The sequence below is a fragment of the Sus scrofa genome, chromosome 13, assembly GCF_000003025.6.
Source record: "Sus scrofa isolate TJ Tabasco breed Duroc chromosome 13, Sscrofa11.1, whole genome shotgun sequence".
In the NCBI taxonomy this organism is placed as follows: domain Eukaryota; kingdom Metazoa; phylum Chordata; class Mammalia; order Artiodactyla; family Suidae; genus Sus; species Sus scrofa.
Genome location: NC_010455.5, coordinates 123,953,785 through 124,242,142, shown reverse-complemented (window position 1 = coordinate 124,242,142; position 288,358 = coordinate 123,953,785). Strand labels below are relative to the sequence as shown.

Genomic DNA, 288,358 nt, shown 5'->3' with positions numbered 1-288,358 from the left:
GAGGAATACTTAAGAGAAGGACCCACTCACAGCTTGAGGTACCAGTAAACACATGGATTTGAAGTCATGGGATCATGGGTTAAAATTCTGGCTCTGGAAATTTCTAGCTGTGTGACCCAGCACAAGCTGTTAGCAACTGGGTGCCCAACACACCACCTGTAAAGGGAGAGAGCACACCTCCCTCATAGAGGTGTTATAAGAATTAAAATGGGGAGTTCCTGTCGTGGCTCACTGGTTAGCAAACACGACTAGCATCCATGAGGACACAGGTTTGATCCCTGGCCTCACTCAGTGAGTTAAGGACCCGGCGTTGCCATGAGCTGTGGTGTAGGTCACAGACACGGCTCGGATTCCATGTTGCTGTGGCTCTGGCATAGGCTGGCGGCTACAGTTCCGATTGGACCCCTAGCCTAGGATACCTCCAGACACCACAGATGCTGCCGTAAAAGACTTTTTGTCCCCCCCCCCAAATAAATTTAAAATGGGACAGTGTATGTAATGTACTTAGCTGGTGTTAAGCATGCAATTGTCAATATTAATTATAAAACAAGAAAAATAACAACATATAATTTTTTAAAAGATTGGGCTAGCAGACAAGTATATAGAAACTCAAGAAAATTTGACATATGAATATCTGAATTTGCATAATAAAGTAAGGCCTGCTTGTTTATACCATAAAGAATAATCTTGGGGTTCCTGTTATAGTTCAGCAATAACAAACATGACTAGTATCCATAAGGATGTAGGTTTGATCCCTGGCCTTGCACAGTGGGTTAAGGATCCAGTGTTGCTGTGAGCTGTGGTGTAGGTTGCAGATGCAGCTTGGATCTGGTGTGGCTATGGCTGAGGCATAGGCCAGCAGCTGCAGCTCCAATTTGACCCCTGGCCTGGGAATTTCCATATGTCTTAGGCGTGGCCCTGAAAGGACAATAATAATAATAATAATTTGCTTTACAAAGACTCAATCAGTCAACAGGTATTTATTGGGTGTCTACTATGTGCCAGGCACAGTACCAGGTCTTGGGTACACAGAGGTGAATAAGTTAGTCTTTGCCCTAAACTCCTTACATGTCGATGGGAGAGACAGATGACTAAGTCATATTTCATACCTAGAGCTACATAGACATGGACATAGGCCTGGTCACGGTGATAGAGACCACGAAGAAGATAAAATTTGATAATCTAGTAAGGGTGACTAATATAAGGATGCCACAGTTAGAATAGTGACCTCTGCAGAGGGGACATTTGAACTGAGACATAAATGTTGAGGAAGCAGCCCTGCAAAGATCTGGGGGAGGACCAACCAAACAAGAACTACAAGTGCAAAGATGCCACAGCAGGGCCAAGCCCAGCAGGAAGGGTCATTATTGCTAGAACAATGTGAATGGGGCAGGAAATAAAGGGAGATGTGAAGGGAGAAGAGGCAGGTGCCAGGTCATTTAGAGCAGGGAAGACAAATGATTTTTTAAAAGGGCCACATAGTAACTATTTTAAGCTCTATGTAGTAGCAAAGCAGCCATAGATATTTCATAGATGAATGGGTGTGAGTATGTTCCAATAAAATTCTCTAGACAAGAACAGGCTGGAGGTGGGGGTGGGGGGTGCTTATATGGCCCCAGGGCGATAGCATGTCAACTCTTGATTTAAACTCTCAAGAATACCTGAATGAGGAGCCTGGGCTTTACTCTCAGAGTGTGTTTTTAAGCATGAGAGTGATAGGATCTGACTGACACTTTCAAAAACTTCCTCTTTTATTAGAAGATGGACTGGGGAGGCAAGAATGGAAGCCGGGACCTGGAAAAGAGGTTGCTGAGGTGGTCCAGAGAGAAATGAAGTAGAGCAAAATCAGAGCAGCAGAGTTTTGAGAAGTGTTCAGAATCTGAGTACAGACTGGATTAGAACCAGAAAGATTTTGAGTTAATTGAATTGGCAGATGAAGGAAAGAGAGGAACCAAGGATGGTTTCTGGGTTTTTGGCTTTAGTGACTGGGTAGATGATGCTACTTATACGGAACTCTAGGAGAGAAGTGCATTTCCAAGGGAAAAAATCAGTAGTTCAGTGTTGCATCAGATATGCAGATGAGATATCATGCAAGAAGTGGTGTTTGCACATCTAGAACTCCTGGAGAGATCCAGCTATAAATAGAAATGTAGGAGTCATCAGAGCCCAAGGAGGTTCTCCCTCTAGATTACCTAGGAAGAAGGAAATGAAGACAGGAGGAATGTGGGACCATCCAGGACCCTGAGGTTTGGCAGAGGCAGGGAGGACAGCAGAGGACACTGAGAAGGCACAGCCAGGGACCTGAGCAGGAATCCAGGGCAGTCTGGACAATTCCTGGTAGTGAGGATCGGGGGTGAGGCGGGGTCAAGGAATCACATCTGTTTCCGTAAGCAGATAGATTAGGGGGTCCCTGGAGAAAGAGAAACAGGAATGGCTCTCTTGACATAAGAGAAGCCATTTTGGCCAAAGCAATCTTGTGATCTAAGCCTGGCAGCAATGCCTGTCCTTGAATAGGTTTCAGCAATCAATGATGTTAAGGCCAAAAAAAAAAAAAAAAAAAAAAAAGAATGTAGAAGCAGAGAAACAATAGTGCAGTGATACAGTGGAGTCTTGGTTTCTCCTCAAGGGATATATACAGTAATTTGGAGTCCTGCAGGAATTAAGGCCCCCACCAAGGTGGAGGACAGAATGTTGATGTGGACCCTCCCAACTTTTATCAACTAAAGCTAGGACTCTGTCAACCTTTGCACCATTTCTATGCAGAATTCTCCACTGCTCAAGCCCCTTCATGAATATGCATGAACCCTTAGCTTACAACTTCCCCAGTTTTGCTGTTCAGGGAGACCCTGCTTTGGAAAGATTCCCAGTGTCTTCCTTATTTGCTGCAAGTAACAATATATCCTTCCTTCTCCCACTCTTTGGCTTGATTGTCTTTTGGTTCAACACCCACGAAGAGGCAAACCCAGTTTTCCAGTAATATTTCAAGAATGAGGCCCTGGATGACCGCATACAATTCTGCCTCGTGATTCAGTTAAAAGTTTTCTCTAGAGGATTCACCAGTGGTATCCCATAATGTGGAGCAGTCCAGGACATATAAAGATGATTCTATCTACAGAAATGCAAAAATTAAATTTACCCACAACTTCTTGGTAACAAATCAACTCAACACATATTGAGCTACTACCATGACTCACTTATTTGCTTAGAAATCACTGGAACAAAGGCAATTTGGCAAAGTGTCTTGAATTAAGCAGCCCACGCTTAGAGGAGGGGAAAGTCAGACAATAATTTTTCCTTACTTCCTGAAAGGCAGAGGTGGAGGGAGAAAGCCAGTTTTCGATTATCTATGCCAATCAGAAAGTGGTAGGGATAAAAGAACCCATCAGTAATTCACAGAATCCACAGGTGACCTATTTAGGCAATGGTTTTCAACTCTCCCACTATTTAGATTTTAAATTAGAAATGTTGGGAAGAAAGCTGCCGTAATTTGAGCTGCTTCTCCATTCTCTTTCTTTTTTTGATAGAGGTGATGATAGGAAGTAAAATGACCTCAGGGCACAGGGAAAGGAAGGAAAAGCCGGGGATCTTCTAGATGGTCATCTGTGTGGTTCTCAAGAACAGGAGATGGGATCCCTTCCCTGCCAGGCTGAGCAGACACCCACCAGGCAGACACCTGGCCCTGCAGAGGCTGCGGATTCACATTTCCTGATTTGCATTCAAAAGGCTGCTCTCTCTGACCCAATTTGGCTGGAAGCACCGGTTTCACCGCCTCTTGCTACAGTGTCTCATTTCACTCCCCTCCCTTTGATTCTCTCCTTGTCCCGTGAAAAGCAATTAGGCCTCGGGAGGCCAGTAGAAGCGTGAGGAAGGGAGTATCTGCTCTATGAAAAGAGTTATAAAGCTTTCTCCACCTCCTGTCTCAAACCATGAGCCCTGCAAGGCCCCTAGGGATCCATGAGCTAAAAAGAGCCCAAGGCTTATAAATGAACTGGACCAGTGTCTTCGGCTGTCCTAGTCCTTCACAGGCGTGGGGACACTGGGAGTGCATTTATTTTTCCTGCCCTGTCTGGTAGAGGCCAGCAACCCCTTCTTTCCCCCCCCCCCCCCCCGGCTGCTTGGGGATTAATGATGGCACTTCCACTCTCTCGATTCCCCACCCCCTGTGAGGTACAACTTGTCCTGTTCTGGGATGCACCTGGCATCCCTTCTGAAGGAAGCAGATTTGAGTTGTATTCAAAAGAAATGGAATGCCACACTGATGGGCTCTCAATTAGCCATCTGGCCTGGCAGTCAAGATAAGTAGGTCCCATTGCCCACAACTCTGGCCCTTCTCCCTGAACAGCCCCCCCACCCTGCCCCTGGCCTAGCAGGTGCTCCCAGGAGACAAGTATCCATCTGTCTATCCCGTAGTATTTTTGGAATACCTGCTAGGTGCTATTTACTATGTAAAATACTGCTGGGGACTATATCAGATGCTTAGAATTCACAGGTGAATAAGTGGGGTTTATTTGTAATTTTTTATTTGCCCTGAGAGATAATGGAGCAAGGGAAGGGTGTTCTCCGGCTTTCAGGACAGACCAAAAGCAGGCAAGGTTAAGGGCATGGTGAAGGGGAGGCAGCCCAGGCCAATGCCAGTGGCTAGGGGTGGGAAGGGTATTTTTCTTGGGGTCAAAAACCCCTAAGGATGGCCTTGGCTGCTTTAGTTTTATGCTGTATTTTTGTACCCAGTAGGCATTCAACAAATGGCAAGAGAATATAGTGATTTAAAGGTGGATTTTTAGAGTTCTCTCATGGTGCAGCAGGTTAAGGATCCGGCATGGTCACTGAAGCAGCTCTGGTCACCGCTATAGCACAGGTTCAATCCCTGGCCTGGGAAATTCCACATGCTGCAGGGACAGCCAAAACCAAAAACCAAACCAAAAAAGTGGGTTTTTAGAATCAGACAGATCTAGGTTCACATCTTGCCTTAGGCCACTTAGAGGTGACCTGTAACTTCTCTAGGTCCAAGTTTCCTTATTAACTCTTAAAACAGGGTTAATGACAGAATCTTCCTCATAGGGGGTTGTGAGGTTTGAATGGAACTGTCTAATTCAGTTGTCTTCGTACCTGGTATAGCCTATATAAACAATACATAGTGTCATTTTAAAATGATGTGTATTTCCAGAAAAATTGAGGAAAGTTAAGGCCAACAGAACAGGAAATGATTGTCATTGAAAAGGTATGATTTTAGCCAAAGTTCCCGAGAGGAGGGGGTCTGCTATGCCGTGGGGCCACACAAGGAAGCCCCAGCATTGGTCAAGAGGGAGGGAGGAGAAAAGGTGGGCAGGAGCCTTTATCATGGTTTCCAGGAAGGAACGGGCAAGGCTGGGTAAACAGGTTTAGAACTGGTGGGTCTGAGTAATTTCAGTGGCTCTGGGATGTAGGGGGCTGTTCCTAGTTGTAAGGCAGCTGGCCCCGGAATGATTAGGGCAAGTGAGAACCAGGTAAGTCGGTTGAGGGTGTGGGCTCTGAATGGTAGATTTGCATTTGAAAGGCATATTATCTAGGAATTGACTAACTTTTTTTTTTTTTTTTTTTGGTCTTTTTGCCTTTTCTGGGGCTGCTCCCTCAGCATATGGAGATTCCCAGGCTAGGGGTCTAATCAGAGCTATAGCTGCCAGCCTATACCACAGCCACAGCAACGTGGGATCCGAGCCATGTCTGCGACCTACACCACAGCTCACGGCAACACCAGATCCTTACCCCACTGAGCAAGACCAGGGGTTGAACCCCAAACATCATGGTTCCTAGTCGGATTCGTCAACCACTGAGCCATGACGGGAACTCCAGGAATTGACTAACTCTAGAGAGTAGGGGTGGGGGGGTGGATTCCTCTTGCATGGAAAGGCCTCGGATATCAAAACATAAGAATACAAAAAATAAAAGACATGGTTAGTCCAGATATCTAGTAGTTTTCTACACATATGTAGAGAGTTTGGTCCACAAAATCGGGAAAGTCTAGTTACTTTTCCTCTAAATTAAGTGAAATCTGACTTGGAGACTTTATTCTGATGAATTACTATAATTCACTCTGTTTCTGTCATGGCTCTCCCCTCACTGCCCAAACTCCATCTCCAGGTATACAGCAAAAATTTCTGGATTTTTCAGTCCAGCAAAAAATTCTCAGAGGCCTCCGTGTCCCTCAGACCACATTTCTTCCTGCTGACATGGCCTCTGATCAGGCCCTCCTGGTTCCTTGGACCCAGGAAGTCCAATGGGCTGCTACTTTCATGACCCTCGGGCACAAGCATCATTTCAGAGGCCAGGAGCCATCATCAAGGCGTTCCTCCAAGGCCAGGAAACATAGGCAACTGACTGACAGAAGGGCCTCAGAAGCAGAACTTAGATGTGGGCATTTGCTTATCTGCACACATGGCCTGGACCTACCTTTTCCGACTTCCTCTTCGCCAACAGCTCCCAGAGCCACTCCTCGTCCTAGCCATCCACCCTCTCTTTAGCCTGCTTTACTGTTCTCTTTGCCCAGAACACACTTTTCTCTCTTCTTTGTCCACCTAATATGAATTCACATTTAGCTAACATGTATTGAGACCCTACTGTGAGTCAGAGAACTCATGTGACTCACCTTACCTGCATTATCTCTATTCATTTTCACAATAATCCTATAAGATAGGGGTGTGTGTGTGTGTGTGTGTAATTTTTTTTTTTTTTGCTTTTTTTTTTTTTAAGGCCACACCTGAGGCATATGGAAGTTCCCAGGCTAAGCATCGAATCAGAGCTCCAGCTGCCAGCCTACACCACCAACACAGCAACGCAGATCTGAGATGCCTCTGTGACACAGCCACAGCAATGTGGGATCCTAGCAGTGTCTACGACCTATACCACAGCTCAGGGCAACACCAGATCCTTAACCCATTGAGTGAGACCAGGGATTGAACCTGCATCCTCATGGATACTAGTCGGGTTGGTTGCCACTGAGCCACAACAGAAACTCCCTGTATTCTTTCTGTTTGTTTGTTTTTTCTAGGGCCACACCCGCGGCATATGGAAGTTCGCAGGCTAGGGGTGGAATCGGAGCTGTAGCCACCGGCCTACGTCATAGCCACAGCAACATGGGAACCGAGTGGTATCTGCAACCTACACTACAGCTCACAGCAACGCTGGATCCTTAACCCGCTGAGCAAGGCCAGGGATCAAACCCGCAACCTCATGGTTCCTAGTCAGATTCGTTAACCACTGAGCCACAACGGGAACTCCCATGTATTCTTATTAATACCTATTTTACAGACGAGAAAAAAAGCAAGACTCAGAAAGGTTAAGTAATTTGATTTACAGTTAGATAGCTAGCAAACTCCAGCTCTATCTTACTGGAAAGCTGTTGTTCTGAATGAACATGCTGGACTGCCTCATGCCGGCATCACCTCCTCCAAGAAGCCTTCCCAGATTTCTCCCTTAACTTTGAACTGAGTCTGTGGAGAAAGGCTCAAGAGGTGCTCACCAAACTGTTTCCTCTTTTATCTGTACAAAGAGCTAAACAACATATCCCAGCCTCCCTTGTAGTTAGGGATGGCCATGTGACTGAGAGCTAATGGAATAGTAGAATGTTAGAAATGATAAGCATCACTCCCAGGCCTGACTCATAAAAACCACCAATGTGCACTCTTTCCACATTTCCTGGCTGGGTGCCCCTTGCCCAGAGCAATCTTCAAGCCCCTTGTTAAAGGCGGTGAAACCCCTGGCAGCCTGGATCACAAATACTGTGTGCAACAGATTGCTCCTCCTTCAGCACCCCCTTCCCCAATATTGAACTGCTCTGTGTGAGAGAAATAAAATTCTATTGTGCTAAACCATTGAGTTCATCTGTTTATTTTTTTACTGGAGATGATGTTACTTTAACAGCTTCCTTTGAGGTTTTCATTTATCCAAATGCTTCATCATGACTGATTTACATAGAATTTTATAAAAGTGAACTGAATTAAGTTCCCTTGAATAGCAAGGGTGGTTTTGAAGGGGAAAAAATTTACAGAACACATCTTGTAGGATCTATGTGCAAAGAGGAGAAGAGAGTGGAATTTATAGACGGATCAAAGTTGTACATTATAGACATTTGGCTTGATGATGGCCTAGCAGCCTTTGCCATCCACGGCCTGGCCACACTCTCATATCCACACCACCTCCAGCAGCTCTGGGGCTGTCAAACTACTGAGGCAATGGTCTTCAAATTCTAGGATACATAAAAATTACCCAGGGACTTGGTTACAGAACAGATTCCCGAGACTCCTCTAATCTCCAGATTCTATCAAGTTGAATGTGGGGTCTAGACATGTATGGGTTTGGGTTTTTGTTTTTTGTTTTTTAGAGCTGCCTCTGTGGCATATGGGAGTTCCCAGGCAAAGATCAAAACCAAAGCTATAGCTGCCGGCCTACACCAGAGCCACAGCAACATGGGATCCAAGCCAAGTCTGAGACCAACACCATAGCTCACGGCAATGCCGGGTCCCCTACCCATTGAGCAAGGCCAGGGATTGAACCTGCATCCTCATGGATACTAGTGGAATTCGTTTCTGCTGTACCATAACAGGAACACTTAGCCATGTATGTTTTTAATAAGCCTTTCCCATGATCTTGAGGCAAGTGCCCCATACACACGCCAGACACACGGATGCTTCTCTGATGCCACCTCTGAGACCCAGTTCTCAGTCTCCGGCCAAGAAACCTGGGGTGGCAGTCAGGGCCCATAGATGAGGATTGTGGGGCCAAAGGCCTTAGGCTACCATTCAGACTCTGAGCCAGTACTGTGTGAGTGATGAGGCATTCTGCATCGGTCTGGAGTTTAACTACCTTATATTTAAGTGTTACTATTGGAAAATGAATTCTAGTTCACTTACAAGCTAACTGGAAATAAAACCCACTCTTAAGGATATGCCGTCTAAGCGGATGGGAAAGGTGGTGGGATGCGGGGGCTGGTTGAAGCTCTCCGCAAGGACCTGAAATAAGAGGGTCCTCTAAGCAGTCATTTTCAGATCAGCACAGATGATCTGATGGGTGACAGCAAAACCCAACCTTACGAGACAGTCCAGCACTTGGGTCTGGAAGATGTAGCTGGTACCCAGCTGAGTGTATTCATTCACTCTTCCCTAGACTTCCATCCTTGTCTCACCTGCTCAGGTCTTGAAATAGCTTCTTATCATCTATTCTATTAATATGTAATATTTCCCTTTAAACTGACAACACCCCACATGCTTTTTGAAATTTTGAAATATTGAAAAGGAAACTCTTGGGTCGGGGGAAAAATGTATATGTGAAAACTAGGACAGATCCTGGACCCAGAAAGAAAGTAATCTCCAGAGTGAGAGGGCAGGGGTCATAGGACCAAGAACAAGGGGGTCCTGCAGCTGGTAGAGAAGGAAGAGAACAGGCCAGGGAGTGGTAAGGACAGGAGAGAAAGAAGGAACCCCGGTAGGGGAGGTCTTCCTGGAAGGTCATTTAGGAGGAAGACAGGGTGGGAACAAGGGCTAGTGGAGGGAAGAGACAGCCAGCAAGCTGCCCTGGGAAAAAGACCCTGGGGACTGGGAGAAGCGAGGGGCTCAGGAAGGGGAGCTGTGGGCTCTCAGAGGAGGCACAGAGTAGGAGGCAGAGATTTGGGCAGCTTGAGGGTGGCAGAGAGAAGATAAGATGGTGTTCAGGGGGGTGTCAAGGCCAAGAATGGGGTATTGGGGCTGTTAAGGAAAGGGATGCTGAGGTGGGGGATGCAGAGATGAGAGAGCTGAGGAGGGGCCAGATCAGGCTAATGAAATGTTGAGGTGCCGGCAGAGGGTGTGCATTTTACAACACGGGGCTACAAGGGTTATTTTCCTGGGACTGAACTGGAGCAAGGTGGTGGACAGACAATGTATTGTCCACCTGCCTTTTGCCCTCAGGGAAATGATGGCATTAACATCCCCAAAGAAAACATCTGTGTCTCTAGAAGGAGGGCTATTGGCCTCAGCTCATGTGAGAGGAGCAAATGTCAGCCCTGTCCATTCCCAGTACCACTGACAGCTGGAGCGGAGGGCTCGCCTTGCTTGGTCCCAGAAAGTAAGGCCCCTCCTCCCAGGAGGGCAGGGGACCATCTATCTTATCTCCTGCAGTATCCCCTGTGCCACAGCAATGCCTGGCACATCATAGGAGCTCAAAAAGAACCTGGGAATGTGTGACTGTGCAAACACGTGGGTGAAAGGCAGCAGTTATCCATACTGTGAAGACACCTGAGTCACACTTGACGTGATGTCATTAACCTTGGAGTTCTGAGGAGGACCCCCTGCTCAGCTCCCATGCTCACAAGGCCCTTTGAACACACCTGAGGCAGGAGAAGCCACAGTCGTGCAGAACGCATCCTCCAGTCTGCAAGAACAGTCACACATTGCCTTGGAAAGCGCACACCTGTCTCCTGACACCAAATATCAATCTTGGAGACGAATCCGTTCTCAGCATTTTGGCAAAACCAGGCTTCTGAGTCTGCCAGCTTGATAATAGGTTCTGGACCGTGAACATTATGAAAATAATAGTCATAAAATAGCTAAAATTGAGTGCTTATTCTCAATAAACCTAACATCTGTTATCTCATTTAGTCCTGATCACCGCATGAAGCATGTTCATTGATTAGCCCAGCGGAGGGCGAGGGTCTGCCATAAGTGGCAACCTTGACTGCTGGCAGGAGCTACAGACTCACACTTGCAAACATCAGCTCCTATCTTCTCACCATCGGCACTGATCCCACCGCAGGACACCGGCTCCGCAGCCAGCCTCTCATTTAAAATTTTTACAAGTTAGTAAAAGAGCGTGGCCAGAGAGGCAGGGACCTGGATGTGAACTTTCTATTTAAAATCTGCTGATTCTATAGCTTTGAGCAAATCACCCATCTTCTGTGAGCCTGGGTCTATTCAATTGTAAAATTCTTGTGCTCTCGGCTGGTTTTGGTTCCTAGGGAACCTCCCTGGGAACTGCCTCCTTCTTCTGTGCTCCGAGCACTGACTCTGGACTGTTCTTTCAAAAGAGTGTCCAGGTAGCAACCCCATCCCTTTGAGGACTGTGAAAGGAACCTGAACCAGGCTGCCCCACAGAGGTCGGGACTGCAGGAGGCCAGGGAAGAGAGATAAGGAGGATGTCCGTCATCCATCTGAGGCAGCAGAGGAGAAATAAAAAACCCCTCTGCAAGGATGGACTTCCCTAAGTGCTTCTCAGTAGTTGACTGCCCGTGGGGGCCTCTCTCACCTGACCTTAGCTCCATGTAAACCCACTTCTCTGTGGTAGGACTTTTTCCACTAGGGCCATGAGCCATCCCAACTCTGACCTGCTGCAGTTAATGGCTGGATAAGAGAGCCAGGCTACTGCTTCCCATTCATTTCAGAACCATCCCCATGTTTCCTGAAACTCTCAGCTCAAGGCCGGATCTCAGAGCCTGGCACCTTCTCCCGAGCTGGAAGCCTATATACCCTCTGGTGCCTGGATGCCTGTCCAGGCTCTGGTCAGCCCCCTTACATGCCCACAGGACCAGACAAGTCTGCGCTGCTCCCTGACAATCCCCAGGCCTCGGCCCTTCTCTTTAGGGATTCACAGGATGGATATGGCCACCACCCCAGAGGGACACCACATATATTTGGGCAGAAACTTCAGGCTTCTTAGAAGTTTAACTTCAGCTCTTGACCTCTCTGACTGTTTCCCTTTTTCCACTTAAAGGGTAAAAAAATCTATTTCCAGGCTATTTTAGGTGAACTCACTGAAGGGGGGGGGAAGGGAAAAGAAAATCAACGTAGGGACGTCACAGCTATTTTTAGTTGGTCTCTCTCTCTCCAGGACTCAGGCTCTATTTGGGAACCTTGTGTCTTGGTGGGCAGCCAAGCTTGTGCTTTTTCACAGAGTAATCCCCTGGCATATGGCAAAGGCTCCTGGTCCTTCTCACTGTTTTTATGGAGAGTTTATTGGTGACAGCCTAACCTCTGCTCTGGCTCCTTGCTCACAGGTCCTGGCCTCCAGCGGCTCAGCATCTTTTATACTTTGCAAAGCATTTTGTGGTTGGGACGACTGTTCTGCCTCTCCAGGCTTCAGACACAGGAGAATGAGCAACTTTTAGCTAATTAATGCATCTATATTTAGGTCCTGTGTTTTGTTATGAATACTTGTTATTATTGGTTAGCCTAAGAATCCGTATTAATCTCAGAACCAAAGTCACAAGGAAATGTTGTCTCATCCAGGATCTTTTCTCCTAGATACAAACTCAGAAACTCATGGATACTTTTTTCTTTTTACAGCCACACCTGTGGCATGTGGAAGTTCCCAGGTTAGGGGTTGAATTAGAGCTGTAGGGGCCAGCCTATGCCACAGCCACAGCAATGCCAGACCTGAGCCACGTCTGAGACCTACTCCTCAGCTCATGGCCACACCGTATCCTTAACCCACTGAGCGAGGCCACGGATCAAACCCACATCCTCACTGAGACAACGCCTGGTCCTTGACCCGCTGAGCCACAACAGGAACTCTGTCACATGTACTTTTATTTCAAGTAGAAGCTACTTTGGTTTTGAGATGAGTCACCATGAAAACTGGGGGAAAGAAAAGCATAAACAAGGGGGATTGAAACCCAGGCCAGGAACCAGACCTCGGAGTGCTGAGACCTATGTCAGGGAAGTCCAGCATTGGTTGGGATAACAGTTCAGTGTTGAGGGCAACTGGACACAACACAGGGTCCCAACACAATGGACCACGGAGAGACTTCACACCTGGTTTCTTATCACGTAGTCTCACTCCTCGAAGGAGTCATCAAGAACAATGAAGCCCTGGTTCCCAGTTTCTAGTTAGGAGCTGATGGAATGAAATATTTCCGAGAATCAGATCTCCCACATCAAGTGCAGGGCAAGAGAAAGAGTGCTCAGAAATGCTTAGCATTTGGCTAGAGGGGACAATATTTCTTGGGATACATAGTTTATTTTTCTTTCCCAAAATGGAAGTGGCTTTACGCTCCAAGTATAAAACTAATTTACGTGCATTGTGAAGAGAGTAAAAAGCATCCCAAACCCCATCCTCCAGAAACAATCACAGTTACCATTTCAGGGAATAACATCTAGGCCTGCCCTTAGACACACATGTATTCAATTGCATCTAAACAGATTCATGCAGTCCTTGAAGAATAGCCTTATTTTGACTACAGGAGACCCAGGCTTTTGTTTTTGATTAAATAAAATAGGTAGAGGAACCTATCTTACCAGCAAGGAGTAGGGGAACAATTTTTTTTTTTTTTTTTCTGACACTGTCTACTACAGTGCAGCCATGGGAAAACCAGCCTGTTTATCTGCAAGGACCACTCTCCTTGGGAAACACACTAATCCCACCTCAGTCCTTCCCTTGGATCTGTCTCAGATGAGAGCCTGTTCTTTTTTTTTTTTTTTTTTTTTTTTGGTCTTTTTTGTTGTTGTTGTTGTTGTTGTTGCTATTTCTTGGGCCGCTCCCGCGGCATATGGAGGTTCCCAGGCTAGGGGTCTTCGGAGCTGTAGCCACCGGCCTACGCCAGAGCCACAGCAATGCGGGATCCGAGCCGCGTCTGCAACCTACATCACAGCTCACGGCAACGCCGGATCGTTAACCCACTGAGCAAGGCCAGGGATTGAACATGCAACCTCATGGTTCCTAGTCGGATTCGTTAACCACTGCGCCACGACGGGAACTCCAGAGCCTGTTCTTTAGCTGAGTTGGAGACAGGACTTTTGGCTAACTTTCTCCAAGAGTGGCTAAGAATCCCTCCCTTACTCAGATGTTACAGCACAAGGTGGATATTTCACCCCAGACTGGCCTGAAATGGGTCAAGTGCTTTAGAGCTGATGAACCCAAGGATGACCATGATTTAAAGGGACTTTTTACTGCTTGCTCTACCAGCCCTAGTGACAGAGCAGATCCCCTGCTCTTAATCAGTGCTGGACTGGCTGTCTTAACAGTGACAGAAATTATACACCGCTTCTGGTTGACAAAAGTTTTATTTCTGAATGTGCTACCGTTCGCCATCAGTGAACACAATGCCCTGTTTGAATTGCTGGCTACTGGGATGGGAGTCCTGGGGGCTCATTTTAGTCCTAGTTGCTCTTACACATGGACTCCTGTCTCAAGTTTTTTGACATTTGTTGGGAAAATAAATGACTTTCTTCTTTGCCTTAAAATGAGGATAGCAACTGATTGTAACTCTACACTTTGTTTTGTTTGAACCATGATCCAAATGAAGTTCATACATGGCAGTTAGTTGATATTATCTCTTAAGTTTTTTAATTTATAGATTTTTTTCTCCCTTTTTTTTTTTTTTTTTTTTTTTTTTTTTTGACCATGCCTGTGGCATGCAGAAGTTCCCAGCCCAGGATTTCAGCCCATGTCACAGCAATGACCTGAGCCTCAGCAGTGACAATGCCAGATCCTCCACCACTTGGCCACCAGGGAACTCCCCTGACCCTCTTCTTATCTTGTTTTCTTTTCAGTCAACTTAGTTGTTGAAGAATCTAGCAGAGTTTCTATAGAGTGGGGATTTTCTGGGTCTGCCTGTGGTGTCATTATGCTACATTTTAAACTGTTGCAGTTAGTACCCTTATTAAAGCTCAAATTGTTTCATCTTTTGTTTGAGCGTTTCTTCAGTTTGGCTCCTGATCCTTTGCCACAATCTCAGTCATCTTTAAAAGCTTTTTTCCTATGTATGAGAAGATGTTCTAGGCTTATCTTATATATTTCCTTCCACAGACCTATAATCAGTCATTTCTCCAAGGAGCTCTGGCTTCTTTTATGGGAAATGGAATTTAAGGACCACAAGGTAGCATTAGGGATGCTCATTGCTCCTCGTTGGTCATTGTTTCTGGTCCTTTTGAGTGGACTAGGAAATGTGCACCTTTATTGTGATAAAATACATCATGAATTCCTAGTGATACCTCACATTCAGGACTACAGTGTTTCTTTTTGATAACATCACTCTTATTCTGTACTTTTTCCCATGTCAAAATTTCCAGTTCTTAGCAGTTATTGACATAATTACTCTCTCCCTTTCTCTTCCTTCCTTCCTTCCTTCCTTTCTTTCTTTCTTTCTTTCTTTCTTTCTTTCTTTCTTTCTTTCTTTCTTTCTTTCTTTCTTTCTTTGTAGGGTCTCACATGCAGCATATGGAAGTTCCCAGACTAGGGACTGAATTTGAGCTGTAACTTCTACCCTACACCACAGCCACAGCAACACAGGATCCAAGCAGCATCTGCGACCTATACCACAGCTTGCAGCAATGTTGGATCCTTAATCCACTGACTGAGGGCCAGAGATTGAATTTGAATCCTCACAGACATTATGTTGGGTTCTTAACCTGCTAAGCCATGTGGGAACTCCTAATTACTCACTTCCTTCATCCCACTACAACAATCTCAAAATAATACCATCATTTCTACCAACAACAACATGATCACTGAAAACAGCTTATGGTATGTGTGCATGTGTGTGTGTGTTTCTTTTTATCTTTACCTATCTCCCATTAGGGATATACCCTTAAATAATTGTGTTTTAGTTCTATGTGGTTTTGACATCAGTTTGATATACATTTATTTCATTTAGCTTTCAATGTGGAGGATAACTTCTTAAACTTTTATTTTATTGTATAGTTGTATAAAATATTTACATAGCTTCAAAGTCAAATCTACAAAACAAGATATGTTCAGAGAAATGTAGATTCTATATCCATTCCTTCCCTCATACCAGAGATAACTTATTATTGGTATTATTTGAATGGCTTATCCATACATATTTAATATAACCAATTATGTATATATTGAGTTGATTCATATGATACTACCATTTTTGTAAGTCAAAAATAGTCCAATATTGGCAATTTCATTTGCTTTTACCTAATACATTCACATCCCTCTTCACAAGTAAACAGTAGTACATGATACATTTCTTTTCTCTATCTTGCTTTTTCCCCTTAGTATATCCTAGAGGTCCTTCTATAATATCAATACCATTTCTTGAGTTAAAACACTCAGTAAAATATGAGTAACTGTATACTTTCTTTTATTACAATGAATTTATTACATTTATAGTTGTACAATGATAATCATAATCCAATTTTATAGGATTTCCACCCCACAACCCCAGCGCATCCCCCCATCCCCCAACCTGTCTCCTTTAGAAACCATAAGTTTTTCAAAGTCTGTGAGTCAGTATCTGTTCTGCAAAGAAGTTCATTGGGTCCTTTTTTCAGACTCCACATGTCAGTGATAGCATTTGATGTTGGTGTCTCATTGTCTGACTGACTTCACTTAGCATGGTAATTTTTAGGTCCATCCATGTTGCTAAAAATGCTGGTATTTCGTTCCTTTTAATGGCTGAGTAATATTCCATTGTGTATGTGTACCACATCTTCTTGATCCACTCCTCCGTTGATGGATATTTAGTTTGTTTCCATGTCTTGGCTATTGAAAATAGTGCTGCAATGAACATTGGAGTGCATGTGCCTTTGCAAGTCATGGTTTTCTCTGGATAGATGCCCAGGAGTGGGATTGCTGGATCAAATGGTAGTTCTATTTTTAGTTTTCTGAGGAATCTCCATCCTGTTTTCCACAGTGGTTGCACCAATTTACAATCCCACCAACAGTGTCATGGTGTTCCTTTTTCTCCACACCCTCTCCAGCACTTATTGTTTGTAGACATTTTGATGATGGCTATTCTGGCTGGTATAAGGTGGTATCTCATAGTGGTTTTGATTTGCATTTCTCTAATAATGAGTGAATTTGAACATCTTTTCATGTGTTTTTTGGCCATCTGTATGTCTTCTTTGGAGAATTGTCTGTTTAGTTCTTCTGCCCATTTTTTGATGGGGTTGTTTGTTTTTTTGGTATTGAGCAGTAGGAGGTGTTTATAAATTTTGGAGATTAATCCCTTGTCAATCGATTCATTTGCAAAGATGTTCTCCCATTCTGTGGGTTACCTTTTCATTTTGTTTAGGGTTTCCTTTGCTGTGCAGAAACTTTTCAGTTTGATTAAGTCCCATTTGTTTATTTTTGTTTTTACTGTCATTACTCTAAGAGGTGGATCTGAGAAGATGTTGCTGTCGTTTATGTCAGAGAGTGTTTGGCCTATGTTTTCCTCTAGGAGTTTGATAGTGCCTGGTCTTATATCTAGGTCTTTAATCCATTCTGAGTTTATTTTTGTGTATGGTGTTAGGGAGTGTTCTAATTTCATTCTTTTCCATATAGCTGTCCAGTTTTCCCAGCACCATTTATTGAACAGGCTGTCTTGTCTCCATTGTATATTCTTGCCTCCTTTGTCATAGATTAATTGGCTGTAGGTATGTGGGTTTAATTCTGGCTTTCTATCCTGTTCCACTGATCTATATTTCTATCTTTGTGCCATTACCATGTGGTTTTGATGATTGTTGCTTTGTAGTATAGTCTGAAATCCGGGAGCCTGATTCCTCCATTTTTCTTTTTCAGGATGTCTTCGGCTATTCTGGGTCTTTTGTGCTTCCAAACAAATTTTAAAATAGTTTGTTAGAGTTCTGTGAAAAATGTCCTTGGTTATTTTGATAGGGATTGCATTGAATTTATAGATTGCCTTTGGTAGTATAGTCATTCTGATAATATTGACTCTTCCAATCCGAAAGCATGATATGAACTGTATACTTTCTTAATGTGATGAAATACATTTCTTTCAGAGCAAGAGCCAGCTGCATGCTTAAACAGCAAACATTAGACATTTCCCCTAAAGTTAGAAAGAAAGCAAATTCACATATACTACTAAACTAAGTAATGAGAAAATAGAAGTTAAAGCTATAAAAATTGGAAAGGATAAAAAAAAATTACCACTTGGAGATAATAATGAATTTATACCCAGAATATCAAGGGAATCAACAGAAAACAAAGAATTCTGGGAGTTCCCTTCATGGCTCAGTGGTAACAAAACTGACTGGTATCCATGAGGATACAGGTTTGCTCCCTGGCCTCACTCAGTGGGTTAAGGATACAGCATTGCCATGAGCTGTGGTTCAGGTCACAGATTTGGCTCAAATCCCGAGTTTCTGTGGCTGTGGTGTAGGCTGGATCTACAGCTCTGATTTGACCCCTACCTGGGAATTTCCATATATCACAGGTGGTAGAGCCCTAAAAAAGCAACAACAATAAAAAATTCTGTTAGTAACAGAGCATAAAGTTAACAACCAATTGGAAAATGTAATGAAAGGAAAAACTTCACATAGAAAAGCAATCAAAAAGATAAAACATATAGGAATAATCTTAAGAAATATATGATATATATTCTTAAAAAGAAAGGTCCTGAAATTCATGAAAGATTTGAAAAAAAAGAAAAAAAAAGATACTTCAAGTTTGGAGTAGGAAGTCTCAAAAATTTTAAGATGTCATTTCATGATCATGGTACAAATGCCTACAGTTTGGATTTGTACAATAATACAAATACCACAGTACAAAAACCAATCGTTTAAACAAACTGATTGTGAAGTTAAAATGGAAAAAAATTTAAATACAGGAACAATATCTAGGAAGTAAATCAATGAAGAGGGTAGGCATATCCTATCAAATATTAAAATAAATGATACAACTATTTCAGTAATTAAAATAGCATGGAAGGAGTTCCCGTTGTGCTGCAGTGGTTAACGAATCCGACTAGGAATCATGAGGTTCGATCCCTGGCCTTGCTCAGTAGGTTAAGGATGCAGCGTTGCCGTGAGCTGTGGTGTAGGTTGCAGACACTGCCCGGATCCTGCGTTGCTGTGGCTCAGGGGTATGCCGGTGGCTACAGCTCCGATTAGACCCCTAGCCTGGGAATCTGCATATGCCATGGATGCGGCCCTAGAAAAGGCAAAAATACAAAAAAAAAAAATAAAAATAAAATAAAATAGTATGAAATTATCCCATAAACCAACAGCAAGGATGTCAAGAAATAGATCCAAGTACATATGGAAATTTAGAATGTGATAAAAGTAGCCTCTCAAACTAGTTGGGAAGTTAGGAACCAGTGAATAAATGATATTGGGACTACTGCTGCTTAGACATCTGGAAAAAATTAAGTTGGATTCACACTACACAGTGTATAGCAGAATAAATTCTAAATAGATCATGGATTTCAACTGAAATCATTCAAATACTAGAGGAAAGTTTAGGGAAAAAATCCTTTAAAAATTGGGAGTGGTTCTCACCACTGCTCTTCAACATAGTTTTGGAAGTCCTAGCCACAGCAATTAGGCAAACAAAAGAAATAAAAGGCATCCATATAGGAAGAGAAGAGATAAAACTGTCACTGTATGCAGATGACATGATACTATACATAGAAAACCCTAAGGACTCAACCCCAAAACTACTTGAACTGATTAATAAATTCAGCAAAGTAGCAGGATATAAGATTAACATTCAGAAGTCAGTTGCATTTCTGTATACCAGCAATGAAATATTAGAAAAGGAATACGAAAATACGATACATTTTAAAATTGCACCTCACAAAATCAAATACCTTGGAATACACCTGACCAAAGAGGTGAAGGACCTGTATGCCGAGAACTATAAAACTTTAATCAAAGAAATCAAAGAAGATGTAAAGAAACGGAAAGATATTCCATGTTCCTGGATTGGGAAAAATCAATATTGTAAAAATGGCCATACTACCCAAAGCAATCTACAGATTCCATGCAATCCCTATCAAATTACCCACGACATTTTTCACAGAACTAGAACAAACAATCCAAACATTTATATGGAACCACAAAAGACCCAGAATCGCCAAAGCAATCCTGAGAAACAAAAACCAAGCAGGAGGCATAACTCGCCCAGACTTCAAGAAATACTACAAAGCCACAGTCATCAAAACAGTGTGGTACTGGTACCAAAACAGACAGACAGACCAATGGAACAGAATAGAGAACCCAGAAATAAACCCTGACACCTATGGTCAATTAATCTTTGACAAGGGAGGCAAGAACATCAAATGGGAAAAAGAAAGTCTATTCAGCAAGCGTTGCTGGGAAACCTGGACAGCTGCATGCAAAGCAATGAGACTAGAACACACCCTCACACCATGCACAAAAATAAACTCAAAATGGCTGAAAGACTTAAATATAAGACAGGACACCATCAAACTCCTAGAAGAGAACATAGGCAAAACACTTTCTGACATCAACATCATGAATATTTTCTCAGGTCAGTCTCCCAAAGCAATAGAAATTAGAGCAAAAATAAACCCATGGGACCTCATCAAACTGAAAAGCTTTTGCACAGCAAAGGAAACCAAAAAGAAAACAAAAAGACAACTTACAGAATGGGAGAAAATAGTTTCAAATGATGCAACCGACAAGGGCTTAATCTCTAGAATATATAAACAACTTATACAACCCAACAGCAAAAAAGCCAATCAATCAATGGAAAAATGGGCAAAAGACCTGAATAGACATTTCTCCCAAGAAGATATACAGATGGCCAGCAAACACATGAAAAAATGCTCAACATCATTGATTATAAGAGAAATGCAAATCAAAACGACCATGAGATACCACCTCACACCAGTCAGAATGGCCATCATTCATAAGTCCACAAATAACAAGTGCTGGAGGGGGTGTGGAGAAAAGGGAACCCTCCTGCACTGTTGGTGGGAATGTAAACTGGTACAGCCACTATGGAGAACAGTTTGGAGATACCTTAGAAATCTATACATAGAATTTCTATATGACCCCACAATCCCACTCTTGGGCATCTATCCAGACAAAACTGTACTTAAAGGAGACACATGCACCCACATGTTCATTGCAGCACTATTCACAATAGCCAGGACATGGAAACAACCCAAATGCCCATCAACAGATGATTGGATTCGGAAGATGTGGAATACCACTCAGCCATAAAAAAGAATGACATAATGCCATTTGCAGCAACATGGATGGAACTAGAAAATCTCATACTGAGTGAAATGAACCAGAAAGACAAAGACAAATACCATATGATATCACTTATAACTGGAATCTAATATCCAGCACAAATGAACATTTCCTCAGAAAAGAAAATCATGGACTGGGAGAAAAGACTTGTGGCTGCCTGATGGGAGAGGGGGGAGTGGGAGGGATCGGGAGCTTGGGCTTATCAGACACAACTTAGAATAGATTTACAAGGAGATCCTGCTGAGTAGTATTGAGAACTATGTCTAGATACTCATGTTGCAACAGAACAAAGGGTGGGGAAAAAACTGTAATTGTAATGTATACATGTAAGGATAACTTGATCCCCTTGCTGCACAGTGGGGAAAAAAAAAAAAAAAAAGTTGACCCTGAAAAAAAAAAAAAATTTGGGAGTGGTGAAGGTCTTTAAAATGATTCAAAACCCAAAACCCAGAAGCTATAAAAGAATAGAATAATACATTAACCATATTTTAAAAAAACAAAAAAACCAAAAACCTCTGCATGGCAAAACCAAAACCCAAAGACTACAAATGGCAGACTGGGAAAAGTAAACACAAATGATATTACAAAGATCTAGTCATCCTAGACAAAAGGCTAATTCTCCTAGAAATCGGTAAAAGGACCAACAATTCAATAGAAAAATAAGCAAAGTTACTGACAAAGAGTTTACACACAAGGAACAAATGAAAATATTTCAACTTTACTCAAACTAAGAGAATGCAAATTAAAACTACCCTGAATTACTATCATTTCCCCGTAATCAGTATGATATCACATTCTCTCAAGAAGGCTGTGGGGAAATGGTCATTCATACATTAACGATAGGAATGGAAGTTGGTATGACCACTGTGGAGAAAATTTTAGCAGAAACCCCCAGAATAAAATGCTGAAGCCAGAAATTCCATATCTACAAATGCATCTTACAGAGATACTTACACAAGTGTAAAATAACACATGTACAAGATTTTCCATGGCACTGATACTTATAATAGAAAATACATGGAAATAATGTCCATCAGTAGGAGACTAGCCAAGTAAGTTAAGTTTAAAGAGAATGATGAATCTTTCTATGTTCTGATATGAAAAAATATTCAAGAAATATTAGGTGTAAACAGCAAAGACAGATCTCTAAGTATCATCTAAAACCTTTTGTGTAAAAATGGCAGGGGAGTGGGGAAGAGACAGACTATACATTCATATTTGCTCATGTAGGCTAAGGAAACTCTGGAAAGCCAGCCATGAAACTGATGACTGTGGTTACCTAGAGCAGAGATGGGAATTGTGTGGGTGAGGGATGGGTGGGTGAGAGACTTCTTGCTATATATATTTACATACATTTTATTTATAAACCATGGGAATGTATTACATATTCAAAAATAAGATTTCATAAAAGATTAATTAAGAAGTTAAAAAATAGAAGCCCCAGTGCAGCTCAATTCCTGCAGCACCATCATCGTTGCCAGTCTCCAGTGGCACAGCCTAGTGAACAAAACCCTGACCCCTACAAACAGTGAGCAATGAGCTGTGCCATACGCAACTAACAGAAACAAATTAAGTGTGTAGAAAATAGCAAAGTAATTAAGAATTTGGAGAATCTGAGGCAGGTTTTTGCAAGGGAAAATCATAAGTTCATTAATTTTCACAAGTTATTAGTGTTAATTAAATATCCTGTTACGGAAATAAAGTTTATTTACATATTTATTTTCATTTTCTTTGCCCATGTCCATGGCATGCAGAAGTTCCCCAGCCAGGGATTGAACATGTGCCCCAGCAGCAACCAGAGCCACTGCAGTGACAACGCCAGCTCCTTAACCCGCTGAGGCACCGGAGAACTCCTAAAGTTTATTTTTTGAAAGAAAATTGCCAAAAGGAGAAGAGGAGTAGTGTTAGGACACCATTCTTCTCACTGAACATACTCTCTGTGAGGATTTGTTTTACTCTCTTGATATCCTTCAACCTTCTGATGAGCTACAGGTAAGTCTCCAGCCCTTTCTGTGCAGCTCCAGAATGACAACAACAGTCCACGTGACTCCTCCACCAGACATCCCATGGGCACCTCAGATCATCCTGGCAAAGGCAAAACCCAATACTCGGCTCCAGAGCCTGTGCTCCATTACTGCACATTATACTGGCATCTACCCAGTTCCCTGATTAGGAATCCAAGGTAGGAAGTCTATTCATTCCTCTCCTTCTCTTCACCAATCCTAAAACCCTGAAGATCTTACTTTCTCAATCCTCCTTCATTTCTTGAAAAAAAAAAAAAAATCCTTCTTCTTTTTACCTTTGACCACACCATCACCTCCAACCCATTCCCGCCCTCACTTATGTTATGGCTGCAGCATCCAAGGTGGTCCTCCTTCTTCAGCCTGGCACCCCTCCAACCCACCCTCCACATTGGTGCCTGAATAACTCTTAACTTTAAGTCTGGTTTGGCCACCTCCCTCTTAAAACCTTCAATGCTGCCCCCCCTGTATAGTGCATAGACTGAGGTTCAGTTCAAATTCCTTGGTGTAGACTCTAGGTGAGGGTAACTACATGATTCCGCATCCCCTGGACAGTTCTAAGTTACTCCTCTTGTCTCAAGGTCCCAGCTGGCTTGCACCTACTCTCACTCTCAGAGAATCCTTTAGTAAATCATTTGGTGACCTTAACCAGAGGACTGTCCCCAATCCAACTCTTTGCTACCTCTCAGCTTCACCTCTTAGTATTTTATGTTCTAGCAACACTGAAAAGCAGATCACCCATGTCATATGTGCCACTGTTTCTCATCTTTGGGCTTTTCCTCCTATTGTCTGCTCTGCCAGGATTGTGTCATGACCTTCTCTCTCCTACACACTCCATCTTTTTCAATCCTGCTTGTTCTTCAAGACTCAGCTCAGCTAAGTATCACTCTTCTAAGTCATTTCTGGCTGTCCTCCTACACACACACACACACACACACACACACGGTCAGTTTTACTTCCCTATATTTTGGTTATATCTTTAGAGATCTCCATTAATGAATCTAGTAGACTGCATTATAATTATCTATCTATGGATCTGCCTCCCATCACTAGAGTGTGGGTTTCTTAAGGGCAGGGGCTGTGTCTTATGCATCTTTATATCCCCAGAATTTGCAACGTTTCTACATTCCAAGCCCAGCAGGCCACAAGAACAAAAGCACATTGGCAGAAATAATCCTGGTACATTTGAGGAACAGAAAGAAGGTGTGTGTGCCTGGAGCATAGTGAGGGGGGCAAGAAGAAAATAGGATGAGGTCACAGTGGGAGGCAGCAGCCAGACCACGTCAGGGCCTTAGCGCGCAGTTAGATGCCTTGACCATCCAGACTATCAAGCAGGGAACCTGGGATTTGAGGTTCAACAGACTTCAATTTGACAACTGGCTCTCCTCCTTACCAGCTGGGTTAACATGAATAATATTTTTGAAATGTCTCCAAACCTCAGTTTCTGGGTCTACAAGAGGCACATAGTAAAATTGCGGTGGTAAGAGTGGATGAGATACAGTATGTTAACCACCCCCAGCACAGTGTGTGGCATGTCAGAGCTGTTCATCAAATGGGAGATACTATGATTACTGCCCAGGAGAAAGGAAGGGAGCCAATTTCCAGAAGTTCAGAGTGTGGAGTCAATATTTTCAGAGATTTGTGAATTTCCTATATTCTGAGAATGGTTGAAGGGTGGCAGCAGATGGGAGAGTCCAAGGTCAGTAAAGTGTGGTGAGTCCACAAAGTTCTATAGCAGCAATCCTGCAAACCAACAGCCAGCAGGCTTTAGGCACAGGTCTCATCTCAAGTCCTGCCTGATCAGAAACATGTCCTCATCCATCAATAATGAACTAACCATTCAAGGAGAATTCTGATTTTTATCATGAGAGTCAAAAAGACAATAGGGTCATTCAAAGAATCTCATCCTATTCTGCTTTTGCAGGCACACATCTTTTCTGAACCATGGGGACCCTTGAGCCAGCCTTCACCAGTGGTCGTGACCCCTCACTCTGGGAAAACACCTCCTCACCCATAAGTTATCTCCTAAAGCAGGATGTCCCTTAGGCCAGAATCCAACTAAGCATTTCAGATATTGCTCAAGCTCCAAGAGCCTCCATTCCACGGTTATTCACAGGTCAGGCAGGAATGAAGCCAAAATATATAACAGCGGGTAGAGCATGGGCACAGATGGCTAGTCCGAGTGGACAGTGACCATAGACCTGAGGTCCCTCAGGCCTGGCAATAGCTCTTTAATTGCTGACTTGTGAAGAGGTCCTGGAAAAACTGGCCAGCCTGGCTGGAATGCTGTGAAGTCACTCAGGTGGCAATTTACCACTGGGTCAGTCTTTAAACAGCCAACTCAGCCTTACCAGTGTGTATCTGCTTCATACTGGTGAAGAACCCTACCCAGCTGTTATCATTTCTTCATTTCCCACCCACTTGAGCCCTCTCCATCTAGGGTGGGCAAAATGAGCCCCCAAACAACATGGTATGGTTGGAAGCTGTCCAGAGAGGGTAGCAGGACCTCTGGTCCTAATCTGGGCTTTGCTTCTCACTACCTGCGTGACACTGAGCACATTAACTTCCTCACTTGTAAAATGGGCTGGTCATGCTCCCTTAGTAGAAATTGTGTGATAAAATGTGCAAAACAAGGCTTGGCACACAGCAGGTGCTCAGAATATGGCTTCAGCCTCCAAAGGGCAGTGGAGACAAGGAAGCTGCCCGCAGGGACTTTCATTGGGAAAATGCAGAGCCATCTACCCTATGGTTGGATACTGTGTGGGAGATTCCGTGCAGAGGGGATGGGGCAGGACAGCTACTAGGATCTGGCTTCAGCAGCCTCCTGAGTCTGGTGCTCCCAGCCCCAGGGGGAGAGGCCTACAAAATCTGGCTTTGCAATCCATTTTGAAGAGGGATTGAAGAGCAGGGGTGTCAAAAGAGTATCAAAGGAGGAGAGCACTGCTGGATGACTCCCTATCCTGGACCACAAAGCATTGTGGAGACAGGGGAGGGTGGCAGAGCCGGTGCCTACCTTTGCGGTCTTGGTTTCCTTTCCCTCCTACTCACTACTGTTTGAGCAGTTTAATAGGGTGGCCATGGGAATGGTCTGCACAGCAGAAAAAAATACAACAAACAATCTGAAGACTTGGGTTTGAATCCTGACTCTGCTGTTTTCCGGCCATGTGATCTTCGGCCTGGTATTTCATGCCCACCACCTTCCCTCCACAAACATTGCTTCCTGAAAAATAGGGATCCTGTGCCCTTCCCGCCCACCCCCTAGAGTTGTTGTGAGCTTTGCGAAATACATACATGAAAGCAATTTGCGTAATGTCCTTTCCAAACATGATGTTCTGTTATGTGATTGTGTTAGCTTAATGCAACCTGAATTTCATCAAACCTACCAGCCAGTGAAGTGCCACTAGCGGTGACTATCCATGCTTCACTGGCCACCCTTGCTGTGCAAACTGGCACCTGTAAAGTGCCCCTTAAGGATTTGTCATACTCCTTGGGGACATCCGCTGAGCACCCCACCCAACACCACTGGCACAGCTTCTGCACCCTAGTTACTCCTGCTCTAGAGCTGGCCCTGTGGGCACACTGCCAATGGCTGAGAGCCTTCCTCGCCACCACCAACATACTGTCTCTTGGGTGCAACATAGCCCTGCATAGGAACAGCTCATGGAGGCCCTCTCTGCTTGGGGCTTAGACACCAACCCCCTGGGGCCAGGCAGGGAACAGATGCCCTTCTTCCCTGTTCATCACTTCTCTCCTCCAATCAGGTTTTTGATACAAACCTTCCTTCTCATTCAGACAAAAGCAAAGGCCTTGGGCAAATTAACTGCACAGAAATTAATTCTTTCAGGGACCCACACCAAATTAACTGGTGTGGGCTAGCCATACCATAAGTTAACCAGAACTGCTTAGAGAAATTTGGACCTTGTTTTGGGCTAATGGTGGTATGTTTGCTACAATATTTATTATAAATCACCATATCATTATTGCAAGTAGCTTCACCCCTATTGGTGGTTCTTTTCTTGTTTGGGTTTTTTGTTTTTTTTTTTTTTTCTTTCTTTTTTTCTAGGGCCGCGCCTGAGGCATATGGAGGTTCCCGGGCTAGGGGTCGAATTGGAGCTGCAGCTGCCGGCCTAACCCACAGCCACAACAAGGCTGGATCCAAGCAGTGTCTGCAACCTACACCACAGCTCATGGCAACGCCAGATCCTTAACCCACTGAGCAAGGCCAGGGATCAAATATTGATGGTTCCTGAGGTGAGTTGGAGTGATCCTGATGGTGGGCACACCACGTCCCACAGACCAGGTGTGACCCAGAGGCAGCCCTCCTAGGTGCTCCTGAAGAGAATCCAGGCAGAAGAACTCTGGCCAAAATGATGAAGGCATTTGTGTCTGAAAGTTGACCACAAGAGATTTAAAGGTAGTAGGATAAAGACTCCAGAGAAGCATGGTTACCAGAACAGCTTCCTTTAGGTCAGCATTTCTCAAACTGCAGATCACATCTCCTCAGGGTGGCATAAAATCAGTTTAGTGGGTTGTGACCAGCATTTTAAAAGATGAAATAGGAGAAAACAGCAGTATTACTGTGTATTAGACATAATAAGGGTAAGTACTGTTTCATAATATTTTTGTTTCTGTTAGATCACACATAGAGATTGAACTACACGAAATTACCATTTTTTTCAGATCAAAAGGTCAAATATCTGTAGTTTTATATGGTTCGCCTTAGTAGGTTATGTGCAGATTTGGCATATGTAAAAAATGATTTTCTGTGAATCACAAAAAAATTTGAAAAAGACTATTACATTTGGAGCCCAAATCTGCATTGAGATTCCAGCAGAGCTCTTCACTAGCTGTGCATTCTTTCAGCCTCATTTCCTTTATGTTTACAATGGGGATGACTGGCCTAGTTGATGAGACTGATGTTGAGAATTGTGGAGGAGAATGTATGCGCAGGCACATAGTAGGTATTCACTTAGCTTCAGTTAAGCCTGGGGAAAATGCTAGATATACCAAATGTGTGTTGTTTAGGACACTTTAGCTGCAAAGGTTAAACCCAATGAAAACCAGCTAAAGCAAAAGATGGAATTCCGGGAGTGGTGTGGCCACAGGCATAACCAGATTCAGGAACACAAATGATGTCACCAGATCTGTCCCTCCTGCCACCACTCAGCTCTACTTGCCTTTAAGAACAGGGTCCTTTGAGCAGGAGGAGAGGCCATCATTGTTACCCACCGTTCGGGTGCTCCCAGGGGAGGCCTGATCCAGATTGGTACATGTGCTGTTGGTGAGCCTGTCTCTGTGATAGGAAGATGGGATGAAACTACCTGGTGTTGATGAACCCTTCCCTGTGGCCAGAGGGTGGGATGTTGCAATTGGTGGTCCCAGTAGAGACAAGAGGGGATGTGGGGTAGGGCAGTTCCAGAAGGCAGAAGAAGTGGCTATCACCAGAAGCAGGAGAAGGAGAGGCGCCCTGGGTAGACCACCACCACAAGATGAGCAAGAGAGTCGGATGTGTCTCTCTGGGGTGCCTGAGACAGTATTTCTCATTATAGATGGCCAAAGTGTCTGAGTCTGGAGCAAAGTGAAACAGGTAATCCGCAGGACAGCCTGTGTGCTCAGAGGGTTCTCTGGGTCTCAGCAACATGGGCCTCAAGACTGAAACAGGACAACTAAAGGATAGGAGCCGTTCATAAAGCACATACCCATCGCCAAAAGGCCAGAGCAGAGATGGAACTCAAGAAGATCTAGGCTACACAGAAGCAGACAGTACTCCAGAGAGGAGCACCAAGGCAAAGGAGCAAGAGTGCAAGCCCAAGAGGGGAACAGACATGGTGGAACCTGGTCAGAGAGAGGAAACAGAGGATGCATTTCTTTTTCTGTGTTTGTTTTTGCTTTTTAGGGCTGCACCCGCAGCATATGGAGGTTCCCAGGCTAGGGGGCCAATGGGAGCTACAGCTGCCGGCCTATGCCACAGCCACAGCAACACGGGATCGGAGCCGTGTCTGCGACCTACACCATAGCTCACGGCAACGTCAGATCCTTAACCCACTGAGCAAGGCCAGGGATCGAACCTGAAACCTCATGGTTACTAGTTGGACTTGTTTTTGCTGTGCCACAACGGGAAATCTAGAGGACACATTTCTGATACAGATCAAAAAACGCCCCAGAGAGAATACAATAAGCTGGGAACTCGCACTATTCAGATCTGTACAACATCATTTGGCTAAAAGCAGAGCATCTGACACATTCACACTGCTTTGCTGACTATTTTATCTCCAGGGAGTAGAGGAAGTAGCAGATAAACTTTTCTAGACCAAACTCCAACCAATAAGGAAGCTGTGATGGTGACATGAGGGTGATGGGGGTGGAAAGGAACTTTGGGAAAAATCTTCCAAGTCGTCTCACAGTTACTTCACGATGACAGAGGACGAGACAGCTGGACATCGTCAAAGATCCACCCTGGACCTGGGGCAGGCAGATGTCAGAGTCTCTACAAAGAATAGGTATGATTTCGTGCCTAAGAGAGCGGCTGGAGAGCATCGCCAAGCTCTCAAATCACAGTTCTGATGGTGTAAGTACGAAAGGTCCTTATGAGGAGAAAAAATGTGGGACTTAAAAAAAAAAGAAAGAAAAGAAATGGTACAAAATTCACATAACCAACTTATTTGCTGTTTACAGTAGAACCCAGGTTTTTGAAAATCATTTTTATCTTCTCGTGAGTTGCCCAAGTATGTGTCTTCAACCAGTGACAGTGTTGACAGTTTAATATCTCTCTCTCTCACACATGCACGCTCGCAGGCACACACAGACTGGGTCTCCAACAATTGAGCTAACTTCCTCTTTTTTTTTTTTCACTATTAACAGGAAACTTGGACAGTCAGTTTTGCCATCATCTTAGGGTTGCCTTGAAATATTTGTTTTGGGGGGGTGTTTTTTTGTTTGTTGGTTTGCTTGCTTTTTAGGGCCACCCCGGAGGCATATGGAGGTTCCCAGGCTAGGGGTTGAATCGGAGTTGTTGGCCTACACCATAGCCACAGCCACGGCAACCCAGGATCTGAGCTGTGTCTACAACCTACACCACAGCTCATGGCAATGCCGGATCCTTAATCCACTGAGCAAGGCCAGGGATAGAACCTGCATCCTCATGGATGCTAATCAGATTCATTAACCACTGAGCCACAACAGGAACTCGCCTTGCAATATTCGGAACCCATTTACATTAAAATAATTATCTAAAAATCAAATTTAACTGGGCATCCTGGGTGGGGGGGTGGGGGGTTGTTTTTTAGAAGTGGGGTAAGGGGTTGTGCTAAATCTGCTAGTCCACCTTCACCCCAACCCTCACTCTGGGAGGCTCAGGTAAGAGAGGACACTTGGTGGGGCAAGGGGTAGGGAACCACCTCCAAGTTCTGTGGAGTCTACGGGCTCCAAGCAGGTGCTTCTCAGGGCGGCTCTGTAGCTACACCACTCCCAGTAGAGCACTTTATTTTCTTGTTCACAAACAAAAGCTGTGAGGAGGCAACACTTTTGCTTGACTCTCAGAGCAGGGGCAAGTTGCTTTCCTCTCTGCCTTGGAGCTTTCTTTTCTGGGACCTCCTGCTTCTTCTGTTTCTTAAAGTCTCAAAATTCTGCATGTCAGAGCCGTCTGCCAGATCGTAAGTGAGAATTACCCCCACCCCTTCTACTTCCTCCGGATGCTCTACAGGGAGCCACTGTTCCCTTCTTTCAGGCTTTTCTTATTGCCCTTCAAATGGTTATTGTACTTCCCTTTGAATACACTCCAACTGGCTGTGGTTTTCAGGAATGAGCTGTGCACCCTGGACCCAGCAGGACCCTCCTGGAGGGGGCCTCCAGGCTTACATGGACAGGGCCGTTGACAGAGACAGGGCACGTCCCAGAAGCCAAAATACTACTTCCCAGCCCTTGGTTTTAGGCTTTCTCACCCATCCAAGGCCCGCTTTCTACCAACTGGAATTATTTTATTCAAATTATCATTGTTCAAACAAACAAACAAAAATTCACTGTTTCCTTCTTCCTTCAATCAAATATCCCTTGATTAGAGTTGGTGGATATGACTGTTTTCTGGGTATCTATGGAACTCACATATACAAGTTTCATACTTATATGCAGTTTTCCATTTTTTCTTAAAACAACTTTTTCTTATTGTCCTAAATAGAAAGAGTTGATCCCATGAAAAAAATTAAGGATATATTTTTATTTATTTATTTATTTATTTGGTCTTTTTGCCTTTTCTAGGGCCACTCCCACGGCATATGGAGGTTCCCAGGCTAGGGGTCGAATCGGAGCTATAGCTGCTGGCCTACACCAGAGCCACAACAACACAGGATCCGAGCCGTATCTGCGATCCACACCACAGCTCACAGCAACACCGGATCCTTACCCCACTGAGCAAGGCCAGGGATCGAACCCACAACCTCATGGTTCCTAGTCGGATTCGTTAACCACTGCGCCATGATGTGAACTCCATAAGGATATTTTTAATGCACCAGTTTGATGAAACTGAGAAAGTCATTTACTCTGAGGGAAGGCATTTTGTGTGTCTGAAAGAAATACTCAGTGATGATAAATGAGGTCAATGGGGTTGGGGCATGAATTGGCTATTTTTGAGGTCTATTCAGGTATCAGTGATTGTCACTAAATTGTCCTCTACATAAGGTACATGGGTCCAGGTGTTCAGAGACCTTTTGTTTTCCCAAGTCCCAGTATAAGCCTGTGAACCTAGGAGCTCTTATGACAGTAGTTAAAGATGTGATGGGGGTAGGGAGTCATGGTTTGTAGGAAGAAGAAAAGAAGAACTAGGAAACAAAAACAAAGATGAAAAAACTCCTGCTGGTGCTACAACCATAGAGGGGCTTAATATAAATCAGAAGTGGTTAAGAGATGCGTTCATGAAGGTTGTTTGCTCTAGGATATGCAATGTAAAGTCTTTCTTCTATCTTCCCTGTCAAATCTTCATCAAAACTGTATAGCATTCATTGCTCATTGTAGCTTTGGAATGAACTAATTCTTCTTAGCTCAAAGTGATGGTGAGTTCTGAAAATGGAATGTTCAGGGGACAAAGAATATAGGACGGAGTTGGAGCACTCAGCGAGAGCTGACTCAGAATTAGACCTATAAATCATTGTTAATATTAGACCGAAAAATATTTTGCAGCAACTAATATATGTGTAATATATAATAATGATTTATTTATAGAGTACTTTTGATATTGTAGTTCACCCTAAATATCACATTTAGAAATCAAAATTTAAATTATATGCACTCTATAATCTCAATTATCTAAAAATTATCAAAAAAGGACTGGGAGGAAATGTACCAAAATGTTAATAGTGATTTGACCCTAGATGGTAGAAATAGGATTTTTTTTTCTTTTCTTTTTTTTTTTTTTTGGCTTTCTAGGGCCACATGCATGGCATATGGAGGTTCCCAGGCTAGGAGTCAAATTGGACCTAGAGCCGCTGGCCTACATCACAGTCACAGCAACGCTGGATCTGAGCCTCATCTGCAATCTACATGACAGCTCACAGCAATGCTGATCCTTAACCCACTGAGCAAGGCCAGGGATCAAACCTGAGTCCTTATGAATATTACTCAGATTCGTTTCCACTGAGCCACAACAGTAACTCCTACTTTTTCTTTGTTATTGAAGTATAGTTGGTATGCAATATTACATTTTTTTCAGGTGCACAACATAGTGATTTGATATTTCTATACATTACAAAATGATTACCATGATAAGTCAAGTTACCAGATGTCACTATACAAACTGATTACAATATTATTGTCTATACTACCCAGGCTATACTTTTCATCTCTGGGACTCTTTTATTTTATATCTGGAAGTGTATACCTCTTAATCTCATTCATCTATTTTATTCCTCTCTCACTCCCCTCCCCTCCCCTCTGACCTTTTTGTTCCCTGTATCTATGAGTCTGTGTCTGTTTTGTTATGTTTGTTCATTTGCTTTGTTTTTCAGATTCCACATTTAAGTGAATTCACATAGTATTTGGCTTTGCCCAACTTATTTAACTCAGCATAATACTCTGTAGATCTGTCCATGTTGTTGCAAATGGCAAGATTTAATTCTTTTTCATGGCTGAGTGATATTCCATTGTATATATACACCATAACTTCTTTATCAGTGGACACTTGTGTTGCTTCCATATCTTGGCAATTGTAAGTAATGCTGTAGTGAACATAGGGTGTATATATCTCTTCAAATTAGTGTTTTCATTTTCTTTGGCTGTGTACCCCAAAGTGGAATTGCTGGATCACACAGTAGTTCTATTTTTAATTTTTTGAGAAACCTCCATACTGTTTTCAAAAGTGGCTACATCACTTTACATTCCCACCAACAGTACACAAGGGTACCCATTTCTTTACATCCTTACCAACACTTGTTATTTCTTGGCTTCTTAGTAATATCCACTCTGACAGGTGTAAGGTGATAGCTCATTGTGGTTTTGATTTGCAGTCCCCTGATCATTAAGCATGTTGAGCATCTTTTCATGTTTCTATTGGCCATCTGTATGTTTTCTTTGGAAAAATGTCTATTCAAGACCTCTGCCCATTTTTTAATTAAATTGTTTCCTTTTGTTACTGAAATGTTTTTTGTATATTTAATATACTTTGGATATTGACTCCTTATTAAATACATCATTTGTAAATATCTTTTCCCATTCAGTAGGTTGCCTTTTCATTTTGTTGATTGTTTTCTTCTCTGTGCAAAAGATTTTTAGTTTGATATCATCTAATTTGTTTATCTTTGCTTTTGTTGCTCTTGCATGAGGAGATATAGCCAAAAATATATTGTTAAGACTGATGTCAAAGAGCATATTGCCTATGTTTTCTTCTAGACTTTTTATGGTTTCAGGTTTTACGTTTAAATTTTAACTCATTTTGTGTTTTTTTAAATATGGTATAAGAAAATGATCCAGTTTTCCCAATACCATTTATTGAAGAGACTGTCTTATCCCCACTGTATAGTATTGGCTCCCTTGTCATAAATTAATTGACCATATAAGCATGGATTTATTTCTGGGCTCTGTTTTCTGTTCCACTGATCTATGTATCTGCTTTTGTGCCAGTAATATTTGGTTTTCATTATCATGGCTTTGTAGTATAGTTTGAAATCAGGGAGCTTAATACCTCCAGTTTTGTTCTTTCTTAAGATTGCTTTGGCTCTTCAGGGTCTTTCAGGGTTCCATTCAAATTTTAGGATATTCTGTGAAAAGTGCCATTGCTATTTTGAGAGGGACTGCACTAAATCTATAGATCACTTTGGGTATTATGGACATTTTAACAATATCAATTCTTCCAATCCATGGGCACAGAAAATATTTCCATTTATTTGTGCCATCTTATGATAACTTTATCTAACCTTTTATGCTTTTATTCTCTTTCCAAGCTTTTTACAGTGAGGATGTACTAATGTGATACCCAATGTGAAGAAAGAAAATGAGGCTTCTCAAAGATTCTGTTTGATCCATAGGAATTTTTGGTCCTCCTCCTTCTCTTAAGTATGTCTCTAATTGAATCTTGGAAAACCATGCTTGGACCTTAGCAGCCCAGGTGAAAGAGGTAAGGGGTGGTGGAATGGAAGTTAGGGGACTCTAATTCTGCTGCTACTGGTGGTTCTGAGGTGCAGCTGGAAAGTCTAATAGAATATGAGACAGAGAGAATTCTGTCCTGAGACAACAGGGCTTACTGCTGCTGCACCCACAGGACTCAGTGCAATAGTGGAAACTCATATGGATAGTGATTACAGGTGACCAATAAATACAAGGGAGGCCCATGGACAGTGCATATTGGTATTGGAAGTGATTCTTTAATGGATACTTGGATTTGTTCCAACCAAACCCACAACAGAGATCAAGGGAGGTAGTGTGAAATAGGGAAATTTAGGCTAAATCCAATTGCAAAAACAGGGACTATAGTGGAGGATATAAGAAGGTTGTGATTTGGAGCTTTTGTGGATGTTCGAGGCTCATTTCTTTTCACACACTCACTTATTCATTCATATACCATCCATCCCTTCATTCAGCCAGTAAATATTTATTGGTGCTTCCATGGTAGGCACTAGAAACACAAAGCAAATAAGACATTGTCAACAAGTTATCAGCCTCATGCCAGGTCCTTTCACCTCGGTGATAAACACATCTAGAAATTATACAGTGTTGACCAATCTATGGGTAAAGCACACCAGTGACTCTAGTTTAGGCAGAGCTGGGAAAGCATTTACATCCATAAACCATCCCTGTGATCATTAACACCTTGTGCCACTGCTCCCTGCCACATAGAACCAGAGAAACATCAGAGCTATCGTGATCCATAGAAGATTCTCCCAACCTAATCCTTATTGCATATCACTAGGGATATGCCCAGGATTGTGTCCAGGAAGCAAGATTTAATGAAAAATTATAAGTGTACACAGAGCTTTAAAGGTGACAAACTGCCATTTAATCCATTATATCATGCAGTCTTAACACAACAGCAGTAGCTGGTCAGGGATTACCATTCCCATTTTACAAATGAAAAAAACTGCTTGGAAAGGTTAAGTCCTCTGGCCACCACAAAACAGCAACAAGCTAGATCTCCAATTCAGGTCCCGTCTTACAGATCCAAGCCATGTCTGCGACCTACACCACAGCTCACGGAAATGCTGGATCCTTAACCTATTGAGTGAGACCAGGGATTAAACCTGTAACCTTATGGTTACTAGTCGGATTCATTTCTGCTCAGCCATGACGGGAACTCCACTCATCCCAATCTTAAAGGCCGGTGTATCCAATAGTCTTCTCCTCTGTCTGTGTCAAATCTCCCCCTGCCTCCCACTTCTAAAGATATATGTGACTGCACTCAGGGTGCACCTAAATAACCCAGTATATTGCCTCATCTCAAAAGCTTGAACTTATCACAACTGCAAAGCCCTCTCTTCCAAATGCCATAACCTCTAACGGTTCCAGGGATTTGGACCTGATACCTGAAGGACACCATTCTGCCTTCCACCCTGGGCTTGGGGCTTATACCTAGTGACCTCTTCTGTCTGTAAGTAACTGCTCAGTTAAAGCTAAGTCTACATGGGGAAAGGGAAATACAGTGTGGTGACAAAAGAATTTGGGGAAAACTACACGGATAAGCATAAGTCTAGGATTGCCTTCCTTAAGTAGCAACTTGTTTATTGATTCTGTTTTAAATCTCCCACTTCTCCCCATGGTCCTACAGAGCTGACTCAAGCCCCCAGGGTCTGAGCCTCCAACCAAATCCAGGGAAATGGGCTGGCCCTGAAGTCCTAGAGTGTCAGAGCTTAGGAGATCACCTGGGCTAGTCTCTCCCTCTGCTTTACTGATGGAGAAGCTCAGGTCTAGGTGAAGCCAGGCTTGCCAAGTCCTCCTATAGAAATCAAAACTTTCAATATTGAGTCTACTTTTTTTTTTTTTTTTTTTTTTTTTGCTTTTTAGGGATGCACCCACAGATATGGAGGTTCCCAAGCTAGGGGTCTAACTGGAGCTAGAGCTGCCGGTCACAGCCACAGCCACAGCCATGCCAGATCCAAGCCGCATCTGTGACCTACACCACAGCTTACAGCAATGCCAAATCCATAACCCATTGAGCAAGGCCAGGGATCTAACCTACAACCTCATGGTTCCTGGTGGGATTCATTTCTGCTGTGCCACTATGGGAATTCCACTTGAGTCTATACTTTTAAGGAGCCAGGACAGCATTCCCCCACAGAAGCTTCAGGTCTGAATACAAGGATGAAGGCAGGAGAAACCAGGATTGACTTAGTAGGTGAAAAACCACTTTTTTGCCCTCCCTAGAACCTGGCTATGGTTCTTCCTGCTTGTCCTCTCTGGGTCAGTGGGCCATTCCCTTTCCACCCTCATATCTTCTTCTCCCCATTTGATTCTGTCTCTGCCTCCACATTCCCTCTCTTCTCGTCCCTTAGCCCTAGGTTGTCACAGCCCTGGCAGGACTTCCTCCACCCCCACCCCCCAGCCCCCACTGCTATCCCTCCCTTCTCAGCCCACTGCCCACACTACTCCAGTGTCCTTGGCAGGAGGCTCTTTGTCAATTTCAAGGCAAACAAGATGAAACAGAGAAGCATAGTGCCTTCTGGGGGCAAAGAATTCTTTTTTTTTTTTTTTTTTTTTGGTCAAGTTTAAGGCCTCTAAAACCGAAAGAGATAATGAGGAAGGAAGTGGGGATATGAAGGAGGGGGGTTCACCTTAGCTTCTCTGTTTGTGGGTTTCACTTGCATGAATTTTCCTGTCACCGGAATGAAGAACAGATATCTGGGCATCTACTTATGTAAGTGTAAGACTGAAGTTTATGCACATGAGCAGAATAGACCCCCAAAGTCAGGACACCCATTATGTGGGTGGTCAGACTGAGGGCTTGAATGCTACCAAAGCTCCACATCATTCATTAGTCATGTGACCTTTAGACGCAGGTTTCCTCATCTTTGAAAATCACAGGGATAATAATATCTATTTCACAGGCTTTTTGTGAAGCATAAATGAGATAATGCCTATGAAATCCACTAGCACAGAAGTGGGTGCCAGTTAACAGTCAATGAACATTCGTCAAACTAATATCTGGGTCACTTCCCCCATGAAGACATCCCTGACTTTCTACACCCAGGACAGCTGAGCCCTTTCTTCAGTGTACGCTTTGCCCTTGTTTGTGAGCCAGTGTTAGAACTGATAGTACTTTGTTTACCCTCTTGTCCCTCATCTGCCCCACGCCTCACCTCTCTCTCCAGCTCTAGGCCTCTCCAGGACAGTGACAGTCTTACTCATCTTTGTAAGCCCCGTGCCTAGGACAGTGACGGTTCATGGGAGGTGTCTTGTAAATTTCGGTTGAATTAATATGAAATGGTGAGGGTTTCTGAACACAAGCCTTTCAAGCCAGGGTTGTTTTGAATTTATCATGCCAGTTGCTGCCTCCTTATATTTATTAAGATAGATGGCAAAACCCATTGAAACGCATCTGGCTCTAGGAGCCCCAGGAGATTCTGTCGGCTCTGGTCCACCCCAGGCAGACGGGCCTTATTAAGAGAAATCAAACTGTTTACTATCCTGGCAGGGCCCAGACTTGCTTCCTACCCAAGCTGGCATGGTCTGCCATTCAATGCCATCATGTCGTTGAAATGGGGAAGGCTCTGCTGAGAGCTGTACATCTCTCCAACATCTCCAAGGGGCCTGCCTCAAGGGCTCATTTTCCCTGGGGACAGTCTCCCCTGGTTACAGCCAGAGTCTTTCAAAGGCTTTGGGGTTGGTCCCATCTGGATGTGATGGGTGGGAGTCACGTCTGGACAGGAAGAGCCCTGGGGCCTGGAAAGGGCAGAGGCTGTTCTCCCAGAAAGTCTGTGGGGCATTGCCAAGAGGGAGAACCACTGATGCTCTAACTTGGGAAAGAGCGAGTTGGGAGCCCAATCTGAGGGTGATGCAGAGGTCCAACAGAAGAATGAGCTGCTAGGACATAGTTGGGAATTTCTGAAACAGACAGGTCATAAGAGAAAGTGGGAAACTGGCTGCATGGTTACTAATAACTGAAACTAATTACCATGTATTAGTAAACTACAAATGTGCCAGGCAGTTATATAATTTATCTTCTGAATCATCATGACAACCTAGGCAGTAGGCTTGCACACAAAGAAACTGAGGCACAAAGGACTAAGTGACTGGCTTAAGTTCACAAAACAAGCAAGTGACAAAAATTGGGTCAAACTCAAGCGGTGGGCCCCAGTTTTCAGTTCCTCCCATGCTCCTCTGCCAATATGGGAACAGACAGTATGTGCCATGATGTCTCTTAATGTTGTGTTCAGTGTGGGCAAAAGCTTGGGCCTGGCTGATTTGGGGGTTCTTGACCTCTGTGAAGAGAACCATGACCCATGACCCATTCCACAGCTCGTAAAGAAATAATGCTCTTGTCCCCTTTGTGGCCTATTTCTGGCTCTTATATCAGTGCTCCTGTCATTGCATTGTACCAGAGTGGTTTGTTCTTCTCACTGATTATTTAGCATTATTCATTGTATCTACTGTGGTCTTAAGAAGGACTTCTTAAAGTTGAGAAATGTGGCCTTTCCCGAGTCAATCACATTAAGATGAGGCAGGAAAATGAGAAGGTAGGAGAGAGAAGTCCCTGTCTTCTAGGGGTCTTTCCCCTACTCCCATAGTAGTTGTCAAAGAGCATGGATTTCTAAGGCATGACTCTCAGATGCTAAATGGGGCCCAGCATATAAAGACTGAATGAAGCCCAAAGCTACACTCTAAAGACAAGGCAGTATCTTTGTTTAGTTTAATGTGTTTTTTGGCTATGCCTGCAGCATGCAGAAGTTCCAGGGACAGGGATTGAACCCGCACCACAGCAATGACAACACTAGATCCTTAACCCACTAGGCCACCAGGGAACTCTTTTTGTTTTTTCCAGGCAATATCTTGAGAACCAGATTAACTAGTCACAGATTACTCTCTGTGCTTATTTTCCTGCTACCATCTCTGAACACTGCATGATGAATTGCATAAGTGCCCCAGCCTTCTCTCTGCTCTACAGAGGAGCTTTTAAGAGAAAGATTGTGGTTACAGCACTAAAGAGGAGTACCGCCCTCTGAGGTCACCATGAAAGATGAATTTTTAGAAGTGAGTTTTTTTTTCTGCCCCTTTTCACTTAGTCTTCCTCTCCAGTCAGCCTTGCAGCAAATATCACTTAGGACCCTTTTGAAAGCAAGGAACAGAACGTGTTGAATCAAACTGACTTAAACAATAGGGAAATGTATTATCTGACATAACAGGAGCTCCAGGCACAATACAATCCACACATCAATGATGGCATTAAATACACAGGTCCTTTCTGCTGTTCCACTTGGCTCCCCTCAGTGTCAGCTCCTACCCCAAACTGGCTTCCCTTGTGGTTTTCAGATGGGTGCAAATGGCAATCAGGACTACATGTCTTGTGCAGGTCAGGAAGTACGGACTATAATTCTTTATACTTCCCACACCTGGCCCAGTAACAGATGCCAGTGGAATGCCACGACTGGTAATAAGTGGATGGCTAAAGAGAATCAGGATTCAGTTGGGAAGTTCAGTTAACCCCCAACAGAGTTTTCTGTGGAGAGTCTGGATATTATTTGATTTTATCATGGAAAGTGGCAGTTTCCTTAACACTGGCCTTTGCTTCTGTTGTTTGCTAGAATTTGGGGGCCCTGTCCTTGAATTGAGACTGAGAGCCAAGAAGGGTTGCAGGAACATGTCCCAGATGCACATAGTGCCTAAGCCTTGTGTCACAGTTGACTTTTTATGGCTAATCTCTGAGTCACCATCCAGACTTTCAAGGGGCAGTAGCTGCCAAGGGCTGGCCCTGTCCTTATGGAGCAACTAGGGTACAGAAGAAACCCTTAATATTGGGTGTCTGGAGAACTTCCAGGTACCAATGTGTGCCATTGTCTTATGCAAACCTGTCCAGGTAGAGGCTTCATAGCCTGTATAGCCTGTGGTCCTAGGAAGCTGTATTTGTGACCTGGTGGTGCTCCCTTTGCTTCCTGGAGGCCATCGAAGATTTCAGTTGACCCTTTCCCTGCACTGCAGTTAATGTGGCCTTGGAAAAACTGAAGATTCCATATCCAGAACCCCAGCCCTCATTTCCCTCATGGCATGTTCATTTTCTAAGTACCTCCCAAGAACCAGGCACCAAGAAGGAATAGTATTTGCATGTTCTTCCACCTTCTAGCCCTAAAGCTTATTACTCACCCCATGCAAAGAAGTAAGGGATTGTATCAAAGGAAGACACTTGAGTGAAGCTCTGGTTTTGGAGGTACTACTGGGAGCATGTGGTGATGAATGGAGAATGCGTGGAGTATGAGCTGCACATGCTTTTGTGGGAAGGGGTTCTGTAGAGCGAACTAGATGGTAGGAATCATTACGGGTCAAAACTACCCTAAACCAGCCTTGAAAATAGCTACTCGCCAAGGAAAGGCTGTTTCTCACACTAGTTAATATAGATAATGCAGACTAGAGGTTTCCTCTATCAAGTTTCCCATATGTCACTCCCAACAGGTGAGCGGGCTGCCGAGACTAAACAGAAGGCAAGACTGGTGTTGATGGGGGGCCATGGAGAGCCATCAAGGCCACCCTCATGACTCTTCATCTGCCGTGCTCTCACTTCAGAGAGGCAAACAACATATTGATTTTCTTCACGAGTGGTGTCTCGGTGACTAAGTCAGCGGTAAAGCTGCCAGCACTATGCAAGCAGCCCGGATCAGGATGGCGGAGGTGGGCGTGTGGCATGTTAAGCCCACACTCCATGCTGCACATCCTGGTTTTTAAAAACAAATAGCATGGACTTCTGCAGAAACTGTGTATAAGTGTGTATGTGTGTGTGTGTCTGTCTGTATGTCTGTCTGTCTGTGTGTGTCTGTGTGTGTGTGTATACCTATCAGAGGAAATACGTTAGGGTGTATGGACCTGACAGTGTTGCTATCATAACCATTTCTATCAAAGCTTTGAAAATTCTGCCAGGTCTCAGGATCCTGTCATCTTGTCACCTGGGAATGGAGGACACTGTCTGTGTCCAGCAGGATTCAGACCTGGGTAGACACCAGAACCAAGGAGCACCCTGAGCTGGACAGGCCAGGAGGAAGCTATGGACTTCTCTTTCTCCTCATAGCTGTGAGCTACCCTGAGAAAATCTGGATAAGTGTTAGGTGTCCTGGAAAAGAACTTAACCTCTGCCAGTGCTGGGCCTGCAGCTTTTCCGGTGTGCACTGGGTCCTCAAACTTTGAGGGGTTCAACTTACTGAATCTTAGAGGGTAAAGAACCATCCCCTCTAAAACCACCACCACAACCTCTTCCCCCTTCATCCCTCCCTCCTCCTCTGAAATCACCTCCCCCTGCATCTTTAACCACCACCACTACCACAACTGCCACCCTATCACCTCCACTCCTGCACCACCTTCACCTCCAACCACCATCACCATCACTTTCACCATCCTTGGCCACCTTCATCACCACCACCACCTCCTCTACCAATACCAACCCCGTTGCCTCCTTTGCCACCGTCATGCCGCCACCTCCCCTATGGCTCTTGTCATCATCATCCCCACCACTTCCATCAGGGACCACTAGCAACACCACTACTCTCACAGAAACCTACCATCATGACCACAACCACCATACAATCAGGGCACTTCACAGTGTAAACCTGGGGTCCCACCCCACTTGTTACTATCTCTTATAATTCTTCCTTTTGTAAAAATTCTTACTGTCTATAAATGTCCAAGCACAGGCCAGAAAACTGTCTCGTTTAGCTGCTGGAACTTTAATGAAGCAGGGATCTGGAAGAAATGACTGACCAATTCTTTTCCAGCTCCGAGACTCTTCAGTAGGGGTGTGTATATGTCTGATTATGTGTGTACACTCATCCACACCCATGTGCATGGATGCAGTCAGTTTAGTCTGGTGTCCGTCTATCTTTCCAGGGGGATTTCTTTCTTTTTTTTTTTTAGCTATTTCTTGGGCGGCTCCCGCGGCATATGGAGATTCCCAGGCTAGGGGTCGAATTGGAGCTGTAGCCACCGGCCTACACCAGAGTCACAGCAACACGGATCCGAGCCGCATCTGCAACCTACACCACAGCTCACGGCAACGCCGGATTGTTAACCCACTGAGCAAGGGCAGGGACTGAACCTGCAACCTTATGGTTCCTAGTCGGATTCATTAACCACTGTGCCACGATGGGAACTCCTTTTTTTTTTTTTTTTTGTCTCCGGGGGATTTCTGAACGAGCCTAGAATTGGAGTGTGTATAGGGAGACAAGGTGCAATGACCACTGGGCACGCATAAGCCACTCCGAGCTCATGCCATTCAGCACTGCCTTATAAACTGGTGACGGGTCCCAGGAACACTGGTTCCTGGGAAAGCATGGGCATTGCATGACATAAAGGAAGAGTCATCATGGAGAATTAGAAAAGACTGGTGTCAGAGATCGTTCAGGCCCCCTCACTGAATGGCCTGAGGTGAATCACTTTTATGGCTCTTCGCTTCAATTTCCTCTCCCTGTAATTGGGGACAATTTCACCACTTCCTGGTGTTACTGAGAGGACTGAAAGACAACACATGACAGTACCTGATGCTGGCCTGGAACACAGGGGGCTTGGCTCCTCCCTTGGCTTCGCCGCTGCTAACTCCCCTCAGTCCTCAGTCGCTTGGAGAGCACCATTCATGGTCCAGTCCTCTGAGACAGTGTGCTTCCTGTTCCCAGTTCTCTCTCAAATGGCTCTGAAGAAAGAACACAGTGATCCTGTAAAATGTCACTGAATCAGAAGAGCAGCAGCTTTGCCAACAATCTGGGGGAGAGGACTTTAGAGCAGCTACAGGGAGAGAGTGAGAGGACACGGTCCTGGGCTTGAGCTCCCTGCTGGGGCTGGACGTTGGGACTTTCATCTTGTCTGCCTCTTTCATGTGGGACACCACACACACACACACACACACACACACACGGGCCAATCGCATTGTTGGGGCAGAGGACAAGGGCAAGCAGAGAATGAGACCAGAGTCCCCAGAAGCCCAGAGCTGGTGCCTGTGGGGTTTGGCTAATTCACAACCCACATCCAAATGACTCTGCCCAGGCAGTGCCTTCTGCCACAGCCCTCACTCAGAGCATACAGATGAGCAGGCTGATGGCCTCCTTGCCAGGACCCTCAGAGGGATTTTTTGCTCTACTTCTCTCCCTCTGACTATGTCTCTCACCAGCCCTTAGCCCAGGGCTATCTCTCCTTCCCTTTGGCCTCGGCAAAGGGCTGGCAGGCTGGGGGAGGCATGGAAGCACAGGCTGGGGCTTCAGAGTCATTGAGAGATGATGGCTTGGTGACAATGACCTCACCTCTGTCTCAGCTACTAGCACTGTCCTCGAAAGCCCAGGGTCAGCTCCCAGAAACAGAGCCAGGGAGCCAGTTGGGGCTGCCTCTTCAGTAGTCATGGGGCTTCCTAGAAAGTGCCTTTTAATTTCCCTTCTAGCTCACAGGATTTCACAGGAAGAAATTCCAACCAAACCTCAGGGTTCATGTGTTGGCGTCCCACTGGAGGTGGGGATTTCACTGATACCCTAAGTCCTGGATTGGATCCCTGTTCTACCATGTAAGGCTAGATGACTTTGGACAAGTGACTTCTCTTTCTTTATGCCTTTCTATCTTAATCTGTAAAAATAGGAATAAATAATGGCATCTGTTAAGACGGTTGTTGTGAATTTAAATGAGATTCTTTAAATAAGAGTTAGTTCCTGGCACTTGAAGATTTCCCAGTGTTCTACAAACGTTCGCTAATGTTTCTCTTACTACAACCACCTGCCTGTCAGAAGAATTAACCCCAGATCTCAAAGTTAGAATCAGCTTTAGTTACCATGAATTTTCACCTCCCATGTGAATACTCTGTTGGGTACATTTGCTGATGTTAACTAGTCTAACCCTCATCATTAGCCTGTGCAGTGGGTCATAGAACATCCCACCCATTTAATGAGAAACTTTAGTGATAATGGTGATAAGGGTGGGGAGGGAAGGTTCCTTATAGTCCCAAGGACAGTGGGAGTAGGGAAAGGAATTTTGCATGTTCTCAACGCAGGCATTTATCTAGTTATTTGTGCCTGCTTCAGTCCAAAAAGAGTTGAGGTCATGTGTCAGGCAGCAGAGTGCCCTAGAAAGTATAAACGCATCAAAACTAATGAGCCCTGTGAGTTCCTATTGTGGCTCAGTGGAAACGAATCCACCTAGTATCCATGAGGACTCAGGTTCAATCCCTGGCCTCGCTCCGTGGGTTAAGGATCTGGTGTTGCCGTGAGCTGTGGTATAGATCACAGATGCGGCTCAGACCTGGTGTTGCTGTGGCAGCAACAGCTCCCATTTGACCCCTAGCCTGGGCACTTCCACATGCCTTGGGTGTGGCCCTAAAAAGCAAGCAAACAAACAAACAAAACTAATGAGCCCTGGAAGTTGGAATCCAGCTCCATCACTTACTAGTCTAACAACTTGAGAACGTTATATAAAATCTCTGTGAGCTTCAGTTTCCACCATCCACTGAATTAGCAATGCAAACTGAGAGTTGTTATTATCCCCATTTTTCTGATGAGTAAATCAAGATCCAGGGATGTTGAAACTTTACAATGTTTACAAACTATTAAGTAAGTAAATAAAGAGCCAGATATTGGCCCCAATTTGAAATCTGATCTGATTTCAAATTCCAAATGATTCTGAGCTTCCTAAGTGCAAAAATGGGATTCAAACATAATACAGTGCTTCTTATCACATCATGGTACTGTCATTTTTCTAGGGGCATTGGATTTAAGGGGAAAACATACCAGACATTGTATCTAAGTATCTCAAGCCCTTCTCTCAAGAATAGCTAAAAATTATACTGCCTTTGAAGTGAGGAGGAAGAAGATGGGCTAACAGAAAGTGAGGCAGCCCAGCCTGTACTGAGTTACTGGTTTGTTTTCCTTCACCCCCCATCCATGTACCATCACAGTCTGGCACCTGCCTCAACACACCATGGGAAAATGCTCACTTCAGGTCATCAATGATCTTCTGGTGGTCAATCTCATGGGCCTTTACATTTTTTCATCATTTAGGCACTAACAACCTGCCCCACAAAGGCACTGTTGGAGATGATTCAGTGTTTCAAAGGTTCTAGGCCATAAACAGAGTACAGGAAACAGCAAGAAAAAATTAAGCAGAATGCAAGGCAAAGCACGAGACACAGGGCGTTATCCTCACCTGTCCTCTCTCCTACCTCCGGTTCCTCAGCCTACCCATCTTCTCTGTATGATCTTTCCACTCCCATGAATGAAGCTACCTGTCCCTCCCCCCCACCACCACATCCCCAGCAACCACTCCCCATTCAGCATCTCCAACCAGGCCATTCTCCCTAATTATGTCCTGTTCACTCAGTTGCCATTTTGATGGCCTTCAAAACAAACTCGTTCAAAGTGCTCACCATGCCTGCCACCAGCAGCCCCTTCCTCGCAAAATGCATCATTTTTCACCTTTAACCTTTTTCTCTCTGTTATTCCCTAAATTTAATAAGTCTCCAAAATCCTTTCAAATCTTCCTCCTGGACAGCCCCTGAACACACCTGCTTTCCTCATCTCCACAGTCACCTGGTTTAATTCAGGCCACCCTGTCTCTTGCCTGGATCGTTCAGTCAGCTCTTTGGCCCATCTCTCTATCTGCTGTCCACACCTTATCAGAGTGATCTTTGTAAAGGCAAAATTTGATCTTGTATTTCAATGGTTAAAAATTCCATTTTCTTCAGGATAAAATCAAAACACTTGGGCCTGACCCACAAGGCTCTTCAAGACCTGACCCATTTTCTCTCTCCTCCTTTCCCTTCTTCCACTCCACATCCTATTACGGTCCATAATTGGGGTGACTGAATGGGTTTTCATCCAAACCAGAATACTTATAAGAGTGAAAGGAGCCCTGGTCATAATTAACCTGAGATAAACTGGGATTTCCTAGGGCAAATTGAAACCTATGGTCATTCAATCCACCCAGAGCCCAAATCTACATGTTTTTCTCTTTCTTACCCAGAGCTAACTGGCCACCTCTCTGCATGCCATGGCTCATGTTTTCAGAGGTAGAGAATTCCTTTGTCCCAGATCTTCTTTTTACGGCAAACCCGAGTTAGAGTTTCTGGCCAGCCTCCAGGTTGATTGGCCGCCCTTATGTCAGGTGACCAGGATGGGCCAATCAAGGGTGTCAGTGTGGGCTGCCCAAGAGAACAGTTCATGGCCACTCAGTGCAGCAAAGTCTGTGGGTGGGGACTCCCTTAGAAGTGTGTGGAGGTGGGGGAGAGAAGGGGAGGGGAAGTAGGAGGAGAAGAGACCAAGACCTGGTAGCAGCTAACCCCTGGTCCCAGTTATTCATGAAGGTCATCCATTTCTCTGCTCTTTCTGCAGTTTGGAGATTTAGAGGGTTGAGTTGGCTTTCTGCTATTTCATAACAGAGTCTTGACTACCTGGGACCACCATGGATAGGTCAGACCCCTCTTCCCTAGGACCTACCATCAAATGTTGATGGGTCCCCCTGCCCCTGGGTCATTCTTACTCAGTCACACAACACAATCCACTGCACTCTGTGCATCTGTGGGGTTCAAGGAGCTTCATCAGAGGCCACTAGACTTTTGCCTTTCTTTTACTGTCAGGTCTATCTGTAAGGCTTCCGATTCTTAGGTTAAAAATATTTGAGGAGATTCCACTGTGGCTCAGTGGAAACAAATCTGACTAGTATCCATGAGGATGCAGGTTCAATCCCTGGCCTTGCTCAGTGGGTTAAGGATCTGGCGTTGCCATGAGCTGTGGTGTAGGTCTCAGATGCGGCTCGAATCCTTCGTTTGCTATGGCTGTGGCATAGGCCTGAAGCTGTAGCTCCGATTTGACCCCTATCCTGAGAACTTCCACATGCTGAGGGTACAGCCCTAAAAAGACCAAAAAAAAATTGCTCTGAGTTTTAGAACCAGAGCCGAGGTTGTGTTCACTGCTGTATCTTCAGTGTTTAGATTAGGCCATGCATACAGGGACATTAATAAATGAATGCATCATTGGGTTCAAGTTCTTTCACCACTCTGGCTGCTCTCCTCTGAAAGCACTAGCTTCTAAGTTACCTGGACTTATTATCTTCTACACTTAAAAGCCCATCCCCTTCCTTGTGAACATTTGCCTGGAGGTGATAGGCCTAGACTGGACACCACTGGGTGTCCAGTCCCACCTCCCTCAGGGCAGCCAACCCATCAGCTGGCTGACTTGGAGGATGGCCTTTCTCCCCAGCTGAATTTTCTTCTCTCTTCCCTTTCAAATCTTGCTGTGCTGTTATTCAGTAATGGAAACAGCAGAAATCACTTTAGAAAGGAAGCCAGCTGGTTCATTAGGCTGATTAAACCCAAGCAATGAGATCTGAGCACAGTTCTCATGATGAATAGTGTGCCTTCTTGTTGGCCACAGTGAATTTTGCAGTGATTATTAATCTGGGTTCCAGTCACCCCTCACATCTGCAAAATCAGGGGGGTCAGAAAGAAAGGATGGGGCTACAGCCAGATGACATCAGGACTTTTTGAGTAGAAGGGGTTCAGTCCCCTCTCCCTCCCTCATTATAGGCCTGGAAACCTCCACAAAGTGTGCCAGACTCCCCAGGTCTGTCAAAAAGACCCCAGTCTTCAGGGACAGTGAGACTTGTCTTTAAAATCAGATTTGGATACTTATTAGCTGTGTGATTTGAGGCTCACCTGAAAGAGGGTATAAAATGTATTTTTAGGGGAGTTGCAAGGACCAGGAACTACCTATAGTTCCAAAGGCAGTGGTTCAGAAGGTCTGGAGTGTAGACAGGAGTGGGCAGAGGTGAGAATGAGTCAGAACAAAGTAAGCAGGGACCATGTCACAAAAGGTCTCATAGGTTGGGTGAAGGGATTGACAATTTTATGTTAAAAGTATCAGGGAAATGATAAAAAGAGAAAAAAAATCACAGGAATGATATGATCAGATCTGCATTTGGGGAAGCTCACTCTGGCTGCAGAGCAGAAGGCATGGACTGGATTGCATGGTGGCAGGGAGATGTCCAGGACAATCATCCCAGGAGAGAGGATGTCTAGGAGACATCCTAGGAGAGGAGTCTAAATGATGGCAGGAAGTGGAGTAATGGAATCTGCTTTCTTGCAGCAGATTTGGAAATCAGCAAGGAAGCAGAACAAATTGAAGATGGAAGGGGGCACCAGAGGGGCAAAGTTCACTGATCGTGAGGCTTCAGGCTTGAGTGGCTTTGCAGAGTGGGAGCCAATCTCTATGGACAGGAGCACAAGTGGAAAAGCAACTTTATGGGACCCAAGGAGACAAGCTGAGTCTGGGACATGCTGAATTGGAGTTAATAGTTTAAATGTCCTATCTAATGTCATAGAATCTAATATGTTGGTGGTAAACAATTAGATCCTGTATAAGAGGTCACCCCAGTTCTTATTTTTAGGAAGATGAACAACCAAACAAGCCAAGACCAATCTGTTTATCCCTCCAATTTGAAAGCATTCCTGGAAGGCCCTTTTGAAGTCTGTAGAAGCCATGGCTGGGTCTAGAAATGCTTCTAAGTTCTCTACCAAAGGATCTCACTTGCTGTGCAGAACAAAACCTACCCTTTTTTATTGTGCCCTAATCCTCCAGGTATGCTCCTTGTACATAGACCTTTTTTCTGCTGGTTCCAAGTGTGGGAGGGGCAGGGTAGCAGCTTCAACAGGAGGGAAGAGCAACAGGTTTGTGCTTCTGCAGAAAGAGGTCAAAGATGACCCGGGATGATTGTTGCAAGTGCGGGACATCACAATGGCGTGGAGGATGTCAGGGATAAGCATAAGGAAAATGAGAATCAAGGACAATAAAAAAGAACAAAAGATGACAATCTAAATACAAAGGAATTCCCAAAGTGGTCTCCAGAGGGCGATGCCTTCAGAAGACAGCTTGTGGGATGGAAAGAGCAGAGGTTTTAGAGTTCTACAGTCTCGGGTTCAAACTCCAGGTGTGAGCCTGTTTGTATGACACTGGCCAAGTCATGGAGGCTCTCTGAGACTCAGTTTCTTCACCAGTAAAGTGTAGAATAACACTGTCCTTGCAGGGCTGGGTGAGAGTTGGCCCAGCAAGGCGAGCAGGGCAGGAGAGGTGAGGGTTTCTTTCAGTAGTTGCCACCGCTGTAGTTGCCCCTACCATTCTCCTTGAGCTGTCCTTGGGCTGGTTCTCTCTGCTTCACAACCATAGGAAGAACCCTGCCTTCCTGTGGGACCAGACCTGAGGGACCCTCTCTGGCCACAGCCTGGGAGAGTGCTGACTATGGGACATGCCCTGGACATATCTTCAAACAGGAGCTCTAGGAGCCCCTCTTGGTTGGGAAAAAGTGGGGTTTGGCCTCAGCTTCCCTGGCGTTTAAAACCATCTGGTGATTATGAGGAGATGCAATAAGGTGGAAAGAGCCTAGGCCTCGGTGTCTGACAGAACTGACCTGCCTCCTGACCACTATCCCCCCCGGCTCTGTGACCTTGGGTACCTCACCGAACTCCCCTGAGCATCAGGGTCCCTTGCCTCCCCCATTTGAAGGGCCGCTGTGAGAATGAAATGACACAACCCACGAAAGTGTGTTGCCATAGTACGCATGTTTGCCTTCTCTCCTTTCCTTTCCTCTCACTATCTTTGAGATGCTAGAGAAGACCAGAAATTAAATGTAAAACTGCACAGGGCTAAATGATATAAATCAAACTCTTAAATAGTTATTAAATGTAATTGTCAGCAGAAGAGGACAGAAAAACCAGCATCCAGAGTCCAACAAAATAAGCTGACTCTGACTTTGTGGATTGCTGGCAAAGGGGCCAAGTTCCTATTCCCACCCCCCACCCCACCCCTTTTTGTTTGATGCTGCAGAGATGAAGTAAGAGCAATATCAAGGCTGAGGAAAAAAATCTCCAAATGTATTTAACGTTTTGAGTTTAATATCAGAAGCAGTCACCTAGAACAAAGTAGCCCAGTGATGATTTGTGCTTATGCAGCAATTCAGCTTTTAGAGCTCAAGTTGGGAAATTTTCTCCATCCCCATTCACCACCCAAAAGTAAGAAGATAAAGAGCACATTTCTTCTGTTTCTTTCTATGCTAAACTACCACGAAAAGATTATGGAGTTGAAGACCCAATTTCTATCAGTTTTAATGATCAAGCATGAAGCAGTAAAGAAATCCAAAACTCACAGCTTTGCCTCTGGACCTGAGGAGGAAGACACAAGCTTACCCTCCAATGACAGTGATATCTCTGGGGGAAATATTGGAGAACTCTGCAGGCATCAGTCTCTGCCTTCTTAGCCTCATTACCGCTAGGAGACCCACCATCAGAAACCAGCTTACTGGTTATTGACACAGTGGCACACCCATCGCTCCTAGAGAAATGGCAGGGCTTCCACTGAGGGACTCAGTGGAGGGCAGGGGTCATTGTGAGGATCTGAAGGAACCGTTTAGCCAGGAGCCTGGAGAGGTAAGGGTAGGAAGGTAGGCAGACCATTCACATGATAGAACCAGGAGCTAAGCTGAGTCTCTTTGTCATCCCGTGTTAGTTTCCATTATGCCTGAGGTATGGGGTGGTATGGTAGGACCAGCGATATGCTAGTAGATATCTGACAACCAGCTCTTGTGGGAGTGGAGCAACAGTGTCTGATTTACAGCATTTGTGGATTGCAGTCGTATAAATACTCCCACTGTGGCTGATTTCAAACTACCAACAGGAACTCCAGAAGCATTTATTAAATGAAAAAAAAATTGCAAATGAGAAAAAAAAGTCCACATTCTACACCTTTAGTTTATGTATTCCAAATTGGCAAAATTCCCAGGAACACCTAGATACAATTTGCAGATCAAGTAAGCTACGAAGCTAGCCAGAGTTCTGCGAAGACGATTTGAGAAAACTCAGAGTCCCCCAATCCACAACCTTCTAGAGCTAACTGTAAAAATCTTTTTCTCAGAGGCAAATAACTACAAAAACTTTAAAATACAGACAGTTCTCTACTTAGGAACAGGCTGTGTTCCGAAAGTCTATTTATGAAATTGTTGTTTGAAATTCAAAATGCACTCTTTCATAGAAGCATGTTAAGAAAAGTAACTGACAATGTAGCTCTAATTGAAGATATTTGCAAATCAATATAATAGCAAGCAATAAAGCTATACTGTAAAAAGGAACCTTTTCTTTTAAACATCATAAAATAGACATATGGAATGTGTCGAACTGCACAATAGCCTTTGGACCAGAGGCAATATTGGGAAGCTATAAAATGAAATTTTAAGTGGTTTCTTTTTATTTCTTTTTATTTATTATGGATGCTGAGAACTTGAGAAAATGCCAGTTTCATTTGGAACAGTTGCAGTTGAAAGGAGTCCCTGACAGGAGCTTAGCACAAGCTGTGGTGCTCAGCCTGGGTGAGTCACCTGCAGGACCTGTTTAAAATGCAGATTTCTATTTTCTGCCCGAGGGAAGCAGATATGATGGGTCGGAGTAGGACCCAGGAATATGCATTTTAACAGGCACTCAGGAGAGTCTGACCCAAGTGGTTTGAGGACCACACCTGGAGAACTACCAGCTGGAACGGAAGCCACATCACCCAGTTGGGCTGAAGTCTCATCTTCTGACACTGCCTCTCTGGTATAGTGCTGTGTCCCTTCTTTCTCCTCCTGTTTCTTTTCAGTAGTGGGAGAAAGCAGCCACTGACTAGCTATCCCTCCCTTCAGAAGAAATGTAAGGATTTGGGGTTAAGAGCCTATGTCAGAGAGATGAAAGAAATTATCACTCTTCAATAAACACTGATGGCTGAGATTCAGCTGGTGTGCTGGTGATAACAAAAACTTAATACCAGTGGGAAAATAGCCCTGTCCTGAGTATCACACCCCCCTCCCCAGGACTTCCCTGCCAGTAGTGGGCCCCAATTCAACTCTCTGTAGAATAGGATTAATAACAACTTCTTTGTAGAATTAATGTGTGCGTGTGTGTCAAGTGCGAGATAATAAGGGTTGAATAAATGGGTATTCATTTCAATTATTATATTGCCCAACAGCTACTTGGAGAATCAAGATATCAAAAAATATAGCCAGGAAGCAATAAACTGGTTTTCACAAGTGCTGTAGAATGAAAACTCAGGTGAGCTCAGTGTGGGAGAAGCTCACTTCAGGAAGGGTGTGCCACCAAGGCATCTGGTTTCTGGCTCCAACATAATTGCCTGGGAGACCTTCAGCCATCAAGGTCTCCAGGGTAAAGTGAGGCTGATGATCCTCTTGTGAGGGTGAACATTTGAATCTGCACAGTGCCTGGAACTTGGTAGGTGCTCGGTGACTGGTGACTTTTTAGAAGATATGAAAGTGGGGATAAACTCCTCCTCAGTGGAATCTCAGGGCCAACAAGGTCTCCTTTAAATTGGCCCTCTTTAAATTCAATCCAATATTATGGATCCCTACTATGCACCATACTCTGAGTGATAGGAAGATGATTAAGATGTCTAGTCTAGGGAAGATTAATTGCTGTCCCGGGGATGGGGCAGGGCAATGGGTGTGAAGCACGGGCAAGCAGCCATAATAGGAGGCAGCAGGGTGTAAGTAGTAGAATAAATGTTAAACAAACCTCAATGGGAGCAGAGGAGAGAGGATAAGTAACTTCAACGGGGTGGGCTTAAGAGGTGGCACTAGAGAAAGAGCAAGAGAGAACAGAAGCAGCTCTCCTTGCCGCAGGGGTAGCCTGAGTAGGGTACAGAGAAGGTTGGGTGCAAGGTGTGTCTGAATGATGAAGCCAGGCAATGTGTGGATTGCATCCTTAAAGGGTTCCAGAAATCTAAGTGGATGAGCAAGCTGGGACCACTTTATGGAGGACCTGACATGCACTTGAGGTAATGTCAATTTATTCTAAAGCAGTAATAACAATGACTCCATTTATGGAGAACTTATGGGATGGACATTGTGCTAGTCTTTTTATAAATATCTTTTCTAAAACTTGTCAAAACCTATGCATAATAAATATCATCATGTCCATTTTATGGATGAGGAATCTGAGGACTTGAAGGCTTTTAGGCAGAGGGAGGGCACTGGGACATCTACTTTCAGAAACTAATTCTGGCAGCAGCACATTGGGAGAATGGATGAGAGAAGGAGCCAGTATTTGGGGGGGTCCCTTAATTCCTAACGGATTGTGACATGTCCCCCCAAATCCATTAACAAGAGATAAAAAGACGTGACCATTATTTCTAAAAAATGGATAATTCTCTCAGAAGTCTTGCGAGTTGGGCAGGCTTTGAAGCACTTGGTCATTTATGGAATTGGAAACTTTTCCTTCCTATAACTCTTCCCAGGGGTCCTGAGAAAAAGCATCCCCTTCAGGCGCAGCAGTGAAGATTTCCACCGCAGTGTCTCCTGGGCAGACATAGCAGAAAACAGATCCAGAGGATTGTGAGTGAACCAAAATTAGCCTCTTTACAAGCTCACTAAAGCACGAAGTTTAGCATCCATTGCCCAAAATACAACAGGAAAGCAAAAGGCTTTTCTCTCTTTTTGTCCCTAGTTACTCATACTTGCCTTCCCTGCCTCCCACCGGCCCTCTCAACAGGCGACAATCAAAGAAGGATCTTAGATGCCTGTCTCCTTCATTTTCAAGTTAACCCAATCAAAGTTCTTGAGAAATCCACTGTGACGTTACAGAATTCTCGGCAGGGAGCAGATTTGCAGCCTGATAGTCAATCCTAAAGTCCGCCAGATCCTTTATTAAATTTTCATGTTAAAACATCGCTGTCCTTAGGAGCGAAGAGACAGTTGCTGACCCAAACTGTTGCTTCCTAGGAAGCAGACAAGTGAGTAAGTAATATCATTGAGGTTGGTTGGTTTGCTTTTAACAGACTGTCTTAGGAGAACAGACTAACTTTTTCTTTTTTTTTTCTTTTTTAGGGCCACACCTGAGGCATATGGAGGTTCCCAGGCTAGGGGTCGAATCAGAGCTGTAGCCACCAGCCTACACCAGGGCCACAGCAACGCTGGATCCGAGCCACGTCTGCAACCTACACCACAGCTCACAGCAACACCGGATCCTTAACCCACTGAGCAAGGGCAGGGATCAAACCCGAAACCTCATGGTTCCTAGTCGGATTTGTTAACCACTAAGCCATGACAGGAACTCCCCAGACTAGCTTTAATAACTCTATATTTTTGCGTAACAATTCTAAATATGCAAAGCATTTTCACATATGCTTCTTCATTTAATCACTACTCTACCCAAGAGCACAGGTATTGCTAGTTCCATTTCACAGAAGAGAAAATGGAGGCTTAGAGATACAGACACAGATCTTCCAGCACCATCTAAATGGTCTGTTTATTACTCAACCTCATGGCTTCTCTTCTGTGCTTTCCCACTGAGCTTATCAGTTGTTATTGTGGTGGTTTTCCCAGCTAGCCTTTTGGAGGCGTTCCACCCTGCTGTTGGGGCAGTATTTAAAAGTTCTTCAGTTGACAGCACTTAAAAGAGCAGTAGAGCCAAAAAGGGTTATAGACACCATTTTCAAACTCCTTTTTTTACCAGTAAGAAAACTAAGGCCCATAGAGGGGGCTGACCCGCCTGCATCCCAGGGCTGGATCCATATACCCTGTTCATTACAGAACTGTGACCAGGAGCTGAGCTTCCTGGTTCTTCTGTCCCCACCCACAGCCTCACAATTTCCCTCAAGTGCAACCTGCACAATTAAAGCAAAGAGGAAATCTAAAGGCAGGACTTGGCTAATATCCATTCCCATCCTATTCTTCTTTTATAAAAAGGAAAGATCCTATTAGTTATGCAATCATGCAATTTTAGGTGGAAGGCAGCTTGGAGATGATCTAGTATAACTTTGGGGATTTTGCAGGTGAGAAATGTGAGGCCCCCCAAGCAGGGACTTGAACCCAGGTCCCCTGGTCCTCAGTCACTGACCCTAACTCCATGACCTCAGCTATGTGCAGTGTCACGTGCTGTTCACTCAGCTTGTCAGAGACAATATCAGACTTAAAATTTTCCAGACACAGGTACCTGACTCAGCCCCAGCTTTGCTTTGGCAATAGAGATTAGGCATCAGCTGCCGGCTTGGATGATATGTTCCCGGAGCAACATGGCAAGTGTGAGCTGCCAACAGTGAAGTCTCAGGGAATGGAAAGTGTTGAGCCAGTTAAACATCCAAAAATGCCCTGTCTCTCTGAAACAACGGTGACTCATTAAAGTGTTTGGCCACGCCTTCGAATGGCATTAATTAGAGTGGCCACAGGGGCTAAAACCCAGGCTCAGAAGCATCCAGCTGCCCTGCCACTGGCCCTTTGCGAGCAGTTCTCCTCTCCAACCCGGAGCCAACACAGACGCCACTGGGAAGCCCAGACCACCCCCTCCCTGAAAACTTCCTTGACTCTTCAAGCACAGAGGCGGTCTCCCTTCTCACGCCCTGAGAATCTGCTCTGTACAACTTGGCTCTTAATTTTACAGGGTCGTTCATTGCTTCTTAATCATTCAGAGTATTTGTTTTATAAGCCCACATGGATTGCAAATGCTCTGAGGGAAGGAAGGAAGTTTCCTCCTCTGGACCCTACAGTGCATCTCCTGGGGTCACCCAAGAGCAGAGACGTGCCCAGGCTTATAGCTACTCCTGACTTCAGACTCCTTCCACTTTACCTGTGTTTGCACTTACAGCAAGTGCTCAATAAGTCCTAACTCATTTCACTGAGGCCTCAGCCTTTTCAAAGACAGAGTTTAGCAGCCAGGGCCTGTGTCAGCCCACGCCAAGCTTCTGTGCAAATTAGAGAAAAGGCAGGAGGACAAGCGGTGGCTGGTCTAGTGGAGCCTGGATTTCAGACCCTCTGCTGGGTGCCCTGTGCAGTGAGCCACCTGCACCCCTGAGCTCCGGTTCCTCATGGGGGCAGCAACACTGTGTCTCTGCAGCCTGATGGGCTGCCCATTCTGATCAGAAGCCCTTACTTGGGAAACCTGGCATCAGAGGCTTCCCAGCCCCTTCCCTGTCAAAAGCAAACAAGAATAACAAAAAATGCACATCTTTCATAGTGCCTTGGTACTCATGGCTTGAAGTCTTACACTGCTGGGAGGGCACTTGGGGATCCTCGGCCATAAGGTCCCAACTTCCCTTCTTCTACAGAAGGCCCAGAATTCTCCATGAATTGTCTTCCTTGGGTGCTTTTGCTTTCCCTCAACCTAGATTGCCCTTGTTTTGTTGGTCTGTGTGTCAGATTCCCTGTCAAACCCCATCCCAAACCTCACCTCCTCCATGATATCTCAATCAACATAACTGTTCTTGGTGCTTCATCCCCCTCTCAGCCCCTGCCTTACACATTGTTTCGACCTCTATTACAACCATTTCCTAACATGTTATTTGCATGGAACCCAGTGGGAAGCTGTCTTTAAGCCCTCTGCCCACACAAGCTTCTCTGTAGTCACCGTACATCAAGCCAGATGCTGAACTCAGCACCACCCTGAGTTCTCCAAAGGAATTCACTCACAAATTGGGGAACAACTGCCTTTACAAATGATTTATTGCACAGGAAGGGTAGAGAACTGGGACTCCATAGTGAACCCTACCTCCCCCAGCAAACTATTTACTGATCTTTGCAAGCATCCCTGTTCTCCAAATCCTTGCTTGGCAGTCCTGTCCTGGGAGTCTCTGTCATTACTCTTCCTCAATGCACTCTCAGCCAAGTCTCTGCATTCTATCTCCGAGTGTCTTCCCCATTCCTCCCATCCAACTTATTTCTTTTCTGTTCAAACAGGAAGAAACAACCTAATGTTGTCTCAACCCTTACCTGCAAGCTTGCATCCCCAAATTCATCAGGGTGCACAGCCCAATATAAGTTCTCTCTCAGTTTCCCCTTCTTTGGAAGGAGTCCAGGATTAGACCGAACAAGGCTGTCTTCTTGTGCCCTGTATGTGAGTGTGTTTTCCTCCACAGAAAATGCAGTTCAGAAGGCAAGGATTTTTTCTTCCACATCCACCCTACCTAGCACAGTGAAAATATATACAGTAAACCTGAGACCAGCCTGCTCCCCTAGCAGGGATGGGGACAGTTCTAAGCTCTTTCTGTCTCTTGGTTCCTCTTTATTCCCAAGTAAGGCCCAGGACTAGTCAGGGGGGAAGTGCCTGAAGACAGAGCCAGAGCACTGAATGAATCAGTGAGTAAAAGGGAAACAAGAAAAGCTAAAAGAGGAGTTCCCGTCGGGGCGCAGTGGTTAACGAATCTGACTAGGAACCAGGAGGTTGCGGGTTCGGTCCCCACCCTTGCTCAGTGGGTTAAGGATCCGGCGTTGCCGTGAGCTGTGGTGTAGGTTGCAGACGCGGCTCAGATCCCGCATTGCTGTGGCTCTGGCGTAGGCTGGTGGCTACAGCTCCGATTGGACCCCTAGCCTGGGAACCTCCATATGCCGCAGGAGCGGCCCAAGAAATGGCAAAAAGACCAAAAAAAAAAAAAAAAAAGAAAGAAAAAAAAAAAAAAGCTAAAAGAGCTCTGTGAGCACCTCATGGGGATTATTTCAGTCTAGCTGAAGGGAACTTTGAGAACCAAGCTAGGATGATAGATAGATAGATAGGAAGATAGGTGAATGGTAGCATGAGTGTGAACATGAGGTTCTGGTATTGGCTCTGCCTTTGCTGTCATGAGGAACCTTGGGGAAATCTCTGAGCCTCTGTTCCTCAACCTACCTGAAGATGGCCCAATATGGACACTGACCATCCAGGTCCTCAGGGCTGTTTGACATTCACGTTTGAGGCTTCTTCCCCAGTTGCCCAGACACCAGGGCCCCTTGGCGCCTCTGCATCTGCAGAAAGCTTTTCTTGGCTGCAGTCCTGACCCAGGGACCTTCACTGCCTGCTGGCGGGAAAGAATTCGCAGTTGTGGAAACTGGTAAACTCTACATATTTTATAGATGAGAGTCAAAAGTCTAAATGTGGTGTGAAATGGACAGAAGTCACCCTGCTAGTGTGTCGTGCCTGCAACACTGTCGTCACCGCCACTGCCACCCCATGTAGACATGCACGTCATGGAAAGAGGGGTGCCTTGGCTACTGCTGGCCCTCATCTCTTATCCTTCACTACCAGCCCACTTTCTGTGTTTCTCTACATTTTTAAAGTAAGAAGTGCTCTATTTGATGTGCAGGGGAAAAAAAAAAATGCATGGTCACCTAAAAGCAAAGGAGGAAGAGAATTAACCCTTAGTCCTGAGACCTGATCCAGCGATCAGAGCCCAGCTCTAGAGGGCTGCGACGGTCCCCACTACACCCACAGAGGGAGAAATTTTTCTGATTAAACTGCCACTGATCCCGTTACTGGAGAGCGCCCGCGGGGAGGAGCAGTGATTTGGCTGCTACAGACATCAAGCGCCTAGGAAAAGAAAAGAACTTGTTGACTTTTTATTTTTTTTCTAACTTGGTTGATATGTTGAAGCAGCGTAAACCTTGGTTGAGATGTCGGTATTTGCCAAACAGTTGTCCCTGTCAGCTGGCCTTTGGCCTCTCCCTTGGGAGCCCATCGCCGCTGCATCCTCTCCAAACCCCTCAGCTTCTAACTCCTCCTCCCAAACAGAAGCCCTATCGGTGAGAAGTGCCCGAAGCACCAAACGCGCGCAGGTTCGCACTGAGCCCACCCGCAATCACGCGTGTGCGTGTGTGCGCGCGCGCGCGGGCGTGTGGCGGAGGCGGAGGCGGGCTCTGTGCCCAGGGGCTGGGTTCCTCCGTGAGAGTGGCAGCTGGGCTTGCCCGCCGCGAGGAGCACGGCGCCGCAGTGCTGTAGGAGCGGGCGGCCGAGACGCACTGCTTGGGAGCCCGCGGGTATCCGAGCAGGCAGAGACCCCGGGGCTGCCTAATCCCAACCCGGCCGACCGAGCTCTGCGGCGCCCAGCCGAGCTCCATCCCTCCACAGGAGGGCTGCGCGGGCGGGAAGACGCCCAGACGCCAGCTTCGGTCCTCTTTCAGTCTCTCGGTTCCTCTTTCCTCCCAAGTAAGGGAATAAGCCCCAAGGAAGGAGCGCTCCGGAGAACCGCGCAACCAAGTGTTGCACGCTGAGGTAAGACCGTGGCCTGCGCGGCAGAGAGGGCCCGGGCTGGGGGCGCGGGCTGGAGTAACTTGGAAAAGGAGGGCAAAGCGGGAGCCGGTCCGGTAGCCAGGGGAAGGAGCTCAACTGAGGCCTCGAGGCCAGGGCGCCCGCCCTGACGGTGCCACCTGACGCACCAGCCCCTGCAGGAGGAGATGCCCCGCTGGCAGGGTGAGGGCACGGGCGGCCGCCCAGGGTGGGGCACCGGCTTCCTCTTCCATTGAGAGCGCCTTCCGAACCTCACAGGTGTGCGGGTGGGAGGCGGCCTGGCTTCAGGCAGTTTGCTGAAGCAACTGGTCAGATTTCGCCCCTTCAAGACTTACCTTCCGTATCCAGTTGGAGCTCCCGGGTGCACAAGGGCGGCAAAGAGCGGGGACACTTTTCCTAACATCTGGCTGCCAAAGCCTCTGGCCGTCCCGCAGGGTTGCAGGACTTTGGGGGTGGGGTGGGAGGGAGCTCCACAAAACCCCCTGCTAGGGGACCGTGATAGGAAGAATGAAGAGAACGCGGAGAGCTTGACAATTACAAAGTACGGAAGCAGAGGAGGGTCAGGGTGAGAACGTCGGGCTGACCTGTTTAGTCTCGGAGTCACAAGATATGTGTCCCTGTGTGTTTGTCTTGAAAGGCGTGCATCTAGTTTCACCCATGGGGCTTGTGAAACTCCACCATCCCACTCATCCTGCACATTCAGAGATTTTCTTCCTGTGGACGAGAATTTGGGGAGGGGGCTGTGGAGTTCGAAAAGCCCTACAGGTGATTCGGAAGTGCTGCCCGCATTCCCCGCCATCACTGCAGCGGGAAGCACGGGACGGGGGCGGTGAGCAAGCAGCTCCCAGGTGTGAGCGATCCAGCTGCGGGACTCAGCGCGGCCGGCCCGACCCTCCCGCATCCTCCCTCTTCACCCAGCAGCGAAGCAGGAGGGTTTGCGGCAGCGCGTGGTGATTTGTGGCAGCGCCGCAGTGGCGCGCGGGAGAGCTGCGAACCCGCGGGCGCGCTCGCAGACAGGCGTGGGGCGGCCAGCTCCGGCTTCATTAGCATACGATGACCTCGCTGTCCCTAGGAGAGCCTGGGAAGGTTATTTGTCCTTTCCTTTTGGGAGTCGGGGGAACGCGTCTTGGTTCTGGTGGTGTGGACCAAGGTAGTCACTGATGTGGGGCAGCAGTCAGGACACAGGGCTGGGGACTGACCCTCAGGTTCAAAAGGGTGAAACAACTTCGTTATTTTGGTGCCTGGGATTCTTTGTCTAAAAAATAGCCTGCGGAGCCACTTGCTGGAGCCAGGGCACCCCTCGTTGTCAAGGAAGTGTATTAGATCATAGGGTGCAGATGTCATCCCTGTTTGAGCGTTCTCCCCTCGCCCCCAATACCCTCTTTGTGCTTTATGCCCTTCTCATTCCGGTGAGATGTCCTGACATGGGAAGGGATTTGGTCGTTTGTCTTGTTAAAAAGGGCTGTGTTTGCCAAATTCCTTGCCAGAGGTAAATTATACTCATTAAATAAAACGGCTGCCACTAAGCTAACTTTCCTGTGGACCTCTCATTTAAGTCTTTTCTTTACTGATCATCTGGTCATCCTTAACGTTTATGTGCAGGCATTATGAGCATTTTTCTGAGAAGGGCTTAGAGGTGGGGAGCAAGTGGATGAGCCTTTCTCACCTTACAATTTCATGTCAGTGTTTGGTTGAGATCAACCAGGACATGGGAGAAAATGATAAATATCAGAGCGACTTGGATCTAGACTTTCAGAGATAGGTGAAACTACTAAGTCCTAAGGACATCTGTTCCAACTCCTCCTCAGATCTGCACAGAGCACCTTCAACAGGTGAGGAAGGATTCTGCCAAACTTGTCCTCCCAGAGGTCGAAAATGTGCACTGTGAGGTTCTGCCAGGGGAAGTGCCCAAAAAGCAGCAGTTCTTCCCTTTCCTGCTGATTCCTGGAGGAGAGGCTGCCCCTAGCTTCTCTCCTGAAAGGGAAGTATGTTTGTTGTTGTTGCGGTAAAAATCTTTTTTTTTTAAAAAAAATCACATTGTACTACAACATTATAATATACTTTTTTAGTATAAAAATAATACATGTTGAATGCAGAAAATTTGGGAAGTTGAAAAGTGTGCAAAGAATCAAACTAACCAGATTCCACCTGGCCAGTATGTTAGCAAATTTACTTTCTCATCTATTTTTATGCCTTGAAATTGTACAGTCCATAGAGAGCCAGTACATTGTTCACTGTGTCATTTAATCCTCAGAAGTCCTGAGGCAGGCATTATTATCAACCCCACAGAGTTTCAGGGACTTGCCCAAGTCACACAACCTGTAAGTGGCAGAGTCAGGATTCAAACTTAGGCTGTGCAACAACTGAGTAGTTGCTTAGCCTCTGTAGCTATTGCTTCTCTGCTTTTTCCCTGTCATTAGTGTTGAAGTAATGCCCTTCATAGACATCATTTTCATGGCTGCATATTATTATACTGCTAATCATTTAAGATGTTTCCTGTGTGTAGCAATTACACACAACTCTGTGCAACACCCTGGGCAAAGTCTTACTGCACACATTTTCAAATACTTCCTTTGGATAGATTCCCAGAAGCAGAAGCATGAGGCCAAAGGGCATAAATGTTTTGAGTCTCCTGATATATAGGACAAGCCAGTTTTGAAAAAAGATACACCAATTTATACTTCCATCCCCTGGAGGTGACCTCAGTCAAAGTGGATGACCTCTAGGAACTCAAATATATCAGGGCCTCACACAACCAAGCCAGATCGCATAAGTATGTCCCTGGCTTCCTGCAAGGAGGATTGACATATATCATCAGATCATCCTGCTGTATACACACAAGTGTGATTATGAAAACCATTCATGTAAGGCTGTGCCTGTTTTTATGTGTGCAAGTGTCAGCTGCAAAATTCTCTGACTAGGCGTTCCCGTCGTGGTGCAGTGGTTAACGAATCCGACTAGGAACCATGAGGTTGCGGGTTCGGTCCCTGCCCCTGCTCAGTGGGTTAACGATCTGGCATTGCCGTGAGCTGTGGTGTAGGTCGCAGACGTGGCTCGGATCCTGCGTTGCTGTGGCTCTGGTGTAGGCTGGCAGCTATAGCTCTGATTGGACCCCTAGCCTGGGAACCTCCATATGCCATGGGAGCGGCCCAAGAAATGGCAAAAAGACACACACACACAAAAAAAAAATTCTCTGGCTAGACATCACATATTGACTTTGAACAAACCAGACTATTGTGTAAAATATATAAATGGCATAGCATCCCACTCCTCCACACGAGTAATTAGCTCTCACTTCTATGAAGGTACATCACTCTCAGAGTCAAATCCAGCCAGCCCAACCAGTCGGTTACAGATTCTTCATATTTTCACAGAGCTGTTTGTTTACACCTAGTAACAGAATTCCACAACCAAACCACAGGGGGAGTTGACATCTCTATATGTAACAGAATTCACCTGCCCAACTCCCTGCCTCTCACCTACTCGTGGTTTGTGACTACCAATCAGGAAATAGAAAGTAAATACATCATCCAAAAATGTCCTCAGGTGAAGAAAATGTGGCCACAAAAGAGAAACTGAATTAAGTAGTTCAAAGGGAAAATGTTCAAAGAAAGCTAACTGGCCTTCGCTTTGAGTTTTCCCTAGGGCTGCATTTGCCCATAGCCACCTCTGCCACCAGCAGTGGGCTTAGTAGCCTTGGAATATAATCTGTTGTTATAAGTGGAATAAATATCAATCGAGCCCTCAGTGTGAGATCTGCTTATTTAAGACTCAGCTCCAGTCTTAAAACAGAAGCCTTCTCCAACTGCTCATCTAGGTTAGAGACCTTTCTGCTATACCCACAGCACCTGTGCCTACACTTAGCTCCTTGTAGTGAAATCACTTATCTGTACATCCCCCACCAAACTGTGAACTCCATGAAGGTACAGCTAACATGGCACTCCCAGCACCTAAGAGAGTACTTATACACAGTAGACAATTGAATATGATGAGTGAACAAATAGAATTTTCCAGGTACTGTACTGGGTGCTTTATGTACGTTTCTCTTTCAATGTATCTTTTTTCTGCTCAGATTGGTCAGTCTCAGAAATACATCTGAAGGCTGTCTAGAGCTGTACCGTGCATTTCCACATGTGACTATTTGCATTTTCATGTAATTCATTAAAATTAAATTACAGTTTCCCAGTCACGCTAGTCACTTTTCAAGTGCTTAAATGCCACATATGGCTTCTGGCTACCATATTGGAGAATGCACACCTAGAGCATTTCCTTTGTTGTAGAAAGTTCAAGTGGACAGTGCTGGTTAGGTTGTAAGCCTGGTGCAGGCAGGGGTATGAATTTTGTTTCCCATTGTGTGCCCTGCAGCCAACACAGTGCCTGGCCAGAGGATGATGAAGGGGAGAAAGAGGAGGGATGGGGGTAGTACATGTAGTGGGGACATTAGCCATATGATTTATTGGGCGCTGACTTTTGTGTCCCTGCATTGTGCTGTATTTTGTACATTCATAGTCATCACTACAAGCCTATTAGTAACCTTATTTCACAGACAAGGAAACTGAGTCTCCAAAAGTTTAAGTAGTCACAAAGCTAGTAATAGAGAGGCTGAGTTTTAACTATGGGCCCCTATGATTTTAGAGCCCGTTTTCTTGGGCCTTTTGCTTTACTGCCGCAGAAAAGGACATGTGTGATGATGTAGTTTTTTTTTTGTTTTTTTGTTTTTTTTTTTTTTTTGGTCTTTTTGCTATTTCTTGGGCCGCTCCCGTGGCATATGGAGGTTCCCAGGCTAGGGGTCGAATCAGAGCTGTAGCCACCGGCCTACACCAGAGCCACAGCAACATGGGGTCCGAGCTGCGTCTGCGACCTACACCACAGCTCACGGCAACGCCGGATCCTTAACCCACTGAGCAAGGGCAGGGACCGAACCCGCAACCTCATGGTTCCTAGTCGGATTCGTTAACCACTGCGCCACGACGGGAACTCCTGATGATGTAGTTGTGAATTGTCATCATCCCCAACTTCCCACATAGTCAGAGAATGGGTACTTTTGAAGGCTTCCCAGGGGAACTACTGGTGTCATTTTCAAACGTTAATGGCATTTCAAGAGTGTAAAATTTTGCTGGGCGGGGGGGGGGAGCCTCAAGAGGCTTTGTCTCTGGATGGGTGAAGTAGGAAAAAGGACCCCACCCTTTGTGCGGCCAGAGCAGAGGGCCAGGACTTAAGAGGGCAGCCTAGCCAACCACCATCACCCATACGTCTCATCAGGGAGGCCTGTCATCAGCTCCGGAAAGAAATACTGGCTTGGTTAGGATCTCACAGACAGTTACTGGCATAACCTGGCTCCCAACTCCATGGCCAGTGCCCTTCTCACAGCTCCAGGCTGCCCCACAGGCCACTGGCTCCAGCTTTGTCCTCACTATCATGATCACTCTTGCCACAATTTTATTTAATTTCTTTATTCTTCATGAATAAAATACAAAATTTCAAGGGAGACTTTAATCAGCCCCAAATAGAATGAGATTATCACTTCCTTCAATCTCATCTCATGTTTCTATTAAAACCCTCTAAGGCTGAACTAGGAATATATACTAGCTATTGAATTTAGTATCAAATGAAAAAAGCTAAGTCTCTTTTAAACTTGTTCTTGAACTGTATCACCTGCCCACTATCCCACGCTTATGTGGACACTGTCTGGGACCGTTTATTCCCAATTTTATCTTGTCTGGTCTGTCTTGCCAGCTTGCTCAGACTTTCTGGCTTTGATTCTATTATCCAGTATATATGCTGTCCCTTTCAGCTGGCTTCCTCTTGTTCCCCAGATCTGATGAGCAGGACCTCTTCAACAATGTCATCAATAAAAATGATGAACATTACAGCATTCTGAGACATTCTGCTATATGCTCTTGAAAGACAGATGTTAATTCAATAAATAAATGCACTTTTTAAGAAAATTTAACTGCTTATGCTACTCAATCCATATTTCTTCATCTTTTCAAAAGAGTATCAGGAATCGTCTCAAAAATCTTGATGAAGTCCAGATACTCCTTTTTTTTTTCCATATTATCTTTCATCATGTTCCATCACAAGTGATTGGACATAGTTCCCTGTGCTATACAGCAGGACCTCATTGCTTATCTATTCTAAATATAACAGTTTGCATCTATTAACCCTGAACTTCCAGTCCATCCCACTCCCTCCTTCCCCCTCCCTCTTGGCAACCACAAGTCTGCTGTCCATATTTGTGAGTCTGTTTCTGTTCTGTAGATAGGTTCATCTGTGCCATATTTTAGATTCCACATATAAGAGATATCATATGGTATCTGCCTTTCTCTTTCTGACTTCTCTTAGTATGAGAATCTCTAGTTCCATCATGTTGCTGCAAACGGCATTATTTTGTTCTTCATATGGCTGCATAGTATTCCATTACGTATATGTACCACATCTTCTTAATCCATTTATTTGTCAAGGAAAAGTCCAGATATTCTTTATCACTGGAATTTCCATGATCTCTCTGTCTAATAATGTTGTCAAAGAAGCTATTTTGTTACTCTGATATAAACTACTAGCAGTTAATCCACATTGATTTCTTGAGATTACAACTTCAGACCTAGAAGTTCATTCCACAGCCTGTTCTGTCTCCTGTCCCACATCCTGATGCTTCTTGGCATTAGCATCAACCCTCAAGTTAAGATATTTTTATAGGTTATTTTTCCAGTTTTTAAAAAAATGGAATTGTCTTTGTCATGAGGGTGATTGGTGGTGGCAGTGATGGTGGTAGTGGTGGTTTGTGGTGATAGTGACTTCCTTACTCTATGATTTTGAACAGATTAAGGCGAATGGTCTACTGATCTCAATTGCATGTTTTCTTAGCACCCTGGGATATTCTTCAATTAGGCCAAAAGATGGCACTAATTTGAGGCAGATCTATGTGTCTCTAGCGTTATTGAAAATGGGATCAGATTATTATAACTTCTATCATGATGTACATTGGACTAAATTTAGTGTAAATAGAATAACACTGGGAAAATAAAATTTCAGTATGGAAAAGAGCATACATATAAAACTAAAAGAAAAAAAAAAAAAGAAAATGGGATCAGAGAAGGATCTGAGGAAGCATTTGGTCCCAGGCCTTCCTCTTCAAAATGAGGAATCCTCCATCTAAAGGGGAAGAGCCCTGCCTGGGCCCACACATCCAGGACAGGCACCAAGGTCTCACCACTCTTCCCCAGCGCAAACTCCTTCTTTCCATTTTCGATTCTAAAGAAGCCTAAGCCTTTTGTTCTCTTGGAATTAACCTCTTAATCATTGTTGTCTCATTGAAAATGAAAGATTCTTTCCTGGTATCATGATTTAAAAGAAGAAAGAGGGCAATGGAGTTCGAGTGAGAAATGGAGCCAAGAGGTCTCCATGGCAGGACAAGGACACAGAGAAAATCTCCAAGTAAGAGAAGACTTTTTTGAGAATAAAAGTCACAGTAATAATAATTGTCTTTACACATGTAACACACTTGGAAGATAACAGTGTATCCACATCCTTGATCTGTCCTGAATCCAATCACAGGTGTGAGGCAGGTAGCAGGGATGTCACCAGCCTCATTTCACTAGTGTGATCTCACCAAAGCAGAGACTCTGAAGAGTCTACTATGGTAAGAAAGGGGATGAAAGAGGAAACTCAGTGGCCATGCAGCAGCTGACAAACCCCAGACCTGCCTGCCCAGCTAACAGTTGAGTTCATCTCTCCTTCCTGTCTGAGTCTGCATGAAGAGTTTTCTCCTTGCTTAAGGCATAAACAGTGTCATCTATACAGGAACTGACTTTTCACTTTCCTGTTGGCTGATCTGGTGCAGAAGTACCAAGTGGCCAACCCATATCACTTTACCAGCTGCCTTGGAGCCCTTCCCTTTCAATTAACATGAAAGAGCTAGAGAAAGCTCTTAATCCCCCAGAGGGCCAGAGTATTCCTTCCAGAATCCTTTAAAGCCACACAAAATGGGTGTTATCATCCAGTCTCCCACAGTCCCCATCCCGAAGTCTCATTAAGAAGGATGTCCATGACCCCCAGAACTTGACCCAAAACACCCATTGGTAGAAATCCATCCCCACCTTTTTCTCATGCCAGGATGTCCAGCAGTGGTATTTCCCGACAATTAGCAAGCCAGTAGCCATGTGTTCCTGTAGCTGGGGAAATTCCCCCTCTGCCCCAAAGTTCCCACTGTTCCTAATCCCTAAATCTTATAAATTATGGCAAATGCACTCCTAAGAAGATTCCTCAATCATCTGGCCAATATTAAATCAGCAAATATGTATTGAGCACCCTCTCTGGGCTAGGCATAGGACAAGTTTCTGGGACTTCCAGGAACTGGGTGGAACTGGATAGGACAGAGACAGAAACAGATATCATGCAGCATTATGTTTGGATGAGAGTCAAATGAGAATCAGCTTAGGAAGGTCCTAGACTGAGGAGGTCAGGCAATACTCACTGAAGCTGATGGGCCTTGCTGAAAGTTAAAGGATAGAGGTTAAGTGAAGCGAGTGTGGGTAACATATTTCAGGTAGCAGAAACAGTGTAAGCAAAGGCTCAGAGGCAGTCTTGACTACAGTGTTGCTGAAGAGTTGAGACATGATAGGAGACGAGTCTGGAGATGTCAGCAGGAGGATCTTGTCTCCCAAGTTAAAGAGTGTGGATCTTTTCTCATAGACAGTGGGGGGGGGGGGGCACTGAGAAATTGTAAGTAGGAACTGACGTGGTCAGAATTTGACATTAGATCAATCCCTCTAGCTGCAGTGCTGGGAGGGGAGAAGACAGGAAGCAGAGCTGCCTCTTGGGAGGCTTTGGTGGGAACGTATGTGAGGGCTGCACTAGGTAGTCCAGATGGGAGAAAGAACAGAAGCAAGAAAGAGCTGGTAATTAAGTGGAGTGAAGGTAGTGAGGGGGCAGAGGAAGCCAGGGCAGTTCCCACATTGTGCTATCTTGTGCATCTAGGAGAGTGGTGCTTCTGTAGACCAGGAGGCTGGAGAACAGAAGCAAGAGTGGGGTTTTTAATGAGTTCAGTTCAGGGTATGCTAGATTTGAGGTGTCAGGAAACCAGATGGAGATGCAGTTGGTGGATGAGCTGTGTGTCTGGAGACGCAGACTGGGGATGCAGGAGTATGATTGGAAGGTGAAACCACGAGACCCCATGAGATCACAGGATAGTACATTTTCATTTATCTTGATGCATAGATTGCCAGTATCTGAAAGCTCCAGGTAAGGGAGACTCATGCATTTTTAAGAAGGGGAGACTTCTCACAGGGTTGCGAGTCTGGGTGTGACAGGTGAGCTGTGCCAGTAAACATCTGCTGACCCAGCCTGACCAGTGTCCACTTCTGCCAGGTGGATGGTCAAGCATGGAGGTTTTTACAGAAACTCTGGTATTCCACATTAGAGCCTCACAAATTCGTCAACATGGCCCTTTCTCTAGACCAGTGGTCCTCAACATTTTTTAAACATTAAAATCACCTGGGAAGCTTTGCAAACATACCACCTGTGGGTCCCAATCTAGGAGAGGCTAATTTAATTGGACTGGGGTCAGGGCCTGGGCCTGAGTTTGTTTGTTTTGTTTGTTTAAAGTTCCCAAGTGACACTAGTGTTCAGCAGAGTTAAGGACCGTTGCCAAACAAGAAGTTCCCTCAGTGATTTCACAAATTAAGGGGTTTTTCATTCCTCACCTCCTCTGGCAAATCTCCTCTGACTCCATTACAGTCTTTATAATAAGCACTTTAGCGTGTTACAACCTACACTGGTCCCTGCCCTCTAGCCGTGGTCTTCGGCTGTCCCTAACTTTGCACTCAGCAAGTATTTCTCCCTGGTGCCTGCAAGGCTCGTGGGAAACGTTGTCATATATCTTGTGCTTACAGCCTCTGTCCCCCACATTCTCTAAGTTATATTAACTGGTAGACATGTTCAAAAGACTTAAGAACCACCTGCTATGACTTCTGAGTGAAACTTGGTTAGTTCCAAGGAATGTTGTTTTCTCTTCGAAATGCCCTCAAGGCAGTCTCAACCCAGCAGTTCACCCATGAATTTTCGTTTACATTCAGAACCTAGAGACTCTCCCCTAAGCGATTCTGATTCAGAGGTGGGAGTCCAGAATTTCACCAGCATTTCTAAGTTAAGGTGGCAGGGGCTGCAAAGAATGGGAGAAAATATTTGCAAATCACATATTTGAAAGAAAATTGATATTCAGATTTATAGAGAATTCTCCAAACTCAACAATGAAACAATTCAATTCCTAAATGAGCAAAGGATTTGAGAAACAACTCTCCAAAAAAGATATACAAATGGCAGATAAGCACATGAAAAGACACTCAGCATCACTAATCGTTAAGAAAATGCAAATCAGGAGTTCCTGTCGTGGCGCAGTGGTTAACGAATCTGACTAGGAACCATGAGGTTGCGGGTTCAATCCCTGACCTTGCTCAGTGGGTTAAGGATCTGGCGTTGCCGTGAGCTGTGGTGTAGGTCGCAGACGCAGCTCGGACCCCATGTTGCTGTGGCTGTGGTGTAGGCTGGCGACTACAGCTGTGATTTGACCTCTAGCCTGGGAACCTCCACATGCCACAGGAGCGGCCCAAGAAATGGCAAAAAGACCAAAAAAAAAAAAAAAAAAAAGAAAAAGAAAATGCAAATCAAAATCGCAATAAGTATATAATAATCCATATCCATTAAGATACCTATTATAAAAAAAAAAAGAAACCCAGAAAATAACAAATGTTGCTGAGGCTATAGAGAAATTGAAACTCTTTTGCATGTTGGTGTGGTTGTAAACTGGTGCAACCACTATGGAAAACAGTATCTCAGTTTCTCAAAAACTTAAAAATAGAATACTATATGATCTAGCAATTCTATTTCTGGTTATAGACTCAGAAGAACTGAAAGCAAGAACATGAAAAGTTATTTGCAGGGAGTTCCCATCATGGAGCAGCGGAAATGAATCAGCTAATATCCATGAGAATATGGGTTCAATCCCTGGCCTTGCTCAGTGGGTTAAGGATCTGGCATTGCCATGAGCTGTGGTATAGATCGCAGACACAGCTTGGATCCAGCCTTGCTGTGGCTGTAGTGTAGGCCGGCAGCTGCAGTTCGGATTTGACCCCTAGCCTGGGAACCTCCAAATGCCAAAAACAACAACAACAACAAAAAAGTTATTTGCATACCCATGGTCACAGCATCATTCACAACTGCCAAATATGGAATTAACCTAAGTGTCCATCAGTGACTAAATGGATAAACACAGTGTGGCATATGTATAAAATAAAATATTCAGCTTTAAAAAGGAATGAAATTCTATATATGAACCTTGAAGACATTATGCTAAGTGAAATAAGCCAGGCACAAAAGGACAAGTACCGTAATTGCATTCCTAGGAAGTATTTAGAATAGTCAAATTCATAGAGACAGAAAGTAGAATGAGAGTTGCTAGGGGCTGGCATGGGGGACAGAAGAATGGAGTGTTATTTTGTGTTACAGAGTTTCTGTTTTGCAAGATGAAAAATGTTCTGTGGATGGCGGTGGTAGTTGCACAACAATATGAATATACTTAGTGCCACTGAGCTGTACACTTAAAAATAGTTAAAATGGGAAATTCTATGTATGTTTTACCACCATTTGGAAAAGTAAATGTGTGTGTCTGTGTGTGTTTTAAGTGACAGGGGCTGTAGGAGTTCTAGGTAGGTAGGTGATGGGAAATACATCTCAGTTACACAACTGTCACCTCGAACATTCCCCGGACCATTGCACATGGTGATGGGTTGTGGGACTCACTTTCAATCAACACATGGTAGAAGTTTATGAAAACAAGATTTAGTGGTTCAAAAGAAGGGAGATATCTAAGAATGCAAAACTAATGTAATCTTATAAAAAGATACTGTTAAAAATGATAGAGAACCTTTAAAATAATCTCCATCATTTATTTACAGAAATTTAAGAGAATATAGCAGGAACTATCAAAAAGGAGCAATCTTAGATTAGAAAAATTGATGTATTTTAAAATGAAAAATATTTTGCAGAATTAAAATTATAGAGTGGAAGAGTTCCCATTGTGTCTCACAGGTTAAAGAACCCAATGTAGTATCTGTGAGGGTGCAGGATCCCTGGCCTTGTTCAGCGGGTTAAGGATCTGGTAGCAGTGGCACAAGCTGTCACGCAGGTCATAGATGTGGCTCAGATCTAGTGTTGCCATGGCTGTGGCATGGGCCTCAGCCGAAGCTCTGATTTGACCCCTAGCCCAGAAACTTCCATATGCTGCAAACTTAAAAAGAAAAAAAAAAATCATACACTGGAAGCATGAACATTAGAACAATACAGAACGCTAAATGAGAACGTAATTTCTCATACTACTAATAGGAAACTTATAAAGAAATGAACTAATGAGTGAAAAATGGAGGCTAGTATTCAACACATTAAATATGAAAATACACAGTTTTTCAGGAGAAGAGGAAATGGAAGATGAGTTATAGCAAAAAATATAGAAAAATATTTTCCTAATTTCATTTCAAAATATTTCATTGTATAACAGGAAAATTAAAGGTACATTCTATTAAAAGTTGTTTATGTTAATAAAAATACAATTAGAGAAAACAATATTTTATCTAAAAAAAGCATGTGACAGACATTCTGTAACATTAAGTGTCAGAAGGCAGTTGATATATGGCTATCAGATTTTGAAGTTACAGGACTTTGACCCAGAGTTCTATACTCAGTAATATGCGAAGAAAAAGGAAAAATAGTCTTAGACAAAAAATGTACCCAGAGAGTAGACAACTAAAATCCTTTACTGAAAAAAGTATTTACTCAAAATATCCTGATCAACCAGAAAATTAATGAACATTAAAATCTGGGAATGCAGAAGATATAATATAAACGATATGAGGTGAAAAATGAAACCAGTCAAACACAGACTTAATGTTCAAATGTCGTTAACATGGTTACAAAACAATGCAACTGTCAAAAATCATTCTTAATTTTAAAAGATACATAAGAAATTTAATGATAATCTGGGTCTAAAAACTCAGATTACTCTAGGAAAAAAAAACACTTAAACAGCTAACTTCCTCATTTTGCATCATGGGTGACATTTAATATTGTTTCATCATTGAAATAATAAGAAATATAAGTTTAAAGTTTTAAATAAGAGTAGATGAATATAAAGTGCCATGTTTAATTTCAGAATTAGAAGGAGGAGGATTTGGAATGTTAAAGCCAAGGTTAAAAACTAATACAGAAATAGCAAGGAAACATAAAAAAAGAAAGTATAAAATAAGATGATAGAAGTGAGGTCAAACATATTATCACATTAAGTGTGAATAGTTTAATCAGTTCTATTAAAAGATGAAGAAACATGGATTAGGCAAAAACTAATTCTAAATATATGCTATTTTAAATAAAATGGGGCAGTCCAAAGGAGGAGGGAAAAGAGTATAGCTATACCAGGAAAATGTAAGCCAAAAAAAGAAAAGAATATTAGCATTAGAAATTTACTGTTAATGCAATTTTAACATTGATGCGTTAAGTATGTCTAAAACATATAATCCATTAGAAGACATACCATCTATGAATATTTTTATTCTGAATAACAGAAAATATCAAGTAGATAAAACTTGTCACTACTCTAGGGCTTTCATATATCAAGTAAACAAACAAAATTAAATACATAATAAAATTATGAATATTATTTTACAAATACATGCTAATGCTCAAAATACAGATAATGAAATTTCTTTTCCAGAGCTCATATGACATTTACAAAAATTAATTCCATATTAGGTTACAAATAAAATCTCTGCAAGCTCCTTAAAGCAAAAATAATAAAGGCCGTAGTCTTTAACCATTAGAAATGAATAAGAAAAAATGCATAACAACAAGTAGGACAAGTAATAAATTACAGTCCGCTTATATAATACTATGTAGCCTTGGAAATAATTATTTTATGTAGAAGAATGTTAAGTAATACCAAAGAACAGTCACCATATGCAAATAAGTGAAGAAAGTCAAAGAAAGTTCAAAAGAAGTTCAAAATTAGAGTTCCTGTCGTGGCGCAGTGTTAACAAATCCGACTAGGAACCATGAGGTTGCGGGTTTGATCCCTGGCCTTGCTCAGTGGGTTAATGATCCGGCGTTGCCGTGAGCTGTGGTGTAGGTTGCAGACGAGGCTCGGATCCCGCGTTGCTGTGGCTCTGGCGTAGGCCGGTGGCTACAGCTCCGATTAGACCCCTAGCTTGGGAACTCCATATGCCGCGGGAGCGGCCCAATAAATGGCAAAAAAGACCAAAAAAAAAAAAAAAAAAAAGTTCAAAATTAAAAAGTATATGCATACATAGGAAATTCTAGAAATAATTTATAGCAAAATGTTAATTGTGACTATAATTGTGTTAAGGGTACATGTGATTTTTATTTTAAAATCATGAAAATATGATTTGGATTCTTGGCTAAGATTAATATGCTCAAACTGTTTTTAGATTGTAGAGTCCATATTGTTCCAATTATTTTGATAATAAAAACAGAATTAAATTTGCCTGTTTCTAGGCCTTTCTGGCTTATTGTTGTTGCTCTAGTTCTCCAAAATTCTTCAAAGATCAGTAAAAGTGGCTCAGTAACCTGGTCATCCTTGTCCCAAGGAGTAGACCAAGGTATTGCAGTTAGCCTTGCTATTGCTCTAGAATAAACTGGCCCACTCCCCAAACTTCCCTCAAACTTTGGCCAATAGTATTTGAGATTAGTTAGTTGGTTTCTTTGTTTTTGTCACTTAAGATTTTCAAATCATTCTGAGCTCTTTTTTCGTGATGTAACTCATATAAGTTTGTACCATCTTCCTGTATATTCCTTGATTGTGTGCCTTCCCTTTTCTTTACCTGTAAATGTCCTTTTCAATTATGAACCTATGGGTTAGTCCTGCAGGTATTTCTTTGTTTTGTTTTGTTTTGTTTTTAAGAACTGTTCCTTTCCCCTCTTATGCCTGCCTAAATCTAGAAGTCCTGGCTATTTATTACAGCCAGGCTTCTCCTTCTTGACAACCATGACCTCTGAGCAGGAATGGCTTCTTTCCCCTAAGAGGTCTCTCATGCTGGCTTCACTCTTTTGCACACAGGATCTTTCTTTTGATCATAGTGAGGTCTGGAGGAATACATACAGTTAAGCTTCTTTACTCCATGTCAACAAGAGAAATGGAAACGTTTGTCTGATGCGCTACTTTTAGCCAAATAAGGCTTTTTACATACGTTTAGCCAGTACAAGTTCCCTTCCACTGCTCCAACTTCCCTTGTGCCAGACGAGTAGCGGCTAGGAATGTGCCCTTCATTTCCTCCTTGTGGTCAAAATGCTCATGATGATATCACACTGTTCCTCACCCTTTTCTGCTCACTCATGAGATATTTTAGGTGCTCTATCTTTAGGGTCATAAATTCCCATCATAAACCAATTTTTGGTCCAAAGCCATGTTGCCATGTAGACATGCTGGCCCTTAAATACAATTTTTAATACCCCTTGTAATCATGTATATGTGCATGTGTATTTGTATCTGTCATCAGACACCTCCCCTCTCCTGTTTGTCTCTGTTTTATGATTAGTTCTACACTTTGGGTAGAGTCATGATATTATTCCAGCTCTTTGATCGTTTTCCCCATCAGCCTCTGGACAAATCACATGTCCCTTCACCCCCCCATGCTCATAAGATGCAAATTTTTCAATTTAGACATGAACTTCCCCTTTCAGTATATAGTAAATCATGACCCAGAAAGCTACATCCAGTATTGACACTTGTTTGCTTCCATTTTATTTCAGAATCTCAACTGTCAGTGGAAAGAATGGAGGATAATACCATTCCTATTCCCAAAATTTTCACTGTCTTGCCCCAAACTAGTGGGACAGTGGGTCAGATTAGATGATAAAGTCCTTGAGTGCCTGGAAAAGGAATTGGACACAAACTGATAGTCAGTAAGAGGTAACTCTTGGTTCTTGAAAAGGGAAAGTAATCGAAACTAATGGTTTTCCTAGAGTAAAGAATTCATGTGCAGAGCAGACCAAAATGGAGTGAGATGATGATGAAGACGAGGCAGATGCCAAGGCCAGTTGGCAGGCTGTTACTCAGAAATTGGGGGTGCTGTTGCAAGGAATGAAATGAAAGGATAATACAGAACAAAACTTGGTAAGTTGTCTTCTGGTTTGGTGTTAAAATTTGTAGAGGAGAAAGGTAAATAACACCAATTATCAACCTGCTAGATGTGGAGGATGACATTTTTATTGAAAAAGTTAGGAAAATTTGTGTTATTGACTTTTTGAAGTGGAGGTGGGAGGAAGATAAGTTTTGAGAGTAGATATGTTTATGTTTAAAAGGCACACCTTGTAACCGGTTGGAGGACTGTATAAATGCATGTGATTCCATCAACAACAGGATGTCTTTCTGACCAAACTAAACTCAGTATATGATTTCACACTTTGATTTCAGTCAATCAAATCAAATCAAAAATTTTCTTGCTTTCTATTTCTTCTTCTTTAGTGGGGGCTGGCTATTTTTGTCTTGTTCAAAGTGATTCACCCAGGGAAGCCAGTCCCTCCAATTGGACTGTAATTTATTAAACACATTCAGCCAAATGACTAACTTTTTGCTCATCTCCCAAACGCTCCAGTGTCCTAATCTAGCTCATGCATCCAGCAACTCCTAATGACTGCAGGCAGAATTTACCACAAAGTTCCCATGCCATCCTTTTTTGCTTTATTCATTAATTGCTTCTGAGGGGTGAAGGTAAAGATTTACATCAGTTCATCTTTTACAACTGGTTCTGTTTTTTTGTTGTAGTTGTGTTTTTAGGGCCACACCTGCGACATGTGGAAGTTCCCAGGCTAGTGGTTGAATCAGAGCTGCAGCTGCTGGCCTACATACATCACAGCCACAGCAACGCCAGATCAGAGCCATGTCTGTGACCTACACCACAGCTCACAGCAACACTGGATCCTTAACCCACTGAGTGGGGTCAGGGATCAAACCCACATCCTCATGGGTATTAGTTGGGTTTGTCACTATCCCGAGCCATAATAGGAACTCCTAGGACTGGTTCTGAAAGTACCATCTTTCCCTTCCATCCTGTTCCATAAATTCAGATCTAAGATTTTTCACCCCTAAATTCATATCTTCTTTCATCTTAACCCCCTCTCCCCATTATATGAGGGCATGCAAGGTATCAAGGGAATCTTGGCACATTTACCTGTACCTGATAAAGAAAAAGGGCAGACAGTCAGCATCCATTGAGCCCTGTGTGCCAGGTTCTGTGCCAGGAAATCTGGATTCATTATGTTTAACCCTGTTCTGAAAGATGATACCACTATTCCCACTTTCTAGTGGAGGAAGCTTGGACTCAGATGAAATAAGACTAAGTAATTTGCTCAAGACCACAAATCTAGACACTGTCATGGATGAGATGAGGACCCAAGTTTGTTGGACTCCTGGGTTATATTCTTTTCTGTTTTTGGATGGATCTAGATGTTCAGGTGTAGAATATTGGCATGTTGTTCCCCACATAGGAAACCAGTGGAACAGAGGAACAGTTGAGGAGAAGTGTTTTACACCTCACAGGCCCCCGTGAATAGGTCTCCCAACCCACTCCCAGCCCATACACATGCTTGAGAGAACAGGGCTCGTGGGCTTAGAAGATTTGGGGGAAATGAAATGGCACAATCATTTTGAACTAAGGAATCCATTAGCTATTATTTAACTGAAATTGAAAATACAAGAAATCATCTTACAACATGAAGTTTTTTAAAATTAGACCCAATTTAGGACCCTTGATGTTTTGATTTCAGCAGTTCTTCCATCCAGGGTAAGCATGTCTGCTATGCTTAGAACACCAGTCTTTTTTCTCCTCTGTCCTCTCTTCTCAGTCAGCCATGCGAGCAGCCTTGCAAGCTGAGCTCCCCTGTCTCTGGGCGGCACAGTGCGTAGTGCATGCTGCCCAGAAGGACAGCTTTCAGGGAAGCTCTGCGGAATCCCCAGTGGACTGTCTGTTCACTGAGGGCTGAGATCAGTCATAATTCATCCCACCAACCCCCATAGCTCTTGGCAGAGTGTTTTACACATAGTAAGAGGTGGGTAAATATACAGGCATAATTGCCTTTGGAATGTCATTATTTGAACCAAACTTTACAGGGAAAAAAAAAGGATAAATAGAAGATAGAATAGGATTTCAAGTTAGAAAAAAAATCCACCGTGATGTTCAAAATAACAGTTCGGATGTAGGTAATTCATTTTTTTAACTATAGTATACATTTTTGTATAACTCATAAATACTGAAATTCATATATATGACACTGATAAAGCAAAAAAGACATAGCTGCACATTGTTCATTACCGAACACCCACATGCAATACACATGTAGTACATGTAGCTTTACATTCCATACAAGTGCTTAGATCAAGCCAATGTGCTGTAAGGCTCAATCTCTAACCAGTGTAGGTAAAATATGAGAAGGTTGATCTAGGTTGTGCCAGAAAAAAATAGAAAGATGGTGAGAATAAGGAACTTGCTGTATGTATTTTTAATTAAGTGAATAGTATATTACCTTCTTAAACTACATGGCAGATCATGAAATCTCAACTTCTAATTTCTATGTGTTCCTTAGAGCTAACGATTACGATATTTTGTGTGCATCTTTTCAGACTTCTCTTTTTTTCTTTGTGGTTACATATATTTGCACCATTAAAATATTACATGTAATTTTAAGGTTTTTTTTTTTTTTAAAAATGTCCTTTACTTATACTGGTGCTAATAGTAATAATAACTACATAAGGGAGATTCCATTATTCTCATTTTAAAACTGAGGACACTGGGGTTCAGATAGATGAAGATTTAAAAATTTTCCCAAGGTCACATAGCTAGCAAGTACCAGGAACTAGAATGAATCTTCCTGTTCATGAGTAAAATGTTTCTCCATTTTTTCAGGTTTTCCATTTGTCCTTCAGTAAAGTTTTATAGATTTCTCCATAAAGATCTTATATATTTCTTATTAGATATTTTCCAGGGTACAGTCATACTTTCCATTAAAATTTCGAAAGAGATCCTTTTTTTTATTATGCTGTATTTTTCTAATTGGCTATTGCTTGTATAAAGGAAAGCAATTCAGTTTTTAATACTGATTTTATGTACAGTCACTTTGTTGACATTCCTTAATAGTTTGTGTTATTTTATTGCCTTGGTTTTTCTAGATGTACTATCATATTTTAAAATTGTGACAGTTTCAGGTTTCCTATTCTAATACCTCTAATACACCTCTTACTTTTCCTCATTTAATTGCATTGCCTAGGTCTTCAAGTGTAGTGTTGAATAGCAGAGGACTTAACATGCATCCTTATCTTGTCCGTGATTTTAATGCAATTCTTCTAATATTTTGCCATTAAAAATAAGTACACATTCATGATCAGTTTAACAATATGAATTCTTTCAACCCGTGAACACAGTATATTGTTCTATCTGTTGGCATCATCTTCAGTTTCCTTCATCGGTGTCTTACAGTTTTCCAAGTATAGGTCTTTTACCTCCTTGGCCAGTTTATTCCTAGGTATTTTATTCTTTTTGATGCAATTGTAAATGGGGTTGTTTCCTTAGTTTCTGATAGTTCATTGTTAGTGTATAGATATGATATAGAAAACACAGTAGTGGTTATAAGTGGGGAGAAAAAAGGGGGGCAAGAGAAAGATAGAGGATTAAGAGGGAAAGACCCTTATGTATACAAAAAATAAGCTACAGAATATATTGTCCAACACAAGGAATATAGCTATGTTTTTTTGTTTTTTTGTCGTTTGTCTTTAGGGCCGCACCTGCGGCATATGGAGGTTTCCAGGCTAGGGGTCTAATCAGAGGTGTTGCTGCCGGCCTACACTGCAGCCACAGCAACACCATATCCAAGCCTTGTCTGCAATCTACACCGCAGCTCAAGGCAACACCGGATCCTAAACCCACTGAGCGAGGCCAGGGATCAGACCCACAAGCTCACGGGTCCTAGTTGGATTCGTTTCCACTGTGCCACGACGGGAACTCCTATAGCCATGTTTTATAAAAACTATAAATGGAATACAATCTTCAAAAATTGTGAATCACTGTGTTGTATACCTGAAACATATAATATTGTAAATCAGTCATTCATCAATTAAAAAAAAGGTATTTGTTATTTTACAGCAGACTGTCTTTAATCTTTTTTTATTTTTTCCTGTTTTATTGAGATAATATTGACATACAGCACTGAATACGTTTAATGTGTACAGCATAATGTTTTGACTTACAAAAAAACAATTACTGCAGTAAGTTTATTTAGCATCAGTCATCTCATAGAGATCAAAAATAAGGAAAAGTTTTTTTCCTTGTAATGAGAACTTATTAATATCTACTTTCTTAACAGCTTTCAAATACACTGTATAGCAGTGTTAGCTACAGTCATCATGTTGTGTTTTACATCCCTAGTAATATTTTGCCATTTAAGTATGAAGTTTGTTGTGTGGTTTTGGTAGGTAACTGCTATGGAGATAGAGATGGTCCTGGAGTTCCTGTCATGGCATAGCAGAAAGAAATCCATCTGGGAACCATGAGGTTGCGGGTTCTATCCTGGCCTCGCTCAATGGGTTAGGGATCCGGCATTGCTGTGGCTGTGACGTAGGCCAGCAGCTGTAGCTCCGATTGGACCCCTAGCCTGGGAACCTCCAGATGCTGCAGATGCGGCCCTAAAAAGCAAAAGAAAGAGGGAAAGAAAGATGGTCCATTACCTTGTAATGTGCTTAGGGGTTGTTTTCTTTGCCATCATACTTAGGTGTTAAATTTTTATAACTTTTTCTGAATATATTGACATGGTCATATGAATTGTGCTGTTATTTTGTTAATTAGTGAATTATATTGATTGATTTTGCAATGTTGACCCAATCTTACTTTCCTGGAATAACTCTATGTATTATTCTTTTAATGCTATACTGAATTTTGCTTTTTTGGAGGGCTTTCTTAATTTAGTAAAGAAATTGGTCTATAATTTGTTTTTATTTGTGATCACCTTATTCAGCATTTGTAACTGGGTTATGATAGCCTCATAATATACATGGTAACCTAACACCTTTCTCTATGCTCTGGGACAACTTCCATAAGAAGAGAATTGTCTGTTTCTTGATGATTCTGGGAATTTTCCTGTAATACTGTTTGGACCAGGAGAGTAGGGCAAGTAGAGAATATTGACTTAATTTCAACTGTTATAATTGGACTAATCAGGCTTTTCTACTTCTTGAGTCGCTTTTGGTAATTTATACTTTCTCAAAATCTTCCCATTTCATCTAGGCTTTCAAATGTAGTGCTGTAAAGTTGAATGTCTTTATTCTCCTATATTTTAATAAAATCTCTTGCCTTTATAGTGATGTCCCCTTTTTATTCCTAATATTTCTGTTTCTCCTCCTCTTTCTCTCTCCTCCCCCTCCTTCCCCTCTCCTCATCTCCTCCTTCTCCCTCTTTTTCTCCCTCTCCTGCCCCCTCCCTTTGTCTTCCTCTCCTCTTTGCCAAAGAATTGTCTGCTTTATTGATTTTTTTCAGTAACAGCACAGAGTTTTTAATTTTTACTTACCAACTGTACAGTTGTTTTGTTTTATTGTGGGCTCTAGCTCATTACTTTCTACCTTCTTCTTTAGTGCTGCCCTCCTCCGTTTTATTTAGCTTTCTTTTGTTCCTTTACCAGATTCTTAAGTTGGAAGCATGGTTTTGTTTTTGTTTTTTCATCTTCCTTGTTTTCTGAAAAATTCATTTAAGGCTAAAAGTGTCCTGTAACCAAATCGCAGGTTACAAATGTACTGTTTATTGGATTGATATGTAGCTCTTCCATATTTTCCTTTTCTTTTTAAACAAGAAGTTACTTAAGAATTTTTTTTAATGTTCTGTGTTGTTGCAAATTGGTTTTCCCTGGAAGCAGATTCTGAGATGGAGATTGCATTGCAGGGGTGTTAATGGTTTTGAAGGTAATGCTCTTGGGATCACTACTTGTGGAAGGGAATGGACAGAGTAGGATTTGGCAAAAGATTTGGACTGGGACGCCCTGCTGAGTTGTTCCCCATTAGAGTGAGGGGACCCTCTCCCATTTATATCATTTGATAATTGGGCTTGGGTTTATCCAGGAAGGGGCCATGACCTTGGGCAGGGCAGATCTTTCCAGTGAAGGCAATTCCTGAAAAGGACTGACAGCTGAAAGCTGTCTTCCAGCAGCACTCCCAAGCAGCTGAGGAAATAAATCTTTTCAAAAGGGGATCTGGTTGGCACAGTTCGGCACCTACTATAAATATTTATAGTTTAATATTTCAACTAACTTTTTGCAGTCGACATTTAATCTGTATAAAATATTTCCTCGTGGATTCAAATATATGTATTTGAGTTTCAGTGATTCAGAGTATTTAATTAGATGCATGTACTAAAACATATTTAGCAATCCCACATTGTCAGACATTTAAATTGTTTGGATTTTTTGGCTATTATAAACAATGCTGCCAAAATATCCTTGGAGTTCAAATCGTGTGGAAATACTAGCAGTTGTCTCAGAGGTAGTGCTGTTCTTATTGTCCATAGTTACTTTCGTTTATTATCATATATATTTTTATTTCTCCCCAACTTTTTATACTGTATATACTATTCTACAACTCTAACATCTCTCTTAGTAATAAGTCCTGATAAATTGTCCATAAAAGTTCATGAGGAACTTGCTCTTTTTTGGTTTGTTTTTTTGAGATATAATTGACATACAGCAATGTATAAGTTCAAAGTGTACAGCATAGGAGTTCCTGTCATGGCACAGCAGAAACGAATCTGACTAGGAACCATGAGGTTGCGGGTTCAATCCCAGGCCTCAGTTAGTGGGTTAAGGATCCAGCATTGCTGTGAGCTGTGGTGTAGGTTGCAGATGTGGCTCAGATCTGGCATTGCTGTGGCTGTGGTGTAGGCTGGCAGCTGTAGTTCTGATTGGACCCCTAGCCTGGGAAACTTCATAAGCCATAGGTGTGGCCATAAAAGGACAAAAGACAAAAAGAAAAAATTAAAACAAAGTGTACAGCATAGTTATTTGACTTGTGTACGTCATGGAATGATTATCACAATAAATTTAGTGAACATCCATCATCTCATATAAATACAAAATTAAAGAAATAGAAAAAAAATATTTTGTGATGAAAACTCTTAGGATTTACTTTCTTGTCAAAAAAAGTTTTTGTTATATAACATACAGCAGCGTTAGTTATATTATGTTGTACATTACGTCTCTAGTACTTATTTGTCTTATGACTGGAAGTTTCTACCTTCTGACTACCTTCATCTAATTCCCCCCTCCTCCCATTCTTACCTCTGGTAGCCACAATACTGATCTCTAGTTCTATGAGTTTGCTTGTTTGTTTTTTGTTAATTGACCTGCAACACTATGTTAGTTCCTGTTACACAACATAGTGATTTGGTATTTCTATACATTTCAAAATGATCACAATAAGTCTAGCTATGGTCACCAATATTACATAGTAATTGACTATATCCCCCACACTGTACATAACTATTTATCTATCTGTATGATTATTATAACTGATCTCAAGGTCAAATGCATTTTAAAACTTTACATTTTCACTCACCCTCACTATGTTTACTATTTTTAACATCATATTTTCCATTTTAGTTTTGTCAGTCCCTTAACTACGTGTTGCAGATATAGATGATTTTACTACTTTTGTCTTTTAACCTTCATACTAGCTTTTTATGTGGTTGATTTACTACCTTTACTGTATATTTGCTTTTACTGGTGAGTTTTCCCTTTCATAATACTCATGTTTCTAGTTGTGGCTTTTTCTGTTTTACTCAGAGAAGTCTCTAACATTTCTTGTAAAGTTGGTTTGGTGGTGCTAAACTCTTTTAGCTTTTGCTTGTCTTTAAAACCTTTGACCTCTCCATTAAATCTTAATAAAAGATTTGCTGAGTAGAGTATTCTTGATTGTAGGTTTTTCCCTTTCAGCACTTTAAATATATCATGCCACTCCCTTCTGCCTGCAGACTTTCTGCTGAAAAGGCATCTTATAGCCTCTTGGGAGTTCCCTTGTATGTGATTCATAGCTTTTTTCCTTGTTGCTTTTAATATTCTCTCTTTATCTTTAATTTTTGCTATTTTAATTATAGCGTGTCTTTGTGTGGTCCTCTTTGGGTTGATTCTGTTTGGAACTCTGTGTCACTTGGACCTGGATGTCTGTTTTCTTTCTAGTGTAGGGAAGTTTTCAGCTATTATGTCTTCAAATATGTTCTCTGCCCCTTTGTCTCTCTTCTCTTTCTGGGACACCTATGAGGTGAATGTTAGTATACTCAATGTTATTCCAAAGGTCTCTTTAACTGAGCTCATTTCATTTTATTCTTTTCTCTTTTTTTCTGTTCACTTACTCTGTCTTCCAGCTCACAGATCCATTCCTCTTATCATTTAATCTGCCAATCCCTTCAAGTATATTTTTCATTTCGGTTATGTGTTCTTCATCTCTGCTCTGCTCTTCTTTACATTTTTTAACTCTTTATTAAAAACTTCTAACTCCTCACTCTGTTCATCAATCCTTCTCTCAAGTTATTTGAACATATTTACAATTATTATCTTGAATTCTATCCTTCTGAGGTTTTCTTTTGTTCCTTTGTTTTGAATATATTCCTCTCTTGCTTTATTTTACCTAATTTGCTGTTTTTATTTCTGTGTATCTTTGTAGGTTGGTTATATTTCTCAATATAAAAGCCTTAGAGAAGTAGCCTTTTGTAGGAGACAATCTATGTGTCCCAGCAGCTAACTCCCCTCTGGTCACTAGAGCTATATGCTCTAAGGGGGTTCCCTACTTAGGCTGTGTGGGTCTTTCTGTTGTGGTGGAATGACTACTGTGTGTAGTCTGGTAGGTGTGGCTGGCTGGTTGCCAGGTCCTGCTTTGTCCACTGGTGGGTGGGGCAGGGTCCTGAGGAAGTTATCTGTGGGGCCCTGGGGAAGAGTCCCAGGACTAGTGCTGGCCCACTGGTGGGCAGAGGCAGGTTCAGGAATGGGTGGTTATGGAGCTGGGATCCTGAATCTAGTGTTGATCTGCTAGTGGGCAGGGCTAGTTCCTGACATGGCTTACCCTGATGTCCTAGGATTCCAAACTGATGTCAGCCTGCTGATGGGTGGGCTGTTTCCTGGCATGATAGGTAACAGGGTTGTGGTGGTTCTGGGGCTAGTGCCCACCCACTGGTGGAGGAGGCCAGGTCCTGGGGCTAGTAGCAGCTCAGCAATATTCAAGGCTAAGTCCTGTGACCTCTAGTGGATAGAGTTAGCCCTGGGAGAGCTATGGGCTTAGGGGATCTTAAGGCAGCAGGCCTGTTGATAGGTGGGGCTGTGTTTCTCCCCAGCTGGTTGTTTGGCCTGTATTGGTGCTGAAAGGCTGGTGGGCAGGCCTGAGCCCCTGCACTAATAAGCTAGAAGGAGAATTCCAAAATGGCACCACTGTCTATGTGATGGAACAAGCCCTCCACCAGTTTCTGGAGATAAGCTGCCACCAGTGTCTGTGTCCCTGAGATGAGTTCCAGTTGCCTCCTGCCTCTCTGAGCAGCTCTCCAAGACCAAGATAAGGTTGGTCTTATCCAGCCTCCTTTCAGATTACAACTTCAGTCCTGGGTCCCAGAGTATGTGAGATTTTGTGTGCACTTTTTAAGAGTGGAGTCTCTATTTCCCACAACCCTCTGGCTCTCCTGAAAATAAACCCCACTGGCCTTCAAAGCCAAACATTCTGGAGGCTCACCTTCTTGGCACAAGAGTCTCAGGCTGGGGAGCTCAGTGTACAGTTTATACCTCTTGCTCCTTGGGGAAAACTTCTGCAGTAGTAATTATCCTCCCAGGGGTATGGGTCTGACTATGCATCTCTGCCCTCCATCCTGTCTCATTGTGGTTCCCTCTTCATATCTTTAGTTGTAAAAGATCTCTTCTGCTAGTCTTATGTTTTTTCTCATCAATAGTTGCTCTGTAAATAATCATAAATTTGGTGGCCCATGGGAAGAGATGAGCTCAGGATCTTCCTACTTCACTGTCTTGGCCACTACCTCAAAAATCCATAGTTACTTTTTTAAGATGAGCTTATAGAAGTAAAATTATACAGAAATGTATGCTTTGAGGCAATTGATATGTAGTGCTATTTTGACTAATTTACTTCAATACCAGCAGTGTTGGAGAGTTTCTTTTTTCTTGCTTTCTTACCAATAAGAATGTCACCTATTTTTAAATTGTTAACAACTTGATAAGGAGACAATAATGTCTTATTATTGCTTCTATCCAATGAAGTATGATTTAAATGAGTATAGAAATAAATGACATTTAGTATAGCCTAAAATGATGACACCAGATACTATTTAGCAAGAGCAAAGAATTAGTGTCTAATATTTCTGGAAGGAAAATAGAGTTGATTTTAGAATGAACCTTAAGTATTACTTATTCCACTCTCTGCAATTATCAGACAAGGAACTTGAGATCTAGAGGGTAGAACTGATTTGCTCAAAGTCACCTACTACTAAATATCAGAACCAGAGTTGCACCTGAGGGTTCCAGGTCACACCATTCCACCTTCTCTGATTTGCTTGGGAAATGAATGTGTCTTTCTTCTCAGTTTCCAAAACCCCATTAGTCTGTAGTGTTTCTGAATCTGAGCCACCTATGAAATGTTTTAGATTTTGTGCTTTTATTCAAATTAGAATATTTACAATTATTATAAATATGCTTGTATTTTTTGATGACCGTCTTATGCTAAGCATTGCCATATGATTTCTGTGCCCCTATTATCTTTGTATCGCATAGCATAATGGTGAAGAACGACCCCCAGAGGAGGATTATCTGGATTCAAATCTTCTATTTATCAGTTCATAGCTACATGACCTAGGACAAGTTACTTAACTCTCTGCACTTTAGTGTTCTCATCTTTAAAAACCTCCTAGGGCTGTTCATATAAATTTCTTAGGACAGTCTGACATGTTGTAAAGGTCAGCTGTTATTAATAAGGTGTTTTTCAAACTGGGGCCTAGAAACCTCTGGGGGGAGGGGGGCGTCCAGGGACGGATTGGCAGGGGTCTGCATAAGGTGTAGCCACTTGCCTAGGTGCTGTTGTCCATGGTGCTGAATCATTGTTTTTTAGTTACCCGAAGGACACTGTTGCTCTATGGAGTTGGTGGAGGAAGAGGCACATGACTGCCCACCATACACTAAATCTTGTCTTCCTGAAATGAACCATAAAATTGATTCTCAGGCAGTCTAAAATCTAGAAATAATATTAATAATATTCCAGGTCTGACAGCCAGCACAGATGGTGGGAAAGTATGGGCTTTGCATCAGGCAGACATGGGTGTAAATAATGGATCAGCTCCTTGCAAGGAGTCTGATCCCAGATACAGGGACATAATAACACCTTGAAAAATTATTTTTAAGATCATATTCATGTGAAGAAGGCATTAGATACTCAATAAATAGCAGCTGTTGTTTAGATTGTTATGGGAAGCAGGAAGTGGGAAGAAGGAAAAGAAAAGGAGACTTAGAGAATGGAAGATGGAGGGTGGTGCATAGCAGAGGAGGGAGAGGCGGCAGAACACAAGAGGTTCATGAAGTGGATAAGGCTCACAGGCCAGCTCACCACAAATTCCTCTGGGGCCACAGGATCTTTGCAAACTGAATGTGGTTTCACATATTTCCAAACTTGAGGTTGTCTCTTTGATGTGGTTTTTGTTGTGGTTGTTGTTAACATACACACAAGCATACACCATACCACTGCCACTACACTGCCTGGCATTTTCACAGTGTTGTCTTTTTCTAGTCTTGACTGAGCCCCATACTCCTGTCTTGGGGTGTCTCTTCTGTGACAATTCCATTTCTGACACAGGGATGTACTGTGGCATGACTAGGGCTCTCATTTTCTCACCTTCTCAGCCTTTCCTGCTTGTTGGATTTTACCCTTCACTTTATGGTGGGAAAGGCCTATTATCTGTTCTGTAAAATATCACAGAGGAAATATGAAACATAGATCCAGATGGTAAAGAAAAGAAAATTCTTCAGGGAATATAAGTCATCACGTGAGAGTTTTAGGAGCTATGCAGGATAATGGGCATCTGGCAGTCTGGTGGCTCTGGCTTCCCTGTAATGTTTTCCTGCTTCAGGAAAGTGGAACTGACTTGAGAGACCCAGAATCTGTGTGTTTTAGAGCCCCCATAAAAGAGAAGGAATAGTCTCAGGTATTCCAAGCTTCTCTTCTTAGTTCTGTCCCTTACAGTAATGTAAAGCAGTGCTTGTAAACACTGGCCTGCATCAGAACCCCCAGGGCTCGATAAAACCCATTTCAGGGCCACCCTGAATTTCTGTAGATATGGAGTGGGTTCTGAGATCTTGCTTTTCTTACATGCTCCTGGTTGATGCCAGTACTGCTGGTGCAAGGACCAGATTTTAAAACCCAGTGATAGGACATTTGACTTGTTATGATTCTCATAAAACATTGTACAAATCATTCTCATACCAACCCTGTGAAACATATATTACTACTATTATTATTCCCATTTAGAGATGAAGAACACTGTTTTAATGTCACATCGTTCTAAGGAGTCAAGCCAAGATTTGAATTCTGCTCTAATTCCAGTGCCAGCCTTATGGTTGATCCTTTGAGAAGGCTTCCTGACACTGGACGTGAGTCAGAGGTTCATGAAGGAGGCCTCCTCTCATGAGCTTTTGTCAGCGCCTCGGCTCCGGAGTCCAGAATCAGACCATAGTGTTGCTATCTACAGCCCCACTTCTTTAGCAGTTCACTGTAGTGCCCCTACAGTCAGAGCCAAGTGACCATTCTCTCACATTTCTGAGAACAGTTAAAGATGGCCTCGGGGCAAGAAAAATTTTTTTTAAGGCTCATGTTTTACCTCAAACTTGCTGCACATTTTGCATCCTGTTCCATTCTCAGTTCTTGTTTAATATCATGTAGATTTCCAGGTGCATGCCATGAGTTTTTCCTCTGACTTCTAATTTACCTTCCAGTTTGATGATGAGGGTTTAAGTGCTCCAGAGTTGGTTTATTGATGGTTTTAGCACTTAGCACAGGGCTGACACTTAGATACTCAATATATATTCATCCAGAGGTATTATGGTGAAGAAAGACCATGGGCTTTGGATCTAAACAGACTTGAATTCAAGTCTGGTTTGTTTTGTTTTCCTCAGAACAAAAATAAATTTTAATTTATTGATGGAGTTCCCATTGTGGCTCATCAGTAATGAACCCAACTAGTATCCATGAGGACAGAGGTTCGATCCCTGGCCTTGCTTAGTGGGTTAAAGATCTGGCATTGCCATGAGCTATGGTGCAGGGCACAGACTCAGCTTGGATCTGGTGTTTCTGTAGCTATGGTATAGGGTGGCAGCTACAGCTCCAGTTCAACCCCTAGCCTGGGAACTTCCATGTGCCTTGGTGTGGCCCTAAAAAAAAAAAAATTTCTTTATTGAAAAGTGCAACAGTGAACAGGGTCCTTTGAAGAACATTTTCCAAGCCAAATGACTGAGGTGACAGAGCTTTCACCGCTTGAGTGGTGATGACCCTGGGATGTAAACACTCCCCAGTCTGACACTGCCTGCTTGTGGCAAAGGCGGCCTCTCAAGTAGCAGGCCTCAGCTTGTCCCAGGAGACTGTACCCCTCTCCTGGAGACCATCCCCCTGTACCTGGACAGTTCAGTCCAGCCTGACATTTTCACAACTCCACCAGCACAGGGCTTCTACTTTCACTGGGAGGTCACTACTGCAATGCAAAGTCCTGAAATGTGCAAGTCCTTTCTGAATTCCTATGGGTAGCATGCAAGTCCAAGACTTATTTTATGTTTGTGTAAGGCCTCTATGCTGGTAATTTACTAAATGAATTATTAGGGATTACTCATATTTGCTATTCATGAACTCCAATTAGATCATTACAAAGTTCCCCAGGGGTTCTAATTCAGTTATCTGTGAAGTCAGGCTGCTTCTAAATGCTCAGCAACTACTGTCTCCCTCAGTCAGATGGTTAGAATCCTGTGACCTGGGGGAAAGTGACTCTTATTATTGCAATGTCAGACTTGTTTTGAGTCTCTTGCGGTGTTCAGCTACTGCTATTCTTGCTTTTTAATTAGAAATGATAGTTCATTTAACTTCATCATTATCGCATTAGGTTGTGGAGGATATTTGGTTAACCCAACAGCATTCAGTGATACATATTTGCATCAAAGGTATTTCTGACTTATAATTTTCCAATTACTAGATTTTAAGACATGAACAAGTTGCAGTTCAAGCATGAATCATGCATATTCTCTTGCTAAACAGATACATATGTAATATGAACCCAAAAGTCCTTCTTTAGTTGTTTTGGTTATTTATGTCTGCATAAATAACTAACCTAAAAATGTAGTGGCTCAACAGTCACATTTTATTATTCTGCATGATTCTATGCATCAGGAATTCAAGCAGGGCTCAGCCGAGACAGCTTATCTCTGCTCCACATCATGTCTGCTGAAGCTGTAAACTGCAAAGTGGCTCTTATCTTCCATGTCTAGCCCTGCAGCTAGGGGGATTTACATGACTGTGTGCTGGCTGAATGGCTTGACTGGGAGATCTTATGGTGGGGGGCTTCCGATTGTCATCATCAACTGGGTTGCTCAATTCTCCTCAATGATGCTAGGCCTCCCTCTCTCCACGTGATTTCTCCGAGATCTCTCCAGCAGGGCAGCTGAATTCTGACATGGCAGTTCAGTGCTTCTAAGAACACAAAAGTGGAATCTGCCAAGCCTTCAGGCTTAGGCCTAACATTGACACATCATCACTTCTGCTGCAAGTTAAAGAAAGACACAGGCACAGCCCAGACTCATGGGGAAGAGACTAAAAAGGGCATGAAATATCAGGAGGCATGGTTTTTGGAAACCATTGATGTTACAGACTATGACAAAAGTGAGTTCATTGATGAATTCAAGCAACTTAAATAGCCCCTAACATACTGTCAGGTTAAGCATAATAAAGTGACTATTATATGTTTATATATTATAGTTTATAGTTATGAAGTTATAAGTTGTTATTTTAATGTTGATATATACAATGATTCATGGTTTTTATTGTAAAGTAAGTGACTCAGGACTAATATTACCAACAATTTTACATCAACCAGTATCTTTTGTTCCTCTCCAGTTCTTTGTTATCACCCAGTTTTTCTACTGGCAAGTAAAAACAGGTATAGTAGGATCTTTTGCTCCACACAAATGGTCTCAATCAAAAAAAAGTCGAGAACCACCTTTTTAGTGGTCAAGAAATAAACCCTTAGAACCCTCCTACATTGTTGGTGGGAACGGAAATTGGTATAACCACTATGGAAAACAGTGTCGAAATTCCTCAGAAAACTAAATATAGAACTACCATATGATCCACCAATCCCACTCCTGGGCATATATTTGGACAAAACTTTCATTCAAAAAGATACATGCACCTGTATGCTCATAGCAATACTATTCACGGCAGCTAAGATATGGAAACAACCTAAATGTCCATCAACAGAAGAATGGATTAAGAAGATGTGGGACAGATACACAATGGAGTACTACTTGGCCATAAAAAAGAATGAAATAATGTCATTCACAGCAACAAGGATGCAACTGGAGATTCTCATACTAAGTGAAGTAAGTCCAAAAGAGAAAGACAAATACCATATTATACCACTTGATGTGGAACCTAAAATTTGGCACAAGGGAACCTGTCTATAGAACAGAAACAAATTCATGGACATAGAGAACAGACTTGTGATTGCCAAGGTGGATGGGGAGGGAGTGGGATGGACTGGGAGTTTGGGGTTAATAGATGTAAACTATTAGATTTAATTACAATAGATGAGCAATGAGGTCCTGCTGTATAGCCCAGGGAACTATATCTAATCACTTGTGATAGACCATGATAAAAGATAATATGAGAAAGATAATGTATGGCTGTGTCACTTTGCTGTACAGAAATTGACACAACATTATAAGTCAACTATAATAAAAATTTTTTTAAAAGATTTGTGGCTAAAGGTACCAAGTGGGCATGGCACTGTTTCCACCCTGAGGGGGCTCAGAGTCTCACAGGGAAGAGTGGACAAGTACACTGTAGTGTGGTAAGTGCCATAATGGAGAAAAGCCCAAGGAGCTAGTGGAGAGCCAAGAAGATATGTCCAGCCCAGGCAATTAAAGGAGGCTTCTTAGAGTAAGTGATACTTGAACTGAACTCCAAATGCTGCAGAGGAGTTGCAGAGGTGATGAAGAATCAGCAAGAGCAAAAGCCCAAGAATGGGGACAATTATTAAGATGTAACTTGTCACATGTCTGGAAGAGAGAGGGGTTCTTATATTTCTAGTTCTTAGTGATTTTTTAAAAACTATGCTCAGTATGAGTTTGTTATAAATCATCAGATGCATATAAATAGGCTCCCCCAGGCTGATGCTATATTCATGAATTAATGTTTTTATGAGCGCAAAGATGAGATGAAGAGGTGTTTGTTCCTGGATAATTGGGTATGGCTGATTCATTCCAATGAATAGAGAGACCTGGGGTGCAATTCAATACCCATTGAATTTGCCGTCTTTCCTCTGACTTGTGATTTGCATGCTGACATCTGTACAGAACAAATAGAGTTTGAGCCAGTATATGAAATTGCAGAGCTAGAAATTCTGTTAGAAACCATTATTCCCACCCCCTTATTTTTAGACAAGGAAACTGAGGCCAACAGAGCTGAAGCAAGTGTTCAGAGTACCATAGCTATAGGGACATAAAACATTCTTCTCCCACACAAGCCTGACAATATCCAATCTGAGTGTTATTTAGAAGATCCTATTAGATCTTTTTCTGTCTGCAAAGATGTTCAGAGTGGTAATAAGAAGATGGTTCACCGTGTAAAGAACCTCCGAGGGTGGAGTGGTTGGGTGGGCTGCTGAAAAGGAAATACTGAGTGATGTCAGCTGGAGCAAGCCCACCTGAGTGGTAGTTGTCATCTCTATCAGAGGGCAGAAAACCAGAGGGGACCGTCATGTGGGAGCATGGTCAGCAGTTACCGTCTGGGCAGTCAGGCAGTGTTTCAGGCCCCAAATTCTTCCTGATGGAAATAAGGAATGGTACAATTTTTTCTGCTATGCAGCCAAGCACTAAGCTACAATGGAACAGCAATGACAATAGGAGTATTTGTTATTGCAACATATACCTCTTTACCATGTTATTCCTTCTTAACAACTTCAGGAATGTTTTTCCACCTACCTTATGCCTGCTAAAGACACATTCAATGGCCCCAAGAGTTCTCTCTACATACATGTACCATCACTCTTACCAGCTTGTGCATTAATTATTCAGGTGTCTCTCTCCCATGATTCTGTCAGTTAATACAGTAGGGAAATATAGAGGATCCCTGTGCTCTATGGGAACACAGCTGGAAGAATGGCTTGGTTTTGCCCAAAGATTTCAAAAAAGCAATGGAAAAGAAGTGACCTTTAATCTGGAGCCGGACATACAAGCAGTGGTTTGTTATGGGAAGGAAGTAGTAAAGGGAATTCCAGGTAGGTTAAAGCCATGGTGTGTTTGTCAATTCATTACCCACTGTTTATGAGATCCTGCCATGCACCAGGTACTTTGCTGTGATCCAGGAGTACACAATAGGTTGATTTGGCTGGAACGGGGAGCATGTGGGGCAGGAGGTCTTTGGAATAAGGATCGGGAGGTGAACTGTACCACAGATAGAGGATCTTCTGGAACTGGCTAAAGAATTTGCCTTTTATCATGGAGGCCAAGGGAGGCTTCCAAAGAGTTTTAAGTAGGTATATGCTGGAGTCAAATTTGGCTCTAAATGAGGAGGATATTTATGAACAGATATGAAATGATTCATGGGATATATTTATAAGTGAATAACAATAATGTGCAAAATACAGTCCACAGTATGCTACCTTTTGTGTGATAAAGAAGGGGAAATAAGAAAATGTCCATGTATCTGCTTACTGATGTGAAAATAAATACGAAGGAGAAGCTAGAAACTAAAGAGTGGGTGGGAATAAGATGGAAAGAAGGGGGATGGGAACAGAGAAAAGGGAATGAGGGAAAGTAAGGCTTCTCTAAAGATACCTTTTTATATAGTTCTGACTTTTGAAACCATACTAAAAAAGAATCTGTGGGAATGGAGAAAAAACCTATGGTGAAATACAAACAGGAGCGAGTGGGAGTGGAAAGGAACTAAGCTAAGTAACTTTTGAAAATGGTGTTTTAAAGATGCACTATTGGCTAAGACAAAGAAACTATAAATAAATCTTAAACTATTTTTCATAGATGTGGCTAGCACTTCTGAGATTACTCTCTGTATATTTTAGGACTGAGAAAATAAGTATATTGTAGATAATGGAAACAGTTTTTTGGAAGAGGGAGTTTAACAGTATGAGATGAGGGGCGGCTACCATTGACACTGTAGTGTATGATTATGAACTTGGGGTGTTTAACATGGGTAGAAAGATAGATAGCCAGAGATGAGATGTATGTGTATATACATGATACTTCCCAGCTCTGTCCCTGATAGGTCCTGGAAGCAGTGACACTTCAGTAGCAATGAGTACATGTAGTACCCAGATCTTGGTTTTAAATACTATTCTCCACTAAAAGGAATCAGGGCTCTTTGGAAAAATGACTGATTTCAGGCTAGTACTGAGGAAGCATAGTATGAGCTTGACACATTTTGTAGTACCAGGAAAAAAAAGATGTGATCAAACAATGATAGCAATATGTCTAAAGAACAAGGAATCACCTTGAATGAGCTTGTACTGGCCAAATCTGGGACAATTTGAGAATCAAAACAAGTAATGATGGTAACGGATTATAACCCATTGAATAAGGTAAGAATCCATGAATATAAATAAATATATGTAAGTACACATTTATACTTATGTGTTTATTATATTTTCATATAAACATATATTTATAATAATTTATGGTATAAGAAAAATATAGTAAAGTAATAAAGAAGGAAAAGTTCTTCCTCACAGTAGAATCCCAACTAATAAATATAGAAGGGAGGATGGAATTAGAAATTCACTATCATAGTAATAATCCAGGCAAGAACCTTCAGTGGGTGCTAAAACTAGTGGATAAAAGTAATTACAAAATTACAACAAACTGGAAGAGGATAAGATCAAGTTCAGAAATCTATGCACAGTGACTTTGCAACCAACTCCTGTCAGCTGATTGTTTAAGTTGTATTGCTAAGTGTTGTATTTGCAATAGGATGATAATAATAATGTGTAGTAGGCATTATGCTAGGTAGAATTTGGGGGGGGTGTTTTTATATATATTAACTCACTCAATCCCAACACTAACCCCGTGAGATTTTCTATTAGTTATTACCATTTTTTTTTTCTGTCTTTTTGTCTTTTTGCCATTTCTTGGGCCACTCCCGCGGCATATGGAGGTTCCCAGGCTAGGGGTCTAATCGGAGCTGAGCTGCCAGCCTATGCCAGAGCCACAGCGATGTGGGATCTGAGCCGCTTCTGCAACCTACACCACAGCTCACAGCAACGCTGGATTGTTAACCCACTGAACAAGGGCAAGGATCAAATCCGCAACCTCATGGTTCCTAGTTGGATTTGTTAACTACTGTGCCACGAGGGGAACTCCGTTATTACTATTTTTCAGATGAGGAAACCAAGGTTCAAGAAGTGAAAAACTTAGAGTTCCCTGGTGGCTCAGCAGGTTAAGGATCTAGTGTTGTCATTGCTGTGGCTCAGGTCACTGCTGTGGTGCAGGTTCAGTCCCTGGCCCTGGAAATTCTAGATGCCATGGGTGCAACCAAAGAAAGAAAGAGAAAGAAAGAAATGAAAAATTTGTCTAAAGTCAGAAATCTCATAAGAGGCAAAGACAGGATTCAAATCCCCCGCCTTTTGATTTCAGGTTCTTTGGAGATCTATCATGTAGTGTGTCTCTGGGTCCTCTTAGAGTTTTCAGCTTCTCAAAGTATGCAGAATGACAAGATAAGAAATGCATCCTTAAACAAGAGCATGGCGGGGGGGGGCACTGTCTTTCTCCTCATGATGTTTGCTAACATCTTGCCTCATTTTCCTCATCTAAAAACAAGGAAGGCAGTGCTTAATTTACATGGTTGTTATGAGGACTAAATTAGATAATGTATGTAAAGCATATAGCACAGTGTAAAATAAGTGTCCAGCAGCAGTGTTAATACCAGTTGCAATGCTCAATTCCCTTGTATGGTGGAAAATATTTCTAAAGGTCTTGTTTTCAGACTGAATTGATAATCAAAGGCCAGATCATAAAGAGTTTTGCATATCATAAAAAGAAGATTATGTTTTATTCTATAGGCAAGAGAAACCACTGAAGAAATTTATTACTGGGAAAGATGTGATTTGGTTGACACTTTAGAGCAGCCAAGGGGAAGAATGCAAAACCCAGGGCAGGCAGCCCAGCAGAAGGCTGTAGTCAGAGACAAGGCAAAAGAAGATAAGGGTCTGAGTTAACAAACCAGCTGGCATGAGGAAGAGGAGGGAACACACAGTAGACACAATGGACTCTTATACTGGTGCTTGGGTTTGGCAGGAGAGAAAGGGTAAAGAGCTTAGGCTTAGCCTCAGGCCTCTGGCCTGGGTATTGATTAGCTCCTCTTGATTGTGACCAGAATACAAAAGAGGAGCAGGTTTGGAGCATGGGAAGGAGCTGATTCAGGGTAGTTTGGGGACATATAAGGGAGTCACAGTAGACAGTTGGATATGCAGATCTGGATTGAGGAGAGGATGCAGGGCTGGAACAGCATGCCTGGGCATCATTGGAGCTGTAGGGGTGGGTGAGACCCCTCAGAGAAGGGATGTAGTGTGAGGAGAGGGCTAAGGATATGCTTTTGGAAAACTCAGTATTTAACCATGGCAAAAGAAGAAGAAGTGGACACTAGAGAGAAACACTCAGAAAGATAAGCATTTCCAGGGGATTGTTTTCTGCCAAGGCCAAGGCTGCAGAGAGCAAATAAAGCAAGGAAGGCCTGAAAGGTGCCTGTTGGATTTGACAATTGGGCCATGGTTTTGACTTTAAAAATAAAAAAACAGCCAGATATTTTTAAACAAAAATGGGTTTGTTCAGGAATAGCAGAGGAATTGCAATTTGGAACAAGCAAACTATAGCAAAAGCCATAGCTAAGCCCCATAAACAAAGGAGAGGAATGTTATTTTATAGAGAAAAAAGAGTAAGTTGGGAGAGGATGTTTTGAACAAAAGTCCATTGGAGAAAAGTGAGAGTTCAGGCCAGTTACAGTTACTCATTGGTAGAGTTTCAAGGGTAGTTGATTTCTTGTAGGAGATGCAATGTGCCTCTTTTCCCATTGGGCCTGACTGAATATTCTTTCCCATTGATGAGTCTTCTGTTGAGGTCTATAATTGACGATTCCTTCTGTGGTTGATATCAGTATTACAGTGTGAGAGCTTCCCCATTTGTCCTCCCAACTCCATGTTGGTGAGGTTTCCCTTTATTAATTTTCACATTTCCCTCTTTTGATCAAGACATTTCTCCAAAAGTGTTACTGATCAAGAGTCAGCTTTTCTTAGTTTATTGGCCTGTTGTTTCTTGATGCCAGGAAGGATCTTTCCTGGGTGTCATGCCCCATGTTAGAGGGAAGTTGTACAGATTGGAAACTTATCAAGGTTACATTTAAGTCACAAGAGGGATGGAAGGGAGAACCCTCAAGCACTTCCCATCTGTAGTTCATACTTATCAAGATCGTAAACACTGGGGATCATCTCCTTATCAGGTACATTGTTTTTACAAAGGTTTGACAGGCAACAAGTATAAAATCAAAGTAGCAGGACAATTCCAAATTGTATGAGATGTCTAAACTAGAATTATAGGCCTGAACTGAACAAATATTTATTGGCACTTAAGATTTATGGGGGGAAAGTTCTCCCTATGGAGGTAAATCTGGAGTCATGTATGCCTTCTGGAAGTCCCCACTCAAAGCAGCCATGAAGGCAAAATTGAATAGTGAATACAGCAAGAGCACACTCAGATTGAAAGAATTAACTGACTGCATTCGGGAAGATACTGTGTAGGAAAAAAGCATGAAACAATAACTGATGAACTCTTAACAAAGACAGCAAAACTTGAGAGGCTTTTTTTATTCTTTTTATGGCCTCACCTGCAGCATATGGAAGTTCCCAGGCTATAGGGGTTGAATCAGAGCTGCAGCTGCTGGCCTACGCCATAGCCATAGCAATGCCATATCCAAGTCACATCTGTGAGCTATGCTACAGTTTGTGGCAATGACAGATTCCTAACCTACTGAGTGAGGCCACGGATCGAACCTGCATCCCCACAGACACCATGTCAGGTTCTTAACCCGCTGAGCCACAGTAAGACCTCTGAGAGACATTTTAAAACAGTAGTGTTACCTCGAGCTGTTCGGAGCTAACTTTATCAGTAATACAGCCTGTAACATTGTAAATTCAGAGACAATGAATTTGGATAAGGATCCAGAATCAGCTAATAGTCCAGATAAATAGACTTCTGTGAATTTTGAACCCCTTCCAGCATGCCTGGTATGGAGATCTTGGGAAAGCTATCACATCAGATATCACCTTCAATTTCAGGAAATCTTTACTTTCAGATCATCAGATGGCGTGAGGTCCAGTCCGATTTTGGTGCTTTCTTTAGATTTGTCACACAGATACAAGAGTCTATTCCCTGGAGTTTGGTGGCACAACGGTTAATTAGCAGGATCTGATAGAGCACTTCAGTGAGGTTGAGGAGGGTACAGTCTGGAGGTGTCTTTTCCAATAGATGAAATCTCAGGGTTGCAAGGTGTGATACTTAAGGTCTTCATTTCCTAGGAGCACACTGTGAGAAGATTGCTCTAACCAAAGCATTGTTTTTTGGGTGTTTTGTTTTGTTTTGTTTGTCTTTTTGCCATTTCTTGGGCCGCTCCCGTGGCATATGGAGGTTCCCAGGCTAGGGGTCGAATTGGAGCTGTAGCTGCCGGCCTATGCCAGAGCCACAGCAACGCAGGATCTGAGCCGCATCTGCGACCTACACCACAGCTCATGGCAACACTGGATCCTTAACCACTGAACAAGGCCATGGATCGAACCCGCAACCTCATGGTTCCTAGTCAGATTCGTTAACCACTGAGCCATGACAGGATCTCCAAAGCATTGTTATTTTTAATAGAAGCAATTAGGGCTTTACAATATTGAAGTATATCTCCTTTTATCAGCTGTGGATGAAAAGAGGCAGAGGACAAGTACACTAGACATCATGTGACCATTTTAGAGGGTGAGAGTTGATGAGTTCCAAAGGTGTGGATCTGAGATTTAGGAGGACCAGTAGCAATGCTTTTGGCCAAGGTATTTGGAGGAGGTCTACACATTTTGTCAGTTGAGTCTTAATAATGCTTGTAGTTCACTTGACCAAATCTAAGCATTGAAGATTGTCAGCATGTTGAAAGAGTTATAAACCTGGCCTGGAGGCACAGACTTGTTGAAGTACCTGGCCAGTAAAATGGGTTCCTTAATCACTCTGAAGTTCAAGAGGGGTTCCCCCAGGAAGGGATAATCACTTTTAGCAGAATTTTGGTCACATAGGAAGCAGTAGCCTGTCTACAAGGTAAAGCTTTTGTCCAGTGAGAGAACATACAAACCACAGCTAAAATGCGTTTATATCCATGAGACAGGGGAAGTTGTACAAAACCCATTTGCCAATCTGGGAATGGTTCATTAGGCAATTCAAAATGTCTGAGAGTTGTAAGAGCAAGTTTCCTTGGATTGTGTTTTGGATGGATGGAACAAGTGAAGTAGGCACTTTTTGCAGCTTTAATAATAGTTGTCCATTGGTTCATGAATGCTGTTATTTTGTCAGTGGATCAACGGCTTAATACATGTACAGTGGTAAGTAGTGGGAATTTTAGAATTTCTGGTAAGATTGAATAGTCGTTTGGCCCAAACCAGAGTTGTCCTTTTTCATCAAGCCAACAGTTATTAGATGTCCAGTATTGTTTTTCCTTTTCTGGGTTCAGTTGTTGGAGTATCTTTAGTCAGCTTTTCCAAATTGTCACTTGGGTCCAAATCCAGTCCTTGTTCTGAGATCAGGTACCCTAAATATTGACCCTGAATTTGAATAAATGGATTTTTTTTTCCGATATTTTATGCCCCTTCAAGGCCGAAAGTTCTAACAGGTGAATGCTGTCTTCCTGGGAGAGGCTTGAGAGGGGAGCAGAGGGGCAGATTGTCTACAAACTCTAACAAAGTACAGCCTGCAGAAAACTTTGTGTTGTCAAAACCAGCTTTCCATATTTGTGAAAAGTAAGAGGGACTTTTTCTGAAATCCTGGAGCACTACTGTCCAAATATATTGCCTTTCTTCCCAAGGGAAAGGGAAAGGGTATTGGCTAGCCTTATCAACTGGAGTACTAAAGACTGCACTGAGTAAATCAATTACAGTGAAAATTTTGCTTTCATTGGGAGTGGATGTCAGTAGTGTGTGGAGGTTAGGGGGACAACAGTGTCGAGGGATAGCAATGTTCTTATTGCCTATACGTCCTGAATGAACCTCCATGCAAGGCCACTGGGTTTTCTCGCAGGTAAAATGGGGATATTATAGGGGCTAGTACAGAGGATAATGAGGCTCTGAGCATCGTGACCTTCTGTTATGGCTTGATGCCTTGAAGGGCTTCTTTATTTACAGTGTATTGATTAATTCTTGGGAGAGGTTTTGAGAGATATTTTTGAATCTTGATGGGAGGTGCACTGTGGGTTGTGTCAATATCAGCTTGAAGATTTTGCCCAAAAAGGAGAGTAGCTGATTCAATAGGGACAAATGATGTGTCTTTAGACTCAATTACAGTGCCATCAGAAATGTAGCAAATAAAAGGTGCTGAGGAGTCATTTAATTCTTGTGGTTGGCTATTTTGATTGCTACTGTCAAGTTCTAGAAATATTTCACCCTTTTGGGAGAAAGAAATTCCAGCATGATTCTTTTCTAAGAAGTCTCAGCCTAATAAATGAACAAGACCAGAGGAACAAAGGAGAAAAGGGTGCATATCTCTCAAAGGGGCCAAACAAAAGGCAGTAGATTCAGAGACAGGCACCCAACCCACTGAGGTTTATTAGAACCCCCACTGTTTGAATTATTTTAGTGCTCCAAGGCAGAGGCTGCTTCACGGCAGTGGGATTGAGCACCGAGTATAGGTCCGATGTCAGTAAGGACAGAGGAAGATTCATTGCCAATCTGGAGATTGGTTTCTCTGAGCCGATTAAGAGCAGGATCGGGAAGAACACCTGTAGTTCCTTAGAACTTCATCATTGGAAATTAGGAAGACAGTGGAAAGACTTGTTTGAAAGCACCTGCAACACATAAGTTTATAACAGTTTTTTCCCAATGCCCTGGCTTTTTGCAATAATAGCAGAAAATAGGAAGTTTTGGGTTTTGTTTAGGGCTTTCATTTGCTGGAGTTGAAAATTAAGAATTTTGGTATTTCCCATTGTAGCTTAGAGGATTAAGGACCCAACATCATCTCTGTGAGGATGCAGGTTCAATCCCTGGTCTTGCTCAGTGGGTTAAGGATCTGGCATTGCTGCAAGGTGCAGCACAGGTCGCAGATGCAGCTCTGATCTGTTGTTGCTGTACTTTAATTCAACCCCTAGCCCGGGAATTTCCATATGCCGCAGAAATGACCATAAAGAGAAAAAAATTAATAATTTTAGCAGTCTTTATTTTAAGTGACTCATCTAGGGTGTGATCAAGCTGATTTGCCAAATTAACTAAATCTGGAGTGGACATAGTTTCCCTTTACATCCTGATCCTTTTAACTAAAAGAGAAAGATCCTGGTACAGCCCATTAATAAACATAGAATTAAAGACTACCTGAGTGGATTCAACATCTGAAGGAAGAGCAGAATTTTCTTTGGGAACAATCTGAAGTCAATTGTAATAGTCATGAACAGGTTCATCAGATTTTTCTGTGCAAGCCTGAATTTTGTTCCCACCGATAGGCTTAGAAAAAGCTACTGAAGTTGCTTGGTGGAGCTTTTCAGCAAGTATTCTAGGATCTTGTCAAAAGTTAGGGTCTCCTTTTCACAAATCCTTTTCAGGATGTTGCCATCAGGCAAGTTTCACCCAATATTTGTCTTGACTTCCCCCAATAAGCATGTGGACTCACTGATATAAATCTGAGAAGCCAGGTTGGTAAGTCTGAAGAACTATGTGAAATTCTTCAGCAAACCCAAGAGGGTCTTCAGTTACTTTAGGAAACTCTTTAACTATGGCTTGCAAATTAGCCATGATCCAGGGAACATAACAAACTTGGAGTTTGTCTGGATCCTCAGAAGACGTAACTTTGAATGGGCAGGTTCTCATTGGCTTAGAGGAGAAGGGAGCAGGGACAGTTCAGGATAAAAGGCAAATTCAGCACGAGAATTAAAATAGGGAAACTGAGGGTGTGAAGGAGGTGAAGACAGTACAGAAAGGAAGAAGTGGGGCCTGAGTGTAACGGGCTGTATGCGTCTGGGGTCCAAGAAAATGAGGGATGGGAAAGAGAAGCCTTAGAAGCCTTTTTATCTTTCTCTAGCTGTTTGTTTGCCTCAGTTAATTTAGACATTGTATCTTGCAGAGAGGCAATTTTAGATTCCTAATAATATTTGGAAGCCCCAAAATGTCGATCAAAATAGGCATCCCATTCAGTTTTTAAACAATTTTAGAGTCATAGCTGTCCAGTTCAGTTTTAAGAAGAGAAAGTTTGGGTAGTTCAGAAGTTCCCCAAAATGGCCATTGGTGTTCTAGATTACTTTTGGTTAAGTCAGTTCATTTACTTAGAAATGCACATGAGGCATGACTGCAGTTTTTAAACCTAAAACTAGTCCAGGTCCTAGAAGGTGTGGCTGGAAGGGCACCTTCAAAGCATTTTGATGACTGGAATCCCACTTCTTGGAGGTTTTCTTCCTAGAGCATAAAGAAAAATTTCTGATCAACCCAAGTTCCAAAAGGAATTGGGCCAAATGAGCAGTCTCAGAAAGTTCGAAGCCTTTCAACAGATCTCGAATAAAGCTAACTCAAAACAGAAACAGAGCTTGAAATCTAGAAGAAATGTACCCTCAAACCCCAGAGTCAGCAAGAGAGCAGTGGGCTCTGTGGGTACCAGCACTTGTTTGCTCACCAGCCTTGGAACTCTTGGGGGTCTTCTTGGATGCCACTTCGGATCACAAAGTAATGTTGATCTTAAAAATAAAATGTCCAGTCATTTTACCAGCAAAAATGTTTTGTTCGGGAATAGCCAAGGAATGCAATTGGGGACAAACAAACTACAGCTTATAGGCAAGTCAGCATACAAAGGAGAGCGAGTTATTGAGAAAAGAGGGAAGGTGAGAAGGAGTGTTTTGAATGAAAGTCCAAAAGTCCATTGGAGAAAATTGAGAGTTGAGGGTGGTAACAGCTATTCATTAGTTGAGTTACCGGGGTTGGTCAGTTTCTTGTGGGAAATGCAGTACACATCCTTTCCTTTTGCACCTGTGATTCATGACCCTGCTGCTGGGGTCTGTAATTGACAATTCCTGCTGTAATTGATCTCTAAGGTACTGCACGAGAGCTCCCCCTTCTGGCCTGCCAACTCCACTTTAGTGAGGTTTCCCTTCATTTTCACAGTGGAAGCCTTAGCAAGAGCAGGTGCCAAGAACAGAATTCAGTTGGCCAGTGGTTTAAGAAGAGAAGTAGAATTTGAATACACCCAGACATGCAGGCACCTCATTCCTTTGCCATGCATTTCCTCCTGCTGCTGGAGAGCTCCGACTGATGGAAGGCCTTCCTTACAGAGGATCTTATAGAAGTTCTCCCTCCAGCATTTTCCCTCAGCTCCAGTTCAGCCCTCCAGATTCACACCAACCAAGACTGTATGCTGCTCCAGAGAAATGTCCAAATCTGCCTCCTCACTGGGTCCTCTCATCTAGCCCCTTCACAATTCCTCATGTGCTCCAGACTCGCCTCAAGTTTGACTCTCTACAATAGATCCTCTTTTATTAAAACCGGGCTTGTTCTTTGATAACGTTGGCCTTTATTTCTCGTCCTATTAGGTGGGTGCTTTTCCAACATTTTTTTAACTGCAACCCAGAATAAGAAATGCATTTTACATTACGATAGGAATGCTCATGTATGAATAGCTGACAGGAGGTGCACTCTTATTTTCAATTCCATTGCATTCCATTCCATTCTGTGCTGTTCCATTTTGTTTTCAAATTCTGATCTTGGCCCCCCACTACCCACTAAACTCATCTAATGACTGGTGGTAGGACTGATGGAGCCACTATGCTAGGAGGTCCTCAAAGGAAAAGATGCTAAGTGTTTGTTCGCATCCATCTCCTCCCATCCTCCCTCAGCCTCCAACAACACAGAGGGGCTGGTACCCTTCCCTCTATAGTGATGTTTTTTTGGTTCTGAGAGGAAAGACACAATGGATTCGAGTCACTAAGATATTAGCCAGCCTTGGGGGTGGGGTAGGGGGGTATTTGAATTTCCAGAGTGACTCCATGACTTCTAGGAGGAAGGTCAGCAGCTCTAATGGTGGAATTTACAAATCAATGGAGGAGAGATTAGTTTACCTTTCAAATCATGCCTTGTGGGCTTCTGTCCTTATACTTACCCTTGAGACATCTGACAGCTTAAGGCATTGTCATGCCTAGAGGATTCCCTCAGGTGACCCTACTGCCACCCCTCATGTGAAAAATTTTAAATTTCAGAATTTTTCAGAGTAGGACTGTAGTACATAGGAGTACAGCTACCTCTTCATGCAAACCACCCAACCCCCACTGCAGCCAGACAGCTGTCTTGACTTGTGCTGGTCTGGTGTGTATGTCCACTTCTGACTTCCCTGAAGGGACACCCCACCCACTTAAGAATGATTGTCTCCTATAGAGCTTTCAGCAAAGACTTTTTTTTTTTTTTTTTTTGTCTTTTGTCTTTTTTGTTGTTGTTGTTGTTGCTATTTCTTGGGCCGCTCCTGCGGCATATGGAGGTTCCCAGGCTAGGGGTTGAATCAGAGCTGTAGCCACCAGCCTACACCAGAGCCACAGCAACGCGGGATCCGAGCCGCATCTGCAACCTACACCACAGCTCACGGCAACGCCGGGTCGTTAACCCACTGAGCAAGGCCAGGGATCGAAGCCACAACCTCATGGTTCCTAGTCGGATTCATTAACCACTGCGCCACGACGGGAACTCCAAAGATTATTTTTTATGTAAGCAAAGATGACATGTATTCTAACTCTCATTCACAATATTGTTTCTACTTCTGCCCAGGAAGAGCAAGGATTTCTGAATTTACCTTGACTACAGAAGGATGTTGCCTGAAGAATAGCAGAGGTTTCTCTCCTCCGCTGAAAGGTGCCCACTGCAGCCACGACACTTGGGTCCTCAAGAAATCTCCTGAAGGGCTTTTCCATCGCCTACCTGCCTGCAATGAGCCAGGCCTTCAGCTGGGCCTTGGTTTCAGCCTGCTGAACAAAACTCTGTCCCTAGCCTCAAGCGCTCACACCCAGGAAAGATGAGTGAGGAACGGTGGGTCTCCCTCACTCCAGAAGAATTCGGCCAACTCCAGAAATATGCAGAATGTGAGTAAAGAGATTGACCCCCAGGGAGTGGGATTTCCTCTTGGTTGGGGAGAGATTCTTGGAGAGCAGAGTAGTAGAGTCATTGCAAAGCACAGAGAATGAGATCAGACCTGACAGCTTATATCTCCTTGTAAAAATCAAATTTGTGTCTTTAAAGACGCAATTACCTTTATGCTCTATAAATGACCTATGAAATTTGGATATGCAGGGAAGAAAAATAAAGAAAGGTTAAAAATCACAGCTAAACTCTATGAACACTTCAAGTTCCCAAATATACTTTTTTTTTAACAGCCTGCTTCTTTCACCTAATATTTTAAGTATTTTCTCAGGTCATCAAAACTTCTGTATACTGTAATTTGTGAAGGGCTGCAGGCTGCATGGCTACAATGTTACTCAATCATTTGCTTTAATATACTCTTATATTTGGACCCAATGCCTTCTCACAGTAAGATTCAGGATTCTGGTGTGTGTCTCTTTCTTGACTTTGTTCTGAAAAGCCTGGGCTTTCGCATGGGGCACTTGGTTTTACTAGTTGCACCTAGGAACAATTTCAGTGCATGAAGACACAGTAGTGGCAAGGCCCTTAGCTGTGCTCCCTACAGGCCACTCCCAATCCTGACTGTGATAGGAATCTGCCCAGACTGACCGCTGTACTCTGCACACACAGTGTCCATCAGGATTGTGCAATGGCATCGATTTTTACAGAGCCCTTTGTCTTGCAAAGCCGCACTGCCAACCCCACCCTGTTGTTCTAACCCCTGTCCCTTCACATTACTTTTCCTGGTGGCTTTTGTATGTTACTAGGCCTATAGTACATTGACCTGACCTACAGAGCTTGCCCAGGTCATTCTCCAAATGCCCTTCAGGCAGCCTGCCCCCCTCCCACAGGGCAAGCAGCCCTTCCACAGCAGTGGTCTGAGAGTTGGGGCCAGGCTCAGTGCCAGCTCTGGCTCTTGTTCTCTGTGATGTGACAGCCCTTCACATCCTCCCCACCCCAAGCCCCCAGCCTCCTGGAGGTTGTCTTCTGCAGAATGAGAGGTCAGACTGACAGTCTCTCCCTGTGGTCCCTTCAGGCTTAACACCTCATGACCCACGTGCCCCCCTTGTAGGGCTACTGTCCCATCTCTCCCTCATACTCTGGAGCACACAGCCTCCTGTCTGACTGCAGTAGGTTTAAAGAAATTCTGCAATGTATTGACAAGGAGCAAGGAATTACCCTCCAGGGTAAACTCCATCTAATTCAGCCTACTCCATGGGTCAGCAAAGTATGAGGCCCTGTCAGGGATGAAAAAGAAGCTCAGGGAAAAGCCTTAGGTTGAGGAATCAGAATCTTGTTAGGGAGTCAGAAATATGCTTGTGACACAAGCAGAGAACAGGTTTAAGGCAGCGGGAAACACCTGTGGCAGCACACAAATGAGAAGGGAATTTAGAGCTGGAAGAAATTGATGGGAGCAGCAAAGAACAGTAGAAAGCTTCCTAGTTCTGAAGGCCAGCAGTCCAGAGTCAAGGTGTCAGCAGGGTTGGTTCCCTCTGAGGGCTGCAAGGGAAGGCCTATTTCCTCAGCTTGTAGAGGATCGTCTTTTCCTGTGTGTTTCACATGGTGCTCTCTCTCTTTGTGAGCAAATTCCCCTTCTTATATGGACACAGTCAAATTGGATTGGACCCACCCAACTCTAATATGACCTCATTTTATTTATTTATTTAATTTTTGTCCCTTTTTTTTTTTTTTTTTTTTTTTTTTTTTTGTCTTTGTAGGGCCGCACTCACAGCATATGGAGGTTCCCAGGCTAGGAGTCAAATCGGAGCTGTAGCCTCCAGCCTACACCACAGCCGCAGCAACACTGGGTCCAAGCCACTTCTGCAATCTGCACCACAGCTCACAGCAACGCCAGATCCTTAATCCACTGAGGGAGGCCAGGGATCGAACCTGAGTCCTCATGGATGCTAGTCAAGTTCGTTAACCGCTGAGTCATCCCAGTTAACTCCAGTATGACCTCATTTTAACTAATTACCTCTGCAGTGACCCTATTTCCAAATAAAGTCACACTCTGAGATACTGGGGCATTAGGACTTTAACACATAAATGTGCAGGGGAGTTCTCATTGTGGCTCAGCGTTCTCTTGAATTTTCCAAATGTGTCAAAGCAGTCAAGGAGGTAGAGGTAAAAAGAAACCAAAGTATTTGGTAGGAAATGGCCCCTTTGTGGTCTTTTTTCCAAGCACCAGCATTGTCCATCTCTGACCCATCCTTATTCTACCTGTATCCCAGGACTGGACAAGGTGTTCTGGTACCATTGTTCTAACAGGAAAGGAAAAAAAAAATACAATTCTTGGAAAATGATTAATCCTCAGAGGAAACCCTGAAAAAGGCACTTCTACCAATTTTAGACACATTCTGGCATTCAGTCAGATTGCATTGCCATAGCAACTGCTCTCCCCTAGCCACAAAAACAGAAGCTTTACAATAGTGGAATAACTGAAGAAAACAGCCTAAAAACTGAAAACTTTCTCAGTGGAGTTCCAGGTAGGAGAGACCAAGAATTTCCAGACAAGAGGATTTTGGTATGTTCTGTTTAAGTAGAATAAACCGAGCATCTTCTCTAGTGGCCTTCTAGAGGAGAAAAGCCTTGTTAAACTGACCTTGGAGATAAAATATATATTTACTACACACACTCACAGTTGACACTAAGCTTAATGTGAATTAGGACTGTAAAGTGCTTGTCAAAAAGACAATGAGAGGGGTTCCTGTAGTGGTTCAGTGGAACTGAATCCAACTAGCATCCCTGAGGACGTAGGTTCAGTCCCTGACTTCGCTCAGTGGGTTAAGGATCCAGTGTCACCATGGGCTGTGGTGTAGGTCACAGATGCAACTTGGAACTTGCATTGTTGTGGCTGTGGCTCTGATTTGACCCCCCTAGCCTGGGAACTTCCTTCCAAATGCCATGGTTGTGGCCCTAAAAAGACCAAAAAAAAGGGAGGGGGATATTAAGACATTTTTCTTAAAAAGTAAAAACCAGTACAAAAATTTTGAAAGTGGAAAGATGAAATTTCAAGCTACTCATGATCCTGTCTCCCAGTGATAACCACAACTCGTATGTTTGTGTATAAAGATTAAAATACACATACACCTACACACATATATATAAATATATATATATACACACACATTTAAAAAACAAACATGCTAGGCTATTTTGCATGGTATTTTCTTCACCCTAACAATATGTTACAGTTGTCTATTGCTGGATCAAAACAACTTCACAGCTTGATCATTTAACACAACCATTTTATTTTTATTTATTTATTTATTTGTCTTTTTGCCTTTTCTAGGGCTGCTCCCGCAGCATATAGAAGTTCCCAGGCTAGGGGTCTAATTGGAGATGTAGCTGCCAGCCTACACCACAGCCACAGCAACACCAGATCTGAGCCACGTCTACAACCTACACCACAGCTCACAGCAACACCGGATCCTTAACCCACTGAGCAAGGCCAGGGATTGAACCTGTAACCTCATGGTTCCTAGTCAGATTCGTTAACCACTGAGCCACCACAGGAACTCCAACACAACCATTTTAAATGGTCGTTACCATTCTATGGCTTGGGCGTCTCTACAAGACCCAGCAGAATGACTAGGTCTGCTCCACAGTGTTCAGGGCTGCAGGTGGGATGCATCACGTGACCCATTCACTCACACATTGTCGCCCTAGTGCTCCTCCCAGGGAGTCTGTCCCTCCAAGTGCCTCTTCGTGACCCAGGGCCTCTCCATGTGGCCTCTCTTGCCAGCAGGGTAGCCACGCCCTTGGACATGTGGCTCAGGGCTCCAAGAGCATAAAAGTAGCAGCAGGCCTTTTCAACACCTGGTCTCAGAGGTCCTAGAACATAACCCTCTCTACCACTGATCAGAGCGGTCATAGTTGTGGCCCTGATTCAGTGGGGGTGGAGACACGGACTCATCTCTTGGGACAGTGGCTCACACAGGGAGGAGGAAGATTGACGACAGCCATCTCTGGACTAGCCAGCATACGATATGTCATGAGGTGTTCCCATATCACCCATTACTTTTCAGAAACATGTCTTTTAGTGGTTGCAGAGATTTCTTTTGAGTACACATGTACATTTTATTGAACCAAATCATAGAGTGTGATCTTAGAATGTATTAAGGCCCACAGTGTCTAGAAAGGCAAATTGATATCCACGTTCTGTCCTACCCTTAACAGACCTCTCTAGAGAAGTGAATGTATTCCTGGCCATGATTGTTTACAATGGATATGGACAAATGGAACTTGTTCAAGAAGCGCCACCAGCATAAAGAGGGGCCTCACAACCTGCTCACAAAGAGAGAGATGAAAATATTATGCATATTTACTGGAAAAGGGAAGACTTAGGGATGGGTGAGGGAGAGCTTGGTGTATTAAAATAGCTGCAGTGCCACATGGGGAGAAGGTGTAAAGTTAATTTTGAATGGCTTTTCAAGAAGTAGCCTTAGGACTAATTGGAAGAAATCATCAGAAGAAAGGCTGAAAGTAAGGAATATGTTGATTCCTAATGGTCAGACCTGCCCAAGATGGAACAGAAGTGACCCCAAAGTGACTGAACTTCCTTTCCCTAGAATTGTCTGGGCAGAGTTGGCTGAAACACTCTAGGGGAGATTAGCACATCAGATGTCTGGTTGATTAAATGACCTTCCTTAGCCCTACTAATACTTAGTTTCTGTGTTTAAACAGGTTTCTTCTCAACCTCAGAGGGCATGAACATGTAGGGATGTCCCCTACTGACCCTCCCCCTAACAGATTCAGAGATATAATTGGCTTATTGTCTAATCCTGATGTTTCTGGGAGAGGAGTTTTCTAATTTTTTCCATGATTTATCAAGGACAAAAACTATTAGCTTGTTCAGAAAGGGAAAAAAGAAAAAAATGGATAAAACATCAAATTTTGCTTCTAATTTTCTAAGGAATTAAACCAAACCTTACTTCAGCCAATGGTTGCTTGATTTTGTAGACTTCTTAAAGCAAGGAGAGGTCTTAGCTGTGATCAGGTCCAACTACTACCCATTTTACAGATGAGGGCACTGAAGCTCAGTGACTTGCCCGACTTCACACAGAAAGTCAGTGGTAGAATAAGAATTAAAACCAAGATTTCAATTCCAGGTCAAATTCAGTTTGCTTCAACTGAGTGCCAACAAATTAATCAAAGTACTCATTGGAGATTAACCTTCAATCACACATTTGTAAAGAAAAAAAAAAAAACTATGTCTATGTTAATTAAATGATAATAGAACAAAAATTTAAGACACATTTGAAAGAGAATGAAGCAGTAAATTGTGCTCTTCAGAAATACATTTCATTAGAATCAGACCCAGGCAAAGTTTCTGACTTTAAGATGTAGGTAATTTACAGCTCAAAATTCAAACCTGTCAGTGTTGATGTAGGCATTAGAGAAAATGTTTAAAGCTAATTTGTAGAGCAGTGTAGGGCTCTAAGTAAGCTTCATTGAAACTTAGCTGTTTATTTTGGCCAGTAGAGTGAGATTAGTCAAATGTTCATGGAATACTGGGTCCATAATGGTCATGTTTAGTTGCTTCCATCTTGGAAGGGATAACCACAGCTATTTCTCACCCACATCTCTCTCTATACAACTGGCCTTCTTTCTTTTCATTGGTGATAACTAGGACTCTGCCCACAAGTAATCACAGAATCAAAGGATATGGAGAGACTCTTATGGTACAATGGCTCTTAAATTTGAATGTGCATGTGAATCTCCTGGATTCTGTTAAAATGCAGATTCTGAATCAGCAGGTCTGAGATTCTGCATTTCTAACAAGTTCCCAGGTGATGGTGATGCTGCTGCTACTGCTGCTGATCCAGGGACCATCACACTTTTAGTTACAAGAAGGTACAGACTATCTGATCCATTTCTCCACCTACGACTGATGAGGTCAAATTATTTGGAGAAAAAGTGGGAAATCTTGCTTGCAATGCAAATTTTGATGATGCAAATAAGCCATACCCGTCATTCAGAACATTTGTAATGAATCAGAAAATCTTAGTATCCTAAAGAGGATTTTCTTTATCAGCCAAAATTCCCTCTACTTTAGTATGAAGTGTTTTTCTCTTATGCTGTATATAACACTATAGCAGAGCTGTCACTTCTGGGGGTTCCCTCCAGTAGCTTGGTAGGCCCCAGTGGTCCTCGGCCTTGGCTACATGTTGGAAATACCTGGGAGACTTTGAACACTTCTGGTGCCCTGGTCACATACTCCCCCTATCCCTGGACCATTTAATTATCACTTGTATGTGTGGGACCCAGGCATCAGTAGTGTTTAAATCTTACCAGGTGATTCCTGCATGCAGCCAAGATTGGGAATCACTGATCAACCTTTTCTTTGTATGGTGCTGGGGATATAGGACCTATGTGGGCAAGCATGACAAGCCCAGTCCCTTTTCTAGCCCTCATTTACTCCACAAAGGCTGCAAAGATGGGCTTTTTGAAGCAGTGCTACTGGCCTGACATCTCTGTTCTGACATCATCCTCCATCTTTCTAGGACCCTTAGAAAACACTATTCTTGTTTTTGTGCATCTCACTGTGTTCTTGACTCCCTGGAGTACTTAGAAAACTTATTCGTACATCCAAGCCTTCTTCAGAATAAGGAAAATATAGATGTTTTTTCTCCTTATGTGCCACACTTTCCTTTCTCTCTCTCTTTCTGTTTCCCTCCCTGTGTTGAGAGTCATTTATGATCTTCCCAGTCTGTGGAATATATTCTTCAGCCTTAGCATCGTGTTTTGTTTTGTTTCTTTTTCTGTGTTGTGACAGGCAAGCCTTGCTAGTCAGCCGCAGATACACGGGAATATTGTTTAAGTTCTGTTCATTTAAAGTGAGGTCCATGGATCTGCATAATTGGTGTCATCTAAGATCTCACTTGAAGTGTAGAATCTCAGACCCTGATCCAGACTTACTGAATCAGAATTTGTATTTAAGCCTGATCCCCAGACAAGCCACATTCATGTTACAGTTTGAGATGATCTTAGCGAGCTTAAAGAATGAAGAGTTATCATGCATCTCAGTATTTCACTCTCTTCTGTTTTCAGATTGACTTTTTTAAATGTTTATTTGTAGTCATTTCAAAGCTTAATGGTCTGACTAGTGCTCAGATACTCAGTGTCCTAACTAGAAGACAGTCCATAAGCTTTGGCTTCTGGTTTAGGCAGCATGCTGACATTCTGCTGAAAATACTGAAGCTCCTGGTTTGTCTGCTTGTTCGGACTGAGGGCATCCCCATCCCACATAAACGTGGAGCAAAGATGCCTGTGCGTAGGGAGACATTTTCTCCTTAAAAAGGCTTTGAATTTGCTCAAACGCTAAGAACAAGTGCTTGGTTAAGGTCCCAGAATTCTTGGCACCGAGAAACAATTTCAGACTGAAACTTCTTAAGGAAGTTATTACTGCTAGCAACCTTGATCACAGAAGAGAGCCTTCCAAACGTCTGATTTGGGGTGAAACTGCAAAATGTGTTCCTACCTTGCCAAGCAGTTGAATAAGTTGACTTTTTCAGTGGAATTCCTTAGTGTTGTCTATTTAAATGAAGAGGAATATTAGCCAAGCACAACGATTTAAGATTTAGCAGAAGTAACCTTTTTTTTTCCCCCTCTTGCAATGATTGTACAACAAATTCAGCAGTTTTCCTAAGACAGTCTTCATTTCTAACAATAAAACCACATTATAGAACAGTGGTGCTCAACTTTGACTATATGTTTGAACGTGTAGAGGCTTTTAAAATGTACTTATTCCTAGGTTTCCCAAGAGACACTAACTTAATTGGTCTGGAATGGGACTTTTCAATGTGTACAAGGGTCCTCAGGTGATTTTAATATGCAGCCAGATTTGAGAGCCACTGTCCTAGAGGAAGAGCTTTATCTTCTGACTTACCAGTTTTCACATATCCAATGAATCTAACAGCTGTATCACACTATTAGATCTGTTTTAAAAAATTAGAGTGACTCACTACCTCTGTGCCTTTGAAAGAATCATTTAATTTTCATAAACTTCAGTTTCCCCTTGTCTAAAATAGGGACAACTCTTATATTAGGGAGTAGTTGTGGAGATTTAAATAAAATCCATAAGGTGACTAGGACAGTGTTTAGCACATAGCAAATACTCAACAAAATAGGAGTTGCTGCAAATAATTGTGGACATGGCCCTGCTCTGCACACTTAGAAATGGAACTCCCAGGGAGTTGCTCTTCAGCGTTGCTGCAAGCTGTGGCATAGGTTGAAGATGCAGCTCCAATCAGGTGTCGCTGGGATTGTGACACAGGCCGGAGGCTTAAGCTCTGGTTCGACCCTTAGCCTAGGAACTTCTGTGTGCCACAGGTGTGGCAAAAGAAAGAAAAGAGGGAGGTAGGAAAGGGAGGGAGGGAAGGAAGGAAGGAAGGAACGAAGGAAGGAAGGAAGGAAGGAAGGAAGGAAGGAAGGAAGGAACGAAGGAAGGGAGAAATGGAACTCCCTCTCCTCTACATCTAGTGATGATGTTATGACACAAGATTGGACAGAGCGGCATCTACTGAGGTGGTGCCCTTGGGCCCACAGATGGCCCCAGAAGTAAGATCAGTGAATGCTCTAGAGAAGCCCCTTATTGTTCTTAACTACCTTCAGACAAACAGGATGGAGTGGTACCCACTCCTCAGGGGAAGAGAAACCCAGCCCAGAAATGTGTTGAGAAGAAAGATGTGATACAGTATCAAAGGACCTTCAGAGAGAAAGTAATGGGCCTCTCTTTTGAGAATTACATTGTTTCCCTCTTAGAAATGGGAAAGATGTTGATGCTATGAGCTCTTAAAAGTCCATAAAACAGATTGACATAAATGTGGAGTGAGTAACACCCCTCATGGAAATCTAGGAGCCAGCAGTCTCTTGGATTACTTTCTCCCTGTTTAATTTTAAGCTAGTGATCAGAGATTTCTAAATTAATGCTTTTTCTATTTTTTCTTTTTAAAACCTGTTTACTTGAATGTATATATATGATGAATATATGAGTGTGTTTATATGTAATATATATATGTATTACACACCTATGTCTGTATAAATATACATATCATACCTTTAAATATAAAACAAGATTAGGAGTTCCTGTTGTGGCTCAGCATTAATGAACCCAACTAGTATCCATGAGGATGCAGGTTCAATCCCTGGCCTTGCTCAGTGGGTTAAGGATCTGGTGTTGCTGTGAGCTGTGGTGTAGGTTGCAGACATAGCTCGGGTCCTACTTTGCTCTGGCTGTGGTGTAGGCCAGCAGCTGTAGCTCTGATTGGACCCCTAGCCTGGGATCCTCCACATGCCACAGGTACAGCCCTAAAAAGCTAAATACAGACAGACAGACAGACATAAATAAATACATAAAACAAGATTAGCTCCATAGCACTTTAGAACCAAAGGATTTCTTCTAAGATGGACTGTGAAATCTCTAAAATATGGCAACAACATCAAAAGAGTATAAATTCAAGAGAAATCACTCTCTTGGTTCTCAAAATGCTGGCTCTAAACTGCTTTTGCAGAAGCCACACCAGAAAAGCCTACACTTCAAAATTTTCCTTTTCCTTCTAAATTTTTTTTCTAAATAATTAAGTGACTCAGAGTAATTCGACTATAATTTATGTGTGACTTCAATTGAACTCTGACCTAATTTTAACCTCTCTTCCAATCTGTTGCTAGAATGGCCTTTGGAAAACAGACCTGGAAAAAAAAAAAAAAAAAGGAGTTCCCGTTGTGGCTCAGTGGTTAACGAATCCAACTAGGAACCATGAGGTTGAAGGTTCGGTCCCTGCCCTTGCTTAGTGGGTTAACGATCCAGTGTTGCCGTGACCTGTGGTGTAGGTTGCAGACACGGCTCGGATCCTGCGTTGCTGTGGCTTTGGTGTAGGACGGAGGCTACAGCTCCGATTAGACCCCTAGCCTGGGAACCTCCATATGCCGCGGGAGCAGCTCAAGAAATAGCAAAAAAAGACAAAAGAAAAAAAAAAAAGAAAAGAAAATAGACCTGGGGAGTTCACATCATGGCTCAGTGGTTAACCAATCTGACTAGGAACCATGGGGTTGCAGGTTCAATCCCTGGCCTTGCTCAGTGGGTTGAGGATCCGGCGTTGCTGTGAGCTGTGGAGTAGGTGGCAGACGTGGCTCGGATCCTGCGTTACAGTGGCTCTGGGGTAGGCCAGTGGCTATGGCTCCAATTTGACCCCTAGCCTGGGAACCTCCATATGCTGCGGGAGCAGCCCTAGAAAAGGCAAAAAGACAAAAAAAAAAAAACAAAAAAAAAAAAACAAAACAGACCTGGTTATGTTATTCTGCTACGCAAAATATCTTTAACAATTTCAAATCAATGTCCTCAACTTGGCATTAAGATGCCCACAAGTCTGGCCCTGAACTCCTCTTTGTTCTAACTTTGGCTGAAGGTCCTGTGGTACCCATCTCCACATCTTTGCTCTGTCCCTTCTGAGAATGCCCTTGACACTTCTTGTATGCCCATTCGTTACACCCCAGCTCAAATGCTACCTCCTTCACAGGGCAACCCCAGTCCCTACCCCAACCCTACTCTCATCCTAATTTTATTTCTTCCCTGTTCATTTTACTTCTTCTCCACTCTGTGCTTCCTAGGGCTTCATATCATTGCTACAGCATCAGTTACACTTCTCCTTGTGTTAGCAAATGTTTGGGAAGTAGTAGTGAATAGTGCTTAAGGGAAAGAAATATAGACTTGAGCCAGGCTAGACCTGAGTTAAAACTGTAACTTTTAGGCAATTCACTTAGCTTTTCTGAATTTCAGCTTCTTCATCTGTAAATGGATGAAAATATTACCAAATCTGCATGGATTGGTAGGGGGGATTATGTGAGAATATGTAGTAAATGTCCTCAATAAAGGGGTATCTATTATTACCGTAATTATTTACATCCTGCCCCCAACTAGTTTATCAACAGTACCTAGCAGCATCTTATCCTCCATAGTGTTCTCTGAATGGAATGAAAGCAGACCAAACTGATGGCATCTGCTGCCTGGATCTCATAGAGCTATTAGTTTTTCAGCATCTGCTTTGAATTTCAGAAAGAATTGTCCATTTTTAGGCACAGCAGCATTTTCCTCTGGTATTTCAATATGTCTCAATCCTGAAATGATAACTTGATTGAATCCAAGTCAGCACAGTCATGGAGAGCAGCCCAGCCCACAAACATGTCTACTTTTGGTAGGCCTAAGAGAGCATAGCCCTCAGTATAAAGAGTCTGAACACCAAGTAACACTGTTAGATTTTAATGGCATCACCCTTTTCTCAACTGTGGCAGTTGTGTAGCTGGAGAAGCTCTTAATTACCCACAGTACTGTGAGACAGGGAGGGCACAGAAATCCTGATTGTCTTTGATGTCTAGAGTGCTATTAACTGTGCGTGGTGTTCTCAGGATGTGTCTATAATGACAGTTACTGACTCCCTTTTCTTGACTCTCAATTCCCTTATAAAACTCCAAAAAATGATAAGCCACCATGTTCTTTAGCAATTTCTGAATTATTTCCTATGGAAAGCAGAATTTTTTTTAACTACCATGCTTTATGACGCCTATTTCTGTTTCAGCACCAAGGACAGAACCTCACCAGGCTTGATGCCCACCCATCCTATTAACGATTTTAATGTTTTAAATTTTCTGCCCAGATGTTTATTTGCTCATATATTGTTTTTCTGAACACTAGTTATGTGTCAGGCTTTATTATGATATACAAAGACTTACAGCTCTCAAGGTAGAACTGAAGCAGGAGATGAACAAGAGAGGCAAATTAATAAATAATTACACCACCATATGACAAGTGCTGTTACAGAGTTATAAACAAGTCATGTAAGAGCCAGGAGAGGGAGTGATTAACTCTGACTGGTAAAGGAAGGCTTTTCAAAGGAGCTGATGTTTGAGCTGGGTACTGAGAATTGAGGGAAGTTTGCAATACAAGGAAGAGACTCCATGAAAGGGTACATGGTGCATTCAGAAATTTCTAGAAATGTGGTTTGATATGGGTGAAAAGGGGATTGAAAATAAGGTTAAGATAAGAAATAAAGAATATGCTAAGTCAGATAACCAAGTACTTGTATACTAAGCCAGGGTAACCCCTTGGCTTTATCCTGGGAAAAGTAAGAGCCATTTAAGGGTTTTGAGCAGAGATGTGATTTGACCGGATTTGTTTTTTAGAAAGAAAGTTCAAACAGCAAGATAAATAATACACAAAGAAAGAGGGAAGGAAGGGAGGGAGGGAGGAGCAGAAGGGCAGATAAGGGTGACATTCCTCCATGTGCTTCTGGAATGAGGGGCTGCTCCATCATAACCAGGGTTAGACCTGGAGAATTTACTTGGCCCACTTCCCATTAGCTGTTCACCAATGTTTCATATATGGATTATATCCTTCCAGATTCTTCCAAGAAGATAAAGGATGTCTTGGCTGAGTTGAATGAAGGTGGGAGCCTCAAACAGTATGACCCACATGAGGTAAGAACATTTTCATTTCCAGACTTTAAAAACCCCGTGTTCCAGCTTTTCCCTAATTTGTTCCTCCCTTAGAAGTTTAGCTCACTTTGAAGAACTTGCTTCTCAAGATATTTTATCCTGAGTTTCAAGTGAGTCATTGGTGCTACCTGGAGTTACATATAACCCCAAGTCCATTCACCCTCTCACTATCCTAGAAGACCACCTCATACCTTCTGTCTCATCAAATCTCTCACTCCTCTTCCCTTCTGCAGTTTCCAGTTATCAGCTGTGTTTTCTACTTCACTGAGAACATAGAAACACTCAGAAGAGATCTTCCCAAAGACCCTCATCTTATGTGCCCACCTCCCTGTACCTCTTCTCCTGTAACTAGGGGTGAACTCTCCACACTCTGATCTCATTCGAATCCTTTCACTTGTGCACTCAATCCCATCTTCTTTTGTTCTGTTGACAGACATTGCTTCAGCAATGTATTTCCCTCTCTCACTCTCATTTTATCTCCTTCCATCAGATTCCTCTAGATATTAGATCTTTCTCATCCACAGATAAACATACTGTTATTTCTTCTATATTAAAAAACATTCTTCTGACTCTACTTCTCCCTCCAGCTATCACGTCATTTTTCTCCTGTCCTTTATAGCAAGGAAGCTGTGCCAAAGATATGTCTATAACCATTGCCTTCAACTTCTCTTCTTCCCACTTTTCAGAAAACTCTTCAATCAGCATGTACCCCCCACTGCTCCATTAAAACCACTAGTCGAGTTAGCCAAAGACCTCCGTGAATCTAACCTCAGTAGTCATTTTAGTCGACAGTATTGGACATGGTTGGTCAGTTCCTCTTCCACTTCCTTCATTTGGTTCTCAGGAAACTATACTCTTCTGGTTTTCCTCTTACCCCTTTACTTGACATTTTCACTTAAAAATCAAATAGGCATCCCAAACTTAACACAAGCTAAACTGAACTCCTTGATCTTCCCCTCTAAAACCTGTTTTTTCCAGCAGCCTTCCCCATTTCAGTAAATGACAGCTCCATTCTTCAAGTTATTCAGCCTAAAACTATGGAGTCATCATTGACTTTTCTCTTTTTCTCACATCCTACATCTAATTCATGAACAACCTCTGTCACTTCAACCTTCAAAATATATCTGAAATCCAGACACGTCTCACTACCCGCACTGCTACCACCCTGTCTTAAAGCACCACCAGATTGTGCCCAAATTATCACAATTGTCTCCTAACCAGGCTCCCTAGTTTTACTCTTGACCTTTAAAGTCTGTTCACACACATGCTGAGCAATCTGTTAAAACTTAAGTTAGACCATGGCACTGGCATGAGTCACTGGCTCTTTTCCACCATCTCTTATGGGTCCGCCCACCTACTACTCAGAGTCAAAATAAAGGTCATTACAGTCTGCATCTTCCTCTCCCCTCTGACCTCATCTCTTGCTACTCTCCTTATTTTTTTTCCAGCTATATTAGCCTCCTTGATGCTGTCAAACAAGCCAAGGACACTGCAACATCAGCACCTGTGCCCTTGCTCTAGCCTCTTCCTGAAATGTTCCTCCCCCAGATATCCAAATAATTCATTCCCTCACCTCCTTCAAGTGTTTGCTCAAATCAGTTTCTCGGTGAATGTCACCTCTTCTAAAGTTTTAAGCCCTCTTTCCTAACACTTCTTATTTCTTGCTCTGCCTTTTTTTCCTCCTTGGTATTTCTCGCCATCTGTCACACTGTATAACTTATGTATTTAATTGTCCATCCCTCCCACTATAATATTTTTGTTCACCGCTATGTCCCAAGTGCCCAGAAGAATATCTTGGCTCATAGCAAATACTCAACAAACATTGGGTGATGAATCAATGCATGCAAAACCTCCCTTACTTTCAAATTCAACTCATCTAGTATTTCTTGAGCATCTAGGCACTGTGCTGGACACTGTAGAAGATATAAAATAAGGAAGCAAAGTTCCTGCCCTCTGGAACTTACTTCCTCTGGACAGGACCAAGGATAAGAGCCATCATCCTGTTGTCATTTGGTCTTAGGCTAGACTTCTACCTTTGCTGTGAATCAGTAGTGTGGCCTTGATTGTTTCACCTCTCTGAGCCTCAGTTTCCTCATCTGTGAACTGAAGATTACAACATCCAAAAAGAAAGGCCTTGAAGTTTACAGATGAGTGAGTTAAATAATTTTTGCAAAATGTCTAACATTTTAAGGACACTTAAAAAGAGTGCCCATTGGAGTTCCCGTCGTGGCGCAGCGGTTAACGAATCCGACTAGGAACCATGAGGTTGCGCTTTGGTCCCTGCCCTTGCTCAGTGGGTTAACGATCCGGCGTTGCTGTGAGCTGTGGTGTAGGTCGCAGACGTGGCTTGGATCCCCCGTTCCTGTGGCTCTGGCGTAGGCCGGCAGCTACAGCTCCGATTAGACCCCTAGCCTGGGAACCTCCATATGCCGAGGGAGCGGCCCAAGAAATGGCAAAAAGACAAAAAAAAGAAAAAGTGCCCATTATCAGTCCCCTTCTGTCCCCTTTCCCCAGAATGTTTTAAATTCAACTTCCTTTTCTCTGGTCCTGGGTCCTTTTATGAGGGGTAATTGCAGAAGATCAATTTATCAGCAGAACAAACTTGGGAGGAGGCTGGCTGCTTATTTATTCATATTGTCATCCTTTCAACAAACCTTGAGTTAGCTCCTTCTCTGCTGAGCCCCAGGAGCAAATGAGCAGAGCCCACGCCCTCAAGGTATACCTGAGAGAGGCTTTGGATAAAATGCACTGATCATCAGTCACTGGAAGAATGAAGCAAGAGGAAAGCTGCTAGAACAGGGGCCAGAGTAAGAATGCACTGATTCAAAAAACATTCCTGAGGAGAAGTCGTGTAGAAAGGATGGCAAAGCCAGCAAAAAAAACTTTAGGCCCCCCAGTCCTACCCCCACCTCCAAAAACTCAGAAACAAAGACTGGTGGGGGCTGCTAATCAGCCTGTCTGCCCTGAGGCTGACGAGTGGGAGGGGAACAGTTTGGTCAGGGCCACAGAGTGTGTGAAGGCCACAGGAGCTTTCAGAAGCAGGGAGCAGCTGGCTGCTATGAGCAGGCTGCCACCCCCGCCTCCATCAGGTTGTCCCCCACTCTCTGTACGTCCGCCCGCACTGCTGTGTCCCAGGGAAGCGCTGTCACTCTGATTTCATTCTCTCTAACATTATGGCTGGCTTCTAGTAGGTGTAATGTCCCAGCATGGGGTTCAGAAATAACAAGGGTTTAATTTCCCTTGAGCTTGATGGCTTGCTGCTGCTAAAATGCCTCAACGAGAAATGAGTTAGCTGTGGGAAGGGGCAGGTTGCTGGGAAATCATGGCCAGGAATCAAAGTTTGCAGAGTGGCAGGGCTGCATGTGGCTGTGGTAAAAGTGCGCCCTGGCCCATCAGCACTGAGTGATTCTCTGAAGAACAGAGCAAAACTGAAGACAGCCAGAAACTGGACAAAAACAGTGGAGCCCAAGGGCCAGGGAGACTTGGTGGCACCGTGATCTTGGACTCATAGACATACACGTACAGAGCACAGCTCTGCCGCTTGCTTTATGACTGTGAGCAAGTTATGTATGTTCTCAGGATTTTTTTCCTTTCACGAAATGACAGTAATGGTACCACCTCACACTTTTGAGACTAAAGTAAGATCACGTATCTACAGTGCTTGAGAAACTTCATCTAGTTCTCCTTCTTGGCCTGTGGAAGAATTAACACTCTCTTGAAACAGGTTTTGGCAAGAGCAATTGCCTAGCTAGTTTCTGCATGAAAGTTGCAGCTTCCGGGGGGGGGGGGGTCTGAATGACTGCAGTGTCTAAGGTGTTGCTCAGGGCTCTAAGAATTGCCAGTGTGGCACATAGTGATTGATTATATGCGTGATTATCAGGTTTGGGCAGAGTACCCAGCTACTCCTGATCCATCACTCATTTTCCAAGCAGCTACCTTGAGCCTGGCCTATGTTCATTAAAAACTTACTCTTTTGAACCCAGATGTCACTTTGAGAGTGGCCCAGTCATTTTTTTTATCTTTTTACGGCCACACCTGTGGCATGTGGAAGTTCCTAGGATAAGGGTCGAATGGGAGCTACAGCTTCTGGCCTACACCACAGGCAGGGCAACACTGGACCCGAGCTGCATCTGCAACCCCTGTCTCAGCTTGTGGCAATGCCAGCTCCTTAACCCATTAAGCGAGGACAAATCAACCCCGCCCCCTCACAGAGACAGTGTCAGGTTCTTAACCTGCTGAGCCATACTGGGAACTCCCCAGCCATATGTTTTGTCTACTGAACTTGGGGGACTTGGGACTGGCAGGGAGCATGGCATCAGGACAGAGGCTTGGGACAGATACAGGAGCAGGAACACAAGACTCAGAGTCAGAAGATCAGGCTTCTGGTTTCCTTCTGGCTCTGGCTGATTGATGCAAATCACTGAACTTTCCAGAGTTTCAGTGACATAAGGAGATTTACTTCCCTCTGAGCTATTTGGGTATGAATGCTATGTGTTTCTGGGCTTTGTCTCTGGCATTCTGTTCCTCAGACTAGAGCCATAAATGGTTGGATATGCATTCAATCATTATTGTTTTCTAAGTTCTCATAATAGTTTGCCAATTCCTCTTCTATAACACTCACCAACTTTTTTTTTTAATGGCCACACCTGCAACATATGGAAGTTCCCAGGCCAGGGATTGAATCAGAGCTGCAGCTGAGGCCACAGCCACAGCAGCATTGGATTCCAACCTCATCTATGACCTATGCCGCAGCTTGTGACAGTGCCAGATCCTTAACCCACTGAGCGAGGCCAGAGATTGAACCTGCATCCTCACAGAGACTATGTTAGGTTCTTAACCTGCTAAGCTACAGTGGGAACTCCCCACTCACCACTGTTGACTCTGTGTGGGGATTATTTCAATACCTTTCCCACTGAGTCTCGTAAAGTTATGGACACGTGCCTACATCTCCAATGTGTTCCCCAGTGATGCCCAGCACGTCTTATATCTGGGAGACTCGGTACATATATGGTGACTGAACAGACCCCACGATAATTCATGACAGCAAAGTGTACCAACTAGAAACCCAATGTCGATTAAAATACCTACCAGGAAATACTATGATAGGTGGTGTGGGGGATACAAAGATGAAATAAGACATTTTGCTACCTTCCAAGAGTGCTAAATCTAGTTGAACTAAGCTGTATATGTCATGAACAACTATATATTGAGAGGGCAGCAGATATGAGTGTCCCAAGACAAGAACCAAGATGGAAAAGTATAGCAGTTCAGGCACAGAAATCATACCAGGCTCCCTGGAAGAGGTGGCATCTAAGTTGGGCCTTGAATGGTAGTTAGGATTTTAACTTGAAGAAAAGAACGGAGTTTGCGTGAAATGCATGGAGGTTTGTCCAGGAAAGAACTCAGAGATTAGCATGGATAGTGTGAAGGTGCTCATAAGAGAATAATAGGAGAAAAGACCAGAATGGTCTCTGAGCTTGAAGTAGATACAATTCTAGGTTGGAACGGGATTATGGTAGGGCTGTGAATCCCAAAGGACTCAGAAAGTGCCCAGGATGATCCCCTGGACTATAGGAATCCTGCATATTAGACCTTCTAGTTACACTGATTATCTCATCTAATTCCCATTTTCTATTTTCTGTGTGTTTTTTAAAAAATATTTTAAAAATTTTATTGGCATATGGTTGACTTACAATGTTGTATTAGTTTTAGGTGTACAGGCAAGTGAATCAGATATATATCTGATTCTTTTTCAGATTCTTTTCCCATATAGGTTATTACAGAGTATTGAGTAGATTTCCCTGTCCTATATAGTAAGTTTTTGTTATTATCTATTTTATACATAGTAGTATATATATGTTAATTCCAACCTCCTAATATATAACCCCCCCAAGGGTTTCCCCTTTGGTAATGGTAAGTTTGATTTCAAAATCTTTGAGTCTGTTTCTCTTTTGTAAATAAGTTGTTTTGTATCATTTTATTTATTTGTTTGTCTGTCTTTTTAGGGCCGCACTTGTGGCATATGGAAGTTCCCAGGCTAGGGGTCAAATTGGAGCTGCAGCTACTGGCCTAATATTCTCATGGATACTAGTCAGGTATTTAACCCACTGAGCCACAATAGGAATGCCATGTATCATATTTATTACATTTCACATGCAAGTAATATCATATGATTATTTGTCTTTGTCTGATTTACTTCACTTAGTATGATAATCTCTAGGTCCATCCTGTTGCTGAAAATGGCATTATCTCCTTTTTATGGCTGAGTAATATTCCACTGTGCATATGTACCACATCTTCTTTATTCTTTGTGTGTGTTATATAGTAGAGGAGCACAGTCGTACATGTATATAGTGTATAAGTAAAGATAAATAGGAATGCATGCTTGAAAATCTTACAGAAGGGTACATGGTTTTAAAAGCTTGGAGGCAACAGATCTCAACTCTCCCATGGGCCATGGAAGGTTTTCGAGTAGGAAGGCAATCTGATCAGAGTTGTGCTTTGGGAAGATCAACCTGGCAAGGATGTAAAAGATGAGAGGACTAACAGATGGAGGTGGAGGAAAAGAAGCCTTTGAGGAATGTTGCAATGGTCCAGATAGGGTACATGAAACAGAAGTCTGAAACCAGGAACATGGAGGACCTTCAATAGCCTCCTTGTCAAGATGGTGACACATGGGAAATGGATATAAAAAGACCTGGATGTGGCAGACATTGCAAAAGAACAGTGGAAAGAAGGAAGGGACAAGAACTAGTTTGAGACAACTGGGAGTTCAAAGCTGAGCCTGGAATATTGGGAGGATAATGGTGCCACTGATACTAACAGAAACTGTGGAGTCCAGAAGAAGAACTGATTTAAGAAAGAATCTTATAGAAGTTTAGTGCTTGAGATCTTCTGGCCTAGCACTCACGATTCACTGAAGAGGAATTTCACGTTCAAAAAAGGAGGAAAATGGGGTGGACCTCAGACCAGGCACAAGGTCCCCTGAGCCTCATGCTGATCTTGTTTGATGATCTTTCAACTTTGTTTTTTAAGAGTATTATGTAAGACTTTGTTTAACTGAATTTTCCTTGTATTAAATCACTTAGGACACTCTGTTTTCCAGAAATATTTTATGCTGACAGTTTTCAATTTAAGGCCAACCCGCCCCCCAAAAAAAATAACAGAACATTTTGGAACTCAAAACTATATCGTAAAATAGTTCTTGCCAATTAAAATAAATCAAAGGAAAGAACAATGTAAAAGGAGCCTTTTAAAATAAATTAATAGATGAGAAAGTCTAAAAAGAGACCATTGAGTTTGTGACCTTCGAGAGAACAGGTTCAGGAGAGGTAATGAGCTACATTCCAAACTGTGGATTAAGAAGGTGAAGAGAAATGGGAAGGGAAGGGAAAACACATAGACCAGCAGCTCGAGCAGCCAGCAGTTTCTTTGGAAGAGTGATCCAAACATGCTCATGGGTAGAGAAGCAGCTGCTGGGAGATGCTCCCAGAAGGTCATAGTGGGTGGGTTACACTTGGAAAGTAAAGGAAAAGATTTTGCTCTTGTATACTGAGAAAACGGAAGAGAATGTGTGAGGATGGGACATTCTGAGGTGGTGAGGCTGTGGAGACTGAGGGAACAGAAAGAGTATAGTAGACACAGAGACTCGGGGGCAGAAAAAACAGAGAGATACAGAGATCAACAGCTATCACAAGAAATATGCATCCACCATTTGCTTAGAGATGCCCCAATCTGGTAAGAACTTCCATTATCCTCTATCCAACCAAATCAGGCTTCCTCCACGCTTCTAAGGAGATATTTGAACAGCCCAGCCCAGGAGGAGATACTGCCTTGTAAGCTTTCTCCCACTGGGGTCCAGAGGGCATCACATGATATAAGGACTAAGAGGACCAAGACTTGGTATCCCAGATATGAGTGTGCATGTGCCAGCCAGCTCCTGGTTCTGGGAAGGCTCCCACATCTTATCCAGAACTTCCAGAAGAGACAAGGGGTTAAATGCTATCCACATTTGTGGGGAGAGCCAAGTAGGCCCCTGAAAAGGGATTTTATTCTTATGGTGGCTATTATTCACAAAAGCCTGCACAGCAGATCTTGGAGTAGCGCTTCCTCAAATGATTTCCAGGAGCATCTGCCAATTTGGTGAAGAATCTAACGCCATCAAAGCACAAGCCGGTGATGACTCACTGCACGCTGTTGTTGTTGAGTGTTTGCTGAGAGCAGCAGCCCTTTCTGGCACAGTTCTCCCGGCCTGGGACCAGAATCCAGGCGGCACTGGGTGACATACAGCAGGGAGAGGTTCTAATTTTTGGCATGTTTCTTGGTTCTACCTTCTGTCCTTGGCTTCCTGCTCCTCTCCTGGTGCCTAAAACCTTCACAAGGACATGTTTTGAGAACAACTGAGCCAGACACACACCCTCCCCTGTTTGTCTTGAGGTTTGTCTAGGGAAGGTCAGTTATGAAAGCAATGAAAGATGGAGCATCTCCTTTTTGATTTTCTGAGACATGAATTCTCAGGAATCCCATTCTTCACAGCATAAGCAGAAAATGGACAAACCACAGAAGAGTGGTTTCTTTCCATTGTGTTTTCAACTGCATCCTTCCTCATCTTTTTTTTTTTAATTGAAGTCTAGTTGATTTAAGATATTATGTTTGTTTCAGATGTACAGTGTAGCGATTCAGTATTTTTACAGGTTATATTCCATTTAACGTTGTTGCAAAACAATGGCTCTATTTCTCTGTGCTATACAATGTATCCTTGTTGCTTATTTATTTTATACATAGTAATTTGTATTTATTTTATGCATAGTAGTTATCCATGAGGATGTGGGTTCAATCCCTGGCCTCACTCAGTTGGTTAATCCCATACCTCTGTCTTGCCCTCCCCCTCTCATCTCCCCACCGTTCTTCTTCATCTTAACTAGCATTCAGGGGCACTGACCTAGTCCTGCTCATTAAGGACAAGTCCCTCACATGGGCCTGGCCTCGGGCAGAGCCCTTCCTCCCAGTGCTCACTCTCCATCACCCTTCTCTCCCTAACCGTAGACGTGTCTGTTACAAAAGCCTCCTGTGGTTCCACACCCACCAAGCCCCAACCCACAACCCAGCGTCTCCTCTTCCTCGTGTCCTCCCCCTGCTCCCTGTGCCTGTTGTTCTCAGTCACCTCCCAAGCCTTTTCACTCCTGCTCCCACCAGCCCCTCCACTCCCTTCTGCTTCCTCTTCCATTGCCAGCTCCCCGATTCCTTCTCATCTCTCCCCTCTCTCTGCCCCTTCACTTCTCTCCACTGACTTGTCCCTCTTCATCCCTTCTCAGCCAATCAGCTATGACGTCTTCAAGCTATTCATGAGGGAGTACCTGGAGGTGGATCTTCCTCAGCCACTGAGCACGCACCTCTTCCTGGCCTTCAGCCAGAAGCCCAGGCAGGAAACTCCTGACCACCCAAAGGAGGGGGCCAGCAACAGCGAGGCCAGTGGCCCAGGTATATGGCCCAGCATTCCCCAGGATGACAGGGAGATCTCATGATGCTGACTCACTTGCCACAGGCATAGACTGCACTCTTAGAGGGTCCCCTGCACATAGCAACTACCCTATAGAGGGGAGTGGAGACCAGGTGACCAGGACTCTGTCCCCTCAGGGCCCCACAGGCAGCCCTGTCTGATGGATTTCTCAGTAAGAGAACTAAAGAGGACATCTTTCCTGCCACTCAAGATCAAGGAAGAGGATGAGGGGAAGAGGAGACACAGACTAATGTACAGCAGGGGGAGAGGGCCTTTTGCAGAAGCTGCCAGTCCCCAAGGAGCCCATTCAGCTCATGTGCCCAGGCTGGGACTGGCCTGGGAGAATCAGAGAGGAAGGAAACAGGCAGTTACTGTCTTTCTAGAGTTCCAGCTATAATGGGGGCGATATGGCCACCCCGTTAAGTGAGCATGGACCCAGCTAACACCAGAGACACAGGCATAACCCAAGTGATCCAGACTTTGTGGGAAGGTCCCCGACCTGCCTCTCTGAAAAGCTCGAGGGCATGGGCTAGTCCTTAAATCTTCCTTTTATTCCCCAGATTCCAACATACAGAATGCAGATAATGCTGCCAAAGCAGATGAGGCCTGTGCCCCTGATACAGGTAAGTTTCTGGGGGAGGAGCGGGAAATACCTCATGCTTGGGGGGGAGAGGAAAATATAGCCAGCAGTTTTGTCTCCATCTAACTTGTATGCCCTTGAGCAGATCTTATCTGCTTCCATCTCTGGGGCCCCTGCCACTCAGTGTGCTGGGATTCTGAGGCTGAATGAAGGTTCTTGATTCACTTGTCCTGAAACAGGGAAGATCAGGACTCTGGACAGCTCATTAGGTATTTCCCTCAGATGGTCTGCCTAGCCATAGAGGAAAAAAAAGAGAAAGTACATGATGGGGGTTTGAACGTGTATGTGCAAGAGATAGAGACTGTATGTGAAGAAGTGGGTGTAGGGAGTTCCCGTTGTAGCTTAGCAGGTTAAGAACCCAACTACTATCCATGAGGATGTGGGTTCAATCCCTGGCCTCATTCAGTTGTTTAAGGATCTGGCATTGCCTCAAGCTGCAGTGTAGGTTGCAAATGTGGCTTGGATCCATTGTTGCTGTGGCTGTGACATAGGCCTCAGCTGCAGCTCCGATTTGACCCCTAGCCTAGGAACTTCATACGGCACAGATACAGCCCATTTAAAAAAAAAAAATGGGGGGAGAGAGGACAAGATGGCGGAGGAGTAGGGGGACACGCTCGCCCTCTCCCACAAACACAACAAAAAAAGCACATCTACAGAAGAAATGACTCGCACAGAACAACAACCAATCGCTGGCAGAGGAACCTAAACTCCAATAACGGCAAGAAATTCGTGACATTATTGGGCAGAACGGGAGAAAAGAGGAGAGTGAGAGAAGGTGAATCCGAGCGGGACGGGCGCTCCCGAAAGGGAACTGCGGAGGAGAAAGGGATCCCGCACCCTGGAAAGTCTCCTACCGGGGGAAAGATCAAACGAACCGGAGGAATCTCCAGATGCAGAGAAGAGTGTAGCAGTAAGTCGGAGTACGGAAAAACGATCAAGAACCCAACGGACCATCTGAACTACGGGCACAGTCACCAAAAATTGAGACGCCTGGGTGGGGGCTGGGCACCGAATCCTCGGCTCCAGAGGTTAGTCCCCGGGAAAGGGCCGGGGGACGCCTGGGTGGGGGCTGGGCACCGAGACCTCAGCTCTGAAGGTTGGTCCCCGAGAGGGGGCCGGGGGACGCCTGGGTGGGGGCTGGGCACCGAGACCTCGCCTCCAAAGGTTAGTCCCCAAGAAAGGGCCGGGGGACGCCTGGGGGGGGGGGGCTGGGCACCGAGACCTCGGCTCCAGAGATTAGTCCCCGGGCTAGGGGGGCGGGGAAGAGCGGAAACTGCTTGGGAGGTCTCTAAACCATTTGACGGGGCAGAGACTGCCTGGGAGACTAGAAAACAAAGCTGTCGCAGAGGAAGGGAGCAATACTCTAGGGGCGGGGAAGTGGAAAGCTGCCTCAGAGGGAACCTGGGAGAAGAGCCTGGTCTGCGCCCGTGCTGGGGAGGGGAGAGAAGAAGGGGTGGGTCCCCATAGAATACCCCCCACGCCACAACAAGCTTACAGGCCCGCTAGCTAGCAGAAAGCTGTGCTTCCCAGTGCATTCCCTCCCCCCACCCCCGCCACCCCCTACGCTCTCGCCGAACCTGGGGCTGCCTGCCATCCAGGAGGGCTGGCCTCAACAATTGCCTGAAGCCTACCACCGCAGGGGCTCTCCCTGCACAGGCCTGCTTGCCCTTTGGAGGGGCTACACTTCCACAGAGCAGCACCAAACACCACCAGCCCCCTAGAAAAGGCCTGCAGCCCAGAAAAGCTAGAACAAGCCTAGCCAGGCCGTGAATAGATCGACCTAATTCTCCGACGGTTTTTCTGAGACGGGCTCCCCCGGGGAGGAGCCTCTTGAGTCTCCAAGGGCCTTGCTACACGCCCAAGACCCCAGGGGGTGCTAAGACCTAGTGGACCAGCTGCATAGGACTGCCAGCTCCAGGCAGGACCCCCTGCAGCCCAGAAAAGCTGCAACAAGCCTGGCCGAATTGGGAAAAGATCTCAGACGGTCTTTCGGAGTTGGGCTGTCCTGGGGAGGAGCCTCTTGAGTCTCCAAGGGCCCTGCTACCCGCCCAAGACCCCAAGGGGTGCTGAGACCTAGTGGACCAGCTGCATAGGACTGCCAGCTCCAGGCAGGACCCCCTGCAGCCCAGAAAAGCTGCAACAAGCCTGGCCGAATCGGGAAAAGATCTCAGACGGTCTTTCTGAGTCGGGCTGTCCTGGGGAGGAGCCTCTTGAGTCTCCAAGGGCCCTGCTACCCGCCCAAGACCCCAGGGGGTGCTGAGACCTAGTGGACCAGCTGCATAGGACTGCCAGCTCCAGGCAGGACACCCTGCAGCCCAGAAAAGCTGCAACAAGCCTGGCCGAATCGGGAAAAGATCTCAAACGGTCTTTCTGAATCGGGCTGCCCTGGGGAGGAGCCTCTTGAGCCTCCAAGGGCCCTGCTACCCGCCCAAGACCCCAAGGGGTGCTGAGACCTAGTGGACCAGCTGCATAGGACTGCCAGCTCCAGGCAGGACCCCCTGCAGCCCAGAAAAGCTGCAACAAGCCTGGCCGAATCGGGAAAAGATCTCAGACGGTCTTTCTGAGTCAGGCTGTCCTGGGGAGGAGCCTCTTGAGTCTCCAAGGGCCCTGCTACCCGCCCAAGACCCCAGGGGGTGCTGAGACCTAGTGGACCAGCTGCATAGGACTGCCAGCTCCAGGCAGGACACCCTGCAGCCCAGAAAAGCTGCAACAAGCCTGGCCGACTTGGGAAAAGATCTCAGACGGTCTTTCTGAGTTGGGCTGTTCTGGGGAGGAGCCTCTTGAGTCTCCAAAGGCCCTGCTACCCGCCCAAGACCCCAAGGGGTGCTGAGACCTAGTGGACCAGCTGCATAGGACTGCCAGCTCCAGGCAGGACCCCCTGCAGCCCAGAAAAGCTGCAACAAGCCTGGCCGAATCGGGAAAAGATCTCAGACGGTCTTTCTGAGTCGGGCTGCCCTGGGGAGGAACCTCTTGAGTCTCCAAGGGCCCTGCTACCCGCCCAAGACCCCAGGGGGTGCTGAGAACCAAGTGAAATCTGCTACCATCGTGGGGTGGACCTCCCAGTCCTGTCTGCCCTCAGGAAGTCCTCCTTTGCTTCAAAGAAACACTGTTAGTCCCATCAACACTCCAGAAAAGCCACACTGCCTCAAAAAAAGATTGACCAACAACGACAGCCCTCAGGAAATATTCCAGGGCAGTGACAAGGCAAACACTACCCGATAACGGAGAGTACAACTCCCTCAGGAGAAAGAAGACAACAAGCAAGATGAAGAAGCTGAGAAACCACCCCCAGTCAAACCAACAGGAGAACTCACCTAAAACAGTCAACAATGAAACTGATCTCTGCAGTCTGACAGACCTGGAGTTCAAAAGAGAAATAGTGAAAATACTGAAGGAATTAAGAGAAGATATGAACAGCAATGCAGATACCCTCAGAAAGGAGCTAGAAAATATAAGGAGGAGCCAAGAAAAACTAGAACATTCATTTGCAGAGATGCAAACTGAACTAGGGGCAGTAAAAACTAGAATGAATAATGCAGAAGAACGAATCAGTGATATGGAAGATAGAATAATGGAAATCACTCAATCTGGTCAACAGACAGAAAACCGAATCAAAAAACTGGAAAGCAATATAAGAGACCTATGGGATAATATAAAACGGGCCAATCTACGCATAATAGGAATTCCAGAAGGAGTAGAAAAAGATAAAGGAATGGAAAATATATTTGAAGAAATTATCGCTGGAAACTTCCCAAATCTAAAGGATACTGGATTCAAGATACAAGAAGCACAGAGGACCCCAAACAAACTGAACCCAAACAGACCCACACCAAGACACATCATAATAAAAATGGCAAAAGTTAGTGATAAAGAGAGGATCCTAAAGGCAGCAAGAGAAAAACAGAATGTTACCTACAAGGGAACCCCCATAAGAATATCAGCTGATTTCTCTACAGAAACACTACAGGCCAGGAGGGAATGGCAAGAGATATTTAAAGTGCTCAAAGGAAAAAATATGCAACCTAGAATACTTTATCCAGCAAGAATATCATTTAAAATAGAAGGGGAAATAAAAATTTTTCCCAACAAACAAAAACTTAAAGAATACAGCAACACAAAACCCAGGTTAAAGGAAATATTGAAAGGGCTTCTCTAAACCAAAAAGAAAGGAAGGAAAGGGAAGAAAAAAGAAAAGAAAAAAAAAAAAAAAAAGAAGAAGAAGAAGAAGAGGAAGAACTAGGACTGAGGAAGATACAATCAGAGAGCAGTCACTCAAATAAGCCAGCATACAGATTTAATCATGAACATGCTTCAAACAAAATAAAATTAAAAGGAAAAAAATAAAAGAGTCATCAAAACCATAAAATGTGGGCAAGGGATGTTAGGAGGTAAATAATCCTTTTTGTTTGTATGTATGTCTCTCTTCTTAATTTTAATATAATAATGAAGTGTTTGAACTTACAGGACCATCAGGCTAAAACACACAATCATGGGAAGGGGTTAGCATACTTAAAAAACAGGGCAACCACAAGCCAAAACCAAATATTGCATTTGCAAAAAATGAAAAAAAAAAATACACTCAAGCAGATAATAACAGGAGACCATCCAACCAAAAAAAAAAAAAAAAAAGAAGAAGAATGGAGAACCATAGAATCAACTGGAACACGAGGATCAAATGGCAATAAATAATCATCTATCAATTATCACCTTAAATGTCAATGGACTGAATGCCCCAATCAAAAGACACAGAATGGCTGAGTGGATAAAACGGCAAAAACCTTCAATATGCTGCCTACAAGAAACTCACCTTAGGACAAAAGATACATATAGATTGAAAGTGAAAGGCTGGGGAAAAGTATTTCATGCCAATAGACATGACAGAAAAGCAGGAGTTGCAACACTCATATCAGACAAAATAGACTTTAAAACAAAAGACATAAAGAAAGACAAAGAAGGACACTATTTAATGATTAAGGGATCCATCCAAGGAGAGGAGGTTACTATCATCAACATATATGCCCCAAACATAGGAGCACCCAGATACATACAACAAATATTAACAGACATAAAGGGAGATATTGATGAGAATACAATCATAGTAGGAGACCTTAATACTCCCCTCACATCAATGGACAGATCCTCTAGACAGAAAACCAATAAAGCAACAGAGATCCTAAAGGAAACAATAGAAAAGTTAGACTTAATTGATATCTTCAGGACACTACATCCAAAAAAATCAGAATACACATTCTTCTCAAATGCTCATGGAACATTCTCAAGAATCGACCACATATTGGGACATAAAGCGAATCTCAATAAATTTAGGAGCATAGAAATTATCTCAAGTATCTTCTCTGACCACAATGCCATGAAATTAGAAATCAACCATGGGAAAAGGAAAGAGAAAAAACCTACTCCATGGAGACTAAACAACATGCTACTAAAAAACCAATGGGTCAATGAGGAAATCAAGAAGGAAATTAAAAACTATCTTGAAACAAATGATAATGAAGACACAACCTCTCAAAATCTATGGGATGCTGCGAAAGCAGTGCTCAGAGGGAAATTTATAGCAATCCAGGCCTTTCTCAAAAAAGAAGAAAGATCCCAAATTGACAACTTAACCCTCCACCTAAATGAATTAGAAAAAGAAGAACAAAGAAGTCCTAAAGTCAGCAGAAGGAAGGAAATTGTAAAGATCAAAGAAGAAATCAATAAAATAGAGACTCAAAAAACAATAGAGAAAATTAATAAAACCAAGAGCTGGTTCTTTGAAAAGGTGAACAAAATTGATAAACCCCTGGCCAGACTCACTAAAAAGAGGAGAGAAAGAACCCAAATCACCAAAATTATAAATGAAAAAGGAGAAATCACAACGGATACAGCAGAAATACAAAAAACCATAAGAGAATACTATGAACAACTATATGGCAATAAGTTTGACAATCTGGAAGAAATGGACAATTTTCTAGAATCTTACAGCCTGCCAAAACTGAATCAAGCAGAAACAGACCAACTGAACAGACCAATCACTAGAAATGAAATTGAAGAGGTCATAAAATCACTCCCTACAAATAAAAGCCCAGGACCAGATGGCTTCACAGGTGAATTCTATCAAACATATAAAGAGGAATTGGTGCCCATCCTCCTTAAACTCTTTCAAAAGGTTGAAGAAGAAGGAATACTCCCAAAGACATTCTATGAGGCCACCATCACCCTCATTCCAAAACCAGGCAGAGATACCACCAAAAAAGAAAACTATCGCCCAATATCATTGATGAATATAGATGCAAAACTTCTCAACAAAATCTTAGCCAACCGAATCCAACAACATATCAAAAAAATTATACACCATGACCAGGTTGGGTTCATCCCAGGTTCACAAGGATGGTTCAACATACGCAAATCAATCAACATCATACACCACATTAACAAAAAAAAAGTCAAAAATCATATGATCATCTCAATAGATGCAGAAAAAGCATTTGACAAAGTTCAACATCCATTCATGATCAAGACCCTCGCCAAAGTGGGTATAGAGGGAACATTCCTGAATATAATCAAAGCCATTTATGATAAACCCACAGCAAATATAATCCTCAATGGGGAAAAACTGAAAGCCTTCTCACTCAAATCTGGAACAAGACAGGGATGCCCACTCTCACCACTGCTCTTCAACATAGTTTTGGAAGTCTTAGCCACAGCAATTAGACAAACAAAAGAAATCAAAGGCATCCATATAGGAAGAGAAGAGATCAAACTGTCACTGTATGCAGATGACATGATTCTATACCTAGAAAACCCTAAGGACTCAACCCCAAAACTCCTTGAACTGATTAATAAATTCAGCAAAGTGGCAGGATATAAGATTAACATTCAGAAGTCAGTTGCATTTCTGTATACCAGCAATGAAGCATTAGAAAAGGAATACAAAAATACGATACCTTTTAAAATTGTACCTCACAAAATCAAATACCTCGGAATACACCTAACCAAAGAGGTAAAGGACCTATATGCCGAGAACTATAAAACCTTAATCAAAGAAATCAAAGAAGATGTAAAAAAATGGAAAGATATTCCATGTTCCTGGATTGGAAAAATCAATATTGTGAAAATGGCCATCCTACCCAAAGCAATCTACAGATTCAATGCCATCCCTATCAAATTACCCATGACATTTTTCACAGAACTAGAACAAACAATCCAAACATTTATATGGAACAACAAAAGACCCAGAATCGCCAAAGCAATCCTGAGAAACAAAAACCAAGCAGGAGGCATAACTCTCCCAGACTTCAAGAAATACTACAAAGCCACAGTCATCAAAACAGTGTGGTACTGGTATCAAAACAGACAGACAGACCAATGGAACAGAATAGAGAATCTGGAAATTAACCCTGACACCTATGGTCAATTAATCTTTGACAAGGGAGGCAAGAACATCAAATGGGAAAAGGAAAGTCTATTCAGCAAGCATTGCTGGGAAACCTGGACAGCTGTATGCAAAGCAATGAAACTAGAACACACCCTCACACCATGCACAAAAATAAACTCCAAATGGCTGAAAGACTTAAATATACGACAGGACACCATCAAACTCCTAGAAGAAAACATAGGCAAAACACTCTCTGACATCAACATCATGAATATTTTCTCAGGTCAGTCTCCCAAAGCAATAGAAACTAGAGCAAAAATAAACCCATGGGACCTCATCAAACTGAAAAGCTTTTGCACAGCAAAGGAAACCCAAAAGAAAACAAAAAGACAACTTACAGAATGGGAGAAAATAGTTTCAAATGATGCAACTGACAAGGGCTTAATCTCTAGAATATACAAGCAACTTATACAACTCAACAGCAAAAAAACCAATCAATCAATGGAAAAATGGGCAAAAGACCTGAATAGACATTTCTCCAAGGAAGATATACAGATGGCCAACAAACACATGAAAAAATGCTCAACATCGCTGATTATAAGAGAAATGCAAATCAAAACTACCATGAGATACCACCTCACACCAGTCAGAATGGCCATCATTAATAAATCCACAAATAACAAGTGCTGGAGGGGCTGTGGAGAAAAGGGAACCCTCCTGCACTGTTGGTGGGAATGTAAACTGGTACAGCCACTATGGAGAACAGTTTGGAGATACCTTAGAAATCTATACATAGAACTTCCATATGACCCTGCAATCCCACTCTTGGGCATCTATCCGGACAAAGCTCTACTTAAAAGAGACACATGCACCCGCATGTTCATTGCAGCACTATTCACAATAGCCAGGACATGGAAACAATCCAAATGTCCATCGACAGAGGATTGGATTCGGAAGATGTGGTATATATACACGATGGAATACTACTCAGCCATAAAAAAGGATGACATCATGCCATTTGCAGCAACATGGATGGAACTAGAGAATCTCATACTGAGTGAAATGAGCCAGAAAGACAAAGACAAATACCATATGACATCACTTATAACTGGAATCTAATATCCAGCACAAATGAACATCTCCTCAGAAAAGAAAATCAATCATGGACTTGGAGAAGAGACTTGTGGTTGCCTGATGGGAGGGGGAGGGAGTGGGAGGGATCGGGAGCTTGGGCTTATCAGTCACAAGGTAGAATAGATTTACAAGGAGATCCCGCTGAATAGCATTGAGAGCTATGTCTAGATACTCATGTTGCAACAGAAGAAATGGTGGGGGAAAAACTGTAATTGTAATGTATACATGTAAGGATAACCTGACCCCCTTGCTGTACAGTGGGAAAATAAAATTTAATAAAAAAAAAAAAAATGTGTGGAAGGCTGAGGTGCAAATGACTCTAGCACTGGATGGCTGAAGAGGGGTAGGGCAAGAGGGTAAGAGTGTGCCCTGGTTGATTGCCAACAATATTTATATGCATTTGTTTGGACAAGTTAAGAGGAAGGGCAAGCTAACAGTGTTTTCAAGATTTATCTGCCAGGCACCTGCTTTATTGCATGTTTCACTTAGCCTTTGTAATCATGCCACTTCACACACTGAGGAGCTGAGGCTGTAAGAGATTGCATACCACTGTGTGACATGTGGAACTGGGGATCTGATCCAGAAATGTCCAACCTCAGAGCTGCTGTTCTTTCCTACACTAAGATAGGAGGCAGTGGTGTCTCTTGAGGTGCCTGGATGAAGGTTTGCCTCCACGTAAAGGCTTCCAGTTTGGTTAGTTCCTGATGAAATGGCCAAGGCTGCACTCCCAGCAAGGCTACCGTCATGGTGCCTGGCTATCCATGGACCCACTCTTGGGCCAAGACTGATGTCGAACCTTCCCTGGCACGTTTATCGATGGGAAGCCATTCCATTCCTCTGTTTGTAGGTTATGGACAAGCACAAACCCAAAGGCAGGAGCTCCTAGGAAAACTGAAAAGAGCAAATGTTATCTTCCTTGACCTCTGTTCTCAGTTCCAGTACAGATTTCCTAGACACTGTCAACCCAAGTTGGATCAGGCAGTAAAGCCTATTGGTTAAAAATCTGGACTTTAGAGAAAGACTTCTTCAGTTTAACACCCCGCTCTGACGATGCCTAGCTCTGTAATCTTGGGTATATTTTGAACAACATCTCTGTCCCTCAGTTTCCCCATCTGTAGCATGAGATGGAAGTGTTGATATGAAAGTTAAGTGAGTTATGTGTATAAAATGCTTACAGGGATTCCTGGAACACAGTAAATGTTCAATAAATATTAGCAGTTATAATTCAAGTGGCTACCCTCCAGGGGAACACCCTGTTCTCAGCTCGTTGTGTCTGCCAAGATCTCCTGCAGTCTGCACCCTCATTCTTCAAGTGTGTCAGTTGGGCATCCTATTCTCATGGAAGGACTTTTAGGGACCGTCCTCCTCCCAGGTTGCTCATGGAGCTTCAAGTACACTCAGAGAGAGAGACCTTATTTCCTATGCATTATTGTTTGGAAAAGACTGATATGCACTGGTGAATTCCAGCCTTGGAATGTGCCCAGGGGATAGAGAATGCAGTTTTATTGTATCTTTCAATATACAGAGTGTGTGTGTGTGTACACATAATGCATACATACATATCTGGTGGGATAGATAAGAAGATCATACAATTGAATGAGAACTAATTGTAACAGAGACCTAGGATGAGAGAATTTCTTCTAGATGTAGTTCTAATCTTTTTTTCCAGTCATGGCAGAAAAGGCAGATAGAGGATTGCAACGTTTTCAGTGTGTAACTAAAGGACTGCTGAGATCAAAAATTCACTGTGGATAGAAAGCAGAACGTGGTTGGGAAGGAGAATTTCCTCTGGACCATAAGTTCAGCAAATTCCAAGCTTCCCATAGAGCTCCAGAAAGCAAGGGTTAAGAGCATCGGTGCTTCCTGAGACCTTCATAGACAACAGCAGGGAAAGACTCTACAAAGTATAGGCTCACCCACTCCTCTGCCCAGCCTTTCACCCAGGCATGCCAAGTCCATGGTCCCTTAGTCAAATTGATTTAAGTCATAAATTTTAAATCTTATGTGGAATAGGGGAGGCATGTTATGACATAAATCATTCTCATGGTAGAAAGAAAAGGGTCAAAACGGAAGCTTTGAGGTTCTAAATTCTCACCAAGAAAATCAACTGTGAAAAGCATCTTTTTCTTTACCTAGATTCTTTACCCAGAGATTTTCTTAGTCCAAGTATTGGAAACTTCAAGAAGAACTGAGAGAAGTTACACTTTATTCTCTGATCTTCCAAATTGTTTGGGCATAGTTTGTTTCAGTGACTGAAGTTTCCAAGGTACCAAACAAGGACTTAGAGGTGATGCCATCATTATGTGGTATTTGAGAAAAGTTAATCCATGGTGCTAATATGCATCGGCTGGCTTAATTGACCACCATGCTTATTTGTAATGTCTGTATCACTTGGTCTGTATCACTAATGTCAGTTGCTCTTGGTCTCAGAGCAACATCCAGAGACTTCCTGCATTTGTCATGCACTGTTTTCCTGGGCATGGACACTCAGTCTCCTGTGTTCCAATCATGAAGGGGCAGTTATCTGACTGCTGACCCAGGGAGGTGTATGGCATTTTTTCATCTTCTTTTGTGACTTGAAATTTAAAGTAGCAAATCCTCTTCCTGTTAGGCCACCTTCCATGGATGTCTTAATTAGATGTCCCTGTTCAGCAGAAACAAGAATGTAGGGACAGGTGGTCACCACAGAGAGGGGCCTCTGCCAACAAGGAAGAGCCAGGTTGTGGAATCACCTTAGATCAGGCCATCTGTGGAAAATTCTGCCCTTTTCCTGTTGCTCAAGCAGAAGCCAGAGGAAGAAACTCAATTCTCATTTGATATGGCCTTTTTAGGCCTATCAGATCCATCTCCAAGCTCTCATCTAGAATAATCCACTTATAAGTTATTCATTCCCAGATCCAGGTGGGTGTATGATTAAATCCATCAGCATAGAAGAGAGGGGCTTTCACTGAGTCCAGACGTCCACTCAGGGCCTTGAGCAATCTGTCACGGTCAGGCTGTCAGCTCAGGGAAGGCTGGAGCATCTTGAACTATTGGAGTCTCAAGAAAAGTCCCTCCATTTTTTTCTTATTTTCCCCCAATTATGACAGTAACGTGTTGTAAAATATTTGAAGAGTACAGAAAAAATAAAGAAACACGACAGAATCACCTAAAGCTACCATTACACCCACACATCCTTGCAGGTTTTTTTTTTTCCTATAAACTTTTTACAGAATTGGAATCAGACTGTGTATATATATAATTTTGGATCCAGCTTTTTCACTTGGCATTATATTCACAAACACTTTTCATGTGATTCAAGACTTGGTATGTATTGATTTTAATGCAAGTCTGTCTTTTAACAGTTGAGATAACTGAGGTTGGGTTTAGGGAGTGAGCCTACTTGTACAAGATGACATACCATTTAGGACAAGCCCAGTTTTCTGTCTCTAGCTATGGTGCTCTTTCTGCTATGCCATATGGCCCAGCTGGAAGGCAAGAAGTAATGCCGAGACGAAGAGAAAAGATGGAACAAGTCAGCTCTGTCCAGGAACCCTCACTCAGAAGGGGGCGTGATGTGGCGCCTGGACAGTACCTCTGTGCTCTGGAAGAGGGTAGTCCCTGAGGGATGAGCTCGCATGGCTGTGGGTCGCAGGTATTTAATGTCAGGCAGCATGAGGAGCTAGGACGCCAGTAGGACTGTGTGCCTTCTGGGCCCCAGCGTTTCCACTGCTGGACTTAACAGTGGACCTTGGCGAAGACTGGAACAATGGTTCAAGTTCCAGTTACAGCTCTGATAACAAAGGATCTTTAGAAATGTCTATAATAGTGTATTTTTTTAATCAAAGTATAGTTTACTGACATTTATTAGTTTCAGGTGTTCAGCAGAGTGATTCAGTTGTATTTTTAGGTTATTTTCTTTTTATAATTACAGTTGATTTATAGTGTTGTTTCAATTTCTGCTGTACAGCATAGCGACCCAGTCTTACACACATATATATATTCTTTTTCTCATACTGTCTTCCATCATGTTCTATCCCAAGAGATTGGATAGAGTTCCCTGTGTGGTACAGTAGGACCTCATTGTTTATTGATTCTAAATGTAATAGTTTACATCTGTTAACTCCAAACTCCCAGTCCATCCCACTCCCTGCCCCCATCCCTTGGCAACCACAGTCTGTTCTTTATATCTGTAAGTGTGTTTCCATTTTGTAGATAGGTTCATTTGTGACATATTTTAGATTTCGCACATAAGTGATATCATATGGCATTTGTCTTTCTCTTTCTGACTTACTTCACTTAGTATGAGAATCTCTAGTTGCATCCATGTTGTTGCAAATAGCATTATTTTCATTCTTTTTATGACAAATGAATGGATTAAGAAGGTGTGGTACACATATACAATATTGTATATTGTATATGTGTACCACACCTTCTTTTTTTTTTTTTTTTTTGCTATTTCTTGGGCCGCTCCTGCGGTATATGGAGGTTCCCAGGCTAGGGGTTGAATCGGAGCTGTAGCCACTGGCGTATGCCAGAGCCACAGCAACGCGGGATCCGAGCCGCGTCTGCAACCTACACCACAGCTCACGGCAACGCTGGATCGTTAACCCACTGAGCAAGGGCAGGGATCGAACCCGCAACCTCATGGTTCCTAGTCAGATTCATTAACCACTGCACCATGCCACGAAGGGAACTCCCTACCACACCTTCTTAATCCATTCATTTGTCGATGGACATTTAGGTTGTTTACGTGTACTGGCTATTGTGAACAGTTCGCAATGAACATAGGGGTACCTGTATCTTTTTGAATGAAAGTTTTGTCTGGATACATGCACAAGTATGGGATTGCTGGATCACGTGGTAGTTCTATATTTAGTTTTCTGAGGAATTTCAATACTGTTTTCCATGGTGGTTATACCAATTTACATTCCCACCAACAGTGTAGGAGGGTTCCCTTTTTTCCACACCTTCTCCAGCATTTGTTATTTGTAGACTTACTAGTGATGGCCGTTCTGACCCATGTGAGGTGGTACCTCATTGTAGTTTTCATTTGCATTTCTCCAATAATTAGTGATGTTTTGCATCTTTCATGTGGCTGTTGGCTATCCATGTGTCTTTGGAGAAATGTCTATTTAGGTCTTCTGCCCTTTTTCAACTGGGTGTTTTGTTGTTGTTGAGTTGCATGTGTTGTTTGTATATTTTGGAAATTAAGTACTTTTCAGTCACATCGGTTGCAAGTATTTTCTCCCAGTCCATAGTTTGTCTTTTTGTCTGCGATGGTTTCCTTTGCTGTGCAAATGCTTTTAAGTTTGATTAGGTCTCATTTGTTTATTTTTGCTTTTATTTTCTTTTGCTTTGGGAGACTGAGCTAAGAAAGTATTGCTGTGATTTATGTCAGAGAATGTTTAGCCTATGTTCTCTTCTAGGAGTTTTATGGTGTCATGTCTTTTTTTTTTTTTTTTTTCGTTTATAATGATTTTTATTTTTTCCATTATAGCTGGTTTACAGTGTTCTGTCAATTTTCTACTGATACAGCAAGGTGACCCAGTTACACACACATATACATTCCTTTTTTTTTGCATTATCATGCTCCATCATAAGTGACTAGACATAGTTCCAGTGCTATATAGCAGGATCTCATTGCTTATCCATTCCAAAGGCAATCGTTTGCATCTATTAACCCCAAATTCCCAATCCATTCCACTCCCTACCCCTCCCTCTCCCCCTTAGCAACCACAAGTCTGTTCTCCATGTCCATGACTTTCTTTTCTGTGTAAAGGTTCATTTGTGCCATATATTAGATTCCAGATATAAGTGATATCATATGTCTTATATTTAGGTCTTTAAACCATTTTGAGTTTATTTTTGTAGATGGTATAAGGGTGTATTCTAACTGCATTGATTTACGTGAGGCTATCCAGTTTTCCCAACACCACTTTCTGAAGAAACTGTCTTTTCTCCACTGTATACTCTTGCCTTCTTTGTTGAAAATTAATTGGTATCTTCAGTGTATGGGTTTATTTCTGGGCTTTCTATTCTGTACCATTGATCCAAATGTCTGTTTTTGTGACAACACCATACTGTTTTTGATTACTGTAGCTTTGTAGTATTGTCTAAAGAAAGGGAGGGTTATGCTTCCAGCTTTGTTCTTTCCTCTCAAGATTGCTTTGGCAATTCTGGGTCTTTTGTGGTTCCATATAAATTCTAGGATTTTTTGTTCTAGTTCTGTGAAAAATGTCATGAGTAATTTGATAGGGAGCACATTAAATCTGTAGATTGCTTTGGATAGTATGGCCATTTTAACAATATTAATTCTTCCAATCAAAGAGCATGGGACATCTCTCCATTTCTTCGAATCATCTTCAGTTTCTTTTATCAATGTTTTATAGTTCTCAGCATATAGGTCTTTCACCTCTTTGGTTAGATTAATTCCTAGGTATTTTATTTTTGACATGATTTTAAATGGGATTTTCTTAACTTCCTCTTTCAGATATTTAATTGTTAGTATAAAGAAATGCAACAGGTTTCTATATATTAATTTTACATCTTGCTACCTCGCTGAATTAATTTATTCTAGATTTTTTGCATGGAGTCTTTAGAGTTCTCTATATAGAATATTACATTATCTGTATATAATGACAATTTTGTTTTAAAACAGTTTTATTGAAATACTGTTGGCATAAAATGAATTGTATGTGTGTAAAATGTATAATTAGTAAGTTTTAATGTCTGTATATACTGATAAAATCATCACATCAATGTGATGAAGATAGTCATCATCTCCAGAGGTTTCCTTTATAATCCCTTTCTCCCACCCTTCCTACCCACCTACCTCCATCTCCACCTTGCCACTGATCTGCTTGCTGTAGCTATAGACCAGACTGCATTTTCTAGATTTTATATAAATAGAATGATACATATGTAGTCTTTTTTGTTTGGCTTCTTTCACTCAGCATAATAATTTTAAAATTCATCCATGTCGTTGTGTGTATGAATAAATAACATATTTTTATTACAGATTAGAATTTCAGTATATAGGTAGATATTCCGCAATTTATTTATTGATGGATTCTTATGTAATTTCCAGTTTGGGGCTATTAAAAATAAAATTTGAATATTTATATACAAATCTTTGTATGAACAGCTTTCATTGCTTTTAGGTAAAATTCCTTGGAGTAGAATTTTTAGCAGTATTATATTGTCCTAATGACTTGACATCTTTATTGTTTTTTTTTTGTTTTTTTTTTTTTTGTCTTTTTGCTATTTCTTGGGCCGCTCCCGCGGCATATGGAGGCTCCCAGGCTAGGGGTCGAATCGGCAACCTACACTGCAGCTCACGGCAACGCCGGATCGTTAACCCACTGAGCAAGGGCAGGGATCGAACCCGAAACCTCATGGTTCCTAGTCGGATTCGTTAACCATTGTGCCACGAAGGGAACTCCCTTTATTGTTATTAAAACACTCTCTTTCTCCCCAATAATATTCTTCACTTTGGAATTTACTTTATTAGAATTATATTCATAACTACTATAGGCATTCTAGTTAACTAATGTTACTATGATATAATCTTTTTTCATTCTTTTGCTTTTAATGTATTTGTATCTTTAAATTGACTTTCTTATAGGAAGTATGTCTGAGGATCCTTTTTCTATACTCGAACTTTTTTGGCATTTTTTTTATTAAAGAATAGCTGGTTTACAATGTTGTGCCAATTTCTGATAAACATATATATATATATATATTGCTATCTATCTATCTATCTACACACATTCCCTTTCTTATATTGTCTTCCATCATGGTCTATCCCAAGAGATGAACATAGTTCCCTTTGCTATGTGATAGGACCTCATTGCTTAGCCATTCTTTTTTTTTTTTTTTTCCATTCTAAATGTAATAATTTGCTGGGGTCTTATTTTTTTTAAATCCAATCTGACAATATCTGCCTTTTTAGAGTTTTAGAACATTTACATTTACTGTGATAATTGATATAGTTAGGTTTAAAACTACCATCTTGCTATTTGTTTTCTTCTTTCCTATCTTTTCTTTCCCTTTTGCTCTTTTTCTTCCTTCTTTTAAATTAATTGAATATTTTTTATGATTTCGTTTCATCTTCTGTTGATTTATCCAGCACAGTCTACCTTCAAGTATTCATATTTCACTTTGTATATACAATAAGAAATTTACAGTATACCCCATTTCTCTCATTCAGGCCTTTGGGCTATTGTTGTCATACTTTTTACTTCTACATATATTATAAACCACACATCATGTTGTTATTGTCATAGTTAACTATCTTTTAAAAGATTTAATTAGTAAGAAAAATATTCTTTATGTTTATCAACATGGTTTACTAGTTTCAGTGTTTATCATTCTCGTGTGTAGATGCAGGTTTCCATATGATAATTTTAGTGAAAGGGTTTTCTTTATCTTTTTTTGTAATGCAGCTCTATACTGTTTATGTACAGTTTATTTGAAAAATTCTTTATTTAGCCTTTTTTTGAGACTTCACTGAGTAAAGTATTCTAGGTTGATAATTTTTTTTTTCTTTTAGTACTTTAAAGATGTTGTTCTACTGGCTGTCTTCTTGCTTTGTTTCCAGTAAGAAAACTACAGCCATTCTTATCTTCATTTGTCTCAGTATAAGATATCTTTTATGATTTTCTCTTTATCACTGATTTTAATCAATTCAGATGTGATATTTCTTGCTGTAGTTTTATTTATATTTCTTATGTTTGGGGTTCATTAAGCATCTTGGGTGTGAGGTTCTATAGTTTTATCAAATATCAACAAATTGGGGAAAATGTCAGCCATTATTTCTTGAATTTTTTTTTTTTGCTCCTGACTATCCTCTCATTCAGGTATTCCAATTACATGTTTATTTGACTACTTGAAGTTGTCCAACATCTCACTGGTATGATACTTTTTTTTTTAATCTTTTTGGATGGTTTCTGTTGTGATGCTTCAGATTCAGTAGTCTTTTCCTCTGCATTGTCTAATCTATTGTTAATCCCATTCAGTGTATTTTTCATTTAACACATCATATCTAGGCACTTGATGTGGGCATTTTTAAATACCTTTAGTGTCTCTGCTAAATACGTTCAGTCTGTCTTCCGCCTTTTTGAATATATGGAATACAATGATAATAACTGTTTTAAAGTTTTTGTATATTATATCATCTGTATCATTTTGTGGTACATTTTATTTTCCTCCTTACTATTGTTCATATTTTCTTGCTTCTTTGCATACCTGGCAATATTTTATTGAATGCCAGACATTGAAAATTTTACACTGGGGGGACTAGATATTTTTGTATTCCTATAAATGTTCTTGAACTTTGTTTTTGGATACGCTTGGGTCTTCTAGGAAATACTTTGACCTTTGGGGTCAAGCTTTTAAAGCTTTGCTAGGAAGGACCATGGAAACATTTTCTCTAGGGCTAATTTTCCTCAGTTACCATAGCAAAACTCTTCTGAGTACTCTACTCAATGATTGGTGGGAATAGACACTATTCCTGGTTCTCTGTGCATTCCAGGGATTATTCCTCCTCATCCTGATTCCTTCCCCAGCCTCAGGTAATTTCCTCACATTTGTGTACTAATCACTACTCAGATGAATAAATGAAGGAACTCTCTGCTGATTACTCAGAAGGACCTCTGCATATCTCTGGAGTTCTCTCTGTGCTCTGCTCTGTGAAGGCCAGTCACCTTGGGCTCCCCAGACTGTCAGCTCCATTTCCATAACTCAGAGGGACTTCCAGGATCTGCCTGGGTTTCCTCCTCCACAGCCTAGAAACTCTTTTCAGTCAGTAAGATGTGGCATTTGTGAGGATCACCTCATTTGTTTCCTATATCTTGGGATCACTCTTTGGTGCTGGCCATATTCGATGTCCTATGAACCATTGTTTCATATCTTTTGTCTAGTTTTTTTTAGTTGTGTCAGTAGAGGGTAAATCTGGTCCCACTTATTCTAAGTTAGTTGGCATAGAAGTCATTAATGGATGAATAATTGAGGATATAACAGTAACTTGGGGTATAATGGGCTGCCTAATACAAAGAATTTTTCACATTTGTCTCATACATTCTTAAGTTATGTTTTTCCACAACTTGTCCTCCAGTGATGATTTTAATAATTCTGTTGCATGTGTAATTTCATAGCAATTTTCCCCATCTCACTATCCTTGTTTTTATCTCATCCTATTGTATTTTCTTCTCAACTTGCTCACTCCTGTAGCTGTCTACTTCTGTTTAGTAGAGGTTACACCTTCTTGCAACCTACTGAGAATCTTATCCAGGAGGAAATTATTTCCAACTTTGTGGTCCTCTGAGACTTCAAGATGAAGCTTCCTTTCCTTATTTTGCAACTCTATTTCATGGGTTCCATCTTGGTCTCTTCATAGGGCCCTTTGTGACATAGAGTGTGTCAGTGACCTTTGGTCTCACCCACTTTCCATCTGGGTTATAGCTAATGCCCTTCTCAAACTACAGTCTAGCTCCTAGGACCTGGTAGGCCATCATCCAGCATAGCTCTTTTGGACTGAGATGAACTGCCTGCCATTGCTTGGCATTTTTTTTCTCTGAAAAAAATAAGAGTATACTGGTGGCATTGCCTTCCCCAGCAGGAATTACTATCAAGCTGTCTCTCTCTGCCTATGCCTTCAGCATGCTATTACTTGATGATTCAATACTTAGGTTGAATTTTTCATTGTCAGTCTTCCTTTTACTGTCTCCTGTGTTTTCTGTGAGTTACACCCTCTTATTCAATACTGAGATCCTGGATTTCAAGAGGCTGGGGAAAGAGAGATAGCCCTTAAAGTGCCTCAAAAAGTATAAATAACACAGTGAAATATAGGTGCCTGGTTTTCTGGTTAGTAATAGCATCATGTTTTTTAACCAGAGGACAAAGAGTTTTCCTACCTACAAGAAGGAAAAATTCAGAGGGGAAACTTACTGTATTCCTGTGGCATGAGGATCCGCTTTCTGCACTTTTTTAGTGCAACTGATTGGGCTTTTTTTTAAGGGCCACACATGCGGCATATGGAGGTTCTCAGGCTAGGGGTCAAATTGGAGCTGTAGCTGCAGGTCTACGCCTACACCACAGCCACAGCAATGTGGGACCCTAGCCAAGTCTGTGACCTACAGCTCATGGCAACACCGGATCCTTAACCCATTGAGAGAGGCCAGGAATCGAACCTCATGGATACTAGTTGGGTTCGTTAACCGCTGAGCCATGACAGGAACTCCTGGGTTTTCAATAAATCAAAATTCTTCCTAGTTTCTGGAAATTAATTGATTGGCAATCCCAGTTTTCTCTTTTGAACTTTCATCTTTTTATTTATCTTTAAATGCATTTGAGAAGAAAATTGTATGTTGGTAAATAACTAATTGTTTGGCTTTTTGGAATCCCAGTCCAAACTACCTCTACAGATTGGTGTATTCCCCCAAAGTTAGGCTACATGACATTTACCTGATGGCTATTGATATTACTAAAAATCACTGTCATCTTTTCTGGAAATTTGTAGAGCATAGGTAAATTTCCTACAAGGCTATGGACTCTTTTTTTTTTCTTTTGATCTTTTCAGGGCCACACCTGTGGCATATGGAAGTCCCCAGGCTAAGGGTCAAATCAGAGCTGTAGCTACCAGCCTATGCCACAGCCCACAGCAACATGGGATCCGAGCTGTGTCTGTGACCTACACCACAGCTCATAGCCACACAGGATCCTTAACCCACCAAGCAAGGCCAGGGATGGAAGCCATGTTCTTGTGGATACTAGTCAGGTTTGTTACCACCGAGCCACAACAGGAATTTCCAAGGCTATAGACTCTTAAAGGGGTCAGAATGGAGTTCATGTAGAGAGTGTGAACTCTATAAACTGGATTTCCATGGCCACCAATTTGATCATATTTGTGTAACCCACGCTTTTGAAGACCGTTATATAAATTCTTACCTCTACAATGAAAAGAATGGGGTAACAAAGGGTTCCATGTTTACTAAGCATTGTGTCCTTCAAATGCTTTCCTTTTGCCTGCCACAGAATCAAAGATCACCGAGAAGCAAGTGCCAGCTATAGACCAAGTGGCTGCGACTCCCTTAGGAAGTCCTGTGGCTCAATCACCAGGCTCAGAATCCCCCACAGTGTACCTGAAGGATGTGGTGTGTTACCTGTCCCTGCTCGAGACAGGGAGGCCTCAGGATAAGTTAGAGTGTAAGTATACACCCTGTCAGAGAACTTTGACTTTTTCCTAGAGGATGAGCTTGTGTCCTCTCCATTGTTCTAAACATGCTGGAGGTTGATCTGGGATTCTGGGGATGGGTCCTGCCTCCTTGGGAGAGATTTTCTTCCCTGTCACCAACAGTGGCACGAGTATTTCCTAGAATCCACCTTGGGACACAGCACCAGTTGTATAGTGGGTGGGAGGTACATCTGAGACCTTGGTATTGAGAGCCAGGATCTGGAAAGGGAAAAGGTTTCAATCAGGGGTGAAGGCTGCCTTCCTTTGCTGGCAGGATTTCCTGAAAGCCTCCAATCAGAAAGCTGCTGCCTCCTCTTAGAGGCCTTTCCAAGCGAAGATTTTCAACATCTGTCTTCCTTCCTCTATTCCATGCCCATGCAACTTTTTACCTATGAAGAATTCTTTTTTCCTTGAGATCTAATCAACCTCATCTTGTTAAAGCTTATTTCCATTTCATCACCCACCCTCACCCCAAGTGTTTTGGCCCCTAGAGAAAGAGGGCTAGTTAATTAGGGAAGTTGAGCTTGGTTTCAAAAACATGTCTTCAGGAGGAGAATAATTGCTGGGGGCAAAAAGAAAAGTCAACAGTCTTGCAGATGACTCATGCTGGGACGGTCTCAATGGCCTCTGCAAGCCTACAGGCAAACTTTTAAAAATAGAGATAGGTAGGACCTTGTTAAAACTACATATATTGTTTTGGCTTCTCTTGGGATCTTAGTAGCCATTGAAGTGAAAGCATACGTGATAGCAAAAGTCAAAATTCCAGCTAATAAGCAGATAGTTAACAAAACTTAAACAATAGCAAGGACAGTCTGGCAAAGGTTAACCCTTGCCAAAAACAAAATGAAAGTTTGCTCATTAGCTGAGCTTAAAACCTCCCCCATAGGTTTGAGGTATTAAAAATTACAAGCCTTAAATGCTAATTTGGAAGCAAGTGTACCAGATTTCTGTTTCTTTTGGCTAATGTTAAAAGTGAAATGTCACATTATTTCCCGCATTCAGTTGGAATTTGCATTTCAGGCATTATATTTGCTCATAACTATGAGAGGGTGTGACAGATTCTTCATATTAGTCCATCTCAGGCTGAGTCTCGTTTTGTTTTGTTTTTAATTTTTGGCTGCACCAGCGGCATGTGAAGTTCCCGGGCCAGGGATCAAATCCGAGCTGCTGCTGTGACCTATGCTACAGCTGTGGCAATGCCAGATCCTTAAGCCACTGAGCCAGGCTGGGGATCCACCCTGCACCTCAGCAGTGACCCAAACCGCTCAGAGACAACGCTGGATCCTTAACCCACTGCACCACAGCAGGAACTCCCAGACTGAGTCTTGTAATGGTGATAAAAAGAAAGTATATTTAAAAAATTTTTACTATGGAAAATTTCAAACGTAGATAAAAGTAGACTACCGTGAACTTCCATATACCAATCAACCACCTTCAACGGTTAGCAAATTCCAGACATCATACTTTCATCTGTTAATATTTCAGTATGTATCTCTAAAATATGACTTTTTCTTAAATATAACCAATGCCATTATCACATCTAAAGAAAAGAGCTCCTTACCATTATCACATATTTGGTCAGTATTCATTTTTTCCCATGACTGGGAAACACTTCAAACATTGTTTGGATTGGGATCCAGGTATGGTCCATACATTGCTGTTGGTTACTATGTCTCTTCAGCCTCTTTTAATCTTTTACTTATTTTTTACCCTGCAATTTTTTATTGCAGAAACTTGGTCATTTCTCCTGTAAAAAAATTTTTAATTAAAACAAAATGAATTTGTGTCCTCCCTGATTTTAGTAATTGAAAACAAGTTATATTGGTTTTATTGGCCCGCACCCACAGCATGCATTAGTTCTGGGGTCAGAACTGACAATGCCAGATCTTTAACCTGCTGAGCCACCAGAGAACTCCAAGGTAAGCTTTAAAAAAAAAAAAAGGAGTTCCCATCATAGCTCAGCAGTTAACAAACCAGACTAGGATCCACGAGGATGTGGGTTCAATCCCTGGCCTCACTCGGTAGGTTAAGGGTCCGGCATTGCTATGAGCTGTGGTATAGGTCGCAAACTAGGCTCAGCTCTGGTGTTGCTGTGGCTGTGGTGTAGGCTGGCAGCTGTAGCTCCAATTTGACCCTAGCCTGGGACCCTCCATATGCTGCAAGTATGGTCCTAAAAAGGAAAAAAAAAAAAAGGGCATTTTTTTATTTCTTGGAAACGACAGCCTGAAATCCCACCCATCATCAATGTATAACAATAGTAATAACTCATCATTGAACACCTTATTTTTGCTTTTATGCATTATTTTTATGCACTTTAAATGCATTATCTCATTTTAACCTTAAAATAGCCCTAGAAGGTTGACATGATTGTTCTCATTTTATAAGAGAGCACAAAAAATTTAAATGACTTGCCCAAGGCCATGCTGCTAAAAGATAGGATGCTTCCTTACATTTTCTTGTTCTACTCCTCATGCACTATAGGACCAAAGAGAGCTTGGTATTAGAGCTCTCTAACTGGGCCTAGGGCTGGGACAACACTAGCAGGAAGGGTTGTCCTTCTTACATCATTCAAAATCTGTTTGGTGAGTCAGCCTCATATTCTGAGTGTCTGACCAGGACATTCAGAAGAGTCATATAGAATCAGAAGCCCAGTTACATTTAAATAACTTAAACTCCAATCAGAGACACACCACTGAATAAACACTAGGTACAGAGGTATAAAACATATAGAAGTGATAATACAAGGGCAAATTAACAGAAGTGCTGTGACTCTGTGGGTATATGCTGAGAGGTCCAAGGGAACGGTCAGCCAAGGGAGGTTCCACAGAGAACACAAGTGTGACGAAGCCTTTTAAAGGATGGGGAAAAAAATGAAGATGTGTTCAGCTCTGCTCCCCACCCTGCTTATTCCTGAGACCACAGACAGGATCTCTACCTTTCAGATGAATGAAATGCACATCTCCAAGAGTTCCTATTGTGGCTCAGTGGGTTAAGGACCCACATTGTCTCTCTGAGGATGTGGATTCAATCCCTGGCCTTGCTCAGTGGGTTAAGATCCAGTGATGCCGCAAGCTGTGGTGTAGGTCACAGATGCAGCTCCTATCCATTGTTGTCTGGCTGTGGTGTAGGCCAGCCGCTGCAGCTCCTATTTGACCCCTAGCCCAGGAACTTCCATATACCACAGGTACGGCCCTAAAAAAAAAGAAAGAAAGAAAGAAAGAAATGCAAGTTTCCAAATCCTATAAATGAACATTTAGTCCTTTGCCCAAAATTCTCTTCCAGATCTTTCTCATCCTACATCTCTCTATAGCTAGAACACTATAGAGGAAGTTTCTGAATAGCATGTTCACGTTTTAGAAAAAGAACTACAATAGCTTCTGTGATAGCATCTACTTCATAGCATTATTGAGGATTTAAAAAGTAGTGATCGGAGTTCCCATCATGGCTCAGTGGAAACGAATCTGACTAGCATTCATGAGGACACAGGTTCAATTCCTGACCCCACTTGGCAGGTTAAGGATCTGGTGTAGGTTGTGAGCTGTGGTGTAGGTTGCAGACTTGGCTCATATCTGGCATTGCCATGGCTATGGTGTAGGTCAGCAGCTACAGCTCTGATTCAACCCCTAGCCTGGGAACCTCCATATGCCATGGGTATGGTCCTAAAAAGACAAAAAATAAAATAAAAAATAAAAATAAGTAATGAAGAAATGCTTAGGATAGTACACTGCATATATTAAATGCCATATATAAATATTCATGAATGAATGAAAATTAAATAACATCTCTTGAGTGCTTTCTACATTCCAACACCATAGATTTGACGTGTCATTTTAAAAAATTTAGGATAAAGAAACTAATAAGATCTCCATTTCACAGATGAAGAAATTGAGCCCAAAGAAGTTAAATGACTTATTCAATGCCAAGATCTGAACCTAACTCTGTACCTTTTCTGTGTGGAGTAGAAGCAATGTCCCATCTATAACTCTGGTGACTGCCCCACTACCTACCTTGAGTTGTGTTTCAGTGATGCTGAGAGGTGTGAATGAGTGAACCACACTCATTACCCAGATTTCATCAGCCACAGAGTTATTGCTTAAACAGTCCCAGAAGCCAAGGGGCTTGGTTCTCCTCCCTCCTCCCACCCTCTGTCTAAGGAAGGCAGGTGAACTGGCTACAACAGTTTTTGCCCCAGTGATGGTCAGAACTGATCTAAATCCTGGCAGCAGCAGAGCCTCGGTCTGTCCCTGGTGCCTGGAAGACAATTCAAGCCTCACCTCTGTGTTTCTTGCAGTCATGTTTCGTCTCTATGATTCAGATGAGAACGGGCTTCTGGACCAAGAGGTAAGCTCTCCAAATGTCCCTCCAAGATCCGAGAAGGGCTGGGGGAGAGGGGAGCAGGTGAAGGGAGTCTGAAAACTCTCAGTGCTGTCTTCATAGAAATAGCAGTGTCTCAATATGGGCTGCCAAAATGAGTAGAACCCCTGCTACCTTGTATTTCCAAGGAGCCAGCCCAGAGGAGAGTGAACTCCAACTTGCCTTTTCATTCCAGAAGCCCCAGATCACTAAATCTCAGATTGGGGATGTGCTTAACATATCATGTAGTTTAACTTCCCAGTTGGTTCAGAAATTCCCCCTGCAATTTCCTGCTGGAGCCCAGGAGCAGAGTGGAGGAGGTAGGAAGTGGGGAGGCAGCGAGACCAGGACAAGAGGGCAGGAGGAAGGCCAGTACCTACTGGCATACTTTGCCATCACTCTTGCCCTCCTCTCATACCCCGGGACACCAGCTCTAGGAGTCTGGTTCTGTCTGCTCTGAGTTCACAATCCCATCCCGCTGTACCTGGGAAAGCCTGAGTCTCACTGGCACCTCCCCTCAGGAATAGGCAGGGATAGGTCAGGGGTCATGGGGTAAGAAGAAGGATGGAAAGGAAGAAGGCAGAAGGGAGAAGGCAAATAGAATCAGATAAGCCCTGTCCTCATAACTGGCAGTGTCAGAGGTGGGATTCATTAATAGAAAGGCTGTGCTTGAAGTGCATGAGGCTGAGTCAGATCAGAGGGAGGAAGAAAGGGAACTAGTCCACTAGACCAATTGCATCATCCAGGTTCCCTCTCAACCCCAGATTGTCTTTATGGGATCCCTGCAGCCATGTTACAGTGCTGTGGATTGGGTCATGTGCAGGAACCATCAGAGAATCACAGACTCTTAAGCATTTGATGAACACATATTTACTGAGTATCTAGGATCTGTCAGGCACTGTTCTAAGCACTGGGGATATATATCAGAGAGCCAAGTGACAAAGATCCGGGCCCTCATGATGCTTCCATTCTAGTGCAAACACACACACTGAAAAGCATAGTCAAACAGGTGTTGGAGATGTATGCTAGATGAAAAATAAAGGAGGGAAGAGTTGAAAGAAGCTGTAGTTTTAGCTAGAGGAGCTAAGGAAGGCCTCCTTGAAGCGGGGACATCTGAACAGACATGGGAAGAAGGTGAGGGAGTGAGTCGTGGGGATATCCAGAGGATGCATCTTCCAGGCAGAGGGAACAGCAAGTGCAAATGTCCTGAGGGTGCCTGGAATGTTAGCAGATTAACCAGGAGGCCTGAGTGACTGGAGCAGGGTGAGTAAATAGATGAGGTCAGAGTGAGTAAGAGGAGATGAGATCAGAGAAGTAATGAGAAGGGACAGGGTGTTGGCAAAGCCTTACCAAGCCTTACAGGTGATTGAAAGGCTTTTCTCTTTTACTCTGGAGAAATGGAGAACCACTGGAGATTTTGAGCAGAGGCATGACTTAGGTCCTAATAGGATCACTCTAGCTGCTGCATTGAGTCTAGATTGTAGGCATGTAAGCAGGCATACCAGTTGGGAGGCTATTCAAATAATCAAGACAAGAAATTATAGTAACTTGCACCAGGGTGGCAGCAGTGCCAGTGGTAAGAAGTGGTTAAATTCAGGATCTATTTGAAAGGTGACATTGGTGGACTGAAGCCAGTCTCAAAATTGTTCATTCTCGTTCAGCTTGCCACCAAGACCCCTGGGCAGTTGGATGTCCAGCCTCCTTGTGATGGAGAGTTCACCCACTACCTTAAAACTGCCACTTCACTTCTGGGAATGACTGTTAGAGAGGGCATCCTTCTAGCACAAAAGGCATCTCTAGTCGGCCAGGGAAATTTTCAGTACAAAATCTGATTCTGGAGTTCCTATCATGGCTCAGCGGAAATGAATCTGACTAGCTTCCATGAGGACACAGATTTGATCCCTGGCCATTCTCAGCGTGTTAAGGATCAGGCGTTGCCGAGAGCTGTGGTATAGGTCGCAGACTCGGCTTGGATCCCAGGTTGCTGTGACTGTGGTGTAGGCCAGTGGATACAGCTCCGACTGGGCCCCTACTCTGGGAACCTCCATATGCCTTGGGTGCAGCCCCAAAAAGACCAAAAAAAAAAAAAAATCCTGATTCTGCTCTTCCCTTTCCTCCCCCAACCCAGTGGTGAAGTCAAAATAGGCCAACCCTCTCAGCTCCTCACTCCCTCCATCTCCTGGGTTATGGGTTACTTTTGCCTTCTGTAGCTGACCAGGACAGCTAACCAGGGGAGTACCAGTTGTACACCATAGGCCTTCAAGTATTTGAAGATATTCTCTCATCTTCTTTAAAATCTTTTCTAAGCTCAAATGTTCTACCCTGTTTCTCATAAGGCTGGCTTACATATCCACTCTGGTCAAGCTCTTATTTGTCAGTGCCATTCTTAAAACAGGCATAAGGCAAACTATTACATTTAGAAGAGAGAAACAGTGAGGTCCTACTGTCTAGCACAGGGAACTATATCCAGTCTCTTGGGAAAGACCATGATGGAAGATAATATAAGAAAGGGAATGTATATGTATGTATGACTGGGTTGCTTTGCTATAGCAAAGAATACAGCAGAAATTGGCACAACATTGTAAATCAACTATACTTTAATAAATAAAAAAAGCAAAAAAATATGGAGTTCCTGTCATGGCTCAGTGGTTAACAAATCCGACTAGGAACCATGAGCTCTCAGGTTTGATCCCTGGCCTTACTTAGTGGGTTAAGGATTCGGCGTTGTTGTCAGCTGTGGTGTAGGTTGCAGATTTGGCTCTGATCTGGTGTGGCTGTGGCGTAGACTGGCGATTACAGCTCCAATTAGACCCCCAGTCTGGGAACCTCCATTTGCCGTGGGTGCAGCCCTAAAAAGACAAAAAGACCAAAAAAAAAAAAATAACATATAACTGAACCCACCCTTCCGTGACCCTTTAAGTATCCACACATGATCTGACTAGGGTGGACCTCAGGGGAACTAGTCCTTGCTGAAATCTGCCCACTCTGCCTCCTAAAAGTGCCCACCTACTTACACAGCCCAAGATTGAGTCTCATTCTTAATTCCTGAATCACACTGTTCCCTCACATTGTATCTTGGCCCCAACAAGATTCACAAGCTTTATTCCATTGGAACTTGTGCTGAGCCCTCTGTCCACCTCTCTGCCCACTTCCTTACAGAAGTGCCTCATCTGCAGTTTTGCAATGGGTTATATCTATGAAATACAACTCTGTAAACCCCTGTTGGATTTTAGCTTGCATGTTTTGGTGGAAATAACTACCTAGTAGAAGTACCCTTTAAACCTTGCTTCAGTTTTCCAACATGTGTCGCCAAATCAACCGTACTGTGAGCATCTTAGACGGCACTCAAGACATGCAAATGCCTCCTCTGTCCAGTGTGTTACAGTGGGATTCTCAGTGCACGGATTTGTTAGCATCCAGCAATTCTGTGAGGTTTTAGATGGAGCCAGGCCTTTTGTTTGCTGGTACCAAACAAAAGGCTCACTCATTAGGCAAACATACCTTTCATGAATTTCCTATCCCAGGAGCCCTGGGCCCTGGGCTGGACTTGATACAAAGGAAACAAAGGAGATGCCAGAAGGAATCTGAGTGCCTGAGAAAGGACCAACACAGTGGCCCTATATCCAACTGAAACTGAACTCCAGGGGGTATAGATGGATCCAAAGTTGCTAAATCTATGGGAATGAGGTGGGGGAAAAGAGGGAAGAAAGAAATTCCTTGATTTGTAAGTTATTTGTAGGAGTTATAATCACAAAGAAAGAGAAAAGGGGACTGGCTTTTTATGCTAAGTGGAAGCACAGAGTAGAATAAGGAAGGTGAGTCCAGATGGGTCTGGAGGGAGGTCACTGTTCAGTGAGCTTTCTGCCTACCCCTGGTTTATCCATTGTCTGGGCTTCTTGTGAGCAACTGCTCTCTTGTAAGCTTTGTGGTCCAGGCAGAAATAAAGAGAAGAAAACAAAATAGCGCTTGATAAAATGCCAATATATTGAACCAGCTCCTTCTCACACCCTGCCCTGCCCATCTTCCCACAGGGTTTGATTTCAAGTCTTACTCTTGAAAAACACATCTTCAGTTGGTTTCTCCCTTTGGTGTTTTCTAGGAGATGGATCGAATTGTCAACCAAATGCTGCACATTGCCCAGTACCTCCAGTGGGATCCCACGGAGCTAAGGCCTGTGAGTCTCCAGAAGCATGAGATATCTTTTAAGTGAGCCTCTAAGAGGAGAGTGGGTACTTGGAAACATTTTGACTATGCAGGCTCCCCCAGACTCATCTTGCAGGTGGCTTCTCTGGGGTCCTACGCCTTGACTTCCCACTTCTCTGAGGGGACAAATTAGAGGTAGCAGGGAAAAGCATATGTAGACTAACTCAAATAATGATACTTAATAATATCCCCTAATCTTTTCATTAGAGCCAAACATTTATAATGGGAAATTCACAGATTAGACAATTTAGAGCTAGGAGGACTTTTTAAAGATTTTTTTCCATCACCAGGTAATATTAACAATGATAATCACATTTGGGGGCGCCTGTCAGTACATTATATTTGACATTTTATCTACATTTTCTCAAATCTTTGCCACAGTGCTGCAAACAGCCATCCTAATTCCATTTTTACAGATGAGCAAAGCAGAACCCAAAGAGTCAGAGCCGCTTGCCCAAGGTCACACAGTGAGGTCTAGGCAGAGCCAGGCCTGGACCCCTGTTCTCCTCACTCCCATTCACTCCCTCATTGCTCTGCTCACTCTTAACCTGAGGGGAAAGGGGTAAAACACAAGCCAAAAAACACAGGAGAAAAGAGAAAGAAGAGGGCGGGTGGGGAGGTGGACTGAGAAGTCGAGGATGCACGTGGACAATCGCTGGTCTATGGATTCCACAGATATTGAAGGAGATGTTACAAGGGATGGACTACGACCGGGATGGCTTTGTGTCTCTCCAGGAGTGGGTCCACGGAGGGATGACCACCATCCCATTGCTGGTCCTCTTGGGCATGGACGACTCTGTAAGTCACAAGCTTGAGTTCAGAGATCACTCGCCTTTGAGAAACATCAGACTCCACGTGGAAGTTAATATCCTTGTCTTCTGCCCAGCACTTCCCAGTGGACACCCCATATGCTCTAGACCACCCTAAAAGTCTTCTCTTTTTACCTAGTAGTGCCTGAAAGATATTCATTCACTTGACAGATATTTACTAAATTATTACTTAATAAAGATACTCTTCTGAGGGCTGCAAGGGGACACAGACACAAATATTCATTCCAGAATGAATATCTGGAAACTTACGCTCAACCAGGCAAAGGGCAAAAATACTCCAGGAAGAGGTCCATCTTTTTCACAAATTAGGTTTAAAAAAGCTAAACGAGTTGGGGAAGGAGGAAGGAAAGATAGAAAGGAAGGAAAAAATACTGATCTGTTGTGAAGCAGCGGGTGTTCAGTGATGATAGCCTATTTAACAATAGAAACAGCCAGATAAGGTAGATGTTCTTTTACCCGTTTATACAGATAGAAAACTGATTCTGAGCCTGAAGAGCAAAAGTAGGAGCCAGCGTGTACTTGTTCTTGACTCCAAAGAATCTGCACTTTCTAACCTCTCACATTTAGGAGCAAGACCAGTGGAAGAAGCCTCAGAGGGTGTTTGGCCTGGCTCTGAATGATGTGTGGGATTTTGACATCCCATTCTTAAGATAAGGACCAAGTGGGAGGACCTAGGATATTTGATCTGGGTTTCAAGGATGGGTATGATGTGTCTGAGAGAAGAGAGAGTTTGCGGCGAGGAAAACAACTTGATCAAAGACTCACGTGAAAGAAAGTTTAGGGTGTATTAAAGAATCCTCCCAGTTTGATCAGAGTAGGGAATATATGTAGAGGCTTAATGTGAAATCACTGGCGCCTGACCTAATCTGCTTATTTGCCATGAAAGGTAGCTTCCATGCATGAGGTGGGAAAGGTTAGGACTAGAAGGACAATTGGTGACATTAGCTTTTACCAGAGACAGTCACACAGGTTGTATGACAACAGCTCTTTGAGATTGCTGGAATGTCGCAGAGAAGAACAGAAAAGGCAGTTCAGCTGGGTTAGCCTCTAGCTGACGCTGTTGCCCATGATCTGTCCATCTGACTGTTGTGTGATTCAGGACTAAAGCTGAGCCTTCATGCCCAACTCTCAAGGACTAAGAATCCTTCAATTATTTCATAGCATGTCCAACTCTTTCTAAGTGCTAAGTAGAAGTCAGTAAACCAGGATCTACACACTCCCTTCTGATTCCTTAGACCCTAGAGGGCCAGAGCCGGAAGAGACCTTGGTGATCACTAGTCTACCCCCTTCATTTTTCACACCAAAGACCAGAGAGGTAAGGCACTTGCCCATGGGCGCACACCTAGTTAGTACCAGAGGCCATCTTCATATTCAGCAACAGCAGACTTCTCAGGCCATGATCCCAGACAGAGTACCTACTGTGTACAAGAGCCCACATGAGCTAGGACCTGAGGGTATGCAGATAAGTAACACATATTTTCTGTTATCAAGACTCAAGATTGAACCTGAATCAAAGTAGAAGTTCTGCTTGAGTGCTGTTCCAGCATAATCATTTTTCCTCTCAAATGTGGGAATAGAGATGGGGTGTTTTAATCACAAGGAACCAGTTTCTAGTTCTATTTCCTATTTTGGACTTTTGCTGGGTTCAAAGTGCCACCACCTCTTTGCTTGGACGGGATCTACTTTTTTATGGCTGGAAGAGGGAGAGAGAGACTATTTCTTCAACATTCTCCCCAGAGTCTTTCCCCCCCCCCCACCCTGCCAAATGCCAAATCAACCTCATAGAGAACCATACTTTATTTTAGGTAAATGAAAACAAAAGGCAAATTTAATTTTATTAATCAAAACTTTTATGCATTGGAGTTTCCTTCATGGCTCAGTGGTTAACGAACCTGACTAGGATCCATGAGGATTCAGGTTCGATCCCTGGCCTTGCTCAGTGGGTTAAGGATCCGGTGTTGCTGTGGGTTGTGGTGTAGGTCACAGACATGGCTCAGATCTGGCATTGCTATGGCTGTGGTGTAGGCAGGAAGCTACAGCTCCAAATCGACCCCTAGCCTGGGAACTTCTATATGCCATGGGCGCAGCCCTAAAAAGACAAAACGTGTGTGTGTGTGTGTGTGTGTGTGTATGCATTTATTTGAAAACATGCATTGTAGAAAACCATACTTTACTTCAGGAAAATGTGAATGAAAGGCAAATTTGGTTAATCAAAAGTTTTATGTGTTTATTTGAAAATATGCACTAAATTGTACGTTCTTATATTTAAAGAATCGGGGTTCTAGACAAAGTATTCCTTGATGTCTTAAATGTCTCACTCCTTGTTTGGCTTTTTCAAATCCCACACATGGCCACTGCAGAGTCTGGGGATCTTTGAATGGGATACATGAGAAACAGTCTATCTCCCAGGGAAACTGCAGCCTCAGCAGAAACCTGGCATGCTTAGGGAAGGTTACTCCCACACCCTGCAGCCTCCAACATGCAGAAGTAAAAGAGCCACATGATGGTGCTATAACCCAAGCAGAAATGTTGCTTTATCCCAAGTCAAAGTCCCTTTGCTTCTTACCCTATACCTATGAAAATTGTATCTGAGAAAGGGAGTATCAGGAAACTGATTTTGCTAATAAAGGTATTTTTAGGTCCAATGATGTCCTTTGGGCTATATGAAGAAGGAACTGGGTCTGCTAGGAGTGCTGTAATTTCCCTTCTGTCCAGGAAGGAAAACCCTGGTTTGTGGAGGAAAGGCATGGGAGGAGCATGGGCTCAGAGGCCAGCAAGAGCCCCAGTGTGACTACTGGCTTGGTCACTTATTATCGGTGTGGTCTTAGCCATTGGGATAACTTCTCTGAGTCTCTGCTTCTTCATTTCTAGAATAGGCATAGATCTACCTCCTTACACATAGGAAAGCACATGTTACTTATTTCTGTGTCCCCTTCTGTCTGTCACAGAGTAGGAACTTAATGAAAGTTTTCATTTACAATGTGTCAGGCACTGGATTAGGAGCTTAACCTATATTATTTCATTTAATTTTTATAAAAAAAAGCCCTTGAGGTCAGTGTTTGACAGAGGAATGAATGAATCCATCTTTTAATGAATCAGTTACTCAATTAGTGACCCCAATTACTCTAGTAGAAACCATAAGATTAAAAGGTTTGAATCTATAAAAATCAGGGTTTGAGGTAGTAAGAGGAAAAGAGCTTATTATCCTGGCCCCCAGGGGAGACCAGCATTTGAAAAAGCACATGGGCTTCTCTAGAGACCATTAGCCCAGGAGTTGGTTGAGCACAGGAATGGATCTGGCTGCCATGACCAGCCCAAATCAGAGGGGCCTGGGAGTAAGAAGTGGATTTCAATCCAGTACATTGGACTCCGTGTACCTGACTCTCAAGTCTTACTACCTTACAGTACTTTGTACTGCCCTTAATACCAGCCCGAGAGTTACTCCTTTGATGGAGCCTATGATGAAGTTTCAAAGACACCATATGTAGAGGGATATTACAGAAACCACAACCTCCAATGCCCCCACGGGCTGGAAGAGGGAGCTTTGGTTGTCCAGGGAAGTGTGTGACTATACGAGGTGTGGCTTATCTGGTAGATAAGGATGAATTAGCTTCCAAGCCAAGGCCAGAGGAAATGGCTTAACTCTCCCTCTGTGTCTGTCACTTTGCTATTTTATCTGTGTACAGAAAGTTGATGAGAGGAGTGCATTGTTTTTACTAAGCTAATTTTTTCCTGATTATAAAACTAGTATATCCTCACTGTAGAAAATTTGGAAAATATAGAAGAAAGGAGAAATTACGGAATAAAATAAATCCATAGTGCTACTAGCTACAACTCACCTCTGTTAATAGTTTGGTTACCTTTTTTTCCCCATCCAAGTTATTATTGTATAAAACTGAGATCATAACATATCATCAGATTTACATCCTGCTCTTTCCACTTAGGACCAATATCATGAACACATTCCCAAGCCATGGGATGTTCTTATAAGTATCTTTTTGATGGCCACTTAACATGAAATCATACAGATGTACCATAAACCTTTTGGTTATTTTGAGGCCTTTAGGATATTTTCAGCTTTTTGTTATTTTAAGTAATGCTGGGTTAAATACCTGACAGAGCACAAAAATGCTCATCTATCTTTCAGAAATGATTTTTGGGGGATCGAATCCACGAAAGGAAATGGATAGGTTGAAGGTTATAAAAAAGGATATATAGATAATAAATGATTGATAATAGATTAGGTGATTGATAGATAATGGAAGGAAGGGAGGGAGGAAGTAGAGAGAAAGAAAAGAAAGAAGGAAAGTTTGTTCTGATTTCCACTTTCACCAGCCATGCAGGAGAGGGCTTATTTTATACTGCCCTGCCCTCATATACTCCACTCAGATCTTCCTAATTTTTAATATTTGCTTCTTTTAGAAAATACAAAGGATTTTGTTCTGATTTGCATTTCTATTAAGAATGCATGCAACAGCAAAATAAATGAATAACTGTCTTCCAAATATGAGAAGAGGCTTTTTAGGTAAAAAGAGGACATACAGGAGGCAGCCACTGGTTCTGCCCATGTGGGGCTGCCTGCTCAGTGTCTTAGTCCCTTGCTGTCCCTGCAGGGTTCCAAGGGGGATGGGAGGCATGCCTGGACCCTGAAGCATTTCAAGAAACCAACCTATTGCAACTTCTGCCACATTATGCTGGTAGGCGTTCGGAAGCAAGGCCTGTGCTGCATTTGTGAGTAAACATCCTTCAAACCCCTCTTCACCAGAAACTATCTTGCATTGCCCATGGTTGCACCATTTCCAGGAAAGTTTAGGCACCTCTGATTCCTAGCTCCAGGGACCATCCCGTATTGTTCCAATAGCAGGGAGTAAAGCCAGACCTCCATGTACTGTGTTTGTTCTACCCAAGCTAAATGGAGAAGTATTGTCCTTTTAGAGTCTTGTTATGGGCCACTGACTCTCTAGAAAAAAGTTATTAAAGTTCACATGCAACTAAAAGCATCTCAGGAGTTCCCATCGTGGCTCAGTGGTTAACGAATCCAACTAGGAACCATGAGGTTGCAGATTCGATCCCTGGCCTCTCTCAGTGGGTTAAGGATCTGGCATTGCCATGAGCTGTGGTGTAGGTTGCAGACGCAGCTCAGATCCCGAGTTGCTGTGGCTCTGGCGTAGGCAGCAGCTACAGCTCCAACTGACCCCTAGCCTAGGAACCTCCATATGCTGTGGGTATGGCCCTAAAAAGACAAAAGACAAAAGAAATTAAAAATAAATAAAAGCACCTCATATGAATTTCAGCAGGGTTTTGCTAGTGAATGTTTTGAATGGTCAGAAAAACCTGGGTCTTTAAAAATTAATAAGCAGCTATATTTGTAAATGCAATGGAAATTAAAAGTATCCATTTGTTTCTCTTTATGATCCATTTAGTAGAGTCGGGCTGGAGAGGAGGAAAAAACCACACGTGGGAAAGGAGGAAGGGATACTGGAAAGGAGAACATAAGAAAGAGATGGAGGCACAGGAAGAAAGCAGGGTGGATTTGGGGAGCAGGAGGAGGGGGAGGAGCCACAGCAAGGCTTTGTAGGACCCAGGGCTGTGGGTGCAGACTCCTGCCAAGCACCTCTGGACTCAGACAGCAAGCACTCAGCCTGAAGCCACAAGGGACTGGGCAGCTGCTGCCACAGGGAGGGCCCTCAGGTATGGGGCTGGTCACCAAAGTGTTTCACCTGCTCACAGGTGAAATGCCCACAGGAACTCAGCAGCAGGTGACCTCGGCCAGAGAGTCATCTTAGCAGAGTTGGGCCCAGTGTCCACCAGACAAAAGAAGCAGGCTAAAGAAAGGGCCCAGCAGTCTTGCTGGCACCCATTCAAATCCACCTCTCACCCACTTTTTATCGACCCTATTAGGTTCCAGGCCTATGGGCCTCTACTGTTGGCATAGGAGTGAGTAGTAACAACAGTGGTAATTTGTCGAATAGCTATCCTGACTCAGACACGTGGTGCTTTACACAGAGATCTCATTTAATGCCTCAAAAGCTCCACAAAGAGAAAGAGGGGTCGTCTTATTCCCATTTGGTAGAAAACCCTGAATTTTAGAGAGGTGAAGGAATGTCTGCTAGATGGATCATGTAGGTAATTACAAATGGCAGAGCCAGGGGTGAGGCCCAGGCCTGCCTCTCTCCAGAGTCAGGAAGACCCTGGCCTTGGCATCCATTCCACAGCATCTGGACATTCACCCTGTGGCTTTTGTGGAGCCATCGGGCTGAGTCCTCACATGCCCCTTAAGTAGAAAGCACCTTCCTGCTGCATTCACGGCCAGAGGGGGAAGGCAGTGTGCCAGGTGGAGGGCGCAGGAGCACCCCTGGAATTTCCATCAGGCAGGGCCAGCTGCATACGTCCCCTGCCCTGGCCTGGCCATGGGCCTCCACTGGAGTTGGGGGTGGGGGGACGGCTCACCTTTCCTAGGTGGTCACTCATAGACACTTTTCTATTTTTTTCAGACTGTAAATACACTGTCCATGAACGCTGTGTATCCAAAAACATCCCTGGGTGTGTCAAAACGTACTCAAAAACCAAAAGGGGCGGCGAGGTTGGTGACACCTATTGCCTGGTTCTACTGCATGCTGTGTCCTGGGTGACATGTCCATCTCCACAGATTCCTGGGCAGGAAGGGGCCTTGGGAGCTTTATCCAGTCCCTCGTCTGCCTCAAGGACCACACTTCATCCATCCTGTTCATCCATCAATCCATTCAGCATCTCCTTGGTGCCCGCCCTGTGGAGGGGGTTTGCAGGTTATAAGGTGATGGTGGTCCTCAGCCTGGCGAACTGTGCAGCCCAGTGGGAGGAGCCAGGCACGTAAGCACAGCACAAAGTGGCGAGATATATGGTAGCAATAGGGCTGTGGGGGACATACAGGTGAGGCACCAAGGCAGGACAGGCAGGGGAGCTTTCACAGAGGAGGTGGCATTTGAGTCGTGTCTTGAACCCAAATCAGGAGGAGTTCGTAAGGAGTCGAGGAGGACGAGGCACCCTGGGCTGAAGAAGCCTTAAGTGTAAAGGCGTGGAGACATGGCTTATTGTGGGATCTATACTTAGTTTGGTGTGACTGGGAGAGAGGATGCTTAAAAGGAAGTGGCAGGAGATGGGCTCCAGAACTGGTGAGATCCAGGCTGGCAGAGGTCTTGTAAGGTCAGCTAAAGAGTTGGGAGGGAGTTACCTATGCAGCTAAAGGGCCGCTGAAGAGTGGAGTTCCTGTGGTGGTGCAGTGGAAACGAATCTGACTAGGAACCATGAGGATGCGGGTTCAATCCCTGGCCTTGCTCAGTGGGTTAAGGATCCAGCGTTGCCGTGAGCTGTGGTATATGCCAGCAGCTGTAGCTCTGATTAGACCTCTAGCCTGGGAACCTCCATATGTCTCAGGTGCAGCCCTAAAAAGAAAAGAAAAAAAAAAGAGTTTTGAGCACATGAAGAGATGAGATTGGGTTAATTGCAGTTCAGGCAAGAGGCAGTGCTGCACTTGGGGTCTGACCGGGATGGGGTCTGCCCTCACCCACTATGCTCTGATGTGTCCACAGTAGCACAGGGTTGGCTGTGTGTGTGCTGAGTGAGTCCCCCAGCCGTGCCAGTTGAATGTTTTGACTGTTCCTCTGGCTAAGGTAGAGGACACAAAGAGTTTGATAATTTGGAGGTCTTAGCACCAGGACTTGGTGATGAGGATGAAGGGATGAGAGAGGGAAAGAGGTTGGACATGGCTGCCAGATTTCTCTTCCATACAGCCATTGGGCGGTACCAGGCACTGAGTCTGGAAATAGACTTTTTTTCAAATTAGCAGGAGAGGGCCCTCTAAGTTCCTGCCAAGGGAAGACCCCGTTGAGGAATCTGAGTCAGGAGATGGCTAGCAGATGGGGGTGGTATCCAGCCCTCCCCAGAAGGACCCAGAGAGAAAGGCACCTGCAGGGACACGCGTGCATGCCCGTGAGACGCCACATGGCCTCTTATCTACTCCTTCCACCCCGACGCCCATACACACGCCTTTCCATGCCCATGCCTTTCACCACATATTGTGCACATCCTGGGCTCAGGCCCCAAGCCGCACTCTGGCCATTGCCACACTCAGAAAAGAGGGAGACTACTGAGGGGCCACAGAGACATTCATGACCTTCTGAGTCTCCAGGGACCACCTGCATCCTCTACCATCTCTTCTGATCCCAGAAAAGAATGGAGAAGGCAGCATGGTTGGGAGACTGCTGTGGACTTGGAGTCAGAAGACCTGGCCCTGAGTCCCTGCTTGGACACATACCATTCTTTGAACCTAGAGTCAGTCACGTAACCTCTCTGGAGCCTCATATTTTTTCTCTGTAAAATGGAAATAATAACATCTTGGAGCAAATTCATTGTGACCATGGAGATGACAAATTTCTTAACAATCTAAGTTGTTTATGCCCTCAGGGGTGAACGGCAGGTGAGACACCACAAAATAAAAGCAACACATTTTCTAGAGCAACAATTTTACCAAAACCCTTTTGGAAGAAGGACACGGTAACTTAATTGATAAGTAATTTAAAACTTTCATCTAAACAAACATGAATGATATCCTGCAGGTACTCCATGTGTTTTTAATATCGTGCTTGTAGTTGGCACTTTGGGCTTTGCCCTCACGTTCCCCTGGAGTCCATATCCACCCCTTCTGCTATTTGGGCGATCTGAGTGGAAGATTTTTTGAGAAGTTCTATAGATTTCCTGGGGGTCTTAACTAGGGCTCAGGCCCCCAGAATTTGGTGTCGTGGGTCACTTTGCATTTACAATCACACACATACACACACATTCCCACCTGCTTCCCGAGTTCCTGGGCTGCCATAGGGGCATTCCTTGGCCAGGAAGCAGGTCCCAGGAAACAGAGATGAAAGCCACTAGCTGGTGACACCCACTGGCTCCTTTGGGCTTTCCCTCTAATTCCTTGCAGAGCACTTCTCAACCTTGGCTGCACGTTGTAATCATGCAGGGAGCTTTAAAACAGATTAGTGGTGGATCTCATCCCCAAAGACTCTCATGTCTTTGGTCTGGAGTGAGGGCTGGGCATTAGGTGGTCCTGAGGGGCTTCTAAGGCTTAGAGGCACTGGACCATAGAAGATAGTAGGGGAAGGGAGTTTCCCATCAGGGGCACCTCCCAAGAGCCAGGATTGCCAGGAAGTCTGTGCCAAATGTGCTGTCTCATTTAATCCTCAGCAAACCCAGAGATTGAGCTTATCATGCTAGTTTCTACAGGTGAAGGACCTGAGACTCACAGAGGTCCACGAACTGGCCAAAGGTCACCCCGCTGCAAAGTGGAAGATCAGTGACTCCAACCACTTTTGTCTGCAGCCCAAGCCCTCCCGTGGTTCCCTGCATCACGCTGCCTTCCAGAAGAGGGCACACATAAGCATATCCCTCTGCAAAGAGTTCTGCAAGACAGACACATGGACTGCCAGACGAGACACGCTGCTCAGAGGCTTGACTGCCAGGGGAGAAGAACTAGTCAAAGAGCAGGCAAAGTGGCTTTTCATCTACCTTGATTAGCGTGACAGAGGTTAGGCAGCAGTAGCGCAGCATCCCAAAGCGCATCCACGAAACAGGAAACAGCCCTCTCTGGCCTCCCCGCTTCCTGTGCTCCTTGCAGAGCCTCTGCCCCGGGGCCAGGGCCCTGGACGTGGCCCTGCAGCCTTCCCTGGCATCCTTCCCTTCCCTCCTGCAGGTGATGCAGCACGCGTGGGTGGAAGGGAACTCCTCCGTCAAGTGTGACCGGTGCCACAAAAGTATCAAGTGCTACCAGAGTGTCAATGCGCGGCACTGCGTGTGGTGTCGGATGACGGTGGGTTGGTGCCCAGGGCAACCCTGCTTCTTTTCAGTGGGTTTTTTGTTTTTTGTTTTTTGTGTTTTTTTTGGCTCGAGCTGCAGCCAGGCAGCAGTGGACATCCTGCCAGAGGGCACAAACAGAGCTAAGTAGGCAAGGCTAGAGAGGGGGCCTGGAGCCCCTGTTCAGTGCCCTAAGTCTGACTGCCTCCAGTAAGTCTCAGCTGCTCAGAGAGAGGGCATCCCCAGGGCCACTTAAGAAGAAGCAGGCCAATCCTGTCTCTGTGACCAGACAGCTGCAAACAGCAGGCTGGACCATTAACTATCTTTGCCCACCTGTTACCCGGGGCTGGGGCATTGACAGAACAGGAGAGGAACTAGATGCTAGAACCCCTGCACCAGAGGAAGGACCACTCCTGACCACAGCCCCACTGCTGGGGACAGAGGCCTGTGCCCGCTGCCACCAGCTGCAGCAGATATCCGCCTCCTCCCTGGATAGCTGGAGCTGTCTGACCTGCCTTCCAAAGCGGACTCGGTGCCAAGGCTTGTCCCCTTGGCCAGGTATCAGCCTCCAAAAGGACATGTCTCCACATCGGGCGGCAGAACTCTAAAATGCACAGGTTGAGTCATGGGGTTTACTTCCAGCCTCTCATGAGTTTGTTCAACATGATGTCCTCCCTTTCAGCATCTCGGGGCCTAGGGGTCAAAGAGCCAAGAGGCTCTGCCATCCACATGGGGGCGTTGCACTGACAGGCCACAGGCCAGTACGCTCAGCTGCCATGAGCAGCGCTCAGTCTCCTTTCTCTGCCCACAGCAGACTTGGCACCCCAACCACACACCGCACACACACAAACACCCTACATACAACACGTGCCACAGACACACACCACACATGCCATGCACACATACCACACATGCAAACACACACACCACACACAAAAACACACATTATACACACCACACACACACAGTTTCTTTCTCTCTGCTATACTGCCAAAGCCACAGTGCATCAGGATTTGGAGGCGCCCCAGGGCGTCTGCCTCCTTGGTAACCTGTACACCTTCATACTTGATGTTTCCTTGATCACTTTCACTTACTCTCCCCTTCCTCTCTCCCTCCAGTTCCATCGCAAATGCGAATTGTCGACACTGTGTGATGGCGGGGAACTCAGAGACCATATTTTGCTTCCCACATCAATATGCCCCATCACCCGGGTAAGTGCTGCCGCCCTGCCCCGCCCCACCAGGGCTCTGTCTTCCTCCAGCTCACATTTCAGATGAAGGTAGCGTTCAGACATTCACATCCCTCAGAGGGCTTCCAAAACAACTCTGAGGATTTGTGTTTGCAGCACAAGTTTAAAAGAGGTCAGTGCGGTACCATCAGATTGTGAGGGAAAACTCCCCTGACTAAAATGATCCCATCCAGTGAACTCCCAGAAGCTCTGAAATGGCCCATCAAGGAAAGCACCTTGCAGGCAAGTTACAGCTCGAGGGACCTCAGTCACCACCTGTGCACCGCCAGGCTTCCCAGGCCTCCCTGTCCCTGCTACTCCAAACCTGGACCTCCCTCTGCCTTGTGAGCCCCAGGCTTCGGAGAAATGAAAACTGTGAAATGCAACTCCATTTGTCCCCACCTGGGACTTTTTCAGTCACCTGTGTTAAAGACCCCTCTTTCAAAGCAAGTGCCAAACACTTCAACTGTTCTCTTTCCAACTTAAGATGCTGCTAAATTCCAGTGATTCCTCATATCTCATCCTTGGTTTGACCATCTTCTTTCTCATGAGAAAACCTAAGGGAAAAGCCACCACTTTCCAAAACCATTTGGCAGTATCCACTACAGTGGAAACTCTCTCTTGACTCAACAAGTTCCCTCCTGTGTGTCTACCTGAGACAGATGAGCATTTATTCCACCAAAAGACATGTATACGAATGTTCATATAAACTTTATTCATAACAGTCAACAACAGAAACAATCTATGACCACTGTCAAGAGAAAAATAAGTAGAGACCTATTTATATAATGGAATACTACATTGCAGTGGAAAAGAACTGCTTAGATGCAAAAATATGGATAATCTTCAAAATATAATCCTGGACAAAATAACCTAGATTCAGAAAATCTATGATTTCATTAATATGAAATACAAAAGCTGCAAAACAGATGTGATAGCAGGAATCCAAACAGAGTTATGCCAGAAGAGACGGTAGTTACAAGGGCATATACCTGTACAGAAATTAATGGATCTGCAGGTTTAGATTTGAGCATTTTACTATCTGTGACAGAAACCTCAATAAACCTCAACCTCCCTCAATGAACATTGGGGAAAAATACAAAACAGGACCAATGACTTCCTCAGTATCACATCATTTAGATAGTTCTGAGCAGAGAAGTCACATCTGAGATGTTGCTTCTCAAAACTCCAAGCTTCTGGAGTTCCCATTGTGGCACAGCAGAAACAAATCCGACCTGGGACCATGAGGTTGTGGGTTCAATCCCTGGCTCCACTCAGTGGGTTAAGGATCTGGCATTGCCGTGAGTTGTGATGTAGGTTGCACACGCAGCTCGGATGCTGTGGCTGTGGCTGTAGCTCTGATTGGACCCCTAGCCTGGGAACCTCCATATGCCTTAGGTGCAGCCCTAAAAAGCAAAAAAAGAAACCTTTAAGCTTCTATATCAACAAAGTCAATTTCTGCCTGCTTTAGGGTTTCCTCTCCCGTGTCCCTTCCAGTGTCCTGCAGTTAAAGTCGGGACTAGCAAGGACAAAGGCTTGGAGAGTCCTAGAGAAACCCAAAGGGAGCATTTCTTTTTTCGGGTCCAAAGCCCCACTTTGAAAAATGCTTCCCTACGCTATACTGGTTTTCACTTCTCTTTCTTTATATTAACCATTTCTTTTCCTTCTGATCTCTTTTTTTTTAATAACATACATATTTTTTTTCAAAAGATGCTTGTCTTTTCTCTCTTCTCACAGGACAGGCAAGATGGAAAGCCTGATGGTAGTGTGTCCACCAAGGGTGAACTCGTCATGCAGGTACCTCAGCAAGCCCTGAGTCCACTCATTCATTCTAAGCTGGCCCAAGGCTGTGGAGGGAAGGACAGGGTTTGGGTTCTAGAGAAACACATTTCACCATTTGCTTTTTCATCATATCACACAAGAGACTGTATCTCCACCTCCAGAATTACCTTTGACCACTGCATCGTAAGCAAGTGGTGAGAAGGGAGGTTGGTTTATCCCATGGCTGCCCAAACTGGCTGTAGCATCTTTTTAGGAACACATTGAATAAAACTTCAACATGCACACCTCCTGAGTAATAACAAGAATGTGGCCTAAAAATAGACAATTGGGTTTTCCAAGACTGCCAAGCTGTCTCCAGAATATGATCTGCCAAAACAGAGTTAACCAGATCCAAAAGTTCTTTTTCATCCTTGAATGTATATTTAAGAACTCATTTTTTTGCTTGGATTCACCAATGAACTTCTTTCTGTGCCTTTCACAAAGTTCCAGGGAACGCAAGAAAGGCCGTCTAGTGAGATAATGAGTGCTAGAAAAGGAAATGGAACACAGGGGCCTCCTCCTCTGCCTCCGAGCCTTAAGTTTCCTTGTTTGAAAAAAGGCCTAGAAATCCCTGCATTGCACACTTCCCAGAGATGTTCCAAGATTCAGTGAGAACATGGAGATTAGTGTAAAACATATGTGATAAGGATGCCAGAACCTTAATATGGGAAAGAGAGAAAGTTGGATGGGGCACACACACACACACACTCACACACACACAATGTAGGTATGTCAGTTGTTTCTAGCTGGCATCTATTCTGATTGGGCAGTGCCTGTACTATCCAGGTTGTTAGACATTTTGAATATCACCCCTAGAGGTAAAGAATTACTCCTCAGGCTCCAAGATACTTCTAGGTATCACACAATAATTACTGTTGGCAGATGAGAAAATACCTAAAATATATAAAGAATGCTGCTGTCCATTTCCCACACTACGGCACAGTGTTTGGTGAATTTTTAGCTTGAGATCTGGAAAAGCAGGCACTGGATAGTGGATATGGAGCAGAGCTGCCTGTCTCTGTATCCATGTGCTCTTTTACTGAAGCCACAAGTATTTATCCAGTGCCCACTCTTGTATCTGGGGCAGCAGAGCCCTTGATAGGAGGGTTATACACATACCCACCCTGTTGCTGAGGCATTTCAAGTCCAGTTGATGTTTTGAGACAGTTAGCTGTGAAAATAAAAAATAAAAACACATACAAAGAAACAATAACAAGAGAAATCTGGAAGATATTATATGCTTCAAGTGAACTAGTTTTCATTGCAGTAATCAAGGAAAATGTCATGGAAGAAATAGTTCTTAAATTGGGCCCTGAGGATGAGAGGTTTCTTCTAAAAGGTAGCAAAGAAGGAAGGGGGCCTTTCGGGGCATTAAGGAGGAGAAGAAACCAGCATGAGCAGCCCCACACAGGGTGGAAATTCATTCTCTAGAGGGTAAGAGCTGGGCTTGGCTGGAACTGTGATGAGAGTTAGAGTAATCGAGCAAGAACAGTAGAAGGGGCTACACTGAAATGCCTCACCTGCCAGGTGAGGAGGTGTGGATTTTATCATCCAGATAACAAGATGTCACAAAGGTGTCTGAGCAGGAGTGGCCTGACTAGTGATGTCCTGGGGAGGAGCTACGTGGGGCAGTGTGGCTTCTGTGGCAGCTTCTGGGGATAAGGAGGCATTCCAGGAGCAGCGTTGGCAGGACAGGGGCTTCCCTGCCTGACTGAATGGACAGTAACAGTAACCACGAGAGAGGGCCAGTTATATAGGGAATGAAGACAGGTCAGGTTTGGGGCGTGTTCTGGTAAGACATCTGGCTGGAGATACCCCCTGCACAGTGAGAAATGTGGAACCCGGGCTCAGGAGGAAAATTGGGGCTGGAAACGTGGATATGGAGGGTGCCAGGGCAGAAGCAATGGTTAACTTCATGACTGTGACTTTATTTAGATGTAGGACCAGAAGCTCATGCCTTCTAAGATCACATTCCATCGTATCCCTCACAAAATCGAATCCTGTCCTGCAGGCACAATACCACACCATTGTTGAATAATTTGAAGCTGTGATGCCATTGCCCCATGTCTGATCCTGACTCCAAACCCTTGTCAGCGTGAGCAGTCCTTAAAGGCCACTTAGGCTAGAGACACTCAGCTGCTTCATCCCTCAGAAAACTCAGCCAATGGACCTCCTGCCTCCTGCCCTCCTCTCCTCCATGCCTGGAACTGCTTCCCAGCCACCTCTGCAGGAAGCTATCTCAGCATCCTCTCTTATCGCTTTCCTCCCATTGGCTGAAACAGAGCTAATTTCTTTTTCTTTTGCCTTTTAAGTATAAGATCATCCCCACCCCGGGTACCCACCCCCTGCTGGTCTTGGTGAACCCCAAGAGTGGAGGGAGACAAGGAGAAAGGTATGTTCTCTTCTTTTTCAAGATGGAGAGGCTAGGACAACCTCACCCGGGTCCTTTCTTTCCCTGGACCACACCAGAGTGGGCTGTGGAGAGAGGCAGGCCTGCGTTCCAACTCCAGCCCCACCACGGACCACCTGATGACCTGGTTCAAGTGACTTAACATCCCTGAGCCCTGGTTTCCTCCTCCATAAAATGGAGATAAGGATCATTTCTCCTCCCATAGGGTTTTTGTGAGCATTAAAATAGACACAGTGCTTAGCTGAGGGCCTGTCACATGAACCCTTATTATGGTTCCCAGAGTCAAACCAAGTTCTGAGATGCCTGTTAACTTCCCAGCCTTCCAGGTCTTTTCTTGATTTAAGAGCTGTGGCCGAGGCATCATCTGGTTGAGACCTGGCTGATCCCACCCCTACAAAAGTGGGCACCCATCTCATCAATGAAGGAAATGCCTGGTCTGTTGGAAGCACCGAGAGTAGGAAGAGAGAGGGGAAGGGGCAGAGCAGCTCCACCTCCCAGTGTCCAGTCTGGGGTAATGAACAGATAGCATAGATTTAAAAAAAAATAATAAGCAGGGTTTAAGCAAGAATTGTGAGAGCTCCAGAGTTTCCATTGTGGTGCAGTGAAAACGATTCTGACTAGTAATCATGAGGTTGCGGGTTCAATCCTTGGCCTCGCTCAGTGTGGGTTAAGGATCCGGTGTTGCCATGAGCTGTGGTGTAGGTTGCAGACACAGCTCAGGTGCTGTACTGCTGTGGCTGTGGTGTAGGCCAACGGCTGTAGCTCTGATTAGACCCCTAGCCTGCGAACCTCTATATGCCATGGGTGCAGCCCTAAAAAGCAAAAAAAAAAAAAAAAAAAAAAAATTATGAGAGCTCCCAACTCAGTCCTAGGGGTGGAGCACCCCTCCTGAACTGACCTGATTAGCCTCAAGCTGGAACTTGGAAACAAAGCTGAGATGGGTTCACTGGCCCCAGCCTTCCTCTGCCCCACCCCACCTCTTGCGTGTCATGCTGATTCCAGGATTTGGGGGACCTTCCTGTAGAGGGTCCCTTTAGGCCTTTGTGTAGTCCACAAAGATCAGACTCATACTACCAAGAACATACAGAATGTTTGGGAGAAGTTCTCCATGAAGGAAAAATCTTTGGGAGAATGAAAGTTCTGTTCTCCGGGTTTCTCTGCCCTGTCCTCTATGCAAGGGATGCTGTTCCTGGGGTTGAGGGCTAGAGTTTTTGGATGGTGGGGAGATGATGAAATGGGATGGGATGGGTGAGGCCAGCTGGACCTGGGACTTCAGAGTCTGCAGGGGCTGAGTACAGTCTTCTCCCCTCTTGGGTTTAAATGGATCCCCCTTCCCACCATCGCTAGGCTCCAGAGGTGCTCGCCCTACTGTGACTTCTCACAGTGACATTCCCCTTCTCTGTCTCGGACTCTCTCTCTCTCTCTTTTTTTCCATAGAATTCTTCGGAAATTCCACTATCTGCTCAACCCCAAACAAGTTTTCAACCTGGACACTGGGGGGCCTACTCCAGGGTATGGAGATACAATCTTTACTTCTTATTTCTCCCCCCTCCCCCTTGAATCTCTAAAGATACATTTTATGGCTTTTTTTTTTTTTTTTTGTCTTTTGTTGTTGTTGTTGTTGTTGCTATTTCTTGGGCCGCTCCCCGCGGCATATGGAGGTTCCCAGGCTAGGGGTTGAATGGGAGCTGTAGCCACCGGCCTACGCCAGGGCCACAGCAACGCGGGATCCGAGCCACGTCTGCAACCTACACCACAGCTCATGGCAACGCCGGATCGTTAACCCACTGAGCAAGGGCAGGGACCGAACCCGCAACCTCATGGTTCCTAGTCGGATTCGTTAACCACTGTGCCACGACGGGAACTCCTGGCTTTTTTTTTTTTTTTTTTTTTTGTCACTTTCATCTGTGGATTTGTCCTTCTTGCCATTTTACTCGTTTTCTCTTCTTTTCCTCATACCTACTCTTACTTCCTCCTGGAGATACTCAGGAATACCCACTATGACTAACTCTAGAAAGCAGCCTCCTATACTTTATCCAAGAAAAAATTGTCGGCTTTGTAAGGGGGAAAACCACATATGCCATTCATTATATTGACAAGAAGGGCAGACTAGTAAAAAACAAAAAACAAAACAAAACTCATGTGCAAAGCTGTATTAGCTGAATCATACTGAATCATCAGGGAGAAGGAAGAGTTTTGTTATCACTCTGTCCATGTTTCAGAAATCTGTACTCATTTCTGCCACATGTTCTATTGTGGGGGCATTTTAGGATCAAGATGATTGATCAATGAAATGACTTTTTTTTCCTAGACCATCCAATTTATAAGCTGTTAAGCTCCCCCGGGGCCCTTTTCCTCCTGTCATTTGCTTATTCACTACTTTCCTGCTCATCAGCAAAGTGTTAAAGAGAGGAGATAAGACAGCCCCTTTGTAGCTCCACCCAAGGGCTGTGGGAGGAGCTGGTTCAGGCTGACATGTCAAGCTGCAAGGCCGCATAAGCAGAGGGCCCCCCAGCATTGAAGCTGGAAGGTACCCAAAGACTGGGCTTTTTACCAGCCAGAGCCAGTGCACTAGAGACACCAGCCAGCCAGCCTGAGGCTGTCGTGGTGCCAGGGCCCCAGATCTGTGCCTTCGGGCTGGGCTTTCCAACACACAGCTGCTTTGCCCAACCTCCGAACCTGCGTTTCTACTCTATACTCAAGCAAGATCTTCAGAGGGGCTGGAGTAAGGACTCTAAAAAGGGACTCTGTCCCTGTCTTCAGCTGTTTGACACAAGCACGCATGTATGACTGTGCTCACTCCACTTAGGGCTAGACTCACAGGAGCGTGGGATGAAGACCCAGCTAGTTCAGTGTGGTTGACTTACAGGGGAGGTTGTGAGGACAGAGCAGGTGAGGAAGCTGGAAAGAGTTAAAATGTTGGGGGTTGGTTGTATTTATGCACAAATAAGCAAACTGAATTCTTTTCCTTAAATAATCTTTAGAAAACCATTTTCTATGTTGAATGCTGAGTCAGCACAAAGATGCCCCCCCACCCTCCACCCCCGACCCCAGGATTCATCCTCAATGGCATTGCTTAGTAAGTTCTGGCTTCAGAATGTTAAGTTGCCTTTTCAACCCCAAAAAGAATCAAGGTCAAAACATAGTCCCAGAGAAGGGAGCAGGGCAGGGGGACTCTGAATCAAGTAACGTCCGAGATCAACCTGTACACAAAAAATATTTTGGTCCTTCTGCTTTCCAGACTTAACTTCTTCCGTGATACTCCAGACTTCCGTGTTTTGGCCTGCGGAGGGGATGGGACAGTTGGCTGGATTCTGGATTGCATTGGTAAGAATGGTCTGGGAAGGCCTTTGCAGTTGACTTATAATAAGTATATTTTTAAAGTCAGGGGAAGGCAAGAAAAAAAGAAAAATGGTGCCATGTTTTATCCATCCTTGTTTCCACCCCTGAACCAATGCTTAGCTACATATCTATTTTGGGTGGAAAAGAGAAAGAAAAAAGACAATGGATTACTTCCCACAAGTACAGATGTAACAGTTTAGTTCCAGGCTTTGCTTCGAAAACATCTGTCATGGATGGAGTTTGGGCAGTTGCAGGATAGACCAAATGAGGGGCTATGGGGAGAGAAAGCAGGACTGAAACTCCAGGCAGGCCCAGGGTGATGGGAAAAGGCCAGAGAACTATGGAGGCATAGCACAGGGCAGGTCACCTTGAGAGGGACACCTACCTGCCAGAGCCCAGGAAGCACACCTAGAAGGCGTAGATCAGTGCAAGCAAAGAAAAGCCATGGTGGGCCACGTCCAATACACCTTGATCAAGAGGGTGATGGGAAGGGTAGGGAGGGCCAGGCTGGAGATCAGGAGGCCTGGGGTAAAGTCCAGCTCTGCCTGGATCTGTGGGTCCTTGGACACATTGCCCCCAGTAAATAATGGAGAATGACTCAAATTCTGGAACAAGGAGTATATTTCAAGATCTAATCCTGGAGGAGTTCCTGTCGTGGCTCAGTGGTAATGAACCCAACTAGCATCCATGAGGATGCAGGTTAGATCCCTGCCTCGCTCAGTGGGTTAAGGCTCCAGCATTGCTGTGAGCTGTGGTGTAGGTTGCAGACAAGGTTTGGATCCGGCGTTGCTGTGGCTGTGGTGTAGGCTAGTGGCTGCAGTTCCGATTCAACCCCTAGCCTGGGAACCTCCATACGCCACCGGTGCAGCTCTAAAAAAAATAATAACAATAAAAAAATCTAACCCCAGAAAACCCAGATAACACTGGGACGTGGGACCTAAGCACAGGAAAGCAGCAAGGGAGGACTGTCACCAAAGTCCCCGATGGCCATGAGCAATGAGCCCTGGGCTGCTTCCATCTTTTCATCTTTCATTCCACAAATCCCACCTGTACACCTCCAGGTGCCCAGCTTTCCTTGAGGCACTGGACATGCAGCAGTAAATGAAAGGACAAAAGCCCTGCCCTCATGATCTTCCTTTCTGGAGGGAAGAGACAGGCAATAAACAGGAAGTGAAACAAACTGTGTCAGAAGGTGATCAAATATGGCAGAAGAGGGGCAAAGGGAACTCAGTGGTGGGAGTAGGGCTGCAGTCTAAGACCAGGGGGTCCCAAAGACCTTGAAGACGGAGGGCATTTGACTGGAGACCTGGAGGAGCGGGGAGCCTTGCAGATGCCTGAGGGAAGAGCAGTTCAGGCAGAAGGAACAGCAAATACAAAGGCCCTGAGGTAGGAGCATGCCAGGTTGCCGAAGGGAGAGGAGCGGGCCTGGGGTGGAGTATGTGAGGGGAGAGTGGCAGAGATCATTAAGACCAAGTCACTAAGATGTGTAGGACATTATACGGAATGTGGCTTTCATCCTGGGAAAGATGCCGGATGGTCTTTATCAAAGCAGAGATACAACAGATGACAGAAACAGAGAAGGGCAGAAGCAGGGATACCAATGAGAAGGCTCCTGCAGTAACCCAAGGAGGGGGGCCTGTGGCGTGGACCACAGTGGAATCAGAGGAGGGAGTGAGAAATCAGGTTCTGGGATATCTTTTGAAGGTGGAGCCAGGATTTGCTGACAGATTGCGTGTGGGAGATGGGATGAGAGGACTCAAGGATGGGCCAGGATGGGCCCTGGAATAGGACAGAGAAGGCTGGGCCCCCAGGGGCCATAAGCAGACCACCTGGAGGGGGGGGACCAGCACCCTGCACACCTGCCGCATCTGCTCCCCCACAGACACTTTGGTTTCCATGGACACGGCCCTGCCAAGCAGCCACCCACGCTCTCCTGTCACCTCGGGCTCTGGAGTTGTTTGTGGGAGGAGGGAGGCGTCCTCTGGGATCCGAGGAAGGAAAAGCTGATCAGCAGAGGGTGGATGGCTGCAGTAGCGGGAGCAACTCACACGGTTCCTTCTTCCTCATGAAGGAGAAAGTAGGTTTTGCTGTCAAGTTTGATAAGCCATCTCCAGAGGACACAGGTGATAGAAGCTGCCCAGAACAGGAAGGTCATATGAGATGATCTTCTTTTTCACAGGTTGATGGTCCAAAAATTAAAAAACAAGGCTAAGAAAAAAGAATGTATACATGTATGTGTAACTGGGTCACCATCCTGTACAGTGGAAAATTGACAGAACACTGTTAACCAGCTATAATGGGAAAAAAAAGGAAATCATTATATTAAAAAAAAAAAAAAAACAAGGGTAAAAGGAACAACTGCACAGTGTTGGTTCACTCATTCATTCAAGAGAGAAGCCCTGTTCAGTGCTCTCTGCCACCCCATTTTAGTTCCATCTCTAATCTGTTCTCCTGCTACAGCCAGAGTGTCATTCCTAAATGTCAGTGTGGTTGTGATCTGTGTAAAGCACATCAGTGGCTTCCCAGGATTCTTAGATAAAGATGGAACCCTTCAAATGCTCCACAGGGCCCAGTGTGGTCTAGCAGCTGCCCACCCTTCCAGCCTCATTTCCTGCCTCCATTCCTCTCCCTCTGGACCCAGACACCTAGTCCCTCTCTCAGACCCTCGCAGGCCTCAGTCTCCCTTCCACCGCAGGGCCTGTGGTCAGGGCCTTTGCATATCTCAGCCAAAGTGGGGCTTCCTTGGGAAAGCCTCCCCTGGTAACCCATTACAGGGCCATACTCCTTTCCTTCCCAGTATGAATTTGAGATTATGCATCATTGATATGAAGGCCTTGTTTTTTAGCTTTGTTTTTCATTTTGTCTTGTTTTGTTTGCTTTTTAGGGCCACACCTGTGGCATATGGAAATTCTCGGGCTAGGGGTCAAATTGGAAATGCAGCCACCAGCCTATGCCACAGCCACAGCAATGCCAGATTCAGTCTGTGTTTGCAATCTATGCCATAGCTCATAGCAATGCCAAAGCCTTAAGCCACTGAACAGGACCAGGGATCGAACCCACCTCCTCATGGATACTGATCAGGTTCTTAACCTGCTGAGCCACAATAGGAACTCCTGAAGACCTCGTTAATAGCTGTCTCTCCCTCTCATCTGCAGGTACCATAAGCCTGAGCCATTTTCACCTGATTTTAGAGGCAGAGCACTTAAGACAACATCTAGGCCTTCAGTAAATATGTGTGGAGATACTATGGTGAATGAAATATAGTTCCCCTAGGGAGGCTACTGTGTATCCAGGGAACAGACAAGGAGCCAATTACAATAAAATGTGATGACATCACCCCTGGTGCTAAAGAAACACTCTAGAGAGACACCAGGTCCAGATACAGGCAACCGGGGTAGGGCTGGGGGGATGGGTGGCTCTGCATAGAGCAGTAGAGAGCTGGTGACTTAAGGACCTGAAAGCACTTCAGCATGGTTGACATGTTGAGTGGGAGGCAGGATGTGAGAAGGATGAGGCTAAAGAGAAAGGTGGAAAGCCAGGAAGGGCCTAGCTGCCATGCTAAGGGGTGATGGGAGCCATGGCAGAAGGGAAAGCAGTAGACTCATGTGATCAGGCTTGTGGTTCAAGGATTGCCTGCCTGGGTGGAAATATGGAGAATACCAGGAGGTGGAACTGGAGGCCGAGAGGACAGAGGAGGCTGCTGTAACAATAGCAGTGGGAAGGAGTCTTCTCAGACCAGAACTCAGTCATCACCATGAGATGGAGAGGAGCGATTGCTTGGAGATCTGTTAAGGAGATGGCATATAGAAATGATGTGTGAATGGATGTGGGGGAGGGAGAGGGAAAAGGCTAGGATGACATCCAGGTTTCTAGCCTCAACCCTGTGAGGATGGTTGGCCTGCTGGAATGGGAACCACAGAAGAAGGAGCAGACCCAGGCAAGCAAGAGCCCTCTAGGCAGAGGGGAGAGCATGTGCAGAGGCAGAGAGGTGTAAACACAGACAGTGTGTTCTGGGGACAATGAGAGAGACCACTGATGTACTCTCCATCCTCTGTCTCAGCCTTCCTGGTGGTGATCTCAGCCCTGAGTCTTGCCTGAGCTCAGCCACCCACCTCTGGCATGAGTCAGACAGCCTGGGGAAACTGTGAACTCCTATTCTGCAGGGGCTTGGCCTGAGCCTCGTGCAGAATGCTGATTCTTGCCTCGCCTACCCCCACCTCAACCCCACCCATGCACCCCAATCACATGCCTCGGCCCCAGAGGCACTGAGGTTTGTGTAAGTGGTGTCCCCTGGAGTCCAGTGGGTATCTGGCCTCTTCAGCTCGCCCAGCCCAGCCAGCATGCTGCTGGAGGTGTGCAGCCAGATTAAAACATGTATGCTCTGCTGTGCTTTCTCTAGTGGTTCAGTCTGATGCTCCTTCACGTCACTGGGAGGGAGCATTAGGAATCTGCGTATCTGCAAGTGTGGCAGGTGGTGGAATTGGCAAACTGGTTCTGGGTGCCAAATAACACCTGGGGGCTTTGCCTCTTAGACACAATGTCATTTTTAAGCTTTTGAGCCTGAATGACTAGAAGTGAGGCATGTTCCATTTTCCAAATGCCCCACCATTTTCTGATGCCTCAGACCCACCTGTTTTACTATTTATGCACCTGCCCAGCCTCTGAAGAAAGGAAGAGTAGGGACTTGGAGCTGCAGAGATCTGAGTTTGGATCCTGGCTCTGGAATTGCTTTTCCTCTGTGAACCTCCATTTTTTTTCATCCATGAAGAGATTATAATACCTTGCAGGGTCTGTCTGAGGGATAAATGGGGTAAATGCTGATTATCATTAAAGATTAAAAGTATGCAGACTAATGTTTTGGAGGTATATGCCAACACCCCAAAGGAAAGAATTAGGAAGAAATGAGGATGAATGGGTGCAAGTTACAGGGAGACAGATTTAGTTCAATGTGAAACAATCTTTGCAGTAGTTAACACACTGCAAATGGACGAGATGGCTTTAGGAAGTAGTGAGTTCCCCATCAGGAGAGGTATTCAAAGAATGTGATGGGGGCTTCAAGCATTAGATCAGGGATAACTAGATAACTTGAACCTTCAGTAATCCCACAGCATATGGTTCTTTCATGGGTTACAGATAAGGCCAACTTTGCAAAGCATCCACCCGTGGCTGTCCTGCCTCTTGGAACCGGCAATGACCTGGCCCGCTGTCTCCGCTGGGGAGGAGGTGAGTCTGCATAGGAGGCACCACCCTGGGGATAAGTGCTCCAACTTACAAGGGAGGCTCTGTGGAGCTGGGCTAAACTTCCCGATCACATGCCATGAGTAATACCCAGCTCTGGGTCATTTCTACCCCTCACCAGATTTACTATCATCCTGAAACTCTCGGCTTTGAGCCTGCATCTCCCTGTAAAAGAAGTCACCTCACTTAGGGGGGGTTTATGTGAAGTTCTCTCTCTCCAAATTACTGACCTTCTTCTGCACCAGGACCCAGAATGCAGACCAAAAAGCCACATCACTGGCTCCTAGGGGCATCCAGATCATCCTAGGCCCTCATCGCCATCGGCCCTCATTTCGCAATTTTCCTAAGGGGGAACTCAGAGTGGTAACCAGCTTACAGGGCAATGGACAGGAGCTAAAGAAAACTTTGCAAACTGCAACAACCCCTGTGGAGCTAGGCATGCTCCAGAGAGTGGAGAAGTTTGGGTGAGCACTTAGATCTGTCCAGCCAGCAGAAGGGGGTGACACATACCAGATGGCCGATCAAGTCCAAGAGTGATTGAAGACAGGCTGGCAGGGGTCAGTGTGATGCTTGGAGGGCAGAGACAGAGCAAGCAAGAGCCAGCCCTAGAAGGAAGTTGGCAGGCACAGGAAGGGCTGCCAGGGTCCCCAGCCATACTCTAGGCTAGCGAAGAACTCTCTATTTGAGCGGGACAGTCAGACTGTGGCCCCATGCTCTGGGCATCTAGGCAGCATAATGAGGCACAAATTTCATACAGCCCTGTGCTCCCAGATGGCATCAAGGTCAGCTGCTTAGCTGCCAGCATTGCCATCTTGTGAGGCATCCCCTAAGGAGCTGACCAGAGCCCTGACCACTTGGAACTACTCTTCAAGGGGGCCCCAAAGGTAAGCAGGCAGTTACTTGAAAGAAGAGATTGTCTCTCCCACTAATTTCCCATCTCTTCCAATTCACTTTCCACATGAGTCTTCTATTGTTGCTATATGTAATAACAAATGATTCTCAACGTAGAGGCTTAAAACACCCTTTATCAGCTCACAGTCCTGTAGGTCACAGGTTCTAGAACAGCATGACCGGCTCTTCTGCTCAGGGACCCACAGGATAGACTCAGGGCATAGAATAGGCTACATTCCTGTTCGCAGATTCTTCAACAACATTCAAGTTGTTGGCCGAATCGGTTCTTTGTGGTTATATTTCCCCATGTCCCCATCTCTTGGCTGGCTGTCAGCCAGGCCCACTCTCAGATCCCAGAGGCCTCTGCATTCCCTGCCTGATGGATCCTTCCATCTTCACATCTGGCCACAGAGAATCTCCCTTACTTCGAATCCTTCTCAAGCTTCACATCAGTTTCTTAAGGAAAAGCCCAGTCTTTCTAAGAACTCCCCTGATTGGATGAGATCCACTCAGGATAATTTGGCTTTCTTAACATCAGATGTGCCATAAAATACACCAAATCATGACAGTGAGTATCCAATCTTATCCACTGGTCCCAGGGGTTTTTTCTGGGTAGGTACACCAGGAAGGCAAGAAAATTCAGCCCACCACGCTATTCAGTCCTGGAACAGATCCTTTCTTCTGGCAGGGGCTGCTTCCCAACCATCCAGCCCACAGATTCCCTAGGGCTTGCTTCAGCCACCCAGGGCTGCCCATTTCTGGCCAGTACCCTCCTCTACCCCCATTACTCTGGCTTCCGGGTTGGCCCAGCTTCTGACTACTCCATACTGTCCTCTCCTCTATGGCTCATGGAACCTAAGTGGCTCTGGCCCCAGAAGCCCAAGGGGCTCCCTGCCCTCTCAGCTGCCAGGGCATCAGCAACCTCCTAGCCTTTCTCCTCTGGGGGCAAATGCAGTGCTGTGCTCCACAGGTTACGAAGGGGGCAGCCTGACAAAAATCCTGAAGGACATCGAGCAGAGTCCCTTGGTGATGCTGGATCGCTGGCACATGGAAGTCATCCCCAGGGAGGAGGTGGAGAATGGGGACCAGGTCCCATACAACATCATGAACAACTATTTCTCCATCGGCGTGGTGAGTTGGTCAGGGATGGCTTTTCAGCATGGAAGAAAAGTACCTAGGTGGGCAGGAAAGGTTCTCATACTTCACTGTCCCTTCTGGGTCCCTACTCTTTACCTGCCCCAGCTGCCCCCAGCCTTGACGTGGGTCCAGGCATCCTCACATATGGCCTGGGTGTGGATATCCTTATTGCACCAAGCCCCATCCTTGATTATGGAGGAAGTTCCTGCCCCTGGCATTTTACCTAACTCAAGAAAAGATAGCACTTTTTTTTTAAGATCTGTTTACCCTTTGGGCAATTAGAAGCAGTTAAAGAAAAGCAACACCAAAAAATAACCAAGGGCCGAGGTCAAAGGAGACTCTCAGGTGAGCTGGAAACTCTGATCCTCTGGGGAGGATGTTGTGGTCTCAGGCTGGCTCAATTGGCTTAGCTCTCAGAATTCCTTCTCTCCTGTTTCTCCCTTTATCCCAACCCCATTCCCCACATGCCAAGTGCTCATGAGCCTCTGGGGCACCTCATCCCAGGCAGACCCCTCAGGCTGAGCTCCTTGGTCCTCCTGGTGCTCCCACAGCCCTCCCAGACCCATCCCTGCAGTGCTCTCTGCCTTAGGCTGCAGGGGCTGTTTAATGTGCCTGTCTCAGCCCTCCTGCAATGCACACACACACATACACACACATATACATACATACCACTTACACACACACACACACACACACACACACAGCACAAGGACAGCACCATGTTCCTCTTTCTCCTCCCGGCTCCCATCACATGTAGCACAACTCAGTTCCTTTATTTTGCTGAATTCAGCTTCTAGTCCAAAGAGGATGGAGAGGACATTGCTTCCCAAAGTGTTGGGGACAAGATTGGGGAGAAAAGTTATGGATCATTTCCATAAATAGAACTGGGGCTTAGAAGAAAGGTGTCATAAAGACACTAGCATTTATTGAGCACCTATTTAGTGTGCTCTCCATGGTGCTAGACTTTCTTCTAGTCCTCACAGCCATCCTGCAGGTATTATCATCCCCGCCTTCAGCATGTTACAGATGAGGCCTCAGGACTCTGGACGAGGAAGGGGTAGACTGACACACACACGCTGTGCCTTACACTGAAGCTGGGTTCCTTCTTCTCTGCTTCCCTGTCTTGGTAATTATGCTGCCCACTTTCATATGCACATGAGTCCCTCCAGACCAAGACTGTGGTCAAGTCTTGATCCCTCCAGATCAAGTCAATCATCATCACCTCTGCCCCTTCTGAAAACTTTGGTGGTTAAAAAAAAAGGGGGGGGAGAAGAAATAGTAGGAAGCTTGAAGGATGAGCAGGTTTCAGGAAAAGGTTTTATTTTTTAATCAGAAAACTAAAAAGAGAATTATGAAAGAGAAAAGGCGTGATAATAATAATACCTTATTTTACAGGATTTAAAATTTGCCATATTTATAGATATTTTCTTGATTCTTACGATTACAATGGAGGGCAGTATTACTGCCATTCTATAAGTGAGGAAATAGATGATCAGATGAAAGGATTTGCCTTCGTTTTCTGACTCCCAATCCCACACTCTTTTTCTATTACCAAAACAGAAGAGAAAGGCATTGCTGGACTCATGATCAGGCTCTGAGAGGATGGAGACCTTGGACAAGAAACATATTCAGGGGTCTTGGTTGTCCTGATCTGGTTTATCTCCCCAGCTCCCCTGCCCTCAGTGGGGAGGGACATCTTTCCCTAGGATCTCCCAGCTTATTCCCCAGTGACCTAGGCAGAAACCTGCTCTTCTTGACTCAAAAACCCCTCTCCTTTGGGACCACCTGCTCAGGCTCCACTTCACACAGCAGGAACTTGCAGTCTTCAGCTCCTGCAAATCAGACTTGACTGACAGGTCTGGTGCTCAAGGTGGGGGTGGAAGTGGTTCTGAAGCATAGGCTTCCCATCAATCCAGTTTGACAAAAACTCCTATCCCTTTTCCTATAGTAACCAGAGTAAAACTGGCTAATGTGTATTGAGTACCTAGCACACCAGGCACACTGTCCCTATTGGTGGGTACAGCTATTTCCCACTTGCATTTTGTAAGAAGGAACTTTGCCTAGAAAGAGTGAGACCAGTTCAAGCTGGTGAGTGGTCGGGCTAGGAATCACCAATGTTGAGCTCCAGAGCCCACCTAGCTATGCGCCATGAGCCATGCAGCCCTTGCCCAGCCCCTCCATCTTCATGCTGCCAAATGCAGCAGCACTTGTTGGGGGGGGGGTTCCCAAGAATTTAGTGTGTGATGGCCATACCTCACCTGTACCCTTTGTCAGAAATGCAGATTCCACACCCATGATAGATGCTGGCTCATGTCCTGGTTGAGTTGGCTTGGGCAATGTCTGGGAATATGCATTTTTTAACAAGCCCCTGAGATCATTCTGATGCAGGTGGTCCCCGATCAAGTCCTCAGTGAGTGAAGACAACCTGTTAGAACAGAGAAGGACGGCCAAAGGCAGTGGTTCTTCACAGGAGCAGAAACCACATCTGAAGTAGAGGAAGGAGAGCAAAGATAGAAAGGAAGAGAAAACAGCATCTATAGGCAATGAGCCTGAAGTGAGCTAAGCCAGGACTGGGAGAGTTGCCTGGGAGCTTCTAGATGGCATGTTACACCCACAGCTGCCTTCAGAGTCCTCAGCCCCAAGTCTTCTCTGTCTTAACACAAATGGTTCTAGCTACCAGATATAACAGGGTTCCTACAACCACCCTGTCCATCTCACCACAGCTCTATATTCAAAAAAATGGCATTCACTTAGTGTTACTGACCAAATGGATGACCATGCTGAAAAGGAACAGATAACGTCCCCCCAGCTAGATTACCAAGCCCTAATCCCAAGAGCCGAGACTGAGCCTGGTCTTAATTCATTCTTACACATGAGAAGGAAAGAGGGAGGGAGGGATGAGAGGGAGGAAAGAAAAGAAGGTAGGAAGGAAAGAATACAAACAATTGTCCCTCAAGGAAATGCATATAGATTCTCCAGTTCCCTCAGTGGTCAAGATATTTATCTGCCCTGGGCTAGCCTATAGTAATCCATCCATTCATCTTTCAAATTATGAAGAACTTCACAAAATCTCCCGTATGATATTTTTTCATGCACCTTTTAGGGTGTACATGTTTAATATTTTGTCGCAGAGCAGTGAAGAACCAGGATTGTTTTTATCTCTTTGGTGTACCCTTAGCCTTCTCTCAATAAAAGGCTTGCAGGGTTTGTGTGCTCACTCTTTAAAAGCTGGAAAGGGAAATTCTTGAGAAAACAAGTAGCCAACATGTAACCCTAAGAGAATCTGAGGCTGACATTTGCAGAAGCTCTTGCTCCCTATTTGACTTCCCCAACTTTGTAAGAGGAGAAGTAGTATGTAAACCAACCCACAGTTTTACTTCCTTAAGATGATTAGCGTGGACTCCTTTGGCAAAGAGAGCCCTGCAAAGACTTTGCCTCTTTTGAGGTACCTGGGATGGCTTACTGATATCAAATGTCTGCTGCCCTGCTTTTATAAAGGTGGCAACAGTGACCCCTGTTGTGGTGCCCCTAGGTGGCAAAGGATTCACCCAGATGAGTTCACTCACTCCCCTTGGTGCCAGGAGAACCCACCGAATAGATGGAGCTAAACAAGGGCCGACTCTCCTGGCCAATGGACAGAGTGATGAGGGCCTCACTGTCACCACATTCCCATCACCCACAGATGCGCCATCTCCTCACCAGTGAAGAGCTGAGATCGTGGGCCTTCTCGTTCCCTCCAACTGAAAGCATCCACTGGCAGGAGATTTTAAACATTCAGTCATTCAGGGCGCTACTTCCTCTGACTTCTCTGGCCTCCTCATCCCTGCTCTTTATTTTTGGACTTGCAGAAATGTCAGGAGGGCCAGGTATCAGTGACAGGAAGTTTGGGACTGCAAAATAATTCCTGGGGTGTGTGTAATTCTGAACGCCTCAAAGGCTCTGCTTTCACTGAGCCTTAGCAGGATGAGTGAACAGCTAATCCCTTGAGTCAATGAAATCTATTTCTGATTCGAGGGGAACCCAGGGGCCAAGGAGAGGCCACAGTCATCACACTAACTCACACACCATTTTCCACCTTACATTCACCACTAAGTTTCCACAGTGGTAAAACCTATTAGGAAATTTGTTAGAAAAATCATCATTTCCCTGCAACCTTTTAAATTCCTTCTGTTTCTGGAGTTCCCGTCGTGGCTCCGCAGAACCAGATCTGACTAGGATCCATGAGGACACAGGTTTGATCCCTGGCCTCGCTCAGTGGGTTAAGGATCGAGCATTGCCATGAGCTGTGGTGTAGGCTGGCAGCTACAGCTCCAACTTGACCCCAGCCTGGGAACCTCCATATACCGTAGGTGCAGCCCTACAAAAAAAGACCAAAAAAATTCCTTCAGCCTCAGGTTCTTGTCTGTCACCTGTGAGAGCCAAGAAGGTAGTAAAACAGTGACACCCACTGAGAGGTATCTTGGACAAGGGGTCTCTACTCTTTTTCATTCCCCATCTGCCATAATTTTTCAGAACAACCCAAATTCAAAATAATCTCCCATTGGGTCTCCTTTCTGGTTTTCTTTTTTAATCTCCATAAATTGCCAAAGTGACTTAGATCTACATTGTCCAATATGGTAGCCATTAGCCACATGTGGCTACTGTGCACTTGACACGGGGCCAGTCTTAAGTTGAGAGATGCTGGACGTATAAAATAAACACCAAATTTTCAAAAAGGTAGTGTGAAAGAATGTTAAATATCTCGATAATTTTTGTATTAATTATAAGTTGTCGTGATAATATTTGCTAAATAGTAAAATTAATTCCATCTGTTTCTTTTCACTTTTTAAATGCAGCTCATAAACATTTTTTGTTTTTATTTTTGTCTTTTAGGGCCGCACCAGCAGTATATGGAGATTCCCAAACTAGGGGTCTAATGGGAGCTGTTGCCACCAGCCTATGCCACAGCCACAGCCATGCCAGGATCCAAGCCATGTCTGCAACCTACAGCACAGCTCACAGCAACGCCAGATCCTTAACCCACTGAGGGAGGTCAGGGATCGAACCCTCGTCCTCATGTGCTAGTCAGGTTCGTTAACCACTGAGCCACGACGGGAACTCCTCATAAAAATTTTTTTAATTTATTTCTACTGGACAGTACTGGCCTAGACATCCAAATATCCCAGGGTCCAAATGACTACTGTTTATATTTGAAAGAGGCACAAAAATCTTTTGTCCAACTATGCACTTGGGAGCTTTAATTCAGGAAAGAATAGCCATATGTCCATACTGTTTTTATCTCTTTGAAAGGACCCCGGAGAGTGAGGCCATCAGCAGAGCCATCATCACTTCCATGGCTTTGCAATTCCCACCTCCAGCCCCACCTTCCAAACAGAGCATCCAGTTATTATAAGAAAGGGTTAGAACCATTGTAGCACTGGTTTCTAGAATTTAAATGAAATCACTCCTGAACATAAGTACAGCCAGCTCAGTGCCTCGCTGAGAGAAGCCCAGCAGAGGGTGAAGGTGAATCTTGCCTCTCTTTTTAATTCCCAGGTAAAGAAATAGGGTCAGAGTCTTTACCAGCATCACCTTTTCAAAACTGAACAGTAAAGGGCCCGCTCATCTCCTTTTTACCATTTCATGTATTCGCCATGAGATTACGTTGTCAATTAGGAACCACATGCTTAACTAATAATATTGTAAAGGCTAGTTTTTGTGAAAACTTTTGCAAAACTAGTTAGGGTTAGGGTTAGGGTTAGGGTTAGGGTGGGGGCAGGGAGAAGGATAATCGGAACTACACAGAGGGAAGGGGCCTCTGCACAAGGCCCTGGCAACTAAAAAACCGGGAACCAGTCACAGCAGCAGTGGGAGTTGGGGGTAATGAGGTACAGATCATGCAAGGAAACATGTGATTGCTTTTTTCTTTTCTTTCTTCTTTTTTTTTTTTTTTTTTTCCTGACAGAAGAAAATTAGTGCTTCAAAGGAACACAAGTAGATGGAATGTCTTCTTGAATTCTAGAGAAGCATTTGACAGGTGTCACATGAATCTTACTCAGAGTGTTCATGAAACTCAGAGAGAGGGAGGTGGGCACAGTCTGGGTGCATGAAGTGCTCCTGCCTGGAGAAGCTGTGCAGGCTGGATAGGCCTGGGGGAAAGAGGGCCCGGGGCTCTGCATCTCTCCTACCACAGTCCACAGGGGTGCCTAAATGTCTGTAACTTAAAAAAAAACTTGATGTGACTTTAAAAAAAGAAAAAAAACTAAGAAATCCATAACTAGAGTTTAAATGTTAAATTCCCAAGACATTATTTCAGCAAAGAGTGTTTGCCAACCATAAAATAAGCCCACGTCCCTGATTTGCCCTGGTCTACTCCTCTGCCACGTGCAAATACAACAGAAGCTCCTCTTTGCCCCCTAGCTTGTTTCCAGATTTTCTGTCCTCACCAGTGGCCTGTATTTTACTTACCACTCACAGCACATGCTAAAAATAAAAAAAGTTTAAAAAGCTTCTTCACTGAACTACACCTCCTGATGCTTAAAAAAAATTCAGAAATTTTATTTTGTAGAATTTCCATATCAAGAAAAGGAATTAATATGCACTAGCTGAAAATTCACCGTATGGAATTGGACTTTCTTTTAGCTACGCGTTTAGTAAATGAGTTTCTGTATCTTTTTCTCCCTGCACAAATCTGAATCAGCTCCCTTGCTTCTGTGGCTCCCCCATTCCCACCCCAGCTTAATTAGCTTGTTTATTTTTAAAACCCGCCACCTGCACCCCACATGCTAGCAGGAGGCCTGAGCTGGGAAGGGGTGTTACACATTCTTCTGCTGGAAAAGGAGACCATTGACAAGAGGGGAGGACCCAGGTGGAGGAGGAAAGAGGAGTTCAGTTTTAGGTCTGAAATTCAGGGTTGGTTCCAGAGAGCCACACTGTGAATATATCAGCATCTAGATGCTAGTAACAGCTAGGAGAACTCAGGATGGCCCATGACATGGAGTGTAGGCTGCAGAACGCACTCCAGGTTAAGACGTTCTGGTCAGAGGATGGAGAGCCCGGAAGCATGGTGACATGGGAGCCACCCTCACTGTGAGTTCTAAGGAGCAGGTGGCCCAAGTACAACAAAGGAATGTGTTAATAGGAGGACAGCAAAGTGTCACAAAATGTCATGAGACTCTTATTGACCTTGGAGACAGTAGTTTCCATGGTGTGATCAAGAGGCCCAAGCCAGAAGTTTAAATATATTTTTAATAATCTTCTAAGCATGCTATCCAGTGCTACTACCAGTTATATCTACTGATAGAGATGACGAAGAGTTAATAGCTAACAGCATCTACCACCATCAGTTTTCTGGTTTTGACAAGGTACTGCAGTTATATAAGATGTTATCATTGGGGGAAGCTGGGTGAAAGGGACATAGGAACTCTGTACTATTTTTGCAACTTCTTATGAGTCTTAAAATATTCCAGAATACGACGTGTTTTTCAGAGTGAATAGGGTGAGGCATTCACAAACAGTCACATCAGCCTCACATGGGCTTCTGCACTCTCACGGCTCACAGACTGACCTGCTCCCTCTCCCCAAAGGGCGGTGGAGTCCTCTTCACTCACACTAAACCAGGGCGGGCAGAGAGTGAACACTGCCAGGAGTCAACTAGCATAGGCTCTAAAAGCACTGGGGGGCACTTGCCCCTAACCTTGGACCTGGTGTCCAGCCTCTGTGGGGGCCTCCTGGTTTTCTCCTGTGAGACGGGAAGGATTTCAGTGAGGGCTCCTGCTGGCTTCCCTTCCTTGCACATGGCTCAGGGTCAGAGCCACTAACCAGGGCCCTGTTTTGTCTCTCTCCCTTTCAGGACGCTTCCATTGCACACAGGTTCCATGTGATGAGAGAGAAACACCCTGAAAAATTCAACAGCAGGTAAGAGGGCCCTTCGGGTGTAACCCTGGCTGCACTCCCTGCTTGCCCTGCCCCACCCCGCCCCGCCCGTGGCCAGCCAGTCCCAGGCCGCCACCTGCTCTCACCAAAGTGTTCTTGGCCCGGCTTCCCAGCGCTTTCCTGCCACGTTGCCGGAAGGAGGGCTTCCATTTACAAAAAGAAAACAATGTCCAAAACCTGCCGCAGTCTGGCCACCTGTCCCCTCCCAGAGGATGCTGTGCAGAGGGAGGGCCTGGGGCCGGGAAGCGGGGGAATGGTGCGCTTGCCTTGGGAAGTGGAGGCTAACTGGATCCCTCTCGTAGAGCGTGGCCACTTTCTTAGTACGTACATCGCCCCCACCCCAAGCCCAGTGATTCCTCGGAAGAGGGGCTGATAGGGGGCAAAGGCCTCAGCTTCTCTCTGTTGCAAAGGGAGGGGGCGTCCGCTCTGGGCAGGACCTGGGAGGACCCAGAAGGAGACGCCTTCGCCTCCCCTGCCGGCAGAGGGCAGCAGAGGGCAGCCCTGCAGAGACAGCCTGGAGCCCACCAGCACCCAGCCTCAGCCTGTGTACCCTGGGTGAAATCTGGAAGTTAAGTCCAGAAATGAAAGGGAAGAGAAAATTAGGTCGTTTGCAAACAAAGTCAAATCATTCTGCCTGGAGGGTGGCATATAGCTACCCCTGTGATTGTTAAATTACCTATCTCCCTTCTTGTACCCTTCTCTGTGGTTAATTTGCCTCCTTTCTCTTTCCTTTCGTGGACCATATCGACATGACCCCTGGATCCCACCTCACCCTCAGGCAGGTTGGGAGAAGAGTGCGTATTAATTTGGACTCAGATTGGGCCCAAGAGACTTAGCTTTACTTAGTCCAGTGTTATTGGCATGTGTTCGTTTAAAGGCCAGCCTTCCCCCAGAGCTCCCCCATTTCCATTCTTCCTCCTTGCCCCTCATCCCACAGCCTGCAAGGTTAACCAAGAATAAGACAGTCTTTTTAGGGATCAGAAACAACATAATGAGGCTACTTCAACTTCAGGATAAGTGATCTGTAAGATCTAATAGTAGCTGAGCTAACCTTATTAGGATGTGCTTTCTCTCACACACACCAATCCAACTCACAAACCACTCTTACCATGTATACATTCAGCCCCTACTCCTACTATAGTCACACATGTACACATCAATTAATGCTCTTCTTGCAGTCTTTTTCCCTCTAATATATACACACACACAAAAATATATCGCTTTTTAAAACCACTCCATTGCAGACTTTTCAGGTCCTCTTTTTACACAGATAGGATATGCATCCTTGTGCATCCATGCTTGTTAAGATGCCATGTGTTTTTGAACTTCGTGGGGGTTCTATTCATTCATTCATTCATTCATTCAGTGAATGTGACTTTTGAAAATAGTACCAGGCACTGTTGTATAGGTGTTGTGGATAGACCTGTGTAAAGAGCTCATGGTCCAGGGGTGGAGACCGACTGGAAAGCAGATATGCAGAGTGACTTGTGCTAAGTGATATGAATCAAGGTGACACAAAGCAAGGGCAAAGAATGGGATGTGGAGGGTCTTCCAACTAGAGAGATGCCTAAACCGAGACACAGAAAACAAGTATTTTTCCAGGTTGATAGAAAGAGAAGGCAACCCAGGGAGAAAGAACCAGAGGTACAAAAAGATCCAGAGGAGTGATAGAAAACAGCCCACTTAGGGAAAGAGCAAGCCTTTCAGTGTGGTCTATGGTGTGGTCTTTTTTCATGGAAAGAAGCAAAACCCCTGTAATTTGAGAGAGCAAGGAAGCAGAGAAGAATTTCTCCATATTCCAAAAATCAATAATTGGTCAGCATATGACATAAATGGAGCAATCAGCATTCATCCACGTGATTAAGTACAGTTAGAAAGATACCTCTGTCAGAAAAAAAGTTGAAACTGTGCATTTCAGTGCAAAGTATGAACAATTTCACTGTATTCTGAATGACAGCTCTTCCTCCTCACTTCCAAATTTCTGTCCATAAGACTTCTCTTTGCCGTTAGGTATGTACCTCACCCCTCACCTGGTTAAGGTCAAGGTAGTGTGGTCGCCTAGGATGACAGTCACAGGGATTCACATATAAACCCATGTGCCAACTAAGTGAAGACAGTGACGTCGAGGTAGGTCCTGTTTCACAAGGTTCCTGGACCCCTCCTGTTAAGAACCCGAGTCAATGCTTCTACCCTGCCTGCTTGCTCCTGGTGAAAATACCCAGGAGTGCCCACCTTGTCCACTGAGAGGCAGGCGAGCAGCCATTTTCCCCAGGCTTCCTTATTTAGCTTTGGAGATGGTTTTAAATAGGCAGGTGGCTGTTGCCATGGTTACCCCATTACACCATTGGCTAAATTTAGGAAGGGCCACAAGGATAGGAAGAAAGCTTGATACCCAGGATTTGGAAATGTAAATGATATTATCAAACCAGGTTTCGTTTTACTCGGCTGAACTTAGGTTTTCCAAGGAGTAGTCACTGCTTGGCTGGATGCCCTTACCTTTAATGCCTGAGACTGGGCCCTCAGGGATAACCCTGAGGTTAAATCTAGGCAGTTTCAACTGTTCTGTTTTGTTTTGAGCAAGGGAATGTGATTAGTCAGTGCTAGAATTTATCAGGAAACTTGAATCTTTTTTTATTGCTCATTTGGTTTTCTGGGCTATCCTAAAACAAATTCTTAACCTGAGGAATAAGGGCTGCAGGAGCTCTGAGGACACTTTGAAAATATATGTAAGGTATTATGTACATTTTTCCGGAGAGAATGTCCGTTAACTATCAGAAGGTTCTTGAAGGGACCCATAACCCTCAAAAGTCACAGTTCTTGAGTTCCTGTTGTGGCTCAGCAGGTTAGGAACCTGACGTTGTCTCTCTGAGGATGAGGGTTCGATCCTTGGCCTCGCTCAGTGAGTTAAAGGATTTGGCATTGCCAGAAGCTGCAGCATAGGTTGCAGATAAGGCACAGACCCGGTGTAGGTCTCAGGTACATGTTTGATTCAACCCCTAGCCTGGAAACTTCCTTATGCCACAGGTGCAGCTGTAAAAAGAAAAAAAAAATCACATTTCTGAGCCTTCTTTGAGTCCTACGAGGCATCAAATTATGACTTGCCTGTTGGGGTTTAGGAAATTCTTCCTCTAGTGGCCTCTCAACACAGGTTGTTGCCAAGGAAGGTGGTTGGTTGCACAAAATGAAGTTATGTTCCCTGGTGGAATAGTTTTGTTAATGGAGCAAGAACCAGATCCAAGGATGCTGGAAGATGAGCCAGTTGTCATGGACAAGGATTAAAAGGCCTGTAACGGGAGGGATGGGGTTATTTTTGGTACATTCTGCTTCCTAATCACTAAATGGCTAATTATTAATTGGTAATTTAGGGATGTGATGAAATGTGTCATCTCATTGTTGGCATAAACAGCAAAAGAGAGGTTTAATTCACTTGCAATTATATAACGCCTTAGAAGGTGTTCTAGGATACAAGGATAAACAAGACATGGTTCCTGCCTCCAAAGAATTCATAGTTCAGCAAAGAGGGAAAAATAATCCTCAAATATGTTTTTATAAAATGATTTTCACATATAAAGTAGCTACATTTTGTAGGTCATATAGTAGAGCGGAAGTTGTATAAGACACTTATTAATGGGTGTGCCCCAACATCTCTTGTAAATGAATTGTTTCGCATGCAGAGATTGTATTATAAGGGAACCAAACTAAGAACTGTTCTTTTTGAGCTCCTACTCCAGACCAGGTGATAAACTAGATTCTTTAACTACGTGAGAGTGTTTAACTCCCCAAACCATTATACAGGGTAAATACTAACATCCCCATATTGCAGATAATGGAACTGAGGTTGAGCGAAATTAAGTCACCCAGCCAAGATCTTTTTAAGCAGCAGGGCTGATAGGATTTAAGCTAGCTCTGAACTTCAGTGTTCAAACTCTGTTTTCTGCACCTGTCATCTTCACAGATTTCATTTAGCAAACTCCGATTATGTATTAAACATTCTGATGGGTGCTTTATACATGACTCCACCCAGTGCTCTAAATAACATGCAAGGCTAAGTGCCATTGTCTCCATTTTACTTTTTTTTTTTTTTTTTTTTTTTGTCTTTTCTGTCTTTTTAGGGCCACACCCTCGGCATATGGAGGTTCCCAGGCTAGGGGTCTAATCAAAGCTGTTGCTGCTGGCCTACACCACAGCCTTAGCAACTCGGGATCCGAGCTGCGTCTGCAACCTACACCACAGCTCACGGCAATGCCGGATCCTTAACCCACCGAGCAAGGCTAGGGATCGAACCCTAAACCTCATGGTTCCTAGTCGGATTCGTTTCCACTGCGCCACAACGGGAACTCCTGTCTCCATTTTAGAGATACAAAAATTGAGAGGTGGAGCTCTCGTCAGCTTGGTGCACCTTTATGGATCATATCCATGGGAAAATGCCTGTGAAAGCCAGAGGGGCCCACTGGTGTCGCACACCTCTTACCTTGTATGGTGCGACTCTTCTCCCTCTCTCAGTGTCCACAGCATGGAGCAGGATTGCCTATATGATTTGCAAGGCCGGGTGCAAAGTCAAAGTATGGAGCCCCTTGTTCAAAATCATGAGGAATTTCAGGTTAGTGACAGCAGAGCATTATACCAAGCACAGGGCCCCTCTCAGTGTGGGGCTCCATGTGATGATACAGCTCTCACCCCCATGAGCTGGTCCTGGCAAAGAGAGGGGAGTTGAAAAAAAAAAAAAAAGAAAGAAAAAGATACATTTGCCAGGGCTCACAGAGTGGGGTGGTTGCAATAAATGTAAAGGAATAGAGGAAGAGGGTCTCAATAAGGGGAGGAGGGGAAGGGATTATTGGTCCCTCAAACAGGCAGTAGTCAGTACCAGCAGATGAGCTGAAGATGCCAGCAAAATCTTCCGCTATCCAAGACCCAGCCCCCCATGAAGTTTCTGAATTAACTCGCTGTGGAGGGAACAGACTCATAGAAGCTACCTAATTCCAATGTCACTGAGAGTGAGTTTCCAGAGACAGAAGTCTAACTATGGAATTTTTTCACTGTTGGTCAGAAACTCAGAGCACTTGAGGAATGTGTTACTCCAAACCCTGTTGAGTGCCATCCACTTGAATATGTCCCTCAGCAGTTTAGGCTGAAGCAAGATATTTCCTGTTAGGTCCTTGAAAAGGGCCGAAAACAGTGCTTCATTCCTACCAGAAGCTGACCACCTTTTCCAAAAGCCCTTGGGTAAGGAACAGGCTCTAGAGTGTTCGCTTTCTTGGAGCCAGGCCCGTGGAGTAGCTAATGAGGGGTTCCCCAGAAGCCCTAATGAAGCCTGAGTCCTTAAGAGGTTGGAATACATCTCACAAATAACTAAGCACTTAATAGATATTTATAGAATGAGGCAGCAGGGTATAGTCTAAGTTGGCATCAAAATTTGGCTCTGCCACTTACTAGCTATGTGACCTTGGGCAAGTTACTTAATCTCTTTAATCCTTTGCTTCCTCCCCTGAAAATCTTGCAAGGTTGCTACAAGTATTTAATGAGATAATGTGTGAGTGCATGGCATATAGTAGGTTCTCAGTAAATATTTGTTGAATATTGTTGAATGACAAGCATGAGGTAAGCATTGCCTTAAATTGACAATAAAGCATTGACAATAAAAGACTTTTCTGATGGAGTGGCAAGTGGGATTCAGTTATAGTCTTTTGCTTCACTGACCTGGCCCTTGAACTGAAAAGTTGGAGGACAGTTAAAAGTTGAAGGAGACTCCAGCTGTGACACATTTACTCTGTCCAAATTCTTAGAGGGTGGGAGAATAGCATCAATTAGCCATGACTGAGTTGGATTCTACAGCTGAAGCTGTAGAGAAAATTCCCTTCGTTGGCTCCATGGGTGTCCAAGAGGCAGAGGTTTGGGATCTGAAGACCAGAGATTCTAAGTCCAAATCCCAAGTTCAGGCTAGAGGCAGGATTGAGGTAGTAGGGGTCATAGACCCCCACTGACATGGTAACAAGAGGAACAGGGTGGGGATGAGTAAGGAGACTTTGCAGAATAGGTGCCACGTGCTCCATGGAAACTTTGGGCTTACCAGCTGGGGCTCTGGAATGCATGGTTGGTAGGTAAGTGGGTGGCCCAGGGCAGTCAGAGACCGGGGACGTGACTCCCCTTCCTTTGTTGATGTTTGTTCTCTCATGGCCCACCAAGCACCTCTTTTCCCACATTAGATGAACAGAGATGTTCTATGGAAGGCAAAACAGAAGCCAGCAAAGCTAAAGTCACACAATTCTAGAAGTGAAAAGGCCTCATCTCTTGAATACCTGTAGCATGCTCTGTAGTCACAAGCATAAACTGTCTCGCCATTTACTCAAGATTTTGGGGATTTGGGTTTTGTTTTGTTTTTTTTAATCTAAAAATGAGGCCATCTTAGCTGTTTTTTCCAGGAGCCCTGTGAGGGAGCCTAATTTAACAGCCCAGATGTTTGACTTTCCCAAAGCTTAAATGTACAATGACAACAGACACATCAGGGTTCAAATCCCTACCCGTAGGGTCTTTATTCTGTGCCTGAATTGGGTTTGTTTCTTCTTATCTAATATATACCTCAGCACCCCCAAAAAAGACCTGCCCCAAGTACTTGGAGGTCCAAACTGTCTGCACCTGTGTCCCTCAATATATCGAACTATTTTTTTTTTTTTTTTCACACACGTAGGATTCAGAAAAGCCCCAAATGAAGTTGCTTCTGGAATTTTCTGTTTTTATCCTTACTCCTGTAGACATTATTTACAAAGGAAATGCAAACCTTATGCTTTGTGTTCATGTACCTTCAGGTCTTCAAGTCAGGTCTGACAGAACAACTTACTTAACTAGTTGAATGTTCATATACTAGCCCACAAAAATGTTTTATGGGGTGCACCCTCCCCACGCCTCCTCAAGAGAGATTCAGAGAGTGAAATGAATGAAATATGGGTTTGTGGCTTTTTTCACTAGGCAGTCGTCATTACACAACTGCTGAAGACTGAGTGTTTTTGGACTGTTTTATATGTTTACAGTCAGCCCTTGATTATTTGCAGGAATGAGGAAACAGCAACATGCACCATTTAAAGCTGTGGATGGTCAAAAATTTTAGGAAGCTGTTATTAATATTTGTACACAGGACTCTGCTCTAAAGATCCACAGTATTTTATGTGATATTATGAAATTACATGGACTCAACATATCCTTCATTTTCTTTTCCTTTTTTTTTTGGCACACCTGTAGAAGTTCCCAGGTCACAGATTGAAAACGCCATAGCAGTGACAATACCAAATCCTTAACCCACTGAGCCACCAGAGAAATCCAGCATTTCTTTTATTTTCTTCTTGACTCTCCAGTCCATGCTGGAATGGACAACACAATTTCTCAGGCTGGTTCATGCGAGCAGCTTGTGATCTCAAGGCCCCTTACAAGGTTGCTTGCTCACCAAACAGTTCCTTACTGTAGCTTAAGAGGCCTTTTTTTTTTGAAGCCCCTGCCAGGCTAGAACAAGGTATGATTCATGTCAACAAAGAGTGGAATCAGTTTCCAATAATATCAGAAGGAACTTGAACGCCAGCTATGTTTTCAAGTCTTTAGGCGGCCAGATAATCCAAAGTTATCAGTATTTATTTATTGATTGCGCTCTAGAAGTATTTCCATCAAAGAGCTCAAGATATAGTATATAATGAAGTTCAGAAGGGTTAAGGTCAGCATGATAACCTCATGGAAGAAAACCAAAATACACAAGTTCAAAGTGAGGTAGGAACTGGCGAGGTCCTCACCTGGGTGTTGACAGTCTGGATGCTTTCCAGAAGGGAGGGGTCGAGGAAGTGCTGGAATTTGAAGCCATGTCTTGCAAGAAAGGGCTGAATTAGGGATTGTTTTACCCAAAGAAGGAAGACTTAGGGAGAAGTGATTATTGCCCTCAAATACTTAAAAAGTGTTCTCAGAAAGGAAGTGGGTTCTTTTGAGTGATAAATCAGTGGGGAAAGTGACTAGGTAGATCAATTTGAACTCCATTTAAAGGACATCAACTCCACCAACTTGGATTAAGGGCCATCCTCAAGGGCAGGGGGCTAATGGTCACGGGAGCAGGGCAGGGTGGGGAGCGGCGCACAGTGAGTGTTATGTCTGATCAGGTTCTGGACAATCATTTGGGGCTCCAGTGGAACCAAGTGCCCCAGAGTGTAGGTTCTCCTATCATCAGACAATCTTGATTCAAATGCTGGGATTGTATGACCTTGACCAAGCTACTCCTTTAAACTTGAATCCGCTTACATGTAAAATTGGAATATACTCTATTAGTTTCTTATGGCTGTTATAATATATTCACGTGTTATGTTTAAAGCAGCACACGTTTGTTATATCATAGTTGTGGATATTAGAAGTCTGAAAGAGGTCTCACTGGGCTCAAGTCAAGCTGTCGTCAGGGTTGCATTCTTTTCTGAAGGCTCTGTGGGGGATCCATTTCCTTGCCTTTCCCTGGGTCTAGAGGCTGCCCATAGTCCTTGGCTTGTGGCCCCTTCCATCTTTGAGGCCAGCAATGGCCAGTCAGGTCTTTCTCACATTGCATCCCTCACATTGCCAGGAGTCTCTCTTCTGCCTCCTCCTTCCACTTAAAAGGACCCTGGTGATTGCATTGGATTCACTCAGATAATCCAGGATAATCTCCTCATCTCAAGGTCAGCTAACTGCCAGTTTAAACTCTATCTGCAATTTCAATTGCCCTTTTCCATGTGACCTAACATTTTCATATTCACTGTTTCCAGAGGTTAGAAAGTGGACATCTTCAGGACATTATTCTACCTACCACAAGTGCCTTACCTCATAGAATTATTTTGAAGATTCAATGAAACAGTGAGTGCATTTAAAATGCCTATTGCAGAGGCTTGGCAGGTACATCAGTGCCAATTATTATTCCTACTAGTACTACTGCTACAAAGACAGAACTCATATCAGTTAATCATGTGAGATGACTCTGAAAAGCCCTTAAAACTCTGAAATTTGGAGATTCTCTGAGAGAGAGATAAATATCATAGAGCAGACCATAATATCATAAGGTCATCGGGTATGAGTCATCAGTGTAGCAATATATGGCATGTCTTTTCTTCATTTATTTTGACAGAGTTTTTCAATAAAATAACAATACATGTATCATTATATAATTTAATAATATATAGTATGATATCATAATATAGTTCAAAATTGTTATAAATAATTTGCAAAGTTCAGAAAAGTTAAAATAAGATAAACCCAATCATTCATACTCCTGTTACTCAAAAACAATATTGCCATTTTGGTTCATTCTAGCATTTTACTCAACATATGTATTTTTAAATAATTATAACATGTCTGTATAAAATTCTATGTACTATTTTTTATTTATTTTTTTAGCTTTACTTATACATTTATTTTAATTAATAGGTGAATTGAGCACTACATTCTAGGATCTGGAGATGAAATATGTGATAGACACAGTTCTAGCCCCCAGAGGCAAGCATATCAGATTACAATACTGAAAATCCCTGTCTTGCTGCCAAGTGCCAAATTTCAACTCCCTCTGTTCCGGCAGCTGCAGGAATAGTATCTTTAGTTTTATTTCTTCTAGTTTCTTTATCTCTCTTACTGTATTCCTGTTTTTTTTTTCCTCTACTTTATCTCCTAACACCCAAAATTATTCTTTTTCAAATGATGGCATATTATAGTATATTAAACCCAAACTTCTTGTATTTGTAGAAAAACTATATAGAAACAGTGTATCTTTACTAGAATTTCTATGAGTAGTTACTCCAACTTTCTTTTGATTCATGTTTGCACAGAATATATTCTTCCATCCTCTCACTTTCAGTTTGTATGTGTCCCTAGAAGTGAAGCGGGTCTCTTGAAGACAGCATGTATATGGGTCTTGCTTTTGTATCCATTCAGCTGGTCTATGTCTTTCAGTTGGGGCATTTAGTCCATTAACATTTAAAGTAATTATTGATATGTATGTTCTTATTGCCATTTTATTAACTGTTTTGGATTTTTGTTGCTGTTTTTTCTTCCCTTCTTCTCTTGTTCTCTCCTCTTGTGGTTTAATGACTATCTTTAGTGTTGTATTTGAGTTGATTTTTCTTATTTGTTTGTGTATCAGTTGTAGATTTTTGGTTTGCAGTTGCCCTGAACTTTTGATATAGGAGTCTATGCATATATACAAGATTGTTTTAAGTCGTTGTTCTCTTAATTGTAAGTGTATCTCCAGTGTCCTGCATTTGTACCCTCCTCACGATTTCTGACTTTGATAACAAAATTGTGCATGGATGATTTCCTATCTTTACTGTATATGTGCCTTTACTGGTGAGCCTTGTCTTTTGTGGTATTTTTGTTTCTGACTGTGGCCTTTTCTGTCTAGAAAAGTTCCTGTAGTATTTGTTGTAAACCTGGTTTAGTGTTGCTAAATTCTCTTAGCTTTTGCTTATCTGTAAAGCTTTTGCTTTCTCCTTCAAATCTGAATGAGAGTCTTGCTGGGTAAAGTAATCTTGATTGAAGGTTTTTTCCTTTCATCATGTATATCATGCCACTCCCTTCTGGCCTGCAGAGTTTCTGCTGAAAAATCTCCCAATAGCCTTATCAGGGTTCCCTTGTATGTTGTTTCTTTTCCCTAGCTGCTTTCAGTATTTGCTCTTTGTCTTTAATTTTGATCAGTTTGATTAATATGTGTCTCAGGATGTTCCTCCTTGGGTTTATTTTATATGGTACTTGTTGTGCTTCCTGGATTTGAGTGAATGACTCCTTTCCCATGTTGGGAAGTTTTCAGCTATTATCTCTTCAAATATTTTTTCTTTCCCTTTCTCTCTCTCTTCCCCTTCTGGCACCCCTATAACACAGATGTTGGTGCATTTAATGTTGTCCCAGAGTTCACGTAGACTGTCTTCATTTCTTTTCAATTTTCTTTCTCCTTTCTGTTCCACATCAGTAATTTCCACTAGTCTGTCCTCCACCTTGCATATTTGTTCTTCTGCCTCCTGTATTCTTCTGTTGGTTGCTTCTAATGAATTTTTTATTTCAGTTATTATATTTTGCTATCTCTGCTTGCTTAAGTTTTAAATCTTGTATTTCTTTGCTCAGTGTTTCCTGAAAGTTATCCATCTTTGCCTCCAGTTTATTTCCAATGTCTTGCATCATCTTCAGCATCAACAGTCTAAAGTCTTTTTCCTGAAGGCTGATAATCTCCAGATCACTTAGCTGTTTTTCTGGGGTTGTTTCTTTCTCTTTTATCTGAGTTATAGTTCTCTGTCTTTTCATTTTTATAGGTTTTTAGTATGGTCTCCTTTTTGCAGACAATAGAGTTGTAGGCTTTCTTTCTTCTGGTGTCTGCCCCCACTGTGGCTGAAGTTTGTATGGAGGCTTGCAGTAGGCTTCCTGATGGGAGGGACTGGTGCCTGCCCAGTGGTAGGTAGGGCTGATTCCTATCCCTCTGGTGGGTGGGGCTTTGTCTCTGGTTGAGATTAGAAGTGGCTATGTGCCCGTCTTTAGACAGCCTGTTTACTGATGGGTGGGGCTGTGATCCCACCTGGATTATTGTTTGGCCTGGGGCTTCTTAGCGCTGATGGGTGGAGCCAGATTTTTCCCAAAATGGCCACCTCCAGAAAAACACATGCTGATGAATATTCCCTAGAGCTTTGCCTCCAATATCCTTCTGCCACAATGAGCCACAGTTACCCCCTGTTTTCCCAGGAGATCCTCCAAGAACTGCACTCAGGTCTGACCCAGATTCCTATGAAGTCTTTGCTTTGCCCTGGGACCCAGTACACATGAAGTCTGTGTGAGCCTTTCAAGAATGGGGTCTCTGTTTCCCCCAGTCCCATGGAGCTCCTGTGCACAAGCCCCACTGGGCTTCATTGCCAGATGTTCCGGGGACTCTTTCTCTCAATGCCGGGTCCCCAGGCATGGGAATTTGACATGGGGCTCAGAACTCTCAACTCCTATAGATGAGTCTCTGTGATACAGTTACTTTCCAGTCTGTGAGCTTCCCACCCAGGAGGTATGGGTTTGCTTGCTTATACCATGTAATCGTCCCTGCTACCTCTTGATGTGGCCTCTTCTTTGTCTTCTGGAATAGGATATCTTTTTGAAAGTTTCAGTCGATTTGGTTGAAGGTTGTTCAGCATTTGGTTGTAATTTCGTTGTTTTTTTGAGAGACGTTGAGCTCCAGTCCTTTTATTCTACCGTCTTAAATCCCTTCTCTATGCACTATTTCTTAAACAACATTTTTTTATACAAGTAAAGGTTTATTGTAGAAAAATTAATCATATTGTCCCCTCACCAAACAAACAGTATTAGAATTCTAACCTATTTTCCTTTACACCTTACTGCTCAATTTTAGTTATTTAAGATCATGGTATTCACTGGTTTAAAACATTATTAACCCAGTAGCACTTACAGATTATGAAAGAAAAATAACAGAAAGGAGCCGATTGGAGTGAGTCTATTTGCCATGGGAGTTTTATTGATCTTTTCCAATTAAGAAATCCCTGTGATTTTGTTCTGTTAATATGAGACTTTTAAAGTTGTTATTATGGGGGTCCGTTTGCAAATGAAATAACTGCTTGATATGTTTTGCAGTTCTACTTTTGTGGAGAATAAATAAAAATATATAATTCTCTAGAGCACAGTTCCTGGCCCTGTATATAGTTTTGCTGTATCTGAAAAAGACCAGTTTGTGTTCTAAGTGACGATGAAGAGGTAGCAAGAACTGCCATCTGAACTCTGCAGTGGATAGCTTTTGAAGTACGCATGACTGTTGGGGTGTACTGAAGTGCTTACAAAGGTGTGTGCCCAATGTAATGATCAGCACTGCTCCAACTCATGCTAACAATAGGACCCATCATTTATTGAATGCTTTCAAGAATTTCATGGACATTATTTTTAATTGGCACAGCTCTCCAAGTAGAAATTAAATATTACTGCTCCATTTTACAGGTGAGAACACTGAGGCTCAGAGAGATTATGCGATTTACACAAGAAGATACAACTAATTAGGGGAGTGGCTATTCAAACCTAGTCTGTTTGACTTCACAGCCCTCATTCATCCCGCTACATTTCCTGCCTCTCTGGATACCCAATTTGGTGCTCTGTGTCCAAAAAAGCACTCAGGCAACAGACAAGAGAGAAGCCACAGAGACATTTAACAGGCCCCATGAGAAAAATTTAACCAAAAATCATTTTTCCTGGAGAGGAGGAGCAGAGAATGTGCTGGGAACGGGCCTGGAGTTTGTGAAGGATTCACTGCAGGAAATAGTGACCATACCCCCTTACTCTTCACCTTGGCTCAGGAAAGAATATGAAGGGGAAATGTGGTTCCAAAGTAAGGAATTGCCATTTGGACTAGGAGGAAGAATCTCCTCTCTTGGAGACCTATTAAAGGCTAAAGTGAGTTATTGAGAGAAGAATTGTGGAATGTCTTGCAAAGGTTTCTAAAAGCAGAAGACAGCCTCATTCATCTGAGCTGACAAACACAATCATCTTCCCTGAGCCCAGGAGTGAGTCATTGTACCAGAAAATGGGAGCCCCTGCTTCCCACCCCACCACTAATGGGGGGTCTCTGAGAAACCCCTCATCCCTTTTCTTCTTCAGTTCCCAGTTGGGCCCCAAGGTGACCCCTTCTCAGGATGTCCCCTGCAGCCCCCAGCCCATCCTAATGCTCTTTCCTCTCAGGCCCACCCTACCTGGAGCAGCCTGGGGCTTTTGTCCCATTTCTGCCACACAAGAACCTGCTGCCACAACCCACGTCCTATTTTATAGAAGTTAAAGCATCTGCTTGGCATTCAGGGCCCTTTGTAAGATTCTCCTCCCCAGATGCCAGTCCAGTCTTGCTGTTTGCTTGCTCTATTACTCTCACCTTCCCCACACACACCCAAAACTCCTCAGTCTACTATGATGTATCCTTTTGGGACCTAATAATCACCTATTATTTGTTTCAAAACACAGTCTAGGAGTTCCCTTGTGGTACAGTGGGTTAAAGATGCAGTGTTGTCACTGCAGCAGCTTCGGTCACTGCTGTGGCTCAGGTTCAATCCCTGGCCCCGGCAGGAACTTGCATGTGCTGTGGGTGCAGTCAAAAAAAAAAAAAAATGCAGTCTAAAATATTCTGAGGAGTTCCTGTTGTGGCTTAGCAGGTTAAGAATCTGACTAGTGGGAGTTCCCGTCGTGGCGCAGTGGTTAACAAATCCGACTAGGAACCATGAGGTTGCGGGTTCGGTCCCTGCCTTTGCTCAGTGGGTTAACGATCCGGCATTGCCGTGAGCTGTGGTGTAGGTTGCAGACGCTGCTTGGATCCCGCGTTGCTGTGGCTCTGGCATAGGCCGGTGGCTACAGCTCTGATTCAACCCCTAGCCTGGGAACCTCCATATGCCGCGGAAGCGGCCCAAGAAATAGCAACAACAACAACAACAACAGCAACAACAACAACAACAAAAAGAATCTGACTAGTATCCATGAGGATGCAGGTTCCATTCCTGGCCTCACTCAGTATCAGTGGGCTAAAGGATCCAGGCTTGCCAAGAACTGCAGCATAGGTTGCAGATGTGGCTCAGATCTGGCATTGCTGCTTCTGTGGCTGTGGCATAGGCCAGCAGCTGCAGCTCTGATTCCACCCCTAGCCTGGGAACTTCCATATGACCCGGGCATGGTCCTAAAAGGATGAAAAAATTTTTCTGAATATTCTCTCCCTGCTCAGCCCCAGCCCTGGCCTCTGCTTTTTCTTAGAGTCCATCTACAAGGTTTTGAATACGTTTTTCCCTCTATGATTTTTCCTCTGTCTTCTGTAAGTCATCATTTTGGTGCCATTCTGTTATCTCTCTGCCTTGTTCACAAGCTTGCTCACTCAGAGAAGAGTCTGAACCCTTTTGGGGATCCACTGACTTAAAACCAGAAGAGTGGTGCCCTCATTCAGCCAAAATGTATTGAGCATCTGTGCTGTTAGTACTGGGCTGGGACCAAGAGGAAAGGAGGATTACCACAGCCCCTGATGCAGAAGTCTGAAGGTGTTGTTGGGAAGATGAGCATAAACAGAGGCTATTATCAACTGTATTAATTTCTTAAGGCTGCCATGACAAATTACCACAACATGGGTAGCTTGAGACAACAGGAATTTCTCTTTCATGGTTTTGGAGGCTGGAAGTCTGAAACCAAGATGTCAGGAGGGCTGGTTCCCTCCCAGGCTCTGTGAGAGAATCTGCCTCTTTGCTCGCTTCTGGTGGCTGCCAGGAATTCTTGGCACTCCTTGACTCATGGCTGCACCACTCCAATCTCTGCCTCTGCCTTCACTTGGCCTTCTCCCTCTGTGTTCCTGTGTGTCTCTGTCCAAACTTCCCTCTTTTAAGGATACCAGTCATTGGATCTGGCCTATTGTAATCCACTATGGCCTCATCTTAACTTGATGGCACCTGCAGAGACCCTATTTCCAAATAAGGGCCCATTCTGAGGCCCTGAGGGTTAGGACTTCCACAGATCTCCCAGAACCCAATTTACCTCCCAAAACCAACCTTCCCTTACGCCCTCTCAAAAGAAAGAAATACAATAGATACTGTGAGCTTTGAGGGGGTTTTTGGGTTTTGCGGGGTTTTTTTTGGCCTCACCCCAGGGCATGTGGAAGTGCCTGGACCAGGGATGGAACCTTCACCACTGCTGCAGCAAAGATAGATCCTTAACCCAATGTGCTACAGGGGAACTTCCTATTGTTGTTTTTTGTTGTTGTTGTCGTTATTTTGGTTTTTTTTCATTTTTGGTCGCCCCACAGCATATGGAGTTCCCAGGCCAGGGATCAGATCTGAGCCACAGTCTCAAACCTAAGCCACAGCTGCAGCAACACTGGATCCTTAACCCACTGTGCCAGGCCGGGGGTCAAAGCCACATCCCAGCTCTCCCAAGACACCTCCAATCCCACTGCACCACAGCGGGAACTCCTAAGCTTTGTTTTAACAAGGGGACGTGGATAATGAGTGTGTCATGGGAGCACCTGAGAAGGTGGGACTAGACTTCAAACAAAAGGTTAGGATTAAGTGTGAGCTTGAGCAAGAAATAGGCATTTGTAAGCAAAGGAGCTGGGTGCAGGCTCGGAGGAGGGAAGCATGCTGGGCAAAGGGCAGAAGTGTGAGGAGACACAAGAGGAGAAAGGAGAGTGGCCCTGAGGTGAAGTGGGAGGCAGGGTCTCGGTGCTCTGCACTGGAGTTTGCACTTTATCCTGGGGTTGAGTGGGTAGACGGAGAGTTCTCAAGTCAGCAAATGCATCTTGAAAATAGCAATGAAGAAATACATTGTCCTTCAGAGTATTTTCAGAGCCAAAATGTCAGGGCTCCTGAAACATTGGGACCTTTACATACTGAGCCTTGCTAAAGGGCTAGGCTAGGGCAGGCTGTCAGATCAGACAGAGATCCAGGGAGAGAGGAGCAGAGGTAACTGGCCCCAGGAGGAAACAAAGAAGAGGGGTTTCAGGAGAGAAATGAGGGGAACCAGCCCTGCTGACCTGAGGAGTGAGTGAATATCAGGTCCAGAAAAACTATGGAAACCAACCAACTTTCTTATAAATCTGGAACTTCGATGCATGCTAATTGGTTGTGGAAGTAGAAATGCATTTTGAAAAAATATCCCCAATTCATACTCTTTCCTGCCAGCACAATTTCAGATTCTCTCATGCAGAAGTTGACTTCAGTGGCTTTTAAACTTAGCATAATGTGTTTTTTATTGTCTTTAGCTCCAGAGAAAAGAATATCAGATCTTATTAACCCTCTATTGTACTTTACTAATTAAAATGTTCAGTGTTCCTGTCGTGACTCAGCGGAAACAAGCCCAACTAGTACGCATCAGGACACGGCATTGCCGTGAGCTGTGTTGTAGGCCACAGACTTGACTCGGATCTGGCCTTGCTGTGGCTGTGGCATAGGCTGGCAGCTATAGCTCTGATTTGACCCCTAGCCTGGGAACCTCCGTATGCCACAGGTGCAGCCCTAAAAAGACAAAAAAAGAGAAGTTGGACAGTTATTGTCCTTTTGCATAGGGGTATTTCTGTGATACAACAGAGTCCATCTTTGTACTTAGAGCTAATATGATTAGTATATTCCTTCTGCTGTATCTTCCTTAAACTCTCCATGCTTGCACACGTCTTATTAAAGAGTTCAAAAAGCAAGGCGGGAGATTAATAGATGTTCTCAAGAAAGGATTCAAGTAATTAATTTTAATTCCCCATTCAGATCAACATTTAGTAAAGCAAATTTTACTGCCTTTTTCATTTGGCCAAAGGAAATTCTGAAAACAGCTTTTTGCTATCCTTATCAGGAAACTCAGTAATTCTCTTTAGTGAAATAAGTGAATTATCTCTCTAGAAACTCTGGGCAAATGGCTTTACAACTCCACATCTCAGACAGTGTCACCCTTACATGAAATGCAGATACTAATCCCTCTCAAGAGTACTCACTTCTCTGAGTCTTAATTTTCTGGTGTGTAAATGGAAATTACAGTTATCTCACAAGATGCTTATGAGAATTAGAGTAGATAAATAAATGGATTTGAAATGTTTCAGGTGCTGGTATGGATGCTGTTGGTTCCTACAGGAATTTGTTAGGAGAAATGCAGCAGTATCATATGTAAGTGCGCTGCAGAATCTCACCTTTAAATGCATAGTGTTGTAATTCTTATCTGTAACAACAATGTATAGAATCTAGGCTTTGGATTGGACTTTAGGTTTTAGCCCCCTTTCCAGAATAAGCATCCCTTCTATAAACATCCCTCTAAGAGGAGCCATCAGAGCTCTTTGAAGACTATAGATCTCTGCTTTGAAGATTGTAAGAGTGGGTTGTTTTTTTTTTTTTTAATTTTATTTGGCCTTACCACTTCACATTTTACTAAGAAAGCATTGTCCCAATCTTTTAATGCTCTTCAATGAAGAAGGGGCTCTCCTTCTTGCAAGAGGGTACTTATACCCTCAACTTGCTAAAGCACCAGGGACTTACATAATTGCTGAATATTCATGTTTATTGAACCTACACTTAGCTTGAAATTCCTCACTGTCTAGTAACAAGATGTTTTCTATTCTGTTGAATGAAGGGTCCCTTTAATCTTGAAAGTGGGCCTTTTTGGAGAGCATTCCAAAGTGCCAATCAAGCCAAGTACCCTACCTTGCCTTTGAACTCAATGAGCTGAAAAGTGTGTCTGTAATCTCCAACTTTCGGTTACTATAGGGCAAGAGGTGGTAGGAACGTCATGGATAAATTAATACCCCAAACTGTTAGCCTTCAGGAAACTTTTATTGGTGCTGTCAACACAGCATTCTAATGAATCAGGTTTTCTCTTTCATCTTCTATACCACTTGTCCCTGAACTTGGGCAGGGAGAGGGATGGAGGCTGCTCATAATCAGGGTTTCTGCAGACATGTGGAAGGTTGGGGGTGAGGATAATATAGCAGGATGCCTTCCGACTTGATCTGATGGCCTGACTCATGATTTGTAGTTATAATCTTGTTCCCCACCCAACTGGAAACGAGGGTAGTAAAGAATAAGTAAATGGCCAACAGTAAGTCAATGAGTTAGGAAAGATTTGAGAACTGGATAATTTGTCCCTTAATTATCAAGACATTATAATGTTAACATTTGTAAAAACCACCCATTTGTGCAAAGTGGGAAACTCAGGGTGAAGGTAAACATAAGCTTAAGCTACTTCTATAGTGGTTAAAGGACAAGTTCATTACTTGGTGTTCTGTGATTGTAAAATAGTTGATAAACCCACCAGGTTGTACCTGAGTTATAAAAACAGAGCAACTGAAAATATTTTTCCCCAGAAAGGGTGGACTTGGGTTGATATTTTATTTCTATGTGCATGATCTTTGCCAATAGCAACAGCTTAAGCTCTTTCCCTGCTGTAGCTGCTCAGCCCTTGAAGCTGGACACATATTAGAACCTATAACCAAAGGTACCAGAGCATAGATGGGGAAGAGGTGGCAGAGATACTTTTGAGGCAGCTTCTAGGAAAATTCCCAGGAGGAAACTACAAAGGTCTATATGAAGGGCCAGAAATCCAAATGCCAGCAAAGAACATACAGTTAATGTAAATGAGGGAAGTGGGAGGATGTAGGGCTTTAAGGAGTGGTGGGGACTCTAGCAAATTAGAGAGCATATGCCCAGTGTAATGGGAGCAGCCAGTACTCAGCTCTGGTCAATTGTCACCAGGTTGGAAAGCATCCCATTATTAACAGATTTGATTTCTTTCTTTGTTTTTTTGTGGGTTTGTTTTTTTTTTTTTTTTTTTTTTTTTGCTTGCTTGCTTGCTTTCTTTCTTTTTTTTTTTTTTTTTTTTTTTTGCTTTTTTGGGCCACACCCGCAGCATATGAAGGTTCCCAGGCTAGGGATCTGATCAGGGCTATAGCTGCTGGCCACGGCCACAGCCACAGCCACAGAAACACAGGGTCCAAGCCATGTCTACGACCTACACCACAGCTCATGGCAATGCCAGATCCTTAACCCACTGATCGAGGCCAGGGATCAAACCCGCAACCTCATGGTTCCTAGTCAGATTCGTTTCTGCTGCACCACAAGGGAAACTCCAAGATCGGATTTAAGAGAAGCTGAGATCCAGGAGTTTATGTAAAAAAAGAAATCTTCCAATTTTAAGAACCACTGTGTAAGTCAAGTAAACACACTCCCAAGAATCATAAGGTCTGTGGGCCTCCAAGTTGTCACACTGATGCCCAGGAAATATAAACTTAGGGATATAATGGGGGCCAGTTACTTGTTTTTCTGGCTTGACCATGGGCACAAATTATTGGTGTTACAAATGTAAACTGGTCTCCTACCAAAGAGAGAATGAATGGGCTTGAGGAAATTTCAGAGGTCTGTGCATTTGCATTGATGAAGGGTTCCTAGATGCGCTAAAAGAAATGAGCCAGAAAGAAAAGGCACTTTGAAGGTCAAAGAGCATATAAAGCAAAGTCAGAATCTGATTAATAAGTAGAATTAACATGGAAATAGAGGGAAGGCCCAATCCCTGTAGGGAGAAAAAAAATTAAAGTTTGAGGCTATACCCAAAGAAGATAGATTTGAACCTTCTGGGGAAGGGAAAGTAGAACAGCTAACAGGATCATCCTGAGGTTCGTTAGATGAGAGCCTGCAGTTGTCCTGCAAGCATATAACAAAGTAGCGCTGGTTTAAGTATATTCCACAGGGTATTGAAAGGAGATTTCCAAGCTCCAGCATTGGAAAATTCCAAGTTAAATCCATTTCTTTTTCTGTATGATAATTTAGAGCCTTTAGTATATGTAGAGTCTAACCTACTGAGACCATTGCAAAGGCAGCATAAAGTATTCAGTTTCCCAAATTTAGTTGACCACAGAATCCCCCTCTTCCAGAGCATCTTATGAGACCAATATTTTGCTGACTTCTCATTGCTGAAAACCTCTCATTAAAAACAGAAAGGCTAGAGTTCCTGTTGTGGTGCAGTGGAAACAAATCCGACTAGGAACCATGAGGTTGCAGGTTCGATCCCTGGCCTGGCTCAGTGGGTTAAGGATCTGGCGTTGCCATGAGCTGTGGTGTAGGTTGCAGATGCGGCTCAGATCTGGCATGGCTATGGCTGTAGCTGTGGCTGTGGCTGGCAGCTGTAGCTTCAATCAGACCCCTAGCCTGGGAACCTCCACATGCTGCAGGGGCAGCCCTAAAAAGAAAAATAAATAAATAAAATAAAAACAAAAAGGAGCACACATACTCAAATAATGTAGACTATTTCTCACTTCCAGGCATGGTTATAGGGACAAGTGACACATCCAGAGGAATCCTGGTTAGTATCTGTAGTGATTCTGGCATCTTAGATAAGGACGTGGGGCAGAGGCGATCCTCTAGTCTCTTCCTCAGCCATAAGTCAAGATTTTAGAAGAAACAGGCACACATGTATGGGGAATGCAAGCGGCTCTGCAACTGATCTGAGAATGACTGTTCCTCTGGACCATGGATTTCAGTGCTGGAATGGCAGGCCCCTTGGCAAGGAATCTGGAGCTTGTCACATAAACCAAGAAAAATATTTTTGGCCAGAGACTTGAAAACCAAACAGGAGAGCTTTAAAATGAGATTTAAGGGGGATAAAGTAGAATGTTCAAATGAAACTCTAAAATCACAACCCACAGAGGGGCAGCAGGTGTGAGCTAGAAATAAAAGAGGCCTGGCAGAGGTGGTGCTAAGCACTTCTCCCAGGAACTGCCTGTGGGGTCATATCCACAGTGGGGCCATGTTTGCCAACTGCAGAGTGAGGGGGCCAGGTGATCGGGTCATGTTCATTGGCAGGGGGTGGGGTAGGGGACAAGCATGACCTCTGAAAAGGCAGAGATACGGTGGGTAGAACACACAGAACTCTGTGCTAGGTGAGAGTGACAAGTTCCCAGGCTCACAGTCACCGAAATGGGTGTTAGGAGTGTACACAAGTATAAGGAGTCACAAACATCAGAATGGAAGCAAAGCCGAGAGCATATGGATGAGATTTTCAAAAGGGCAAAATAGAAAGGATTTTGCTGGCGTTGTGTACTACAGTCTTCTCAGGCAGAGTGAGGCTCTGGCTGGGGCTTTCCTTTTTAAGATTTTTTTTTTTTTTTTTTTTTTTTTTAAGCAGCACAGGAAGATGATGGAATAAAGATGGGAAGAGGGTATTTATTCAGGCATCTGCCCTATCCAATGAATCGCTGACTGGGCTTACTAACAATTTCATGATTTAAAAGGTAGAAGGAGCAGGGAGAGTTACCTTACTTTGTATTTAATTCTGACCAGGAAGCATCCAACTGGTTTATGGTGTGAAAGGCACAGGAAACTTAGGCGGAAGTAACCAGATGGTTGTGTAGTTTCATGAGAGCCCAAGGAAGAAATGTGATGCATGCTTCAGTGGTGCTCTTTCCTCCCGTTCCTACCTCTTCTGCTTCTTGCTTCCCTCTGGCTCCTGCAGTCACATTCTAATCAGCCCAGACTTCATGGGGGCCACCAGGGACTTTAGGGTGGAAGAGTCACCATGTTTCTTTCCCAGGAAGTTGAAGAAAGCAAAGTTTCTCCAACCCACATCCATCAGGAAAGACATGCGCTTGTACTTCAAGTTGGACCTCAGAGCCCATGAGGCCACAAAGCCAGTTTTATGTGGTGGCAGTGGGGTTCTGTGTCTTCATTATATGACAGGACCCATGTATGTATTCCCAACTAGTGTTCCCAACAACCCCGGCAAGGTAGCTGATACCATCCCAATGCAAAGACAAAGAAACCAAGGGAGAGAGACCAAATGACTTGCCCAAGGCCACGTAGCAAGTAAGTGACTGGGCTGTGGCTGGAACCCAGGCTGCTCTGGCTTCTCACCAGAGCCATTTCAGCTTTACCAAGCTGTCTCCAAAACTAGACATTGGATACCTAATGGGCTAATTGGCTTTGGTAGTTACTCTGAGAACCCAATCTCAACATAACATTGTTTCTATGGGGAAATGTGCTCAGAGTGACAAACAACTGGCTTAACCAAGGAACTTTTGTAACCTGATCTATCACAAATTGGGCACCGCTTCAAGCTCCGAAAGGCTGGTTGTGGGAGGGAAAGAGGAGAGCAGGCTCCTTCAGCCAGCATCCCCTCAGACACCATGATACCATTCCAGGCTAGCTTTGCCTTTGCCAAGAAACAACAGCCTCAAACGCATCTACAAAATAACCACACAGCCCCCACCCCAGAAGATAGATGTGAGGACCACATGAGAGGACCCTTTAGTTCCTGAAGCAGCTCAGGGAGTTCCGGCACACAATAGACACTGGATAAGGGAGACTGAGAGGATTCGCAGCAGCTAGGGGTGAGCTGGAGTGGAGAAGAAGGGAATGGTCTGCTGTCTCTCTTGGGGCCTCCCTAGGAATTGCGATAGGGGGAATTACGGTAGGACGAGAGTGTGGACCTGCTTTGGGGGCTGGTCTCCTGCTCCCCAAATAGTTCCTAGTTTCTAGCCTTGGTTGCTCAGGACCTAGGAAGTAGCCTTCCTCCGCCAGAGCTTCTGAGAGCATCCACAGCCTACCTTCTGCAGGTGTTCAGGGCTATGTTCTACTCGGCCATCCTCCCCCCCCCCAACCCCTGGGGCCTTAACTGTCTCCACCTGCCTTCAAATTCCAGCTTCCTGGGCTGATGGGTGTGTGAATGCTGGTAAAGCATAGCTCGGAGTCCAAAAGCTGCACAACAGCCAGACAATCATCACAGAACCCCAGAGACCCACACTCCCATCTGCCTTTGCCGCTTTCCCTCCCAGAGCACGGTTGCTTTTTGTCCTGACTTTACCATCTGAGAACTGTGAGATGGAGCTTATTCAGAGCCCTCTAGCCTCAGCCAAATCGGCCTGAAGGGGATTTTCGTTCCACAAATAAATCTTCAAAGGGAAAAAGGATTGCTAAAAGCAGCCAAACTCAGTGAGATTTTTATTTTACGTTTTTTTTTTTTTTTTTTTTTGGATGGGGGGGAGGGAGCTATTTTATCTTGGCAAGGGCAGACACAAGACTGGAGAAACACTCTAGAGACTCAGGCCCTCGCTGCCTCACCAGCTGTCTCTCTTGTGGGTCACCCCCAAAGTGGCAGGACCATGCTGTGGCATTCCCATCACTGTGGTGGTTCCCAAGTTGGGCTGTGGGGCTTCGGAGAGACCTCAGGGCTTCATAGCAGCAGTCTGGGAGCGTGCTTGGTACCCGGGGATGGAGAGTATGAGAGACACCTCCCTGTTTTGGCTCGGGTGTGTGCCTGTGCACACTGGGGGAGGATCTGATTTCAGACTTTGGCAGGCTTCGTGCTGGAGTCCTGCCCTTAGGAGGAGATACTGTCAGGTGTGAGACAGAATTCAGGAGCTCTGTCCCTCGTCCAGGGAAACAAAGTGTCTTGTGAGTAAGAGAAGGGTCACTGCTCAGAGGAATCAGATCCTCTAGAGCTCGAAATTACCTTTGAAGGGGTGAGACCCTTCTCTGGACACGAGGCCGGTAGACGTGGTCCTTTGTTACTTTGGGGCAAGAGTGGAGGCCAGAGACCCATAGGGAGATGCAGACCTCAGACTTTTGGGGGAAAGAGTACCGTGGGGTCCTGAGCAGCCCAAGCCGGCCAGCCTCGAGCTAGAGCTCATAGTCTTACCACAGCCTGAGCAGTAGATGTGATCAAACCAGCCCACAAGCGTGAATGAGAATGGTCACCAGCTCTGTGGCTTTGGCTGATCTTTCTACGCCTCTGATGCCTCTGGGGCAGAGCCACAGGAGGTGGGGGGTGGGGGGAAGGTAAGAGATAAGGACGGGAAGTTGAGAGCTGGGGTTTGAATTCCAGCCAGTTCATCCTCAAGGACTGATCTCAGTTTCCTGATCTGTGCCATGAGAAGGCTGCTATGGCTAAGAAGAGAACCACCATCCAGAGCTGGTTTGGGGTGGTAGTTCTGCATACTATCAAGTAGTGCACTATTTTTATTTAGCCCTCGCCACCTCCCACCATGGGTGCCATACTGAATAAGATTTCTGTCAGCCATAATGCTCTTCTAAGTAATCGTTCATTTTCCATCTTTGATCCAGCAGCATCCATTCACCAATCAGTTCCTCTGGTTGCCAAGAATAACCAGTAACCTGTGTAATTCTTTTATTCTACTTCATACCAAAAAAAAAAAAAAAAAAAAAAAAAAAAAAAAAAAAGCCTTTAACCCACTGGTTAGCCTGTGCCATGTTTGCGCTGAGTAAATGCACAAATCCTATTACACATTAAGAAATGTCGACAGTGACCGTTGTCATGGACTCCTTCCATACTTTGGAATATTCCTTGGAACTTGTGATCTCCTGTTGGCTGGGAATCCCTGGACTTCAAATTTCCTTTAAGTGCAAATGATCTGTCATCTGTGATTCTGTAGGTAATTTTTCACACATGGAAATGACTTAAGAAGTATCTTCAGAGGTCATTAGGAGGGTTCCCTATTAATACTATAAAATACATGTTAGGCAGGTTTCTCCCTCCTCTTTTGGCCTTTTTGTTTTCTCTAGTCCTTCTTGCACTCTCTCGTTCCCCACATTTCTGCCCACCCCCTCCTGGTCTCTAGTCTCCAGTCCTCCTGTCTATGCACCACCCTAGATTTTTCTGAGTGCCATGAACTCCAGTCTTGTCCCCCGTGTGGAAAAAAGCCAGGGAATACCTTGCCCCTTGAGCTGAGCCAAGACAAATCTGTTGGCAGGAACAGCGGGCACAAGAGTCACACTCAGAGAACAAAAACAGCTATTTATAAAGCCTGCTTCCTGATTACTGGGGGCTCACTTTCCCTTGTACCAAAGGGGCCACTGCCTCCTCTTGGAAAAGATCCTTCCATCCACAGCTCTGTGCTCAGAGTGCCTTTCCAATGAGCAGTGAGAGCAGGGGATTGCATGCAGGGTGGATTAGATGTGCTGACAAGCTCTCTGATGGGCCAGGGCAGCTGGTGTATGGGTGACACAGATGGCCTCTGCAGCACCTGTGAGGTGATAGTCATGGGCCCCTTCCAGGACTTGACATCCTGGCCTTAGAACTAAGTCTACCTACCTGGGCTTTTAGTTTTCTTTTTTAAACCTTTGATCTAAACTTCGGTTAACCCAATTACTAAGTGTCCAGAAGCACTTGGGATTCAAATAATGTAAAATGTGAAGAGATAAAGTAATTCTCAATACTGTGACTAACAGCCATCATTCAGCTTTGCCCTTCCTGTGTTGCTCTCACATCTGTTTGATTATGCTAATTACTACTTTCCTTGATAACCTAACACTAGTCCACTCTCTTCAGTTGTCATAGCAAGAACACCACCAATAACCCAGCAAGCCCATAATATTAAGTGAGATCGTTTGCTTTTGTTTTTTAATTGATATGAACTTTATGAAAATGTATCATTGCCGTACCCTGAGGGCTAGGTATAGTTTTCCCTGGATATGTCGTTTGGGACCTATATGGTATTCTTTCAAAGAGTTGAATTAGTTGCCAACTTTAATCATCAGGAGGTTTTTCATAAAACCCTTATTTCTGGCACCTTTGTGAAAAAAATGGCAGCTCCAGCAATACTTGGGCTCACACCACCACAAGGTGGCGATAGTGAGCACATGCGCCCTCCCACCCTGTCCTGTATCATCTCGTGGTCTCTACTTGTTCAGGGAGCTTGGAGAAATCTTAGAAATCAGTGGTTCCAAGCCCTTCAATGGAGGAAGAGGAACCTGAGTCTGGGAGGCCCTGAGTACCTCCTGCAGTGTCACATTCTAGTGTGCATGAGACCGGGACTGGCTGGCGGGTCTCCTGCCCACTGACCCAGCATGGCCTCCACATCATTCTGCCTCCTCAGCACAACACAGAACACCATCATGTGGGCAGCGTCTGCTTCACCAGGCTAACACAGGAGGCCTAACTGAGTGTTTGTGCCACGACCCACTCAGGGAACCAGATTATCAAAGTCCAAACCATGCAGAGGAATACCTTCCCTTCAAGGGTTCCTATTTCTAGAAATAGCTATCGTGTCCTCCTTGCAGGCTTCAATGCCCAAATTATTTTCATGTTTTGATGACTTCAAACATCTTTTGTCCTTCTAACTTCCTCGATTATCAGAAAAGGGCCATCAGAAGCTCATTGCCTATGCTGGTATAAAAAAAAAAAAAAAATGCCCAGTAGCTAGCTTAGTTTTGCTTGTGGACATCCTTGAAAACAGGCTATTCATAGGCTGTCAGGATGGTGACTGAATCTTAGCCCTAAATTGCTGACAAATATAAAAGAACATTTTTAATTAGTCTCATTTTTCCTTCATCTGTCAAATGAAAAGCCTCAACTAACTAGTGTGCAATCAATGTTATTTTCTTATAAAGCAGGGAGAAATTAAGAAAGCCCAGAAATAGAGTCAGCCCACAGTGTCACTGCTGCTCTTCGCCACTCCTCCATGTGACTGAGGGTCCCTTGGAGCCCAGACGAGGGTCTTCTGTCTCAAGAACGGGTTCACCTGGGTAGTTTAGAGCCTAACGGTGAACCTAGGAGTTTTGTGGGCCTGGAAACCAGCCTCAGGACAACTGATTAAGGATTAGTCATCTCCAGCTGAAAGGGGATTATGAAAAGGAAAGAAAGAGTGGGCCAAAAAAAACTCAGGAAGAAAGATGCAGTAAAAGCAGTCCAGAAGTCATTAAAACATTGTTAGTTTTATTTTCTTCAAAAACTATCGGCTGCCTGGGCTAGACCCCCACACTGCTCCTGCCCCTTACCCCTGTGGCCTTGGGGGAATGAGTCTCCCAGGGAATGTCTCCTAGCAACAAGTCAGAACAGTTAGGGAGCACCTCCCATGCTTTATAAACACCTGCTTGGTGCTTTGCGTTTGCCACATGAGCTTCACAACTTTGCTGAGTAGAAAATAATATTCCCATTTTGTTGAAGAAGAAATGAAGGGTCAAAGAATGTAAATATCTTGTCCAGCCAGGAAGTGGCAGAGACAGGCATGAACCCTAGCCTCTCCGATTCCAAACACCATATTCTGGTACAGCTGAAAATGAAACAGACAGAAACCAGTGCCATATGCAGCAGCCATAAACCTCCAGCAAGGGCTCAGGGAAAGTGGCAGGGAAGACATCTTCAAAGAGAAGAGGAACACTGGCATTCAAGCTATCTTCTTGGCAGGGAGAGTGGGGCTGTGTCAAATTAGAGGGTATCACATGCCTATAGGCTTTTACCAAAGGCTTTGGAAAGGGGCTGGTACTGGTAGAGGAAAGCGGGGGAAGGGGGAGGGGAAGAGGAGGCAGAAGAGAATGGCTTTAATCTTGTATCAACCTTGCTTCTTTTTTTTTTTTAATGATTTTTATTTTTTCCATCATAGCTGGTTACAGTGTTCTGTCAGTTTTCTACTGTACAGCAAGGTGACCCAGTCACGCATAGATGCTCCATTATCTCACATTATCATGCTCCATCATAAGTGAGTAGATATAGTTCCCAGTGCTATACAGCAGGATCTCATTGCTTATCCGTTCCAAATGCAATAGTTTGCATCTATTAATCCCAAATTCCCAGTCCATCCCACTCCCTCCCCCTCCCCCTTGGCAACCACAAGTCTGTTCTCCAAGTGCATGAGTTTCTTTTCTGTGGAAAGGTTCATTTGCGCCATATATTAGATTCCAGTGAGATCATATGGTATTTGTCTTTCTCTTTCTGACTTACTTCACTTAGTATGAGAGTCTCTAGTTCCATCCATGTTGCAGAAAATGGCATTATAAAAATATGAAATGCTTCATGAATTTGCGTGTCATCCTTGTGCAGGGGCCATGCTAATCTTCTCTGTATTGTTCCAATTTTAGTATATGTGCTGCTGAAGAGAGTACTCAGCCTTGCTTCTTCTTTGTATCAAGAGTACCTACTCATAGGATTCTTCTGAGAATGCAAGGAGATAATATATGTACAACGTTTATCAGAGTATAAAGCCCAAAGCCTCCCTGATGAGAGGTTTTCCTCTTCTTCCAGATCAACAAATAACCTGCTGGTTCTTTGTGCTACACAGATCTGATCTGGTAGTGTAGACGGAACCAAAGAATCCAGATTACTGCTCCCTGGTGTCTTGGTAAGCAGCGACAGTAGCCTGGGAGTTTGGTTTCTTTCTTGTTCTCATAGCAGCTGAGAAAGGGGCAGCCAGTAACCTGCAGGGAACCCCGCCTCAGATAGGCCTGCCTGTGAAGTCCTTGGCAACGACAAACCTGATATACACAAAGAGAGGGTCTGTCTTATCTTTTCTGTGTCCCTTGGCCTGGAGCCAACCTCCACCTGAGGGCCCATCTTTAACCTGGGCTCCTGGGAGCCATTTCTACCTGATCAACTTGATCCCAACTTGATCTCTTCCTTTTCTCTGCCCCGACCCCCAGGGCCACCATTTTGGTGGCTAGGACAGAAGCAACCAAAGTAATCCCCCTTTATATTATCTAATATGAAGTTATCGTGGCTATTTTTCTGAGTAACCAGATAAATGACCTTCATTAGGAAGAGAGCCCTTTGATTATTGACAGGCCATCAGCAACATTCAGTCAACAAACTTCTGATGTGTATGGGAGTGAGGGCCGTCTACAGACCAAGACCTATTCTAGGTGATTTTACATGTCTCATTTAATACCTATAACAGTCTGTGAATCAGGTAATAACCCATATTAGGAGTAAAGAGGCTCAGGAATGTTAAAAAAAAAATTGCTCAAAGTAATACAACCCATAAAGGGCAGTCAGAATTTGATCACAAGGCTCCTTGAGTCCATCCTAGAGTCTTTGCATTAGGCTGCCCTCTCTTATTAGGAGTAGCACAAAGTGGCCCACATTGAACCTGAAGTGGGAGGTGCCCAAGGAAAAATTACACTTGTCTCCCAGCTTTACCAGTTTTACTCTGTGCAGGAGATGGTTTGAGTGCACTGTCTTTGCCCCATTTCTGGGGAAGCCTAGAGAATGAAAGGTTCAAGGTGTCCTGGGAGGATCTGACTTTTTAGGGGTCAATTCTGGTCTCCCTGATTTTCTGAGACTATAGATTCAAGACCAGGAGGTTCCTGTGACAAATCCCATTGTAACTCCTCAAGAACTCCCCTGACCACTGGGACCCCAGGGGCTGGACAGACTCCATCAGACAGCAGTTCCAGGCACTAACACCCCAGGCCCCCAAGTGCACCCTTTTCACACCCTGGTGAGGGAGAACCCCAGCAGCCCAGGCGGTATAACAGGAGCACACGACATCACACCATGCAATATGCAAAAGCATGTGAGGACAGGGTGGCAGGGGAGCCAAGCACAGCCTTCGGAGTCAGACAGTCAGGGGTGGATGCCCCCTCTGTACTTACTCACTTTGCCAACTTAGGCAACTTGCCGATCCTCCCCAAGTCTTCCCTTATTTGTAGCAATAGCACCTACTTCATAGGGCACTTTAGAGAATCGAAAGCGACAGTATATATGAAATGTTGAGCAGAATGCAAAGCCAAAGAACCACAGGCATAGAATGTATTTACTTCTGACTAAAATGTGTCTGAGTTAAAAGAGGAGAAATAAAAGCTCTTCGATTTTGAACACATAGTCTCTTGTGGGTCAGAGGTAGCTTCTTTGTGGAGCCAGTAAATGTATGTAAACTCTGTGAGGCACAGAGCCTGCCTGTCTTATTTATCACTTATCTCCTGGCCTCACACAGCACCTGGCCTGTAGTGTGGCTCAATAGATGATCTCTAGATGGGTGAGTGGGTGGGTAGATGGATGGATGGGCCCCAAAACAAAAGTACTGTCTTTCAATTACAAAGAGGATGGTCTGGAGAATTGATCTCCTAAGCTCCTGTCTCATTGAATGGTACCCGCTGTCTATCGTACAATCTAAGATAAAAACTTGGTTGTCACTTTGACTACTCCTTCTCACGTACACCTTCCCAGAAACCAGCCCTGTCAATTCCACCTCCTAAATTTTAGCTGGTGAATCCAGTCTCCTCTCCTGAGCCCTACTGTCACTACCTTTTTCCAGGTTCTTCCCAATCCTCTCCTGGATTTCCACACCCCCTACAAACTGTTCTCCAGGCTCCAGTCTGTACCCTCCCAATCCACTCTCCAGACTTGGGACAGAGTGTTCTTTTAAAAGTACAAGTCTGGGAGTTCCCATTGTTGTGGCACACCAGAAAGGAATCTGACTAGCATCCATGTGGACACAGGTTCGATCCCAGGCCTCGCTCAGCGGGTTAAGGATCCGGTGTTGCCGTGAGCTGTGGTGTAGGTCGAAGACGCAGCTCAGATGTGGCCTTGCTGTGGCTCTGGCATAGGCCAGCAGCTTTAGCTCTGGGAACCTCCATGTGCTGCAGGTCCAGCCCTAAAAAGACAAAAAAAAAAAAAAAAAAAAACAAGGAAAAAAAAAAAAAAAAAGGACAGAAGGTGTAGGTCACAGATACGGCTCAGATCCCACATTGCTGTGGCTGTGGTGTAGGCCAGCAGCTGTAGCTCTGATTCAGCCCCCTAGCCTGGGAAATGCCATATGCAGCTAGTGCAGCTCTAAAAATACATAAGTAAAATAAAATAGAAAGCACAAATCTGTTGGGGTCACTACTATCACCCCATACTACTAAGGATGGTCCATGACACCCTATAGACTTTGAGATAAAGCTCAGACACCCCGGCCTTTAAATCCTGCTCTTGTCCGCCTTTCCAGCCTTACCTGGCCAGTCTACCACCGCCGCCCCCCTAAGTTCCAGGCCCCCTTCAGCAGGCCTGTGCTCTCTCTTGCCCTGTGCCATTGCTTGGGCTTCTTCCTCTGCTCAGAATGTTCTGCCTCCGCCTCCCTCTCCCCTTCCACATCCTTCTGAACTCAACCCCAACATTGCCCCCCAGGATGTTTTCTCTAATTGTCCCTAAGACCCGCTAAGAACTGGATGTCCCTCCTCCTAGGGACTCCCAGTGCTTAGCTCACAACACCATGGTCTGCTTCTTTGGCTGCCTTCCTGGGGCCTGGCTCATGAAGTCCTGTGCTTCCTTTTACTTTGTATACCACCATCTAGTCCTGGCACAGTGACTAGTTCTTGAATCAATAAATACTTTGCCTCACACCAAATGTGCACTTTCTCAGAAGCATATTTGCAGTCAATATCACATCTTTGGACAATCGTGTGACCAGTCAGAATAATTAACTGAGGATTAGGGTGTAGTCTATGACGCTGGAAAAATCTACTAGATTAGACATGTCAGGAACCTATATTTTTAACCAAAAGTCAAGACGATCTGACAAATGTGGTCACATATTTTTCTGTCCCAGAAAGATTTGAGTATATAATATTGGTGGCTACCCAACCTGATCTGTCATTTTTGCCTTCCTCTGTTATCCAAATATGCCAACTTAAGACACTGAAATAGTAGCTAAGGAGGTAGCTAACATTCTTGGTAAGCTTATTAGGCAGCAAGCATTATGTGAAGTGCTTTGCAGTCGTTTCATTTAATCTTCTCAACCACCCTTTGCAGCAGATCTTTTTATTATCTCCATTTTATAGATGAGAAAACTGAGGCCTAAAAACTTGCCTGAGGTCACACAGCCAGCCATGGACATCTAACCAGGAATGGAAGACCAATCTGTTTGATCCTTTCAGTCATCCTACGATATTGACTAACCATGACCTCTTAACCTTATTAGATCATCAGAAGAACCACTTCTGGGCAAAAAATAGCTTGTGGCTTCCGGAAATTTTTATTAAAACTCTAAATCTCCTGGCAATAACTTTCAAAAGTCATGATTCAGACCAGCAGTGATATTTGAAAATGGAATCCTAATGTGGGTCTCCTGGCTATAGAGATGCTCCCGCAGCTGGAGAGGAACGCTCAGCCTTGATATTTATGGCCATCTGTGTTTTTCCTGTTACTAGGTCTTTTGCCATCATAATCTATTGAAAGGCATTGACCCTCATACTACCTTCCTTGAGGAATCCTCTCTTTCAGGGCTAATCGGTCTGTCTTCTTCCTTGGTTGTTTCACCAGGATCTAGAGTAATGCTTCTCAAAGTCTTGATGGCTCCCCACCTGCATAATGATCACCTGGGCACTCATAAAAATGCATATTCCTGGGCCCCGTCCCATAGCTGTCACTACCGTCTCTACAGATGGGAGCTCAGGAACCAGCATTTTGATCACATGTCCCCAAGAATTTCTTATAAATACTAATGTTTCAGAACGACAAATGTAGCCTCCAGATCCCTACAACTCCTAGTGTGATCACTGGACCAGCATTAGCAGCTTGTTAGAAAATATCGGACTCTTACGCCCCAATCCTGAACTACTGAATTTGCATTTTAATGAAATCCCCAGGGGATGTGTAGTCGCATTACTGTGCATGCAGAGAACTAGCAGTCTAGAGCAGTGTTTCCTGTGCACATCATGGCACAAACATAGAAAACAGAATCATTTGTTCGGCATACAGATGAGAACACCTGCTGTGGCATCGGGGCTCTGCCTGCCCCAGACCCCAGCTTGGCCACCCTGAAGGCCAAGGAGATTGGTATCTCAGGCATGACTGTGCTCAGCACACTGGCTGAGAAGCACTGGTCTACTTAAAGCACACCCAGTCCTGCTAGCTTTCTTCATGAGCAAAACTCCATAAATCTTATTTATTTGCATTTCCTTCATCATGTCCCATCTCTTTTCCTACATAGCAAGAGTCAGAAAGGCTACTTCCCCACTAGATCTCAGACAGAGATCTGCATGCAATGGAAGAGCACAGTCTCATCTTCAAGTTCCAGGTGGACTCTTTGAGATGTGGAGAGAGAAAAGTTGTGTCTGTTATTCTGAAGAGTCATCTGCTGTGGCCTAAGGAATATTAGGAAGAAATAAGAGCCTTCTTCCCTTTGAAGAATGTTCCTTTCCTCTTAGTCTGTAAATCTGAGGATGGAGGATGAGCGACACACAGGAGGCATCCCCTCTCCTGAAGAATGTGCCAAGAAGAATGCGATTGTGTTTAATCCTCCCTCAGCAAAATCTGCCAGCTTATAAACTGGACAGGTGTCCCTTCTCTTAGCCAGACCCTGATCACGGGATGACAGTTGGGATGGAAGGAATGGAATACCTTCAGAAACACTTCCTGGGGAGACCATCTGATCAAAATGACCAAGTGTCAGGACACACCATCTGACTTTGCAGAGCTCCCAGCTGCATGGGGACCCCAATAGGTTTTTTTTCCCTCCTGATAAGGAAAATGCTGAAAATTTTTAAAGCTCAAAATGGTGAGCTCTTACTGTGAAGCAAATAGGACAAAGCCTACCCCTAAATGAAGGATTGTCATAGCCTAAGCAAACAGTTGAGCAAAAGGTGTGGGTGGGGAAGAACCACTGCTACCAAACAACTCACTTTTTTTCTTCCATCCACTTTGCCTGCAGATCTGTGTCTAATTCTCTCCACTCTGTTTCTTCCAATTAGAGCACAAAGTGGCACACACTTTAGCTGGTTTAATGTGAGGCTGTGGGTCCTCTGTCCTGAGACGATACCTCTTTTCCAGTCTCAAAGGGCTGTCTCACCTTCCCTTTGTACCCCAACTATTGAAACCCCTCTGCATTAGTGGTAGAAAGGACAGTGACCAGAGCATGCAGCCACTTGCCACCTCTGGTTGACTTTCATGACACTCTTGTGTTAATGCCGATCCAGAAGCAAGCAGGCTTTCCTTCTGCTCTAACTGGGAAGCTCAGAGACGAGCTGCCAGTTCACCCAGAGTAGCCACAATGCCTAAGAAATGGAAGGGTTTTTCTCTTAGTTCATAGCAAGGACAGTTGGTCAAAAAAAAATTCCATCCCTGATCATCCGATTAACAAGTGCTGAAAACGTAAGACTGCTGACTGCCGCGGGCTGGGGCATCCCAGCCCCAATAGCATAGTTGTTTTTCACAACCCTTTCAAACACAGAACACTGAGCCATTTTTCTGCTTCATGGTCCAGGATGAAGAACAAGCTGTGGTACTTTGAATTTGGCACCTCGGAGACCTTTGCAGCCACCTGCAAGAAACTCCATGACCACATAGAGTTGGAGGTGAGTTTCCAAAGCTTGCTGGACTTTGGTTCGGCTCCTGGACTGTCACATGCCCTTGAGACATGTCCCTTAGGCTCCTTAAGAGGTGATCCCCAGTGTAGTCCATTGAACCTTCATCACTCCCAGGAGGCTCCAATCACCAGGCCTGCCTTTCTCGGCCTGTCCAGGGAGTCCTTGGGGCTCTGAGGCCCAGAGGCCCAGCAGCCTCAGGGTCTCCCTGCCCTCAGACCTCTCCCTACCTCAGCCTTGCAATTTCCCCTTGGCAAAGAAGTGAAGGCTTAGTTGCTGCCCATGCAGAGTCAGGAGCTGCCTGGGGGCAGAGGCAATGTCCCAAACCTAGTAAAAGTCTGGGAGCTGATGGCCACAGGGCTACAGGGGTGAGGGGTCTGGGGTGAGGCCAGAGACATCCCCCAGCTCCCCTGACCTCAGCTTTCAAGGAGCGGACAGATAGGCCCCTAGGGTTGGTTTCCTGGGTGTGCAGCCTGCACAGCCACTTGGAAGAGCCCTCGGTTTAATGTTCCTCTGTCACCAGCTTGATTCTTGATGATTTTCTTAGCAAAGGGCCCTGCATCTGCATTTGCAACCAGGCCCCTCAAATTATGTGGCTGATCCTTTTAGTGGCCTCATGTTTTACTAACTCTCCCAGCACGGGTAGCAGCCTGCCTCAGTCAGCCTGCCTGCCGGCTCCCTTCCCAAGTTAATAAGCTGCCCACTTCCCACCCCTCACCCTGCTTCTACTGGGTGGCTCTTGTGAGATCCTCTCGCTACTACAAGAAGGTCTCTTTGGTCTCTGGCCGCCTGGCCAAACTTCTTTGCACACTTGCTCCGTCTCTGCTCTGCAGGACCTCAGGCACATTGGTTTCCTTGCCCAGAGCTCTCATCTACCAACCACCACCCCCTCCCGTGGGATTCAAGCCTTAGTCTTGTTTCCACTTGAGAAAAACAACTGAAAGGCAATCAGAAACTTTGGCCAGGGTGGGCTCCTCCTGGCCCTCCGGCTTTGTCCCTCAGCCTGCAGCAGCGGTCAAGGGGGGCCCAGGCACCCCTTGGAGGAGGAGCTTTTGGCCTGAAGCAGTGTGGGAAAGCCCCGCCACTCCCTGCAAAGGGAGCCTGCGCTCACAGGGAGTTTTCACAAACAAAACACAAAGCCAGAGATTCTGTGCTTCTCTTTGACTCATCTGCCTGCCTCTCCCCAGCGGTTGCTGGGTTACCAACCCCAGGGTGGGAGGAGCCGACCCAGCTTATCCCCTGAACTTTTAGCCAGCTCAGGCAGTGGGCAGAGGCCCCGGAGCTGGGGTACATGTCCCCAGTGGTACCACCTGCACCTGGGAAAGGCTGAGGAGCTGCAGGCCTCTGTGGATGTGTAAACCCCACCACCTGGAGCTGTAGCAAAGAGGAGGGCTGGGCTGGGGACTGAGCGTGGCTGGAGCTATGTGTGCATTTTTCCTGTTGGCATGATCATCTGGTGGGGTGTCTTTAAATACACCCCAAGTGAGGGACAGCCCTGCCCTAACCACTGCCAGCTGCAGGCACACAGCGACTGCTTGTTCTCCCTGCAGCTGGCCTTGAAACTGTGCCCAGAATAGAGCAGCTCAGCTCCCCTGCCTCCGCGGGCCCGCCCTCCCCGCTCCCAGCCGGCGGTGCCATGCTCCCTTCTGAGTCCAGTACACAGCCGCTCTTCCTCCACCCCAGCGGGGCTGGTGGCCTCTGGAGGAGTGGGGGTGTTCACACTCTGGGTCATTGGGGGCTTTAGAGAGCACTTCTTGTTTCTCATTTCTCCCTGTAAAGCGGTCTTTTTAGGATTTATTCATGAAGCTAAGGATGGGAGGACTCCTATGACGGCCAGCTCCAGGCAGCATGCAGGATTAGGGCAGGCATCATTTTTCCATCCAGAAAGCAGTGAGTGGATGGTCCTGGGTCTTGTGATCCAGAGGAAGCCAGAGAGACAGAAGGGGGAGGCAGGTGAGTGACAGGGGTAAGGAGGCTACAGGCACCCCAGCCTGATGTGAGAGATGTGAGAGCATCAGGGGCTCAGGAAGAGCAGCTGGGTTAAGTGACCTTTGACATGTGGCTGCTGCATCCAACACCAGCACACTCATCAGTTCAAGGTCAGCGATCCCGAGGATAACCCCCCACAGGTATATATACTACATGTCACTGTTTTCAAAGCCCTACCACAGCCTTTATTCCAGAGTCACACAACAACCAGTGGGCTAAGTAGGCCAGGTATTCTTATCCCCGCATCAGGGAAAGCAAGCAGAGGCACAGAGGTTTAGAAAGATAAACAGAAGGGAGAGAAAAGTAACAAGGCGAGAGGAAAAAGTCACAGGCTCTGACTGCCAACTGTCATGAGTCCTCATTTGCTGCAGTAACCCAGGGAGGCAGGTATTATCACCTTTGAACTGATACATTAAGTAATGTGACCAAAATTCTATTGCTGGAAACTTTTAACAAAGAGAAGAGATTCTAGGTCTCCTGGCAAGAGTTTAGCTTAGAATAAATAGCAATTTACCTGACAAGTGCTTGAAACTGAGTGAATTCTTCAGCACGGAGGTACTGTTTCTTCCTCTTTTACTGAACATGGGACCATTTGGTTCCCCTCTCAGCTGAGGCCTTTAGGCAGGCCTGCTGAGAAATGCTTTAAAAGAACAGAAGGCATAGTCCTACTGCTCATCTAAAGAAGGAAGGGGTTCAGGCTGGACAGTAGGAGAGGCAGAGGAAGAAAACTGCCTTAGAGTTTACCAAAAGTTTTCCCAGGCAGCATGTCATTTTATTTTGATCCACAGAACATGCAGGGCAAATATGAATGTCCTCACCTTATGGGTGAGGACACCGAGGCTGAGAGGCTCAGCAAGTTGAGAAAGAGCACAAAGGGAAGGGGTTCAGGGAAATGGATTTCATTTCTTCCTCTGTGTGTGTGTGTGTGTGTGTGTGTGTGTGTATCCTTGGTAAAAACTTAGATGGCGAAACCTAAAGCTAAAATGAGATTCTGCAGGAAAGATCTCCACTGAAAGCCTCTCACAAGGAATAGAGCCTGTTTCTCAGAGGCTTGTGGCTCATTGAGGACAAGGAGACTTGGTCTCTTCTCTGAAACTGAGCTTACAGCCCAACTGACAGAACACACAGGAGCTGGTTGAAATAATATTTAACTAGTGCTAAGGAAGCTAGATCCCAGGACCCTGAGGAGCCAGCTGAGCAATCACTCTGGACTCTGTGCTGGGGGGTCAGAGACTAAGGCAGGGGAGAAGGTGACGCCAGATCTATTGCTCACCTGCAGGCACTTAGCCAGGGCTGGTTCAGTAGAAGGGGCTTGGTCTGGACAGGTGTTAGCCTTCATCAGCTGAACTATGTTGTCTGGGCCTCAGTATTCTCATCAATTTAATGGGAAGACGGGGGTTAGCCTACTTCTTAAGACTATTATTCTGATAAAAATTTTCAGGTTTTTTTTTTCTTTTTAAAAATAACTGACAATGATGCTAAGTGCCTCACAGAATATACAAACCAGCCCCAACTGGCTGGTGTCAGATCACCTTTCCAGAGAAGGGGATAGAAGCTGAGAGACCACAAGAAGCTCACCTAGGGCCACAGCCTCTGAGTGGTCAGGTCAGGCTTCACATCCAGATTTGCCCTAAACCCGGGAGTTTCAGGGCAGTACTGGCACTTCATCCCAGAGCAGCGGTTCTCTCAGGTATGAGGTATATCTGATCTGCTCTTAGTCTCATACTTTTATTTATTTTAACATTTCAGATAACATTAAAAGTTGGCATGAGACTTTTACATTTATAAAAAAAAAAAAAAAAAAAAAAGAGGGAGAGAGCATAAAAAATATTGCAGGAATTCCCATTGTGGCTCAGAGGCAACAAACTCAACTATTATCCATGAGGATGCGGGTTTGATCCCTGGCCTCACTCAGTGGGTTAAGGATCCAGCGTTGCCATGACCTGTGGTGTAGGTCACAGACAAGGCTTGGAATTCGAGTTTCTGTGGCTATGGCATAGGCCGGCAGCTGCAGCTCCAACTCCAACTCAACCCCTAGCCTGGGAACCTCCATATGCCGCAGGTGCAGCCCTAAAAAGAAAAAAAAAATTGCAAATGCATGCTCTACATGCTTCCTCCACTGGCACACAAAGGAAGCTACATGAGAGCACACATGCCCTTCCTGGGAAATGGCTCACCAACTTCGGTGTCACCCATGTGGCTGTCACCAGTCCTGGTCGAAAAAATGTCTCTGACCTCCCTTCCCTTCCAAAGCCATCCTTGATGTTTATTCTGATTTTACCTGAATAAATGGAGGGGGAAGGGAAAGGGAGGGACACCGTGAGTCACCTCCCCCACTTCAGGCCAAGAATAGGTTTTGAGCTATAGTTACGGTTAATGGTTAGGCGGAGCAAACCAGGCACGCTTCGACTGGAGCACTTCTTTTACATGCTGTGGAGATTTTTCATTTTACTGGTTAAAAATAAGAACTTCCCAAATTCTTTAATGTTATATTTACTTTAAAACAATGTTCACAAGGGCAGGCTAGCCCGTTCCACTAATATGAGCCTCTGCATGGGGAAAAGTGAGTCCAAATGTGCAACCTGCTCCCCAAAAATCTATCATCCAGTGTATTTTGGGAATCTCTACACATCATTTTCCCCCTTTTGAGTATTTTTTTTTTAATACAACAAAGCTTTGAGAACAGTCTGTCAAATATTCCCAGATCCCCCTCCCTTAGAATTGGTGTTTGTCGATATTTTGTTTCATTCCCTTCAGGTATCTTTTTAACCAAAGAAATAAAATATTGCAGGAGGAACTGAGTTGTTCCCCACAACCCTTTTGAGCTCTGCAGCTGGCCCTTTGCGCTCACCTTTAGTTCTTTTTTTTTTTTTTTTTTTTTTTTTTTTGTCTTTTGTCTTTGTTGTTGTTGTTATTGTTGCTATTTCTTGGGCCGCTCCCGCGGCATATGGAGGTTCCCAGGCTAGGGGTTGAATCAAAGCTGTAGCCACCGGCCTACGCCAGAGCCACAGCAACGCGGGATCCGAGCCGCGTCTGCGACCTACACCACAGCTCACGGCAACGCCGGATCGTTAACCCACTGAGCAAGGGCAGGGACCGAACCCGCAACCTCATGGTTCCTAGTCGGATTCGTTAACCTCTGCGCCACGACGGGAACTCCTCACCTTTAGTTCTTGAGCTCTCTCCATGGTGATGTTGCTGGAGCGAGTTCATTACTTTTATCTGCTCTGTCCTGCAGGGGCTCCATGCGTACTGCCCCTGCCCCACCACAATGAGAGGAGGAGTTGAAATGGGAGTGCTCAGACCCATGCAGGAAATTCTCTAGATCTAGGACGTGAAGAACCTGTTGGGTCATTCGGCCTGCAAGTGCATTTTCAGTTTAGTGTTAACCGCCATACTGCCCTGCGAGGTGGTTTACCGCTCATGTTCCCACCCTCCAAGTACACAAGTGGTAGAACATTTTAAACCATAGAGGCAAAAAGGAAAGGTAACCCACAATCTCAGTAGTCAGGGGTTGGTACTTTTATAATGTTGGCCTTGTTTCAATCCTGTAATGATATCAGCCCTTGTATCTTTGCAAGCAGTCCTCTGGAGGACCTCTGTGATTTTTGATTTACGAAATCTTTACCCATTTTGAAATACAGCTCCATCCTGTCTATCCCTCTCGCTCTTTCAGCCATGCACTGACTACAAGTTTCTTTCCCTGATTCTTCAAATCTTTCAGCCTCCTAAGAAGAAATTGTTTCTGTCAATTTTCTCTTTAAAAAGTCCCATTATGTGCTTATAGTTTCTGACACATAACTTTTTATCTCTCTTAAATGACCCTCTTTTTTACTTCCTACAAATGCACACCCTGTATTTCACTTCAAGCCTCCATTCATCCAATGCTTTTATTTTCTTGTTCTTTTCAGTTTCCTTTGTTCTTTGTGAATTGCTTTGATTTTCTTTGTCTTCAGACTCCTGGCTACATATACTTTGTGTCTCCCAAGGACTTTGGCATAACTTTTAGGGATGAATCCTCAGGCCTGCATTTTCACAATGCGGGGGGCAGGGCGTGGTGTGAATACAGCACCTCGGCCAGGGAGGTCTCAGAAGACCTAGGCTGGGGTCACATGACTCAGCATGTTGAACTGGAAGGCACCTCCACAACAGGCTCCTGGGAGATCTCTAGGCTAACCGCTGCCCCAGTTAACTTCACTCTTCTACCCTCAAGGTCCCTTAGCGAAAGAATAACTTTCCCCAAGCTCTGTTTAGCAAAAAAAGTGCATATTTTAATAATAATGACCTGTGAGGCCCTGTCAGAGGGAAATATATTATTTCTCTTAGACTTTTTAGAATATTGAAGAGAATCGATGATCTTCATCTCCACACTTAGGAGATTCAGGGACCTTTGGGAAGAGAACCATTCTAGTCCCTTTCTGCTTCAACACCTGGGGTATAAAACACACAGAGAATATTACACACAAATATGTTTCATGGGCTACAGTGGATACATCTTTGCTTATGTGAGTGAGGTCACAAACATGCTGATCCTAGTCTTCTATCGAGAAGGAATTGAGAATGTAGAAGAATTGACTCTTTCAGGAAGAGCATATACTCTAACAAAGGACGGGGTAAATACTGTGTACACATGCACCTTATATCTCAAGTCCTTTTGGATCCACAGATTAATAACACCAACACCAGCAGCCACTTAGCACTCACCATGCAACACCTACACCCCCTACACTCTCTTGCTTAATTCTCATAATCCTCATAACAACTCTGCATGGTGTGTATTATTTACACAAGGAAACTGGGCCTCCTAAAGATAAGCACCCCCCAAATCAGATGAGTTCCAAGCCCATGTGCCCCCACCATGCCACAGCCCTCCCTGTAGGATCTGGCCTCAGCCCGACACTTCTGCTTTCCCCCTAATGCATGTGTCACCTGAGTTGGTGGTAGGGCTCCCACTCCGGACTAAGCATATATCTATTAGGCAGTCAGCTCTCTGAAGCAAGGGCTCTATCTTATTCATCCTGTATCCCCAGGCCTAGCACAGGACCTGAAATGAAGCAATTGCTCTATAGTTATTGATTGTACAATATGAACTAAAGGGTGACAAATCCTACGATTTAGTGTGAACACCAACAGACATCACTACTTGGCCACTCTCAAGTGATACCTTTTTGTTAGAAGCCACCAAAGAAAAAGGGACCCACCTTGCTCCATCTGGAACACAAAGCGGGAGATAGCTGAGCTTGCAGCCTGGCACTCAGGGCTTCTCCTAACTGTGCGGGCAGCGGGAAGACCTCCCACGCCCATCTCTGAGCTGTTGCCGGGACCTTTGAAAGTAGCTAAGGGTCTGGGACAACTGTGAACCCAGGACAGGAAATGCCAGAGTTCTCCCACCTCTTTCCCACCAAGGAGAGTGAAGACAGTGAGTGGGCAGAGCTCATATGGCAGCAGGGGTGCAGGGCTGCAGTGGGGTCAGAGGAAGTGATTCTGAAAGGCAGAAGAAGGGGTATCCATCCTGAGCCCTCTGAAACCTACCTGTCCCTGAGCCCCGCGGGTCCCTGTGGCCATCAGCCCCACTCTGTCACAGGCAGGTTTGACCCTTCAGAAAGGCCCATCCACCCCCAGGTTGGCCTGAGCGCCCCCAGATAGACAGCAAAACCCCTTAATCTACATCCAGAGCAAGAATGCCTCAACACACCAGGTTTGTTTTAACTTGGGGCGGGTGGAGCGGCGGATAGGAAATGGCTTTGCCCTCTGTCCAACTCTGAGGCAACCCACCACCCTGAGCTCTGAGAAACAGCGGTTTTGTTTTGGAAACTGGCACCCAGGGCAGGCTTGCTCCTGGAAATGAATTTGGTTCCCCCTCAGCTGCAATGTTCTACTTCCAGCCGCCCTGCCAACACCCCCTTCCAGCTGCCCCTCTCAAAGGCACCATTGTGCCCGCCTGGCACAGCAACAGAGGAGGGCTGAAGAGGAAGAAAACATTTTCTGCCCATGGGGTGTTCTTAAGCAGGTTGTGCGTACATGGCTTCAGTGCTACATTCCTGGAGCCCACACAAACCTACCAAGACTCCATCATCCCTGTCACAGATGGCAGTCACTTTCCAGTCTGACTGGCCCACTACCGCTCACTGTCGGAGAATACGGAGCAGGCAGCTAGATGGACAAGGCTGGGGCAGGGGGTCCACAGTGACACCTCCTCAGGACAGCACTTCAGCTGCCCCAGCAAGGCTGAACTGAGACTCGGAATCTCCAAACTGGAAGGGGATTTAGTCCTAACGAAAATGATTCATTCTGGCACATTCTGATAAGTGTACATCCAGTCTTTTCCTGAATACTCCAAGGATAGGAAGCTCACTACTTTTCCAGAAGCCTGTTCCTTTGCTGGACAGCTCTGACTTTCAGAAAGTTCTTCCCAGTGTTCCCATCGTGGCTCAGTGGTTAACGAATCCGACTAGGAACCATGAGGTTGCAGGTTCAATCCCTGGCCTCGCTCAGAGGGTTAAGGATCTGGCATTGCTGTGAGCTGAGCTGTGGTGTAGGTCACAGACGCCGCTCGGATCTGGCGTTGCTATGGCTCTGGTGTAGGCCAGTGGATATAGCTCCGATTAGGCCCCTAGCCTGGGAACCTCCATATGCTGCGAGAGCAGCCCTAGAAAAGGCAAAAAAAAAAAAGACAGTTCTTTACGATGTTGGACAAGGATATATGTCCCATTCATCGCCATATCCTTTGCTTATCAGCCCTTAGTGCAATACTTAGAACAAAATAGATGCACAATAAGTGTCTGTGGGATGCATGACTGAATTCAAATCCTTTGGGCCTATTCTCCTTGCTGGGGGGCACACAGAACATGCCTTCCTGCTCCTCCACGTGACTGCCCTTCATAGGGCCGAAGATCTATCTTCCATGTCATCTCCTATTGGTCTTCACTGAGCTGAACATCCCTAGTTCCATATATGACCTGATATACAGACCTGTGACCATCCTGGCCACTCTTCTCTTGATGGACTCCATTTTTTCCAATTCCTCCTTAAAGTGAAGAATCAAATTCCTTGTATCTGGAATACTCCAAAAGTAGTCTCTTAGGTAGAAGAGGACAAAATTCGCAGGCCTCAGCAACAGCCTCTATAAGCTGGACTGCCTTCTTGATCTCATCATTTGCATCTTATGCAGGAAACCTCTAAGTTTATGAAGCCCACCACAATCTGGATAAATTTGGAAAAGAAGGGCCTTTCTTGGTTTCACTGTGTCACTGTCTCCTCATCTGCAAAAAAAAAAAAAAAAAAAAGAGGATATAAATACCAACCTGGCAGAGTTGGAAGGATTAGACAAGAAAGTATATGAAGTGCCTGGTTAATAATAGCTGCTCAATAAGTGATATATATTAATATTATCACATAACATGTGTGTATTAGTAGCTACCTGCCTACAATAGACCTTTATCCCCAAATGATATAAAACAGCCTCTCTCAATGCAGGAGAAACCACGGTTCTATAGGATTTAGCTACATGCCAGGCCAGTTTTCTTTTTAAATACAGATAATACTGAGCTGTCTTTCTAAAGCTATCACCACTTATCAACATCACTCAATTTCTTCCCTTTTCTTTCCTCAGGATACACATCTGATTATTGACACTAAAAACATTCTCTCTAGTTCTTCTCTAGGGAAAATAGACAGCATTGTTTGCCCTGACTGCTTTTCTTTCACTCCCAGTAAATTTCTCTGTTCTGGCCACAGGCCCTGCAGATATGCAGATTTCTGCTGCCTTCTCCATGGTGTGCTAGAGCCAGCTTGCTTGCTGGCACATCTCCTCCCATCTCTGCTTTTGGTGATGTCACACTGCTAGCTTGAAACTGGCCATGGTGGGAGTATTTACACCATGGAACACCACAACCAGGGCTGCTTTTTTTTTTTTTTTTTTTTTTTTTTTCCTGGAGATCCTGCTGTTTGGCATTTACCAAACTGCCTCTAGCATTGACCTGCAAGAGGTCTCTTGAGGACAGGGACTGTGTCCCATTTCCACTCCATCCCTAGGGTCTAGCACAGAGTAAGTAGGTTCCCATCATTCCTGATGGATGAGTAAAAGCTTTTGTCTCCTGTCTCTTAATGTCTCTCTCATACACATCATGCCCCACATGCCCTATTCTTGTTGCCAGCGGTTCAGATATAGATTTCTTTAGCTGTGATCAGAGGACCACTTCTTACAGACTTGGATTAACCTTCCACAGTTTCTCCCTAATCTAGACATTCAGTCCACTTTATTCAGTCAATATATTCATCCTAGGAGGTTGTGGGAACTCAGCTGGAAGGAAAGAAACCTCATCTGGTTTCTTTAAAGAACACCTTGATTTTCATTCGGGGATCCCTCCACACATTCCTTCAATTATAGTCCACTATAGTTCTAGTGAGCTTCTGAAATAGGTCAGACATGTCAAACTATGGAGAACACAGAGCCATGTAATACATGGGCCCTCCCCTCTGGGAGCTTAAAACCTCCTGGGGACAGGCAAATGTGCATGACGCATGGCAGAATATACATTCCATGTACGACAGATAAACAAAGCAATGAATATTCAGAGAAGGGGACAATTTCTAGCTAGAACACTGGGAAAAGCCTCATAGAGGAGTTAGCTTTTGATTGGAAGGGAAAAATTTTTTTAGGCATAAACGAGCTGACTGACTCTGGGCTGTGAACAGCAGAAACAGAAGCAAGTAGATCCAGCTCCATGGCCAGTATAGACACCAATTCGGCTACCATGAGTAGCCTTTGCCAGGGCTCAGCTAACGCTCTTTCTCAGCTTCTCTTTCTAAACCAAAGAGGACCTTGGACCAGTGCCCAGGCTTCCCCATAGTCTAACTTCCAGCCTGCCAAGCCAACTCATAGGGAGAATACCCTCCCCACCTACCAAAGCAGAAGAGCTCCCACTGTAAATGGGCACCACCATCCCATCCTTACTTGGGCTCTACAGGTCCTGGGGCTGTTGATGTCCTGGGGCTTTGGCTTCTCCGAATACCTATCAGTATCCTATTCCCTCAAAAAAAAAAAAAAAAAAAAAAAAAGGGTGGGTGGGGGCAAGGGGAACCTTGGTCAGGTCTTTATGCCAGCTACCCTTCTGCCCTTAAGTATCTATCTGAGACTCTGATATGGAGCCCAAGCTTCAGGGGAGGCCACTTTCTCCTCCTCTACCCCACTCTCAGCCATCAGATCTCCCACTGATGTCATCAGCCCTCCCTCTTCCTCTCCAAATATGATTTCCCCTAAGCATTGCCCAGCATTTCCTTACTTCCCTCTTCAGAAGACACCAGCCCACACACATACCATTTCTCACTTAATAAGGAAGGAAAGGACTCCAATATCTTCCCCAAACCAATGCCCACTACTGTCTTGGGCTCCTTCCCTTCCATTCCATCTGTATCCCATCCCGGGCATTCCCAACTTCCTCTTCCCTTGTGTTCTTCCCACAGGTATTCAGTGAGTATCTTCTCGGCTTCAAACATCCATAAAAAAAAAAACTTCCTCAATCATATTCTTCTTTTAGATCCCATTTTCTCTCTCCAGTCCCATTTGCCACCAAACCTCTGCCTATGCTAACTCTATTCCTTCACTACCACCCCTGCTCACCCTAGTTAAGCCCTAGCTTTTACAAGAGGCAGGTGTGTCATCTAGGAAGGTCACTTACCAACTCTAGGAGAGTACCAAATCTAATGTTCCATCTGGCTTTCACCATTCTAAGAGTGTGTGCTTTGGCCCTTATTCAGCTGCCAAAATTCCTCTTTACAAGATCACTCATGACCTCTGGGTTGCCAGTCTAAATGACCAAAGGTCTAATTTCCCAATCTGCAGACTCTGATTAGCTATGTGACGGTGGACCATTCCTTTCACCTCTATAACTTCCATTTTTCTCACCTATAAATGAGGTAATTGGACTGAATGATCTTTTGAAGACGCTTCAGTTCCTTGATTCCATGAGAACACAGATGCAGAGACAAGAGATAGAGACTTTGGAGAAGGAAAGGAAGGATTCATGGAAAAAATGGCATTGGTAGAGATTTGGAAGAAAAGCACAGTAAGGGCGCTAGGGTGTCCTCAAGTGTATCCTATGCTAAGGGACTGTAATAGTGGGTCCAGACGAGGATCATCATCCACTGATGGAGAACTCTATAATAAAAAATTCAGGCTGGCTATACCAGAACCTACTAACCAACCTGAACATCACCAACAAAAGAGACAAGCAAACTGTGCTTCCTGATGAGATGCAATAGGAGACACACTGATAAAGTATTCTTGCCAAAAAAAAGTCAATCTGATAAAGGCTCCAGATCTAAAAGTACCAATTCAGAGAAAATACAGGAGAGAGGTTGGGAATATGTTTAAAAGACAGCTCAGAAATACAATCAGCAAAATCCAGAATTTGGAAGATGCTACACAGCCTTACTTCTCAAAGTGTGGTCCATCACACACACAGCATCAGTATCATCACAGAGCATGTAGAAATGCAGAGTCTCAGGCCATCTCTGCCCTCCTGAATCAAAATCTGCATTTTAATCATCCCGAAGTGATTTGCATGCATGTTAAAGTTTGAGAAGCTCTGCTCTACAGGAAATGACCCATTTCTGTCAATAAATATTAAAAGACAAGGAAAGAACAAAACAGGGAATTTATAGATCAGAAGAAACCTAAAAGACATATAAACCAATTTCAATCTGCAGATCTTTCAGACAAACCAATATTTTTTAAAATGAGACTGTCATGGAAATGTGAATAATTACTAGATGTTTATTGATATTAAAGAATTAGTTACTTTCTAAGAGTGATAAGAGAATTGGTGTAATTCTTTTTTTGTTTTGGCCACACCCACATCTTTTAGAATTTCCTGGACCAGGGATCAAACCCCACACCACAGCAGCAACCCACCAAGCCACAGCAGTGACACATCAAATCCTTAACCCACTAAGCCACCAGAGAATCCTAGGGTAAATTTTTTTTAAGTCCTATTATTTAAAAATACATACAGAAGTATTTATAGATGACATGATAGAATATCAAAGATTTGCTATATAATAGTTCAGTATGGTGGTGGTGAAATGAACTGAGTTTGAATTCAAACAAGATTAGCTGTGAGTTGGCTAACTGCTGTCGCTGAGGTTTGGATGACATGGAATTTATTCTATTTCCCCATATATTTGAAAATACCCATAATAAAAAGGTTTTTTAAAAGAAAGTCCAAGAAGGCGGCGTCAAAGATGCAGAAGACCATCAAGATCATGCAGGGAACCCAAGAAAATTTTAAGCTGAAAGGGAACAAAATGCCCCCAGAGCCGCTGCAGCCTGGGTTACCCTGTATAATCTGGCCTGGAAGAGGTCTTGCCAGAGAGCAGACACAGCCCGGTGGAGAGAGTATGGAAACAAAACCATCTGCGTTCCAAACTGGAGAAAATCAACGTAATCCGTGGCACCGTGAATCGAGGTTAGAAGACGGGAGAATTTCCTAGTTGCTAAAAACTGAAACAGGTCATCAAATAAATTATGGGATCTCCTTCTCTGAGGACCTTCAGAAATAGGATCAACAGGGCTGAAATAGAGGCGGCCTCACTCAGCTCCGCCGCCTTTTTCAGGTCACTGAGGCCAGCAGGCACGGGCGGGGCGGGGGGGGGGGGGGAGGAAAGCGGGCGGGGGCGGTGGAGTTGAAAAGCCCGAAGCCCCGGTCGAGCAGGGAAGCACCAGTGCCCTCTCTCATATCCTGGGCTCTCAGTCCCTCTCTTAGGAGCCCGGGGAACTGCCCAGAATTATGGGGATGTTAGGGATCCAAGAGATGGGGGAGCAGTTGAGGGTGGGGGTGGTGAATAGAATTCTCAGTGCGTTTCATTTGCACACTGATGCGCTTTGCTGTCCTAACCTAGTGTCTGGTTACCTACGCACCCGGCCCTCCACCAAACAAACAAACTAGAACTATGAATATTGTCTTCATAAAGGGGGACCGAGGTTGAACGTTGCTGACAGCTGCGGGCCGGAGCGGCGGGGCCTGGGAGCTGGCGGGCGCGGGCGGCTTTCGGCCTGGGCTCCAGCAGATTCCTGAACCACTTCCAAGCGGGCAGGCGCAGGGCTGCCCTGGATGGATACACCCCACCCTACCCCTACCCCGCGACAGCAGCACCGGTGCCTCGGACCCGGGCAGTCCGCGTCCGGCACCTCGCCGCTGGCACCCACTGCGAGCACGACTTCGGGCATGTGCGCGCTTGCAGCGGGGAGCTGGGGACAAGAGCTCTCTGTTTCGATCCATAAATACCTGGGTTCCTCTGCAGCCCAGCCTGGGCTCGGAGGTGAGGTTGCCAGCCCCGTCTAAGGCTAAGGGTGGCTAATGGTGCTCCCAGGGACCGATGCCCTCCTGTGCTCTCCCCAAGAGCCCCCCGGGTTGGAGCAGGGGAGGGGGTCCCATGACGTCATGGAACTGTTGGAGAATTTAGCTCAGGAACCCGCTGGGAGCGATCCTGGGGCCGGTGTTCCATTTAAACCAACAGTGTACTTCTCTCGGCTCCACTTTCCCAAATCCAGCAGGGCAGTTTTATACTTTTCCCAAGCCCCAAGCAGCTCTGGGGTTCTGGAAAAAAAAAAAAAAAAATCTGTGAGTGGTGTCTAGGCCAAGAATCAGGGAGAGTAGGCATGCAGGTATGGTCTGGCAAGGCTCTCACTAGCATGAGTTGGACCAAGAGGCCATTAACATGCCTCCAGCAAGGTCCCTGGGTGGTGGGAGAAGGATTCCAGAGTGAAATATCCCTCATGGCACAGGTAACATTGTTATTAACTGTGATAACAATGCAGACAGTTTTGGAATGCTATTGCCTTCCAGACACCATTCAAGCCCTTGAAGCAGATGTTATTTCCCCCATTTTACAGATGACAAATTAAAGCTCAAAGAGGTTAAGGAACCAACACAGGATCACACAACTGGCAAGTGACAGAGCCAAGATTTAAAGGCATATCTCTTTGTCTCCAAGCCCAGGCATGCTCCTTCCAAAGCAGGGCATTGCCTCTCTGTTTTCAAATAGGTGCATTCCAAAGGTGGGGGCATCTGCATCCTGCAGTTCTCAGGCTTCCCCCCCCCCCACTTGCCCCAGGCCACCTATGACTCAAAGAGATAGTGGAGGAAGGAGACATTCTGTCTTAAAGCAGAGTAAGGACTGCTTGCTCTTCCAGAGAGGTTAACAGCTTACCAAGTTAATAGCTTAATACTCCTAGCTTGTTATGACTGGAGATGGAGGGGACAGGGTACACTTACAAGGACAGTAGGGAAGAAAGGTGACTTTGTAGAATACCATGTGCCAAGAACTGTGCTGTGCTAGTGGTTTCCTTTCTTTCTTTCTTTCTTTCTTCCTTTTCTCTTTCAAAACAAAGGTAGCAAAGAGGCAAGATATAATACTGATACCAACATTGACTTGCCAGGCACTGCTCTCTGTCTACAAGACAGAGTAGTGGTGAGAGATTTCAATTATTCAAACAACAGCTGGAAGTTGAATTTTGCAGTAAGTCTAGCATCAGCAAAAGTCCCAATTTGCCGCACTGACTCGTCTCTGGAGTAGAATCTGGCATCTGACTGCCTGCCTGGGTTTGCAACCTAGCTCTGACATCTTGTAAAGTGGAAACTGGCCTTGAGCCAGCACGTAACTGCTGTGAGACCCTGTCACTTGGGGGTAGCGTCCCAAGAAAAAATGTCGGGGAAGGACCAGCACAATGCACACAGCAGCTCTCATCAAGTAGCTGCTAATATTATCATCATTACCTCTAAAAGGAGGGGGCGCTTTGGCCAACAATGAATAAATTGAGGTCATGCAGAAGTAACTACAATCAAGAGGGAAAGCGACTGTGTTATCTACGAGGTGATAAAGGCCCAAGAATTCAGTGCTGGCCACAGGTTGGAGCGAAGCTAATTTCAGAGATTTTGGAGAAAAGTCTGACCTAGTGGGATTCTAGCCTAAATCCCTAAACAAGAATATATGTATAAAGGACAAAAGGATGGGAGGCATTCCAAAATAAATTTCTAAAGGTTCATTAATTCTAGCAAGAAGAAAACAGAAAAGAGCTTAAAAAAAAAAAAAAAAAAAAAAAAAAGAGTCACCATGACAGCAACAAGGAGCTCAGGGTTGAGCCCATGCTTTTGGAGGATTATACTCACAGACAGGGTGTGAGCATGCAACCTGGTGTGAATGCTCAAAAGCAACTCAGAATCCATGAGCCTGGCTTTGGGCCAGCTGAAGGCCAAGCAGAATGTTAGACAATGTTTGAAGCAAAAATGAACATAGAGAGCAGAGCTCGTTAGGACTTTGTCACTCTGAAAGAGTTTTTATCTTTTCTCGAGAGAGAGTAGCCTTAACAAAAAATGGAAGAACAGATGATAAAGGTGAGTATCAGACCCCAAGGTTGATCACTAGAGAACTAACTGAAGGAATTCCCATCCTGGCGCAGCAGAAATAAATCTGACTAGGAACCGTGAGGTTGCAGGTTCAATCCCTGGCCTTGCTCAGTTAGCTAAGGATCTGGCGTTGCCGTGAGCCATGGTGTAGGTTGCAGACACAGCTGGGATCTGGTGTTGCTGTGGCTCTGGTGTAGGCTGGCAGCTGCAGCTCCTATTAGACCCCTACCCTGGGACCCTCCATATGCTGTAGGTGCAGCCCTAAAAAGACAAAAAAAAACAAAAAAAACTGGCCTTAGAAAACATACACATTTGAATCTAGGTTGCTGAACAAACCTAGAGATGTCCTTTCCAGAGCCCCTTTCACAATTTCTAGAAAGCAGAGTGGGTTCCATCCAATGAGAGGCAGAGGAAAAATGTCCTAGTTTTTAAAAAATCAGAAAAGGATACATTCTAGAAACCACAGACTGAAACACTTCATCCTAGTCCTAGCAAGATTCTGGAGTAAATCATTAACCAAGTATTTGCCCCTTACAGAATTAGTGACTTAATACAAGTTCTCATTATGTATATATTTATATTTATATGTATATAATGGAATATGTACTTTTTCATATTCTTTCCATTTAGGTCTTTACAAAATATTGAATATGGTCCCCCATGCTATATAGTAGGATCTTACTGTTTATTTATTTTATATATAGTAGTTTATATCTGCTAATGCCAAACTCCTAATTTAATCCCCCCCCTTTCCCTTTTGGTAACCCTAAGTTTGTTTTCTATGTCTGTAAGTCTGTCTCTTTTTGTAAATCAGTTCATTTGTGTCATATTTTAGATTCCATTTGTAAGTGATATTGTAAGCTATTTGTCTCTGACTTACTTCACTTAGTAAGATAATCTCTAGGTCCATTCATGTTGCTACAAATGGCATTATTTCATTATTTTTTATGAGTGAGTAGCATTCCACTGTGTGTATGTAGCACATCTTTATCCATTCATTTGTTGATTGACATTTAGGTTGCTTCTGTGTCTTGGCTATTGTAAATAGTGCTGCTATGAACACTAGGGGGTATGCATCTTTTCAAATTATCATTTTGACAGGATATATTCCCAGGAGTGGGACTGCTGAATAATATGGTAACTCTATTTTTAGTTTTTTTTTAAGGAACCTTCAAATTGTTTTCCATAGTGGCTGCATCAGTGTACATTCTCAGCAACAGTGTAGGAGGGTTCCCTTTTCTCTACACTTACTCCAGCATCTATTATTTGTAGACTTTTTTTTTTTTTTTTTTTTGGCCACACTCATGGCATGCAAAAGTTCCTGGGTCAGAGATCGAACTCATTGTCACAGTAGCAGCCTGAGAGCCACAGCAGTGATAATGCCAGATCCTCAACCACTAGGCCACCAGGGAACTCCCATTTGTATACTTTTTTACTGATGGCCATTCTGACCATTGTGTTGTGCTACCTCATTGTAGTTTTGATTTGCATTTCTCTGATAATTAGCGATTTTAGAAATGCTATTTGATCCCTCACAGTGTCTTATGTTTTAGCGGAAAGAGCACAGACTTAAGGTCTGCTGACCTGGAAATTAGTCTAGCTCCACCCTTAATAAGTTGAGTGATCACAGGTAAGGTCTTTAACTTGGCTGGCTCACTGATGAAAGATACGGCATGTTCTCTTAGATTCCATGATTCCACACTGTAATGAAAAGGGGGCTGGGTGACAGTCTGGTACAGAGGATGCAACCCTGATAAGGCAGCCACACCCTGAGGACCGCTCAATGCACAATATCTGGTGAGTTAAACTGACGTAGGAGAGGGCTTGTTCCCTGTTTTTGACCTTTATATACATATATTAATGACTTAATCCCCAAACGATAGGAGGGCTATCTTACAATGAGCAAGATAAAGAGCTTGGGCTTTGTCATCAAATTCACCAACATTGAATCTCTGTTCTGTTGTTTATCAACTGTGCAACCTTGGATAACTTAGTTTACCTCTCCCGGGAGTGTTCACCTGTAAATGAAGTAGACTACCTCCAAACCTGAGGGACAAGGATCAGAACTAATATATATCTTGCTGCATTGGTAAGAAATATGCCAAAGTAGGCTGACTTTATAGATATGTGAGACAGGGAAATTCAAGTCTTCTGGCCTTTTGTACCTGGCAGGGATGCGGGTGGTAGAGATTGGATAAAGAAACTCTGCTACATCAGCAAGCATATATGCCAAAATTGCACTTAAGATAGAGATGCAGGAGACAGGAAAATTCTGAAAGCCTTCCAGATCTTCAAGTCTTGTGCTTCTGACAAGAACGATAAAATAAGAAGGGGTAAAATGAAACCTTTCTGTCATTTGTTGAGAATCTGCTGTGTTAGGTTCTGGACTCAGTGTCCCTCCAAATCTTCACAATAGTTAGGGAGGGGCAGAATTGATGATAGTGAGATTGGACTGGAGAACAGTTTTGCAGCTGTCTTCTAAACCGTCCCTAAGGCCCTTCTAGATTTATAGACGGTTCCTGGAGCCTTGTGCTGTCCTCCCCAGAGCTGACCAGGACCGGACCTCTCTCATCTCATGATAGTGGCCAAAGCGTTAGGTCTGAGCAGATTTGCCCAAGATTCAGCTTCCAACAGAGGCCAGCTGGTGGCTGAGGGCCTCTCACACTCTTCATGAGACACACATACACACACTTTGCACCTTAGATTGGGATACACTGACACTAACAGATAACCTTTTCTCTCTGCCCCCCAGTGTGACGGGGTTGGGGTGGACCTGAGCAGCATCTTCCTTGAAGGCATTGCTATTCTCAACATTCCCAGCATGTATGGTGGCACCAATCTCTGGGGAGAAACCAAGAAGAACCGAGCTGTGATCCGGGAAAGCAAGAAGGTTGTCACTGACCCCAAGGAACTGAAATTCTGCATCCAAGGTAAGCTGTGCATCCAAGGAAAACTGCTCAAGGTCAGTGCCTCACTGGGAGGGATGTTCATGTTGGTCTGTTAGCAGTCTGTGTTAGGGTCTACAGCAGGCTCTAGAGGTCCTAAAGCCTTCCAAGAACCCAGTGCTCTGGAGGGACACTGACTCATCATCCCTGGTGCTGCAAAGTTTATAGCCTGATTGAGAAGATGTACAAAAGCAAGCCCTAAATGGCAGTCAGTAGTCAAACTGTGGGACTCCATGAGGTTAGACGTCAAATGCTGCTGGTGTCCAGGTTACCAGTGTCATTCAATAACTAAACCCAATAGTCACTTCTCGGCCTTGACCTTGCTGTCATCCGTCAACAACATTTGACCCAACTGATCACTTATTCTAGGAAACATTCTTCCCTTGGCTTCTAGGACTCCACACATTCCAGGTTTCCCTCCTACCCCATTGGTTGCTCCTTCTTAGTCTCTTTTGCCGATTTCCTCATCTCCTGTCTTGATGCTGCTGGGTCCCCAGGCAGGGCCCTCCACTCTCTTCTCCTTTCTGTCTGTACTTACTCCCTTGATGACATCATCGAGTAGTGAGACTTTATTTAAATGCTACATGAGGGCCGGTGACTCAGCAAGTCCAAAACTGAACTCCTGATGTCCCTCCTCCAAACCCTCTCCACCCACCGCCTTCTCTGACTCCGTCGATGATAACTCCAACCTGCCTGTTGCTGAAGCCAAAACATTTGGCACCATCCTCGATTCCCTTTTATCGCACATCTCCTATCCAACCCATCAGAAAATCTGTTAGCTCTACTTTCTTAAAGCATCTAAGATCCAACCGTTTCTCACCACTGCTTTCCTACCACTGTGGTCAGAGCCGTCATCCTCCGCTGCCTGGATTACTGCAAATCCTAACTAGATTCCCTGCTTCTACCTCACCCTATACAGTCTACTGCCACCACTGCATCAGAATGCCCCTGGGAAAATATGTCTGGCTATGCCACTCTCCTGCTCAAAATCCTGCAGTGGCTCAGATTAAAAGCTAAAGATCTAGTTCCCAGTGCTCTACAGCAGGATCTCACTGCTTATCCATTCCAAAGGCAGTAGTAGTCACTTGTGATGGAGCATGATGATGTGAGAAAAAAGAATGTATATATGTATGTGTGACTGGGTCACATTGCTGTACAGTAAGAAATTGACAGAACACTGTAAATCGGCTATAATGGAAAAAATAAAAATCATTATTGAAAAAAGAAAAAGAAAAAGCTAAAGGTCTTCATGTGGCCTAGAGGACCCTGGATGGTTTGACCTCTCGTTACCTCCAGACTTTATCTCTTTATCTTCTTCTCCTCCCCCTTCACTCCCTTGGCCTCCACAACCCTGGCTCCTCCAACATATCAGCCTACTTCCATGAACCAACTATTCTTTCTACCTGGAACAACTAGGTAGTATGCCTTAGGGGCTGTCAGCTGGGCCTTCCCCTTCAACCCACCAAGACACAGAACACAGCTTTCTGAGTGCCCTTAACACCACCTTCAGCCCTACTCCTTACCATCTCTTTCCACCAATGAACCAAATGGTTCTCCATCAAAGTTCCTGGCAGCTTCTAGGATTAGACAAATGAGTCCAGCTGATCCCCAGAGATTATCAATGGGCTGGTGAGCTGGGGGATAGAAGCTACATGTGAGGGCTTTGGCAAAGACCCTGATGTCAGGATGCAGGAGAATGGATTCAAATCCAACTGTTGGCACTAACCTACTTTTTTGCCACCTCAGCTTTCTTTGCTATAAAACCAGCATCTGGTGTTTGATAACTGGATGCATGGGTTTGAACCAGATCACTGGTTTTTAAACCAGACCTGCCTGAGTTCCCATCGTGGTTCAGTGGAGACAAACCTGACTAGTAACCACGAGGACACATGTTCAATCCCTGGCCTTACTCAGTGGGTTAAGGATCCAGTGAACTGTGGTTAGGTTGCAGATAAGGCTCAGATCTGGCGCTGCTGTGGTTGTGGCATAGGCTGGTAGCAATAGCTCCAATTTGACTCAGGAACCTTCGCATGCCATGGGCACGGCCCTAAAAAGACAAAAAAATTTTAAAAAATTTGAAAAACCCAGACCTGCCTATCAAAAATGAAGAGTCCTGGGCCCCAGCCCAGATCTCCCTAATCAATCTCTGGGTTGGTTCCTGGGAATCTAAATTTGTAATGAGTTCCCCCAGACAATCCGATGGGCTGCCAGTTTCAAGAACCACCATCATAGACAAGTGTCTCTGAATTTGGGCCTGGGTTCTTTGATATCTCAGGTTGTGTGTCCTAAGGCTGAATGTGGATCTCAGCAGTAGAACAAAACTTGGATAACCATTGAAGGGAGTGGTTCCTGACTTATTTCAGACCTATGTATTAGACAATCAGATTGTTATATTCCAAAGCAGTCATCTCCATACCTCTGGCTTTGAGACAGGACACGGGAAATTTTTTTCTCTTAGGTCCCCTTTATTTCACACAGTAAGCTTTTCCATTTGTGTAAATTATTGAGTTGAATCATGTGTTCCTCCTTCCTCCCTTGGCAGGGGAAGTTGCGGGTGCTGGCAGAGGGTGGAGGAAGCATCGGAGGTTATAGAAAGTTCCTGCCAATTTTCCCACCCTGGTGTTCCCACCCTAGCCCCCACTCTGGCCTCCAGGATGAGGGCAGAATCCCCCTCTCCTCTCCCAGGAGCTTGGGGGAGCTCTGGCTGAGGGTGTGTTCTGGTTAAGGCTTAAGGATGATGGTCCTCTTCCCCTTACATGCCTTATCATGTATCTTCCCCTTCTTCAAGCAAGAGTAATTTGTCTGCTGATCGCTCTTGACCATCATGTACAGGAACTTTCTTCCCCAAACCCCCCTTTCCCACCCCAAGAATGTGCTTTCAGAGCTAAAAACGAGGCTACTTCCTGTTGTTTAGATGAGGACTTGAGCTGATCAGAGCAGAGGCTGAGGAGGGAGCCTTGGTTTCTGGGCTTTGCAGAGACACCAGCATAAAGCTTTCTTAAAGGGCCATGATCTCATTTAAGATGAGCCATTCATGAGGAAAAGCAAAAGAAGCAACCCATTTTAGTGGAAAAGCACTGGCCTTGGAGGCAAGAGACCTGGATTCCAATCTACGCTCTGCCTCTCACTAGAGTGTGATGCTGGGGCAAGTCCTTTCACCTTCTTGGGTTTCAGTTTTCATTATCAATAAATAGGCAAATCTGACAATCACATAGGTGCTTGTAGAATATAGGTTCCTTACAGCTCCACAGAATTAAGGTGTGGCAAGATTTTGATCTAGTGGACTCCTTGAATAGAACTATACGGCAGGTTTCTTCTTTATTTCAGTGTGTTTTGCCTCACAATTTATAGGCCAGTGGCTGAGAAGGTCAGGATCTCTCTCTGCAGTCTCTTCATTTGTTGGGACTGGTTACTCCCTGGCAATGTCACTGGGATTGGAGGTGAGGGAGTAGTCAGAAGAGAATAGTGGGAGCAAAGGATACATCGTGGAAACTGTAAGAGGAAATGACAACGGAAAAGGTTACTGTCAAATCTCATCACAGATCAGTCTTTCTCCTTGGAAAAGCAACCCAAGAAAGATGGTCAATCAAGTTTAGATGGAATGAGCTCTATAATACCACTGGCTAATTAGAAAGCCACAGTGGTCCTGGGAAAAGCACCAAACTTGTAGTTGAATGACCTGGGTTTATATTTAGGTTTCACATGTTCTAGCCTTAAAAACCTTGGGAATTACCCAACCTCCCCAAGCCTCTACTCCTTATCCATAAAATGGGCATAATAATACCTAGTTTGTTATAATGATGGATGTCAGGGCACCTGGAACATAGCATAAGCTCAAACTTTAAAAAGATTGTCTCCTTACCTTTTTTTTTTTTTTTTTGGCCATTTCTTGGGCCACTCCCGCAGCATATGGAGGTTCCCAGGCTAGGGGTTGAATCGGAGCTGTAGCTACCGGCCTACGCCAGAGTCACAGCAACGCAGGATCCAAGCCGCATCTGCGACCTACACCACAGCTCACGGCAACGCCAGATCGTTAACCCACTGAGCAAGGGCAGGGATCGAACCCGAAACCTCATGGTTCCTAGTTGGATTCGTTAACCACTGTGCCATGGCAGGAACTCCTGTCTCCTTACCTTTAATGCTGTTTTATGTTGGGGCACACCAGTTGAATTCCTGATTTTGAAGATCATATCTTTAGCATTGCCACCTACCTGCACTGTTACTAAGAAAGAGCAGAACTCCTGCCAAACTCCAAACCAGCCTTTGCCTTGGCACATTAAACGTACGCCATCAATTGTACCTACTGTCTCCTTTTGTAGACCGTTCTCATTCCAAGGATAGAGGCTGGATGTTATTCATCTTTGCATCCCTGGTGTCTGGCCCAGTGTAGTTAGTCAAAAAATATTGTGGGATAAATAAGTATTGTTTAACATGGGTATTGTTTCTTCATAGTTTTTATAATGCCAATAAGAAGAGTGATCAATAGTCTTTTGTATTTATATTTCATTTTGGCTTCAAATAGTTTTGCATGTATTAACTTAAATCTAATCCTAACCAGAAATCCATGAACAAGGTTAAACCCACTCCCCTCCATATCCCTATTTCATAGTTTGGAAAAAAGGAGGACCAGAGAAACAATAGGATGGGGGCATCAGTTCCTAGCCCAGCCCCAAGTGGCTAGCGTCCAGCTAGAAATTTTATTTGAGGTCCTACTATGTGTGCTGCACAAGCCAGGCACTCAAAAGACAGAAAGTGCTTTATGACCCAGTCCAAGGAAAGGCTCCACATATCCTGGGTTGAAATTCTGCTCTCCCTGCAAGACCTACCTCAAGGGCCATATTCTTCCTGAAGCGTGTGGTGGCTCCTGTGGAAATGAGTCCATCCTCTGGATTCCTAGAGCATTTAATTTTGCTTTCCATTTTGAGAGTGCACCAATTATGGGTTGCCTTGTCTCATAGACATGTGCATCCCCATTATAAATTTCCCCTGCGAGTACCTGGAAAACAGGGAGCATGGTCTTCATCTTTACGTCCCCTTCAAAGTCTAACATCCTGCCTGGCTCACATTGTTCTACAGAAATGTTTGCCAGAGGGAGGGAGAGGGGGAGAAATCTCACCTTTGGTCTGTCAGTACAGCGGGCAGTAGATTCTGTAGCTGGACAGGAACAGGCACTCAGTGAAAAATCTTGAAGAAAAAAAAAAAAAGTCTTATGAAGAGTATAACGCAAATATTTGTAAGACAGAATTTTGTTTCACAGAACCATTAGAAACTCATTTGATAAGTGAGATGTGCTGGCTATCTTCAAATAAGCAATGCAGATATAGCCTAGGGGACTTGTAGTTGAGAGTCAGTGTAGAGCAAAGAACTAACTATTGAACTAGAAGTTGGGGGGAAAAAAAGTTAGAAAACCCAGGCCTCCCCGCCACTAGCTGTGTGATGTAGTTGAGTCATTGAACCTCTCTAAGCCTCCATTTCAACTCTCACGAAATGGAAACAATTGTAGTTTCTCTCCCTCAGCAGCATCACCTTGTTTTGAGGGTTAAATAAGATCATCCATGTAGAGCACTTAGCAGAACGCCTGGAATGTGGTGAGCATGTGATCTGTAGTTGTCAGAAGTATTGTTAAGTGATATGTGGAAGGTGATAAGTATTTAGTATACAAAAAAGGGCCAAATTTAGAATTTTACCCTCTTGACCTTTTTTTTTTTTAGCCACACCCACAGCATGCAGAAGTTTCTAGGCCAGGGATTGAACCTGTGCCACAGCAGTAACCCAAACCGCAGCAGCAACAACACCAAGTCCTTAACCACTAGGCTACCAGGGAACTCCCCTCCCTTCAGTTCCTCTTCAGAAATTTGGTCTAGATTATCTCTAAATTACCAGTGGCTCTAACAACCGATAACTCAAGGGTTCCTTGTTGGCACTGTGCTTAAGTGTGTTTGGCTGTCGCTGCCAGTTTGGGGGCTCCACCTGAGCAGGTTGTCCAGTGAAGCAAGGTGAGGCTAAGGGTGTCAAGTCTTGAAGCATCAAGGACATGCATGGCACAATCCCCATGAGGCTAGGGAGCAAAGCCCTAAGAGGCACTGCCTCTGGTTCCCTCTGGCCCCACCCTGAATGTGACTGCAGAGACTTCCTACACATCTTCTCAGACTCTTTACTGAGCCTCACATCTTCCCCCATCCAGCCTTCAGTCTCCAGCCATCAGCAGCCTTGAGGCTGGGTCACCCACACCTGGCCCTTCTGGCTATCCAGTAATAAGACTACATTCCCCTTGGTGATTTCTTGGTCAGTCTCATTTGAACTCCAACCAGGGCATCCTAGACAAGCTTCTGAACAGAGAGGGCAAAAATCTCTCCAGCCTTTCACTAATAATAATTAATGAAAGTTAATAATTTTTACAATTCCCTGTAAACAAAGCCAAGGAGACAGACCCTGTTGGTATAATGTACACTTTGAGTCAGTTTCTCAGCAGTGAGGACAAGCTTTCCGTCATTTATCCCACACACACCTACAAAGCACCTACCAAGTGCCAGGCACCAGGGAACAAGGACGAGCAAAACCAGACCTAGTGCCTGCCACCATTAGGGAGTGTGAGAGCCAGGCCTCGGTAACATAATTCCACGGATAGGCATATAACTAGGATCTGTGATAAATGCTAAGATGGAGCATCAAATGGCTACCCAGCACCCCAGCAAGGCCAGCCGCCCAGTGTTTGGCTCACAGATAATGTATTACTAGTCTGGTACTCAACCAACTAGCAGACACTCACACAGGCAGCCTCCTGGCAAATGCATACAGTCGTCATATCTGCTACCCAGATGCCAAGGTCTTGCCCAAGAAAAGGAAAAGCCTCCTGATTCCAAGTCAGTTGATGCCACTACTTTGCAGGCACATGTGGTTCCGTCTGTGCTGTGTTGATCTTCACTAATTGTATGGGTCGTACCCTGAATCCCAAGGCCAGGGAAAGGGGCGCCATCCCGCCATCAAGGATACCATACCAGGCGGAGCTAGAACACAGATGAGGCAGCAGAACAATCAATCGTGAGCACATGATTCTCAAGGCTCTCTCCTCACTTGTATGAAAGCATAACAGAAAGTAGCCAGCTGGGTTCAGGAGCTGTCCAGGGTTGTAGGTTCCCAATTTTCCCATGCGGTGGAGATCTAACCAGAAAGACAGTCACTCACCAGCCACTTTGCTCATTCAGGTTGAAAAGTAGAAATGTTCCCCCAAACTGTGCACTTCACAAAGGTCTCTCTGGCCAAGGTCTCACCTAGAAGCTGAGATAGAGCAAGGCAAGTGACCCCTAAAGAGCCTGTGGGTACTTGGGAGGGGTGTCTACTGGGATTCCCCTCGGTGCTGGGAAGTAACCATGGCAACACACCAGTCATTCCTCTTCAGTGGTGGCAGGCCTACCGGGAGACTCTGCTCTGCTTTGTCACTCAGTCCTTCAAGTGCCCATATTGGAATCAGCATACCCTAAATGGGGCCTGTCTTCCCCCTCTTTACACCCTCCCTCATCTCTTAAAGCCCACTGCCCACCCCCACATTCCCTGCCTTGTCAATGGCATCACCTGTTGCCTAAGCCAGAGACCCAGAGTCATGCATTTCCCCTCACAGTGGCTTGTGGAACTTTCCTCCACCCAGTGTGAGCTCTCTTCTACATCCCTGTGCCTGGCACAGTCTCTGAGACCTCTGAGCATATTAATATTGGTTGACCCAGGGTTAGGGGCATCTGGAGCGGTTAGTTAGAGAATCATATTGGATGAAATGGAACTTGTGTGTGTGATGCTGGTGCGCGATGTTCCAGGACCCCTGTGCCAATGTCTGCCCAAACAGGAGGCCAGGAGGTCTGCCTGCTGTCCTCACTGTTGCCTTCTCCAAGCCCCTGTCTGTTCCCAGCTGCCTCCACGTCACGCAGTCCCTCCGTGCCTGTCAGGCCTGTCTGCTGGACTCTGCATGCTAGGCCAGGCATGTTTTTGCAGCAGCCAGATAAAGGCCACACCACCTGGTTCTCAGGTGCCTGTTTCTATAAGAACTATGGTATTTTCTATGTAGTATTGAAATCTCAGAATCACAGGTCTCTTAGAAATTTAGAGATCATGTTGTCCTCTAGATAAGGAAAGTGAGAACCAGCAGGTGAAGTGGCTGGCCCTTGGCCCAACCAGGACTGAAATGCAGGTCTTTTAGTTCACCCAGACCAGCCCTCTGTCCTCTAGAGCAGAGGTTGGCAAGCTGTTTCAGTAAAGGACCACACAGTAACTGTTAAAATAGGTGGGCTTTGTGGGCCATATAGTCGTAGATGGAACTGTTAACCTCCATCCCTTTAGCATGAAAGTTGCCATAGAAAACACACAAATGGGCATGGATGTTTTCCAACCCACCTTTATTTGCACAAACAAGTAGCAAGCTGGATATGGCCCTTGGGCCGTGGTTTACCCATCCCTCCAGTAGAAAATCATGTGGTCCACAGCCAGCAGCAAGGGCATCCCTGTGAGAGATTATCAGAAATGCAGACTCTCAAGCCCAGGCCAGACCTACTGAAGCCGAATCTGCATGTCAGCTAGATCCCTAGTGATGGTGAATTTGAGAAGCCACACTGGTGGGCCTGGCTGCTCCTCCTGAGAAGGCTGACAAGAAACTTTACAGATTAGAAAAGGGAAACCCAGGGAGATTCGTTGCCCCATCTAAGGTCACTCAAATTGGTGGACCTGAACTAGACCCCAATAGTATTTCAAACCTGGAATTCTTTCTACCAGACTAGCAGACTACCCACTCCAGCCTCCCCATCTCTGCCTGTCCCTGACCCACCTCCAGTTTACTGAAAATTTGAGTGAGGCCATCCTTCATTCTTCTCCACTGACTGAATCCCAAGGACTCTGCCTTCTGCCATGTCTCCTCCCCCAACTTCCTGCCAAGATGGGGAGGGGCAGCCAGGGCAGAATGGTGCCTCCGGAGGCTGTTCCCTCTGCAGAGGGAAACTTGCTTGTACAGGTTCAAGCTGGAGTTAAACTCTAACTTAATTCCTGCCTTAGGAGGTTTGCTGCTCAAAATAGAACCACGGAGCCAAGGAACCTTTCCTTTTTTACATGCAGAAGAAACTTCTAGACTGGCTCTTTGGCAGGCCTAGCCACTTCGAATTTTTCCCTCTTCTGCTTGCCCCGTCTTGGCCCACACACCAGCTCCCGTTCCCCTGTAGCAGCTCATTAGCCCTTTGATATCCAGCACCTTCTAAGACAAAACCTATAGCAACACTCCATGCTGGCCATAGGCTCAGCACAGCCTGAATGTCGCTGTGCTTCTTGAACTGTTTCTAAGTCTTGCAAGAAGTGCTCCATCTTTTTAATTAATCAATAAATATGTACCAGGCTGTTATTTACTGAGCACTTACTTATGGGCCAGGCCTGTTGCATATTTCATTATTTAATCCATCTTATGGCTGAGGACACTGAGGCTAATGGGGTTAAGTGATTGGCCCAAGAATACAGACAGTACCCAACAGAGCCAGACTCAAAACCACCTTCAAGTACCCAGAGTGCTGCAGGCACAGTAGAGGATGCAAACACAGAGTGTGGAGTGGTCTCGACCACTGGCATGCTAGACAAGCACCATGGAGGGGCAGACACACTCCATTAGAGTGTGGGAGGTAAGAAGAGGAGGGGCTTTCCTTAGGAACTCAGTCTCCAGCTGCCCAGCACTGTGCCAGGCACCTAGAAGGTTATCAGTACGTATTTGATGTATGTATGAATGAATGAATGAACAAGGTAGAATGTGTGTGTGCCAATACTTGGAGCTGGGAAGGATTTGCAAAGACCAAATGAGAGAAGGGGACCATGAGCTAGAGCAAGCTGACGTAGCAAAAGAGAAGACTGGAAAGATAGAGCCCCTGGAATAATGTGCCATGGAGTTTGTATATGATCCTTTGAATAATGGGAAGAGATGAGAGGTTTTAAGCCAGGAGCAAGAGGATGAGAGAGTAGCATGCAGTTCAGATTCGAGGAAAGGGAAAGGAACTGGCAACAAGGAGACCAGTTAGGAGGTGGCTGCAGAACACAGACTTCCAACTCTAAGGCCTTGAATGGGAGTCAGTGGCATAAAAGGAAAAATAGACAAAAGCTAACTGGCAGCGAGGGACAAAGGGGACACTACCACGTGGGTGATTCCTCCTTCCCCCCAAACCACCCAGCTTCTTCTGCCCACAAGCTCAGCCTCCATGCCCAAAGCCTTCCCCATTACCAATGGCTTCTTGGCAGAACAAATGCCTTCAGCAGGGCCTTGTGTCTTTTCCACGCAGCCAGCACCCATCTCTGCCCATTTCAGGACAATTCATCCAACACTTGTTAGCCACCTGCTTGTGTTTAGCACTAGATGCAAGAAGTGTTTTGCATTCATCATCTCATTTTAATCCCCTACAGAATCTCTCAGAGACACTTTATAATCAGAAAAATGAGGCCCAGGGAGGTTAATTGACCTGTCCAAAGCCACACTAATTGGTGATCTGGGATCAGAGCCAAGTCCAAGTATTCCAAACCTGGTATTCTTTCCACCCACACCACAATACCTTTCCCCACCTCCCCATTTCTGGTTGATCTTGACCCAACAACCAGAAGGTCACAACGTCCTCGAGCTTTGCCGTTCTGGGAGTGTGTGTCCCTCTGAGCTGTGATTCAGTTGGTGGGTATAGATCTCTGTAATGGACCATATAGGTCTCGTGCCTGAGACTCAGGCTTGAGTAGAACTGGAAAGTCTCAGCACCCATTGGTTTACTCTGTTACATATACTCTACCTGGAATCAAAACTTCCTGAGTTCAGTGGGCCAGATAATACACCAACTAACATTTCACCTTCAAGCCAAGAAAGAGGGCATTCCATTTAGCAGGACCAAGCTGCTGACAAGCCTTTGCTGAGAGGAGCCGAGGGGAGGCTTACCCCACTCTAGGCCCCCTTCCCTGCCCTTAGACACCCCATCACTCCAAGGCCTTTCCTACCTGCCTTTACTCTGAGCTTATTTCTGGAGTCAGATCGGCCTTGGTTTGAATTCCAGCTTTACCATATGCCAGCTTTGTGACTTTAGGCAGGTTCCTTCACCTCTCTGAGCCTTAAGATTTTTTTTTTTTTAATGCTGGGATAATAGCTTCTACCCAACAGAGCTGCCATAAGGATTTACAACAATAATAATTAAACTAATTAATACTAATTAAAAGCTTTATAAAATCTCTAGACCTAGCCTAGAGTCTGTGCCCAGTAATAGTCCTTCTCTTCATGGCCTCATTGAACCACCAGGTCAGGATTCCTGCAGCCCCACTGCCTCCCAAGCCTTTTCAGACAGTCTCATTCTTGGTCTCTCTTAGAGGCAGAATGATATCAAAACGTCATTTCAGAGCCATTTCAGGAAAACATTTCTTCCGGAGAACAACTCCACCAGCACCCTGCCCTCCCTCCCTTCTGAAGCACCTGGCCCTTAGGCACAGAGAGCACTAGGACTCCCACCCCATCCCCACCCCCACCCCCAATGTATGGAGGCTTGAGCACAGCCCTGCCAAACCCAGGAAGAGAACGCCACACAGAATGGAGGCCCTGCCCGTCCCTCCTTGGCAGAAACTGGTGACAATGGCCATTGTGAGCCCACACTCGCTCTTCCTCTTGCCTGAGCGTAGGGCAGCACAGAACATGCTGTCTTCTGCACGGTGTGAGGAATGGCAAGACCCAGACGGGCAGGAAACCCAGCCTCCATCTTTGCTGGAAGGGCTCAAACAGACCTGGAGGAAAGAAGGCCCCCACGCCTGGTCACAGGAACAGAGGCCCAAGTTCCACAACCAGACAGCCGGAGCAGAGGAGGAAACCCCAGCCCCGCCTGGGGACCAACACATTTCCTCTCCCTTCCACCCTGCTGCTCTCCTCCTCCTCAGAAAGCGGTGCCTCTGGGCTGCTTTTTCTTCCCATCTCCACCTGGAATATCCAGAGTCCAAGACCGCTCAGTACTCTCGGATGCTTTTATGCCCTGATGGGCTTTACAGACCCCTGGGAACAGAAGACACCTGCAAACCAATGTGCTGAGGGCACAGAGGAAACACCCATCAGAAGGGGTGCCCAGCTGGACCAAGGGTGTCATGCCTGGAAGGTCTTCAGATCCTACTCTGTTCCCTTATTGCTCAGCCCAGGAACACACACACACACACACACACACACACACACACACACACACACACACACACACACACAGGCAGGGAAATGAAAGGAACAAAAGCACTCATTTCTCAGTAAAAAGCTCCCTGTTTTAGAGTAAAAGAAGTTGAAACAAGGATGCGTCTCTTGTGAGGAGGGACAGTCATTCTACAATCTCAAGGTCACGCTCTCTGCCCTTCACAATATCTCTGCTCCCCTTTTCCTTAGGGCCCTTCTGCCCCTTCTCATCCTACCCTCCCCACTCCTCCTCCATCTCCACCCCTTTCCTCCTCCTGCACCACCTTCTGGGGGAGGGGGGGTAACATTAATTACCATCTGCAGAAGGCGGTGCACTTACTATGTAGCAAAGACAGCTTCCTGAGGACACCCTCTCTAAAGACACATAAAATCCCAGTAATAGCCACTGTTGTTCAGAGGCTTCTGTGTGCTCTCTGTGCAGGCCCTGAATGGCGTCACTTCTAAACCTCACCAACAACCCTGCTGGTGAGGCTGTTAGAGTTACATTTTCCAGATAAAAGACTTGGAGAAGCTAGGCAGCAACTCTCATAGTAATAGAACTAGTGAGCACCTAACGGTAGGATTCAGACCCAAGTCTGTCCCAGAGCTGAGCTCTGTGCTTCACAACTTGGCCCAGCAACACCTTCTTTACTCTGGGTTTACAAAATGTCAGGGGATGAGCCCCTGGCCTGTTTGGTTTGCCAGCCAGGGGGCCTCTTCCTTTATGTTGTGTCTGAGTTAGGATCTCTAAGGAAAGCGCTGGTCAGAGATTACCTTTCAGGGATACCTGAGGGCCAGATGGGCCAAGGGGGAGGGGTAAGTTACAGCCTTCCTTACTCGCCCTTTTGTACCTAAGGAAGCCCAAAGCTCCCTCCATCTCCATCCCCCCACCCCCAGCCTGTTTCAGGCTGCCATGCTTCTAAGCTGGCTTTGAAGCTCTCTAGCTGAGAGCAGCCTTTCATCTGCACGGATCAGACCCAGTAGGAAGCTTAGGTAGGCTGATGGATGCCGGGCTTTGTTGAATTCCTGAGCCGTCAAGGGCACATGGCCAATCCCCATGGTAATCTGAGGCAGGAGAGGAGCCCAAGGTGACGCCTGCCACAGCCTTGGCAGGTGGAGTCTGCCAGCTACCACGCACCTGTCTCAACTGCAGGGCTGAACCTGGCCCCTTGCAAGATGTGTGGGGTGGGGGGAAGGAGGCTTGCACCCTTTCTTTCTGAGGAGAGTAAGAAGGTCCCATACCTCCTGACCAATGTACCAGCTCTTCAGTTACCTAGTGATAGGGGGGTGTTTCTCTTTTTTCTTTCTTTCTTTTTTTATTTTTATTTTTTTTATTTTTTGCTTTTTAGGGCCGTGTACATGGCACACGGAGATTCCCAGGCTAGGGGTTGAATCGGAGCTACAGCTGCTGGCCACAGCCACACAGGATCCAAGCCGCATCTGTGACCTACACCACAGCTCACGGCCAAGCCAGATCCTTAATCCACTGAGCAAGGCCTGGGATCAAACCCGAAACTTCATGGTTCCTAGTCGGATTCGTTTCCACTGGGCTACAATGGAAACTCCAGATAAGGAGCATTTCTAATTGCTGTTTACAGAGCACTTTCACATTCTTTATCTCTTTTGTCCTAAAAATAATCCATGACGTAGGTTTTATTATTGTCCCTCCTATGGGTAGGGACACTGTGATAGGGGAATGGAATTTGTCTCATCTCAAATTCATGGGTTGAAACCTTAATCCAATGTACCCCAAATATGGTTGTATTTGGGGGTAGAGACTTTAAAGAGTTAATTAAGTTTAAAGGAGACGGTTAGGGTGAGCCCTGATCCAATCTGATTGGCGTCCTTGTGCAAAGAGGACACTGGCCCAGAGAAAGACCCTGGGTTATGCGTGAGCACAGAGGAAAGACCATGTGAAGGGGCTGGCCATCTGTAAACCAAGGAGGCAGACTTCAGAAGGAGCCAACCCTGCGAGGTGCAAGGTATGCCTTGATCTTGGCCTTCCAGCCTCCAGAAATGTGAGCAAACAGATTTGTGTTGTTTAAGCCGCCCTGCCTGTGGGATTTGTTATGGCCGCCCTAGCAACCTAACAGACCACGGGAAAACAAATAACCTGCCCTGTATGGACGCAGCTATTAAGCGTTAGCCACAAATTCAAAAACTTGTGCAGAGTTCCGCAGCTTTTTCCTTTATTCCCTGTGACTCTATATTTGTCTGTCAGAGGCCACGTATTAAATAGTGACAAAATTTTGCATCTTGAATTGTTAGATGCATACCCGACAGTAAGGGCTTCAGATCAGTATTCAATAACTAGGGTTACCCACTGAATTGATAGGATTCCAGCCCAAAGCAAGAACACATCTCAGTTCACCTGTGCTACTGTAACCCAGGTAAAAGGACAGTGCCCAGAGGTTTTACGACATTATACAGCTGCTCCAGGGGATGGGGCCGTCTTCCTCACCGCTCTGAAGGGATCGCTCAGAAACTCTCTGGCCATCACATAGTCAGGGTTTTAGCCCCTCCATTGAGGGCTGCTTGATTCCCTGGGGTGGCCCATTGCAGCCCTCAAACCTGAACCCCGGAGTGCTGATAGGAGCAGGGAGCAGGGGAGAGTGAAATTGAGGGGAGCAAGACATCCTGCTAGGCTAAGGGTCTCGCATGCTTCTCCAGGACACCATAAGTGAGGAGCACTCCAGGGCACACCCAAATCATAACACCAGTAACATCCCTTACATCTTAAATGACTGAATTACCATTAATATGAACCAGCAGCCTAGATGAGAATGAACGTAAAGATTATGCATCGAGAGAGAGGTGAAAACCAGACTGGGTCATCATCATCTGTCATGTGCATGAGTTAATTCATGGAAAACCTGTTACCCTGTTCCATCTAGGCAAGTTGTGGTTGTTCTTATTAATCATTAATTTTTCCTCTGCAAGGTGTGTGGGGTGGGTTCTTTGGCACTAAAGCACATATTTTTTTTTTGACATTTTGTTTTATTTTTTTCCACATGACCTAATTCCTTTTTTTTTCTTTTTTAAATTGAAGTATAGCTGATCAACACCTGAAACTAAAGCATGTATTTCATTCAATTTATTCAACAAACATTTATTGGGAGGCTTTTATACACCAAGAGCTAGGCTGGTTGCTAAGGATGTAAAGAAAAACAAAACAAGAATACACCCATGCCTTCAGCGCTCTGTGGGGTCGGGAAAGTGATGTGCACAGAACAGGTGTCACTGGGTGAGATGCCCTGAGCACAGGAGAAAGAAGGAGCAGGGTGCCTGGGGTGTCCTGGGGGAAACAGTAGCTCTTCAGGCAGAGGGATACCTGTGCTGACCTTGAATGCCTCTCCAGCAACCAAGACATTGCTCCTTGGCTTCCAGAGGGTTTGACGAGGGAAGATGTGTGGCTAAACCTGGAGCGTTCTGCCAGCTGTGTCAGTACTGAGCTCCAACCCCTCCTCCCGACAGCGGCAGGACTAAAGAAATAAAAGCGAAAGGGGGCTGTTGAGATCAAAGAGGTAGGAAAAGGAGCAGAGTCAGGGAGGAGTGTAAAGGAGGAAAAACAGCCGGAACAGACACGCACTTGATCTAAAGCTCACCTGAATTTACAGCCTTTGTGTGGAGGTGTGAAACTACGAGAAACAGTGGAGATTTTTTAAAATGTTTTAGCTTGAGTATTATGGTCTGGGGACTCTTGTACACAACTCTAAGAAGGTGGATAGATAGGCTGTTGGGAGTTGTCAAGGGGGAATGCAGCAGAAAAGGAAAGTGAAACTAGTGTATTTTGGGAGCCATTGTGCAGGCACTTCCATACCCACCTCTGTCATTTCATGTTTAGTCACACTTTGAGGTCATTATTATTATTCCTAACTCCTGCTTTTCAAGTGAAGAAGCCCTGGATCAAAGCAGTCAGGAAGTAACTTTTGATATTCTCCTTCACTCCAACTCCTGCTTGTGTTTTGGAGCTGTTTTATTGCCTAAGGCTCAAGTTCTCCAACTTGAGTGTGCTTCAGAATCTTCCAGAGGGCTTGTCAGAACACAGGCTGCCGGTCCCAACCCCCTGTGTCTCTGATTCAGTAGGTCTGGGTGAGGCCTGAGGATGTTCGTCTCCCACAAGTTTCTAAGCGATACTGAGGATGCTGCTCCAGGATCATGCTCTGAGGACCACTGGCCTGTGGGGATGACCGACCCAGTTACCCAGCCCAGTGCTTCCCAAATTGTTTGCATTTTGGAATCACCCTGGGGATCTTTAAAAGCAAATACTGATGCCTCTTTTCCAGGCACACACATTCTTTTCTCTTTCTTTCTTTCTTTGTAAATTGAAATATAGTTGGTTTGCAACAGACAGAATCTACCATGGAAATCCAGAAGCTGTTAAAAGATGTGAAAGAATGCAATCCAAAATGGGCAGGTATACAACAAAGTGATTCAGTTATACATATGTATTTTTTCAGATTATTTTCCCTTAAAGCTTATCACAAGATATTGAATATAGTTCCCTGTGCTATGGAGTAGGAGGCCCACACATTCTGATTTAACTGGTATGGGGCAACCTGGGCATCATGATTTTTTTTGGCCATCCCAAAGGCATGAGGAAGTTCCCAGGCTAGGGATGGATCCTGAGCTACAGCAGTGGCCTGAGCCACAGAAATGGCAATGACTGATCCTTAACCCACTGCACCACCAGGGAACTCCTGGGCATCATTACTTTTAAAAACTCCCAGGTAATTCTAACGTGCAGCGAAGTTTAGGAACCACTGACCAAGCCTCACCTCTTGCCTCTGATCCCCATCACAGTCCTTTCCTTCAGCTGCCCACTCCTGGGGCCACAGGTAGAACTTGCCATCCACTGGCACTGTTCACAGCACATCCTGCCAATCCCCCTTCTCAGAACACCTGCTCCTAAAACTCATCAGGTCTCTTCCTGGCTGTCTCTCCTTTTGTCTAGTCCATCATCTCCTTCCCTATTCAGTCTAGACCCTATGGTCCAGTAATTACTGCAATCATCTCTTGCCTGCAGCAATACATCAACCACCCTGGACTTTCTTTGACCATATTTCTTGGGAATAGTTTGAGGAGGAATATCTAATGAGACTGCAGGCAGGCAAGTCCAGGGAGGTTTCTTGAAGTTGACAGCACTTGAGGTACTTGATGGGCAAGTGAAAGTGGAAGAAGGCATTTCAACCAGGGACACCACTTAGGTAGAGACACAGAAGAGGGAGATGGCAGGGTTTACCCAGGGAGCTACATGTTGCTGTGTATGTCTGGAGCAGGGACTTGGCCTGACAGTGTCAGGCAATAAAACTGCAGAGGCAACCTCTTGCCAGATGGGGGTGGGCCTTGGGCATGAAGCCAAGGAATTTACATCTTTACAAGGTTGAAGAGCAGTTGATAGTTTTTTTGAAATGACTTTTACATTATAGCAGTAATACATACTTATAGAAAATGCAAAACACCTAGAAAAGCATAAAGCAGAAAATAATAATCACCTTTAACCTGTTTACCCAGAACTCACCACTGTTAAGATTTTGGGGGAATTTGTTCTTTGCTTCTATGCATATTCTTACTTAGTTAAGGACATGCTATAGAAGTAAGTTTATATCCTGCCTTTGTACTTAACATTATAATGTGCACATTTTTTTGTTAAAGTATAGTTGATTTATAATGTTATGCCAATTTCTGCTATATAGCAAAGTGGCTGAGTCATATATATATATATATATACATATATATATGTATATATATATATGTATATATATATATATATTCTTTTTTCATATTCTTTTCCATCACGGTCCATCCCAGGAGACTGGATATGGTTCCCTGTGCTATGCAGTAGGACCTTGTTGTCTTTCCATGCTGAACGTAATAGTTTGCATGTACTAACCACAAATTCTCAGTCTATCCCACTCCTCCCCCCCTTGGCAACCACAGCTCTGTTCTCTCTGTCTCTGTGTGTTGAAATTTTGTAAATATTTTACTAGTAGTATAAAATTCTCCTATAGGATACCATGTAATTTATTTAACTATTCTCACACAGGTAGGAATGAAAGAGGGGGAGAGTTCACTGTCATAAATGATGCCACAATATTCATATTTGTATGAACTTAGATTATGTCACTAGTTTCTTGTGATCAGTATCAAGAAATTAATCAATAGTATTGAAAGTTTTAGACCCATTACCAAACTTCTTTCTAAAAACTTTTCTGCCAGTTTACTCTCTGATCATAGGTTTGAAAGAAGGCATATTTCATCTACTCTTCCTAGCGCTTGTTGGATGACACAAGCAGATTTGCAATTATAAAATCCATATTAGATGCTGAATCCAGAGGCCTGATGAGAACTGCTAATGCTGTCCTTGCTGTTCTGTCTTTGCTTCCACATTCCTCCGATTCCCGTATTCCCATTCTTCACCTTTTTTCTTTCTTGGAAAGCATATATTAAGTGTTTGCTGCACACAGAGCACTACACAAGGCTTTGTTACCAAGAACAGTGCTGAAAGGCCAAGTTCTGTGGTTGCAACAGGTTGGCGCCTAGCCCCAAATCCTTCTTTTACAGTTCTATGAAAAAAGAATTTCAGGATAGTATTTCTCATTAGGTAGAAATATTTTTTATATTTTCCAATGAAATTTCCAAGTGAGTTTATTGCTGACTTAATTTCTTGGCGCATCCTGTGACTGTCCAATCCTACATATGATCATCCCTGTCACAAGGTCATTCCAGGACCCTGGAATGTCCTTCCTCTTTCTCCTTCCTAACCCAGCAAATTACCTTGGCATTCATCCTTCAAGACCTCTCTGAAACATCTGTGACACCTCTCTTCCATACTTTGCCCAGTCAGAGTTGGTCACTCTGGCCTTCCTGTTCCTATAGTTCAAGTACATTTTCTACTACTAACACTTTTTCTCCCTCTTGGCCAGGAGTCCCTTCTAGAGCATTTTGTATTCCCAGTTCTTAACACAGTGTCTAACACTTGGTTGCCACTCTGTATCTGTTGAATGAATGAATGAGTGAGTGAATTAATGAATTCCTGTTTTACTAAGGTACAAGGGCATTCATTCCATATTAAACATTAATGAGTTGAAGAGTGTAAAGGCAATATGGAGATGAATTGCCAAAATCACACTCTGAATCATTGGTACTTAGGTTAAAACAGACACCTGGTATATCAGATGTCCTGATCCTGGATTCTGAGTTCTGAGTTTAAATGTTCCCTGTGCCTGGACAATGACTTGTACTCTATTCTGTTTCATTTTCACTCTAGGTTTAGTTTCTGCATAAGTATAAAACTGTTTTATAGGTATCACACAAAAGAAGAATCTTGTGGTCCAATAAGTTTGGGAAACAGTCAGATATATTTCTTTCTGTCTGAACTTCCTGGTAGGCATGTGAGGAATTTGAAAGATCAGGTAGGCAATGGCAGAGGAGTAGAAAAGCAGTCAAGCCTTTCTTCAGTGGTAGACAGGATTCATCCTAGCCTCTTTATGCCAGAGAAGAGTCAGAGCACAAATTCAAAGGCAGCATAGCAAAAAGTGTAACAAGATCCTAGCCCCTTCCTCTACATTTATCTCCTGAGTCCCACGTTTGTGTAAGCCCCTGCCCCCCACCCACCCACCATGCTGATGAGATCAGCCTGCATTACTGCTCCTCCAGAGCCAGGAAGCAAGGTAATGTGTGGGAAGTGATAGCTGCAAGGTAATGTGTGGGAAGTGATAACAACTTTTCGACTTAAAGCCATTCAACAGGAAAATTTGTTAAAAGACCAAGACATTGTAAAAGCTGAAACACTTGAGTCTATTAAGTCCCCTGCTTCTTAGAACATTTTGTTACCAGGGAATGTTTCAAGGAGGGAAAACATTGAGCCATCACAGCACTGTCAGCTATCAAAGCCTGGTACAGAGAGCAACATTTTACAAGACATCTGTCTCTCTGCCAACAGAGAAACTCCTAAAAAGTTCTGCCTCTCTGTTCTCCTTTCTCCTGTCCCAATATAACTCCCCCACCCCCCTCACCCTTGCACACACTCTGCATGTCTCCTCTCCCTCCCCATCGCTTTTCCTCCTCCCCCTCCCTCCTTCTCCCCTCCTTCTCCTCCTCCTTTCTCTCTTTCCCTCTCCCTTCTCCCATTCATAACCCATATTGATTTCACAGACACTGTCAAATGACACAGCTAAAACTATTCAATGGTTATTCAACAGACTTTGGTAAGAAGGGAGCTAATTAAGTGACTAGAGGTTTAGACATTTGTTGTTGGATCAAGACTCCTTACAAGAGCCTGGAGCACTCTTCTAAACAAATGCTGTCCTTTCATGGCTTCTGGTTCCAAGTCCAAATGAGATGAAGGCTTTAAGGGGACAGGATCTTGTCACAGATATGAAAAAAGGAGCACCAGACAAGGAGAATGGGAGTGTTGATGGATGTAGAGGGGGAAACCTATGTACCTGTCACAGAGAGACGAATGCAACATGTGTATCTCTTGGTATCTGGTGTCCTTCGGTAATCTTTAGTAAGTTAGACTTTAGCAGTGTTTACGCATTTGTGGTCAGCCCAATAGTTTGTTTAACTGTCTTCATTAGAATTACATCCATCAAGAGAATGTTTTTTAAACAATAGTTAGTCTTCTAAACAAAAAAGTTAAGACAAACCCAAATATCTCCTTGCCAATCTTAATAAACACTATTACACTATACCAGGAGGCACCTTAGAAGACAGAAGCCATCTGTTAAATAAACGAAAGCATTCACATTATACAGTTTTCAATTAAGTGAATATGAATAGGATGTTAGTGATCAGGCACAACCTATGAGAAAATTACCCTTGCCTTAGGAGGTAAAGGAATTTCCATTTAAATGTTTTTCTCTTTTAAAGAATCTGCCTTTTTATTTTGCTTCTGTTTTAAATAAATAAAAATCGTGTTGTAAAAATGAGCCTTGGGCCCGACATCAAACCTTAATCCTGCCATTGCTTTCCCCAGAAATTGGACAGGCACAATGCAAGCCCCAGGAGCTCTGAGAAAAAAAAAAAAAAAATGACCTCTTCTAGATGCTGAATCAGAAGCAACTGCCACCATGGGAGGCCATCAAGCCTATGTGACTCCAAGCCCGAGACTCATATTTTCTGTCCCTCTTTTTGTACTGTGGAACTGAGAATAATCTGGTGTAGGTGAAATATTCTTTTCCTTGGCTCAGATTAGGCACCTGGTGTCCTGAAAGAGGTCACTGACTTCCCCAAGGATGTCCAAGGAGGTTGGCTCACCACTGGCTTACCGCAGGCCAAATTTGAAGTTAATTAACCATCAGTCATCGTCAGTAGGGCCAAGATGTTATTCAGACATTCAGAGGAGAGAAACCTGATCCAGCTAAGGATAACGACCTTCATCAACATTCCTTCCTATCCTAATCCCAAACCAGGGTGTCTTTAGCTGCACTTGGGGGGGGGGGCTGAAAAGTATTTCGGAAATAGCTGGTTCGTCAATTACATTACTCTCCATTTGAAGAAGCTTGTGGATGCATCAGTCTATTCATTGGATGCATGTTAACCTTCTGAATCAAAACCTTTTTTCACTAGAACTGGGTTTCTCTTTATGAAAAGGTACATTTATTGGCCTCTGGGGAAATTCCCTCTTCAAAATGAGGATGAAAATTCTGTTTGGTGGGAGATGAAGGGATTTTGACAGATCTAGGTTGGCCATCTAGGGACCAGGCTTTCTGGCCAGAACCAGACTGGAAAACAGAGAGATGTGTATGCATTGCTTTTGCTTGTCTCACTCTACAGATCTCAGTGACCAGCTTCTTGAAGTGGTGGGGCTGGAGGGAGCCATGGAGATGGGGCAGATCTACACTGGCCTGAAGAGTGCAGGCAGGAGGCTGGCCCAGTGCTCCTCAGTCTCCATCAGGTATGACTCATCACCCAGCATCCTTCCATTAACATTCTTACAAATAACAAGGAAGCCACCTTTGGATTTCCATGCAGGGAGATTGCGGGGGCGGGGGGGGGGGGCAGAAGCTTGATAGCATTTGTAAAGAATGCCTTTGGATACCATTTCCCAAGCCAGGTGTAACACAACCATCCAGGACATCAACTCAGAGGGTCCCACCACCACCAGTTTGCTATTCTCTTGGCATGAATTGCTGAAATTCTCTAAATAGGATTGTAAGATTATGTGGTCCAGAGAAGAGAACTAGAGATCCGACTCCCTGTCTTCTTTATCTTTACAAATTCAAATGTTCGGTGCATGCCAGAGGGCATACTTGGACAAAAAAACAGGTTCTCTGCTCTATGCTGCCCTTTCTTGGATAGCGGTCTTAGAAACACTTGTATCAGAATTAGAAATCCCATATACCTTTGTAAGACAAACCATCAAGATCAACAACCCTGTCATAACTGACTAAGAGGATGACAGTTCTTTAGCGTATAGACCATACAGTTCAGCCCCTGCAGGCTCCTGGAAGAGATGGGGTCTAATGAAGGTGCTCCTCTGATTTTGGTTGCTTCTGTTTAATAAATGCAATAGTCACAGACTTTTACCCACCTAATTATTTCAGGAGTCTTTATTCCTTTCCGTTTCTCATTTTATTTCTACAGGTCCAATCTATCCATATGTTGTGTTCTAAAGGAGACCACAGCATGGTGGTTCCCCAAAGTTATTTAAACACAGAACCCTTTTATCCCTTAACCTCTTGGGCAAGTGTCCTCAGAGCACACTTGGGGAATCTCTGTTCTTGCTGCCACCCTGCATCCCTCAGCGAGGTCCTCAGAGCTGGTTCCCTGATCTACCCACTAACTCCCTTTCTTCAGTCCCTCGGTGTCATCTCTGTCTTCTCTATTATTCCCTAAATTGTTGCTCCTCTTTCTCTCTGGACTGTTGTTGTGATGGGGCCCCTGTTTCCCAGGTTAATCTCTACAGTTCCTTCCCTGTCCTTTCGCCATGACTCTCTCACTGAACAGGTCCAATCTTTTAGCACATCCAAACCATCACATATGTAGACCAGAGAATATAATATCTTGATCCCTGGAGAATTTTAAAAAACCTGTATAAGAGGTAGCATATTTCCTGTTTCCAGATAGAAACAAGAGGGGGTGAGTCGAGAGCCCAAACCTCCTAGGCATTCCCCAGATACTCTCCTCAGCCCCCCAAACCAAAACGCCACTCTCCTCTTATTTGTTTTATTATTAGGTTTATTTTTTTTATTATTAAACTATCCTCAGGCTCTTTCAGAGAATCATCTCCATCAAAACAGCTTGCCTTCCTCTTTTTATAATTTCAGACACAAGGCAGATGCTAAACCCAGGTGAGGGCTTTCTGGCCAGTGGGTGGCAACTGTTCCCTGCTCACCCAGACCAGACACCCCTAAAAGGACCTGCCTTTTCTCCGTGTCTTTCTCCTTTAACAATCCATATGCCAAAGAGGTCTTGACTCAAAGCAAGAAAGCAACACTTTCTACTCTCCCCTCGGGAATCATATTCCCAATGATCCACTTTCCCAGCTAGACTAGGTCCACAGTCCGTGCAACCAGAGTCTACTGTTGTTCAGGAGATAGAAGAGGGGATGGTTTAGTTTTGGGGGCAAGGCAAGACACACTCAGACCTGAGCTGTACCTCGTATTAAGTGGGAGACATTACCTCATTGACATGATGCAACTGCTCACTCACCATAGAACCTATTTCACCATTTCATAACCTTTCCCTTTTCACTGTGGAGTTTTGGCATCACGGGCAGGCCCTCTGGCTGATTGTTTGATGGGGGTCTTCTCAGCTGTGGTGCCACCATACTTGTTGGACCCTACTTCCCAGACTCTTGTGGGTGTCACTGCTCACCCAGGACCGGGTTTCTCACAGTAGGGTCTGAGAGAGGACCAAAGCAACAGATTGGTCCACAGGGCTCATTCAGAGGCCGACCCCTGGGCCTAGCCCAGGCCTGCTGAGTCAGGACCCCTGAGGTAGGCTCAGAAGTCTGTTTTCAACAAGCCCCCCAGGAGAGTCTTCCTGGGGCACATAAGGTCTTCCAGTGTCTGCTTCTCTGGTGGGAACAACCCTCATCCTCTGACTCCAAGAAGCTCACTGGGCTCTTTCTGTTCTTTGGGCTCCAGGACAAATAAGCTGCTGCCCATGCAGGTGGACGGAGAGCCCTGGATGCAGCCACCTTGCACGGTGAGTTTTTCCCATCTTTGCAATGAGGGTGGGAAGCTTTATTTGGGCCCTTCAGGGGGCACTGACTTGATATGAAATCACTGAGTCTCAGAGTTATGGGGGCTTTGGGAGATCATCTAGCGCATTTTCTCTCCCAGTGTATTCATCCATCCGTGCATTTACCGGCTGAGCTTTTATTGAATATGGGCTCTGGGCCAGGCACTGGGAAGCACCAGTTCCAAAACTGAAGGAAATATAGACCCGTCTTCAAATAACTTACATTTCTAGGTGGTGAATTCTGAGACTTCACCTGCAGTAACCTTGGGAGCCTCAGCTTGAATCACTCCAGTGGCAAGGAACTTACCACCCCAAAAGGAAAATAGTTCCACTGACAAACAAGTCTAATTGTTAGAAAGCGCTTGTCTGTGTGCCAGCCAGATTTGCACACTTACCCTAGAACTTCTGCCTAGTCACTGTGACTGCCGAAGCTCCGGGGGGTCAATCCCCCCACCCCAGGGCACAGACATGCTTCACCCCCATTGCACCCAGCAACCTAAAAACTCCCACCTGAAAACTCCCCTGAAAGGGTAACCACGTGGGTATCTATTTTGTTTATGGCATTTCCGTGACCCCTGTTACCCAGCAATGTACCTGGTTTGTAATAGTTGCACTATAATATTTGTTGAATGAAGAATAAAGGATTGAACAAATGAAAAAACAAAACAGCCCCATTCCCTGACATACCACTTCTTTGTTAGCAGCGTGTTCTCAGAAACTCAGCCAGAGAGAAACCACTGTCCTGGTGCTCAGGGCTCTGGGTATTCAATAGAATATTACCTTAGTAACATCCTCAATACTCTCATGAGTGTGCAAATTGCAAAAGACAGAATCTAGGCTTCCTCGCCCTAGTGGAGTATTCAGATACCTCAATAACCTGCCCTTTAGAACAACAAGTTGTCTTCTGCTAGAGAAAGGGTTTTCACGAGAAGGCTACTGAACCTAAATTGTAGGTGCATTTCCATAACACTCTGCTCCAAGTAACTTCTGCAAAGTGTAAAACTAGTCCCTAGAGACAGAGACTCTAGAAATGGCATCTTCTATAATGGCTATTAAAAGTAGAACTTTTCCTGCAAAATTTTACCTCAATCTTTTGGTTTCTACAAAGTCCAAGAAAAGGATGAAAACCCACCATAGCAAAAACTAATATCCTACCATCTTGTTAGAATTAGGAAAGATGAGGGGAATTTCTGTTACCTATCATTTCAATAGATAAGATGTGTATGCTAATGTGGTTTGGAAGTTCTAGCCAATGCAAAACACATGAAGCAGAAAAGAAATATAACTATTTGGAAAAGAATCAAAACTGTCATTGTTTGCAGATAATATGATTATGTACATAGAAAGCTAATAAAAATCAACTGAAAATCTCACAGGTTAAATTAGTTCAATGAAGCTTTATAGAAAGATAAAAGGTAATAGCTTTTATATATACCAGGAAAAAACAATCAGCAGAATAGAAAAAAGTTAAAATGTCATACAGCAGCACATAAAGACAAAATACAAAACTGAATTGTGAAAAGAGGATGAAGAAGAAACACCCCATGTTTCTAAACAGGGATCCCCAGCAAAATCCCAATGCAATTTTTTTAACTTGACAAAAGAATGCAATCGATAAGTCATTATATAAAAGAGCTATGAAGAAGGACTTCCCACAGGATATTAAAATTGTTGTAAAGCCACAATGAGTCGCTCAATATTGGATAGATAAGTCAATAGTACAGAAGAGAGCCCTAAGAAACTCTAGTATGCATAAAACTAATGAAGGAAAAAAGAAAGATCAAAAACTAATTTGGAAGCAATGGATTGTTTAACACATGGTATCCAAGAAATTGCCTGTTTGGGAAAATGCCATCATACTGTTGGCCCTCCACACCTAGGGGCTTCGCATCCTTGAATTCAACCAACCTTGAATCAAAAATATTCAGGGAAAAAAAAAATTCCAGAAAGTTCTAAAAAGCAAAACTAGAATTTGCTGTGTGCTGGCAACTATTTTTACATAGCATTTACATTGTATTTACAACTATTTACATAGCATTTACATGGCATTAGGTATTATAAGTAATCTAGAGATGATTTCAAGTATACGGGATGTGCGTAGGTTATATGCAAATACTATGCCATCTTACATAAGAGACTTATAAAAAATCAGCATCTGCAGAGTTTAGTATCCGCAGGAGTCCTAGAACCAAATCCCAATGGATACGAAGGGACAACTGTACACTAACCTCTCACCTTCAACTGTATTCCAAAAATGAAACCAAAAAACCTCCAGTTCCATTGGTGATTATTATTACTCTGTGACCATGGACTTTCTAAGGAAAATGTGACATATTTAACTGTTCACAAATTTTAAATCATACAAGTCAAGAATCAATAGAAATTTTTTTTTAAAGAATCAATATAATATTTAAAAAGGCTAAAGACAAGATGTTTGCAATGGCAAGCTCAAGGAGCAGGTTAATTCCCATAACGTATAAAGAGCTCTTAGAAACCAGCAGGAGAAAATACTAACAATGCAATGGTGAATAGACAATTCACAGAAGAAATGACATGGACTAATAAACCTATGAATAATATTTGATATCACAAGTTTTTTAAAGGAGAGAAAAAATTTCAAATTAAAATGGTGAGAAAGCCATATTTTCACCTATCAAATTGGCACAATTTCTTTTTCTTTTAAAGATAATACTATTTGTTTTTGTCAAGGCCATAGTGAGACCGGTATACTCAGTGAGGCCCAAGTGTAAACTGATTAAACCATTCTGGGAAGCTTTGGAAACATGTGTCAAAAAGATTAATAAATATTAATATACATCGATCCAGTTAATTTACTTTGACCCTTAAAACTATTCATATACTTCTACGTATTTCTTCTAAGTAAAATACAGGTTATCAGAACTGCAGATGGAGACTTATGTATTAGAATGTCATTTTTTGTATTATTCATGATAGCAAAAAAAATTGGAAATTGCCTAAAAGCCCAACATTTAGAGAAAGGGTTAAATAACCTATGTGAGATTCATCAAATGGGATAATGTTCAGTCATTAAAAATCATATTTAATAAATATTTAATGACATTGGGAAGGCTTAGAAAGTAATATTAAATGAAAAGCAGATTAAGAAGCTGATTTCAATTTTATTAAAAACATCTAAGTAGAGAAACACACTGAAAAATATATACCAAAAAGTTAATAGCAATGATTTCTGGTGATTTTAAAAGTTTTTCCATATTCTTTTTTTTTTTTTTGGTCTTTTTGCCTTTTCTAGGGCTGCTCCCGCAGCACACGGACATTCCCAGGCTAGGAGTCTAATCAGAGCTATAACCACTGGCCTACACCACAGCCACAGCAACACAGGATCCAAGCCACGTCTGCAACCTACACCACAGCTCATGGCAACACCGTATCCTTAACCCACTGAGCAAGGCCAGGGATCGAACCTGAAACTTCATGGTTCCTAGTTGGATTCGTTAACCCACTGAGCCACAACGGCAACTCCCATATTTTCTAAATTCTCAAAAATGAGCATATGTTTGTCTGTATTAGGCAACATAATTTGAGCCTTAAAATTAAGACTCTTCTCCCAGAGTTATAGGATCTCAAAGATAAAAGGGATTCTAGTTATCTAGTCCAGTGAATCCCAAATTTGAGTATGCATCCAAGTAACCTGGAAGGCTTTTAAAATCCAGATTACTGAATTTCTGACTCAGTACCCATGTACTGCATCTTATGTCCTGAGATGCTTGAGACGTTCCCAGGAGATGCTGATGTTGCTGGACTCAGGACCACACACTTGGAGATCCAATAATCTGGTTGAACCTCCCAATTTCTCAGCCAATTCCAGGCATCTCCTCCACCCCTAGCAAAACCTGATTCTCCAGCTACATTTGAAAGCCTCTAGCGGCAGAAAACTCTCTCCTAAAGCAGGACATCCTAAGATCTTGGAAAACCCAGAGGAAGCTGGGACCCGAAAGACTGTCCATGTCCCCGCTCCTCCTCTAGGCTCACTCTAAGTGGGAATGTTCCTTAACTTTTTCTATCAGAGACTTGGTAAGATCCTTCAGGTTTGTGCCTGTTTATCTCCAGCTGAAATTAGGACAGACTCAGACACTTCCCACATGATTTGGGAAGGGTACACACTCTGGTCATTGGCCATTTTGCTGGGCTGGATCTGAATCATTTGCCCTGAGAGGGCGACATTCAGGAAGGGGTCCTTCGGTTTATTATCTCTCTCAAAGTAATGTTTTAAAAGGTGTCAATTTGTGGAAAATGCCTCCCCCTCAAACAAAGTCAACTCCTGGGAATAGTGGAATGTTTGAACTTGCCCCATTTTAAAGGGGAAATTATATGCTCTGTCGTTTTGTGAATTTTGAGCTGTCACATAAGATTCTGCTGTATCAGTTTTCTCTGTCATAGAGCAGAGAACTAAGAGTGTGGGGCTGCTGTAAGTGCTTGTCAGAGTTATAAATGTGCTGAAAAGTTTTTCGAAAATCATACAAGACTTTCATTAGTTGCCTGACCTTCCCAATTGCCAGAGAAATTTGGATTCTAACTACCTTGGGATGTTCTCTTTCCGTCAGTCCATCAGGTTGAAGAGGCAGATTTAACCATGTTCAACTACCTCCTAAAGTGGGATCTTAACTATTTAACCTGCTAGCCCCTCCTTATTTGTCAGTATCTTGGGGGTAAGATGCTGACACTTCTTTGACTTCGGATCAGTTCGAGAGCTCATATTTCTTGCCTCCAGTGGAGGTACATGCAGTGAGTGAACTCTCAGCTATAAGACTAGAATCCACAAACCACATCAAAATCTCATGTTCCCCAGCCTCTCTAAACTCCTACCCCTCTGAGACCTTTATCAAAACTGCTGAAAACCCAAATGGGAGGGATCTGAGTTTCACTTCCTCCTCTTTGCCCTGGAGGTGCTAACAAGCAAATAAATTGGTCAGCTAGTGGGAGAAAAAGGAGAAGTAAGGGTCTTCTACTGTCAAACAGGAAAAAAAAAAAAAAGGCTCCATTAACGGGAAATGTAAGCAGTGCACCAGCTGCCACTCTGCCCCAAGCGTGGCCAACTCCATTGCCAGGACTTTCTTCTTGGCCGTACTAACCAGTCAGTGCTCCCATAGCATGTACAGGCACTGTGCTGGCTCAGCAAACACTAGGGTGAATATAAGATGAATTTCTTCTTCGCCTTGGGGCTTCTGTGCTCAGGAGTGGGAGAAGGTGCACCACAAAGAAAGGTGCCACAAATCACTGTCATCACATGGTGCTATGTTGCATGCCATCAGAGCCTCCACTCTGTGCCTCACTTCCCTGCATCCTGGAATAAGCACCATGCCCATAATAAGGCACATAACAAAAAAATGGTGCTTGGTGTGGTGACAACCACAAAACAGAGCCTTACTCCCTGGCTGGATCTCCAAGGCTGATGGAAACCAATCTAACAAGAGTGTTCACCTTCCTTCCACCAGGTTATGCTCCTTCTCCACGATGTCTTTTGGTCCCATCTTTTTCTTTCCCTATCTTGGGGCCTTATAAATGTAAACCTGGCTTGCAGTAGAACGCTCTTGGCCAGATTCCCCCCAGTCTAGCTCATCCTGACAACAGCTGTTGAATAATTCCCCTCAAATTTTCTCATGTTGTTCTCCAGCTTAAAAAAAAAAAAAAAAAAACTGATCATGGTTCCCCATTACCTCCCATCAAACCCAGTCCCCGTTACCTGCCCTTTAAAGCCCTACACCAACTGCCCACCTATATCCCTGACTTCATGTCTCATCCTTTGGCCCACACTCAGCCAGCTGGCACGTGATTCCTAAACCCAGTGCCTTCCCTTCTTCTTCAACACATTTCCTTCCCTTCCTTTCAGATCTTAAAATTCTTCCTCAGTTGCTCTGTTTGAACTCTTCTCATTCCCTACCTAACTTTTTTTTGACATTACTTGGTTTATCATACAGATAAACTTCCTGATGAATCACTTTTTGCAAGAGTTCTGTTTCTCACTAGGGTTATACTGTCATTTCAGTAGGTGGTAAAAATCAGGAGAGTGGGTTCATGGGTTGTGTTTGTTTTTTTGTTTTTTTTTTTTTGCGGCATATGGAGTTTCCCAGGCTAGGGGTCTAATCAGAGCTGTAGCCACCAGCCTGCGCCAGAGGCACAGAAACGTGGGATCCGAGCCAAGTCTGCAACCTACACCACAGCTCACGGCAACGCTGGATCCTTAACCCACTAAGCAAGGCCAGGGACCGAACCTGCAACTTTGTGGTTCCTAGTCGGATTCGTTAACCACTGCGCCACTTCGGGAACTCCTTGGGTTGTGTTTCTTTTGATACACATCTTTCTCGTCCTCCAGTGAAAGATAAGTTATTCCATTTTATAGTCTACACTGGGCTTTCATCGACAGTCTTATCGACAACTTTGTGAGAAAACCGGAGAAAATGATACTGTCCTCATTTTACAGTTCAGCAAGCACTGGTTTTAAAGGCTAAATGATGTGGCCAAAGGTTCACAGCAAACAAGGGGGAGTTTGAGGACTCTGGTTCCGATATTATCTTCCTACTCCAAACATGTGTCGTACTTGAGAAATGTTGATGCACTGACAATGCAGATTATCAACATGTCAGTGTCACCAGGCCACATTCTAATAGGGACTAAACATTTTGAAGCCATGCCCTGAGGATAAGATTGGGAAGAAAGACCAAAAAATGAGAATTTGCCAGTGTCTTTTGCTTAAAGTTTGCAGAGGAAAGCACCCCTTAAACCTAAAATTCAAAAAAAAAAATTAAAAGCTTTTAAAAGAAAGTTGTGTCTCTCCTAGAAGACTACGAAAAAAGGAAACACCTAGGAGACTCGCTTAAGAACTTTCCACAGGAATGGCGCTTGGGTCAGAGGTCAGACCGGAGCCTCTGTGTCAGTTTTGAGTTACTGTTTGACAACACTGTGCTGCCTGGGCAGGAACGGCCAGGGGCGGGGTTGGGGGGGGAGGCTGGGACTCTGAAGAACTGGGCTCTATCTGTCCTGCCCCTCTCTGGGCGACCTTAGGCTAATCCCAGGCTCAACAGAGCCTTGGGATCTCCATTCCTTTCTCTGTCCTGCAGAAGGGTTGAATGAGATGGTCTCCTCCGGCTGTGACATTCTGAGAGTCTATGAATAGTAAGGACACGAGACAGGTGCGAGCTGATCGCCACGTGGGAAGCTCACACCTGTCTCTCCCCAGTGTTTCCGCCCCTCGTCTCCAGCAGTGCCAAACACCAGGCCCAGTCAGGGTCCAGTTGCCAAATTTGAAGCTGCCCAAGGACAGTCGTCCTTCTGCAGCGGGCTCCTTCCAGCCCACGGCAACGCACTCTCCCATAGGCTCCTGGGATTTGCAAGCCACTAATTCATTTCTGCCTCTTTGCTTTTAGATTAAAATTACTCACAAGAACCAAGCGCCTATGATGATGGGGCCTCCCCAGAAAAGCAGCTTCTTTTCGCTGAGGAGAAAGAGCCGTTCCAAAGACTAGACAGTGTGCTCAATGTCAGCTCAAGCACAAGAGAAAACAAGAAACTGAAACACACACACACCACCACACACACACACACACACACACACACACACACACACACACACACACACTGTCTCTCTCTTCTCCAATCAGTGGAAGCAAAGCCACCTTTCAGGAAGAAAGCTTCACCCTGACATATATTCTGTTTTAACAATGAACACACCCCAACAGAGCCAGTGCCAGCAGGACATTTTGAATGGACTTAGGGCTCATGCAGCAACCACCACATTCCCAGAAGGCCTTGAGCGGGACTTTCTCAGGCTGAAGAAAAAACCACCCCCTTTCCTTCCACCAGCCCTGCAAGTCTCACAGATGCTCACAAGAAGCAGGCTGCAGGTTTCCTGCCTATGGCGAGATCGGATGTGGCCAAGGAAAGAGCTGGCATTCCAGAGAACCTGCACAAAGGTCCCTCTGTACAGAGACCAAAGGGCCTCGGACTCAGAGAGCACAGCCCTGGGCAGGGCTCAGCACGCGCACGCTGGTTTCTGGGCTGTCCTTCGAGTGACAGCTTCTCCCCGAACTTGCTGAGGAGGCAGAAAGGCTGTGGAAAGCTGTGTTTCCCTTCTTGGTTCTGCGCGCTGTCAGTGGGCACCAGTCATTTTCCCAAGGCTTCTGGTGGCTGGGTGTTTGTTTAGAGCCAGCTCCAAGAGCCCCCCAGGCTGCCTGCATAGCACACCTTAGATGTGGTATTTATTTTCTTAGTTCTGTGAACACCTGGGAGGGAAAGCAGAGAAACTGGGATTTATTTTTCAAATTGGTGTCATAATATTGTGTAAAAAGGGAAGAAAAAAAAAAAAAAACCACCCCCAGCTTCTTTCTTTTTCAAGCCAAAGCGTGTTTCCTGTTTGAGTTCCAAGCCCTGGTGGCAGACTATTCCTGAAGGCAAAGAAGATGGGAGGGAACGGCCTTTTGCTGAGGAAACCAGGAGACAAACCATCAGGCGGTTCCCTCCTGCCTCTTTGATCCTACCACACCCAGAGCTTGACCTGAAGGCCCTTCTGATGGTCTTACATGTGTGTACATATATGTAGCATATATGTGTTTATATATAAATATTTATTTACTGGTGGATTTTTCCTGATTGAAAAAATATATATGCAGTATGGGAACAGAAAGTGGGAAAGAAAAATGTTTTTACTCCCCCTTTTTGCTATTTCATTGTCAAGACACATTTCCCAGTAGTGATCATGAGATATAAGGAATATTAAAGTAGCTCCTTGTCTTCAAGAGACTGAGAATTTCTATCCTGGATCCTCAAAACCACCATGAAAGACATGCTGGGCAGGATCTACTCTCCCATTTGTCAGATAAGGAAACCGAGTCTCAGAAAAGTTAAGAGATTTGTCCACGGTATCTTGGCTAATGTGGTGTGGGATGAGGTGCCACTGAGAAGATATTTAATAGAGAAAAGAACCTACACATCTTGGATTAGGGTCACTTCCAGTCACTGAGATGTGATGCCATTTGGATCCAGGTTGCCAGGGAAGAATGAACATGCGATCCATGGGGGACGGGACAAGTCCCCATGAGAAAATGAGGCCCCACCCCCACCCCCCGATGCTTCCCAGAGACTCTCTCTGGCCTGAACTGGTGAAAAGTTGGTCCGGGGTTGAAGGCGCTAGACAGATCATCAGATTAAACTCTCCACATGTCACCTCATCATGGTCATCTCAATCCTTAATCTCGAAGCACCCCTGGCTGCAGAGGGGGACCTCGGTGGAGATTCACAGGAGGACAGAGGCACCTTCAGCCAGTACCCAGAGGCTTCATTCAAGGGCACCAGCATGACCTCCCTTCCTGAGGGCAAGTCTGGGGAGAGCTTCACTGGTAGAAAGATCCACCTTGACGCCTTTCCTCCTTTGGCCTCCATCCCCTCTGAGATTTCTCAGAAGGAAACCTGGGCCCACTCAGCGTTACTCCACTGAGCTCCCTCTAATCTTCTTGCACTGGGTCAGGAACTTTGGGCAAGGGAGGGGAAATTAAGATTGTGGGTACAAATTGACCATACCTCTGAAGGTCGCAGTCATCTAGGACCATCTAAGATAGAGATCTAGAACCATCCTGCTCAACCTAACAGTGCAGAACACTGGGCAAGGGGAAAACAGGCCACCTGAAGAATGTCCTACAGGATGGGCTCTCTGGCAATGGGACCAACAAGCTCCAGAATGACCACAGGTACTATCGTGGAAGCCACCTGATTCTGAAATGAAGGCAGGTTCAGCTTGAGGGGTCACTGCTTCTCAGACATTTACAGAAGTTTCTGCATGTGTTTCAGCCCCAGTCCCCCAAGATGGAGGCTGTTGAGACATGGTACTGTCAACAGGTGAAACTGACTCTCAGAGATTCCCAAGTCAGAGACTGGCCCCTGCCTACTCCACTTTAGTGCATAGGACTTGCCACGTTGCCCGAGAGACAAGTCCCATGTCCTCCTTAGAGCCACAGAGTATAACAGACATCGGGGAATTGCACTTTCAATTCTGTAACTTCAGTGAGTCAGTGTTGTTGTTTAATCTGACTTTGCAACTCATCCCTTCGCCACTGTGACTGTGGTTTCTTATTGTAGAGTACTGCATCATCGTACCCTCACAGCCACCCCCTGAGGCTGGCAGAGAAGCTATCATTAGCCCCATCTAAGCAATGAGGAAAACGAAGCTTAATAAGACTTAGTGGCTTTTCAATGTTAGGCAGTCGGGGGAGAACCCTTCCTTATTCCTCATCCTATTCTGATTCCGACCATGCCACAGACATGTTCTCACCTGCCCCACACATCTACCCCACTAGCAATAAAAAGAATGAAACAGGAAATCTTCAGTACGTTATGTTGTCCCTGGACTAATGGGCTAGGAGTTGCATCTCATTATGACTGGGTCTTTGTGGGTTTCCTCCAGTGAGTTAAGGATGGAGAATAGACTTAGTAGGATGATTATATTTCAGGTCAGAGACCAGCTCCTCTCAAGAGAGTTCTTTCCACAGATGGAAAAGATATGTTAAAATTGCCAAATAAATTAGGAAATACTTGGCAGAATCTGGAAGAGCCTCCAGACTGGCGTTACATAACATGCATATATATTATACATATGCACATTATATAAGGTGACATAGTACTTAATGTGCTGTATATATTATGTAAATTACATATTTGTGAGTAATCATGATAAATATAGAGGCCCACTAATCACTTTTTTACACATACTCAGTGACAGATTAGGAAGTTACTTTGCCAGAGAGTCTTAAAACTTACTCTCTCCTGCTGCTTTGGTTCCAACTCCTGCCAAAAATAATTGCATCAACTTTTCCCATCTCTATCCCCCTCTCTTCTTGGCCAAAACCCTCAGTTGCCTCCTGTCCTAGCTAGGCTGTACCTTCCGTGGAACACAGCCACGTTTGGGATCCATTAAAATAGAATCTAGGGATGGAGAGGCTCTAAACTCCCAGATGCCCTGTGTGATGGGCTAGAGCTCAAGGCTCCCAGGAGGGTGGATGCCTAATACTGATGTTAAAAGGAGAGATGAGGGGAAGCGTCCACCAACCCTTGAAGGACAGAAATGTACAGGGTTCCTGAGCCACCAGTTCCAGGATCTGACAGTCATCAATCAGGTAGTTATTTCAAAACTGTAGTCTAGGTTTCTGCAGCATATTGGAAACCGTCATTTCCTAAAATGTGTCTCACACAATACTGGCATCTTTAAAATGCTCCTTGAAAAAAGTGTTCTATAGTCAAGTATTAGATCCCCTTCTAGGGGATACGTAGAGAGACTTGACTCTAAGAACTCGCAGTAAAGAACCATAGAGGCTTTATATGTCTGTCAACATCCATAGATTAGAAACACTGTCCTAAGCCCATCGTGTCTTCTTTTTGTTCTCCGTGGAGATGGGAACATGCAAGTACCCACCCTCCGTAATAATATTCCAACAAGTACTTTTCTAGGACAAGGGGTCTCTCTTCATAAGACATTCTCTCTTCTTCTATGTGATTAACTACTTTTATTCCCCCCCCCCCGCCCCGCGTATCTTCAAACAAGAATCAAGGATCTGGCCTCCTTGTTCCCTGAGTGGAAAAGAGATTGGGGAAAAATTAAGGGGCAAACATGATAGCTGCCAGGGGTCAGACTTCATCTGTGTAGCTCCAGAGGATAGAATCAGGACTAAAGAGCACAGTTGTGGAAAAGTTCAGTGTTTATTCAATTTAATGACTGCTCTTGGAGCAAGCTGGCCTAATATGGCAAAAGCGGCTTTGTGGGGGAATGAAGAGCCACCTGCTCTTTTAGGAAAAGCCTTGACCTGGCTGGGGAGGAACAAGCACTGACTGATCTCCCTTGTTTAAAAGCTGTTGAAAATATTTTGGTAGGCATCAATGTTAAATCAATAGGTCCACTGCTTCCTTTTAAGCAGCATACCTCTGTGTCCTTTGGTTTCCAAAAGAAACCAAAGTGACTTCCAGAGAGATTTCTGGATCAGTGGATGTGGACTAGTTAGACCACACTTATACATGGCAGGGTTGACCAGAATCATGGGTGCCCTCGAGGGCAGCTAGTGGAGGTGATGATCTTTCCTCAGTAGTTCTGAGAGTTAAAGAAATGAGTTACAGCGTCAAGACCAAAAGAGATTTTGCATTTGTGTGTGGTTCGTATGAGCAGTTTGGAGCTCTTCTCCTAATTGTGAATACCACTCCTACATCCAACTTGAGAAATACAGCAAAGAAAAAGAAGCTATTCCACATATTGAATATCAATCAAGTTATGCATGAAACAAGAGAACAGAATTGTATAGAATTTCATATGAGGCCATCATTTTGAACTCCCCTTAATATCCTACCATACTGGAGTACTTCTTTTAACTTTCCACTATAGAGAGAAAACAGGAACGGGAATTCTAATTTTGGCTTACTGGGCACAAGGCACTGTGTCAAGGCCTTTTCATGTGCTATCCCATTTCATCCTCAGAGCATCCAGTGATGTAGGCATTGTACTTATTTCACAGTTAAAGTAGTTAGTGCATAGGAAGGTGAAATACCTTGTCCAAGGTCAAATAGATAGCAGGAGGTAGAGCAAGGGCTTGACATGGGTCTGTCTTACATCAACATGTAGGCTCTTTCTACTATATTTTACTGCTTTTAACCTTCTTATCTGTTTCCAACCCTACTATCATCCTGGTGAGATTACAGTAGTGACAAATTGATGTCCCATCTGGTCAACCTCTGTATGGCCATCTGATTGGGTTCCTACCGAAGAAGTTCCAGTACTTGCTCATATTGAAACTCGACAGCCTCCTTGGGCAGCTAGAACCCAAAACCTCACCCTTGCAATCAAACTGGCAGCCATCCCTTAATCTTCAGTGTTTCAGATTCTAGCTGAATTGGAATCGTTGCCCAAGGCCTGCCTAATAGATTTGCTATTCAACTCTGTGAGTGGGAGAGCAGCAAGCAGCCTTCTCAGACTTAAATGCCATGGTCAGCAGTGACTGGCCTGCACAGGGAAGGAGAGCTAGGGTTGTGGAAGGGAGCCTCCAGCAAGAAGGCTCTGCATGTGATCCTCATTAGTGATAGGCGTGGGCTGGGCCATCTGTGTTCCACAGGAGAACAGAATGGCAAGCTGCCTTTCAGATGCCAAGAGATGCTATCTGATGGCAAGATCCAGAAAGCTCAAAAAGCAGAGAGGCATCGTTCCCCCTGGGCATCGCTGTGGGAAACCAGGGACACAGAAAACCAAGCGGTTTTGGAAACCAGCTGCTTGACTTGCGGGGCATTTGCCCTCACTGCCATTTCATTCTTCATGTCCATATGCAAAATGGCAGGCAGTACCCTGCAGCCTCATCTGCTAACTAAACTCCTTTAGGTGGCTCCCAAGCTGAACCTGTTATCTGAAGTCTGTAGATGCAACTGCAGGTACTTTATAGCGAGGCTCCAGAATTTGCAATTAAGCCTCTGAGTCTCCCAGGGGTCAGGAAACACTGCAGGTAGAAGAGACCATTTAATTGCATGCTCAATGCAGATTGTGGGGAAATAATCGGAAAACACGGAGGGTTAGTCTAAATGGGTCAAATTAGAAAATGCAATTTAGAAGCAAAGATAACATCTAACCCAGTATCAAGCATGCAGTAGGTAATGAGTAAATACTTGTTAAATGAATGAATAGCTAAAGTGAGTATCTGTCCTTCTACCCTGGAATGGGTAGAGGAGGGGGGGGTAGAGGGGATGAAAGCTTTTTAACTAACAGCTCAGGAACTTGAAACCACAGGATGTAGAGGGAGCTCACAGGGGCCTTTAACTACTCAGACATCTGTTGAGTGATGGATACAGCTAAATATGGATCATCAAAGGGCTTTCTAGGTCACATGGAGGGCAGCTTCATGATTCAGAAAAGATGAAATTCAACTTGGACAAAAAGAAACATTTGCAGCTTACTTCTTAGAGATCAGGTCAGAAATGACAGAGGAAAAAAAGGCGGCACAGAAGTGGAATTACAACACAGTAAGAGATCAGCATAATAAGATACAGATTCATGAGATGAAAAGATAGAGAACTGGATTTTTAGCAGGTTTATTTGGGCAAGGGAGATGAGCATGAACACTCAGTCCAAAAATGGAAGAAAGGACTGAGAAATCCTTTTTTAGAAAAGGCTTAAGGTTGAGTTCATGGCAAAATGGAAATGTCCAGGCATTGATGAGCTGGTTATTAAATAACAACTATCATTTATTGTCCAGTCCAGAGGCTTGTGCTTTTATGACCGCTTTTGAATTTCACAAGAGCCTTATGAAGTCAGGGCTATGTGGTTCCCCATTCGACAAATGAGGAAACTGAGAAAGAGAACAAATCTCATAGGGCAGAGCCAGGGTTCAGATCTGTTGAGATGGGCCTTCAGAGCCCATGTGCTGCTCCCAGCGCCTGGCTGAGGCCGCTGGGCTTCAGGCTCGGCAACAAAGAAAGACTTACTACATCCAAACCCAGCCCCTGCTCACGATCACTTCCTTCTCAAAATCCAAGTTCCTCTCCTCCCACTTCCACGTGGGCACAGAGGCACCCTGGGAAGAGCAGGTCTGGGCAGCTGCAGGTCCATATACGCCTTGCCCCCTCCCTTCTTAGGCCCCCCTCCCAGGTACAGTGGGGCCATCTCCTAAAACACCACTTAGAGAACAGAGTGCCAGGCGAACACCTGGTAAAGAACTCAGCCAGTTCAGAGCGTTCACAGACTATTAGAGATGGTATTAAAAGATACACCGAGACCACATCAAAGATCAGGAGCAAGGAAGTGAGGTCAGGTTGAAACATCAGAACTTAGTAACTGATATCTAAAGATGGGATGGAGATCTGAAGTGTCCTTTTAAAAAATGTGTCAAGTGAATCATAATTTGAAGTAAAAAGACTGCTTCTAGAAAAATGCAACAAAACTTTCTCCCTTCCCAAAAAAATCCTTTTTAAAATGGAATCTCTGCAAGAATTACAAGTGAGGGATAATAAAAATGGGAATTTCTTTTTCTGTTGGATAACACACAAAAAAGAATTTATAAGCATCACAGTAGAAGCGGTCGTCCAGAAAAAGATGCCAGAAAGTCTACATTTGCTGTTGAGGGACTAAATGGCAGAACTTTCAAAGTAATTAATGAACATTTTTTTTTTTTGCCCTTTTTTTCTTTAAAGAACACTGGTACCAATTGGTTACCAGGAAATGGCATGATCTTCCAGAAAAGAAACAAATTTTCCTGGTGACTATTTCTTTTCTCCCCAGTGTCCTTGAGGTTAAAAGTTGAGGGTGAGATCTTTTACCTTAGAAAACCATGCATGCATGGAAGACGTTAGCGATGGAGGATGTCATTAGATTGCACTCTCGTCCCACCAGGCATTGAGGTAATAATCACCAACTTGAGAGAATTAAGCAATTCCCTCTCCTGCCTGCCTCCTGAAGCTCCCCACCCCCCAAATACACTTCCTAAAATTAGAACGTCTGGGAATAACCTCTTTCTATCATGGTGGCTTTCAAACATGCAGAGAAGCAGAGCCGTGAGTATAACGAGAACCCATGGACCCAACACTTAGATTCCTGACAGTTGTTATCATTTTGCCATATTTGCTTCACCGCTTCTATTCCCACTGGAATACTTGAAATTATGGAGGTCAGGACATCTCCCACGTACATCGTTATGGGGGCTCCTTTCTTACGTTCAAAAGGTTGGATCATCCACATCACTGGAAGAAGAGTTCAGGGTGTTATACACCTGAACTCAGTCATTTCTCAACTGAATGAATCCAGTTGTTGCAAATAAAAGTTAATCAGGACATCACTCTCTCGCTGATAGGAGAAAATATGGGGTGGAACCCAAGGAAGAACTTAGCTGTATTCAAAACCTTCCTGACTGAACTGGAAAGAGAAAGTAAACAGCACATTAACTAAATCCTCAAAAGACACTAAATTGGGAAGTGTCATCAGCACTAATGATGCCAGAGAGAAAAGGCAAAGCCCTTGGATGAGTTAGAAACTTACCCGAACAATCCATCTTCTTATTTTTGAAATAAAAAAGGAGTTACAGAAACACTGGACCCAGCATTGGTTGAGATAGAAAAAAAAAAAAAAAAAAAGCAGTAAAACATATCTGTAGATTCACTTCACCACACACACAAAGAAACAGTTCTAGTTGTTGCTCCTGCTGTGTGACAAGTAGGATGCTAGACCGGGGGAGGGGTCAGCTGCGGAGATAAACTGACAGGACCTCCTCCTCCGGGAGCGATTGAACTGGAGGTGTATCAACCCCCAAGAGAACTCTGGGAGGCCTGGTCAAGAAGCATTGGCTCACTTAGCAGGGTGAGGTGTCATTTTCAATAGGCAAAGTGCAAGGGGAGCAGGTAGCGTTCCACCTGCTCTGTGCGGGCGGACTGCAGATGGTCTAGTCAAGATGGTGGGCGAGGCAGTTGGTTAGCTTGCTTTCAAAAATGATTCTGCCCAAGGACAGGGAAGCAGGTAAGAAGAATGACAGCAGGTTTCAAGATATTCAGCCCATCTCAGTCAATAAATGAAATGGGTTTATTAGTCAAGAAGCACCGAGGTGGTGGAAACGATTGGAAGGCAAGGCCTGATACTTACCCAAGGCCTGATTCGCAGCCTATGGCTGGTGGACCTGAGTACCCACCCAGCTTCCCACACATCTTATCCATCCCCCAGCGCACACCTGCAGACCTCTGACTCATTCAACACCCCACCCCACACCCCATCCCCCAACACCATGGGACTCATAAGACCAAGGACCACGTCTCCTTTCATGACATTGCTGCCATGAGGAATGAGAGTCTGTGTTGACAGAGATGGGGGGGGGGGGGTGAAAATTGTTTTCATCATCCTGACAGTGGGAACATGTTTGCTTCTCAGACCCTCCGCCCCCCCTTGAAAGAACACAATCTCTTCTGAGCTCCCTCCTCCAGCCTAACCCCTGGCGCCCTGAAGCCCAGGATCCGGTGATGGGTGGGAAAACACATGAGCTCCCTAGGGCTTATATAAGAGCTCTTGGCAGGGCTTGCCGGAGACGGATGGGTCTGCACACCCATGCTGCCTCTTCTGGGCAAAGTGACTTTCCTTTTCTCTGTCTCCTCGGAACAAGAGGCCTATCTGTACTGCAGTGCCTGAGTCCTTCAGGATCAGGAAGAAGGAAGCCCAGCATCCTCTCCTCTGGCCCAGTGATCAAAATTGGCATGGTTTCCTGAGACGGGAAGAAGTACAAAATTCACTTGCATGTGCTGAGCCCTCTTCACAGTGGCACTGCCCTTTGCTCTGCTCTTTTCCATGATGAGCCACTACTGATTGGGATCCCAAAAGAGAAGCAGTGGGAGAAATTAAACAGGATCCTTGGAGAGAACCCCCTCCCTTTTTTTTTTTTTTTTTTTTTTTCTTTTAGGCTGGCCTAGGAATCAGATCTAAGCCTCAGTAGAGACCTAAGCCGCAGCTGCAGCAATGCCACTGTGCCAGGCCGGGTATCGAACCTACATCCCAGCACTCCCAAGATGCTGCCAACCCCATTGCATCACAGCAGGAGCTCCAGAGAAAAGCCTTCTTGAAGACTCAGAGGACTCCAGCTCAAACGTCCCCTCTGAGGTGTTTGTGAGCAGGCTCTAGGGCAGAGGGAGAGACAGAATCAATGGGAATTCCATCGGGGACCGAAAGGGTTGGGGGCATTTATGGAGTTCTGTCAGGTGTTCCCCAAGGCAGGGCACCTGCAGGAAATTGGTCCTGTCTCCATCTGACTTGGGAAGAACTCCCATCCTTTCCCAGATTCCATTTTCTTGAGGGAAGAAAGACACTTCTGGGAACTGCACTGAGGAAACTCAACGAGAAGTGAGGAGACCAGAGGAAGCAAGGAGAGGCCATGAGCCCAACCCCCAAATCCAAGGGATGTTTCACATAGCTCCCAGGAGAAGGAGGGAAGATTTTAGGTCAAGGTTTGGTTCTTTGGCCCCCTGTGAGAAAAAGACAGGAATGGGGAGGGCCTGCAAGGCCCTTTAGAGTAACAGGCTCCCTCCACGCTGTGGCCTCTGCTACCTGGGACCTGGGCAGCTGGAGGCAGCACTGAGAAGACTGGGGTCTCAGTCCACCTCCTTGTGAATTTCACAGGCCATAGTCCAGGGCCACCTCCTACCCAGGCAGTATCGGCTCGGGAAGAGCACCCTCCTCCCTCTGCTCAGCACTGCACCACTTCCCTGTGGGCCAAGTCCAGTGCCCCCTCTGACACCAGCTAGCAGCAGGGACTCAGGCAGGTCATAGTATGTGTCAGGTTTCCCACCTGTGCCATGGGCTGGAGAGGACTA

General features: G+C 44.3%; 1 protein-coding gene and 1 long non-coding RNA gene across 15 annotated transcripts; one reads left to right on the top strand and one right to left on the bottom strand.

Annotated features, from left to right (window-relative positions):
* DGKG (diacylglycerol kinase gamma) lies at positions 59,177-285,849 on the top strand. 14 transcript variants are annotated; one of them, XM_021070005.1, is made up of 26 exons: positions 59,256-59,552; positions 75,594-75,744; positions 104,918-105,228; positions 117,663-117,739; positions 127,072-127,237; positions 127,817-127,879; positions 148,421-148,591; positions 152,911-152,960; positions 157,072-157,146; positions 157,851-157,973; positions 162,619-162,736; positions 164,500-164,588; positions 167,730-167,846; positions 168,949-169,041; positions 170,796-170,855; positions 173,192-173,271; positions 174,727-174,801; positions 176,531-176,616; positions 181,765-181,854; positions 183,731-183,891; positions 191,729-191,793; positions 226,214-226,304; positions 245,463-245,640; positions 267,617-267,737; positions 269,932-269,992; positions 277,432-277,530. In XM_021070005.1, the coding sequence occupies exons 3-26, from the start codon at positions 105,162-105,164 to the stop codon at positions 277,528-277,530; spliced, it is 2,376 nt and encodes a 791-aa protein (XP_020925664.1). In that variant the 5' UTR covers positions 59,256-59,552; positions 75,594-75,744; positions 104,918-105,161. The 14 variants fall into 14 exon arrangements, 13 of the variants coding, with proteins under 13 accessions (XP_020925673.1, XP_020925666.1, XP_020925665.1 ...); XM_021070007.1 differs by lacking the exons at positions 75,594-75,744; positions 277,432-277,530 and adding an exon at positions 273,300-273,349 and having other exon boundaries at positions 59,208-59,552; XM_021070006.1 differs by lacking the exons at positions 75,594-75,744; positions 277,432-277,530 and adding an exon at positions 270,260-273,274 and having other exon boundaries at positions 59,208-59,552.
* On the bottom strand, positions 247,663-259,229 carry LOC110256381. Its single transcript, XR_002337784.1, has 3 exons — positions 254,465-259,229; positions 250,482-252,933; positions 247,663-249,147 (listed from the first exon to the last, which is right to left on the bottom strand). It is a non-coding gene; the product is annotated as an uncharacterized LOC110256381 (long non-coding RNA).

Bases quoted from the DNA above. Each gene is read 5' to 3' on its own strand.
- DGKG (XM_021070003.1), top strand. From the start codon at position 105,162: ATGAGTGAGGAACGGTGGGTCTCCCTCACTCCAGAAGAATTCGGCCAA. The intron at 105,229-117,662 runs GTGAGTAAAGAG...ATATCCTTCCAG, and splicing joins ACTCCAGAAATATGCAGAAT to ATTCTTCCAAGAAGATAAAG. The intron at 181,855-183,730 runs GTGAGTCTGCAT...TGTGCTCCACAG, and splicing joins CTGTCTCCGCTGGGGAGGAG to GTTACGAAGGGGGCAGCCTG.